We start from the raw sequence: 271,117 nt of genomic DNA, 5'->3' as shown, positions 1-271,117 counted from the left end.
TGCGGCAGTGCTTCTTTAAAGGCGCACTTCAGCCAAAGACATTCATTACCTATCCACTAGGGCTGCACGATATATATAAAAAAATAATCGAATCGCGATAATCGCCAAATGCGATATGGCGATTTGGCCGACCCAAAAATGCTGCGATTATATATGAAGGGGCCCCGCGCACATAACTGGCTTTGTGTGTAAAGTATTTTACTACTGTGTGAAACTAGCTCTCTCCTATTGATAAAATGGCCAGCCTCTGTACTCACTTTCACTATGAATGCACTGCAGCGAGCGGGAGCGAGCTGGCCGGCCGGCGCGTGACTGACGTCACTTAGTCACGCTCCTGCTTCCTGAATTAAGTGGGAGGAGCTAAGTGACGCTCGCTGCAGTGCATTCATAGTGAAAGTGAGTACAGAGGCTGGCCATTTTATCAATAGGAGAGAGCTAGTTTCACACAGTAGTAAAATACTTTACACACAAAGCCAGTTATGTGCGCAGTTTAGGACACATGAGGGGACACATAGGGCCATGAGGGGGACCAGCATAAGATGCTATATGTGTGTCTTATGCTGGCCCCCCTCATGGCCCTATGTGTCATAGCACACATCCCCCATAACAGTGCCCTCCACAGATCCACCCCATAACAGTGCCCTCCACAGATCCACCCCATAACAGTGCCCTCCACAGATCCACCCCATAACAGCGCCCTCCACAGATCCACCCCATAACAGCGTCCTCCACAGATCCACCCCATAACAGCGTCCTCCACAGATCCACCCCATAACAGCGTCCTCCACAGATCCACCCCATAACAGCGTCCTCCACAGATCCACCCCATAACAGCGTCCTCCACAGATCCACCCCATAACAGCGTCCTCCACAGATCCACCCCATAACAGCGTCCTCCACAGATCCACCCCATAACAGCGTCCTCCACAGATCCACCCCATAACAGCGTCCTCCACAGATCCACCCCATAACAGCGTCCTCCACAGATCCACCCCATAACAGCGTCCTCCACAGATCCACCCCCTATAACAGCGTCCTCCACAGATCCACCCCCTATAACAGCGTCCTCCACAGATCCACCCCCTATAACAGCGTCCTCCACAGATCCACCCCCTATAACAGCGTCCTCCACAGATCCACCCCCTATAACAGCGTCCTCCACAGATCCACCCCCTATAACAGCGTCCGCCACAGATCCACCCCCTATAACAGCGTCCTCCACAGATCCACCCCCTATAACAGCGTCCTCCACAGATCCACCCCCTATAACAGCGTCCTCCACAGATCCACCCCCTATAACAGCGTCCTCCACAGATCCACCCCCTATAACAGCGTCCTCCACAGATCCACCCCCTATAACAGCGTCCTCCACAGATCCACCCCCTATAACAGCGTCCTCCACAGATCCACCCCCTATAACAGCGTCCTCCACAGATCCACCCCCTATAACAGCGTCCTCCACAGATCCACCCCCTATAACAGCGTCCTCCACAGATCCACCCCCTATAACAGCGTCCTCCACAGATCCACCCCCTATAACAGCGTCCTCCACAGATCCACCCCCTATAACAGCGTCCTCCACAGATCCACCCCCTATAACAGCGTCCTCCACAGATCCACCCCCTATAACAGCGTCCTCCACAGATCCACCCCCTATAACAGCGTCCTCCACAGATCCACCCCCTATAACAGCGTCCTCCACAGATCCACCCCCTATAACAGCGTCCTCCACAGATCCACCCCCTATAACAGCGTCCTCCACAGATCCACCCCCTATAACAGCGTCCTCCACAGATCCACCCCCTATAACAGCGTCCTCCACAGATCCACCCCCTATAACAGCGCCCTCCACAGATCCCCCATAACTATGTCATACCCAGCCGCGTCAGCGGCTCATATGGGAAAATCCAAGCAAATAGACCTCTAGCACAATTCCCTTTAAAATATCGCATCGCATATCGTTATCGCAATTTTTAGGGCCCTAATCGCAATCGCACAAAATTCCCATATCGTGCAGCCCTACTATCCACTGTATAGCTGATAAAAGATAGTGGAGCCCCACCACTCACTAAAACTGGAGACCACAGTCTGCTGCCCCTGGACTTACAGCACTGGCTGAGCATCCATCCATCTATACTCCTCCTTGAGGCAGCCATGCCATCAATCTATTGCTTTGTTGAGGTTCTGGCCAATTAATGATGTTACTTAGGCCTCATGCACACGACCGTTGTGTGCACCCGTGGCCGTTGTGCCGTTTTCCGTTTTTTTCTGCGGCTCCATTGACTTTCAATGGGGCCGTAGAAAACTCGGCTTGTGCACCGTTTTTACACCGCGCCCGTGACCCGTGTTTCGAGGCCGTGAAAAAAATATAACCTGTCCTATTTTTTTCACGGCCAACGGTTCACGGGCCCATTCAAGTCAATGGGTCCGTGAAAGAACACGGATGCACACAAGATTGGCATCCGTGTCCGTGATCCGTGGCCGTAGGTTGCTTTCATACAGACGGATCCGAAGATCCGTCTGCATAAAAGCTTTTTCTGATCTAAGTTTTCACTTCGTGAAAACTCATTTCCGACAGTATATTATAACACAGAAGCGTTCCCATGGTGATGGGGACGCTTCAGGTTAGAATATACTGAAAAACTGTGTACATGACTGCCCCCTGCTGCCTGGCAGGTGCTGCCAGGCAGCAGGGGGCAGACCCCCCCCCCCCCCCTGTTTTTAACTCATTTGTGGCCAGTGCGGCCGCCCCCCCCCCCTCCCTCCCCTGTAGTTAACTAATTGGTGTCCAGTGGGCCCCCCCTCCGTCCGCTATAGATAACTCATTGGTGGCCAGTGGGCCCTCTCCCCTCCCACCCCCTCCTAATTAAAATCGCCCCCCTATCATTGGTGGCAGTGGTGAGTACCGATCGGAGTCCCAGTGTAATCGCTGGGGCTCCGATCGGTAACCATGGCAACCGGGACGCTACTGCAGTCCCGGTTGCCATGGTAGCTTAGCAATTTGTAGAAGCTTTATACTTACCTGAAGAGCAGCGATGTCTGTGACCGGCCGGGAGCTCCTCCTACTGGTAAGTGACAGGTCTGTGCTATAAGCAATGCGCCGCACAGACCTTTCACTTACCAGTAGGAGGAGCTCCCGGCCGGTCACAGACATCGCAGCTCTTCAGGTAAGTATGAAGCTTCTACAAATTGCTAAGCTACCATGGCAACCGGGACTGCAGTAGCGTCCCGGTTGCCATGGTTACCGATCGGAGCCCCAGCGATTACACTGGGACCCCGATCGGTACTCACCACTGCCACCAATGATAGGGGGGCGATTTTAATTAGGAGGGGGAGGGAGGGGAGAGGGCCCACTGGCCACCAACGAGTTATCTACAGCGGAGGGAGGGGAGGCCCACTGGACACCAATGAGTTATCTATAGCGGACGGAGGGGGGGCCCACTGGACACCAATGAGTTATCTATAGCGGACGGAGGGGGGGCCCACTGGACACCAATTAGTTAACTACAGGGGAGGGAGGGGGGGCTGGCTACCAAGAAGTTAACTACAGGGGAGGGAGGGGGGGGGGGCGGCCGCACTGGCCACCAATGAGTTAACTACAGGGGAGGGAGGGGGGGCGGCCGCACTGGCCACCAATGAGTTAAAAACGGGGGGGGGGTCTGCCCCCTGCTGCCTGGCAGCACCTGCCAGGCAGCAGGGGGCAGTCATGTACACAGTTTTTCAGTATATTCTAACCTGAAGCGTCCCCATCACCATGGGAACGCCTCTGTGTTAGAATATACTGTCGGATCTGATTTTCACGATGTAGCTCATATCCGACAGTATATTCTAACATAGAGGCGTTCCCATGGTGATGGGGACGCTTCAAGTTAAAATATACCATCGGATTGGAGAAAACTCCAAACCGATGGTATAAAAGAACTCCAGACTTTACATTGAAAGTCAATGGGGACGGATCCGTTTGAAATGGCACCATATTGTGTCAACTTCAAACGGATCCGTCCCTATTGACTTGCATTGTAATTCAGGACGGATCCGTTTGGCTCCGCACGGCCAGGCGGACGCCAAAACGACTTTTTTTTCATGTCCGTGGATCCTCCAAAAATCAAGGAAGACCCACGGACGAAAAAACGGTCACGGATCACGGACCCACGGACCCAGTTTTTGCGGGCCGTGAAAAAAAACTGTCGTGTGCATGAGGCCTTAGTCTGTGGAAATGTCATTAAAAGGTTTGGCTGGAACACCACTGTAAATTAAACAGGTTGCTCACAATATATCTAAATACTAAATTGTATAGAACATGGAACGTTATGGGGGAGATTTATCAAACTGGTGTTAAGTAGAACTGGCTTAGGCTACTTTCACACTAGCGTTCGGGTTTCCGTTCGTGAGCTCCGTTTGAAGGAGCTCACGAGCGGACCCGAACGCAGCCGTCCAGCCCTGATGCAGTCTGAATGGAGGCGGATCCGCTCAGACTGCATCAGTCTGGCGGCGTTCAGCCTCCGCTCCGCTCGCCTCCGCACGGACAGGCGGACAGCTGAACGCTGCTTGCAGCGTTCGGGTGTCCGCCTGGCCGTTCGGAGGCGTGCGGATCCGTCCAGACTTTCAATGTAAGTCAATGGGGACGGATCCGTTTGAAGATGCCACAATGTGGCTCAATCTTCAAGTGGATCCGTCCCCCATTGACTTTACATTGAAAGTCTGAACGGATCCGCGCAGGCTACTTGCGCACTTGCGAATTTTTTTAAAGTTATTAATGCAGACGGATCCGTACTGAACGGAGCCTCCGTCAGCATTAATATGAGCGGATCCGTTCAGAACGGATCCGCCCGAACGCTAGTGTGAAAGTAGCCTTAGTTGCCCATAGCAACCAATCAGATTCCACCTTTCGTTTTTGACAGCTCCTTTGGTAAATGAAAGGTAGAATCTGATTGGTTTCTATCGGCAACTAAGCCACTTTTCCTTTACACTAGTTTGATAAATCTCCCCCTATATTCGTATTGTAAGTCGTATCAGAGGAGCTGCTAAATGATTCTTTAGGTAATGACTGGATTCTCAGAGCTCCAACTCCTCAGCAAACAGAGTTAAAGGGGTTGTCCGAGTTCAGAGCTCTGAACCCGGACATACCCATAATTTCACCCAGGCAGTCCCCCTGATGTTAGCATCGGAGCATTTCATGCTCCAATGCTCTCTCTTGCCCTGCGCAGGATCGGCCAGCAGTGTGTTCGGCGACGTCACCGGCTCTGATGGCCGGCTTTAGCGCTGCCCTAGCCGTTTTACAGACTAGGGCAGCACTAAAGCCCGCCCATCAGTGCCGGTGACGTCACCAGGCTCACTGCTGGGAGGAAGCCTCCGCCTGGCAGCCCTAAGTAGAGCCCAGTTCGTCACCAGAACTCCAGAAAATGCCTTTGCCCTGCACGAATGGGCATCAGAGCATGCTCAAGTCAGGAATGGAGATATGTCCGGGTTTAGCTCTGAGCCCAGACAACCCCTTTAAATAATTGCTAGCATCTGCGACTAGGGGGAGCTTACTAGAGACTTCTTTACTACTGATATAAAGGGGTGTTTCAGCCATAATCAATTAAAAAAAATACAACTGAAGCATTACTCACCTCATGCATTCCCCCCACCATATGGAACTTTTGGATTTAGCTAAAATGGTGTTCAAGGCTGGAAACAAAAAGCATAGGTAATTAAAAACCGCCACAGGTACTTTCTGAATATCTTCCGTAGGTTTTGGTAGGCGATCATTATTCAGGATGATTTAAGATTGGGTCATGAAGTTCATGGTCTCCAATCATTATTCATACTGCAGAATTACTGATTTTAGTGCCCACTTAGTAATGTGTTATATTGTCCATCATCTTCTGTAACTGAAGGTTGTGCAATCTGAGACTCGGCATCAGCTAATATCAGACCCATATCTAATGAAGTATGGTCTGAATTAGTGGAACTGTAAAACCGATATTAACTGGGCTGGAGGAACTGTACAGGTAGGAATATGATCTGAATCTGTTACATGGAACGGGCAGCAATTTTTCACAATTTACACTTTCGGTATCTAAAATGTTTATTAATAGAGTGTGCAGCCCTGAGCGCGACCTGGATGTGGCATCAGTCCAGAAAAGCACTTGGGTTGATAGCTACATTATGTGTCCTCAGGGAGTCTTGTAGCACTTGATGTTGATGATCTGAGAGTCCTCTCTTGAAGATAGTGAGTTTACTATTATTGCAAAGAGGAACCACTGTTGTCTTTATGGCTGTCTGTATGGCTATACGGAATTTTTAATTGCATGCAATTACAAAAGTATTTCCAGGTGCTGGTTTAAAAAATGTGGCATAAATGTAGAATTGTTTGTAGGACAACCCCTTCAATGGGCCTTAATGTCTTAAACATAATTACATGGTTTGTGTTATTAGATTCATCCACATTTACTGATATCAGAATCGTGAGCCTTACGTCAGAATAAAGTTCAGTGCAGGGATGGTCAAAAGCAAAGCTACAAGGAATGAGACTTGTGTGTACGGAAGTGAAGTAACACACAATCTGTGGCCAATGCAAAAAAATATAGATAACCGCGTGTTCAGACACCCGCCATTGTTGCAGACATCCAATAGAGAATAATGATAAGTCTGAGGAAATCGAGACAAAAAAGATTCCAGAGGGCGTCAGCAGAACATGTCGACATTTCATTATCCTGTACAAATCACACAAGGGAAACAAGTTCTGTTTTTCGTGGCCTACCCTGTAATTTGCAAATATTCAAGGGAGTCTTTCTTTTACTCATAATCGAAATCACTCCTTGGTGGTGAATATACCCTGCATCCAGGAACTGGCGCAGAGGTCTAATTGGGAGTTATTGGTAACTAGACAGCACAGATAATTTCACATAATACTATTAAAGGGCTTCTGTCACCCCACTAAAGTCATTTTATTTATTTTTTTGGGCTAGTTACATTCCTTATAGTGCGATATATGAGAATATAATGTTGTTACTTACTTTAATTCGGCCGTTTCTTATAAAAACTAAGTTTTATAATATGCAAATCAGGTCTCTACCAGCAAGTAGGGCATCTACTTGCTGGTAGCCGCCGCAAAAAACCGCCCCCTCGTCGTGTTGATTGACAGGGCCAGCCGCGATCTCCTCCTCCGGCCGGCCCTGTCAGCATTTTAAAAATCGCGCGCCTCTGTTCATTCGGCGCAGGCGCCCTGAGATGAGGAGGCTCGTCTCCTCAGAACTCCCTCAGTGCGTCTGCGCCGATGACATCACCGAAGGAGAAGACGTCATCGGCGCAGGTGCACTGAGGGAGTTCTGAGGAGACGAGCCTCCTCATCTCAGGGCGCCTGCGCCGAATGAACAGAGGCGCGCGATTTTTAAAATGCTGACAGGGCCGGCCGGAGGAGGAGATCGCGGCTGGCCCTGTCAATCAACACGACGAGGGGGCGGTTTTTTGCGGCGGCTACCAGCAAGTAGACGCCCTACTTGCTGGTAGAGACCTGATTTGCATATTATAAAACTTAGTTTTTATAAGAAACGGCCGAATTAAAGTAAGTAACAACATTATATTCTCATATATCGCACTATAAGGAATGTAACTAGCCCAAAAAAAAAAAAATGACTTTAGTGGGGTGACAGAAGCCCTTTAAGCACTGCTTGTTTGCCTCTTCCTCAAACTTCCACATATTTGAAAGGGAGGAACTTGGGCATGCACAGCCACCTCTCTATTGATTTCAATGGGAAAGTGATAGCTTGGAATGACCATACGGGATTCCTGTGAATATGGCATTATGAGAACAGACATATAATATTGACCTCTTTTGAAACTCTGCAAACATATCCATATTTCCTCAAAATAGTCACATTCTCTGCAGACCCTCTAAATCAGGGGTCAGCAAGCTTCGGCACTCTAGCTGTTGTGAAACTACAATTTCCAGCATGCTCTATTCATTTCTATGATATTTCTTAGAAGAGCAAAGCAAGTATGCATGATGGGAGTAGTAGTTTCACAGCTGGAGTGCCGGAGGTTGCCTACCCCTGCTCTAAATCATTGCATCATGTTCTATGTTCTACAGCAGGGAGCAGCAACCTTCAGCACTCCGGCTGCTGTGAAACTACAACTCCCAGCATGCAAACATGCTCAGCTGTTCTCACAACTCCCATAGAAGTGAAAGGAGCATTCTGGGAGTTGTTGTTTCAGAACATCTGGAGTGCCGGAGGTTGCTGATCTCTGTTCTACAGTTTGCTGAACGGTCATACAGATCCACAAATAATGTGTGCATGGCCCCATAAAAACTAATAGGTCAGTGTGGTTTCTGCAAAAAATGGCAATTTACAGCCGCTTACTTTATGCCAATTCTAGCCTAATTGCACCCACACCTGATGGGAAACAGCTGTTGTATCATGATCCTCTGAGGCATGAGAGGGAGAGCAGGCAGAATGTTGTTGAGTACTGTATGTTCCCGAAGACTGACCCTGTTATAGATCCTATATACTGGGCTGACTCGGGGTGTTAAGCCTCATTTACACGTCCGTATCGGTGGTCAAATCCGTGAGAAGGTTGGGTCCGTGTGTCCGTTTTTTGCTATCTGTGTGCCATCAGTGTTTCACTGACACTGAACAGGTGAAAATTAATTTTCAAAGCGTCTCTTCCTAATGATCCATAAAACACGAATGGCATCTGTGTTGCATTCGTGGTTTTCACAGATCCATTGTCACGGACGTTCCCGCGTCATGTGGCAGGAGATCGGTGAGACTGGCAACACGTGGTGTGATCTGACATGTTTTCCGTTTGGATGAAATGGCGTCTGTGTTGTTTCTGGTGCTCGCCACACCTTCTTTCCCCAGGTGTGACTATTAGGGTCATTTAACCTTCTCTATTTATAGTTGCTTCTCCCACAATGCTGTGCAGTTTATAGCTACTGTTTGGACCTTTGGACAGTTTGTGGTTGGATCTCGGCTGAGTTCCTGGTGCTTCCATTGCTCCTTTGAAGTTATTTCTTTCCTTTCCCTTTTGTATTTTGTTTGGGTTCTGTGTGTTGCATTTCCCTATTGTTTGTATTAGGCCTGAAGGAGACTCCTGTTCGTCCTTCCTTTTGGAGGAACAGGTAGTCTCGTCCCTGCCATTAGTACCAGGGTCCTATAGGGCTTGATAGGACTTTAGGTATTCCTGCATATGAACTCGTGTACCTTTGGGGTCTGTTCATACTGGTAGTCAGTCAGGATTATGGTTAGGGTTTTCACTAGGAGGTGTCCATTTTACTTCCCTAGTTCTCAGGCCTTATTCCCTGTCCCCACCTTCCCTCCTATGCTCGGTGTGGTGTTTCCCTCCCACACCGAAGCGTGACACCCATAGACTATAATGGGCGTGATGAATCCGTGAACACAGACAAAATAGAGCATGCATCGTGCTAAAACACTGATGTCTGAATACACACATTAAAATGAATGGGGACGTGTGCTGTCCGTGAAGAACACGTACAGCAAACATCTGATTCATGGATGTGTGAAAGAGGCCTAAGGGTACCTGCACACGGTGCTGATTTAGGCTACATGCACACGACCGTGGTGTGTTTTGCGGATCCGCAAAACACGGATGGCGTCCGTGCACCTTCCACAATTTGCGAAACGGCACGGACAGCCTTTAATATAACTGCCTATTCTTGTCCGCAAAGCGTGGACAAGAATAGGACATGTTATATTTTTTTTGCGGGGCCACGGAACGGAGCAACGGATGCGGACAGCACACAGAGTGCTGTCCGCATGTTTTGCGGCCCCATTGAAGTGAATAGGTCCGCACCCAAGCCGCCAAAACTGCTGGTCGGATGCGGACCAAAACAACGGCCGTGTGCAGGCGGCCTTATATGCAGATAACCGTAAGTGACCATAAGTGTTTTGCAGTCTGCAAATCACAGATCTGCAAAACATGGATCCAAGCTGAGTGCATGCTGCCATTTTTTTCTAACTCCTCTAGAAATGTCCTATCCTTGTCCGCAAAACGGACAAGAATAAGACATATTCTTTCTTTTTTGTGGGACCGCGGAACGGACACATCGATGTGGACAGCACACGGTGTGCTGTCAACATCTTTTGCAACCCTACTGAAACATCCGATCCACAAAAAATGCAGATCTGATGCGGGTCCGAATCTATAGCCGTGTGCATGAGCCTTAATTTAGCACTATTTATCTGGTGTATTTTTATGCTGTTTTTGGTGTGGATTTTCAGTTTATTTTAACCCCATTGAAGTCTATGGGGAAAAGCACTCCCAGCTGCCACTAGGAGGCTGACACCAGAAAGGAAAAGTGTTGGCTCCACCCAGATGGGCTATACCCTTTTCACAGACACTAAACTAACCAGTTTTAGTCTAGTGTCCATATGACCTGCTCAGTTTTTTTTTGCAGGTCTTGCTGCTTTTTATTTTTATTCTTTTTTCTTCTGCAGGTCTCGGCCTGCTGCAGGATGGGGCTTCATCATGGATAACCACTTTAGTCGCACCCCCTGCGGGCGCGTACTTTGAGTACCTCGCCGGTCACCCAGTCCCCCATTACTGCATCTGCAATGGCATGCCGGCAATCCTACATATGTGTGTGTTTGCCGAAAGGGGGGACCCTGCTGCGCCAGAAGACGCCAGACGGTAAGTTTTCTCCCCTCAATCATTTCGTCCATGTCCGTCACTTTCGCATGGAGTCCCTCAGATTGGTGATTGCTTCCCTCGAGGTGGGCGATTTTCTATCTTCCATCGACATCCGGAATGCTTATCTGCATGTCCCTATAGCTCTGTCTCATCAGAGGTACCTTCGCTTCGCAGTAGGTTCTCTGCTTTTTCAATTCGTGGCATTGCCCTTCGGCCTGGTGTCTTCCCCGAGGGTCTTTACAAACGTGTTGGCTCCCCTCGTCGCACTTCTCCATGCCAGGGGAGTTGCAGTAATACCCTACCTTGACGATATTCTGGTAAAGGCTCCCTCTTGGGTGGACAACCTGTCCAGCCTCCACATCACCCTGTCCGTGCTATCCCAGTTTGTGTGGCTGGTGAACCACTCCAAGTCCTCCCTTGTTCCCAGCCAGAGGATGTATTTCCTGGCCATTGTCTTTGACACTCGCCTCAGTCGAGTGTTCCTTCCCCAGGACAAGGTAGTGGCTCTCCAGTCTGGGGTGGCTCGCCTTCCCATGCCATCTCCTCTGTTCATCAGGGCGTGCATGCGCGTTCTAGGCCGAATGGTTGCCCTTATGCCCAATTCCACACCGGTCCTTCAGCTCTCAATTCTTGCCCGGTGGAACAAGTCTCCATCAGGCCTCGATCGCCCGATCCGCTTTTCCCCTCCGGTCCGCCGGGACTTGCGTTTGTGGCTGAACCCCCAAACCGTCTCCCTCGGCAGATCCTTCCTTCCCCTCCTGTTGGCAGGTGATCTCCACCGATGCCAGTCTAGCAGGTTGGGGGGAGTCTTCGGGTCTCTCACAGCACAGGGTCAGTACGAGAGAGCTCCCTGCAGATCAATATCCTGGAGCTCAGGGCCATTTTCTTAGCTCTTTACTGTTGGACTCCCCTCCTCTGCGGTCTTCCTGTCTGGATTCAGATGGACAACTCCACTGCGGTGGCTTATTTGAACCACCAGGGGGGCACCAGAAGTGTGGCAGTCCTGAAGGAAGCCTCTCGCATCCTGCGGTGGGCAGAGGGACACGTTCCTGCTCTCTCCGTTGTCCACATCCACGGAGTTGACAATTGGGCAGCCGATTTCCTCAGTCTCTCCATCCAGAGGTGTTTCAACAGCATTGGGGAATCCCAGAAGTAGATCTCTTCGCCTCCTGTCTGAATCACAAACTTCCGCTTTACGTCTCAGGATCCTCAGGCTCTTGCGGTAGATGCCTTAATGCTCCCGTGGTCCCAATTCAGTCTCCTGTATCTCTTCCCTCCCCTTCCACTTCTTCCTGGGGTACTCAAATGCCTCAAAATGTATTGGGTCCAGGCAATATTAGTGGCCCCAGACTGGCCCCGCAGGGAGTGGTACGCAGATCTCATCTTTCTGCTTGCCAACGCCCCATGGCGGCTACCACTGCATCCCAACCTCCTTTCGCAAGGTCTGCTGTTCCACCCAAGTTTACCTCAGCTTCATTTATTGGCGTGGCTGTTGAAGCTGCAGTCCTGAGGTTCCGCAGTCTCTCAGAGTCAGTCATCCAGACTATGCTTCATGTACGTAAACCCCAGTTGGCCAAGATCTACCATCGTACCTGGAAGGCTTATTTTGCCTGGTGTGAATCTGGCGAGGTTCACCCTCTCCTTTTTTCTGTCCCTAGGATTCTTTCTTCAGGCTGGCCTTGAGAAAGGTCTCCTGAAGGTCACCTGGCCTCTCTCAAAGGTCAGGTCTCAGCCTTTTCTGTTCTTTTCCAAAGGCCCTTGGCTTCTCCTTCCCAAGTGAAAACCTTCCTTCAGGGGGTGGCTCATCGCGTCCCCCCTTCCGTTCTCCATGGGAACCATAGGATTTTAATCTGGTCTTAGATGCCTTTCTGTCCTCTCCCTTCGAGCACTTGGAGATCTCCCTTTCTTACGTCTCTTCTAAGGTTGCCTTTCTATTCGCGATTACCTTTATTCGCAGAGTCTCTGAGCTGGCAGCGCTATCTTGCCAGTCCCACTTTTTGTTTTTTCACCAGGACAAGGTTGTCCTGCGCCCAGTTCCCTCCTTTCTTCCCAAGGTAGTTTCCTCATTCCACATTATTGAGGAGATTGTACTGCCTTCATTCTGTCCCAACCCCTCTCATCCCAGAGAGTGGTCTCTCCATCGTCTGAATGTGGTTTGAGCGCGCCAGCTGTATCTCCAGTTATTGGAGTCCTTCCATCATTCTGACTCCCTCTTTGTCGTCCCTGAGGGCTCACGTAAGGGTTTACAAGCCACCATCTCCTGTTGGATTTGGTCGGCTGTCAAGGAAGCATATGTGGTGAAGGGTCGTGATCCCCCTTTCCAGTTGACCACTCACTCCACTAGCGCGGTCGGGGCATCCTGGGCGGTCCGGCATCTGGCCTCGGCCTCCCAGTTCTGCAAGGATGCCACCTGGTCCTCAGTTCACACCTTCTCCAGGTTTGACCAGATCCATTCCTTGGCCTCTGCTGATGCCAGTTTGGGTTGCAAGGTTCTGCATGGCTGTTTCTTCCCACCCTCGGGGACTGCTTTGGGACGTCCCATGGTGCTGTGTCCCCCAGTGCCATTCACGAAAAAAATAGATTTTTGTACTTACCGTAAAATCCTTTGCTCGTTGGATGCATTGGGGGGACACAAATCCCACCCTTGTTGTTGTTTTTATCTTAGTTCAGGTTTTCCGGGTTTCTGGTTTAGGACATGTTGGCTTTACTTTTCGATCTGGATTTTGGTGCTGCTACTGCTTTAGTACCAACTGGTTAGTTTAGTGTCTGTGCAAAGGGTATAGCCCATCTGGGTGGAGTCAACACTTTTCCTTTCTAGTGTCAGCTGGGCATATACCCATGGTGCTGTGTCCCCCAATGCATCCAACGAGAAAAGGATTTTACGGTACAAAAATCAATTTTTCTGCATGGAAAATTCATGCAAAGTGCACATGAAATTTGTCAGTCATTGTCAATGTCATTCACTTTGCTGGTACTAGTTTATGCTGTGTCTTTTCTGCATGAAAATCGGCACAGAAAAAACACACCTAAGGGTACTTTCACACTTGCGTTTTTCTTTTCCGGCATAGAGTTCCGTCACAGGGGCTCTATACCGGAAAAGAACTGATCAGTTTTATCCCCATGCATTCTGAATGGAGAGTAATCCGTTCAGTTTGCATCAGGATGTCTTCAGTTCAGTCGTTTTGACTGATCAGGCAAAAGAGAAAACCGCAGCATGCTACGGTTTTCTTTCCTGCGAAAAAAACTGAAGACATGCCTGAACGCCGGATCCGGCATTTTTTCCCATAGGAATGTATTAGCGCTGAATCCGGCATTCAGAATACCGGAATGCCGGATCCGTCGTTCCGGCATGCGCAGATCGGTAAAATGTGAAAAAATGTACAAGACGGATCCGTCGGTCCGCATGACAAGCGGAGAGACGGATCCGTCCTTGCAATGCATTTGTGAGACGGATCCGGATCAGTCTCACAAATGCTTTCAGTCAGCGGCAGATCGGCGGATCCGGCGGCCAGTTCCGACGACGAACTGCCTGCCGGATCACACTGCCGCAAGTGTGAAAGTAGCCTAATCCGCAATGTGTGCAGGTACCCCAATGCCAGTTGCACACCTTGTGGAATATGCGCATTTTCAATACGGATACCAATGCAGGAAAAAATGCATAGTACTACAGTACCAGGACAGTGTATGAGAATACACAAATCTCATATACACTTTGCGGATTCTTTGTTTGCGGCTAGACCAAAAAAATAAATAAATACCTCTCTTCTCCTATGGGGTCCTCCACTCTTTGTGCAGCACTGTGTCTTATCACGCATAACACTGTGACCTGATGTCACACAGCGTCAGGGCATAGTGCGCTCCTACGCACACTGCGTTACGTCCTGAAGATGTGCAGCGCAGGCTTTCAGACCAGGTGGCCAGGGAGCAGTGAGTGATAGCAGTGCTAGGGCTAGGAGCACCATACTCACCACTCCCTACTTTGTCCACCTCCTAGACCCCTTCCTGAGTTTGGAGCCCATAGCAGCCACTTAGCGACGCCACTGCTCCACAGCTGTTCAAGCTACAAACAAAAGAATGGAATCATTTTAATCAGCATGACCAACCCTACCAGTCAGTACACCTGGTTTAATAGGACTGATGATGCTGACAGAGGCTCTTACATGGGTGCACTTCTGTGTAAACAGTTGTTGAAAACGGGCCCATTAGTTTCAGTGGGGTCCATCTTACTGGCAAAATGGCTAAAAAAAACTGCCATTGCAGTCTATGGGATTTACACTGACTGCTTGCCAAGCCCTGCCACAAGCACAGTTTAACAGGAAGCTTACTATGGCAGGCCTGTGAGTGGTCAACTGATCGGAGCCTGAAGATTTTGCAGCAGGGGCTCCAATCGGGGGACAGAGAAAGCCCCCCTCTCTCTGTCTAATCAATCAGATGCCACGGTTGCTATCAAACACAGCATGTGAAGGTTTAAATTACCATAATTGATACATTCTTCCCCTGCACAGAAATACTGTACATGTACGTTATTTTACGTTAGCCAAAAAATGTTCTCTTTTATGTAACAGTCTTTTACGTCTTTACCACCAGGTGGCGCCTGTTTGTATTGAGCGCTTGCAGGATGCCGTCAATGTGTTACACGGCACAGTGTTAATGAATGAACGCAGGCTGCAGATTTACAGTATAAAGAAGCAGAATCTTAATTTCCTCAGATTCTATGGTAGATTCATACTAGCCTCAGAAAGGATATCAGAGGGCAGTAGAGCTTCTAGTTGTATCCTCGTGTGTCTGTCTTGTTACTTTCAGTACATAATTCTACGGATTGGCTACGCTCTAGGTAGTTTTATAGCATCCATGGGATTTCCCAACGTTCAAGCGGAATGATTACATTTGGGTGTCAGTCGTTGTTAGATCACAGGTGAGACAGACTGTGCACACGGCTCTCCTTATGTCAAGTGGAAAGACAGAACATCTCAAGAAATCTCATTGCTTTCCTTCTGAAGAACTAAAGGGGCAGCAAACATGGTGTACATGAGCACCATTTGCTATCTCAGCTTGAAGACAGATATATATATATATATATATATATATACACACACACACAAATGCCAGGATGATAATACATCTCATTTATAGGACAGTATGTAATCTTAGCAAAGGTCAGATAGGTGTTATAGGAACATGGCAAACTAAGCCAGTTTTCCTTTACCCCAGTTTGATAAATATTTCCCAATGTGTTTATTCACTTAACCTTTGTGACGAAACCAACCTCGCCACTGTGTTTTGGAGGGGGCTGTTTGCCAGCCTCCTGCCTCAGGATTATGGCCCATACTAACTTTAAAGAAGACAGGCCGGCCGCACAGCTTAAATCTGTCTTTGAAATTGTATTTTGTTATGTGAGGGTACCCAGATGGCTAGTTTAATTGTATTCGTGTGGTCTGAGGGCCATTCGCCTAATGATATGCACTCAGACTTGAGCTATCTGGGAAAATGTTAAATGTATGTGTTTGCTGGGAGGGTGTGACATTGTGTGTTTAAATGGTGATTTCTGTCCTGTTGTCCCCACATGTGTATTGGCGATTTCCCTTTGTCCTGAGAGATAATTGGATTATTCCTCGGTTGTCTCTGGAGCAGAGAGGAGGAAACCATGATGCATTGTGGGGATGTGTTGTATCTGTTCTGTGTCTCGCAGTCTCCATTCTGGTCCCCTGGGGGCGTGTCCACCAGATGGGGACCTGCATAAATACGGGCGGGTAGCCCTCAATAAAGTGTTCCTGTTTTATCCTTCATCATGTTGAGACTGGTGTTTGGATAACTGATCAAAACTGGGGGATTGCTATACGCTGAAGATTTGCTATACTCCCCTGGCATAACTACTAGCTCTTGTAAGAGCTGTTCCTGCTCTCTGGTTTTAGGAGAGGTTCACCCACTGGAGCCTGGAGCCTTGTCGTAGGTCCAGGGTGGGTAGTAGACTGTGAGACCTCAACCAAGCTACGGCGGTTCGTGGGGTCTGCAGTGCGTACGGTGTCAAGTGGAGTGCTTGGAGTCCTCGGAAAGCACTAGGAGCATCTAGCAACGGAGGTACTCAGTCGGGGTGCCAAGTGATCCGTTACATTCACTAGGAGCATCTAGCAACGGAGGTACTCAGTCGGGGTGCCAGGTGATCCGTTACATTGGTGGCAGCAGTGGGATGGCGTCCTAGTGTGAGGAGAAGCAGCTCGGAGACACCGTTCGTGGAGTATATTGAGGGCAACGCTAGTATCCGTACAGCGCCCCTGGCTACAGCAGGATGGAATCGGCTAGTCTTCGGACAGCGTTCTATGACGAGGAGGAGGAGGCAGACGTGGACTACAGGGATGCAGACAGAAAGGAAGTCTGGTATGATGCCCTGGAAAATGCCCAGTGGCGGCGAGGTGAGAGTCTCCCCAGTTATGAGCAGCGGCTACAGAAGCGTGTGGCGATGCGGATGGGTCTCTTGGAAGAGCAGCCCCTGGATGACTGGGTAACAGAGCTCCAGAACCTGGTATGTAAGGAGCTTTGGCTAGAGGACGCTTACCAGGCCCTAAGGCGGCATGTCATTCAACATTCCCCCTGGATGGCTGAGCATGACAGACCCGAGGGTGAGGATTATGATGGACCTGGGTTACTATGGGATGCCTTGGAGGAGGACATTGATCTTGGCAGCACGGAGGAGTCTAGGTTTTGGGACATCTACGACTACCGGATGGGCATGCATGATTATGCTGACGGAAGGGAGGTGAGCAAACACATGACCCACCTGGTAACAAGGGAGTGGGAGCTGGAGCAAACCTACCAACACCTGCTCAGCTCCGTTCATCCCCAACCTACTCGACAAGTAGAGCCAGATCTGCCCTCCTACAACTGGGAAGACTTGCCGGCGATACCCCCTGCTTCCCTACCAACTCCCAAAGTAGGGAACTTCATCGACTGGTTCTGGGAAGACCTCCCGACGGCAGGTAGAGATGGGACCGAAGTCTCTCCACCGGCCCTACAGGGATCTTGGGTAGGTCGGCCCAGATCCCCAACTACAGCCAGCATTACCTGGAGTCCAGACAGTCGGTCTGACTTCCCATCGACAGCTTAACTTACAGGGAGAGATGACAACCGGTCTCTCTCCCCAGTGGCAGACAGGATCACAGGGAGAGGAGATTGTCAGTCCCCCGTCCCTGCAGCAACCAGCATTACTAGGAGCGGAGATGGTCGCACCCACTACCCAGCACCAGGCAGCGTTACAGAGAGTTGAGACAGTCGGTCTGACTCCCCAGCAGCAGTGTGTTGTAAAGAGAGAAGAGACAACCGGTCTCTATCCCCAACCACAGGGGGACAGCACCCCTAACTTCGATGGTGCAGATGGGACCGCGGTCTCTGCACCAGGCCTACCGGGATGCTGGACGGCCGGTTCAGATCCCCCACCAACCCTGCAGGAATGCCAGGAGGAGGAGGTAAGCGATTCCTCCTCTCCACAGCCGATCTGCAACAAGGTCCTGGGGATAGGATTTCCTGACCCCATCCCAGCGGAAGAGCTGGCATCTGGGCAGAGCGCAGTCGGCCTCTGCCCTCCCCTATCCTCTTCTCCAGAGCCGGACTTCCCACAGCCTACCCCAGCAGAAGAGCTGGCATCTGGGCAGAGCGCACTTGGCCTCTGCCCTCCCCTATCCTCTTCTTCAGAGCCGGACTCCCCACAAGCGACGCCAGCGGAAGAGCTGGCATCTGGGCAGAGCGCATTCGGCCTCTGCCCACCAAGTACCTACAGCTCCAAGCTGGAGAACCACAAGGCAGCAAGGAGTCGCAGATGCCCACTCAACAGCTGGGGACATACAGAACAGAGCCAGGCCCCAAAATTCAACAGGTCCAGTATGGGGTTGTGGTTGGACTGCCAGACTAACTCAGGTACTGACCGTGAGGTCAGGTATCTGGTTAGTCTTCCCTGGGAGGGGGAGATGTGTGACGAAACCAACCTCGCCACGGTGTTTTGAAGGGGGCTGTTTGCCAGCCTCCTGCCTCAGGATTATGGCCCATACTAACTTTAAAGAAGACAGGCCGGCCGCACAGCTTAAATCTGTCTTTGAAATTGTATTTTGTTATGTGAGGGTACCCAGATGGCTAGTTTAATTGTATTCGTGTGGTCTGAGTGCCATTCGCCTAATGATATGCACTCAGACTTGAGCTATCTGGGAATATGTTAAATGTCTGTGTTTGCTGGGAGGGTGTGACATTGTGTGTTTAAATGGTGATTTCTGTCCTGTTGTCCCCAAATGTGTATTGGCGATTTCCCCTTTGTCCTGAGAGATAATTGGATTATTCCTCGGTTGTCTCTGGGACAGAGAGGAGGAAACCATGATGCATTGTGGGGATGTGTTGTATCTGTTCTGTGTGTCGCAGTCTCCATTCTGGTCCCCTGGGGGCGTGTCCACCAGATGGGGACCTGCATAAATACGGGCGGGTAGCCCTCAATAAAGTGTTCCTGTTTTATCCTTCATCATGTTGAGACTGGTGTTTGGATAACTGATCAAAACTGGGGGATTGCTATACGCTGAAGATTTGCTATACTCCCCTGGCATAACTACTAGCTCTTGTAAGAGCTGTTCCTGCTCTCTGGTTTTAGGAGAGGTTCACCCACTGGAGCCTGGAGCCTTGTCGTAGGTCCAGGGTGGGTAGTAGACGGTGAGACCTCAACCAAGCTACGGCGGTTCGTGCGGTCTGCAGTGCGTACGGTGTCAAGTGGAGTGCTTGGAGTCCTCGGAAAGCACTAGGAGCATCTAGCAACGGAGGTACTCAGTCGGGGTGCCAGGTGATCCGTTACAACCTTGTTTTCCCACTGACTGTGAATCAGTGGAAAAAACACAGACATGCACTACTTTGTTCTGTGATGTAGACCAAACATGTCCATTGAAGTCTATGGGGGAGATTTATCAGAACTGGTGTAAGGGAAAACAGGCTTAGTTGCCCATAGCAGCCAATCAGATTTCAACTTTCATTTTTCAGAGCTTGTTTGGAAAATGAAAGGTGGAATCTGATTGGTTGCTATGGACAACTTAGCCTGTTTTCTTTTACACCAGTTTTGATAACCTCCCCCCTTCCCCTTCCCAGGCTGTGGAAACCACTGACAGAACAGGGATGGCATCACTGACCGTTGGTTGGAGTTGCTCTGGAAATCCCCTTTTTTAGCCTAACAGTGTACATGGAATATGGATGACACGGAGGGCAAAAAATAGACCCTTTACAAACCTCTTCATGAATGAAATACTAACCTTCTTGTCACAGATGTCATCACGGACACAGAAGGGATCTGTGTTTTGCTGATCCGCAGTTTATGGACCGCGAAACACTTGGTTTTTGTGGTGTGTTCTGAGCCAAAGACAGCAGCGGATCTAGCAGGAAGGAGGAGTAGAAGTCTTTCCCTTATATTTCTCATTCCCTTCCAACCCGCTACTGCCTTTGCCTGAAAAACCATCCTAATACTGAATAGTAGTGGCATACATTTTCTATGTCCTATGTATTGTATTTTCTAAAAGCATCAGAGACCCAAAAAATGGCACCTACTTAACAAAAATGCTTTCAATTGTTTTAAAAAAAAAAATGCGTGTGTGTCCTGCATTTCATATTCCCATAGACCAGAGATCAGCCACCTCCGGCACTCCAGGTGTTCTGAATAGGGATGAGCAAAGTTGCGATTTGCAAGTTCGGCATTCGGGTTTGGGTTATTGTTATCTAAGAATTCTGTAATGCAGGGATGCTCAACCTGCGGCCCTCCAGCTGTTGTAAAACTACAACTTCCACCATGCCCTTCTGTAGGCTGTCCAGGAATTATGGGAGTTGTAGTTTTGCAACAGCTGGAGGGCCGTAGGTTGAGCATCCCTGCCGTAATAGATTCCGTTACCACGGACCATAACAGATTTCTATGACTGCATGCACCATGGAAGCCTATAAGAGGCATTCCACATCGCACTCCGTCATAATAGAAGTCTATGCAATACAGAATGCCTCTTATAGGCTTCCGTGGTGCATGCCGTCATAGAATTCCGTTATAGTCTGTGGTAACGGAATCTATTACGGAATTCTTAGATAACCTGAACTCGAACACCGAACTTGCAAATCGCAAGTTCGCTCATGCCCTGTTTTGAAACTACCACTGCCAGAATGCTCCATTCACTTTTATAGGAGTTATAAGAACAGCCGAGCATGAAGTGTCGAAGGTTGCTGATCCCTGCCATAGACCGTCAGGTAACATCTGGATTTCATGTTTTTATCACAAAAAAGCACCAAAATCTGCAAGTTCAAAAAACACACATAAAAAAACAAAAGTGCAGAAAAACACTAGCAAAAACCTATGTACTGTATGAACTGGGAACCTATCCTAAGGCCTCTTTCACGTGAACGTGACGGATTAGGTCCGGATGCGTTCAGGGTGTGTTCAGTGAAACTCGCACTATTTTGCAAGCAAGTTCAGTCAGTTTTGTCTGCAATTGCGTTCAGTTTTTTCCGCGTGGGTGCAATGCGTTTTGATGCTTTTTTCATGCGCGTGATAAAAAAAAAACTGAAGGTTTACAAACAACATCTCCTAGCAACCATCAGTAAAAAACGCATCGCATCCGCACTAGCTTCCGGATGCAATGCGTTTTTCACTGATGCCCCTTTCACTTCTATGGGGCCAGGGCTGCGTGAAAAACGCAGAATATAGAACATGCTGAGTTTTTCAACGCAGAACTGATACGTGAAAAAAACCTGCTCATGTAGACAGACCCATTAAAATGAATGGGTCAGGATTCAGTGCGGGTGCTATGCGTTCACGTCACACATTGCACCCACGTGGAAAACTGGCTCGTGTAAAAGGGGCCTTAGCATGTTCTATATTGTGCTTTTTTTTAGGCCCCATAGAAATGAATGGGGCTGCGTGAAAATCAAAGATTTTCACGGATGGTTGCTAAGGAGACGAGGGATGAGACCCGGGACCCCTATCTTCATTCAGCAGGACCTGCGCTGACGTCACCGCGCTCACCAGTTAGTGAGCGCAATGACGTCAGCGAAGGTCTTTTTGCAGGTCCTTCAAGAAGAACAAAGAAGAGGATCCCGCCTGCGCGATCAAGTGGATGAGGGGAGTAATGTTTTTATTATTTTTTAACCCTCAAGTGACATTTCACTTAGCATTCTGTATTAAAGAATACTATTATTTTCCATTACAACCATGTAACCATTTTATAATGGAAAATAGTAAAATCTACAGAACACCGAACCCAAACCCGAACTTCAGTGAAGAAGTCTGGGTACCAAACATTTCGTTTTTTATCACGCGCATGCAAAACGCATACTGAAAGAACTGAAATTGCGTGTCTACTCTCGCGGGTTTGCCGCAAAGCACCCTGAACGCATCCGGCCCTCACCCGCGACGCCCGTGTGAAAGGGGCCTTAGAGTATCTGCACATGTTATGAATTATGTGTGTTTTTTTCTGCATGGATTTTCATGTAGAAAAACCGCTGCATAATAAAGTGACTGAGATTTGTCAGATCGCATGCATACATAGCGTATTTTGTATGTGAGAAAATTGGCCTGCCATGCGGATTTTAAAATGCACAGCATGGGGATTGTGTGAGGCCCCTTTCACACGAGTGTGTTTTTAGTGCGGGTGCAAATGCGCGATGTGAAAGCATAGCAACCGCATTGAATCCTGACCTATTTATTTCAATGAGCATGTGTACATCTGTGTTTTTTTTTTCACTCATCAGTTCTACATTGCGTGAAAAACTCAGCATGTTCTATATTCTGCGTTTTTCACGCAGCCCTGGCCCTATAGAAGTGAATAGGGCTTCAGTGAAAACACATTGCATCCGCAAGCATGCTTTTTTCACTGATGGTTGCTAGGAGATGTTGTTTGTAAACCTTCCGTTTTTTATCACGCGTGTGAAAACGAATTGCACCCACGCGGAAAAACTGAACAACTCAACGCAATCGCAGACAAAACTGACTGAACTTGCTTGCAAAGTGGTGTGAGTTTCCCTGAATGCACCCTGAACGCATCCGGACCTAATACTCTCATGTTAAAGAGGCCTGATCCTGCACCTTATAGAGAGTGGTTTTCCCCATCGACTTCAATAGGGTTTATAAAATCGCATAAAGCTACACAAAAAACGCATACAATCGTGATAAATATTGCAGATTCATGTGCGTTTCTTATCATGTTTTTTATGTTTTCATGCAGATTTTCTGCATACAAATCTGCACCATGTGCGGGTAGCCTTAGGCCTCTCTCAAACAAGCGATACAGACTCGTCCCAGGTCTGTCACTAAAAATCATCAGATTTTTTTCCAGGGGTGTTTTTAGGCCAAAACATCTGGGGCCAGGGCAGGGCTCCAGTTGTTTGTCCCAGGACCCTGAACCTTGTGGCCATTGCACATTAAATTGTATTGATGTAATTCTGCGGGCACAGGAGCCAATAGCTCCTACCCCTTCTACCCCCTGATCACTGCGTGGGGGAGCCGTTCCACGCCTGGAAATGCTGCGCTTACTGGTTTTGCGATTTCAGATCCCCTTTTGACCATGGCATCTGAGGGGTTAAATGCCTGCTATCAGCATTACTGTTGATTGCAGACATAACACCAACTGTAAAAAGGCTCAGGTTGAAAAGAGGATGGCTTCTCCAAATGGATAATTATCCTGAACACACCTCAAAATCCACAATAGACTACCTCGGAGGGCGCAAGCTGAAGGTTTTACCATGGCCCTCACAGTCCCCTGATCTGAACATCATTAAAAATCTGAGGATAGACCTTAAAAGAGCAGTGCATGCAAGATGGCCCAGGAATCTCAAAGGACTGGAAGACTTTTGCAAGAAAGAATGGATGAAAATCCCTCAAACAAGAATTGAAAGACTCTTGGCTGGGTACAAAAAGTATTAACAAGAGGTCATAATTGCCAAAGGGGGTGCTACTAGGTACTAACCATGCAGGGTGCCCAAACTTTTGCTTCAGGCCCTTTCTCTTTTTTGTTATTTTGAAAATGTAAAAGATAAAAATAAAACCGTATTTTTGCTTACAACACAAAGGGAATGTATCACCTTTAACTTTATACTATTTGGAGATCATTTCATCTTCAACTTGTGTCACTGTTCACAGTAACTGCAATTGTGACCAGGGGTGACCAAACTTTTGCATGCCACTGTAAATATGAAGGGGGGAGCTATGGCACTATTATTTTTGCATTGCAGTGTTTGGGAGCATTGTAGAGTAAAGGGGGCACAGTATTGGGGGAAGCAGTAGGATAACACTGTTGGAGCATCAGGGTGGGGGAGATGATGGAAACGTGAGGAACCTACAGTTAGATGTCTGTGTGGCAAATTCTGCAGAGACAAGACATAAATGAAGCTGTCATGGGCCAAATGGAGAAGAGGAAAGAGAACGTCTACATCAGAGGAAATGTCAGCTGTGATGCACTGGTTTTCCCTCTGTTTTGCTTCAACTTTTTCTGCGAATGTGTTCAGTTTTTGTGTTTTTTTCCCCCCTAATTTTTGCATGTTTTTCACGTGTGAGAAAAGGCGGAAGAATAGCATTCAGCATCTCCTAACAGCCATCAGTGAAAAGCCGATAGTCTATCAGTGAGCTTCAGCCCGGTTCAGTTTTTGTCACTGACCCATTGACTTGACTGAACCATTCTTGTAATACAAGATGCTGCGATTTTTCCTAAATGGACAGATGGTCAGTGTAAAACTGCTGAGCTGCGATCCCAAGCACAACCACTATACAATGTTCTGCGCTCTGCTTGGTAAAATGCGAGAAGGCAGAGTTGCTCGCAAGAGCACCGGTCGGCGGGGCTCCTGGGTTTTGGACCCCCCCAATCAGATACTGATGACCTATCTGGAGGATAAGTCATCAGTATTAAATTGTCGGAAAACCCTTTTAAAGTCAACCCCTCAGGTGGTTTTTGGCGCCCTTTGGTTAATTTCTAATGAGCGTATTCGATTGGCAGGAAACACGTGTAATGGCCGCATTTTCTGAACCAAACACTGCTCCTCTGACCTGAACTCACAGCATTATAATGATTTATGATGCTGTGATTTCCTGCCTGAATGCTGGTCTTTTGTACTGCACTCACATAATGCGGTGAGATGTGTGTTAGTGCACATGAGACTATGGCACTGTAGTAGTAGGTTGTAAGAAACTGTGAAATGGCCATGTGCACAGAGGGATTCAAATCTCTTTACAAGAACTATAAAATAATATAAAATGTACGTAGATATAATAAGCTAAAATTGTAAGAGACACTATATTGCGATAGTTCAGAGACCAAAAAGAAAAATATTACAACTGGGTCTTATATTTAGTGGGTCTTATATCCATGTGGAGAAGAACTTCACGTGGCTCTGTGTGGTCTCAGAAGAGTCTTGGTGTAAATACCGCTATGCAGGCATGATATGTGAATAAAAATAATCAGATCATGTAAATGGCACCCATGCTATCTGGGATAATAAATATTTTCCGAGCTTTGATTGTTTTCACAGGCGTTATCCCGGTGCTGTTAGAATATCTTTCAAACATTAAAATGGATTGTAAATTTAATACATCTTATCCTTGCTATACATTATCTCAGAGTTTTTTTGAAGTGGGCTCCAAAGAAAACATTAGACTGACACCTGATAGTATCCTGCCGGTCCATGGTGTGTATGATCGCACTGTGACAGAGAGGAGAAGGATGGTTTTACATAGGCCAAAGAAATCCCCTTGACTTCTACACACATGGACAAAATTGTTAGTACCCTTTTGTTAAAAAAAGAAAAACCCACAATGGTCACTGAAATAACTTGAAACTGACAAAAGTAATAATAAATAAAAGTTTGAAACTGGCCTGGACAAAAGTGATGAAAAGATTGAACATAATTGGACCATAGGGGACATGTTACACTAAGGTGTGTCCTGTACTTAGCATCACAGGTGTCTTCAAACTTGTAATCTGTCAGTCTGCCAATTTAAAGGGTTAAAAGTACTCACTGTGCTGTTTGGAATCAGACTGAACATGGACTAAAGAAAGCTAAGGAGAGAGCTGTCTCCGGAGCTCAGAAAGAAAGTAATAGCCGAACATGTTAAAGGTAAAGGCTATAAGCTTGATGGTCCTGTTACTACAGGTGCACATATTATTCAGAATTGTATGGTCTACAGGACTGTAACCAACCTCCCTGGACGTGTCCGCAAGAGGAAAATTGATGGCAAATTGAAGAGACTGATAATACAAATGGAAACCAAAGAGCCCAGAACACCTTCCAAGTAGATTAGAGGTGGAAACCACTGTTGAAAGCAAACCAGACTGAAATTTGCCTGTCACAGCCACTATCTCTGGCTGTGACCTTCCGTCCTTGCTCGTTCGGCGCTCCTCGCTGAAGTTTCGTTTCTGTGTTATTTGTGGTTCTGTATGGGTTAACTCCCCTGTGTTCCTATTAGGAGTTAATCCTCTCTGTCTGCTCCATGGGTGTGGCCTCTCTGCTGCACCCATGGAACCTGTATATAAGGCCTCATGCACACGACCGTTGTGTGCATCCGTGGCTGTTGTGCCGTTTTCCGTTTTTTTTCGCGGACCCATTGACTTTCAATGGGTCCGTGGAAAAATCGGAAAATGCACCGTTTTGCAGCCGAGACCGTGATCTGTGTATCCTGTCCGTCAAAAAAATATGACCTGTCCTATTTTTTTGACGGACAACGGTTCACGGGCCCATTCAAGTCAATGGGTCCGAGAAAGAACACGGATGCACACAAGATTGGCATCCGTGTCCGTGATCCGTGGCCGTAGGTTACTTTCATACAGACAGATCCGAAGATCCGTCTGCATAAGCTTTTTCAGAGCTGAGTTTTCACTTCGTGAAAACTCAGATCCGACAGTATATTTTAACACAGAGGCGTTCCCATAGTGATGGGGACGCTTCAGGTTAGAATATACTAAAAGAACTGTGTACATTACTGCCCCCTACTGCCTGGCAGGTGCTGCCAGGCAGCAGGGGGCAGACCCCCCCCCCTGTAGTTAACACATTGGTGGCCAGTGCGGCCGCCCCCCCCCCCCTGTAGTTAACTCATTGGTAGCCAGTGGGCCCCCCCTCCCTCCACTGTAGTTAACTCGTTGGTGGCCAGCCCCCCCTCCCTCCCCTGTAGTTAACTCATTTGTAGCCAGTGGGCCCCCCCTCCCTCCCCTGTAGTTAACTCGTTGGTGGCCAGTGGGCCCTCTCCCCCTCCCTCCCCCTCCTAATTAAAATCTCCCCCCCTATCATTGGTGGCAGTGGAGAGTACCGATCGGAGTCCCAGTTTAATCGCTGGGGCTCCGATCGGTAACCATGGCAACCGGGACGCTACTGCAGTCCCGGTTGCCATGGTTACTTAGCAATTTGTAGAAGCATCATACTTACCTGCGAGCTGCGATGTCTGTGTCCGGCCGGGAGCTCCTCCTACTGGTAAGTGACAGATCAGTAAGCAATGCGCCGCACAGACCTGTCACTTACTAGTAGGAGGAGCTCCCGGACAGACACAGACATCGCAGCTCGCAGGTAAGTATGATGCTTCTACAAATTGCTAAGTAACCATGGCAACCGGGACTGCAGTAGCGTCCCGGTTGCCATGGTTACCGATCGGAGCCCCAGCGATTAAACTGGGACTCCGATCGGTACTCTCCACTGCCACCAATGATAGGGGGGGAGATTTTAATTAGGAGGGGGAGGGAGGGGAGAGGGCCCACTGGCCACCAACGAGTTAACTACAGGGGAGGGAGGGGGGCCCACTGGCTACAAATGAGTTAACTACAGGGGAGGGAGGGGGGGGGGGCTGGCTACCAATGAGTTAACTACAGGGGAGGGAGGGGGGCCCACTGGCCACCAATGAGTTAACTACAGGGGGGAGGAGGGGCGGCCAGCCACACTGGCCACCAATGAGTTAAAAACAGGGGGGGGGGGTCTGCCCCCTGCTGCCTGGCAGCACCTGCCAGGCAGCAGGGGGCAGTCATGTACACAGTTTTTTTGTATATTCTAACCTGAAGCGTCCCCATCACCATGGGAACGCCTCTGTGTTAGAATATACTGTCGGATCTGAGTTTTCACGATGTAACTCATATCCGACAGTATATTCTAACATAGAGGCGTTCCCATGGTGATGGGGATGCTTCAAGTTAAAATATACCATCGGATTGGAGAAAACTCTGATCCGATGGTATAAAGAGACTCCTGACTTTACATTAAAAGTCAATGGGGGACGGATCCGTTTGCAGTTGCACCATATTGTGTCAACGTCAAACGGATCCGTCCCCATTGACTTGCATTGTAATTCAGGACGGATCCGTTTGGCTCCGCACGGCCAGGCGGACACCAAAACGACTTTTTTTCCATGTCCGTGGATCATCCAAAAATCAAGGAAGACCCACGGACGAAAAAACGGTCACGGATCACGGACCTACGGACCCCGTTTTTGCGAACCGTGAAAAAATACTGTCGTGTGCATGAGGCCTAAGGCTGAGGTTTCCTCAGTTCTGTGTCAGCTCTCCTGGTGTGTGTTGTCTTGTCCTGCTCCTAGTTTGTACTCACTCTCCCATGCTGCTGACCCATGGGATCCCTGTCTGTCTGTCTGTCTGTGCTCTGTGGGTTTCCTACTTGTTCATTCCCGTCTTCTTTCCTGCGTTTTATTATCTGTTCTGCCTGTTATGTTTGAGTTACCTTGTGTATTTATATTTCTCTGTTCAGCAAGCCCTTGCTGCAGCATGCCTTGCTGCAGAGTGCTATGGGCAAGGCCACGCAGTATACCACTGGTGGAGCTAGTCCTTCTCTGCTCATTGCCACTCCTGTTCCCTTGCGTGAACTCCTGCTTGTGTTTTTAGTTGCTATGTGTATTTGCCTGTTTATGTTTGCCTATGTACCGTCGGTACCTTCTGGTACCTGTTGTCCGTTTGCTCCTGTTGTCACTGTCTAGTTCACGCTCCAGAGTGGACCCTGGCAACTCCCTGCGGCAAAGTCTAAACCTACCATCTGGGGCCCTAGTGAATACCAGGAGTTGCTTAGTCACGCCCTTCTGGAGTATTACTAGACAGTGGCGCAGTGGGGGTTTTCGTCCCACTGTGCGGACGGTACATAGAGCTCTCAATTTTCCCTGTGTTTCCCTCCTTGGTTTCTGTTTGTGCAATAAACTCTTGTGTGTCTGTACCTTAGTTCTGTTTGTTTATTGCTTGACGACGCGGTGGTCTCTCTTGGGATTTCCAACTCGTGACATTGCCATAATGCTTATTGACAAGCCAAAAAGCATTTGTGGGAATGTCCTTTAGACAGATGAGAAATTTTTTTTTGCTTTTTGGCAAGTCATATCAGACAAAAAAATTAAGCATACAAAGAAAAGAACATTGTACCTACTATGAAACGTGGAGGAGGCTCGATTATGCTTTGGAGCTGCTTAGCTGCATCTGACACAGGGTGTCTTGAATCTGTGAAGGTTACAATGAAATCTCAAGACTATCAAGGCATTCTGGAGGGAAATGTGCTGCCTGTCAGAAAGCTTGGTCTCAGTCGCAGGTGATGGGTCCTCCAACAGGATAATGATCCAAAACACACAGCTAAAACATCCAAGAATGGCTAAGAGCAAAGCACTGAACAATTCTGAAGTGGCCTTCTGTGAGCCCTGATCTCAATCCTATTGAGCATCTGTGGAACGAGCTAAAACATGCAGTCTGGAGAAGGCACCCTTCAAACCTGAGACAGCTGGAGCAGCCTGCTCATGAGGAGTGGGACAAAATACCTGTGGACAGTGGCAGACCACGCAGGGAACCATGGCATTGGGGGGCCCAGAGCACAAGGAAGGCCCCACTCACTTTTCTTCTGTTCCGGGCCCTGCTTGCTTCCCCATATGCTCAGTCAGGAGTCCCTGCTCTGACTCCATGTTTGGATGTGTCCATATATAGAGTCAGTGTTATGAACGTGAAAGGAGTATTCCCAAGCATGGTCACTATGCTTGGGGGACACCCTGTGTATACAAGTCTAATTTAAACTCTATCTTTGTGAGGATTCAAACTCACAACCATCTACATTAAAGATAAGAACCTTAACCACTGGGCTATAGAGCTCAGTGCTAAGTCATTACTGAAAAACCTCATAGAAGGTTCTCTTGTGTCATGCAAAATAAACTTCTGTGAGGTTTTTAATACAAGACAAACTTCTATGAGGTTTTTCAGCAATGACTTAGCATTAAGCTCTATAGCCCAGTGGTTAAGGTTCTGGACTTTAATTTAGATGGTTGTGAGTTCAAATCCCCACAGAAATATTTTAAAAATAGAGTCTAAATAAAACTTAAATAAATAAAACTCACTTCATAAAATATTTTTTTTTCTTTTCATCGCAATATTCACACCCTCATAACTTTTTTATAGTTATGTCTACGGAGATGTATGGGGCTCATTTTTTGTGGGACGATCTGTCATTTTTGACAATACCATTTTGGGGTGTGTATGACTTGATCACTTTTTATTCAATTTTCTTGGGCGATACAAAGAGGAAAAAAACGTGAATCAGCTTTAAAAAAAAAATATTTTTCTGTTACGCCATTCACCATATGGGCTTACTTTTTTGAATATTTTAATAGTATGGGCGTTTTCGCATGCGGCTATGCCCATAATGCAATTTTTTTTGTTTATTTTTTTGGGGGGAATGGGGGTGATTTTAATTATTATTTTTTTATAGATTTTAAAAACTTTTTTGACATTTTTGTTAGGTCCCCCAAGTGGACCACAGCTTACAATCATCAGCTGTAAATTGCTCCATTAGTCTGTATAGAAATCACTATATCACAGTTCAGTGCTGCCACCTAGTGGCCTAAACTGGGATATACTAACAATGAGCCTGGAAGCCTAGTACAGGCTGTGGCTTATTTATAGAACATGGTGCTTTTCCCGATCTCCGCTGGGGGGAAGTGCTCCTGAAGAGGAATCCCACACTTCCGGTTTTTAACACTCTCAGATGCCGTGAGTGAGGGGAACTCATTATTGTGAGGGGAGGGGGCATGTGGCATATTCTGGGGCCATAAGGGTGAAGAACTGTTGCATTTTGGGGGACATAATAGGGGTTGGATAACCCTTTTAACCATTAAGATACTGGAGGTTTTTTCATTTTTGCATTTTCATTTTTTTTCCCTATCTTCCTTGAGCCATAACTTTTTTATTTTTCCGTTCACATATCCATATGAGGGCAACTGCAGCTCTGCTCCCTTTCACTTCAGTGATTACATCTTTCACGTGGTGTCAAAAATCTGCACACTGTGCTGTAATATGCAGATGACAGTATGCAAACTGAATGGGGTGGGGATGAATGATTGTAATAACGTTTGCTGGTGACCCCTTAACTTTGCATCGGGCTGGACCCTTTAAACAAGCACTGATCAAATTGTGTATCAGGGCTGTAATTGCCCTGCATAAAAGGAACCTTAGGCTCTATTCAAATCTTGTTTTTACACTACATCCAGCATATTAACTGGAAAATTCTGCTGACATATACTGTACTTTGAACATAGAGCCTCAAAATAGGCAACCACATGACGTAGTTGCCAATTCTACCTATCAACTCCCATTTTATTTTTCTCATTCATTTTTATTTTTTGAAATAGTTTTCATGCAGAAAAGCTCAGCGTAATACATTACTAGTAAAAGTATATGAGATTAGACAAATCTCATAAACACTTAACTTTATCTGCGCTGATATTGACCTGCCGTGCAGATTTATATATCTGCAGCATGTCAATTGTTTGTGCACTTTTTATTTGCAATGCAAGGGTGAGATCCAGAGGAAATCCAACAACAAATCCGCACCAAAAACTGCAAGTAAGGCCTCATGCACACAGACGTTTTTTTTTGCGGTCCGCAAAAATGGGTTCCGTAGTTCCGTGATCCGTGTTCGTTTTTTCTTCCATGGGTGTTCCTTGATTTTTGGAGGATCCACGGACATGAAGAAAAAAGTCGTTTTGGTGTCCGCCTGGCCGTGCGGAGCCAAACGGATCCGTCCTGACTTACAATGCAAGTCAATGGGGACGGATACGTTTGACGTTGACACAATTTGGTGCAATTGCAAACGGATCCGTCCCCCATTGACTTTCAATGTAAAGTCAGGAGTCCCTATTATACCATCGGATCAGAGTTTTCTCCAATCCGATGGTACATTTTAACTTGAAGCGTCCCCATCACCATGGGAACGCCTCTATGTTACAATATACCATCGGATTTGAGTTAGATCTTGAAAACTCAGATCCGACAGTATATTCTAACACAGAGGCGTTCCCATAGTGATGGGGACGCTTCAAGTTAGAATATACTAAGAACTGTGTACATGACTGCCCCCTGCTGCCTGGCAGCACCCGATCTCTTACAGGGGGCCATGATTAGCACAATTAACCCCTCAGGTGCAGCCCCCTGTAAGAGATCAGGGGCTGCCAGGCAGCAGCGGGCAGACCCCTCTCCCTCCCCAGTTTTAATTTCATTGGTGGCCAGTGCGGCCCCCCCTCCCTCTCTTGTATTAATTTCATTGGTGGCCAGTGTGCTGCCCCCCCTCCCTCTACTGTATTAATTTCACTGTTTATATTACTAACCCTAATTGAAGTCTGTGGGGAAAACTTCCATACATAAGTTGCAGAATTTAAAATCCACACAACAGGTCAATTTCCACATGCAGGGGCGGATTGTTTACTTAAAGTGGCCCTGGAAAAAAATCTAAGTGGCCCCATATTGTAGAAGACGGGGCAACATAAGTAGGGAGGGACAACAGAAGTAGACAGGGCCTGCCATACCTTAGTGCAGCCTAAAGTACCACCCCAGCAGAATCAAATACCACAGTGCAGCACAAAATACATCCGCCTGCGGCTATCAGGAGAGCTTGGGTGGCCCCTTGGTTATCGGCCCTCCGGGAAATTTCCCTGTAGGGTCTATGGCCAATCTGCCCCTGTCCACACGTAAAAATTATACAAAGTGTACATGAAATTCACTTTGCTTGTACTGTATTACACTGCGTGAAAATCAACACAGAAAATAGAAAAACGAAATCTGCAACATTTCCAGGTAACCTTATAGTGACAGTGTACACACATCATCTTTTGTATGGCTCACAAGTGGTCATAATATGGTTCAAACTAAAAAAAACAAAAATGCAATCGCACTCTGCAACCAGCACTCTGCCCAGCCACTCACCACGTCAAGGTCGCCTCTATGAGTGGTCCCTAACACTAGTTCCTACCTGTTATGGGCCATGACAGCCACACAAAGTCCAGGGAGCGCAGGTACAGCATGCACGCCAAGCACACTCTGCTTTTAACCCCGTCCGGTGCCATTACAGCTTTCATCGGATCCAGGGATGCAAGTACCAACATGCATGCTGAGCCAACTATATACTTCTCCTGGAGCCAAATGGCTACTGGTAGGCGCTATAAAATACTGACTTTAAAACCAGCCTCCAGGGCAGACTAACTGGTCAGGTGTGCATGACTGCATGGAGATCGCCACGCCTCCAATATATACTACAAAGAAAAAAATGTGGGGGGTTCAGTCAGCACAACCCTGGATGCAGGTGCACATTGCTATGGCGAAATACAGATACAAACGCAAAAACACAAATGCAATAGCACTCTGCAACCAGCACTCTGCCCTGCCTCTATGCTGGATGTTGAATGAGGCATTGGTGTACATTTTGGCCAAAGCGTAATAAGCCACACACCACGTCAAGGTCGCCTCCATGAGTGGTCCCTAACACTTGCATCCCTGGATCCGATGAAAGCTGTAATGACACCGGACGGGGTTAAAAGCAGAGTGTGCTTGGCGTGCATGCTGTAACTGCGCTCCCTGGACTTTGTGTGGCTGTCATGGCCCATAACAGGTAGGAACTAGTGTTAGGGACCACTCATGGAGGCGACCTTGACGTGGTGAGTGGCTTATTACGCTTTGTGTTTTGTAGACCTGCAATTTGCGGACCGCAAAACACGGCACGGTCGTGTGAACGAGTATTAAGTATTAAGACAAAGATTGCTACATCGTTAAGTTTTTTTGCTGGACCCCTAATATAAACACACAGTGGATATTTACTAAGGTCAGCGTTTAACACGTCGGTCATAAGCTTCTACTCTATGGCGTCAGATGAGCCACAATTATTAAGAGGTGTGCGCGTCTAAGGCTACTTTCACACTCACGTTTTGGCTTTCCGTTTGTGAGATCCGTTCAGTGCTCTCACAAGCGGTCCAAAACAGATCAGTTTTGCCCTAATGCATTCTGAATTGAAAAGGATCCGCTCAGAATGCATCAGTTTGCCTCTGATCAGTCTCCATTCCGCTCATGAGGTGGACACCAAAACGCTGCCTGAAGCATTTTGCTGTCCGTTTGACGAAACTGAGCCAAAACGGGGACGGATCAGTTTTCTCTGACACAATCTGGTGCTATAAAAATAAAAAATAAAAACTATGAGGAAATTGAAATTTTGCCCACCTTACTTCCCAAAAAAAGGTAATAAAAGTGATAAAAAAAAAATTGCATGTACGCCAAAATAGTACCAATCAAACCGTCATCTTATTCCTCAAAAACTGAAAAAACTTTGGCTCTTAGACTATGGAAACACTAAAACATGATTTTTTTTGTTTCAAAAATGAAATCATTGTGTAAAACTTACATAAATAAAAAAAAGTATACATATTAGGTATCGCCGCGTCCGTATCGACCGGCTCTATAAAAATATCACATGACCTAACCCCTCAGGTGAACACCGTAAAAAAATAAAAATAAAAACGGTGTAAAAAAATGCTATTTTTTGTCATCTTACGTCACAAAAAGTGTAATAGCAAGCGATCAAAAAGTCATATGCACCCCAAAATAGTGCCAATCAAACCGTCATCTCATCCCACAAAAAATTAGACCCTACCTAAGATAATTGCCCCAAAACTGAAAAAACTATGGCTCTAAGACTATGGAGACACTAAAACATGATTTTTTTTGTTTCAAAAATGAAATCATTGTGTAAAACTTACATAAAAAAATAATTGTATACATATTAGGTATCGCCGCGTCCGTGACAACCTGCTCTATAAAAATACCACATGATCTAACCTGTTGTAAATAACAAAAAAAAGGTGCCAAAAAAGCTATTTCTTGTTACCTTGCCTCACAAAAAGTGTAATATAGAGCAACCAAAAATCATATGTACCCTAAACTAGTACCAAAAAAACTTCCACCCTATCCTGTAGTTTCTGAAATGGGGTCACTTTTTTGGAGTTTCTACTCTAGGGGTGCATCAGGGGGGCTTCAAATGAGACATGGTGTCCAAAAAAACTGTCTAGCAAAATCTGCCTTCCAAAAACCATATGGCATTCCTTTCCTTCTGCGCCCTGCCGTGTGCCCATACAGCAGTTTACGACCACATATGGGGTGTTTCTGTAAACTACAGAATTAGGGCCATAAATAATGAGTTTTGTTTGGCTGTTAACCCCTTGCTTTGTAACTGGAAAAAAAATGTTAAAATGGAAAATCTGCCAGAAAAGTGAAATTTTGAAATTGTATCTCTATTTTCCATAAAATCTTGTGCAACACCTAAAGGGTTAACAAAGTTTGTAAAATCAGTTTTGAATACCTTGAGGATGTAGTTTCTTAGATGGGGTCCCTTTTATGGAGTTTCTACTCTAGGGGTGCATCAGGGGGGCTTCAAATGGGACATGGGGTAAAAAAAAAAACTGTCCAGCAAAATCTGCTTTCCAAAAACCATACGGCGCACCTTTCCCTCTACGCCCTACTGTGTGCCCGTACAGTAGTTTACGGGCACATATGGGGTGTTTCTGCAAACTACAGAATCGGGGCAATAAATATAGCATTTTGTTTGGCTGTTAACCCTTGCTTTGTTACTGGAAAAAATTGATTAAAATGGAAAATTTGCCCAAAAATTTAAATTCTCAAATTTCATCTCCATTTGCCAATAACTCTTGTGCAACACCTAAAGGGTTAACAAAGTTAGCAAAATCAGTTTTGAATACCTTGAGGGGTGTAGTTTCTTAGATGGAATTGTAAGGCAGCTCTCACCTGCAGTAGTTAGATCACCTGTGGTGCACGGATGCCGCATCTGGATGCAGTGAAATCCAGAAAACAGAGAAGAAAAATCCGGCTCACTTCAGGTGAAGTATTGTAACTTTATTCCAGCGTATTAAAATCCGTATACAAGTGTACATAAATCGACGCGTTTCAGACCTCTTGGATATATGGGTCCTCCCTCATGACAAACATGCATATGAAATGGGAGCACCTCCTTATATATCCCAGACTAACCCCAGGTTGATAGGTATCACCTGGGAGGAGGAGACATGAGGGGGTGTTCCCTTGCAAATTAACCAAGTTAAAAAAAACGTTATACAAGCCAGAATCAAAACAAACACGAGAAAGAGACTGAGGTATAAATCCTAACACTAAAACAATAACAGTAGTAATAAGTGGAAATCAAGGTTCAAAAAAGCAATACTCAAAGGGTGAATACATGTATATAAAGGGAAAAGCCCATGATCTCATATCAGTATTGTAAGATGAGATCATGGCGTTTGTTAAGCCCATAGGGCTGGCGAGATCCCAGCTGGAAGATCCAGAAGGCCTCCCTGTTTAGGAGTTTCCTTCTGTGATCTCCCCCCCTCGGCGGCAAATTAACCCTTTCTATGCCCTTAACCTGTAAATGGGAAACGTCTCCTGCATGTGCAATTGCAAAATGTAGGCTGGCTGCAGAGACATTGCGGTCTCTATAATGCGGCACATCAGATATGTGTCTGCGAATCAGTTTTTTTAGCGGATTGGCAGTACAGCCCACATAAAGCAAAGAGCACAGTGTGCATGTGATAAGATAAACCACATGTTTGGTGTTGCAGTTGATGTAAGACTGAATGTTGTATTCCTTACCATTGGTCATGGATTTGAACGTTTTCTCAATGGTCATGTGGTAACAACAGATGCACTTTTTGTGTCCACATTTAAAGTTACCTTTATATTGTAACCATGTAGCTTGTGATTTTTTGCCATCTGAGAAAAAGCTAGGGCTGATAATATTGCCTAGGGTACGTGCTCTCTTGGCCACACATTTAATTCCGTTAGACACAGTTTCAGACCAATCGCCATCAAAATTGAGAACGTAAAAATATTTTTTCATGATTCTACATATGGTAGAAAATTCTTGGCTGAATTGTGTGACAAAATAAGTCGCTTGTTTGCTATTATTAGTATCTACTGAGTGTCTGGATGCCATAGACTGTGTGGGAAAAATAAGGGACTGTCTATTGATGTTTGAGACCGTTTTAGTGGCCTGTTGTATATTCGTGCATGAGTAGTCCCTACGCAGCAATCTTTCAGTTATGTTAGAAGCTTCCCTTTCAAAAGCCTTTTGATCGGAACAGTTTCGACGGGCACGTATCAATTCACCCTTAGGGATACTATGAATGGTGTGGGAGGGATGGCATGACTGGGCCAATAATATGGTGTTCCCAGCAAGTTGTTTCCGATGGGTAAATGTATTAACTTTGTGGGCACACACCTCCCCCCTCAGGCACAGATCCAGAAACTGGATCTCAGTTTCGTGAGTGTGAAAAACAAATTGTATACAATCAACCTTGGAATTAAAATATTCCATAAGCTCCGGTATGGGCGCCACATTCGCCAGACCATACCATCAGCAGGTCATCGATGTAACGTCCATACCAGAGCAGGCGATCCAGGAGTGGAGAGGTGTCGATGAGGAGAAAGTGTCCCTCCCACCATGCCATAAAAATATTTGCAATGGAGGGAGAGAACTTGGCCCCCATCGACACCCCAGACACCTGTAGATAAAAAGTCTCACCAAACAGAAAGTAGTTGTGCCTGAGGAAGGAAGTCCACCACCATGAACAACATATTCCCTGAGTACCTGAGTGTAATCACTATAATGCTCAAAGAAACACCTCAATGAGGTAACAGCTAGATTATGGGGAATATTAGTGTACAGGGACGTGATATCCGCTGTTATCCATGAATATCCCTCCCTCCATTCAAAATCAGCGAAGGCTTGTAATACTGCCCTCGTATCCTTCAAAAAAACAGTAATAAGTGGCATCAAGGGTTGTAACAGAGAGTCCACCCACTCAGAAAAGCGCTCAGAATAAGAGCCTATACCAGCCACAATGGGTCCGAGGGGTGGGGGGAATACATTTTTGTGGACTTAAAGAGGACCTTTCACTAGTATACAAACTAAAAACTAACTCTATCTGTGGGCAGAGCGGCGCCCAGGGGTCCCCCTGCACTTACTAGTATGCCTGGGCGCCGCTCTGTTCGCCCGGTATAGGCTCCGGTGTCTCAGCTCCGTCTGTTGTATTGGACAGATTTTTTGTAGGAGGCGTGTCCCTTGCTGCAGCACTGGCCAATCGCAGCGCTCAGCTCATAGCCAGGCTATTAGTTGTGCGCTGCGATTGGCCAGCACTGCAGAAAGGGACACGCCTCCTACAAAAAAATCAGTCCAGTACAACAGAGGGAGCTGAGACACCGGAGCCTATACCGGGCGAACGGAGCGGCGCCCAGGCATACTAGTAAGTGCAGGGGGACCCCTGGGCGCCGCTCTGCCCACAGGTATAGTTAGTTTTTAGTTTGTATACTAGTGAAAGGTCCTCTTTAACAAACGCCATGATCTCATCTTACAATACTGATATGAGATCATGGGCTTTTCCCTTTATATACATGTATTCACCCTTTGATTATTGCTTTTTTGAACCTTGATTTCCACTTATTACTATTATTATTGTTTTAGTGTTAGGATTTATACCTCAGTCTCTTTCTCGTGTTTGTTTTGATTCTGGCTTGTATAAAGTTTTTTTTAACTTGGTTAATTTGCAAAGGAACACCCCATCATGTCTCCTCCTCCCAGGTGATACCTATCAACCTGGGGTTAGTCTGGGATATATAAGGAGGTGCTCCCATTTCATATGCATGTTTGTCATGAGGAAGGACCCATATATCCAAGAGGTCTGAAACGCGTCGATTTATGTACACTTGTATACGGATTTTAATACGCTGGAATAAAGTTACAATACTTCACCTGAAGTGAGCCGGATTTTTCTCCTCTGTTTTCTGAGTTTCTTAGATGGGGTCACTTTTATGGAGTTTGTACTCTAGGGGTGCATCAGAGGGGCTTCAAATGGGACATGGAGTAAATAAACCAGTCCAGCAAAATCTGCCTTCCAAAAACCTTTCCCTCTACGCCCTACTGTGTGCCAGTACAGTAGTTTACGGCCACATATGGGGTGTTTCTGCAAACTACAGAATTGAGGCAATAAATATAGCATTTTATTTGGCTGTTAACCCTTGCTTTGTTACTGGAAAAAAATTATTAAAATGGAAAATTTGCCCCAAAAATTCAAATTCTGAAATTTTATCACCATTTGCCATTAACTCTTGTGGAACACCTAAAGGGTTAACGACGTTTGTAAAATCAGTTTTGAATACCTTGAGGGGTGTAGTTTCTAGAATGGGGTCATTTTTGGGTGGTTTCTGTTATGTTAGCCTCACAAAGTGACTTCAGACCTGAACTGGTCCCTAAAAGTTGGGTTTTTGAAAATTTCTGAAGAATTTAAAGATTTTCTTCTAAACTTCTAAGTCTTGTAATATCCCACCAAAAATAAAATATCATTCCCAAATTGATCCAAACATGAAGTAGACATATGGGGAATGTAAAGTAATAACTATTTTTGTAGGTATTACTATGTATTATAGAAGTAGAGAAATTGAAACTTGGAAATTAGCAATTTGTTAAAATTTTGGGGTAAATTTGGTATTTATTAATAAATAAAAATGATTTTTTTTTACTTTATTTTACCAGTGTCATGAAGTACAATATGTGACGAAAAAACAATCTCAGAATGGCCTGGATAAGTCAAAGCGTTTTTAAGTTATCAGCACTTAAAGTGACACTGGTCAGATTTGCAAAAAATGGCCAAGTCCTTAAGGTGAAATAGGGCTGAGTTCTTAAGGGGTCAAAGAGGACCTTTCACCTGTAAAAACAATGTGAACTAAGTATGCTGACATGTAGAGCGGCACCCGGGGATCTCACTGCACTTACTATTATCCCCGGGCGCCGCTCCGTTCTCCTGTTATGCCCTCCGGTATCTCCGCTCACTAAGTTATAGTAGGCGGTGTCTGCCCTTGTCCTGTGGGCGTCTCCTTCTCCCATGCTGTAGTGCTGGCCAATCGCAGCGCACAGCTCACAGCCTGGGAGAAAAAAACCTCCCAGGCTGTGAGCTGTGCGCTGCGATTGGCCAGCGCTGCAGCCTAGGAGGAGGAGACGCCCAAGGACAAGGGCAGACACCGCCTACTATAACTTACAGAGCAAAGGTACCGGAGGGCATAACGGGAGAACGGAGCGGCACCTGGGGATAATAGTAAGTGCAGTTAGATCCCCGGGCGCCGCTCTCCATGTCAGCATACTTAGTTCACATTGTTTTTACAGGTGAAAGGTCCTCTTTAAGTAACCAACATATTACATATGTGGTAATGTACCAACATTCTAGAAAATAAAAGTGGCATAGCTGGCAATAGCAAATAACCCAATTCCACTTGTAATGTTGTTCACCTACTTTTGCTAATGAAAAAAGGCTTTGGCTTGGTTGCTATCGGCAACTATTACATTTCTCATTTACACATTGTTACAAATTACATTACCCACATAGTCAACATACAGTGTTTATTGATAAACATGTAGTGTTCATTGTTTGTTAATCACTTACGGACGCAGCTCCATGACCGGACGCAGGAACATCAGCTGGTCCCGATATACAGTACAGACCAAAAGTTTGGACACACCTTTTCATTCAAAGAGTTTTCTTTATTTTCATGACTATGAAAATTGTAGATTCACACTGAAGGCATCAAAACTATGACTTAACACATGTGGAATTATATACATACCAAAAAATGTGAAACAACTGAAAATATGTCATATTCTAGGTTCTTCAAAGTAGCCACCTTTTGCTTTGATTACTGCTTTGCACACTCTTGGCTTTCTCTTGATGAGCTTCACCTGAAATGGTCTTCCAACAGTCTTGAAGGAGTTCCCAGAGATGCTTAGCACTTGTTGGCCCTTTTGCCTTCACTCTGCGGTCCAGCTCACCCCAAACCATCTCGATTGGGTTCAGGTCCGGTGACTGTGGAGGCCAGGTCATCTGGCGCAGCACCCCATCACTCTCCTTCATGGTCAAATAGCCCTTACTAAATAGCCCAACTAAACGCAAACCGGATTGAATAGCATGCCGCTGCAAGATGCTGTGGTAGCCATGCTGGTTCAGTATGCCTTCAATTTTGAATAAATGCCCAACAGTGTCACCAGCAAAGCACCTCCACACCATCACACCTCCTCCTCCATGTTTCACGGTGGGAACCAGGCATGTAGAATCCATCCTTTCACCTTTTCTGCGTCGCACAAAGACACGGTGATTGGAACCAAAGATCTCAAATTTGGACTCATCAGACCAAAGCACAGATTTCCACTGGTCTAATGTCCATTCCTTGTGTTCTTTAGCCCAAACAAGCCTCTTCTGCTTGTTGCCTGTCCTTAGCAGTGGTTTCCTAGCAGAGATTCTACCATGAAGGCCTGATTCACACAGTCTCCTCTTAACAGTTGTTCTAGAGATGTGTCTGCTGCTAGAACTCTGTGTGGCATTGACCTGGTCTCTAATCTGAGCTGCTGTTAACCTGCAATTTCTGAGGCTGGTGACTCGGATGAACTTATCCTCCGCAGCAGAGGTGACTCTTGGTCTTCCTTTCCTGGGGCAGTCCGCATGTGAGCCAGTTTCTTTGTAGTGCTTGATGGTTTTTGTGACTGCACTTGGGGACACTTTCAAAGTTTTCCCAATTTTTCGGACTGACTGACCTTCATTTCTTAAAGTAATGATGACCACTAGTTTTTCTTTACTTAGCTGCTTTTTTCTTGCCATAATACAAATTCTAACAGTCTATTAAGTAGGACTATCAGCTGTGTATCCACCGGACTTCTCCACAACGCAACTGATGGTCCCAACCCCATTTATAAGAAAAATAAAGAAAACTCTTTGAATGAGAAGGTGTGTCCAAACTTTTGGTCTGTACTGTATATATAGGGCCTTTTCTTGGCTTGTCCCGACCCACTTGCGGCCTTGATGCTGCATTTCGTTTTGGAATTGGTCCCTGCAGCTCCGCCACCAATTCTTGACCTCATTAACTTTGTAAAAAAAATACCAGAATAAAAATGTTAACAAACAATACAATCCTACAGAGGACAAACTATGCCATGTGCTATGCTACAGCAAATAGTTGCAATAAGGAGAGAAAGGCGCTCATAGGGTGAGTATGTCAAGTGAACATTAAATCCGCAGATAGTGAAAAATGGTTTGCTCACCTATTTAGGTTGCACCAAATTGGGCGCAACCACAGTGAAGGCCAAATAGAAATTGTTAACGGTTGGTGCAGCCTGAACTTGTCCAAATGACTAGGGCGGGAGCCAAACCACCGATCAGGTAGACAGTAGAAGTAAGAGAACGCCGGACCATAGAAGCCAAGCGTGTGGACAACAAGGGGCGCATTTTGGCAACCAGTTGAACAAAATTACATTTATTGTATGACAATGCGTTTCAGGGTACCACTGACCCTTTTATCAAGTCTAAAGGAAAATAAGTAAATATAAATACAATATAGAAAAATATATATGTAAATAGTTCTACATAAAGGTATGTATTAAAGGTATATTTGAAAAATATAAATATATATACAATAGGACAAAGACAATTATCATAAAAGGACTTTCTGAAAGTACATAAAATACATAAAATGTGTATGCCCAACAGGGCTATAATATCACATGAAATGTGTATTTGATGAAAAACACCTAAAAACCCCTAAAATCTCTTTTAAGAAATAATATGAAAAAGAGCTAAAATTCTACAGGGGTCAGACACAAGTGTTACAGTTAGAAGATAAATAATTCAATAAATAAATATATACATTTGATAATGGAACACCTAGCGCTGAGACACTGTTACCCTAAGTTCACACCTGAGCGTTTTATAGCGCGTTCAAACTCGCTGTAAAACGCTCAACACGTGAAAACCAATGCTTCCCTATGGCCCTGGTTCACACTTGAGCGTTTTACAGCGCGTTTGAACGCGCTGTAAAACGCCCGACGCATAAACAAGTTCTTGAGCTTTTTTTGGGGCGTTTGTCGCGCGTTTTGACCATAGACTCATTGGACAACACTGCAGTCAATCACACAAACGCGCGTCAAATGCGCGTTTACTATTGCAAAAAACACGCATAAAAACATGCGACAAATACGCACGTAAAACGCGCGTCTCAGAAACGCTCAGGTCTGAACCCAGGGTTAAGGAACTGCATGTTATGCGCGGTTTAGACCAGAGTTGCTATTTGGGAAATTGATTATATGATATCATGCATTTGGCAGTATTATTATTATAATTTTTTTCTTTTTTTTTTTCTTGTTTCCATATCTGATTTTTTATTATTAAATATTTTATTCGTTATCATACAAAAACTTCATATCCATATTACATTTACAATATTATGAAATCCATAAGTCCGTCAATTCTGATTTATGAGCATAATTAACAATAATTTCATGCAAGTATCCATGATTATGTGCATGTTAAAAATCAAGTGGAGATCTCACTTCCTGGGGGAGAAAGCAGGACCCACCCGGCATCCAAAGCTTAATAAAGCAGATGGACAAAGCATCTCATTTAATGTTGTTTTATCTATAAGGGGCAGGGATCAGAGGCCCACAGCCCAGACGGCCACCAGGCAGCGAACGTGCACCACGTACTCCCTCCTTCAAACATAAGTGAGCACGATCGACAGGATCAACACTCATGTGGCAAATCATCTGGTGCTCACATACACCGTGCGAAGCGTGCTCACAGCGATCTTTAATCGCAAACTTTCATGGACCAGAAGAAAAGGGGGTCCAGCAGTCTTCTATCAGAGTGGTATAAAACCCACTCACATGTTTTACTGCCTCATCCCCGTGTAATTAAATTGAGTATTAATGCCCTGCTCACATGTATTCACATTGGTGTCTCGTGTGACAAAGGACTCGAGTCAAATGTCGCTCAACAGTCACCGGCAATTAAAAAGGATATGGACAAAAACACAACCAAAGACCGGCTCTGTCTCATTAAGAGAGCACAACCAAAGACCAACTCTGTCCCATTAAGAGAACACATAGTAGCACCCATCCCACACATGTGTCATATCACTGCCCGTAGTCGAAGCTCATGGCCGACAGGAAGAGCCGCATCTCGGGTCGCGCCCGATGCCCGGACCCCCCGAGGTCCCGAGCCCCGGACCCCCGCCCATGTACTGCTCAATATTATGGGTAGATCAAAATTTTAACCACTATTTAATGCCGGTAGGTCCTGCCCACCTCCAGCATTCCTAGAGATACTCCGATACTCCACTATAACTTCACATTCTTCACCAATACAGTACATGTAGAAAAAGACCGGACTAATTAGATCTTCCCCAGCCCGCCCCACCATCCTCTCCCACCCCCCCACCTTGCAGGAAAAAAAAAAGAAAAAAAGGGGAAATCCTGATTAATTAACCGTGTCCCAATCTTTCCACAGTTTACTCCACTTTAAGTAGGATCCTCTTTGTTTGTGCAAAATCTTCTCATAGCTTTTCACCTTCTCAACCAAACCCAGCCAGTTATTACAGTCTGGAGCGGAGGAGCAAAACCATGATCTAGAGATAAGAAGCCTAGCTAGAAACATCACCTTGATCAACAATCGGCATTTTATAGGTTGATAATTAACCTCCGATAAATCTCCCAGGACCCATATCCTGGGGGACAAAGGAACGACAATGTTAAGTTTACGAGCCAGATTGGTTTGGACCAATCTCCAGTACCTGCTCACCATTGGGCAGTCCCAAAACAGATGTAAATGATCTGCCTCGGACTCACCACAACGTGGGCAGTCAGAGGAGGCTCTAAGTCCTCTCCTATATAACCATATAGGTGTCACATACAGTACAGACCAAAAGTTTGGACACACCTTCTCATTCAAAGAGTTTTCTTAATTTTCATGACTATGAAGGCATCAAAACTATGAATTAACACATATGGAATTATATACATAACAAACAAGTGTGAAACAACTGAGAATATGTCATATTCTAGGTTCTTCAAAGTAGCCACCTTTGCTTTGATTACTGCTTTCCACACTCTTGGCATTCTCTTGATGAGCTTCAAGAGGTAGTCACCTGAAATGGTCTTCCAACAGTCTTGAAGGAGTTTCCAGAGATGCTTAGCACTTGTCGGCCCTTTTGCCTTCACTCTGCGGTCCAGCTCACCCCAAACCATCTCGATTGGGCTCAGGTCCGGTGACTGTGGAGGCCAGGTCATCTGGCGCAGCACCCCATCACTCTCCTTCATGGTGAAATAGCCCTTACTTTCAAAGTTTTCCCAATTTTTTGGCTGACTGACTGACCTTCATTTCTTAAAGTAATGATTGCCACTCGTTCTTCTTTACTTAGCTGCTTTTTTCTTGCCATAATACAAATTCTAACAGTCTATTCAGTAGGACTATCAGCTGTGTATCCACCTGACTTCTCCTCAACGCCACTGATGGTCCCAACCCCATTTATAAGGCAAGAAATCCCACTTATTAAACCTGACAGGGCACACCTGTGAAGTGAAAACCATTTCAGGGGACTACCTCTTGAAGCTCATCAAGAGAATGCCAAGAGTGTGGAAAGCAGTAATCAAAGCAAAAGGTGGCTACTTTGAAGAACCTAGAATATGACATATTTTCAGTTGTTTCACACTTGTTTGTTATGTATATAATTCCACATGTGTTAATTCATAGTTTTGATGCTTTCAGTGTGAATCTACAATTTTCATAGTCATGAAAATAAAGAAAACTCTTTGAATGAGAAGGTGTGTCCAAACTTTTGGTCTGTACTGTATATTTTGTGCAAAATATTAAATTGTACGACAGTGTGGTTAAAATTATATGAAGCCAATTTTAAGCTTTCCCCTATATTCTCTTATTTTGGAGGGCCCACCTCTGAAAGTGAAGAAGACCAGGCTCTCTGTCCTGGTGAGAGAACATCCGAAATTTTTTTTTTCATTAAGTGTCTATAGCAATGTGATACTTTAATTCTCGTGACAATTTTCTTACAAATTAAATCATGTAGAAATTCAGGAGTATATAGTAAAAAAGTGACGATTCAAAGTGCTAGACAGTGCTGACCTCAGTTGAAAATATGCATACCAAGCCACCTCACCTAGATTTGTCCTTTGCTTTAGTTCCTCAAGGGGCAAAATGTGTCCACCGCTGACCACTTGATGTAGGTACTGAACATTTTTGGTCCTCCAATACTGGCTGCAACTTAAGTCATTTAGGTTCAAAAGCTTTGAATTATGCCATAATGGGGTGCAGATGAGTGATGCCTTAACTCCACACCAACTCCTTATATTTAGCCAAGTCTTTATAGCCATTCTGCAGAAAGGTGTATACCCATTTAGTGCATTTGATAAATAGTCAGACTCAAGTACTGTAAAAAAATCCGCAAAACCTGAATCTTTCACCACCTTACTGCAGAAATGGCTATTTTCCCAATCATTAAAAAGGCAGAGTTGGGAGGCCACAAAATAGCCCCTAAAATAGGGGAGGTTAAGACCTCCCCGATTGTAGGGCATAGAAAAATAGAGTGCCTTCAATCTCACGCGCTTCCTCCCCCATATTAAATCATTAAGCATCCGCTCTATCAATCTAAAGTACTTATCTACGATCCATACAGGCGAATTGCGCAAGACGTAAAGAACCTGGGGCAGCACTACCATTTTTATTAATGAAATTCTGTCCGCTCTCGCTGGCAGAATTTTTTGCCAAATCTTAATTTTAGCTCTCAGCTTTATCAGCAAGGGAATCAGATTGAGTTGTAAATATTCCTGGGGTTTGGCAGAAACTGTTATCCCCAGGTACTTTATTGAGTCAGAGATTGTTAACTGGTTATCCCATTCGCCTCGCAATTCGTCTATAGGGAGGAGAACGGTCTTCTCCCAGTTGATCTCCAAACCAGAAGGATCGGAAAAGAGACCAACCAGGTCCATTATGCGAGGAAGAGTGGTGTCTGTTTGGTGAATGAAAAACAAGATGTCATCTGCGTAAAGGGATACACGATCATGCTTCCCCATTATGCCAAAACCAGCCACCCTCGGATCCTGCCTTATGCTAGCCGCTAAAGGTTCAATGTAAATATTAAATAAAAGGGGGGAAAGGGGACAGTCTTGACGGGTCCCTTTTCCTAGTGTAAAACTCTCTGTCGTCATATCATTGATCCTTATCCTGGCAGCTGGGGAGTTGTATAGAAGCTGTACCATCGCCATGAATCTTGGGCCAAAGCCCATTTTTTTCATCACCTCCCAGAGAAAGGTCCACTCCACCCTGTCGAAGGCTTTAATAGCGTCCAGCGACAGGATGGAGCGAGCGCCACACCCCGGGGACTGAATATTCATAAATAACCTATGCAAGTTGTGATGGGTACCCCTTTTTGGCATAAAGCCATTTTGATCTGGGTGGATAATAGTGGATATAACCCGCGAGAGCCTCCTAGCCAAAATTTTTGATAGTAGCTTAGCATCAGTGTTTAATAAGGAAATTGGTCTATAGGAGCTCAATTCTGCCGGGTCTTTATCCTTTTTTGGAATTAAAACAATAAGAGCCTCCATCATAGAGCATGGTAATCCCCCTCCCTGTATTGCTTGGGAGAAAACCTCTAACATCTGGGGGAGAATCACATCGCTGTACTTGCGATAAACCTTGTATGGAAGGCCATCCAGTCCTGGCGATGAGTTCCCCGAGATGGACCCCAGGGCCTCCTTCAGCTCCGAGAGAGACAACTCCTCTTCCAGATATTCTATTTGAGCTTCATTTAAGGTAGAGAGTGGAATTTTCTCCAAGAACCGTATCGCCAGTTCAGATGACAAACCAGGAGAGGATCTATATATCTGAGCAAAGTATTGTAGAAAGGTGTCCCTAATTCCTTCTGGGTTTGTTATAATTTCCCCCTCTGGATTACGGATTGAGGTGATAGATTGTTTTTTCCTGTCTTGTTGTGTAATTATTCTGGCTAAGAGCTTACCAGGGCATCCAGACTCTGAAAAATATTTGAGCCCCTTAAAGAATACTCTGTGGTTTGCTTTCTCTATTACATAATTCTCCAAAGAACAGCTAGCCTTCTGCATCTCTTCCCTGTTATATTCCGTGGGTTGACTGGTAAATCGCTCAGTTGTAGATGCAGCAATCTTAACCAATTCCTCCTCTTTTTTCTTAAATGTTCTCTTTGCTGCGGCAATCTCACTTATAAAAACCCCTCTTAAGTATGCTTTCAAGGCATCCCATACTGTATTGATGTTAGCAGAGGGAAGATTCACCTCCCAAAAGGAGGATATCAGTAGTTTAATAGACTGAAGATTCTCCATAATAGTGAGCCAATATGGATTCAACTTAAATCCTAGCCCCCTATTATCCTTATTCTCCCCGATGCGAACCTCAACTAGTACGGGTGAATGGTCCGAGACAGTTCTTACTCCGTATCGTATCTTCCGGATATTGCTCAAATTACTCTCATTGGTGAATACTAGATCGATCCTAGACATTGCTCTGCCGCCCCTGCTAACACAAGAGTATACTCTCTTTCCTCCGCCAAGATGTTCCCATATATCTACCACTCCTACCTCCGAACAAAACTGGGGCAACGGGGAGCTGCAAGAATTCCTCCCCCGTTCTGCATCTGAAGTGAATCTATCCTTGTTGGGGTCCATAACCGCATTAAAATCCCCCATCAGGATTAGCCGACATTCTGATCTCTTTTCAGAAAAAAGCATTAACTGAATCAGTGGGTACATTGAAAATGGCGGGGGTATATAGAAGAAAGCAAGAATATAACTGTGGCCATACAGCTTACCATGTAAAAAAATGAATCTGCCCTGATCATCTATATGGGATTTTATAAGGATGAAATCTACAGAGTTATGAATCAGGACTGAGACGCCCCTGGAGGATCCGCTAAAAGTGGAATGATAAGATTGAGAATGCCATCCCGTTGCCAGACGGCACAAGGTTTCTTTAGTAAGATGAGTTTCTACTATACAAATAATTGCTGAAAGATATCTTTTTACTGCAGCCATGATAGCTTGCCTTTTGACCCTTTCCCGAGCCCTCTGACATTCTAAGATACAAATCTAATGGACAACAATCACGACAATAAGAAAAAAAACACGGGACAAACAGGGGGGGGGGGGGGGAAGGGAAAACCCCATACCTGCATGGTGGGTTCCCTCCCGCCCCCCCTCTCCATTGATCCGCCCGATCTAGTCAGCGAACCTCTAACCTCCGGCCGTTCTCCCCCATCCTAGCCCCGCCTCCCAACCATCCCTTCAAACATGGTGGTACACAATTTCAAATGCCCATTTGGTCAATCCAGTCTGACGCTTGTTGTGGTGTCTCAAAAAAAAGGGAAGTCCCGTTATGGATCACTCTTAATTTCGCTGGATATTGTAGAGAATATTTGATCTCCTTAGACGCCAAACGTTTCTTTATCTCTATGAAATTTCGTCTTTTTTCCTGGGTCTGCCGCGCAAAGTCAGGAAAGAAGAGCAATTTAGTACCCTGATATTCAATGGGTGTACATTCTCTTGCTCTTCTCAATACCATATCTCTATCAACGGACAATAATAATTTCAATAAAATTGCACGCGGCGGCCTCCCTGGAGTAGGTTTCCCTCCTGGAATTCGATGGGCTCTTTCTATTTGAAACATGGGGGAGAAATTATCGCTGCCTAGATTGTGCATGACCACATCTTTGAATTGTTCCTCTAGATGCCGGCCTTCAACCCCTTCTGGGAAACCAATTATGCGAACTTTGTTCCGCCTTGACTTATTTTCAAGGTCCTCTAGCTTATTTTGTAATGCTTGATTTTCTGAAGCGAGAAGCAGAGTTTTAGATTTTAAAATGTCCATATCGGTTTGCAGAGAGACAACAGTTTTTTCCACATTGAGGACTCGGTCACGGATCTTTGCCAAGTCTTCTCTTAATAAAGAGATGTCACTCTGAACTGAATCCAATTGAGTAGACATCCCCTGCACTAGAATGCCGTTGTTTTCCATGGCGCAAAGGATTTTGTCCAAAACAGACGGGTCATATTCTGTTCGCATTTGTGCAGAGAGACCTTCCTCTACCGCCTCCTGGTCTGCCTCCATTGATCCGTCCTCAGAGGGTTCATCAGACTGGGGAGTTTTAGCGAATTTCTTCAAATTGGCAGAGAGTTTAGTTTTAGCTGGATTCTTTTCATTAAGGAAGGGCGATTTCAAAAACGTATCAATTTTATTCTCTGGTGTTTTGGACCCCAGTTTAGTTACAGAGGAGTCCACTGACCGTCGCTTTGGGGTCATTCTCTTCCCTTTTTTTCCCCCCGTTTTCTTCCTTTTTTATTAATTTTAAGTTTTTATTATATTTTTTTTTTCCCCCTTTTCTTTCCCTCACCCTTTCCTTCCTTTTTCCCGATTTATACTCTCCTTTATATCTCCTTTTTGCTTCTTTTTCCCCTTCTATTCTTCCTCCTTTTAACCCTTTCCTCTCCTCTTCTCCCCTCCTCCCTTTTTCCTTTTTTTCCCACCCCTCTATCCCCCCTTTGCCTAACACCACAGGAGAAAAAAAAAATCAAGCAGAGATACATCCGCTCAGCAAAACAGAAAAACCAACAGTACGGCAGAGATAGAGTCAATGAGAACTGTATTCTCACGTGTCCGGAGGAGCCTCAGTCCCGATGCACGCACGTCCCGGTGCACGCCGCAGCCATGTCAGAAGACCGAAGCCGGAGAGAGGGAAAACAAGAGCCCTCACTAATCACTAGGGTGGCAGGCAGTCCAGATGGCAGGCAGACCGGAGGAGCAGCAGACCAGAAAACCCGCCACACATCAGCAAAAAAGGAGCGACAGGCAGAACAGCGAAACAACCGGATCCAGGGGCAGAGCAGGAGAGCGGAGCCAGCGGCGGGGAGAGAAGGCAGGAGGTCCCCAGGATAATCCAAACCCAAAGGCAAGACGCCCGGCAGCCGCCACAACAGCAGCCAGGCACCCACAAGCAGCAAGCGAGGCAATCCAGAAACCAGACCGGGTACAGCGCAGCGTCGCCGCTCAGGGCATCAGCTATTCGGCATCAGCTGTTCGGCATCAGCTGTTCGGATGGAGCCGGGAGCTTGGAGGAAGGAGGCCAGCGAGGGGGAAGAGCGAGACGTGACGTATTCACGTCATCACGCCGCCACCTGTCGCATTTGGCAGTATTATTATATTATATTATGCATTTGTCTCAGTTTTGAATAATGGAACCGGGGTTCAAGATAATTAATGCTAGGGACAAAGGAGGAGGAAAATGGTACCTGGAATAAAGTCAGCCGAGTAGCTGACACGGCCACTGATCGCCCGGCACGTGGAGGACTCTGACTATACTCAGCGCGCGCTCACTTGCTGAGGATAAGAAGGGAGGACCGGGAAGAAGTGTCTGTGTTGATTGGAAGAGCGTCCGTGGGGGGCCGGGTTGGAGCGGCTGGTGTGCTTCACCCGGGCAGGGTGCGCACAGACTAAGAGGCACTGATACATGGTCTAATGGAAAAAGGGAGCTGGGGGAGGATGGCAACTTGTAATATAATGAGATGGGAAATGGAACGGAGGGACAAGCGCAAGTGTATGCATAAGAACTGTAATAAAAATTGATTGGTAATAGATGGTGTAAGTTTCTAGACCAATAATATATATATATATATATATATATATATGTATACACGAGGTGCAGGTCCCTAGAAGGGGAGGGGGGATTATAAGGAGTGTGATTGGAAGGGTTTGACTGCTGATAGATAGGGAGAATATATAGGTGGATGATGAGAGGGTTATTGTACTGGGGTTAAAGATGGAACTTGGAGGAGTTGATTTACCATGGAAGATGAAAATGAGGGTTAAAATATGAGCTATTTATGAATTATGAGAGGTGGGAAAATTGGAATTAATTAGGGAAGCTAGCTGAATTATGAGCTATTAAGAATCATGAGTGGGGGAAAGGGATGAGATGAATTGTAGGATCTACTATTAGTAACAGAAGCCAAATGTAGGGTCATGAGATCATAAATGGGTTATGGGGGTAACGGAACATGGTATTACTGGGGAGGTTGATGTGAAAAAAAAACAAGATGTACAGCTTGGGGGAGGTGAGGGGAGGGAGGGGGAGGGGGGACGGCAAAAAAAGTGTTGAATCCAGTTCAGGGGTATTAAAAGCACTTACTTTCAAGGCTCTCAATCAATCCACATAGTTCTAAAGTCTGTAGTTTGAAGATTCAGAACATCTCTCTTTTCTGCAGTGTTCTGAATCCTCAGATACGCACAAGTGATGCGTGATAAACAACGCTCATGTACACAGCCCCATTGAAGTGAATGGGTCCGGATTCAGTGCGGGTACAATGCGTTCGCATCACTCGCTCGTGTGAAAGTCAGACATATTTTGTGAGGTCAGCCTTATGCTAGAACAGGGCTCAGCAACCTTTGGCATTCCAGGTGCCGTGCAACTACTACTGCCAGCGTGCACACTTTCTTAGCTGTTCTTGTAACTCCTACAGAAGTGAGTAAAACATTCTGGGAGTTGTAGTTTCAGAACAGCTGGAGTGCCGGAGGTTGCTGATCCCTGTCTTAGGCTACATTCACACCTCTGATGACTGTCACATGGCCATTTTTACAATAAATTGAAGCCTATGGGGTTATTCACATGGCCATTTTTTTTAATAGCCAGTGAAGAGCAGCTGTCAAAAATTAGGACATGTTCTACTTTTGGCCATTTTTACAGCCAGATCGACCACGTTAAAATCAGTGGGACTGTTTTTAATGGCTGTTAAACAGGATTGCACCTGTCTAACGACTGTTGAAAATGGGTACACTAGTGCAAAATGGTCTTTTGGGGTTAAAAAAATTACTGACCTTGTTCACTTGGTGAGTAGTGTTGTTTCGCTCTTGATGCTTAAGGACCTGTGTGATGAGGTCACCACATGCTCATGCTGTGAACACGTGGTAATGTAATAAACCATGAGCGCAGGTCCTTTGGCAGGTCCTTCAGCATTAAGAGAGGAGTGACTGCCTCTGTGCATGCAAGTGAATCAGATGAGTAATAATTTTTTTTCGGCTTAAAAAAAGTTTAGGTACCTATAGTGCTTTGCAATCCTTACTAAAGCCTTGGTACAGGGTCTAGAGGAGTGGAACGAATGGGAGCAGGGCAGGAGCTCAGCATAGCACTCTGCCTGTGCCCACTCTGCCAGGCTATAAGATTGCTGCACTAGTACAGACAGGAGCAGCATCGTGCTCTGGATTTCCTGCCTGAGATGTGAAGTTATGAAAAATTTGATTTCTATAAGAAATTCATGACGAATTACTTTGTCATGAAGCGCATTCCTTTGTATGTAGTAGGCGCAATGACTGGGAACAGCAATCTTGCCGTTCTCAGATGCTGCGTTGATCGCTGATCGAGGCATCTGAGGCTACAATTTTGGCCTTTCAGGGGTTAATCAGGGTAAAAATAAATAAATACCTTATCCATTTGCTCAAGCAGAGGCCGTCACGGCTATCTTGATTGAAGACACTGCGCAAAATCTCACGCAGTGACGTGATGACATCATCACGTTGGCCGGGCGTGGTGATGTCATCACTGATGAAGTCATATCTCACCCCACGTGAGATTTCACATGGTTTCTGCAATTAAGATGGCCACGATGGCACGCAAATGGATGAGATGAGTATGTATTTTTTTTTTACGTCACACAAAGGGTGAGGAAATTCTGCTTTGCGGTGAATCAAATTTTTTCTGAGATTCAGATTAAAGTCAATTGGTTTAGCTTCGATTTGAGAACAGATCGCAATGCACTACATATTCAAAAAATTATTTTGGACATTTACAGCATATTTTAATAAACTTTAAGGTTGCTGTCTGAGCTGTCTGATTTTCATAGGCCCTATTAGAGTATATGGAAATTACACAGTATATCCTCCTATATTACTTAGAGCAGAGAGACCCAAAACCAGCCCGTCCATGTATAACGTGGAGGGCCATTCACTTAATGACCATCATGTAAAAATATTTTGGAAATATATGGCTGGTCAAAGCTGCATAAGCAGGTGACTACCAAGGGATTTTTCAGTCAGGACCACTACTAATAGGCACTACTTCTAGGTCTGCGCAAATAACTTTTCTGGAGTCATCTCATTATTATCACAGGGAGTGTTACAATGCACAATGACAAATCATATATATATATATATATATATATATATATTTACACTCACCTAAAGAATTATTAGGAACACCTGTTTTATTTCTCATTAATGCGATTATCTAGTCAACCAATCACATAGCAGTTGCTTCAATGCATGTAGGGTTGTGGTCCTGGTCAAGACAATCTCCTGAACTCCAAACTGAATGTCAGAATGGGAACGAAAGGTGGGCTACAACAGCAGAAGACCCCACCGGGTACCACTCATCTCCACTACAAATAGGAAAAAGAGGCTACAATTTGCACAAGCTCACCAAAATTGGACTGTTGAAGACTGGAAAAATGTTGCCTGGTCTGATGAGTCTCGATTTCTGTTGAGACATTCAAATGGTAGAGTCCGAATTTGGCGTAAACAGAATGAGAACATGTATCCATCATGCCTTGTTACCACTGTGCAGGCTGGTGGTGGTGGTGTAATGGTGTGGGGGATGTTTTCTGGGCACACTTTAGGCCCCTTAGTGCCAATTGGCCATCGTTTAAATGCCACGGGCTACCTGAGCATTGTTTCTGACCATGTCCATCCCTTCATGACCACCATGTACCCATCCTCTGATGGCTACTTCCAGCAGGATAATGCACCATGTCACAAAGCTCGAATCATTTCAAATTGGTTTCTTGAATGGCCCCCACAGTCACCAGATCTCAACCCAATAGAGCATCTTTGGGATGTGGTGGAACGGGAGCTTCGTGCCCTGGATGTGCATCCCTCAAATCTCCATCAACTGCAAGATGCTATCCTATCAATATGGGCCAACATTTCTAAAGAATGCTATCAGCACCTTGTTGAATCAATGCCACGTAGAATTAAGGCAGTTCTGAAGGCAAAAGGGGGTCCAACACCGTATTAGTATGGTGTTTCTAATAATTCTTTAGGTGAGTGTGTATATATATATATATATATATATATTATTATTATTATTTTTTGTAACATAGGATCCAGTATTCAAAACCCACATGCAGTCGTGCATATATATAGGGGAGCAAATCCTGCACTTGTGGCCCGTTGCTAATGACGATCCCCAGCAAAAATGCATGCAGTGGAGGATGCCCGCAGCGAACCACAAGTACCACAATAGACATCCCACACAAGGTAGCAATTATGTGGATGTGATAATTAATATAACAATATAACAAAATAATAGCAAAGACAGGTGCACTCTGCTGTCTTACTAAACCCTCAAACTGATTTTAAAATTGAGAGATTAGCCAACATGTCCTACGGTGTAGGACATGTCTGAGCCCGGGCACCACGCCAAGGTTTCTCAAGTAGCTCGGGACCTAACACTCTCCTACCTGAGCCGTATGGGCAATGCCAGGAGCCAGTGGGCAAATTACAGGAGCATGAGGCCGAATCACAAACAGCTCACCAGTTACCTCCAGCATGTAGCCATGCTTGCAATGGGAGGAGGGAGGAGTCTGCGAGTCCCACTCAAGACTGACTGATATGGCCCAGGCCTCACAGGTGCACCTAAATGTGGCCTGTAGATGGAAAGCAGGCACATTTAAATTGGAGTTTATACACCTCCAGGAATCTCTATATATACAAACTGAGAGATTAGGACATGTTGGCTAATCTCTCAATTTCAAAATCAGTTTGAGGGTTTAGTAAGACCGCAGAGTGCACCTGTCTTTGCTATTATTTTGTTAGGATCCAGTATTCACAAAGGTGATATCACAGCTTATCTCCTCCCTCGTGACCTCTGCGCAGATCACAAGGCATGCCTAGAAAACTCTCCCATAGAAGTCAGTGAGGTCCCCTCCTGTCCATTGCATCTATGGCCCATGGTGGCTGCTGTAAAGCTTTTTTCTAAATGTAAAAATATGGTGGCCCCCATAATTGTGTTCAGTAAAAAGAATAAAAAACCTGAAAACATCTGGTTTGAACTGTCAGAAAAAATTATAGATGATAGTCACAAACAGAATTTCCACCCAAAGTATATAAATTAATATATGCTAATAAATCAAAAATAGGTGTGAATTTGATCATTTTTGTATACTATATTACTGTATACTAAAACATTACACAAAATGAACAAACAGGTTTTTGGGCCAATGGTAAAACCAACACATATCAGTTGATAAGCAGATTGGAATCATGCCATTTCAATGCACAATCTGAATGCAGGAGAATGTTACCTTCTGAGATATCCTTGCCCTAGTGAGACCTACATTGTCTTGACAGGAAATTAACTTACTCTCTCCACACCAGACAAAAAAACTATCTGCATCCCTGAGTCTCAGAATTATTACAGCTGTCAAAGAGAAACAGACGTGCAATATTTTATGCCATAGATGTAATGTGACTGTAGTAACGCTATAGTAATATTGTATTTTGCTTTGTATTGCTATGGCGCTGATGCTCAATCAGGTGTGCAGAGATCAGTGTGCAGAGATCAGTGTGCAGAGATCCTAGGAGGAGAACAGAGGAGAGAAGAGGGGTGATAGTAGCAAGAATTGTGCTTGCAGCTGGCACTTACTCTGACCCTCCGCTGGACAGAGCAGTGATGGGAGGGGGGCACCTTACTTCCCTTTAGGGCATACCCTGGTGTTGGGGTTCTCCTGCCTGATGGTGGTTTGGGGTTCCCTTGATGAAGAGGAATTGTGAGATGCAAGGCAGGGCCCTCTTGCAGCCACTGATGAGGCAGTTGTATAGTAGTTGTACAGTAGTAGTTGTACAGTAGAACAGTTCTTTACTGAAGATCCAAGTTCAAGCACATCAGTTACCATTTTCAACATGTATGGACGGGCAGATGCTACACAAGTGGACTTTCCACAGATTACAGGTTATTTGGCTGCAAAGGTAGTTAATAGACCAAGATGTCTCTTTAATGTATTCCTCCTCATATTTCACTTCTCTAGCTGAATCTTACACAAGCATCCAAGCATAGGGTGTACCACTTCTCTTTCTGCAATGCAACCTCAGGACGGACCCTAACGCCTGACGACAGGTTTCCGTACTTACGATGTACGCTTCCAAAATGTAATCTGCGTTATGTGGATAGTTTCTCCTATGCAGGTGATCTATCTGCTCTTCAAGTGTGTCCAGGCCCCATAAGACTTTAAACTTCTCAACACGTGGCAATGGGGACTCAGTGGTCCTGTTCAGACAGCAACTCTCCAAGGAACTTCTCACTACTCTTCTATTTTACATCTGTCCTTCTTTCTGAGTATGCACAGTTCTTTTTGGGCCTTCCTCTGGTTGGTGCCTAATTTTCTATTTCAGCTTTCTTACTCGACATATGCTCTGTCCTCTCTGCCCTAAAAGCCGGACTGGTATGGATTAGACTGATCTTCTCAAACCCCCCCTCTATTAGGAGAGGGAGACACCAGCCCCATCTGGTGAATGTGAATACGGCCCATTAACATCTTGCATGCAATTAATACAGCAAATGCATATGCCACACAAAATAAATTTTTAACCCCTTTTGCAGAGTACCACTGCTCTACAGTGGGACGCTGCAAGTGCAATCCCTTCAGAACCCAAAATCTAAGTGCACAACATGTACAAAGTTATCAAAGGCGCTGTGTAAAATAACATACTAACACTTTTTAGTAGGATAGGGTATTTTAAGGACCATGAAAGGTCAGCACTTGTGTGAAGTGTCAATTTTGACCGTTCTTGAGACGACAATAGTATTTAGAAAGGTTAGGAATCCTCCTAACTCAGCATATCATTATTAGCTTTACAAAAAAGGAATATTTACAAAATCATGATGTAAGGGGTTTTACTTGTTAACCATATATGTCTGTTATAATGGTAAATTTAGGATACAATGTAACTCTATGGAGAGTCAACCTATAAAAAGGCTTTGTCTCATGACATTGGCAGAGCATTCTTTGACAAGACACCTGTTGCTCTCTACACACACACATTCACACATACACGTTACTTTAAGGAATTACTGTTTTTCACTAATTTTAAATTGGTTTATTGCTTGCTTGTTACCTTTTGAGATTCATCTGCTGTACTTTATATTTTTCTCTTCCTAAACTTTGTAACTGTTTCTTTTTATGCAAATTAAATCCTTTTAACTTTTATCTTTCATCAAGAACGCTCCATATTTTGTTGGCTCCTTCTGAAGCATCTCTTACAAAATTAAGAAATGCTGGACGATATTTAACATGCTGTCTCATGACAAGAACTCTTCTACATCATAGACTTCTTAGGACTGAAATCGAGGGCTGCTATGAAAAAATGGCTGTTGCCTTCATGGACCATCCGTGTATTTTATGTTTGGGCATTTATCTGAATAACTGGCATATAAAGGTATGTTCACACATAGCCGATTTTCTTATTTCAAATCCAATTTGTATTTACAAGAGGATCTGCTGCAGAAATCCAAGGCTCATTCCTGCTCCTAAACTATTGCACACGTTCCAGTCGATTCAAATAGGGATTAAAGGGGTTGTCCCACAAAAAATATTCTACATTTTTTAAAGCAGCTCCTGGATATGAATACTTTTGTAATTGCATGTAATTAAAAATTTCGTGTAGCCACTCAGTTATTCAATACAATGCGTCTGTATGGTGCCTCCTGCTGTTTTTTTTTTCCTTTTTCTCTGCCCACCTGACTGAGGTGGACGCACATGCCCGGTTCCATCCTTCAATTGCCACCAGCTATATCTACTGTTAACCGCTATGACAGTTACAGGGAGAGAGCTGCACCAGAAAGGACACATCCCCTGAAAAAGTACACACCCCTGAGAAAGGACACTCCAGAGAAAGGACATGATCCAAAGAAAGGACACATCCCCTGAGAAAGGACACATCCACCCGACCTTCCAGCTTGAAATAAATCTAGCACAGCAATTGGAGCAATGGATGGGAGATCTCTGGATCCAAATGAAGGGCTGGTTCTAGCTTTGTTAGAAATAGATTGTCATGTTCTATATGATGTCTGGTTTTCATTTTTTACATTAATTATGGGATAACCTTAGTGGGATAATTTAAATAGTTAAAAACATTTTGGCTGGAATAATACCACATACCCAAAAATAAATCATAACGGACGTTATGCGACAAAACATATGGTAAGCACATGGTAACGTGGTCTGTGATTCTGTGTTTCATGCGTCTCATATATTTTGGCACATAGCATCTTTCTGCTTTCTGTGTTGTTTGATTTCTCCCACCCAATTCAATGGGACATATCTGCTTGGGGTTAACCCGAGGATTTTCCATGTGGAATCTGTGAGGAGTGATCATGTTCAGTTTTCTTGCAGATTGTTTTTTCTTTACAAGGCACGGACAAAAATCTGCCTGGATTTTCTGTGCTGCATGAAATGCCCCATTCACTTGCACTGGATGCAGGATTATAGTGGATTTGAAGAGAATCTAAAAACAAATCCTGAACATGTGAATTTCCAGTGCAGGATCCACAGCAATCAGGTACTGTAACTGCTGGGCCAGCAGCTTCTATTTAAAATGGGTTCTCTTCATGAGACAGCTCCTTTAAAGAGCATCAGCCAGACATACTGCCGGTTAGGGTTGATCATGCTGAGTGAAACGACCCCTCCAGGGGTGGATTGGTCATAGACCGGTGCCTTGGGGGGCACCCAAGCATTCTTCACATCCACCAGCTATGTACATAATGATCTGATTCTCTCCTATGCCCCTGGCCAGCAACCGTAGGTGCTCTCCTGAATTCAACTGTATCCTCATCCTCAGTTGAATACTGTTGCGCAGGTGGCAGTATTTTGTGCTGCACTGTGGTGGTATAGTGTTCTGCACTATGGTATTGCTGGCCCTGCCTCAGTGGCGTAACTACCGGGGAAGCAGCTGCTTCGAGGTCCGGCAGCGCGTGTGACAGTTTATTTTCAAGTTAGTTAAATATCGATTCTTGTCTTAATGTTCAGGGCCCCTTAACAGCTGCAGCGGCGGCTGACCAGGCCCCCTTGCTAATGTGATCTAATCTTACTGTCTCCTAAAGTGTCTGGGATTCAAACCCACAACCTCCAATGTATCAGTGGCAAAGCATTTACCCACACAGCCATAAAGGCTGCATTGCAACTGATTGAAAAAATATCAGACTTCTACTGTTATAGCTGGCTAAGTGTACATCTATACACATGACAGCTGCCCCAACACACCCAGCACTGCTATATCTCTATATGACAGCTGTCCCAGCACACTCAGCTCTGCTATATATGAGCAGCTGTCATGTGTATCGATGTACACTTAGCCAGCTATAACAGTAGAAGTCAGCAGCAAGGCAGCTCTTATGGCCGTGTGGTTAGGTGCTTTGCCTCTGATACAGAAGGTTGTGGGTTCGAATCCCAGCAGAAACTTTTCTGAAATACAAGCACTGACTCCATATATGGACATACAGGAAGAGGCTGCATTGCATCGCTGACAGGGAGGTAAGTATAAGTGTTTTTTTTTTTTTTTTTTTATACCCGACTGTTACTGCCCTGGGAGGAGCGGGAGGCACTTGATACTGGCACATGGGGGGAGGGGGGTTGGCACCTGATACTGGCACCTGGGGGGGAGGGGGGGTTGGCACCTGATACTGGCACATGGGGGGAGAGGGGTTGGCACCTGATACTGGCACATGGGGGGAAGGAGAGAGGCACTTGATACTGGCACTTTTTTTGTGGGGGGGGGGGGGAGATGGCACTATGATACTGGGACATGGGGGGGAGGAGAGAGGCACTTGATACTGGCATGTGTGGGGGGGTTGGCACTTGATACTGGCACATGGGTGGGTTTGGCACTATGATACTGGCACATGGGGGGTGGGAAGGAGAGAGGCACTCAGAGGCCGGACACTAATGGGCATCTACTGGGGCACTATATATGGGGCATTTTATACTGGTACATTATGGGGGGCACTAGCAGGAAGGGGGGAGAGGAGCACTATGGGGGAATTTACTGGGGGCACTATATAGGGGTATTTTATACTGGCACATTATGGGGGCACTATGGGGACATTAGCTCAACTAGGGGCATTACAAGGGGGTATTTTTGCACTGTCACATTATAAGGAGAATTATTACTACTGGGGGGGCATTATGGTGGGCTTTATTACTCCCCCATGGTATGACCCTCTAGTAGCAGCACCAGCCTCTCCCTGCTCTGCTATCCCTCTGCCCCTTCTCCAAATCCTTATTATGAAATCTTTCTCATTAGGATAAAGCACAACATCAGCTCCGCCGAGCCCCCGGCCAAAGTGTGGAAGTGGTGTCCGAGACCCCCAAGGGCCAAGTAACTGTAAGTTTTCATATGAAATATGTTTGTTATACACATATAGCCTACACTGTGCCACCCAATATACAGTATACCGCTACACTGTGCCCCACAATATACAGTATACCTCTACACTGTGCCACACAATATACAGTATACCGCTACACTGTGCCAAAGGAGTGGGGTTTACACAGGAGGAGGGAGGTGCGAAGCTGGAGGGGCCCTTACAAATATTTGCTGTGGGGCCCAGTCACTTCTAGTTATGCCCCTGCCCTGCCTACTTGTGTTGTCCCGCTTTCTGTCAATTGGACCCACCTACAATATAGGGCCACTTTTAGTTTTATTTCCAGGGTCACTTTAAGTTCCCAGTCCGCCCCTGGACCTCTCTCTTGTTGAAATCCATGGCTCCGTTTTTGAGAAATCTGCAGGTTATTTCATATGCTAAAAGGTGTTCAGAGCACCAAGGGATGGGCCTAACCCCTCAAAGTAACTCTTGACCACCTCCTTTCTCCCTTAGCCACTCCCTGCTCCTGTGAGTGACAGGGCCAGGCTTTCTCACTGTCTTCCTCCCTGGCCGTTTAACCTTACACGTGCGGTGATTCATATTTAAACAGTGCATGCGCAGTACATCTCAGCCAATGCTACGATCGGAATGGCATCAGCTCATGCACAGTTTGGATCTCAGCACTGGAGATAGCCAAGGCATACTGCTTATGCACGGAATGAACACTATTCGGCCCATGTGCAGGCTTACAGGGCCAGGCAGGAAGACAATGAGGATGCCTGGCCCTGTTACTCAAGCCGTAGGGAAGGGGGAAAGGCGGTGGTGAAGTGGTTCTCTGAGGGGCTAGGCCTACCCCTCGGTGCAATAAATGCCTCATTAGCATATGAAATAAACTACAGATTGCTTGAGAGGGGTCATATCACTCACCATGGTCAACCCTAACGGGCAGTGTGCCTGGTTTAATAGGGTTGATCATGCTGACAGATGTTCTTCATTGTGTGAAGGTTATTTGGCAACTGTAAGTCTTAGGTAGATATGGCTGAGTAGGCTCATCACTGGTTTAGTTGTATTATTTACTATTTACTTTATTCTCAGATTTGTACCATATAGGGCATAAGGACCTTATAGAACAGAGATCTTCAACTCAGGATCCCCATCTTGAAATCAGACTGTGATACTACATTTCGCCTGCGCAACATAGACGCGCCAGTAAATTCTCTGGTAATCAATTCATGATCGGAGAAGTTGCAGAATGAAAGAAGGTGGTCTCATCAATAAGGGGTTGTTAGGGAGATTTCCAAATGAAACTAAATGAAAATAATCAAACGAAGGTTACTCACATGCTAAACCCCTCACCACTCCAGTGGCAGCGCTCTGGTCGTCCCTGCTGGTTTTTGCTTACCATTCCTGCAGTGATGACATGTCATACATCCACAGGACCTCTGCAGAGGTGATGCCTGACCGTATGGCAGAAGACCGTTGAGTCCACTATTTTATAACATTTACTGCTGTTAGTCTTATGAAGTAATTATCTTGTGATCAGTTTTGAGCTGCTTTTGAAATGAGCCACTGAGGAGCCAGAGCCGAGGATTAGCGTTGTGGTGGCCCCGATGATAATGTGTCATGGTGTATTCTCTCAGGCCATTGCTCACTGGTGTTTATGCAGTAAAGAAGGGGCACCTTGTTTTCCCTGAGTTTCCTACCTGATAGTGGTTCAGGGATGCCCATGGTGTTAATGTCTACGTGGGTCCTAGAAGGGGCACGTTTAGGAGATGCAATGGCCAGAATGTGGTGTTAAGGTAGTCAGAGACCAGGCTAGATTAAACTTAACAAGAGTCTCTCTTTACTGTATGCAGGACTGAAGTAGTAGTACATCCAGCAGTAGATTGTATGCAATGCAAAGTCCTCCCAGATGTCCCAGCATGAGCGAAGCAGATGAATACAGCAGCTGTGCTCTGGCAACTGTGGCTGTAGTATCCACTATTTTAGGGTGCATCGGGTGTAAAAACATGTTATCCCTCTGTTGCAGTAGGGTCTTGATCACCTTAAGCTGGGTCAGCTTGCTGCCTCACTCTTGTTGAAGCCATGCAGATCCTTCTTCTTTAGTTTTTGCTTGCTTGCATCTCCTGGAGCTTGTGGAGGTGGCCTAGGCTCCAGGGCCTGGAGCTGCAGTATATGGGAGAGAAGCACATTCAGACTGCTCCCTAACTCCCCCTCTCTTCAGTTACTCTGACTGGAATCTTCTGGAGATAGGGGGTGGATCCAGCCCACACCCTGAGCTCCAGAGAGGGCCAAGACAGGATTGTTAACTCTGGCCTTGTCTGGCTCATGCTGGAACAACTGAGTGTGTAGTACATAGCATTAACATTGAAAACATTGCATAACAAACCAAACTTTGCAGATACCCCCAGGCCTGCCGTACTGCACTCTAAATTGTATCACTGATCCGATAGGTCACGTTCTGGCTCTTGGCACCTTCGCCGATTTGAAGGAGCCATGCTGCTTCTGCATGCACCAGGTCCCTGTGATTGTTCGCCAGATGCAGTTCCATACTTTTAATAGCGGCCATGCTACACTATTACAACTTTGTCCTATTCAAGTCAATGGCACTACCAAAAAAGTATGGAGCTGACCGGCTGGGGTCTATTCACACAGCTGATCAGTTGGGGCTCAAGAGTCAGATTCCCACTGATCTAATATGGATTATAGGCCATTCATTTTAAGGAACTTTCCCTTTAAGAAATGTTAATGTTACCAGCAAAGAAATTTCAAAAACCTTGATGTCTTTTTTATCAGATGCATTCATAAATATTATATTTACGTACAGGATAAATGCTTTACAGTCACTTGTATTAATATAATTACACCTGCCATTTACTAAGATTTGCTTAGGTGCCTAACCAGCTTTTGACCTGTGTTGTGTAATACGCAGAGCCACCCAGAGAGGGCGCTTGTGAGTCACAACTGGAGTATACACAAGTTTACTTGCCTGAAAGTGACGTTAAGATGTCTTAAAGAGCCCTTTGGCAGTAGATTTATCTGCAAATCAGACCATGTGAGGGGGGTTTGGTGTACAAAAGCTGTGCAGGATGCTGAGCACTGCACTGAGCAGCTGAGAGCTCAGCCAGCAGGTGAGAACAGGAGACTGTGTCTCCTCCCAAGAAGACTGTGATACCTCCAGACTCTGCTGCTCCTCCACTCTTCAGGTAACCATGGACCTATGCATGTGCTTTCACTTCTTATTTGTGTTTTTTTTTTATGGTTATTAGTAGATGCGCAAGTTTTATCCTTAGAAGTTGTGTGTGCTTTTTTTTACTAAAGTGTTCTTAGTCTGAAAGTACTTTATATTGTGACCACATGTCAAAAACACACTCAGATCTGCAGGATGGTTCATCTGCCTGGAGGGAGCAATGTATTGTGTTATTGCTTTATTATATTATTGTATATAATTCTATATATTAATAATAATATTTGTATTCGTATGGTGTGAGTATATTCTGTTTTGCAATACTTGAAACATTGTTGCCTAAAATACAAAATACCAGGATTAAAGAAGATGCGACCTTTAGCCCTACAGAGCTTACAATCTAAAGGATTCATTTTTACTGGATTGTTACTTGGCTTAAGTATATATGAGACAGGACATGCTCAGTGTCTGCTATGATTAAAGACTGTTAGGACTATCTATCTATCTATCTATCTATCTTTAATGTCTATGACACATATTGATTAGACTCTACAAAATTGGCTCCTTGGATAGGCTGACCGACTACTAACATCTCCAGTGCATTGCCAGGTCCCAATATATTTCAGTTTGATTTACAGTAACTTTCTACCACTGCTTGTAATGAAGCTTCCCTGCCTTTTATAAAGCACTGCCTGCAGTTTTTCATGGGTTTTACAACTTGATTCATCTTTTGGCAGTCGTCTTCCTAGTGGTGGGTCAGTAACAGAGTGTAATAAATGGTATATGGAGAGCGTCATGGAAGGCATTATACTGACATAGTAACATCCACCCAGATATTCAATGAACAGATGTAACGTGTGCCCCAGACTGAAGAACTGGTTTTTATTAAATATATTTTCTGATACAACCTGATTTCATAGTGATACTCCAATGTTATCAATGTTTTATCAAACGTCCAAAAGTAGCACTTGTGGAGTCCTTGATCTAATCCCCATTAGTAGATAGATCTCTGAATCCTTTACTGTGCCAGGAATAAAGAGAACAGTCATTTCCAGGGTTTTAATCCAGAGATTTATATAATGTGTAATAACAAAAAATAAAGTTAAAACTGACGGATTGCTATAAAACAATGGGATATTGATGGATAGATGGCTTTGTAGCCTTGATAGTTGTTTCCTTCAAAATAGCGGTCCTACAGGGACAAGTAAACGTTGTCAGTGACCTGTAGAGATTGCTTATGTCATCTTTCACTCATGTACATCGGATATTAGCAAAAGATTAACAGGTGATCTCATCTTCCTGGACCCTTGTGTTGCAAACTATGTGATTGTGACATTTATCATTTTATTTTACTCACTTATATAGCGCTGACATATTCTGCAGCGCTTTAAAGACATCATCATCCGCAGAGGAGCTCACAATCTAAGACCTCTATCAGTATGTCTTTGGAGTGTGGGAGGAAACCGGAGAACCCGGAGGAAACCCACGCAAACACGGGGAGAACATACAAAATCCAAGCAGATGTTGTCCTTGGTCAGATTCATACCTATGATCCCCAGTGCTTACTGAGCCACCCGTATGATCATATGCGTGGGGTAGATTACTACAGGACGCATTGTCTGTCCAGTTTGCAGCTCTCTTCCAAACATCTAAATGGGCATTTCAAAGGACTCAGTTTGGGTTAAAAAAATAAATAAAAAAAACTGTCCATTGCCGGTAATGGGTCTCTGTAGGTCTCTACTTCCTGGTCCCATTTCAAGACACAGGAAAAGCTAGGATCAGCCAATTATTTATTGCAGCATGTAAATAATAAGGCTTCATTCACACGACCATATTTTGGGTCCGCGTGCGATCCGCAATTTTATCGGATCACACGTGTACTCATTCATTTCTACGAGGCGGCAAAAAATAGACAGCCCACGTATATCATCCATGTACTGTGTGCCTTTCTGCCAATTAGAGAACTTGCCATATTCTTGTCCGTTGTGCAGACAAGAATAGGCATTACTATAACAGGGCCCCTGGAAAGCGTCAGATACACACGACCAGTATCCATATTTTGCAGATCCGTGGTTTGCGGCCGATAAAATGGATCCAGTCATTTAAATGTAGTCGAAATCTTTGACTCAGCTGTGTGGAACTACAAATGTCAGCGTGCCAGTCTAGTCAGTGGAACTGCTATTTGCTTTAACACCTGGAAAACTGCAGCTTGTCCGGGTCTGTAGAGATAACCTGATTTACTCCTTGTATCATTGTAGAGTAGATCGCCTCCATCTGGAGCTGTTTAAAACTTGGCTGGTAAATCCATTGTTGTCACCTCTCTTTTTCTAGCATTTCCTACTGTCATGCACTTTCTTGTAGTGAATGGATTACAAATATGTTTTGGTAAATTAATAAAATCCAAGCCAAACTGATTGTGGATATTTTCGATCTCAAGGGGAGTGCACTATAACATGCTCTCCTCCCTATGCAGCAGGGTTTTCCACACAGACTTTGGGTAATCCTTGAAATTGCATAAGGCGAGATGGCACTCACTTTGTTTCTGTTCACACTATAGCCTTCCTCTTTATGGTAGGGGTTCTGCTATTTTTGTAGGCTACAAGAACTCACCCTGCAACACTATTTTATATATCATATCTTTTGGAAACCTAAAAATCTCTTTATAATGCTGCCCCCGCACCTTATATGAACATTAGCCGAACACATTGATTTCAGCAGGACCAGACAGCCAACCGATGTGTATGGGGGTCTCCCAACTCTCCCGACAGCAGATCAGAGGAAAGAATGATCATGCTAGATTTCAGCATGCCCAACCCCGTCTTTTCATGGCTGTCTGGCAGGAGCACTTCCCCACTCCCTATTAAGAACACATGAAGTTAATCACACCGTTTGTATGGAGGGCTTGGAAGGAAATGAGCAGTCTAAGGTGTACAGCCACCCTAAATCAGATCTATCAGGGTATGGTACAGCTGTTTGAAACAAATAAAAGTCATGACGCTAGTATAGATAAGTATATTCATTGCACATCTGACTACCTAACCACCATGGGTGTGATAATGTGACCCCCACATTTAGATGTTTTTGCCAAAAGACAATGCTTATTGAGCAATAAAAGCTCCTCAATAGGAGAAGTGATTAAGGCATTTTTAAGTTAAAATAAGACTATACTAGGTTTAATGGTCCTTATGTTCATGTTTTCTTAGTTTTTAGCCTATTCTTTGAGTAACGATTTCTTCTACTTGAAATTTTTGTTAACTAGCTAAAAACTATATAATACCAATAAATAACAACTATAGGAGGGTTACAGGTTCACATTTGTCTTACGGTATTCCTTTAATGGGGGATTTATGGGTTAATAGAAATGGTTAATTACTATATAACGAAATGTTCTGCAACTATCTAATATACGGTACGTTGTGTATCAAGTCTTCACTATTTGTAAGATTTCTGTTGGATATCAGTTTACATTCAGGGACTGAAACCCCCACGCAAATCTAATATTCATGACAGCCGAGTGTGAGTGTGCTACTATATAACGGTGACTCAGTGGTTAGCACTGGTGCTTTGCAGCGCTTGAATCCGACCAAGGACAACATCTGCATGGAGTTTGTATGTTCTCCCTGTGCTTCCGTGGGTTTCCTCTGGGCTCTCCTGTTTCCTCCCACACTCCAAAGACCAACTTAGATTGTGAGCTCCATTGGGGACAGCTAGATGCTAATGTCTGTAAAGAGCTGCGGAATATAGTAGCGCTATATAAGTGCTTAAAATAAATAAATAAGTATCCTGTCCAGACAAGATCTAAACATATCCTCAGCATACATTTCTCTCCTGCATTTATATTAGGGGGGGGGATCAGTGTAAATGTCACATAGGATTGGCTAGACTGCATGCAACTGGAGCAAGCTTTGTGAAGCATTAGGTATTTTCTTGTGCGTTTACCTCTGGATGTAAAGAATGTTCCCATTCACGCCAGCAGGCGGAAATGTTTGAAAATGGCGATAAATTCAAATGCAAAAAGTATTTAGCTGCGTAAGAAACCTTCCGTTTTTAACAATCCTCTGATGTCATCAGTATGTGTGAAAAGACGCCATCAGTGGGGTTCCATGAGCTGACAATTACTAGACTCACTCTGCCAGGCTCGGACTTGCCCACAGGGGAACAGGGGACTCCCCCGGCGGGCCCCTAGTCCCCCACACCCTACAGAAGTGGCACATGATGCAGTAGACTGACTAAACTACATATGGATAGGCTTCATACAACGCCTCAATAAGCCAATAAAAAATTGGATAGGTTAACAGACTATCCAGTTTACTATTATAGAAGCATTAGTTGGCTGAGATGACTTCTAGGTACAGAGGTATGCTGGACAGTATCCTCTTTCCACAGGGACCTGTGGGGTACCCTATAATCAATCATTCTGTAGAGTCTTGCTGCTGGTACCACTGTATGAGCAGCTAATATTTGTATGTAGCTGTACAGTGGGCCCCTAGAATGAATTTTTCTGGTGGGCCGTAGGTACCCCAGTCCGACACTGCACTCTCCCCTTAGAATTTCAGTTCTTTATAGAAAGTGCTGTTCTTTTTTTGTTACATGGAATATGTTACATTAAAAACCTTAGTTTTTGTAATGTTTTTAATGTAACCTATTCCATGTGACAAATAAAGGAATTTTATGGAGTTCTGCTAGAACACAAACTTTCTATATTGGACTTCACCAGGTGGCCGGCCCTGCTTTTGGTTCTGCGCAGTATGTAAAGAAGGAGGGCTGGACAAGGAATGAGTTGGGGTGAGCTCAGCTGTCATCTTTTTGTTTTTTGTTTTAGTTCATTATATGGCTTTGCAACTTATTCTATCGTCTGACATGTTTCTGTGACATTTGAAAAGATTAAAACTAATGGCGCACTTTAAAATAATGGAATATTTAAAATCCAATATTTTATGGTCCACAAATCTATTAGCACTCCAGGATTTTGGGATTTATAATTCTGACTCATCAGCAATATTCTAGCAGTGTAATTTATTTATTTACGGTCTGACCGCCAGTCCGGGGTAGAGAGGAGATCAGTCTCTCCTGTGCTGCTGACTTCTTGTGAACTACAGAATTACATAATCACTTATCAAATCCCTCCTGGCAACTCTCAGACCCGTTCCCTCCACACCATGCTCTGCCTCCTTGTTCCTCTGTATGCCCAGCATGGAGTGCTGCTGAAGATATTATTTCTGCCTTATCTTAGCACATTGAGTCTGTTTTACCAGTTAGAACTGTATTCGGCTTTATTCAAAATAAAGAAAATTTACAAGAACTGTATTCAGTTATAATAGATGTAGATGCGTGCTCAGACGTGAAGAAGTATGCATACCAAACTAAAAGTGGAAAAGAGGTTTGGAGCCCAAACGTGCACCAGATGATGAATCAAAAATATACATGTAGCACAGGTGTTCGTTCCCAGTAAGATATGCATTCCTAAGATGCAAGACCACAAGTGCAGGTTCAAGGATGAAAAAAAGTCTCATATTGCAAAAGAATGCATTCCACACTTCAACTAATTGGCCCACCAAGAGGCATATTTTCTGCTCATTGCTGTACCCATTAGTTAAATGTTAAATTACTCTCTAATGGTTGACATAACATTACCCCTTACCCATAAAGTCTTCTTCCGATACCATTGTTTTAGATGAAGAATTAAGGTGCTTAAATTCCTGGATACTTGCTGGTTACCCCTGTATAAAAGATGGTTATCTGTGTACTCTGAATGATTACTTGTAAGGGATGCACTTGCAGCAATCATCGGTCTGCAAAGAGGGTTTGAAATGTAATTTATGAATTCATAAAACAAAGTTGCAATTATACAGACTGGAAAGAAAGGAATAAAGTGCTGTTCAAAATTGATACAACTGGAGTGAATGTTAGTGACGAAAAATGGGGACTCACACTCAGCCTTTGGGTAAGGTGTAGGGCATTGAGTGGTAGGTGGGGCTATGATGAATTTGAAGAATATTTATATATATTTATTTTCTTTTTAAACTAATATGACTGCTACTTTAGGTTCATGTTTATGTTTCATGTTTTTTTGTAAAACCATCTGATTACTTGATGTAGATGTGGGACAGGCACATTATGGACGCATACTCTAGGGAAAGAGAGGAGGACACACCTTGATACAGCAGTATACTGTAATGAGCCACTATTCGAGTGAACATAATTGAGAAGGTTTTCCATAAAGTACAGTGAAATATTTCTTCATTACATGAATGCAACAGATACCGTACTGAAATGACAACTTTGCTCAGTTATGTATTTATTTTTGCCTATCTTTCCAACTTAGCATTACATATGTAGACTGACTCAGACTATACATCTTGGTTTATCTTTATTTATCTTGTAATATTAACAATCTTATTATTTGCTTACCTTTTGTTACCATGGCAACTTGTGTTTCCCTCAATTTTTCCATCTATGTGTATATTGTGCAATACATTAAGTGTATTTATTCTCACTTTATTCTTTTCTATTTATATGGACTCTTATAGTTAGTCATGATTAGTGTAGTAGGTTCCAATAAATTGGCATGGTTTATGTGTGAAATGTATAGAACGTTGGTGTATAATTACAGTACAGTATTGTATTTGTTCATACACTTTACAATGAGAGTTTGGCCATTTAAAGAGTGAGTAGGGAGGAGTTGTGTAGGGTGATGAGGATAAATAGAATTTATTAAACATTTTTTCTCACTGAGGAAAATGAAATGCAGAGCAATAAAGTACAATCCGCCTTTAACTGGGTTGTCTCACTTCAGCAAATGGCATTTATCATGTAGACAAAGTTAATACAATTCACTTACTAATGGATTGTGATTGTCCATATTGCTTCCTTGGTTGGCTTGATTCATTTTCCATTGCATTATAAACTAACTGTTTCCCTGCAATCCAGCAGCAGTGGCCATGCTTGCACACTATAGGAAAAAGTAATGGCTTATGTGCACTTCTGCGGTCCTAACCATCAGAGAGGTCGCCACCTTTTCCTGTAGTGTGCAAACATGACCACTGCTGATGGATTGCAGGGTGGTTGCAACCCTTGTATAAGAGCAGTGGATAATGTGATGGAAGAATGAATACAGCAAAGAAGGCAATATGGAGAATCACAATACATTTTAGTAAGTGCCTTGAATTAACTTTCGCTACATGATAAATGCCATTTGCTGAAGTGAGAGAACCCCTTTAAATGCGTACTGTCTGATCCAGGAAGAAGTTCAGTGGTGTCTTAAAAATAATAAAATAAAAAAAATCAATCTGTCCGGATAGTAAACACTCCCATCCCTTATGAGAATTAAGTAATGTAATAGGCAGACCCTCATTTCGGATATTTAAAGACTCTATAATAACAGGTAGCGTTCCACAGAATTGGCACTTAGCAGATGTGGTGCCAATATTCAAAAAGGGGTCAAAAACTGAGATTGGAAACTATAGGCCGGTAAGTCTAACATCTGTAAACATCGGTAAACTGTTTGACGCTTTTCTAAGAGATGCTATCCTGGAGTATCTCAATGAAAATAAGCAGCATGGCTTTATGAAGGATTGGCCATGTCCAACTAATTACATCAGTGGATAAGACCATAGGAATCAAGTTAACTGTAGCAACCAGGCAGCTGCTGAGAAGGCAAATAAGATCATGGGGTGTATCAAAATGGGCATAGATGCACATGATGAGAACATATTTCTGTCAGTTTACAAATCACTAGTTAGACCGCACATGGAGTATTGTGTACAATTTTCGGCATCTATCCACCGAAAATAACAGAGCTTGCTCAAAGGCGGGCAACTAAAATAATAAATGGAACGGATGGACTACAGTACCCAGAATTATGGTTAGTTGGTGTAGAATAAAAGACGACTGAGGTGAGATCTAATAACTGTGTATATCAAAGGTCAATACAGAGAACTCTCCTATTATGTATTTATACCAAGGACTGTGACAGTGACGAGGGGACATCTTCTGCGTCTAGAGGAAAATAGGTTTTTACTGTACATCAACCCAGAAGAGGATTCTTTACTGTAAGAGCAGTGAGACTATGGAGCTCTCTGCCTGAGGAGGTGGTGATGGTGAATTCACTAAAAGAGTTCAAGAGGGGACTGGATGGATTTCTGGAGTGTAATAATATTACAGGTTATAGTTTCTAGAATTTTGGAGAAGGGTCGTTGATCCAGAGAGTTATTCTGATTACCTTATTGGGGTCAGAAAGGAATGTTTTCTCCTTAGATGAGGAAAATTTGGTTTCTACCTCATTATTTTTTTTTGCCTTACAAACTGTGTTCAAAAAAGTTTGCATAATGGCTGTGATTCTTTGTACAATCATAACTGTAATAGGTCTTTTTTGGGGATTCCCAAATGTCTTTTTCAGCCTAATTATTCACCTCTTCAGCTGCACAGTTAAATGCATTTCTCTCACAAGCAGTGAGCAGCTGCCAGTGGAATCGCCAGCACTGACTATGCTTGTTTTAAACTCCGAAATTCACAGAACAGATAAGGAGGGATAGCTCACACAGAAATGCAGGACCCTCCTGTGATCTTCAAAAGCTGTGTAGCAGTTCTTTTATCAGTCTCAGGGTCTCAGCTATTTTTTTCAGGTGAATTCAGCCATATTTTTAAAGGAAGTGACTCAGAAATTAGCTATTTACATAATTCTCTATTCATTTAAATGAAATGAAATGTGTGAAAGTACAGTGGCTCTTTAAGGCTACTGTCACTGTGCATTTTATCTGCTGCAACGCAGATCACTGGCAGGAATCATCCCCTCTATGTTCCCAGCACATCTATTTCTCAAGGAGGTTGCATTGCTTTTACTGTAGGTTGATAGTTTGAACTAGATGGGCTTATGTCTTTTGTCGATATTACTGTCTACAGTATGGTAGTGCAGAACTAAGCCTGGGGCACAGTAAGCCTCTGCCTTACAGAAAAAGTGGCCTTGCTGCCAAACCAATCAAAGTCCAGTTTTCATATGCTAAGAAAAATTGAACCACAATTGGTTGCTAGAGTCAAAAAGTGCACTTTTCTCTTAGTTAAAAATCTATCACCACATAGGTCTCTATTAAAATTATCTTACATGCCAGATTCATGCTTGTCAAAACATTCTAATGCTGTTGGTGCTATTTCCATCAGTAATCCAGTTGTGGAGAAATTAGGCTGTTTGTTTTAAGGCTAATTAGACCCTGAGTGCAACAAGGGTGGTAACTCGCTGCACCAGAGGCTCCTCTCTTTTCCTTCACAGATTCACCCCTTCCACTTTGACTGAAAGAGCCTAGTAGTGAAGACGTACTGACGCCTGGCCCTGAAGTCTTGCAATTGCTCATTCGCTTCACTGTTCGGCGCGGGTATCCATTGGCCAGGCACCTTCTCTGCTGTACTGTGCCTGCGCCTAACAGTGAAGCAAACAAGCAATCCTGTGTGATTCTTCCCCTGCAAACTGCCTTGTTTGTGTTTTCCTTCTTATTTATAGCCGGTGAGAGCTAACCTTCTTGGATGCTTTTATCCCCCTCCACTTTCTGATCTGCCTTGTACAACCAACTCCCTCTGATGCTGGTATCTCTTTCACTGAGAGAACGGAGTGGGAGAGCAGAGACAGTCTTTAGAAACAGGAGGAGATCTCTGACAGATTTATGTCAGACTCAGCACCACCACCAGCTAAGCAAAGGACTTAAACACACTGTGCAGAAGTAAATTGTTTCATTGATGACTGTTTAGAAAGTCACTTAATTTTGTCCATAGCCTTTAAACTCCATTCTAATTGCTAACACCTATAATATAACCATTTAAAATCAGTGTGAAGTTTATACAGTATGCTGTCCCCATGTTTCTGCAGGATTCTTTCAGGTCCTACGGTTTCCTCTCACAGTCCAAAATAACAAACTGATGTGTTTTTTTTTTGCTTCCTATTTAACTGGCCATCGTGTGTGTCTGACATACGAAAATTAGATTGCGAGCCTGGGGATAGGGACGAATGTGAAAGACAAAAGTCTCTGTACTGCATTGTAGAATATGTTGTTGCTATATAAGCAACAGGAATTAATCATACATTATAAATTCTTTATGGCATGTATTGCATTCCAAATTCTACCAATGACATATATGTCTATCATAAACAATTCCAATGAAAATCATACCAAATGAAATACTATATGTTTAGAAATTGTATGTGTATATGTAATGTAGGTAGGACGTATCATTAGGTACTTTTATAGAGGAATATCTGCGGTTTCTTAAGAAGTGACTCCAATAACTGTTTCCAATATGCTCAATTAATAAATCTAAAACGATTAGTAAAAATACCTCATTAGAAGTTTCTAAATGTTATAATATCTATTAGAGACTCATAAACTCCACTTGCGTATGGAATAGTGCCAGGCCTCAATTAGCCTTAACTTTATAGCAGACGCTGGTTAATGCCGCTTTAATTCCCCTCATAATGGACATTATCATCTAGATGTTCTTTTTCTTTTATAATGCATTTGCTATATTAGAGACTGCTTATGCAACTGTCCTTTAAACTAATCCAATCAGTAGCAATTAGTTTGATGTATTTTCTTAATACGCAAAAACAGGAATTACCTGATCATGTGCTGCGCGACCAATCTTCATGTCAATTTCCGTGCATGTTTTGTCTCCTTTGTAGTATATCATGTGCTAGAAAGCATCACTGCTCTTACTTTATCTGCTAATTCCCGTCTGCAGAGGCAGATTTACACAGCACAATTGCCGGGGTGATAATCAGGAATGAACATTAGTAGGAACACTCTTTCCCAATAATAGGCATGTGCTGCTGATCACTTGATGGACAAGCAAAACTCTCGTTTATAGGGTTAATTAGTCACTGATGCAGCACATTAAATCATCATTTCTGGGCAGCAGATTGTTCTGCGTGAACAGGCATCTGCTGCCCCGTAACAATGAATCTGTATTAGGACGAGCGATGCCAGTAGCCATCATTCATCCCCATACAGTGGAGGTGATCGCTACATGTAAATGCAGCTCCTTCTTCCACTGATGAGCAGGCAATTATCGGGAAGGAACGGTTCCCTTCTGATAATTGCCCTTTCGCCAGGCACATGTGAATTTGCTTAATACAAATTCATTGCCCATGAGGTACACCACCTTCTTCCATCTTGTCATTCTGCTCCATTATAGTAGCAGAACAACAAAAAAATATAATGAAAGCACAAAATCCATTGCATGATGGACACGAACTGTGCTCCAAAGACCCATTTTATCACAGAGTAATTTAGGTGCAGGTGTTCCCGTCTCTCCCTTTGCATCTGTAAAGTCTGATACCAACCATACAATCTCTGTTTTTCAGGTTTGGTATCGGCGTTAGGTGGTGGCATAACTGTGGCTTTTACTACACACAACAACAGCACAGCTCATTGTCAACCCTAACGGTGTGGGATACGTGTACGGGTGGCTGTGTGATCACTGCGGACATCCATAAGCAGTGTACTATTAGCCCATCGCATTAGGGTTCTACAAACCCATTTAAACCCTCATTCAAGTGATATCCTAACTGCCTATCTCACTTTATCTAGAGAGGGATTAGCCAAGTTTTAATAAGTATTTAGAATAATTTTTTTACCGTCCTATTAGGCAGTGATCCCAAAGACCTATTTGATTATAATTGGGTCTGTTGAGTCTCTGTCATGGGGCCCAGCATAGCTGCACTATTTTGTCTGCCATTTTTAGCAGAATCTACACCGAGAGCACAGAAGTAAGCAAAGCTTGAAACATGACATGAAAACCCTCCCCAATTCGCAACTGAGTTCTTCTAGGAGCAGTGTGTGAGAAGACAGTGAATGCCCACCCTTCAAAAACAATTTTCTAAATAAAGTCCAAATTTCTACATAACAATAGGTCTATCTATGCTGATTATACGTATATTTATATCAGTAAGAACTCACAGGTACCACTAGGGGGAGCTTAGAAGATCCTGCACACTGTTTATAAATAAGGCCTCAAGCGCACGGCTGTAACTTTGGATCGCGTCCCATATGCATTTTTTGCGGATGGCTCGCGGACCCATTGATTTTAATGCGTCTGCATTTTGTGGATCCGTGTTTTGCAGACCGCAAAATACATCCGGTCACGTGAATGTATCCTTATTTAGATATTATTACTTGTAGAACAAAAATATGTAATATAGTGGAAACTATAAGATATATTGTACTTATATACATATACATGTCCCTGGGCATAAGGAAGTTATTACTACAAGGAGACGCTTTAATGACTAAACAACTTCAATGTAAATTAGGAAAATAAATTATAAAAGCCCTTAAACACTACGGAAAACCCAAATTTGACTTGATTGTGGAAAGTGTAGTATGAAAACAGCTTTACAGTAACATATTTCATCCCAAGTAATATCTCTTATTTTATGTTTCTAGTTATGTGAAATGACAAATGCAGGATATTTTTATACAAGGCCCTAATGTGCCTTCTGCTTTCGATCTCAACATGGCAAATTCAATTGCTGCGTAGTAATTTTGTTAGTCACCGGGACCTAAACTGTGCTGCCAGGGGGATGAAAAAACAAGGCTTCGAGGAACCAAGTAGGAAGAAGTTCACTGATGATCAGAGAATGAATGACAGTGACGTGAAGGGTTTTTCCTTTCAGCTGAGAGACTGAGGCATCACTGATGGGAACGCTTCAACTATATATATAAAAAAAAAATCACCGCAATGTATAGTTTTGTTAGTTTAAGTCTAAAATGTTTAAAAAAAGAATTTAAGAGGGTAAATGACCATAAAATTGAAAACACACATAGAGGTACATGGAAAAAAAAGATGAGATTCACAGATATGTAGTGTATGTGTGAGGGTCCTTTAACACTAGTAATATTGTAAATCTGGAATAACATAGTTTTGTAAAAAAATAAAATAAAATGTTTACTACACTTTACATTTACCCTTTCACTGCCAGGGCTGTTTGGACATTTTGCACCTCTGATAGCCAGGACATACAAATAAAACCTAAATTGCTAAATAAAAAAAATCATACTAACCCCTATACTCATATATTTTCTGAAAATGGACATCCGGCATATTGTCAAAATGCCACTGAGAACTTTATACACACAGAGACCTTCATGCAACTTTGTGTCAAAGTGTTTTTCATAACAATTGCATTAAAGTTGATATTATTGGGTAAAGTGTAATCCAAGCAGAAAGATATATGCACCACATACTATTCAACATACCACTAAGGCTTAAATTTACTTGCACATATCTTCATAAAATCATCGTAACTGGAAGGACAAAAAAATCTGGTTTTAAGCTAGAAATCAGTAAAAAAAAAATTTTACAACCTATAAAATACACAGATTACTGCCTTTGAAAAGTAACGGAAGATGCGGTGTGGAACAGAGGCACGGAACCCCACAGAAGCACTACGGAGTGCTTCAGTGGAGTTTCTCTCCGTGCCTCTGCACCATAATGCTTCTGTGGGGTTCCGTGCCTCTGTTCCACACCGCATCTTCCATTACTTTTCAAGGGCAGTAATCTGTGTATTTTATAGGTTGTTATTTTTTTTTACTGATTTCCAGCTTAAAACCAGATTCTTTTGTCCTTCCAGTTACGATGATTATATGACAATATGTGCAAGTTAATTTAAGCCTTAGTCGTATGTTGAACGTTTATTTTTACGAGATGTGGTGCATATATCACTGACCCATTCAAGTTTATTGGGTCTGGATCCGTCTACGGCATCCGCATGGATGTTGCCCGTGCATTTGGGATTGCAAACTGCGTTCACCAATGCACGGAACAGGCAAGTAACGGCCGTGTGCATGAGCTCTAAATTTGTGAAAAACTCACATCCAAGCAGAGATCTACCCATAAAAATAAGATAAATGGAATACTGTATATTAAGGTATGCAAATCTCATATATACCACAAGTCTATAGTTCAACAAGAGCTTGTGCTCTTAAAAACACTTGAACAGAGGCCATGTAATATATTATCATCCAACTATCCTACTATATAAAAATGTATACTGTACATGATACACAGCTTCTAATCACAAAAAAAATACTGTGCACTCTGTAATTTGTACTATTTAAGTCCTTATTCAAATAAAATATAATCTGCAAAAAACAGTAAGATGTGAGGAGTTCATACATACCTCTATATTCAATGCTGCATGTATTAAAGAAATTCAAAAAATGCAGGAATGCACCAACCAATGTTTGCATGCAAGTATTGGGAATTATGTAGTACAGTATCTATTCTCTTATACTCTTAACTGTAATTCTAACTAAAAATGATAGATTCTTAAACCTAATAATGTATTAAGTGACACCACTTTCAGACGGGTATAACATGGCTGCTTTGTTACTCCTATTTTATGGCTACAACACAGAAAATGAGTTAAAGCCCCATATCTCTGGTTGTGATGAACCAGGGGAGGTACTGATCCATAATATGGACAGACAAAAAAACCTATATTAAACCTCTCTGATAAACAATAACTGTAATAATTGAAAAGATTGTCAATGAGCAAAAATGTCTTTGATGAAAATCTTTGCATCTGCAATAAATTAGATTCCTCTCTAGTGATAAATATTTTGCTATTACAGCAGCATGTAACAGGTATCACTTGAGAAGCAGTCTGTATATAGTTGAGTATGGATAGGATAGGGACAGTGTAAATAGTAAACTTTATTGATGTTTGGGTGTGGTTTAAAGGGGTTGACAACATGCACAGAAGTCCATGTTACCATCCCCTTGGGACATGTGCAATTACACAAGGAGAGGCAATCTATATCTATCCCTGTGTAGCCTGACAGCATGTCCCTCACTGACCCCTTCCCCCCCCCCCCCCCCAACTCCTTCCCTATGCAGACTAACAATACAGCCAGGTCTTGTTTTAAAGCTCACAATTTCTGGAGCACTTAGCATTTGGGATGGGAGTGAAAGTTGCAGGTATATGCAGCTTTTACTGTGGTCTTGTTTTAAAGCTGAGATTGTAAGTTTTAAAATAAGTCCTGGCTTGAATCTCTAGCTGTTGCACATCTTGAGATCCAGCCATCAGTAGCAAGGACATAGAAAATATATCCTTAGCTACTGAATTACCACTCTGCACGGAAATATGAAATACGTCCTTTGAAGGGAAATGGTTAAAGGGAATCTCTCAGCACTTTAGACCATGCTATACTGTAGATAGCACTAAGAAGGGTCAGGGAGAGCATGACAAACATAGCTTTTCTGGAGCTTATCTCATCAGGAGTAGTGCGAATATAAAGTTTTATTCTTCCAGATTTTGCTCCATCAAGTGCTCAGTACGGAGTTTTATTGTGCGTCATCTCTGCATTGAGCTGCTTCACAGCCCCTCCCCTGTGTAGTGACATCTTGTTACGGCTGAGGATGGGGAAAACCCTCAGCCGTGCGATGCCAGAAGATGGATGGTCGATGCAAGACCAGGACAGGAATCAGGGAGCAGGTCACCTCCTATCCATCCCTAATTCTGACCCTGTCTCCTAGCCGTATGAGCCGACCCTGGTGGTAGGAGGGCTCATACTCTGGAACCTAATATTCCTACTCGCCCTCAGGGTGGCCCTGGACTAGGAGCAGGGTAAGACTACCTGTTCCTCCTGGATACGGACGAACAGGAGTCTCACTGGCCAAGCTATAAAGAAAGGGGAAACATAAACAGACATATGGCAATGGCAGGTAAGTGAAACTAGAACCACACCTACCTGCCACAGACACACAGCCTGGAACCCATGTACAAGTGCTGCTGTCTACAACAACACAAAGGACACAGCACACAACACGCATCACACCGGAACCCAGGAAACCATATGCTGCAATAAATAAAGAGAGCAAAGCAACATCTTCACAACACCATACATGAACCTATGACCACAAGGGTGGCCCCCACTGGCAGATGGTATAACACAGGAGGATGACTCCAGCTTGCCATGGCTGACGTACCCCTCAGACTACTGATCTAAACTGAGGCTTTATAGCCCATGTAGCCACACCCACACACAGACACACCCAGTGCACACACACTAGGAAGGAAGTTAACCCTTCCAACACAATGCAAGGGAAGACGGCAACTTAAAGGGGAAGTACACACATAAACACACTTCACCTTTTGCCGCGGGCAACGGCATGCGTGGCAACCATGTCCTGGGGATCAGCCAGAAGGCCGAGACACTGCCACCACATGCATACAACACCAAACGCAGTCACAGGCAACCAAGTGAAGGAAAATGTCACTACGCACACCATAGGCCGTGACACATCTATTGCATCCAACCTGGAGACCACTACAGCTGTCAGAGCAGAGGGAAGTGGCTGTGAAGCAGCTCAATGCAGAGAGTACTTCACATTGAAGCTCCACCCTGGGCACTTGCTGGAGAAAAATCTGGTAAAGTAAACTTCATATTCGTACTACTCCTGATAATAAATGCTCCACAAAAGGTATGTTTGTAGTATCTGTTACTTTAACAAGAAATTCAATTCATTACAAATTACTTTGTCACAAATCGCTGTCCGTTATCTGTCCAATCACGGGGAGGGCCAATCGTACGCCCCCGTTATTTAACCCCTCAGATGCCATGTTCAATGCTGATAGCAGCATATGTGACTCACATTAAGCTATTCCGGAATTATGAGGGGTTAAAAAAAAATTATACTCACCTCATCCACTTCCTCGTCACCGTGCACTCCTAGCGTGATCACGTGGTGAGGTCATCATGCTCACCGCAGGTGCTTTGGACTGGTTTTCTTCAATGAAGACTGGAGCGGACGGCCTCTCCACGATCAAGTGGGTGATGTGAGTATCATTTTTTAGATTTTTAGCCACCATTTTAGGAAAAATTTGTTATCACGAAGCGTGAGGCAATTCGGCTTTTTGGAAAATCAAATTTTTCCTGAAATTCAGATCAAAATCCACTTCGGATACTTCGATTTGCTCAACACTAATATAGAAATATGTAGGCATAATATAACACTTGCAGGTGATTTAGCTTTTCAGAAATCATCTTGGGCGAGACTACCAGTGTGTCTGGTCCAGAGTTCACCTGTTACCTACATGACATAGACAAAGCTTTGCTGCTGTGAGATATCCCTCCATCGCTGTGACCCTCACTGATCACTAAACAGGAGTCCCAACTTCCAAGCTCCCATTTCATAGGAGTATGAATGAAGCAGTGGACACACGTATCCTGCTGCCCCATTCATTGTGTATGAAACTGATGGAACTGTACTTAGCTATCTCCTTCAGTCACATAGACTATTAAAGGAGAAGAAGGGTGCCAGTGTGACCCTGTTCCATTCAAGCTCCTCTGGAGTGAGGGCCTTAGGATCTCTTTTCTAGCGATTATTAAACCTATTTTATCCATGGAGGATAAATGCTTTTTGTGAGAGTCTAAGGTTGCACCCCAGTGCCATCTAGATTGACATTATCAATATATGTGTAAATAGTGTGGGAAAGAGCAAGATATGTGTCCTCGAGGTTCCTGGCCTGAAGTAAGAGACGGTAATTTTAAGTGTCAGCGGCAGCTAGTGCTGACTGACACTGTTGGTTATTTTGTGTGGCTGTAAAGCCGATCGGGGCCGGCTCTTCCTGGGAGCAGCCAAAGTGCAGGGTGGGTGGCTGTTCCCCACGTTCCAGGCCGGGTTTTGGTTAGGGATATAAAACCCAGTTAGCAGTCTCAGCTGGTGTGGATTATCCTCCATCTGACAGGGAAGCTATGGAGTCTCTGTTTTTTTTAGATCTGCATAATGTATGCCGTACTAAAGGGCTGAGAGCCGCATTGCTGGGAAGCAGGCCCTAAAGCCTGTTGGGGACTGCTACTGCCAAAGCTGCTGACAACTTTGACAAGGTGAATGTTTTTTGTTCTGTGGACTTGCCATGGTGTGAATGAACACCAAGACGACTAACTGTCATTTTTTGTTTGTGTGAATAAACACTGCACTGTATAAGTCAAAGACTTTGTTCTTGCTTCTGTACTGCGTCCGCTAATCTGCCTACCAGAGCGAATCCCCACAATAGATACATTTTAGTCTCAATACTCTGTGCACTGACTACACAGATCTTTTGCTGCATTTACATAGAAATGCAAAAAGGAAGCTATCAGTGCGATTAACTACTGATTAGAATATCTGAAATATGTGTCAAATAAAATATGCAAAATATGAAATATGTAACCAAAGCAAATTATACAATACATTATCAGCTCCAACTCCAGTGCAGCAACTGCTTCTGTCATTGACCCTCCAATCACCCCTCATTGCAGAGATGTGATTGATGTGCAGATGCTTTCAGTCATCAGGACCAGGAGCCATTCCTTGTGGCAGCTCAGAGCTATTTGAGAGGGTCTTGATAAGGGAACTCTCCTTTATTAGACCCCTACACATTCTGTTTAACCTTCATCCAGAAGATGAGGATTGTTTCCAGTTCGAGTTGTCACAGTTTGAGATACAAGATACTTGTCTGGCCATGTTTTTTTGTTTTTTTAAGAAACTTCCTTTATTATATGCAGTGTGTATATTTGCGTTTCTTTCATGTGGTTGTAGTGACAGATTGTGGTAAAAAACTTTTTATAGATGAAATTATTTATTGCAGTGTTTTAGTAAAATAACTTTACAGGATCAAAATGTTTACAAGGCTTGGCCAAAAAATCGGCTATAGTAAATCAGAAGTACTGAGCCATAATCTGATAGGAGCAAATCTAACTGTGCAGCACCATCTAGACAACTCAACCAAGTGTTATATAATAGTGTTATATAATGGTAGATATAGTACAGAATATCAAAGTGGAGCTCAGTTTTTCAGTATTTTTTATTTGCCTAAAATTCTCTGGGCATCAATCGTTATTTTTAATGCATATGGCATTGGTTGTCAGACGTGCACAATCATTGGTATTTGCAGCAAGGCTACAATGGCCAGTAGCATTTGTCTTGAGGTGGCATAGAACTGGACCCAATGAAGGAACGGCAACATTACATGATGGCTCCTGCCAAGCACAGGAATGGTAATCTGTCAGAGCTGTGTTCGTAGAATGAAATTACTATAGCATCTATTGGCTAGGAGGGATGAATGTTTCAAAGTTCTGCCTTTTCATGTCCTAACCTACTCATCCAGTTGTTAACAGGTCCTGAGGGTTTCACTACAGACCAAACAGGAGACTATGGGTCACTAACATTGTTACATACCATTAGTCTGAAAGCTCCAGATTGCTCACATTAACTTGGACAATACATTGTGGATCCTCCGATCAGCTGAACTTTTTATTTTTATTTATATCTTAATTACTGATTATTCAATACACCTTTGTGATATTATGTTATTCGGCAACTATCCTTTTATTATCTTACAGATCCAAGGGAAATTTAGTTGTGGAGAAAGCAGTTGAACATATACATCTTCTTAAACTTAGTAAAATACAGCTTTACAATATCAGGAGTGTGATCTGATTCCAAGTGCTCTAGTTGATATTTACTGGAATCCATTGCCTATAAAGTTTCCGCACAGTGATTCCTTTTCTTTTAAATGTAGTTTTTTTTACTAACTACAAAAAATTACAGTTTGTAACAAGAAAAATTGAACAACTGGGGAGTTATACATCCACTATGAGTCACAAAACTATGTTCATTACATACAGGAGTGTGCAGTAGTAAAGCAGGTTGAGTTGCAAGTTACAACAGTAAGACAGATACCTAAAAAAAACGGAAAGGAAATAGTAGTATCCACACGCCCGGGGGAAGGAGTAAGGAGCTTACAATGATAGTTATAACTATTGTTGAGTGAATTGAAGTTAACAAAATGGAATCTGAAATCTGAATTTCAGGAAAAATTTGTATTGCGCTTTGTGGTAACAAATATTTTTTTTTCCTAAAATGGCAGCTACACGTTACAAAGTGAAAGTAAGACGCCCAGGAACACGAGATCACCCATAATGTCGTGCAGCCAGCCAATCCGCAGATAGCCATCCCCTGTGATGTCACAGCCCTATAAAAGCCTCATCCCGTGTCGACTCTGCCATTTCACTGGGAACAGAGCATAGGGAGAGGCGTGGCAAATGCTAGGGACAGTGTTTCAGAAAGCTTTTAATTTTAGAATATTGGATAGGGAGAGTGAAGGTACAGTGCAAGGACGGTGTAGGGAGATCGTAGGGAGAGTTTTTAGACACTGTAGGGAGACTGCAGAGTGTGTAATCGCCCTGTGCATCTTGGTCATCTTCTGCGCCATTCATACTTAATCTGTTCTGTATACATAGACTTACTGTGCGTCAGACTCAGTGTCAACAGGCGGTTTAATACATAGGTGCGTTTATCTACCGTATTTTTCGCCCTATAAGACGCACCGGCCCATAAGACGCACCTAGGTTTTTGGGGAGGAAAATAAGAAAAAAAATATTTTTAACCAAAAGGTGTGCTGTGTGTTTGGTGGGTTTGGAACTAATGGTGGTTTGTGGATGGCACTATTACTGGGGATCTGTGGATGACTGACACTGTTATGTGGGGGATCTGTGGATGACAGACACTGTTATGTGGGGGATCTGTGGATGACGGACACTGTTATGTGGGGGATATGTGGATGACGGACACTGCTATGGGGGGGATCTGTGGATGATGGACACTTATGCGGGGGATCTGTGGATGACGGACACTGTTATGGGGGGATCTGTGGATGACGGACACTGTTATGGGGGGATCTGTGGCTTGCACTGTTACAAGGGGATATGTGGATGGCACTGTTACAGGGGGGGATCTGTGGATGGCACTGTTACAGGGGGGGATCTGTGGATGGCACTGTTATGGGCTGGGGGGGATCTGTGGGTGGCACTGTTATATATGTGCCATCCACAGACCCCCCAGCCCATAACAGTGCCATCCACAGACCCCCCCAGCCCATAACAGTGCCATCCACAGACCCCCCCCAGCCCATAACAGTGCCATCCGCAGACCCCCCTAGCCCATAACTGTGCCATCCACAGATCGCCGCCGCCAGTATACTAAAATAAGATGTCATATTCAAGTAATACTTATTAAACATGCCCCCTCAGTCCTATTACTACCTTAAATCCTAATCGCTTGTGTAGAATTTAGGCAGGCAGGCCGGGCGGCCGGCCGGCGCGTCTCTCACTGATGTCACTTGCCTGCGCCGCCTGCTTTATTCATAAAGTAGGCGGCGCAGGCACGTGACAAGAGTTACGCTGCCGCCCTCCCGGCCTGAATTCTACAGCAGCGATTAGGATGTAAGGTAGTAATAGGACTGAGGGGGCATGTTTAATAAGTATTAATTGGATATGACATCTTATTTTAGTATACCGGAGCGGCGGGGCGGGGATACTACACTGACTGAACCGCCCCGCTGCTATTGCCAGCCCCCAGATCCTCCTCCCAGTCCCTCCCCGAGTCCCCGCTCGCTCGTACATCGCAGCTTGCGATGTAAAACTGCAAGCATTCGCCCCATAAGACGCAGGGGCATTTCTCCCCCATTTTGGGGGAAGAAAAAGTGCGTCTTATGGGGCGAAAAATACGGTAGTTCACCTGCTGCACTATTAATACTTAATCTGTTCTTTTATGCATAGACTTACTGTGCGTCAAACTCAGTGTCAACAGGTGGTTTAATACATAGGCCCATTTATCTAGTTCACCTGCTGTGCCATTAATACTTTATCTGTTCTGTTATACATAGACATACTCTGCGTCAGACTCAGTGTCAACAGGTGGTCTAATATATAGTCTTGTTTATCTAGTTCACCTGCTGCTCCATTAATACTTAATCTGTTCTGTTATATATAGACTAATTGTGCGTCAAACTCATTGTCAACAGGTGGTCTAACATATAGACGCGTTTATCTAGTTCAACTGCTTCACAATTTATACTTAGTTACATAGTTACATTACTGGTTCAGTGACTGTACACTATGACAGACAGTTGCCTGGGTCCTCAAAAGGAACAGACAGTGGAAAAAATGTTGCTGTAGCCATCACAAGTAGCAGCAGAAGAAGGGTTGGTAGTAGCAGCAGCCATAGCAACAGGCCAGAGCTGCCACTGGCATCCAGCAGTCATGTTTTGACCAACAATTCAGCTGTACTGTAACGGTTTACTCGCTCTTCAACATCATCTCAGGTGACACTCAGCAGCTATAGGCCAGCACAGACTTGGAGGAGAGGTCCGGTGTGTCCTCCTTTAGGTGTGCAACTAGCGATGATGGAAGTCGGGTGGGAGCAAGTGTTGCGAGCGGTCAGGGACATGGCCATGAGACTGGTGAGGGTGATATAAGTGACGACCAGACAGTAGTGGATGATGATTTAGCCGATCGCAGGATCTGGATATAGATGGGGCATCATCATCAGGGGGTGAGAGTGGCTGCAGGCCCGTGAGACAGCAGCAGGGTTGCAGCATGCCGATGAGACAGCAAGGTGGAAGCAGTGGGAGAATACAGGATCCACTTTTTTTTGCCTGTTCTTTTGATGGATCAGAAGAATGGACAAATTAACTGTGATGTGAACACAGCCTTACTGCTAACACCTTCCCCATTGTCATTGGGCCACTACTGAAATCTTGGGCCACTGCCCTGTTAAATCCTCACTGATAAATTAGACCTGACTCTAACATTGACCTGTAAGACTGAGTTCACATTTAAGTTATTTGGTCAGTTATTTCCATCACTTATTGTGAGCCAAATTCAGGAGCCAAGCATACTCAAATTAGGTATCATGAATAGATCTGCACCTGTTCTGTGGTTTTGACCCGCACCTGATGAGAATAACTGACTAAATAAGTGACGTGTGAACTAAGCCTAATAGTGCCACACAGTCATTCTACAGCTAACAGAAGAGATTCAAAAGCATGTGTTTGCACTGCCACAATATTAAAAGAACCGTTTTTCCTCCACTACTTTATTGGCGCTGCTTCCATGTCCTTATTTTGTTCCACTAAAGAGTCATTGTGACATCTGCAGGGGCACACAGCGGTTTTTTTTATTTATTTTTGCTTTACTGAAGACTGCTATATGCTTTTCTTTTGTCTTACCTAGGGCAGGGGTGGCCAACCTTGCATACACAAAGAGCCGGAAAAAAAACTTATGACTACCAGGAGCCACAAGCTATACATTTACACACAAGTCACCGTATTTTTTGCCCTACAAGATGCACCTAGGTTTTAACAAAGAAAAATAAGATAAAAAAAATATATTTTTCAACCGACCTGAGGTCTGCAAAAAAATATATTTTTCTTATTTTTCATTAGCAGAGAAAAAAAGAAAAAAAATATTTTTCATCAGACCACAGATCAGACTCCTAAATCAGATCCCCAATCCTAATCTGACCTACAATAAGATCCCCTAACCTCATCAGACCTCCAAATCAGACCCCCAAAATAAGACCCCCAATGCTCGGATCAGACAACAAAAATCAGACTCCCAGTGTCAGACCCTCAGTGCTCAGATCCCCCCCCTCCATGCTCAGATCTCCCCCCTTCTCAGATCTGACCCCCCATGATCAGATCTGCCCCCATGCTCAAATCTGAACCCTCATGCTCAGATCTTCCCACTCATGCTCAGATCAGGCCCCCATTGCTCAGATCAGGACCCCCCCCCATGCTCAGACAAGAACCTCCTATGCTCAGTTCTATAATTTAAAAAAATCTCTTCCCTCTTCTGATCAGGCACTGGGCTCCTGCTCGGGCATCTGCTACTCTGCAGGTCTGACACGCTCTCCACTGTGACCTGATGAGCACAACATCAGGTCATAGTGCGTATCTCCACATACTACGTTCTCACACTGTGTGCATCAGGATGTAGTGGAGAGTGAGCTGGAGCTGCAAAGTAGTAACAGTGCCCGATCAGGAAAAGAGATCTGAGCACGGGGCGGAAAGATAGCCGGCCTGACTGCTCCCTGGCTTCACAGCTAGAGCCTCAAAGAGCCGCATGTGACTCAAGAGCCACAGGTTTGCCACCCCTGACCTAGGGGTTAGCTAGGACTGTTGGTGGCCTGGACGTCCATATATAAGACCTGCCTGTCATACTGACGCACAGTAACTGTTTCATACCAGAAAGGACTAGCTATGCATGTTGTTGCAATGCTCAGTCATGTACACTGAGATACAATCTCCCTAAAATTTAACTGCAGGCCGGGATATACCTAATTTAACTCACTTTGTCACAAATAAATTTGTAATGAGGCTAAATTCTTGCAGAAATTTGGCGAAGTGGTCGAATGAAATGTTCGAAAACATCACTCATCTCTAGTTATAACTGTAAGGTTGGAACAGGAGAGTCCCATAGAGTCCAGGTAGATTGCAACTAACTCCAATGTGTTGTGGATAGATGCAAGTCAAATATTCTATATAGCCTTAATATGAATTAATATGAAATAAGAACTAACTGTAAATTTACAGAAAAGAGATATAAGGCATTTAGCTGCTGTTAGGATATGGCTTGTATTAAATTTATTAAAGCTCTATAGAGGAATATTCAGGAGGTAAGTAGAGCCAAGTAGATGTATAAACCAAAAAGGTCTAGGGATAGAATCTGAATTATAGAAAAGTAAGGTGTGATTCACAACAATGTGTTCCCACTTGGGAACAATAGCAGCAGGATGTTTTTGGGATGTTTTCAGGGTAGAATTGTTACAAAGGATGCATAAGGGATTCTGTTGTGGGCCATATCACAGATCAGACCACTGGCGGTAGCTCTGTATCGAATCACCATTTATTCATATAGGAATGTTTATAGTGAAAAAAGACTACTCTTCAAGACGCTATACATTTGGAAAATGAGAACTTTTCAAATACGTTGTAGACAAATGTGTCCAAAAAGAGATTTGGCGTGAAGGGTAGACCCATATGGAATGGTAGTAGTTGAAATCCATAGCAGGCTTTCAAAGTAATGAGAGAATATAGCTCCCTAGTGGACAAATCCTGAAACCCTGGAAAATGCAAAGCATCATGTGTACACCACGGTCTACCAGTGGCTAATGTTCGACTATTAGGTAGGAGGGGATATAAAGAGGGGGTGGTTAAAGAGATTTTAAAGTAGAGAAATAAAATATGTTGGTATATCAACAGGTATTCCAAGTCTTGTAAAGTCTATCAACGGGCATAAAAAGTGATATCAGGTACATCATAAAACAGGGGTTGGTCTTTGGCTTACACTATCCTTTCTGTTTTTGCCCATTTTTTATATGCTGGTAAGGTGGTCCATGAAGCTATATGTCAGAGATGGGAGACATAATTGTTTAGAGTGAGGTTGAGCAGAACTCTGTGAGAAGTTTCAGCTGTCAAGACTAAAGCCTCATTCACACGTCAGTGTTTTGATCAGTGATTTCCATAAGTGATTGTGAGCCAAAACCTGGATTGGAGCCTCCACAGACATAAGGTATAAGGGAAAGATCTGATGGAAAATCACTGACCAATACACTGACGTGTGAATGAGGCATAACTTGGGGATTTATTGGCTTTTTTTAGTTCCAAATGAATTTCAGCAATGGAAGATCTGGGCAGCATGAAGGTAAGATATAAGAATTTTAATCAGGACAGTTTCAGCATAGCAATACGGCCCAGGAGGTAAAGAGGGAAGGGTGTAGACTTCTGTAAAAAGCACGTAGGTATCTGTCTCCGCAGAGGGAGAAATTAGCTGAGAAGGGGGATGCTGGCAATTATGGGATACGTTATTTAAACTGATTGTATGAATATTAGGATATTCTTAAATGTGAGCAGACCAGGGCTCAGTACTCAAGACAGAGAAAAAGGAGGACGAGAGTAGACACTTCTGTCGTTCTCCATTGTGGTTGAAGAAGAGTTGGAATGGATGGAACTAGGGAGAGTGTAGCGTCTTCTAACATCCTATAAAAACAGGGTCTTGAAAACCATTATGTTCTAATGTCCTGAGTGTCACTTGAGACAATCAAATGCCCTTCAGTCATCTAGGCTAAGAAGTAAGGTATCTTTCCCCCGTTAGCCATCCAATGAAGTCATTCACTTGCTTGGTGGTGTTGCCAATAAGATGTGGCGAAGCTTGCTTGATCTTTGTAGATGATTTGGGGGATCCAAAGTTTAACATAGTTCATTGATAGTTTAGGAAAGATTCTTACATTTACATTTAGCAGAACAGTAGGGCAATACTTGGTACAAATGTGGGTGTGGGTGGGGGTGGGGGGGCTTAATGGCCATAATATGTGAGCAATGCAAACTAGTAATGCAACTTGGCACTCAAAAGAATTTGTGAATGCAAGTGACTTTATTAGTAAGGCAATTAAACACAGAATAAACACATGGCTTTTCAGTACAGAATATGGACCTTTTTCAGATATGGAATGCAAAAATTAGAGTCAGAGTCTGAGACCAAGAGTCCGAGATAGATTAGATTAGATAGATAAATAGATGATAGATCTCATTTTTCTGTACCAGACTTTGGTATTGAGTGATTTGTCCAGTCACTTGAAGTGATATTTGCTTCAATTTTTGACACCTTTCTTGCGCAGTAGATTACAGCTGCTCATTCTACATGAACTGTTATACAGTATAAGCTGTTTGGTTGGCGGCCACTATGGAGCAATGAGGAAGAAATGACAAGGCCTTCTGGCAATAGCTGTCTGCCTGTTCATGTCATAGAGCAGTATAAATCACAGTAACTGAATAGTACAGTAATGCTTCAAGACACAGGGAGATTCCAGTATAGAGAAGACACACAGCCACATTCAATTACAGTTAATAGGATAACGAATTCTCTATCTTATATCAGATTTTTCACTAGGAAAAATCAATATAACAATTACATCAGATAGTCTAAGATAAAACATAACATTTTATAGTGTAATGAACAAAGCTTTAAATATAGTCAATATTATTAACACTAACCTGCAAGCGGTATGTAGAGAAACTGGTTTCATTTTAGGGGAATTTCTCCTATTCCTTTTTAGCTTCATGATGTAACTCTATAGAACAGAAACCATTTATTATTATTTTATTTAAATATTGTAGCTATATGTCTGGAAAATGAAAAAATAAAACACCTAGAAAATGTAAAGCAGTTGAGTTGAGATGCTAAACTATGCTTGCCCATAGACTTCTATTATGATGGATCAAAATGGAATGCCTCTTAAGTGCTTCCGTTTTGCATTCTGTCCGAGAATTCCATTATAAACGGAACCTATGACGGAATACCCTCACGCAAGTGCGACTCCGGCTTTACTGAGTCAAAAAAAGCAGTAGGACTGGTTCCACAATGTCCTGGTTATACTGAAAGTTGGTCAGTGTTCCTATTTATGGCTACATCAGAATTTGCAGGAGGGCTGGAGAGCACCTATTGCCATCATGCATAGTGCAGAGATTCAGAGGTCCTACCCCAGGTGTCATGGTGTGGGGCACCATTAGCTACCATGGCCTTTTTTGTCTGGTTTTCGTGGAGGGAACATTGACCAGCTCTCTGTATGTTAAGGACATCATGGAAGCAGTCCTAATGCCTTTTTTTTTTTTACTCAGGAGACGTGATGTTCCAACAATACTGCCCACCAGAGGAAATTATTTTCGAGGCCCAACCCCTATATCATCAATAAAGTTTAATAGTTTTTGGATCAAAGAAATAGACCCTAATGCCCAGTGACTGGCTCCAATTGCAACCACAATGAGTTTTATCTCCTGGATCTTTGGGGCCTATTGTGGTATAAAAGCCTAGGCCCACCAGAATACCACTCTGGTGGTCTATTTCAACCCTGCGTCCTACCAAAATCCTGTAATTGTAGAGAATAAACAGTCTGCACATTTGTGTCATAAAACCAGTTTTCTTATCTACTTTTGATGCCAAATGTATTTAGATTTGTATAAAATAATTCTGATATTTGCAAATTACGCATGTTCCATCCTTTCCTGAGCCTTGTATTTACTCTGTGTTTACTGTGGTTGCAGGGCCAGCACTGGAAGATTATACACTCGTCTGCAACCCCAAAAATATATTTTCCAACAAAGTGCCAATGGGATTCAGCTAAATTTCTAGATAACCTAAATGATGGATAGAAAACCAGCTTGCACTGAGAGCCCGTCCTTGGGTTCTGAAAAAGAGCCTCTGACATGCAGAGCCCGGTCAGAATGCAAAAAAGATGGACAACTTCGGAACTGCAAACCTTCACTACGTCTTTCTGAAGAGCTTAACAAGGTGCACCCCAGTCCTGGAGAGAGGGCTGAGTCTGATCATACGTCTAATAAATATTTAGCAGTTCAAAGTCCTGATGCACCATGCAATGGAACCAGGAATGTAATAGATGATGGATCAGCCCCTACCCTCACTGTGATCCCTTCTTGCAGAGCAGAAGTGCAGCATCTGCAGACAGATCTAGGCGAGAGAGAGACTTGGAGCAAAAAAATAGACTTTCTCCTATCGGTTATTGGTTACGCAGTGGACCTGGGCAATGTATGGAGATTTCCTTATATCTGTTATCAGAATGGAGGAGGTCAGTATTAAAATTATTTTTCTCTGAAGTAGATACGTTGGTGTCAAAGAGGGTTAACAGTTCTGAATGGTACGCGAGACATTCCATGCTCCTGCGCACAATGGTTGTGATCAACAGAATTATTTTTACCTAGATAAAAGGTTATAGGGGTTCCTTTGTAAATGATTTATAAAGCTTTCTCACAAGTTCCATCACAATCTGTATCTTTATATTACCGATCATTAAGGGTTCGAGGACTTGGACCCTAAACAATCAGACACTTATCCAGCCCCAAACTTCAGGTTACACGGAGCCTGTTCGGACAATGCACACAATTTTCACTGTGTGTGTTGCAGGGGGGGGTGGCCCCAGAACTTCGAACAGGCTCAAATTATAGTGCCCACAGTGCTCAGTCTTAATGTCCTGATTAGAGATAAGTGAAGCGTCTTCGGATACTACTTCCGAAGTGGCTTAGCTAAGTAATGCGTTATAATACTGTAAGAAGACTCATCTCCGTACAGCATCAGAATGTATAGGCTCCGATGAGCCAAAGTAAATTATTCACAAAGTCGCTCGAGACTTATTTGAACAACTTCGGTAATTGATCATTACAGTGAAAAACCTTGGAACTGAACTCGGCTTCGGTTCCAAAGTACCACTCGGAACCAAAGCCAAGTTCGGTTCCAAGTTTTGAAGTGGTTTTTCACTGTAATGATCAATTACCGAAGTTATTCAATGAAGGCTCGCACGACTTCGTGAATAACTTACTTCGGCTCATCAGAGCCTATACATTCTAATGCTGTACGGAGACGAATCTCTGTACAGTATTATAATGAATTTTTTTGCGAAGCTGCTTTGGATGTAGCATCCGAAGTCGCTTTGCTCATCTCTAGTCCTGATACTAGCTAGCGGAAGAGGAGCAGTATGCTACAGATGACATCTACTTCATTATCTATACTCGGAAGTATCAGTGTGTTATCAGTGGTGTTACATAGGACTGCAGGTAACATTTATTTCTGTACTCAGAGAGACATCAATGTTTTCTATGGTGTTACATAGGACTGCAGGTAACATCTACTACATTATCTGCACTCAGAGAGTTATCACTGTGTTATCTGTGGTGTTACATAGGACTGCAGGTGGCATCTACTACATAATCTGTACTCAGAGCGTTATCATTGTGATATCTATGGTGTTACATAGGACTGCACGTGACATGTACTGCATTATCTGCGCAATACTTGGCTTGACCTGGGAACTGGCAACCTACACGACACCACTGATAGGGGAGAAGAGGACAATACAGGCTCCAGAAATCAATGGCAGAAATGGAGTACCAAGTCTGCTCCCTACCACCACTATATACTAACTGTATTTAGGACGGGAATCAGTAAGGAGACACTGCCGTCCTATGACAGCAGCCCAGCCTCGCGGCAGGAAGTAGGTGTAGTGCCCTTAGGTGGTCCAGCATACAAGAGGCAATTAAGATGCACTCCTGCTAGAGGGCCCGCTGCCAGGGGCTTGGGGCATGTGCACCATTTGCCCTTTTGTTAAATCGGCCCTGTATTAAATCGGCCCTGTATTGGTAAATTACCAGCCTTAAGAAATATCACAGACATATCTTTTTTTTCACCTGGACATTGGAAATACTGCCCCGTTTTTACAAAGTGCACTGGTATTTAGGGCCTGTAAGCAATTTTGTAATCCACTAAAGACTAATGTTTCGCCAGCAAGAATGCCCTAAATTTACCATTCAAGACCCTTTTCTTAGTTCCTGGTTACAAAATTTCTTATTAATTTAAAAAAATACCTTGTATTAAGAAAGCAGATTTATAGCAGTAGAATTAACATTACTTAATATATTGTCTATTATATTTGCAAACTGTGTAAAAGGTCAGTGAATCTGATCTTATCATTAAAACTTAAACTGGCTTAACACAAAATATTTCTCCAACATTGTAAACCCGTGAGATTTAATTGGAACACCAGACATTTCAATGGGAAAAAGACAGCTGCCGTGATCTTTTGTGTCCAGTCACATTCCTGCCATTTTCAAGGGCTTCAAGCCAGACATTTAACATAACATTCCTGACAAAATCATATTACAAAGAAATTAGATGAAGAAGAACAAGAGTTTTCCTCTACATATGTTTGGTCAAACAATAGAATATAATCTTTATAATATTATTTTAAATTATAAGGGACTTTACATAAAATGCATCCAGTGACTTCTCCAATTTTCCCTCATGAGATCCACCACAGAGAAAATAAGCTATGTTATTGAATAATGTTACCGTAAAACTACCAAAATTGTATAAGATTCAGTGCACTAGTGAGGGAAACGGCAGGGAAGATGAAGATGGAGGATTACATGACCCTGGGTGGTGCCCTGACCAGTGAGCTTGCTCATATGTCTTGCAGTCACCCTCAAAGCCAGTTAGGAGGGATGATATTAATGATATTGGGCGCTATGTAAGGTATCAAGCAGGCGCCTTTCTGAGCTCACTGATGTAATAGGACATGTATTTCACAGACACAGCAATTAGACACACAAGACAGCCAGTTTAGGGTCTTACATGGACAGTGTTAGGGATTGGGAATATACTGTGCATTTGAAGTTTTCAGACCCTTCTTTTTTCACATTTTATGTTGCAACCTTTTTCTAAAATAAAAGAAGAATTCAAGTTTTCCTCCATCAATCTGAACTCAGTACCCCATAATGAAAAAAAATGAAGAAAAATAATTTGGAAATTTGTTATAAAGGAAAAACTAACATTTTGCCTGGTCATAAGTATTTCAGACCCTTTGCTATGACACTGGAAATTTAGCTCAGGTGGTCTTTCATTTCTCTTGTTCATCTTTGAGATGTTTCCACACCTTGATTGAAGTCATCTGTGGGAAATTCAATTGATTGAACACAAAAAGATTTCTGTTCCACTGAACATTCCCAAGAGCACAGTGGCCTCCATAATTCTTAAGTTGAAGAAGTTTGGAACAACAAGGACTCTTCCTAGAGCTGGCCTCCCAACAAACTAGGTAGTTGGAGGCAGGGCTGGTGCAAGGATTTTTGCCGCCCTAGGCAGCCCCTCATCAGCCCCCATATCAGCCCCTATGCCTCTCATCAGCCCCCATATCAGCCCCTATGCCTCTCATCAGCCCCCATATCAGCCCCTATGCCTCTCATCAGCCCCCATATCAGCCCCTATGCCTCTCATCAGCCCCTATTATCATCCTTATGCCTCTCATCAGCCCTCATTATCAACCCTTATGCCTCTCATCAGCCCCCATTATCAGCCATTATGCCTCTTATCATCCCCATTGCCTCAGATCAGTCCCAAGCAGCCTCATGTTTTATAAAATAAAAAAACACTTACCTCTCCTGCTCCTGGCCGCCGCCGCCGCTCCTCACCACCCGCAATCTTTTTCCTGCTGTCGGCTATGCTGTGAACTGGCGCGTACAGCGTGAGGTCACAGAGTGCCCTCACGCTGTGCGCAGCCACTGTACAGCCGACAGCCAAGGACCAGGAAGCGGTGAGTACAGAGCCTTCATCGCTTCCTGGTCCTCCGGTACTAATGAGCACTTCCATAATGGAAGCGCTCATTAGTAATCGCCCCATAAGACGCAGGGGCATTTCCCCCCCACTTTGGGGGGGGGGGATGCGTCTTATGGGGCGAAAAATACGGTATATTTGGTTTCACCTTTATTGTATTGACCCACAGAATAAGGATGTCATGTCAAGTTTAGCACACAGTGGACGCCATAATATCAAAGCCAAAAAAAACTTGGCTGAATTGTGTTTTTTTTCACCCCACAAAGAGTATTTTTCTTGTTTTACAATACAAGGTATGGTAAATTAAAATGTGCCATTAAAAAATACAACTTGCCCTGCTAAAAATAAGCTCTCATACGGCTATGTGAATGGAAAGTTTATAAAGTTATGGCTCTTTGTCTTCAAAAAAATCTCTTTCTTTATTACATCAATGCAGATACATATTAAGAACGCATATTGGCCCATCCAGCCTTCATCAGATCATTACAAACAAAGTAATTATGTGTAGCCTTAAAAACCTGTTTAAAGTTTTCTACAGTTATTATGTATACAATAAAATACAGCATTACCAGCAGTGTATGTTCAAACATGGTGCACATATTTTAATAAGCATATTTTCCAGTACACCAATATATTTTGGCCACAAAGGTTGTTCAATTACGTCTTTTTTTTCCCCAAAAAAACATGCAGCAAATTTTTTTATACCACCATATGTGTATAAACACCTAGACATCTGCCCCCAACAACTTATCATTTTTTGGATTGTTTTCTAATTTTAAAAAGCATAACAAATCCAACAGTGTAGTGCCAACTAGAGCACTAATTTGGGTCAAATGTATTTATACTCAAATTGAATCTTCCGACCAATTTATTAGAGTGAGACCCAAAATGAATTTCAACAAATTAAATTATCTCTGGTCTTGATCTGTAAAGCAACCAAAACTGTTCTCAATTTGTTGTGAAGGGATCTTTGAGACATAGCATTAGAAGAGTTGAGGCCCAATCGTGAAACACCATTAAAGAGTTGTCTCAGTGTTTTGGGTTTTCTTTAAGAGGAGCAGCAAGTATTCTAAAATATAAAAAAAAAACACTACTCATCTTCTCAACCCCGGTGCAGATGCTCTGACAGTTCCCCATTGGTCTTCACCACTTAATAATATTGTTAAGGGGGCCCGCCAGAGCATCTCTACAGGATTGCTGGGGAATTGAAGAGGTGTTTTTTTATTTATTCTTATTAATTTTTCAAGGAGTCAGAACAATCCCTTAAAGAATTTTACCATTAATTCACTCACTCAATTTTTCATGAAATTCATCATGAAAGGGCTTTAGATATCGATGATATGCAAGTAAATAAAAGCTGAGATGCAGTACCCTGGAAGGACCACCACTTAGTTCTGCTTCTGGCTCCATCCACTGTTATTTTTCTGATGCTGTCAGCTTTTTTTTTTTGATCTGCTACGGAATTTTCTACAGAGGCCCCGAACAGAGCCTCCAATGCAGAGTGTGAACACTACCTTAGGTGGGGATTTTGAGTGTTGGACCCTCATCTATTTCATATTGATGATCTATCCAGAGAATACGTCATCAATATGTAAAGGGTGAAAAATACCTTTAACTGGTTATTCACTTTGTATCTTGCAGTCATTCAATAGAGAGCTTCAATGTGTACTTCTAGTAAATAATCTGTCCTGATCATGTGATAATAGAGATTTCAGAGCTCTGCCTTGTGATAAGCTGAGCAGTGAGCACCTATGTGACCATCTCTTGATTATGAAAGATTCTCACCCTCTGGAAGTAAACATTGAACATTTAACATTCCTGTTAAATTTCACAAAACAGAAATCTTGAAAACTGAAAAATAGGAGTAACCTTTCATTATATAACTATTAGGATACGGCCACACATGGCATAAATGTAGTCTCCCACTTCATTAGTTAATGTAATTTAACTATTTTGCACTGTGTTTCCCAAAGGCTGTGTATAGGAAGGTATATGGGAGTAAGGGGTTAATTAGCCAGCGGCTATTTCAGTTGGTAGGCAGTTACTAGGTGAGAGCTGGCTCCTCCTTTCCCCATTGGGTCTGTAGAGTAGAGTCTGGAGTGAGCAGGGAGCTCTAAGCAGTGTGTCTGACGAGAGTGGGCAGAAAAGCAGCCAGTAAATTGAACCAGCCTCTGAGGGAAGAGTGCTGAGAAATACAAGCCAGTGAAAGGTAACACACATATTCCTGTTTTGACTTCACTACAATTTGGTGGGATTAGAAGTGTCAGAAACCCAGGCATACTCAAAGAGGTTGTCCGAGACTAAATCAGACCTCCAGACCTGGCCGACCCGAGGTGGTGATGATACTCACCTGGTCCCCTCTGCTGGATTCGGTCTGTGTGGCTCCCGGATTGGCACTTTCGCTCCTCTCTGCGCTGATATCAACATCCGTCGATGGGGGGGGGGGGGGGACATGTGACCACTGAAGCCAATCACAGGCCACAGCAATTACATGCTCCCCTTGCGTCACGTGTATATGATCACCGCAGGTCGGCCACGTGGGGAAGTCTTATTTAGCTTTAGATAACCACTTTAAAAGACAGTTTGGCCACCTGTTATACGACTGGTCTAAAAAGAGCCTTCTAGGCTAGACAATGCTCCCCAGAAATTGGGAATGTTAATAAGCTCTTATCCAGGAGCTTTTGTCCATTTGGATAAGATCTTATTTATATTCCCTCTTTCCCAAGGAGCCTTGACCGGCCTATAAGACTCCCTACCCCAAATTGGTGATCTCTATAAGGAGAATCTTAATTCCACCGGGCCCAAGTCCAATGCCTCCTTCCAAGCCAAACCAGCACCGTGCCCTGCACTAACAAGGGGCATAAACTGCAAAACATCCGTCTGCATATGGGGGTATTTTTTGGCTTATGTTGCAAGGTCTGTCTAAAGGAGCTGTCATTAACTTAAAGGGTAGCCATCCAATAATTGGCACTAGAGAGGCAGTTTTTGTCCTCCTGGATAGGAATTGTTTTGTGACATTACCTTGTACTTTACACCTGTATAGGCTATGAACTGTGACCAGGATCACCATGTGCATCATCCTTGTACTGTGACCAGGGATGGGATCCCAGTGGTTCTGCCAAACTAAATAACCGATTCCCAGAATCGGGAGGAATAAGATACCGACTCATTTCTATATTGGTTTCAATTATATCAGCATTGCTTAGAACTCGGATAAAACTGAATATGCTTTAAAGGGGTTGTCCAAAGTCATACAAACCCATCTCATATATCTTAATTTCCTTCAAAGTGTCCTTTTGTAATATGCTTTCATTACTAATCTTGCCCCTGTTTTTATACCTGAAGTCCTGTCACGTGATCCCATCCATATCGCGCTCTGATGCTTCCAGTGACATAACGTCCATTCCTCTTCTCAAGTCCTTTCTGCTCTGCTCCGTCGCCTCCTCACATGGTGACCCTTCTAATTTACATAGGTGCGTGTTGGGCGGGTCGTTGGCGGCACTGACAGAGCTGGCTCTTTCACTTGGGCATACTCTCTGTAAGCCTGCACTTGAAACTTGTCTGTGCTGGTGCCAGTAGTTGCAGAGCACTCTATGGGGGGAATTTATCATGAGGGGTCTGCGTTACTGCATTACTTTATGGCACATCTATCGAATGTCTCATGTTACTTGATAAATTTGTCTTATCCCTAGACCTAAAACATTTGTCTGGAGAAGCTACTCCAGTTTTCCTGCTCCATCCTCCTCCAGAATAAAATTAGGATAAATCCAGGCCGTAATGTCCCTAGAAATGTTGGAGTGGCGATATGGATGGGGTTATGTGACATGACAGGATTGACAAACAGGAGCAAGATTAATAATGAAATATTACAAAGCTGCATATTAAAGGACATCATGATGTATGAGATAGGGTTGTATGACTCTGGACACCCCTTTAAGCCAAGCACTGGTGGGTGTCTCTTTTTAAGCCAAGCACTGGTGGGTGTCTCTTTTTAAGCCAAGCACTGGTAGGTGTCTCTTTTTAAGCCAAGCACTGGTGGGTGTCTGAGAGCCCTGCCAGGCTCATTTATCCCACCCCGCTTTGCCTTTCCGAGTTACTGCGGAGAAGCCAGACCTGACCTGTATCGCTGAATGATGGCACAGGTACAAGGACAGGTGAGCAGTTTTTGTTTTGTTTTTTGCTGGTGGTGGCCCTTTATTTTTGGGTGCAGTAGCTGTAGGGGTTTTCTGGGCATTTCAGGTTTGTGTCACTTCAGCAAATAACTTTATCTACATAATAAATGCTAATACGAGGCACTTACTAATGTACTGTGATTGTCCATATTGCCTCCTATTCTGTCTGGATTCATTTTTCCATCACATTATTCACTGCTCGTTTCAGTGGTTACAACTACCCTGTAAGGCTAGGGTTACACAACAACATGTGTCGTGCGAGACATAAGAGAACAACTACACTGCAACATGTGTCGCGTGACATTGATGTCGCACCAATGTCGCACAACAAATTTTATAGTGATAGTCTATGGTGTTGCACTGCGACATGCGACATGCTGCGACTGCGATGCGACAGTCGCAGAAAAATCTGTCTTGGATGGATTTTCTGCTACTGTTGTGTCGCAGCATGTCGCAGTGCCACACCGTGACATTGGTGCGACAAAATGTCGCGCGACACATGTCGTCTTGTAGCCCTAGCCTAATCCAGCAGCGGTGGTCGTGCAGCTCCCTGCTAAGCTGTGCAGCAGAGAGCGTGTCAAAATCCCATTCAGCCTAACAGAATCTCTATTAGGGTAAATAGGAAAAGGAATCAAAAGATCCCAGGTTCTAGCCCCCTTAGGGGGATAAAAATTATTATACAAATAAAATAAAAAAGTTTAAATCACCCCCTTTCCCAATTTTACATATAAAAATATATAAACAATAAAAAAAAACTAAAAACATATCAGGTGTTGCCACATCCGAAAATGTCTGAACAATCAAAATGTTTTTCTGCGTGCAGTGAACGCCGTAACGTAAAGTTTTTTTGTCAACTCCCCCCCCCCCCAAAAAAAATAATTTGAATAACAGTGATCAAAAAGTCGTATGTACAACAAAAAAGGTACAAAAAAACTACAGTTTGTCCCGCAAAAAAAAACACCCCTCATACAGCTCTGTGGACTGAAATATAAAAAAGTTATGGCTGGCAGAAAATAGTGATGCAAAGAAAATTTTGATTTTTAAAAGGTTTTTATTTTTTAAAAGTAGCAAAGCAAAAAAAACAAGACTATACAAGATTGATATCGCTGTATAATAATAATAAGGACGTCATGTCATTTTGAGTGCGCAGTGAACGCTGATGTCAAACCCCTAAAAACCTTGGAAGAAGTGTTGTTTTTTTATTTTTTATTTAACCCCACAAATAATTTTTTTCCTCATTTTCCAATAACAGACATGGTAATCTAAATGATGCCCTTAAAAAATACAACTTATCCCACCAAAAAAAAAGCCCTCATATGAAAATTAAAAAAGTTATGGCAATATATAATATATTGGGAATATTGTAATTAGTTTTATCTGTTACTCTAGAGATGATTTTCTGAAGTGTGCTACAAATACACAACAATTACCTCACATGCAATTAGTCTGTCAAGTAGGAAACCTATTAAAAACTTGGATCCCCCCACTGGCTGTGACACCACTGCGAGTACTAATTCTGTGTTGCGAGATCACTATTGTTATTATCGCTGTAGACAAATATCGATGTGTATTGGACATCACTGTATTTAGGATCTCTGCTCTGTGTTATCATATTGCAGGGTGCATTGTCCAAGTTCTGTGACACAACTGTAAAAATTATTACCATGTAGTGACATCACTATGTGCATTTTCAGGTTGAGGTGGAAAGGTTCTTCTGCTATATCAGACCAAACCCTTACCATACATTACATGTAGAGTTAGGCAGTTGTTTTTATCAAGCTGGGGATTTCATGTTACACCTTGCTACAAAGATAATATACTGTAAGAGGATTCAGAAAGACAATGCTTAAAAAGTCACCTGTAAGAACTAAAGAATGTACCCCAACCCTCTCAATCTTGGAACAAGAAGTCTCTTGTTAAAGGAGTTGTCTGAGATTTTGATATTGTCTCAGGTTAGGTCATCAATATCTGATCAGTTCGGACTCCTAGCACCCCAATCAGCTGTTTTCTAGGCCAGTGATGTCACAATTATCGGTCACATGGCCTAAGCACAGCCATTATGCAATGTTAGGTGCTGTGCTTGGTAAGCTGTGAGGAGGTCATAGCGCTCAACTGTGAAATAAAAAATAAATAAAAAATGCAATACTGCCATGGTTTTTGGGGTTTTTAGCGGTCACTGTGTGCTAAAAATGATGTGATGCGATGTCCTTATTCTGCTGGTTTTTATAATGTTTTCCTACTTAAAAAAAATAAAAACCTTAGAATTTTTTTATTTTTTTTTGCACTGCAATTTTATGACACCAATCACTTTTTTTAATATTTATGTGAGGGCTTGTTCTTTGTGGGTTGAACTGTAGATGTTATTGGTACGTACGACTACTTGATCACTTTTTAGTAAAATTTTTAGAGGGGACAAGGTTACCAAAAAATGATGAATCGTGGGATTTAATTAGTTACGGCCTTTACTGCTCAGGAAAAATATTTTTCTATCTTAATAGTTTGGACATTTTGGGACATAGAGATACCTGTTATGTTTATTTTTATATGTTGTTAGAGTCATTTTTAGCCTTCACACCAAGCTCCACATTAAATAAATGCGGTATACCAGAGAGAATGAACAGAGGCAGATATGAACTTTCATGCCTCCAACAACTTCTCTAAGGCCCCGGCTCTAGAAGTGTTAATTTATATGCTAAGTCATATAGAAGCATATTAGGTATCTGCATATAAGTAATAACAATTAAGCCTATAATTATTCTTGTTTCAGTACCACGCATGCATATAAAATATGAATGTAGATAACAGTCACGCCGCTCACGTTACAGACCCTCGTGAATTTGACCTGCAGGTGAAAGGTGCACAGTTAATTTTCCCCTACTTTACAGAAGAGCATTCCCCTGCTGCAAATTCTCAACAATGACCTGAGTCTAAACCATGGAAACATTTCCCATGAAATATAAAATATCTGATACTCTCATATATATAAAATTGGAAAAGGGGTTAATTTGAATTTTTTATATTTTTGTGTTTTCTTTTAAACTTTTTTTGGAACATGCAATGTTCTGATTGTTTATCCCATAGACTGCAATATAATACTATTGCAGTCAATGGCATTTTTACAGGCTATAATAAAGAAAAGAAAAAAAATAGAGGGTTATATTTTAAACTTTTGGGAAAAAGACCTTCTCCGTGAAATGAGTGTATAGGCGCCAATGGAGGGATGTGTTAGAAGTCACTTCTGAAATAAGACAAACCTTTTTGGTGTTCTCCCGTATTGATGAGACTAATATAAAAGTATAGAATAAAACCAGCATGGGTATAGGCAGCTCAGTTACATGGATGGTCCATGAATAGTGACAAGCGGTGAAGTGGATTTTAACAAGCTGCCTGTCAGGGCGTGTCTCGGGCATGGCTTTTTAGGCAACTATGACAGCGCTCGAAGCCCCAGGCTGTCATGGGAACCAATTAGAGGCCCGTGATTCTGCACGACTGGAGGACAGCAGCATCTAAGAGTTTAAATGATCGCTGATCCCTGGCACAGCTGGCAGGTGCCTACTGCATCATACAGCCTGGAACCCACCATTGATGGATTGAGCTTAAACGCATGAGCCCCCTCCTTACATTCCGTGCACACTAGTGTCTTACATGTACAACAGCACTATATGTTAAGGGGTTAATTAAATCTGGTTTGAAGGTGATTTTCAACAAAACTGAATGTTGAATTATTTGTTTAAGGGCTATTCCAGAAATAATAGATTATCACCAATCCACTGGTGATAATCTTGATATACTGCTCGATCATGTCCTCTGTTTGAATGTAGTGGCAGTCAAGTCAAAGTCTGTGGGACTGCTGTAATATTTCTGTCAGCCCCAGATGACTGGGGTGAAGGCATGCATGCTCGACCAATGCCCCGTTCGAATAGGGAACACTGGACCCACATTCTGGCAATCGGTGGGGTCCTAGGTGTTGGAACCCCACTGATGTTGAAGTTATCACCTATCTAGTGATGGTGATGGAATATACCTTTAAATGCTACAAATTTAAAGGGGTTGTCCAGCTTCATATAGTTTTTTAAATACCCACCACCCAGTGGGACTTGTTGATGGAAGCATGCTTACTTGCTCCCTGACTCCCGGTTTCATCTGTCTTTACTGCACTTCGGTCCCCACATGTAAACTTCAGGCATGAATGGGTTCACGTGCACCAACAGTGACATGCCACTTGGGGACACATCACCACTGCAGCCAGTTATTGCGACGTGTGTCCTTGTCTCTTCCAGAAGTTTACATGTGGAGCCTGGACCACAGTGTAGACATCGGTGGACAAATGGAGCTGAAATTGAGCATCAGGGAGCAGATAAGCATTCTTTCCTGGGTGGTGGTGGGTATTTAAAAAATATGTAAAGTTGGACAACCCCGTTACAGTTATGTAATCTATGCAGCGCACGGGGAACTCTACATTGACACCTAAAGGTCATGTATGGTACTGAAAGATCTAAATCTCTGAAATAAGGCAATCACTGTGCTGTAGTCCCCACCTTTAGTTACAGGAATATGCTGCTGGTAACTCCGCTGTTTATCTTATGTAAATGTGTATGACTGTAAAACCAGCGACTTGTTGTTTAAAAAGCTGAAGTGCCAGATGCCATTTAGTAGTGGTAACTAGGTAAACATAGACTGTTGCGCTGCGCTGGCAGACTGGCACTGGAGATGGGGTTGCCTGCTCATTGTATTTGTGCAGCTATTTTTAGCAACTGCATAGTTGTATGAATAATACGAGGAGGATTAGAATGGCGCGATCATGAGTAAGCTAAGGAAACGCTGGACTGTATTTCATAGAAAAAAACTGATCATGCTGAGGATAACCTTATGCCATGTAATCGGCATCTGACACAGCTGTCATGTCTGGTTACCCTTGCTTTAGGTTGTAAGGACTTTGTCATTTATGTCTTACTGATCTTTGCAGTGCATTGTGACATTCACATATGCTTCTGCGCCTGTGCTTTAATGCAGCTAATGGGGGTCCCTATAAATTACATTATTGACATCGATACCCTGAGTGGTATGGCTGGAGTGGTATGGCTGGATCCCTACTCTAGGATGACGAAAGAAATCAGACATTCACAGTCGTAACCAGTGGCATAACTATAGTTCTTTAGGCCCCAGGGCAAACTACCCCCAATATCCCCCCCCCTGTTGTGCCTGGTCGCACCCTCTGTCATCGCAATCGTTACACCCCTGGTCTATGATAATAATAGTATCCCCCCACTAATGTACCTATAGCGCCCACAGTAATATCCCTATAGTTCCTTTCCACTGCCCCCAGTAATGGCCCCCACTGCCTCCGGTAATGTCCCTCACTGCCTCCCGTAATGTCCCTCACTGCCCCTAGTAGTGTCCCCCCACTGCCTCCCACTGCCCCTAGTAGTGTCCTCCACTGCCCCCAGTAATGTCCCTCACTGCCCCTAGTAGTGTCCTCCACTGCCCCGGTAATGTCTCCCACTGCCCCCAGTAATGTCTCCCACTACTCCTAGTAATGTCCCCCACCGACCCAGCAGGTAGTGCCCCCTATTGCCCCTAGTAATGTCCTCCACTGCCCCTAGTAGTGTCCTCCACTGCCCCTGGTAATGTCCCCCACTACTCTTAGTGATGTCCCCCACCGACCCAGCAGGTAGTGCCCCTAGTAATGTCCCCTACTGACCCTAGTAATGTCCCCCATATGTAGTGGGGCCCAGCATTGTCACTGTACTTCATGCCGGGCCCCATCAGAGCACTCAACTCACCTCCATCATATGCGCTCCAGCATCAGGCCCCGGCGCTGCCCTACTGGAATTAGTCACAAATTAAGCAGGTGGACAGAGCCTAACCGATGTTAGTCAGGCTCCGCCCACCCATTTAATTTGTGACTAATTCTAATAGGGCAGTTGTAGGACTCTAAACATTCTGTCTTGTCCATGTGATCTTTAGCAAACTGCAAATGGGCAGCAATGTTCTTTTTGTAGAGCTGCTGCTTTCACCTTGCAAATTCGCCCCCCAAAAAATGGCGAATCAGCCATTTTTATTTTTTACCGTTACGCTATTTTGATGATTTTGTGACATGGGGGTGCAAATGATATTTATTTTTAAAACATTTTTAAAAACATGTTTTATTTTTTTACACTTATAATTGTCCATGGCATCTGAGGGTTTAAACATCTGCGATCAGAATTATTGCCGGTCGCAGACATTAGCCCCAGGACTCTGCTGTTTTAAACAGCAGAAACTCCTGGGACTATGGAACCAACTGTGCTCGCAAGCAGGTGCCATCTTTAAAACCCCAACCAGTGCCATACATGTATGGTGCTGCCCAGGAAGGGGCTAAATTAAATAGGTCACCCACTCGCATCTGATTTTCATCCCATTCATTTAAAACACTTTAAAACACCTGACTCTAATTTCATCTTTAAATTATCTGCTATACCTTAAGGTTCACATACTTTTGCCACTGGACTGTCATTGGACTGAGAGAAGCAGAATGTTTGGTTTGGCAAATTGCCCACCTCTGACCTAGCTGTTAGGAGGTGTTGGGAGCACACGTTACATGAGGGCATGCATACATGACGCAGACAGACCGCCAGCAGAGAGGCTCGTTTGATCCGCTGACAAGCACGAGCAACTCCCACAGTTTCATTGTCCAGCATCCAGACACAGGTGGCACCTTCCTTGTCTCCCTGTCTCTTCCTAGACCATTTCCAGGCATTTAGCAGAATGAAATTTGGTGTCATGGTGCCCATTACGCGTCCTGCTATTGACAACCAGCCACGTTTGCCTTCATTTTCAGTGATATCTTGAATAATAAACCTGGACTGCTATGGACTGGAACCGTATAGTCTTTAGCTATGAATCCAGAATATCTGTTTGAGATCTGAAGACAGTTTGGTTCTAGAATGGAGGTCTTGTTTTTTTTTTTTTTTATTGGCGACAGGTTATGACCATTGGGATTCTCAGCTCCTAGGCAGGAGAACCTTTTTAAATGTGATTATATACACACTTGGACACAATTGTTGGTATCCTTCAATTAAAGAAAGAAAAACCCACAATGGTCAGTGAAATAACTTGAAACTGACAAAAGTAATAATAAATATAAATTTGCTGAAAATCAACTAATGAAAATCAGACATTGGTTTTGAATTGTGGTTATAAAGAATAATTTATAAAGCAAACTGGTCTGGATAAAAATTACTTTATATTAACTTAATTACTTAATATTTTGTTGCACAACCATTTGAGGAAATCATTGCAATCAGGCGATTTCTGTAACTCTCAATAAGACTGTCCACATGTATGTTGCCCCACTCCTTGTGAGCAAACTGCTCCACCTGTCTCAGGTTTGAAGGATGCCTTCTCCAGACTGCATGTTTCAGTTCCTTATGCAGATGCTCAATAGGATTTAGATCAGGGCTTATAGAAGGCCACTTCAGAATAGTACAATGCTTTGCTCTTTGCCATTCTTGGAGGTTTTTAGCTGTGTGTTTTCGGTCATTATCCTGTTAGAGGACCCATGACCTACGACTGAGACCAAGCTTTTTTCTCTTTTTATTTCTTGATAGTCTTGAGAGATTGAATTGCAGCCCTGCACAGATTCAAGACACCCTGTGCAAGATGCAGCAAAGCAAAGGAAATTCTCACAGAAGCTTTGTGGCTTGTCAGTATGCATTTTGGCAAGTTCCAGTCTCTTTTTTATGATTTGCTTTCAACAGTGGGTTCCCCCTAGGTCGCCTTCCATAAAGTCCACTTTGGCTAAGACAGCAGTGGATAGTACGATCTGACACTGATGTATCTCGCCCTTGAAGTTCACATCTAATCTCTTTGTTCTGGGCTCTTTGGTTACCATTCATATTATCTGTCTCTTCAATTTGTCAGCAACTTTCCTCTTGTGGCCACATCCAGGGAGGTTAGACCTTAAACCTCTGAATAATATGTGCAACTGTAGTTACAGGAACATCAAACTGTATGGAGAAGGTCTTGTAGCCTTTACCTTTAACATGTTTGTCTATAATTTTCTTTCTAATCTCCTGAGACAACTCTCTCCTTAGTTTTCTTTGGTCCATGTTCACGTTGGTACCCATCCACCATGATACCAAACAGTACAGTGACTACTTTTAACCCTCCAAGTAGGCAGACTGACTGATTCCAAGTTTGAAGGTACCTGTGATGCTAAATACAGGACACACATTAGTTTAACATGTCCCTATGGTAAAATTATTTTCAATCTTATCGAGGGGGTACCATCATTTTTGTCCAGGCCAGATTCCATTTTTTTTTTTTTTATTATTCTCATGAACCACAATTCAAAAGCAATGTCTGATTTTCAGTACATTTTATTTATTATTACTTTTGTCAGTTTTGAGTTTCAGTGATTATTATTATTTTTTTTCTTTAACAGAAGGGTACCAACAATTTTTCCATGAGTATATATACATATTTAAGACAGTTGAGTAATGTTCCATATTTTGTTTTCCCCAAGACCCAATACAATTGAAGTCTTCAGAAGCAGCAAAGACTTCACTTGTTGTCGTCCATATTTCATGTTTCCACCATCGGTGCTGAAAGGGATAAATGATGGACACTTAGGATGGAAAAAGCTCAGTGTAGATGATTTACCTTAAAGGAGCAATTCATGGTTGCATCATGTATCTATGAAATCTTAAAATAGGGTAATTTATCTAATAAAATATCTTACGTAGCTCCTCTAGTATGGTAGGTATATACTTCATCAGTGATGGTGGCAGTTTCTGAGCAACCAATAAAAAAAATTTGGGTTTCTAGCTTCTGTTTTTTTTTATTCCTATGTCTTACGTAATTTCCTGGAAAATATTAGATGAAAAAAAAACAATGTCAAGGGAACATTTACACACAGCCACATTTCATGTGTTATCTCAGGAGCAGACCTGTATCTTTTTAAACATGCTGGGTTATTGTACTGTATGCTAAGGGCTATTCTTCTGGCTCACCACCATTTTGTCATCACCACTCATTCATGTAAAAAACATGAAAATAAAACACTAGCGCTGGACAGGAGACAAGAGATTACTTTACAAAACGCCTCCTGGGCCCTGAATGCCCCTAAGTGCCCCACACGGTAGATATCCCCCCTTAGTGCCCCCTCACTATAGTGATGCCCCTCAGTGCCCCACACAGTAGAATGCAGCATTAGTGCCCACACAGTGGAATGCCTTCTTAGTGCCCCACACAGTAGTTATGCCCCCTTAGTGCCCCCACACTCTAATCATGCCCCCCACACATTAGTCTTGCCTCCTTAGTGCCCTCACACAGTAAAATGTCCTGTTAGTGCTCAAACACAGTAGCTCCCCCACAAATTACTTTTACCCCCATAGTATCCCCTTACAGTATTACTGCCCCTTTAGTGCACCTCTTACAATAGTGAAGCCCCTGTAGTGTTAATAAAAATAAAAAAGTAACACTCACCTAGCCTGCTCCTCTGATTAACGGAGAACATCTTGCTCTTCCTAGCAGCAGCCACAATGCAGTGATGTAATCACACCTTTTTCTCAGCCCACCATGTGCGATGACATCACTGTATCCCACCTGTTTCTGGGGAGAGCACAGGGAGAGGCCTGGCCATAAATGATGACAGTCACAGCAGTAGCCGAGATAACCCGTAAAAATACTTGTTCTTGTTGATCTTGTGGTAAGATTAATACCATCTGAGATTTTACCTTAACCTTTCTAATTTTAGGAGCTTTTCTCATTCCATATGTGATCATGGCTGTGTTTGGTGGAATTCCTCTCTTCTATATGGAGTTGGCCTTGGGTCAGTATCACAGAACTGGCTGCATTTCTGTATGGAGGAAAATATGTCCCTTATTTAAAGGTAAGATGGTAACTTGGGAACAGTCATCTACAATCTGTATCTCTTACACCAGAAAGACATTTCTCCAAGTATCTAATATGAATTAAAAACACTTTATGACTCTGCTTGGCATGGACTAAACCAGGGGTGCACAACCTGTGGCCCGGGGGCCACATGCGGCCCTTGATACCATTCTGTGCGGCCCCAACCATCTGGTAACAGACATGTATGCCTATATCTTGTGGCTGCTCACATGCATTTTTCCTGTATTCTCCCATTAGATGGGAGTCCTGGAGGTATAACTAGACATTTATGATATATAACTGTGTGTACAATACGCAATAAATACAGTATTTCACTTGGTAATACCCCTTTAACTTTTATTTTCGGCCCTTGTTATTCCTTCAGTCTGAAAATTGGGCCCCCACCCAGAAAACGTTGTGCACCCCTGGACTAAACAAAATCAAAGTGATTGACCATGGTCCAGTTCCAATGAAACATGCACTATAGACGCAGACTGTGTTACTGCTATGAGGTCCTTAGAAAGAGGTACCAACTTGGGTTGGTCTGATCCCATCTCCTGTACAAGACTCTCTGTAGAAGAACTACATTATGTGTAAATAAGGTGGAGGAGAATATGTTAAACCATCATGTAAAACCAATGGTGAAGCGAATTACCAAGCCCTTCTCTTCTGGGTGACAAACTCTAGCACCATAACAGAGAGCCAATTTTCAACTTTTCTATTGGTCTCCTATTATAGTAACATAGTACATAAGGCCGAAAAAAGACATCTGTCCATCCAGTTCGGCCTTTTATCCTGCAAGTTGATCCAGAGGAAGGCAATTTTCCCCACTTAAGGGAAAAAAATTCCTTCCCGACTCCATTCAGGCAATCAGATAACTCCCTGGATCAACGACCCCTCTCTAGTAGCTATAGCCTGTAATATTATTACACTCCAGAAATACATCCAGGCCCCTCTTGGATTCCTTTATTGTACTCACCATCACCACCTCCTCAGGCAAAAGGTTCCATAGTCTCTTACCGTAAAGAATCCTCTTCTATGTTTGTGTACAAACCTTCTTTTCCTCCAGGCGCAGAGGATGTCCCCTCGTCACAGTCACAGTCCTGGGGATAAATAGATGATGGGAGAGATCTCTGTACTGACCCCTGATATATTTATACATAGTAATTAAATCTCCCCTCAGTTGTATTTTTTTCTAAAATGAATAACCCTCATTTTTATAATCTTTCAGGGTACTGTAGTCCCCCCCATTCCAGTTATTACTTTAGTTGCCCTCCTCTGGACCCTCTCCAGCTCTGCTATGTCTGCCTTGTTCACAGGAGCCCAGAACTGTACACAGTACTCAATGTGTGGTCTGACCAGTAATTTGTAAAGTGGTGGGACTATGTTCTCATCACGGACATCTATGCCCCTTTTGATGCAACCCATTATCATATTGGCCTTGGCAGCAGCTTCCTTTACAGCTTAGTTTGCTGTTCACTAAAATTCTTAGGTCCTTTTCCATGTCAGTGTTACCCAGTGTTTTACTATTTAGTATGAACAGGTGACTTGCATTATTCCTTCCCATGTGCATAACCTTACATTTGTCAGTGTTAAACCTCATCTGCCACTTCTCTGCCCAAGCCTCCAATCTATCCAGATCCATCTGTAGCAGTATTCTGTCCTCTTCCGTGTCAGTTTACTTTACACAGTTTAGTGTCATCTGCAAAAATTGATATTTTACTGTGCAAGCCTTCTACAAGATCATTAATAAATATATTGAAGAGGATAGGGCCAGTACTGACCCCTCTGGTACTCCACTAGTGACAGTGACCCAATCTGAGTGTGTACCATTAATAACCACCCTCTGTTTTCTATTACTGAGCCAGTTACTTACCCTCATATAGACATTTTCTCAGTCCGAGCATTCTTATTTTATATACTAACCTTTTATGCGGTACAGTATCAAATGCTTTGGAGAAGTCCAGATATACGACATCCATTGATTTGCCGCTGCCAAGTCTGGAACTTACCTCCTCATAGAAACTGATTAAATTAGTTTGACATGACCAATCCCTCATGAAGCCATGCTGTTATGGCGTTATTTGCTTATTTTAATTGAGGTGCTTCAAGATAGCATCTCTTAGAAAACCTTCAAACAGTTTACCCACGACGAATGTTAAACTTACCGGCCTATAGTTTCCGGGCTCTGTTTTTGGACCCTTTTTGAATATTGGCACCACATTTGCTATGCGCCAATCCTGTGGAACACTCCCTGTCAGTATAGAGTCCTTAAATATCAGAAATAAGGGTCTGGCTATGACATTACTTAATTCTCTTAGGATACGGGGGTGTATGCCATCTGGTCCATTTTAGTTTTACATTCTGCATTTCATCTGACAGTTTATTTTCTTCAGTGAATACAGTGAAGATTTTTTTAATTTTTTTTTTATAGCTTTGCTTTCTCCTTATTGCTCTCTGCAACTCTCCTCTCATCACTCTGTAACGGGCCGACGCCTTCAGATTTATACTTTTTACTAATTTAGGGTTAGTTTTGCTCTCTTTGGCAATTAATCTCTCGGTCCCTAGTTTACATATTCAAATTTTTTTCCTTATAGTTTTTCAGTGCTTCCTCACTACCCTCCTGTTCTAATGATTTAAATGTTTTCTTTTTGTCATTTATTGTTTTCTTTACAGTTCTATTTATCCACATTGGTTTCTTCTTGTTCCTTAACCTTTTATTCCCATAAGGTATGTACCTCTCACAATTAGATTTTAGGATGCTTTTAAAAATATCCTAATTTGTGGCTGTATTTTTATTTTTGAGGACTTTGTCCCAGTTAGTTAGGCCTATGGCCTCTCTTAGTTGGCTAAATTTAGCTTTTTTGAAGTTTGGTATTTTTGTTCCTCCCTGAAGAAACACTCTTTTGAATGATAATTGGAAAGTTATTACTTTATGGTCACTATTTCCCAGGTGTCCCCCAACCTGCACATCTAGTATGGCTGTCCCTCTAGTCGGGTCCTGAACCAGTTGCGAAAGGTTTTTGTCTTTAGTTATTGCCAAGAACCTGTTTCCTTTATGAGATGTATAGGTTTCAGTTTCCCAGTCAATATCTGGGTAGTTGAAGTCCCCCAAAATAACGACCTCATTATGGTTTGCCGCCTCGTCTATCTCGTTTAGTAGTAGATTTTCTGTGTACTCTGGTATATTAGGTGGTTTATAATAAACTTCTATTAGTAATTTATTATTGTTTTTGCCTTCATGTATTTCTACCCACAGTGACTCCACATGTTCACGTCCCTCACTTATATCTTATCGGACTGTGGGCTTTAGACAAGACTTTACATAAAGGCATACCCCCCTTCCCCCCTGGTTTTGGTGATCCTTGCTAAACAGACTGTAACCCTGTACATTAACTGCCCAGTCATAACTATCATCCAGCCATGTCTCAGTTATTCCCACTACGTCATAGTCCTCCTTACACGTCACTAATTCCAGTTCCCCAGTTTTATTAGTCAGGCTTCTGGCATTAGTATACATACATTTCACAGGTTTATGTATCTTTTTTACCCTACACCTTTCCTTCTGAACTGTTCTAGTCCCTCATTCCATTCCTCCCCCAGTTCCATTACCTTGCCCCAGGTCTCTATCTGCACTATCTTCCCCTCCTATAATGTAATTACCCCCCGAGTCCCTAGTTTAAACACTCCTCCAACCTTCTAGGCATCTTCTCCCTCAACACAGCCGCCCCTTCCCCATTGAGGTGCAGCCCATCCCTACGATAGAGCCTGTAGCCGAGAAAGAAGTCGGTCCAGTTCTCCAGGAACCCAAACCCCTCCTTCCTACATCAGTTCTTGAGCCACTTGTTAACCTCCCTAATCTCCCGCTGCCATTCTTGTGTGGCTAGTGGTACAGGCAGCATTTTGGAAAATACTACCTTTGAGGTCCTTGCCATAAGCTTTTGACCTAAATCCCTAAAATCATTTTTAAGGACGCTCCACCTACCTCTAACTTTGTCATTGGTTCCGATATGGACCATAACCGCCGGACCTTCTCCAGCCCCTCCCAGTAATCTGTCAACCCTATCCGCGATGTATCGAACCAGAGAGCCAGAAAGACAAAAACACCGTTAGACGATCCCGGTCTTTTTGATAGATCGCCCTATCTGTACCCCTAATAATTGAGTCTCCCACTACCAGCACCTGTCTGACCTGCCCTGCTCTCCTGGTCCCCTGCTTACTGGAGCCGACATTCCCCTGACTGGCAGAGGAAGTGTCCGGCTGAAGCAGTGCTTTCTCTGAACTGACATCCCGCTCATCTGCCAACCTTGCAAACTTGTTGTCAGATCAGGGCTAGCCTCCCTTTCTAACTGTTATCCAGCTAGCTACCTCACTTTCCTCAGCCTCCTCGCTACCACCCTCCCCCACATCTACCGCAAAGAGTACTTGCTCAGTGAGCGGCAAACTCTTTTCCAAATTGTCACCGCCTCTCAGTGTTGAAACTGGCCCATTTAGATACTCAATGTGTGATTCCAAACGGGCAATTTGCTCACATTTTGAACAAAGATATGCACCCTCAAATGGCTGTTCCAGGACTGCATACATTAGACAAGATGTGCATTGGACTGTGTTGTCAATATTGGAACACATACTAAATGGGGATTACGCAAGAAAAGAGAAAAATACAATATAATGCATTGATAAGAAACTGATTTACTGCAGCCCCCACTAAAGTCACTTAATCTAAAGTCTCACACTTATACAAACACACAGTTAAAAATCAAACACGCGAACGCTCACAAACTCGCGTTATTTGCCTGCTTGTATAAATGCAGATCTCAAACCAGCCTGCTTTTTTCTCCTCTGGATTCAAACAGCAAAAAGAATGTCAAAGATCAATGTATTATCTAATACAACCTTCAATATTACCATGCCGGTAGGGATCTAAAACCATGAAGTGCTACCTATGAAGGTTTCTTCTGATTTACAGTGTTAACTCTTCTCTCTGCAGGAATTGGCTATGCGATCTGTATAATAGCACTTTATGTAGCATCTTATTATAACACCATAATGGCCTGGGCTCTCTACTACCTCATATTCTCATTCCGCTCTGAGTTGCCTTGGACCAGCTGCCATAATGAGTGGAACACAGAAAACTGCACCAACTATTTCCAGAATAGTAGCGTGATATGGATCAACAGCTCTATATCTCCGGCAGAGGAGTTTTACACGTAAGTGCATGTAAGTGTGGTGAAGTCTAAGGGACTATGTGGGTAGATGAAATGGTTCAAAAAGTTAACAAATGTAAAAATAAGCAACAGGATAACGAGTCAGCATGACTAATACACCAACCTGATACTTTCCAGTACAGATGTAAAAGTAGACTGTAAGGCCGGGTTCACATCACCAGCTGGTTTTCCATTCTTCATATGGGAACAGAAAACAGCAAAAATAAAAATTTATCCTGTATTTTATGCATCTATAATGCTTATTTATGCACATTTTGCATCTGTCTTAGCCATTTCCATCTGAGATCCATTATTTTAGACGGAAAAAAAAAAGTACTACACGAAATATATATTTTTTCAATATAAAATAACGGATGCAAAATGTGCATAACTGAGCATAACGGATGCTTAAAATACAGGATCCAATTCTTTGGGGGGGAGTTTGTAATTTTCTGTTATTCTGACGGATTAGAAGAACAGAAAACGAAATGGTGATGTGAACTCGGCCTAAGAATAAATGGAGCAAACATAACATTTCCTTAGCAGGACCATCACTATTACTGTATCGGTATTTGTCAGGCTGAAAGCCAGCATTTATGTTGGAAAGCCACTGGTTCCCCGTCAGATCCCATTATAGTCGATGGGGATCCAGAGGTGCCTGGTGGTATCTGGATGTGCCAGATACAGTAACTCCAGTAGTCTGTTCCTCTGCTTGAACAGACTACTGGAGTTAATTGCTAGAGATGTGATCCCAATGGTGGACTGGAAACGTAAAGTGGCCCTGGAAAAATACAAAAGTTGGTCCTGTCTTGTAGTCAGGTCCAAATTGACAGAAGGCAGTCAACACAAGTAGGCAGGTACAACAGACGTACTGTAGTGCAGCACAAAATACCGCTGCCCCCTGCACAGTATTCAACTGTATCTCCATCCTGAGTATGGCAATATTGTTGAATTTAGGAGAGCTCCTGCAGCCACCAGCCAGGTGCATAAGTATGTGATTCTCCTAGTATTAATTAATGCTGAAAGAATCAGATGTCATGTCATGTACCCAACTGATCGCCATGAGCAGGACTAAGGTGGCCCTCTTGGCATCAGCCCACTGGGAAATTTCCTGTAGGGTCTATGGCCAGTGCACCCCTGTGTGAACCTACCCTTATTATGTGTTGCCCAGTGACAATTTTGCTCCCTGGGCATAAAGGGTGTGAATCATCATTCACTCCAGAATTCTGCCTTCAAAAAGATGCAAAATATGGCTTTGTGAATTTTTTGGCTTATTTGTATAGAATTATTTGCAACATTTAGCATTTTTACACCATTCACTCTAGTTTTAAAAAGTGAACGTGGTTAGCTATATAAATTAGTTTTGGTCCAGATGTATCAAAAGCAAGTTCTTAAAAAAGCACAATCTTACTCCAGGCATTGAAAACTTAAAGTGTTAGGTTTAAAGATGCACAAGATTTATCGAGCAAGGCTCACCATTTTATAAATTTGGTTCAAATTACACCAACACAAACTCAAGAAAAACTGACTTTAGAACTTGCCCTCATGATAAATGTTTTACAATGGAAGAAAATGCTGCTCTTGTCCCCCCTCCTGACATGTCTATTTTAGAAACTACTGGCATTTCCCATGCAATAAGAATTCTGGAGCATCTATTCTTATGACTCCATGATGTGCCATTCCTTTGTTATTCCTGCTAGAAGTTAGGAATGAATTACTGGCAGTTTGGATTGAAGGTCCAAATGGTTGTTACCAGTTGGAGCTGTGTCCCTGCACAGTTTGACACTATCCAATGAGTGCTGCCAGGTGCAGGGACACTCCCCCAACCGGTAACACTCATACGAACCTTCACTGCAAACTTCTAGTAATTCATTCCTAACTTGTAGCAGGAATAACAAATGAAAGGCAAAACATAGAGTCCTAAGAACAGATGCTTCAGAAACGTTGGAGAATGCAAGTACACTGAACAAAAATATAAAGGCAACACTTTTTTGGTTTTGCTTCCATTTTGCTTGAGCTGAACTCAAAGATCTGAAACATTTTCTACATACACAAAAGACCTATTACTCTCAAATATTGTTCACAAATCTGTCTAAATCTGTGTTAGTGAGCACTTCTCCTTTGCCGAGATAATCCATCCTACCTCACAGGTGTGGCATATCAAGGTGCTGATTAGACAGCATGAATATTGCACAGGTCTGCCTTAGACTGCCCACAATAAAAGACCACTCTGAAATGTGCAGTTTGATCACACAGCACAATGCCACAGATGTCACAACGTTTTAAGGAGTGTGCAATTGGCATGCTGACTGCAGTAATGTCTACCACGGGCAATGAATGTTCATTTCTCTACCATAAGGCATTTCCAAAGGCATTTCAGAGAATTTGGCAGTACATCCAACTGGCCTCACAACTGCAGACCACGTGAACCCACACCATCCCAGGACCTCCACATCCAGCATGTTCACCTCCATGATCGTCTGGGACCAGCCACCCGGACAGCTGCAGCAACTATCGCTTTGCATAACCAAATAATTTTTGCACAAACTGTCAGAAACCGTCTCAGGGAAGCTCATCTGCATGCTCGACGTCCTCATCGGGGTCTGGACCAGACTGCAGTTCGTCGTCGTAAGACTCGTAACTGACTTGAGTGGGCAAATGCTCACATTCGATGGTGTCTGGCACGTTAGAGAGGTGTTGTGTTCACGGATGAGTCACAGATTTTCACTGTTCAGGGCAGATAGCAGAAAGCGTGTGTGGCGTTGTGTGGGTGAGCGATTTGCTGACATCAACGTTGTGGATCGAGTGGCCCATAGTGGTGGTGGGGTTATGGTATGGGCAGGCGTATGTTAAGGACAACGAACACAGTAAGGCAAAACTGTGCACATTTCAGAGTGGCCTTTTATTGTCGGCAGTCTAATGCACACCTGTGTAATATTCATGCTGTCTAGTCAGCACCTTGATATGCCACACCTGTGTGGTCGGATGGATTATCTCGGCAAAAGAGAAGTGCTCACTAACACAGATTTGTGAACAATATTTGAGAGTAATGGGTCTTTTGTGTATGTAGAAAATGTTTCAGATCTTTGAGTTCAGCTCGGGCAAAACCGAAAGTGTTGGGTTTATATTTTTGTTAAGTGTAGTTACTAAAACAGACACGTCAGGGAAGGTTAAAGGTCCTCTTTAAGACCACTTCCTAAGTGTAAAACCCTACAGAATGACTCCTATTACAATTAATATGAGTTTTGCAGTGGAAGTCTCATACTGAATACAGGATTTTAGGAGACAGAACTCACTATTTTTGCATCAATAGGGGGCATGAAAGAAGCCTTCCTGGCTGCACAACTCCCGGCACCCCCGCCGATCAGTTGTATGAAGAGAACGCAGCGCTTGCAACAGCAGCAGTGAGCAGGTGTAATTACAACTAAGTTGTCCGATTCACTTCAATGGGATGGCTCCTTTCTATTCACTTGCGATGGTGAGCAAGTAAACGATGAAGAGAAGGCAGTGATCCTATGAACGCTGCATTCTCTTCATACAGCTCATCAGTTGGGGTGACTGGAGACGGCCCCCCACCAATCTGATATTGATGACTAGTGTTAAGCGAAGCATTCAAACTGGAATTTGGTCTGAACCCTAGGAAAACTAGTAACGTGGTAACAAATCAGGTTTTCCTAAAATAGCGGTTGCACATGTTACAAAGCAAAACTACCGTAAGTGTAGAGGAGATAAGCCCGAGAACGCAAGATCACCCATAATGACCATCCTCATCTTTTGCTGGCTTTACTTTTTCAAATCATCCTTTAAAATCTCCATGTCCTAGAAAAGTCAGCAAGATGCAGAGGGAGGAGGAGCTGGATGTTCCTGATGACATATTCTCATTGATATTAGATGATGTGGAAAAGGAGGAAAAGCAGATGGCAAAAGAAGGGTTTCCATCTGTATGGCAGGAGAGCGCTGGGGTTGGGGAAGTGGGTACAGTCCCTGTTTAAAGGTGTGGCATGACCTTTAACAACGAAGACCGACTATACAGGTCCTTCTCAAATAATTAGCATATTGTGTTAAAGTTCATTATTTTCTGTAATGTACTGATAAACATTAGACTTTCATATATTTTAGATTCATTACACACCAACTGAAGTAGTTCAAGCCTTTTATTGTTTTAATATTGATGATTTTGGCATACAGCTCATGAAAACCCCAAATTCCTATCTAAAAAAATTAGCATATCATGAAAAGGTTCTCTAAACGAGCTATTAACCTAATCATCTGAATCAACTAATTAACTGTAAACACCTGCAAAAGATTCCTGAGGCTTTTAAAAACTCCCAGCCTGGTTCATTACTCAAAACCACAATCATGGGTAAGACTGCCGACCTGACTGCTGTCCAGAAGGCCATCATTGACACCCTCAAGCAAGAGGGTAAGACACAGAAAGAAATTTCTGAACGAATAGGCTGTTCCCAGAGTGCTGTATCAAGGCACCTCAGTGGGAAGTCTGTGGGAAGGAAAAAGTGTGGCAGAAAACGCTGCACAACGAGAAGAGGTGACCGGACCCTGAGGAAGATTGTGGAGAAGGACCGATTCCAGACCTTGGGGGACCTGCGGAAGCAGTGGACTGAGTCTGGAGTAGAAACATCCAGAGCCACCGTGTACAGGCGTGTGCACAGGTCAAGCCACTTTTGAACCAGAAACAGCGGCAGAAGCGCCTGACCTGGGCTACAGAGAAGCAGCACTGGACTGTTGCATGTCATTCGGAAATCAAGGTGCCAGAGTCTGGAGGAAGACTGGGGAGAGGGAAATGCCAAAATGCCTGAAGTCCAATGTCAAGTACCCACAGTCAGTGATGGTCTGGGGTGCCATGTCAGCTGCTGGTGTTGGTCCACTGTGTTTTATCAAAGGCAGGGTCAATGCAGCTAGCTATCAGGAGATTTTGGAGCACTTCATGCTTCCATCTGCTGAAAAGCTTTATGGAGATGAAGATTTCATTTTTCAGCACGACCTGGCACCTGCTCACAGTGCCAAAACCACTGGTAAATGGTTTACTGACCATGGTATTACTGGGCTCAATTGGCCTGCCAACTCTCCTGACCTGAACCCCATAGAGAATCTGTGGGATATTGGGAAGAGAAAGTTGAGAGACGCAAGACCCAACACTCTGGATGAGCTTAAGGCCGCTATCGAAGCATCCTGGGCCTCCATAACACCTCAGCAGTGCCACAGGCTGATTGCCTCCATGCCACACCGCATTGAAGCAGTGATTTCTGCAAAAGGATTCCCGACCAAGTATTGAGTGCATAACTGAACATAATTATTTTAAGGTTGACTTTTTTTGTATTAAAAACACTTTTCTTTTATTGGTCGGATGAAATATGCTAATTTTTTTAGATCGGAATTTGGGGTTTTCATGAGCTGTATGCCAAAATCATTAATATTAAAACAATAAAAGGCTTGAACTACTTCAGTTGTGTGTAATGAATCTAAAATATATGAAAGTCTAATGTTTATCAGTACATTACAGAAAATAATGAACTTTATCACAATATGCTAATTTTTTTAGAAGGACCTGTACAGTGTGGTCTTCATTATTAAATAAAAGGTAGCTGCAGGATAATTGTCCAAGTGGTTCTTCACAGCAGCATGGATGCAACCCGCCCGCAGCACGGCCTCTCCGTGTGGCCGTACCCTAAGGTATAGTGATCTGGGTATACCTGATTTATAGCGATTCGTGATAAATTAATTCGTACCAAATCGAATTTCTTGTGGAACTTTAGCGAAGCTGCCGAATCAAATTTTTCAAAACTTTGCTCATCTCTATTGATGACCTATCCTGAGGATAGGTCATCTATATAAAAAATAATAGACAACCCCTTTAACTCTAAGCAAACGAGTACCTTCCTTGTTGACAGTCCGGCGGCCTCCATAGATTGTCAGCAGAAATGGATGAAATGTATCTAATGTGCATGAGAGGAAACCAAGTGATGCCATCAGCCAGAGTTTTCTTCATGCTCAGACAGCCCAGGCTCCTAATAATATATCTTGGAAGTCTAATGGTAATGCCTGCTGTTAGATAGTATGTATAAACTAATCTAATTTCATAGAATATTAAATATGTGAAACCCCCTATAATATGAAAAGATTTAGCTGAAGAAAAGCACCCGAATTGATGCAGACCCTACTAATTCATAATGAAATGGTCAAACCTCCACAATCACATATTGATGGCCCATCCAGGAGATATTCTATAAATCATTAGTACTAGTAGTAGTGACACTTCACACATTCATCCCTTGATACTAATTTGTAATTTTAGTATTTATTAAATTTCACAGCCATTCATCACTAATAATGATTAGATTTATGGTTTCACTTCTGTTTACAGTCGACTTGTGCTGCAGATACACAAATCTAAAGGTCTACAGGATCTTGGAGGAATTAGTTGGCAGCTTAGTCTCTGTCTACTCCTCATCTTCACTATTGTGTACTTCAGCATATGGAAAGGGGTCAAAACTTCTGGAAAGGTCAGTAGAAAATGATATATTTTTCTTCTTTCCATGTATTTGATAACCATTTAGCTTTATTTGCAGTTAAAGAGATTGGTTTAGGAAGCCCTTTTTCAAATAAGCATAACAGGGCAATCCATGGTTTTGGATCTCCATCATTTAGCTTGACCAGAAAGCAGCTATAAAGAGGGCTGTCTCTCTGGAGGACCAGACTTTTATAAATTACACAGAGAGCCTCTAAATTTTAATGGGAAAAAGTGCAATGTTTTATTTTCCCTGTGGGTGCGCTGCAGGGAAATTGCACACTTGATGTTATGATTCCCTGCGGATTATACAGCCCAAATATGTTTTCTGTGCTGATTACTTTTTTGTATAACTTATCAAGAAGATAATGGAGTTTCTTCATTACAGGTGGTGTGGGTTACAGCAACCTTTCCATACATTGTGCTTACTTTGCTATTAATACGAGGGGCAACACTCCCTGGTGCTTGGAGGGGAGTTATATTCTACCTGCAACCTAACTGGGAGAAGTTGCTGACCACTGAGGTAGGTTTGAGAACTGAGACTATCCCAACTTACTTTGGCCACAACTTGTGGACTGCTTTGATCTCTCCTATGGAAAATATCTGTGAGGTTGCCATTCCAATCAGAAAAGTGACAGCTACTGTTTCCTGAGGAACTTCAGACAAGGTTCCAAAGAATCCAGTGGTTGGAGTCAGGTCCAGGCCTAAGGCCATCAGGTGAAGGGGGGGTCAAACATGGCCTTGCATCCAGGGCTTGTGACCACCAAAGTTCACTTAATTCTGTAGCAGTATCAAACATTGTATAACATGGTGATTAAAGGGAAAGTGGCCTAGTTGCCCATTGCAACCAGTCATATTGGTACCATACCAGTGCTCCTTTGGAAAGGTGGAATCTGATTGGTTGCTATGGGCAACCCAGCCATTTTCCTTTACACCTGTTTTGTATGGAGTTGTAATGTGGCCACTGAATGTTGGTATTTTTTGAGTATTACATGGTGGTATTTACATTGGGTGGCATTGCTTCTTAGGTACTGTAAATTATTTTTGCAGTTTATTGTGTGGTGGCAATGTTTGGCAGTGTTATTTGACCGGCATATAGCACATCAGTTTCTACAGGTGTACTTTGGAAATATGATGCTTACATTGACTTACATTGAATTTGCCAGACAGTATTTTAGTGTTTTAGGTAGAGACATCATAATATCAGCAAATTATAGGATGTCATTTAACATTAGATTATTCTTAGAATCCTAGTTTCATGGCCAAGGCCTTTGTCTGTCTAAAAAGTAAATTTGTTAGAACCTCTTTTCTTTTAGATTCTCTTAAAGGGGTTGTGTCATCTGAGACATTGGTGATGCAATGTCTCTGGGTTGCTCACATATTTCTAGAACTGGACCCACAAAGTGTGTGGATAGAAGCCACTCTCTATGGGAGTTCCAAAAATAGCAAAAATAACTTTTTTCATCAGTGCCACAGAAGTCCCATAGACATACAGCGGAGAGCAGGAAGAGAGAAGTGAGATGGCATGTGCGCACTGCGCGCACCGTCTCCTCAAAAAGCTGATCGACAGGGGTGCCAGATGTCGGACACCCGCCAATCTGATATTAATGACCTATCCTAGGGATACGGTAGGTCATCAATATTAGCCTGGAGAACCTCTTTAGGCATGCCATAAGTAATACAGCATACCTTTCCTGAATTTTTTCAGAGCTACAGTCCTGATCAAAAATGTCAAAAAATCATATTTAGCATGGCTGGATCTTAACAAGGTTCCAAGTAGAGCTTCAACATGCAACAAGAAGAAATAGGAGTGAGACAAAACATGTTTTGAGCATTCAATTTAATGAAAACAACGAATAAACTGAAACAAGCTGTTTTTCAGCTGATCAAAATTTTAGGACCACATGCCTTTAAAAGGCCAAATCTGTGCAAAGATGTGGATTCGTTGTCATTCTCTGTCAGGTAGTCACACGTTGTGATGGCAAAGGCAAAAAAACTCTCCCTTTTTGAACGTGGTCGGGTTGTTGAACTGCACAAGCAGCGTCTCTCACAGCGTGCCATTGCTGCTGAGGTGGGACGAAGTAAAACAGTCATTTGGAATTTCTTTAATTATCCTGAGGGTTATGGAACAAAAAAGTCAAGTGGAAGACCCAAAAAAAATTCATCAGCACTGAGCCGGAGGATCCAATTGGCTGTCTGTCAAGACACTGGACGATCCTCGACCCAAATTACGGCCCTTACTGGTGCTGACTGCAGCTCCATAACCATCAGATGGCATTTGAGACTGAAGGGCTTCAAAAACAAAAAACGTCTTCAAAGACCTTGTCTCCTTGAACGCCACAGAACTGCTCGTTTGGACTTTGCAAGAGAGCACCAAACATGGAACATTCAAAGGTGGAAGAAAGTTTTATTCTCTGATATTCTCTTTAACCTTGATGGTCCTGATGGTTTCCAGTGTTACTGGCATGACAAGCAGATCCCACCTGAGATGTTTTCTATGCGCCACAGTGGAGGGGGCGCTATAATGGTCTGGGGTGCTTTTTCCTTCAGTGGAACAATGGAGCTTCAGGAAGTGCAGGGGCGTCAAATGGCCGCTGGCTATGTCCATATGTTGCAGAGAGCATTCCTCATGACTGAGGGCCCTCGTCTGTGTGGTAACGACTGGGTTTTTCAACAGGACAACGCTACAGTACACAATGCCCGCAGGACAAGGGACTTCTTCCAGGAGAATAACATCACTCTTTTGGCCCATCCTGCGTGTTCCCCTGATCTAAATCCAATTGAGAACCTTTGGGGATGGATGGCAAGGGAAGTTTACAAAAATGGACAACAGTTCCAGACAGTAGATGGCCTGCGTGCGGCCGTCTTCACCACTCAGAGAAATGTTCCCACTCTTCTCATGGAAACGCTTGCATCAAGCATGCCGAAACAAATTTTTGATGTGATAAACAATAACGGCGGAGCTACTCATTACTGAGTTCATGTTTGGAAGTTGGATTTCTGTTTTGGGGGGGTTTAGTTTTTTTTGGAGGTGTGGTCCTACACTTTTGAGCAGCTGAAAAACAGCCTGTTTCAGTTTATTCGTTGTTTTCATTAAATTGAATGCTCAAAAAATGTTTTGTCTCACTCCCATTTCTTCTTGTTGCATGTTGAAGCTCTACTTGGAACCTTGTTAAGATCCAGCCTTGCTAAATATGATGTTTTGCCAAGTGGTCTTAAACTTTTGATCAGGACTGTATCTTCCTGTGGGAAGCTGCAACTGCTTTTGTTACCCAGTAGGAGGGTCAGCTTGCTTGTGTTTCTACCTGTACAGCTCTCCAGAAAACCCTTTACACACTGTAGTGTAATCATGAACAGGTTGTCATTGTGCTTCTTTTGGGGCTAGAGATAGAAGATTATCTCTGTAATGCATGACTAAGGCCGGGTTTACATCTGCGTTGTGAATTTGGGCACTGTAATCTGGTCACTGTATCCGGCGTACATGCAACATTTTTTGTCCAGCCAAAGTCGTCATATATGCTGAAAAGCGGCCGGATTACGACCAGATCCCATTACAGTGAATGGGGATGCGGCGGTGCACAGTGGTATACAGCTATGCTGGATATAGTGAACTCTGGTAGTCTGTTCTTCCGCCGGAACAGACTGCCGGAGTTCTTAGTGCAGATGTGAACCCAGCCTTACCAATGAAAACAACTGCCTGTAGTACACGTTAAAAAAATTAAGACATGAGACACTTCATTGTTCCAGCATGAGAGATGCTAAAAGTTTACCCCCAGCCAATTATCTATTTAGTCAAGAAAACTAGATATGGTAAGGGGTTGGAGCCCCAAAGCCCTGTTATATACCAGCCGCATGTGTTCAATACTTACATTAGCCTGGGGCGGCTATTCAACATTCAACTACAAATTAGATCAATATGATCTGTGTACAAATCTACTATTATGGAAAAGTCCTTCTAGCAGTGACCTCAACCCACAAAGATTTTAACACTTAATTGCCATTCACTTTAGTCGGAATCCAACAGCCTGATTCTTATGTTCCCTGGCTTCATTCTCCTCTCAGATAAAGAACAGAAAAGAAAATTTGGAAGTTAATTCAGACCCGTAGGGATCAAAATGTATCCCAAAGGAATCAAAGATTGGGCGCCGACAGGGGTGGTGTTGAAATAGCAATAGCAAAAAGGGGAGGTAAGGCAGCTCAAAGAGTGTTTGTGACTACAGACACTTGAAGGATAATGAATGGGTGTAGAGGGTAATAATCTACAGTGTTGGAGAGTCCATCACTTGTAGTTTAGACCCCCAAAAAAATAATGAAGGAGAGAGAGCGCCAGACCTCGTTTCAAGTACAGTTAAAAAGGAGTAAAGAATACCATTAGACAGTGATGAATACTATATCGCACGGAAAAGTATTATGGAGCAATAGTGTGAAATCTGGATGGTGGGTGCTGGGTGAAGGACCCTAAGCATACCCTGCTCCGCAGGAGAGACCGTCTGCAACCCAATAGTCAAATGACGATGTGGTTGACAAAGATGGAAACTGATATAAATTGATGGAAATTAATGTGAAGAATAAATTAATTTAAAAATGAATTATAAAAGGTAAGTATTAGAAGTGAGAGATGCCCAGCACAGGACAAAATCACACTCTTAAATAACACTCACTTCACTGGAGGGTAGTCACCAGGATAAGCATAAAACACCTGTGACTTGAACCCCCCCGGCCAGGATCGCATGTAGAGTCGTAGTGATGAAGGCAGCAGGAAGTCCGGTGCTTCTGATCAATCACCTTTATTGTATAAAAATGGCTCGACGCGTTTCGGGGACAGTAGATGTAATGCTCCTGAAGAAGGGGATCTACTGTCCCCGAAACGCGTCGAGCCATTTTTATACAATAAAGGTGATTGATCAGAAGCACCGGACTTCCTGCTGCCTTCATCACTACGACTCTACATGCGATCCTGGCCGGGGGGGTTCAAGTCACAGGTGTTTTATGCTTATCCTGGTGACTACTCCCCAGTGAAGTGAGTGTTATTTAAGAGTGTGATTTTGTCCTGTGCTGGGCATCTCTCACTTCTAATACTTACCTTTTATAATTCATTTTTAATTTAATTTATTCTTCACGTTAATTTCCATCAATTTATATCAGTTTCCATCTTTGTCAACCACATCGTCATTTGACTATTGGGTTGCAGACGGTATCTCCTGCGGAGCAGGGTATGCTTAGGGTCCTTCACCCAGCACCCACCATCCAGATTTCACACTATTGCTCCATAATACTTTTCCGTGCGATATAGTATACATCACTGTCTAATGGTATTCTTTACTCCTTTTTAACTGTACTTGAAACGAGGTCTGGCGCTCTCTCTCCTTCATTATTTTTTTGGGGGTCTAAACTACAAGTGATGGACTCTCCAACACTGTAGATTATTACCCTCTTCATTCTCCTCTCCCCATTGACATAAACATGCATGTTAAAGGGGGCAGTTCTTACGCAGAATTTTTGTTGGCCAGTAAGTGATCTATGTTGGCTCCCGACTCAAGGATGGCGGAAGGAAACAGGTGGACACAATTGTAAGTTTTTGCTATATTCATGTGGGCAAAAAGCTTGGCACTTACAAGGATCTCAGGAATAGGAATTAATGTGGAGTTAGTCCTCCCTCCCCCTTTGCAGCTAAAACAGCTTCCACTCTTTTGGCAGGGCATTCTACAAGATTTTGGAGTGTGTCTGTGGGAATATTTTCCTATCCATCCATAAGAGCATTTGTGAGATGAGACAATGATATTGGACGACAGAGCCTGGCCCGTTCAAGTTCATCCCAAAGGTGTTGGATGGGGTTGAGGTCAGGACCAGTGTGGCCAGTCAAGTTCTTCCACATCAGACTCCCCCAACAATGCGTTTATGGACCTTACTTTGTGCATTGGGGCACAGGCATGCTGAAACAGAAAAGTGACTTCCCCAAACTGTTTGGTATTGCCAACATAACAGGGTCAACTGTGACTCGTACCAACTGAACATAGCTGCAAAAGGATATTTTTGGGCATTTTCAATCCTCTTACATACATTTGGGTGATCCAAGCATGCATATTTATGATTTAGTCAGAGAAGATGCCTGTTGGAGCAGAGGATTAGGGTTCCATAGTAAGAGAAGCTCCAATAACAGATAGACCACTGATGGCTAACCTCCGGCACTCCAGCTGTGGTGAAACTATGACTCCCAGCATACTCTATAAATTTCTATGGAGTCCTGAGAACAGCCAAGCAAGTGTACCTCTTGGGAATCGTAGTTTTACCACAGATGGAGTGCCAGAGGTTAGCCATCACAGCGATACACCATAGGAACAGTGAAAATCACATTTTCATTATATTATGAAATTTAAAAAATAATGAGAGTACACTCCAGGCTTCTGGTTTAATTATGACTATGACGTATGAGTCTATAACTTTTCCCTATGTATAGATAAATATTTCTTGATATCAGTTGTTAAATTGAATTTCCTTTTTGTGTGTGTACTTTGTCCTTGCAGGTTTGGGTGGATGCCGCAGCACAAATTTTCTTCTCACTAGGCCCTGGGTTTGGAGTTTTACTGGCCTTCGCTAGCTACAATAAATTTCATAACGACTGCTACCAGTTAGTATTATATGAACATTTTCATAAATTTTCTGATTCAACTAAATTGTTAATTGTATTACACTATTGCTGAGTCAGCAAATAATTAAATTTTCTGCTGGCTTCTTAAATGCAATCTCCAAGCATTGTATTGCAATTTAAAAAATAAGTTTAAAGGGCTTGTCCTTTATGATGTTTTTTACATACCCCACAGTGTGGCCGGGGCTGTTGGCCCGTAGTGATCATACTTACCTGATCCCCACCGCTGGGTTCCAGCTTCATCACTGCACGGTCAGCTCTGCAGGTCCTGGGTCTCCTCATTTCAGCATCTGATTTGACAATCACTGGCCGCAGTGGTCATATATGACCCTTGCAACACATGACCGCTGCAATCTCTCCAGTGCAAAAGCAAAAAACAAACACAGTGCAACAGCACTCTGCAAACACAAATAGCAAAATATATACTAACTGACCTGTCTGTCTCAAAGGCTGATTTTAATTAGTGCAAGTATAAAGCTGAAGCCTGCACTCCCTGTATTCATTGGAGGCCATTTGGCCCCAGGAAAGGTAAAATATAGAGTGAGCTCAGCATGCCTGTGGAACTCGCATCCCCTGAATTTAAAGGGGTTCTCTGGGAATTAAGAAAATGAAAATATTTAAATATTACTTCATTATAAATATATTCCCAAATAGCTACCATTAGTTACAATGGCTCATTTTGTCTAGGGAGCAATCATTAGGAGAAACAAAATGGCCACTGTCCCATTAGTACACACAAAACCTGTCCTAATCACACAGCAGGACAAGTTACTTCACAACACTGAGCTAAAGAGCTGCCTCATCCTCCTCTCTTATTTGTCAGGGATTATGATCCTGAATACAGATGATAAGAATTTTTGCTGAATCTCTGTAGTAATGGAGTTCATGAGCAGATGTGGCTAATGAGTAGCGATGAGCGGCAGGGGTCATATTCGAATTCGCGATATTTCGCAAATATTTTGTAGAATATTCGCAAATTCGAATATTCGTTATATTCTATGATTTTTTTACTCGAAAAATCAGCAAGGTAATGATCGTGTAATATGCGAATTTTCGTAATGCGAATTTTTATAGCAAATTTTTCACCTTACAACTATTAGACAAATAAGATTATAGCACTATATTAGCTAAATTGCTCTATATTAGTTTTTTTTTTCGAATATTCGCTATATTGCTATAATATTCGTAATATTCTAAAACAAGAATATATAGCAATATAGCGAATATTCGAAAAAAAACGAATATAGAGCAATTTAGCTAATATAGTGCTATAATCTTATTTGTCTAATAGTTGTAATTTTTTTGTCATCTGAAGTTCAGATTGGAAAAAAATTACAACTATAAAAAAATAAGATTATAGCACTATATTAGCTAAATTGCTCTATATTAGTTTTTTTTCGAATATTCGCTATAGTGCTATAACTTTGTTTTTTCGAATATTCGTAATAATCTAAAAGAAGAATATGTAGCAATATAGTGAATATTCGAAAAAAAAGAATATAGAGCAATTTAGCTAATATAGTGCTATAATCTTTTTTTTTATAGTTGTAATTTTTTTCCAATCTGATCTTCAGATGAGAAAAAAATTGCAACTATTAGACAAAGAAGATTATAGCACTATATTAGCTAAATTGCGCTATATTTGTTTTTTTTCGAATATTCGCTATATTGATATATATTCTTGTTTTAGAATATTATGAATATTCGAAAAAACGAAGTTATAGCAATATAAGGAATATTCGAAAAAAAAAGAATATAAAGCAATTTAGCTAATATAGTGCTATAATCTTCTTTGTCTAATAGTTGCAATTTTTTTCTCATCTGAAGATCAGATTGGAAAAAAATTACAACTATAAAAAATAAAAATTAGCATTACGAAAATTCGCATTGCAAAAATTCGCAAACAACACTACTCCTAAAGTCAAATATACTGCAGCCTTCTCATTGGCCCACAAGCTACAAGCAGGGAGAGATCATGTGTACTAATTTAAAAAAAAACGAATATTCGAAATTACGAATATACACTCACCTAAAGAATTATTAGTAACACCTGTTCTATTTCTTATTAATGCGATGATCTAGTCAACCAATCACATGGCAGTTGCTTCAATGCATGTAGGGTTGTGGTCCTGGTCAAGACAATCTCCTGAACTCTAAACTGAATGTCAGAATGGGAAAGAAAGGAGGGCTACAACAGCAGAAGACCCCACCGGGTACCACTCATCTCCACTACAAATAGGAAAAAGAGGCTACAATTTGCACAAGCTCACCAAAATTGGACTGTTGAAGACTGGAAAAATGTTGCCTGGTCTGATGAGTCTCGATTTCTGTTGAGACATTCAAATGGAAGAGTCCGAACTTGACGTAAACAGAATGAGAACATGTATCCATCATGCCTTGTTACCAAGGTTGTGCAGGCTGGTGGTGGTGGTGGTGTAATGGTGTGGGGGATGTTTTCTGGGCACACTTTAGGCCCCTTAGTGCCAATTGGCCATCGTTTAAATGCCACGGGCTACAAGAGCATTGTTTCTGACCATGTCTATCCCTTCATGACCACCATGTACCCATCCTCTGATGGCTACTTCCAGCAGGATAATGCACCATGTCACAAAGCTCGAATCATTTTAAATTGGTTTCTTGAACATGACGATGAGTTCACAGTACTTAAATGGCCCCCACAATCACCAGATCTCAACCCAATAGAGCATCTTTGGGATGTGGTGGAACGGGAGCTTCGTGCCCTGGATGTGCATCCCTCAAATCTCCATCAACTGCAAGATGCTATCCTATCAATATGGGCCAACATTTCTAAAGAATGCTATCAGCACCTTGCTGAATCAATGCCACGTAGAATTAAGGCAGTTCTGAAGGCAAAAGGGGGTCCAACACCGTATTAGTATGGTGTTCCTAATAATTCTTTATGTGAGTGTATATCACTATATTCGAAATATTCGCGAATTTTCAACGTACCTATATTCGCAATAAAAATTCGAAATTCGAATATTCGTGATCAACACTACTAATGAGCAGCAGCACTGATATGCAGTCTCCAATACCACAGTCCGTCCTCTCTGTACTTCATGTCTCCTGATGAACTCCATTCCCACAAAGATTCAGCTAAATATCATATTAAACTGTAGTCAGGATCATAATCCCTGACAGAGCAGAGAAGAGGATGAGGTGGTTCTTTAGCTCAGTGTTGTGATGTAACTTGTCATCCTGTGTGATCAGGACAGGTTTTGTGTGTACTAATATAAGTGAGGGACATGAACATGTGGAGTCAGTGTGGGTAGAGATACATGGAGCTAAAAACAACAATAAATTACTAATAGGAGTTTACTATAAACCACCTAATATACCAGAGTCCACAGAAAATCTATTACTAAACGAGATAGACGAGGCGGCAAATCATAATGAGGTGGTTATTATGGGGGACTTCAACTACCCAGATATAGACTGGGAAACTGAAACTTGTATATCTCATAAAGGAAACAGGTTCTTGGCAATAACCAAAGACAATTACCTCTCCCAACTGGTTCAGGACCCGACTAGAGGGACGGCCATACTGGACTTAGTATTAACCAATAGGCCGGACAGAACAACAGACGTGCAGGTTGGGGGACACCTGGGAAATAGTGACCACAAAGTAATAACCTTCCAATTATCATTCAAAAGAGCGTTTCTACAGGGAGGAACAAAAATACCAAACTTCAAAAAAGCTAAATTTAGCCAACTAAGAGAGGCCATAGGCCAAACTAACTGGGACAAAGTCCTCAAAAATAAAAATACAGCCACAAAATGGGATATCTTTAAAAACATCCTAAAATCTCATTGTGAGAGGTACATACCGTATGGTAATAAAAGGTTAAGGAACAAAAAGAAACCAATGTGGATAAATAGAACTGTAAAGAAAGCAATAAATGACAAAAAGAAAGCATATCATTCACTGAAACAGGAAGGTAGCACGGAAGCACTGAAAAACTATAAGGAAAAAAAAAGAACATGTAAAAAACAAATAAAAGCGGCCAAACTAGAGACCGAGAGATTAATTGCCAAAGAGAGTAAAACTAACCCTAAAATGTTCTTCAATTATATAAATGTTAAAAAGTATAAATCTGAAGGTGTCGGCCCTCTAAAGAGTAATGAGGGGGGAGTCGCAGAGAGCGACGAGGAGAAAGCAAAGCTGTTAAATATTTTTTTCTCCAATGTATTCACTGAGGAAAATAAATTGTCAGATGACATGCAGAATGCAAAAATAAATTCCCCATTAAAAGTGTCCTGTCTGACCCAGGAAGAAGTACATCAGCGACTTAAAAAGATTAAAATAGACAAATCGCCAGGACCGGATGACATACACCCCCGTATCCTAAAGGAATTAAGTAATGTCATAGCCAGACCCTTATTTCTGATATTTGCAGACTCTATACTGACAGGGAATGTCCCACAGGATTGGCGCATGGCATATGTGGTGCCAATATTCAAAAAGGGGCCAAAAACAGAGCCTGGAAACTATAGGCCGGTAAGTTTAACATCTGTTGTGGGTAAACTGTTTGAAGGTTTTCTGAGAGATGCTATATTAGAGCATCTCAACAGAAATAAGCAAATAACGCCATATCAGCATGGCTTCGTGAGGGATCGGTCATGTCAGACTAATTTAATCAGTTTCTATGAGGAGGTAAGTTCTAGACTTGACAGCGGCGAATCAATGGATGACGTACATATGGACTTCTCCAAAGCATTTGACACTGTACCACATAAAAGGTTAGTATATAAAATGAGAATGCTCGGACTGGGAGAAAACATCTGTATGTGGGTAAGTAACTGGCTCAGTGATAGAAAACAGAGGGTGGTTATTAACGGTACACACTCAGATTGGGTCACTGTCACTAGTGGGGTACCTCAGGGGTCAGTATTGGGCCCTATTCTCTTCAATATATTTATTAATGATCTTGTAGAAGGCTTGCACAGTAAAGTGTCAATTTTCGCAGATGACACTAAACTGTGTAAAGTAATTTACACTGATGAGGACAGTATACTACTACAGAGGGATCTGGATAGACTGGAGGCTTGGGCAGATAAGTGGCAGATGGGGTTTAACACTGATAAATGTAAAGTTATGCACATGGGAAGGAAAAATGCAAGTCAACCGTACATACTAAATGGTAAAACACTCGGTAACACTGACATGGAAAAGGATCTAGGAATTTTAATAAACAGCAAACTAAGCTGCAAAAACCAGTGTCAGGCAGCTGCTGCCAAGGCCAACAAGATAATGGGTTGCATCAGAAGGGGCATAGATTCCCGTGATAAGAACATAGTCCTACCACTTTACAAATCGCTAGTCAGACCACACATGGAGTACTGTGTACAGTTCTGGGCTCCTGTAAACAAGGCAGACATAGCAGAGCTGGAGAAGGTCCAGAGGAGGGCATCTAAAGTAATAACTGGAATGGGGCAACTACAGTACCCTGAAAGATTATCAAAATTAGGGTTATTCACTTTAGAAAAAAGACGACTGAGGGGAGATCTAATTACTATGTATAAATATATCAGGGGTCAGTACAGAGATCTCTCCCATCAGCCATTTATCCCCAGGACTGTGACTGTGACGAGGTGACATCCTCTGCGTCTGGAGGAAAGAAGGTTTGTACACAAACATAGAAAAGGATTCTTTACGGTAAGAGCAGTGAGACTATGGAACTCTCTGCCTGAGGAGGTGGTGATGGTGAGTACAATAAAGGAATTCAAGAGGGGCCTGGATGTATTTCTGGAGTGTAATAATATTACAGGCTATAGCTACTAGAGAGGAGTCTTCCTCTGGATCAACTTGCGGGATAACAGGCCGAACTGGATGGACAAATGTCTTTTTTCGGCCTTATGTACTATGTTACTATGTTACTAATAGGACAGCGGCCATTTTGTTTCTCCTAATCATTGCTCTCTAGACACAACAAGCCATTATAACTAATGAAAGGTTTTTGGGAATATATTTATAATAAAGTAATATTTGTGTATTTTCATTTTCTTAATTCCCGGAGAACCCCTTTAATGGAGGCCATTTAGTACCAAAGAAGTGGCATTTAGCATATGTTCCTATCTAAGAGAGTGCCTTGCCAGGGCAGACATGCACAAATAATTTTGTGCAAAATGTATTTGCCAAGAATATCACATTTAGCACTAGTACATTTTCTATAGTGAGTATGGGACTATTGTATATATTTTGCTATTTGTGTTTGCAGCGTGCTGTCGCATTGTTTGTTTTTTTGCTTTCGTGCTTTCATCCGTGGTGACGTGCACCTGCACATTGGGATGTGCCCACTAACCCCCTTCTTTTCTTTGCAGTCTCTTCAGTGTCCCTATAGGTGGCTATTAGTGTTGAGCAAAGTGAGCTTCGTTTGAATGTGGTACAGCATTCAAATGTATGGGCTCCAACGAGGTGAAATTTGTTATCTCCAAAGTCTTTCGAGACTTCAGTGTATAACTTCTTTCTTCGATTCTTCAACTTGAAAGCAATTTTAAAACCGAAGTAAGATCCGAAGTTGGCTTCAGTACCTACTGGTACCTGGATACCTAAGCCGACTTCGGATACCAGTTTAAAAATTATTTTGAAGGTGAAGAATCAATATTCAAAGTTATTCAACAAAGTCTTGCGCGACTTCCGACATAACGAATTTCACCTCAGTGGAGCCCATATATTTGAATGCTGTATGAAGACAGATCTCCACACAGCATTCAACACTAGTGGTTATGTTGTAAATGCATGCCTATAAAGGACCTTAAAGACTATGGACACTTGTGGAGTCATTTTGTAATATTGCATCCTACTTATCCCAGGCTAAAAATTATTTTTTCCTATTAGTCTTTATTAAAAATTCAGAACAGTTTATCTTCTACAGCTTTCAGTTTCACTGCATTTGCAGACCTTTGCTTCTTCTTCTCAGTGAATGCTGTCAGAGAGCTGCTCTGATGGCTCGACTTGTTTTACATTTCATATGCTTTATTATTGAACTTGATGTTTAATATTTGTTTCAACATCTTAAGGTGGATTTAGACTGTCCGATTTTCAGGCAGATTATCGGGAACGACCGTTCCTGCGAACGCTCGTTCCGGACAGTCTGCCCATCTAAATGTGCCGCCGATTACCAGATGAATGAGCAAAATGCTCATTCATTAGATAATCCTGTCGTTCATGCAGGCACATCCATCATTGTTTCTGGGCAGCAGATAGATCATTCTGTCTAAGCAGCAATCTGATGCCAAGAAACAATGATTCTGTATGAGGACGAGTGGTCACAATAGCAATCCCTGGTCCTCATACAGTGAAGTAGATTGCTGCATGTAAATAGAGCGCTGTACTTCACTGAACGAGCAGCTGTCGGGAAGGAACACTTCCTTCTCTAAAATCGGCTGTAACATTGTGCAGTGTAAACCCGCCTCTAGTTTGTGCATGAACTATAAGTATATCCTTAAATATTTTTCCATTGCTTAGCCTACCTTGATACCTCCGTGTGATGTATATTACAGAGATGCAATGGTGACAAGTACAGTTAACTGCATGACCAGTTTTATGTCTGGCTTTGTCATATTCACGGTCTTGGGATATATGGCTGAAATGAGAAACTTGGATGTCTCAGAAGTTGCCAAAGATACAGGTAAGACATGTTGATGAAGTCTTTACTGCAGTCTTTAAAAGGTTTGACCTATCTCACACCTTTGTGGCATATCGCTATGATATGCCACCAATGTCAGATAGGTGTGGGTCCCACCTCTGGGACAAGCACATATCTCTGGATAGGTGCCCCCAAAGTGAATGAGGGCACACCACACAAGCACAGCCATCCTCCACTCACTTCTGTAGGAGTGACGAAAATAGCTGAGTGCCAGCTTGGCTATTTCTAGAACTTGCGCTCGACTCTTTTGGAGAGCATGATGCACATGCGCAGTGCACTCACCTTCGTATTTGGAGCCCAATTCTAGAGATCGGTGCGGGTCCCAGAGGTTGGATCCACAACTGTCTGACATTGGTGGAATATCCTACCGATAGGCCCCCAATGGGTGCAATGGAGCCAACCCTTTTAATTGATAATGCTACCCATATATTTTTTATTGATTAGGCTTAGTAAAATGATCTCATTAATGAAGCTGGTCATATTTATTTCAATAACGAGACTAGTTATAATTAGTCAGTATTATAGATATTATTGTAATCATTAATTTGCAATTTAAAGGGGTTGTCCAATATTTTTCTATGGATTACCTATCCATAGGATAGGTCATCAATATCTGATCAGTGGGGGTCTGACTCCCAGCACCCCTGCAATAAACAGTTTGAAGAGTGAGTGCTGTTCTGGTAAGTGCTGCGGCCTCTTCCTTGGCCAGTGATATCACAGTCACATTGCCTAGGCGCAGCTCAGCGCCGTTCAAGTGAATGGGCCTGGGCTGCAATACCAAGCACAGCCACTATCCAGTGTACGGTGCTCTGTTTGGTGAGCTGTGAGGAGGCCACTGCACTCACTAGGTAGTCATGGCCTCCTCAAACAACTGGACTTGAAACCCTGCTAATCTGATATTGATGACCTACCCTGACCATTTAGATTGTTTTTATCAATATATATGTTCATGAAATGTTATTTTTGGGGTATATTCACACATGGCAGATTTGTTGCAAAAATGTAACCCATTCATCTGATTTGGGCTTGTAGAAATCCCTCCACATGCTGCAGAAACAACCCCATTCCAATGTATGGAACAGATTTTAGTTGTAGGAATTTTTGCCACAAATTTGCTTTTTGTGAATATACCCTGCAATAGATTTATGTTAAATTATATAAATGTTTTCTGCATTAACTAAAATCCTCATGATGTTCAACCTTTTGCCAATGTGTAACCTATATCACGATTTTCACCTTTTGACACACAAGAATATGCACGGCCATGCTCTGAATTTGACAGATGTGTGGACCCTAATATTCCTTCCGGGGATAAATCTGTGAAGCCATCAAGCAGTACTAAATGAGAAAGCACAGACAACCACACGTCCTGCATGTTAGATTATCATGTATTGCTGATTTTTCACTGTTCTGAAAAAGGGAATGTATCTATGTCAATCCGAGGCATTGGCCAATGCAGAGATTACAGATGGCTTAGTTTGCACATTTCACTGTCAGAGTCGTTGACCATCAAACCAGCCAGTGAACTGCAAACTATTTCAGATATCTGACTGATCTAGGAAGACAGTGTAAACACCCAGCGTTCACTGTCCTTAATGAGGACAACAACATCCTCCAGCTATACAGCTAAACTTATTCCATGGCCAGCAGCAGCCTGAAAAGGTATAAAGTATAGTCACATAGTGGGGATGAAAAAATACATATGTCCTTCATGTTCAACCAAGTGATAGGAGAAGGCCTGAATAAGAGGAGTGGTATATTTTACAACTTTGTTTCCCCAGTTGATCGAGAGAAAGGTGAAAAGCTCATAATTCATGAGACAATCTGCCCTAAAATGGAAAGATTTCCCCCCTGATTCGAATGGTGATCAGACCAGATCAAAATTCAGAAGAAGAATTATATATGTTTCCACATGTGATAATGTTTTTCCATTCTAAGAAATCATGTAAGCCATCAAAAATTCCTGTCCAGATACCTGACTATTCCACAGATTCAAAGTTCTTATGGTAAAGAATCCTTATCTCCTCAGGAGACTGAACCTTTTCTCCTCTAGATCGACGCAGTGCCCCCTTGTCTTTCGTGGAGATTTTACATGGATAACTTTTCACCATATTTTTTGTACGGGCCATTTTCTTAATTATGGTATACAGGTCCTTCTCAAAAAATTAGCATATTGTGATAAAGTTCATTATTTTCTGTAATGTACTGATAAACATTAGACTTTCATATATTTTAGATTCATTACACACCAACTGAAGTAGTTAAAGCCTTTTATTGTTTTAATATTGATGATTTTGGCATACAGCTCATGAAAACCCCAAATTCCTATCTAAAAAAATTAGCATATCATGAAAAGGTTCTCTAAACGAGCTATTAACCTAATCATCTGAATCAACGAATTAACTCTAAACACCTGCAAAAGATTCCTGAGGCTTTTAAAAACTCCCAGCCTGGTTCATTATTCAAAACCGCAATCATGGGTAAGACTGCCGACCTGACTGCTGTCCAGAAGGCCATCATTGACACCCTCAAGCAAGAGGGGAGGACACAGAAAGAAATTTCTGAACGAATAGGCTGTTCCCAGAGTGCTGTATCAAGGCACCTCAGTGGGATGTCTGTGGGAAGGAAAAATTGTGGCAGAAAACGCTGCACAACGAGAAGAGGTGACCGGACCCTGAGGAAGATTGTGGAGAAGGAGCGATTCCAGACCTTGGGGGACCTGCTGAAGCAGTGGACTGAGTCTGGAGTAGAAACATCCAGAGCCACCGTGTACAGACGTGTGCAGGAAATGGGCTACAGGTGCCGCATTCCCCAGGTCAAGCCACTTTTGAACCAGAAACAGCGGCAGAAGCACCTGACCTGGGCTACAGAGAAGCAGCACTGGACTGTTGCATGTCATTCGGAAATCAAGGTGCCAGAGTCTGGAGGAAGACTGGGGAGAGGGAAATGCCAAAATGCCTGAAGTCCAGTGTCAAGTACCCACAGTCAGTGATGGTCTGGGTGCCATGTCAGCTGCTGGTGTTGGTCCACTGTGTTTTATCAAGGGCAGGGTCAATGCAGCTAGCTATCAGGAGATTTTGGAGCACTTCATGCTTCCATCTGCTGAAAAGCTTTATGGAGATGAAGATTTCATTTTTCAGCATGACCTGGCACCTGCTCACAGTGCCAAAACCACTGGTAAATGGTTTACTGACCATGGTATTACTGTGCTCAATTGGCCTGCCAACTCTCCTGACCTGAACCCCATAGAGAATCTGTGGGATATTGGGAAGAGAAAGCTGAGAGACGCAAGACCCAACACTCTGGATGAGCTTAAGGCCGCTATCGAAGCATCCTGGGCCTCCATAACACCTCAGCAGTGCCACAGGCTGATTGCCTCCATGCCACGCCGCATTGAAGCAGTCATTTCTGCAAAAGGATTCCCGACCAAGTATTGAGTGCAGAACTGAACATAATTATTTGAAGGTTGACTTTTTTTGTATTAAAAACACTTTTCTTTTATTGGTCGGATGAAATATGCTAATTTTTTGAGATAGGAAATTTGGGTTTTCATGAGCTGTATGCCAAAATCATCAATATTAAAACAATAAAAGGCTTGAACTACTTCAGTTGGTGTGTAATGAATCTAAAATATATGAAAGTCTAATGTTTATCAGTACATTACAGAAAATAATGAACTTTATCACAATATGCTAATTTTTTGAGAAGGACCTGTATATGTTAATCACGCAACCCCCCTCCTTAGGCTTCTTTCACACGTGACTGTATCAATATTGACATTTGTGACAAGATGGTCAGTGGTTTGAACGTGAAGGATCCTTGTTTGGTTCCTGTGTCATCCGTATTCCACGTACACTGCTAGGCTGAAAATTATTTTTCAGAGCATATTCTAGCAATGATCCATGAGGGATCTGTGCGTGAGAGATCTGTAATCCCGAACAAAATTAGGGCATGCTTCCGTGGACTCACGGTCTGTGGAAAACCACTGATGTGTGACTACACACATTAAAGCCAATGGATACGTGTGCTGTCCCTGAAGAACATGGACAGCACATGTCCACAATTCATGGATGTGGGAAAGAGACCTCACACGTTTCTTCTTAAGACTAAATAAATCTAATTACTTTACTCTTTCCTCAAAAAGATCCTCCATGCCCCTTATCAATTTGGTCACTCTTTTTTTGCACCTTTTTCAACTCCAGGGCATCCTATGCCCAAAAATGAACTGCATATTCCAGATGGGGCCAGATGGGGGTAATATTACATCCATACTTCTTTCCGCAGTGTACTGCTAGCCACATGTGTATTAACATCTCTTCCTTCTAACATGTCACCGCCTGAATCCTCACTATTTCCTAGAAGGAAGTGCAATGCCCCTCTTATTGGCCCTCCAAGTCTTTTAAAAAAAAGTGACTGTAGGGGTCATTGACAGAAATGGTGAAAGATATATTCAAGACCTATTCCTTAAATACCGGATATGTTAGGGTCTGACTTTTCTGTGGAATTAGTTGGTTCAGCCATTCCAATAGCCCCCCCAGCAACTATGGCAGCCAAGCTTAACTGGTGTTATGGGAGGCCCATTCTCTTCAGTGAGGTGTCCCACAGGCGAGACCCTTACCTAACAGAAATAAATGGTTTATCATATGACTATCCCATAATTGACATTTGTCTGACTACACCTTTCTAGTGTTGATTGAGCACCAAAGTGCTATGGTTCTTGAGTAGAACACCTCGGTATGCTCGGGTGCTCTACCGATCACCCGAGCACAATAGAAGTCAATGGGAGAACCCGAGCATTAAACCAGGTACCCCCTGCTCTGAAGAGGGGAGGGTGTCTGGTTCACATGAAAATGTCAGAAATTGATGGAAACACCACTGAAATGGTTCGGGAACAGCATGAGGAGGATGTCTGGATGCATCATGGACTCCCAGGTCACTGCTGGGAACGATGTTGTCCGAGTAGTACGCCAATTTTACAAACTGACAATAATACGCACAAAACTGAAGCTAAAATTGATTTTAGAGGAAAAATTGTTAGGAAACATTCTTTCCTGTATATTTACTTGTATATAAAGTGCAAGTGCTGCCAAAAATTACAAGGAAGAGGCACTCCGATACAACCTGTATTTTCAAGTAGTGGGACTCCTACACTCATAAAGCCTATGCACTAAGTGAAAGGGCTGCAAAAAATTACAAGGAACCGGCACTCCAATACACCCTTAATTACACATAAATGAGGGCATCATACACACCCTTGAAAAATTATGATTGATGGCCTGCTGGTGACCCTCAAAAACATTAGGAGCAAGGGCTTGCTGGTGACCCACTAAAACATTAGCGGCGAGGGCCTGCTGCTGATCTGACCATCTAAAAAATTAGGGGCGCGGGCCTGCTGCTGATCTGACCATGGAAAAAATTATGGACGAGGGCCTGCTGCTGAGCTCACCATCGAAAAAAATTATGGTTTAGGGTCTGCTGCTGAGCTGACTCTCTAAAACATTAAGGGCGAGTGCCTGCTGCTGATCTGACCATGGAAAAAATTATGGGCGAGGGCCTGCTGCTGAGCTGACCATCTAAAACATTATGGACGAGGGCCTGCTGCTGATCTGACCATCTAAAACATTATGGGCGAAGGCCTGCTGCTGAGCTGACCATCTAGAACATTAGGGGCGAGGGCCTGCTGTCGAGCTGACCATCTAAAACATTATAGACAAGGGCCTGCTGCCGAGCTGACCATCTAAAACATTATAGACAAGGGCCTGCTGCTGAGCTGACCATCTAAAACATTAGGGGTGAGGGTCTGCTGCTGAGCTGACCATCTAAAACATTATGGGCGAAGGCCTGCTGCTGAGCTGACCATCTAGAACATTAGGGGCGAGGGCCTGCTGCCGAGCTGACCATCTAAAACATTATAGACAAGGGCCTGCTGCTGAGCTGACCATCTAAAACATTAGGGGTGAGGGTCTTCTGCGGAGCTGACTCTCTAAAACATTAGCGGCTAGTGCCTGCTGATGATCTGACCATCTAAAACATTATGGGCGAGGGCCTGCTGATGAGCTGACTCTCTAAAACATTTGGGGTGAGTGCCTGCTGCCGAGCTGACCATCGAAAAAATTATGGTTGAGGGCCTGCTGCTGATCTGACCATAGAAAAAATAAGCCTAATAAGTATGTTGATATGATGGAGGAGGAGGACGAGAAAAGGAAGATTGAACCATATATACCCTTTTTTGTGGTGGAAGGGGTGTATGGGAATACAGTGTATTCAATACACCATAAAAGCCACATTTAAAGTGCCTTTATGTTCAGCCGCTTTCCTCAGGTGGAGTAGAGAAGTCAGGGGCAATCTAGGCCTTGTTCATTTTGATAAGAGTCAACCTGTTGACAGTCGGATGCGTTTATCAGGTATTATGCCCCCAGCAGCACTAAACACCCACTCTGACAAAACGCTGGCGGCAGGGCAGGCCAGCGCCTCCAAGGCGTAGAGCGCCAGTTCATGCCACGTGTCCAGCTTGGACACCCAATAGTTGTAAGGCACAGAGGGATCATTGAGGATGCTGACACGGTCTGCTACGTACTACTTCAACATCTTCCAAAACTTTTCTCTCCTTGCTACACTAGGCCGCACATCAGGGTGAGGTTGCTGGCGGGCAGTCATGAAACTGTCCTTGCCTTACCTCTGTTGGAACTGCTGTGTGTTCTCCTCATCTTCCCTTCTCGGTTGCGCAAGGAACTACGTACTCTGCTGCCAGCGTTGTCAGCTGGAAATTTTTGGAGCAATTTTTCCACAAGGACCTTCTGGTATTGCACCATTTTGCTAGTCCTCCCCACCACAGGAATGAGAGATGAGAAGTTTGTAGCGGGGGTCGAGAAGGGTGAACAACCAGTAATTGGTGTTGGCCAAAATGCGTATAATGCGAGGGTCACGGGAAAGGCAGCATAACATAAAGTCAGCCATGTGTGCCAGAGTCCCAACAGACAAGACTTCACTGTCCTCATCAGGAGGATGACTCTCAATATCCTCATCCTCCTCTTTAGCCCATCCATGCTGAACAGATGTAATAAACCTGCTGTGGGTACTACCCTATGTAGCGGAGGCAACCGTCTCCTGCTCCTTCTCCTCCTCATCATCCAATTCAAGCTCAGAAGACGAACGGGGGGTGTTCTGGCTATCCCCCTGTGTACTGACTTCCCCCATTTCCACCTCTTCCACATGCAAAGCGTCCTCCTTCATTGTGAGCAGCGAGCGTTTCAGTAGACACAGAAGTGGGATGGTTACGCTTATAATAGCGACATCGCTGCTCACCATCTGTGTTGATGTCACAAAGTTGCATAAAACCTCACAGAGGTCAGACATCCATGTCCACTCGTCGCTTGTGAAGAGCGGAATGACTGGAAAGGTGATGACCATGTTGCAGCTGGTATTCCACTACTGCCCTCTGCTGCTTACAAAGCCTGGCCAACATGTGTAACATGGAGTTCCAGCACGTGCTCACGTCGCACAACAGTCGGCGAGCTGGCAATTGCAAGCGCTGCTGTAGATGACTTTCGGAAATGTGCACACATGCGGCGCACCTTCACCAGTAGCTCAGGCAAATTGGGGTAGGTTTTTAGAAACAGCTGAACCACTAAGTTGAACATGTGGGCTAGGCATGGTATGTGTGTGAGCTTGCCGAGCTCCAAAGCCACCACCAAGTTAAAGCCATTATCAGACACAACCATGCCTGGTTGTAGGTTGAGTGGCGAGAGCCACAGCTCAGTCTGGTCCCTTATACCCTGCCACAGCTCTCCAGCGGTGTGCTGTTTGTCACCTAAACATATTAGTTTAAGCACGGCCTGTTGCCGCTTCCCCACTGCAGTGCTAAACTGCTTCCAGCTACTGACTGATGGCTGACTGGTGCTGCAAGATGATAATTCAGAGGTGGAAGTGGAGGAGGAGGAGGAGGAGAAGGGGGGGTTGCAGCTACTAATGTAGGTAGTGGCGGAAATTCTGATGGAAGTAGGGCCCGCAATCCTTGGCGTTGGTAGCACCTGTGCCCTCCCAGGGTACGACTCGCTCCCGGCCTCCACAATGTTCACCCAGTGTGCCGTCAGGGAAATGTAGCATCTCTGGCCACAAGCACTTGTCCATGTGTCAGTCATTAAGTGGACCTTCCCAATAACTGCGTTGATCAGGGCACAGGTGATGATACGGGACACATGCTGGTGTAAGGCGGGGACGTCACACCAGGAAAAATAGTGGCGGCTGGGGACTGAGTATCGTGGGACCGCCGCCACCATCAGGCTGCAGAAAGCCTTAGTGTCCACAAGCCTAAAGGTGCACATTTAGTGCTATGGCCTGTGGGTGGGTGGCTGGGTATTTGCGCTTTCTTCAAAGGCCTGGGGTATGGACATCTGTACGCTGCACTGGGACACAGAAGTGGATGTGCTAGCTGGTGGTGCTTGCGAAGGTCCAGGTGCAGGGCGGGAGGCATCCGGGCCTGTGTCTTGGACAGGGGATTGGCCAGCACGTAACACAGGGGAAGAGGATGCAGTAGTGTGACCCGCAGACACTGATTGTGGACCCAGTCATTCGACCCACCTATTAGGGTGCTTTGATGCCATGTGGCGGATCATGCTGGTGGTGAGGTTGCGAGTGTTCACGCCCCTGCTCATTTTGGTACAGCACAGGTTGCAAATGACAATTCTTTTATCATCCGCACTTTCCTCAAAAAAGCACCAGACTGCGGAACACCTAGCCCTTGACAAGGGAGATTGCTGCAAGGGGGTGCTCCAGAGAATAGTTGCAGGCCTGTTTTGTGTAGCCCGCCTTCTCCCTTTTGCCACCCCACTGCCAACTTCCAGCCTGTTGCGGTGCTGCGGATCCCTCCCCCTCTGTACTGCTGTCCTTGCTCAGCTTGCCACCTTCCCCGGTTTGGTCAGTGATTTCATCGTCCACCACCTCCTCTTCCACTTCCTTACTCTGGTCATCCCCCTGACTTGTTGACCTAACAACAACCTCACTTATTGACAACTGTGTCTAATCCTCATCATCAACCTCTTGAGACACTAATTGCCATTGACTTATTGGCAACAGTGTCTCATCATCATCATCCACCTCATGAAACACTAATTGCCGTTCCCCACCATCATCTTCTTCTGACTGTGGATGCTCAAGAGTTTGGGCATCAGTGCACACGATCTCCTCATGTCCCTCTTCAAGCGTGCTTGGCGAGATGCCCAAATCAAGGAATAGCGATGAAAAGAGCTCCTTTGAATATCCGAGTGTGGGATCACTTGTTTGCCAAGACTCTCCATGGTGGGAGGAACGAGGATCAGGGTGAGGATTCTGTTGACCAGACTCTTGGCTACTGAGACTGGACTTTGTGTAAGACAGGTTGGTGCTTAAGCGACTGGAAGCATTATCTGCTGCAATCCAACCGAGCACCTGGTCGCACTGGTGTGACTTCGAGAGTGGTGTCCTGCGCCGCCCTGAAAAACTGGGACATGAAGCTAGGTATCGTGGATGAGTGTGTTTCTTGTGCTTTGGCATCAGGCACAGTTTCACCTCTCCCAGGGCAATTAAACTGAATGTCACTGATATTTAGGATGGGCAAACGTTATACAGGAGATGTAGCGCAGGTAATGTCATTGTCACCAGAGGCTAATAAAAAATTACAGGGAATATCACTGATATTTATGATGCGCAAATGTTATACAGGAGATGTAGGACAAGTAGTGTCGCTGTCGCCAGCAGTGAAAAAATTAAACTGAATGTCACCGATATTTATGATGCGCAAACGTGATACAGGAGATGTAGCGCAGGTAATGTCGTTGTCACCAGCGGCTAATAAAAACTTACAGGGAATATCACTGATAGTTATGATGCGCAAACGTTATATAGGAGACGTAGCGCAGGTAATGTCGCTGCCATCAGCAGCGAAAAAAATAGGACTGAATGTCACTGATATTCATGATGCGCAAACGTTATACAGGCGATGTAGCGCAGATAATGTCCCTGTCACCAGCGGCTAATAAAAAATGACAGGGAATATCACTGATATTTATGATGTGCAAACGTTATACAGGAGATGTAACGCCGGTAATGTTGCTGTCACCAGCAGTGAAAAAATTTGACTGAATGTCACTAATATTTATGATGCGCAAACGTTATACAGGAGATGTAGCGCAGGTAATGTCGCTGCCACCAGCAGCGAAAAAATTTGACTGAATGTCACTGATATTTAGGATGCGCAAACGTTATACAGGAGATGTTATACAGGTAATGTAACTAACTGTCCGCAGCGGACACCGTCTACGTAAAAAGTACACTAGATGTCACAGATATTTTTAGTTTGTGCACACGTTACACAGGAGATGTAGCACAGTTAATGTCGCTATACGCAGCGTCTACGGAAAAAGTACACTGGATGTCACTGATATTTTTAGGATGCGCAAACGTTATACAGGAGATGTAGCACAGGTAATGTAACTGTCCGCAGCGGACACCGTCTACGGAAAAAGTACACTGGATGTCACAGATATTTTTAGGCTGCGCACACGTTACACAGGAGATGTAGCGCAGATAATGTCGCTGTGTGCAGCAGCCAAACAATTGCAAGCTATTTAGCGCAGGCTGTGCTAAAAATATATATTGCTGCCAGATACAACAATAGTCTTTAAAAGGACTTTTGGGTCTCTAACAATTGCATGCAATTTAGCGCAGGTTGCGCTAATAATATATATTGCTGCCAGATACAACAATAGTCCTTAAAAGGACTTTTGGGTCTCTAATCGCACACAATTTAGCGCAGGTTGCGCTAAAAATATATATTGCTGCCAGACACAACAATGGTCCTTAAAAGGACTTTTGGGTCTCTAACACCAACCCTGCCTAACCAAAAAATCCAATTAAATTCCCTACACTATCTGTCCTTTCTACAGCACAGCTCTCCCTGACTAAGACTGGCCGAACCACTTGTCATCGGGTGCTTTTTAGCACCCGATGACGTGTTCTGGCCAGCCAATTACTGTAATGCCAGTAACCAACATGGTTATGGAATTACTTTGAGTGGCAGTACTTGCACGTTTATTGGCTGCGTAGCAGCCAACAAACGTGCGTGGAGGAGACTCGAGCACGGCGCTCGAGCGCGCGCGGTATTCAGCCGAACTCCGCAATGTGCCGAGCCGAACTCGATCATCACTACCCCTTTCCTTTCACACATCCAGACTAGTTATCAAAACCCATGGTTGATGGCATCTGGGTTGTCCATCAATAATCTATAAGCTCAACATCAGCATATGAACAGTGAACATCAACCTTCTGTCTTTTGTCTGAGGATAGGAAAAGCGTCAAGCATAGGCGTAACTAGAAAAGGCTGGGCCAGAGAGTAAATTTTTGAATGGACCCCCTGACAAGATATCTGGACTGTGAAAAAGTGAACTGTGAACTCTGGTACAAATAAATGACCAGAAATAGCTAGCCTTGTGACCTGTCATGGCATGGACTTCACAAGACCTCTGGTGGTGTCCTGTGGTACCTAGCACCAAGATGTTAGCAGAAGATCTTAAATGGTGAGGATTGAGTTGTTTTTTTACTGCATAACCCCCAGAATCTGAATTAGATTTAGATATGGGAACCTGAAGGCCATTCAGTCCCATGTTCCCTAAACCATTCCTGAACAATTATTATGATGTGGTAGGGGCATCTCCAGCTAAGTGATGGACAGTGAGGTATCCACATGATGTAAATGAAAACGTGATTCCTCAGACCAAGCCATATTCTGCTATTGCTCCATGATCCAGTGCTCCATGATCACTTTTTCAGCAGGTTGTGCTACAGTAGCTCTTATGTGTGGTCAGACCAGGAAGGCTAGCCTTCATGCCACATGTTCCTTGTATGCCCATAACCTTGTCACCAGGCTCACCAGTTGACCTTCATTAGACCACTTTTGGTAGGCACTAACCACTGCTTCCTCAGTACACCCCACAAGATTTGCCATTTGGAGATGATGTGATCATCTAACCACCTCAATGTTGCCCCTAGTCGCTCACATGCCTCTTCTTGTCCATTTTTCTTGCTTTTAACACATCAACTTCAAGAACTGAAAGTTCACTTGCATCCTAATGGATCTCACTCCTTGTAGGGCCCATTGTCACAAGATGTTATGGTCAATATTATTTGTTATTTTGGTTTTAATGTTATGGCTGATCGGTGTATATGTATATAAATATTTCTGCCCAATGTATTTATTTTGAGGCTATAGAAAAACTACCAATTATAGTACTGTGTATTTATGAGATTATTTGCTAAGCTTTAATACATTTGTAATATCCATTGTTCTAGGACCCAGTCTTCTCTTCATCACCTATGCAGAGGCGATAGCCAATATGCCAGCTTCCACCTTCTTTGCCGTTATCTTTTTCTTAATGTTGATTACACTTGGACTGGACAGTACGGTAAGAGAATATCCAGCATGTGGACATAATGCTTGGGAAGCTACAAACACAGTAAACTAATTTTCATTTGCCACTAATGATACTTTTCCTTGCTCGTCTTTGAACACTTTTGTCCAGTTCATTAAAACCAGTTATGGATGCAACCCTAAACCTGCTTGGGATGTTTTCTTACCTCTGGGGATAACACACTGGGCCACATTTTTGTTCATCTAAGACTAGAGGAAGTTTCTGCACCTAGCCAAAAAAGGGGAGTAGCTTAACGGGAAATGTGTGTGGAGTTGGAGGAAAGAGGCAAGACCTAAGATGTGACTTTTGCATCAAAATTGCGCCACAATTCTGCTGTAAAAGTCTATCTGACAGTGGACGTAGCAATAGCCAGTGAGACAAAAATGTCCAGCCGTGCACCAAATTGATTATCCAGTCTGAGGCTAGGATAAGAAAATCTGACCCACTGTCTCAGCTAGAATAAACACACACAGACCATTATTGACTTTTTTCAAGGAATCTTAAAGGGTTTCTCCAGCTTGTTAACAAATTTTGGATGCCCCCTTCCCCGCTGGACCTGTGAGGGGAACAATACTTACATGCAATCACTGGTCAGTTCCACCACTGCATTCACTGTGCAGCAGTCCCTGTTTGTAAACTTCTGGCACGGAGGGGGTTCCCAATGACTGGCCTCAATGGTGACGTCTCCCCAAGCCACACATCACTGCCCAGTCACATATCACTTGTTTTCCTTTTTAACCCCTCATGTCCCAAGAACCATAGTTTTGTTACTTTTTATTATACATAGTTTAAACAATGTACTTTTTGTATTTAATTAAATACAATAAAATGTTTAAAAACAAACTATTTTAACTTCTTACATTTTCCTAGATATAAAAAAAAATGTATTACTTCCGTTAATTTCATAGGGAACTATTAATATTTTATATGATGTGCTAGATATAATCATGTTCTCTTTGTAGTTTGCAGGACTGGAAGGTGTTATTACCGCAGTACTGGATGAGTTCCCACAAGTATGGGGCAAGAGACGAGAACTTTTTGTCTTCCTATTAATTTCTGTCTGCTTTCTTGGGGCACTATCTACCCTGACTTTTGTAAGTAAGGAGAACAATGCTCTGATCCACAGAGATATAGTTTAGGTATTTATTAGTCTATATTTTTACACATAGATTTGTCAGGGGGTAAGAACAATGTGGTCGCTGGAATAACTAGAGAAATGAAAATGAACTTTATGAACTTTGCGGTTCTTTAAATAACTGCAGAGAAATTTCAAAGAGAACACTTGAAATTAAGTCTTAGCCAATTAGGTTGACATAAAGCTGCCAAGTTCCCGTTCATGCCCACACATGCTTAATGCCAAGAGGGAGAGTTATTCATAACAATACAATATTATATTTAACCATTCAATGAATAATAATGGTGTCAAGATATATTACATTGTTTCTATGTATAGAAGGGATGGTCAAGCATTTGAGTTCCACCAATTCAACTATTCCACCCACAGCCCTTATGTCTGCCTGATAAAGAGATTTGGCTGTAATAGGTGGATGTATGGCAAACTTGAAGGGGCTACCTAGGACATTGTTTTTCTAACAGCAGGAAATACTTAAAAAAAAAAAGACCCATGTAATCCCCCGACGCTCAAGTGGCGCCATTCCACGATGGTTGTTGTTTTGCTTTGTAGCAACTGATCCCATGCAGCGGCAAGTGATTATATCTTGAAAAAACCCTTTAAATTATAGATAAAATGTACACCTAAATAATACCACTATACTGTACGCATAAATAGTTTTAACTATACTATACAGATAAATAGCACTACTATACCATACACATAAAATGTACTACTATACGACTCAATAAATAAATATCCACAACAAAATTTTGTGGAATCAGACAAATCTATGTAATATACGGTATAATACCTTATTGTCGAAAAAAGACAAAGGTATCATAGGAGTGATACCTTTATTGGCTAACCAGAACCAGGCACAGAGGTTTAAAAACTTGCCAGATGTACAGTGGTGCTTGAAAGTGTGTAAAGCCTTCCAAATTTTCTATTTTTTATATTTCTGCATTAATTTAAATTAAAACTACATAATATTTTCAAGTCCCAAAAGTGGATCAAAATAACCGAATCTAACAAACAAGTAAAAAATAAACAGCCAGTAACTCAGTAACCGAATATTTCCTGGGATCAGTTAAAGTCTTAAGCACTTGTAAGAGAGTTGAAAATAGCCCTTGCTCCTATTTAAAAAAGAAACATGGCACTGTTGCCATAGGTTGTCATTTGACCATGTTGCAGTGTTCATACCACCTACAGTGGTGCTTGAAACTTTGTGAACCCTTCAGAATTTTTTATATCTCTGCGTAAATTTGACCTATAACTACATCAAACTTTCACAAGTCCCAAAAGTAGATAGATAACCAAATCAAACAATATCACATGTCTGTGAGTGTTAAAAGTATGTGAACCTTTAGGATTAGCAGATAATTTGAAGGTGAAATTAGAGTCAGGTGTTTTCCATCAGTGTGATGACAATTAGGTCTGAGAGGGAAACAACCTGTTTCATTTAAAGAACAGAAATCTATCAATGTCTGATCTGTGCGACACTTGTTTGTGGAAGTGTATTATGGAACGAACAAAGGAGATTTCTGAGGACCTCAGAAGAAGAGTTGTTGATGCCCATCAGGCTGGAAGAGTTTGGACGCCACCAAGCCACAGTTAGATTATGTACAAATAGAGGAGATTCTAAAGCATTATTACTCTCTCCAGGAGTGGTCAACCAACAAAAATCACACCAAGAGCAAGGCATGTAATAGTCTGTGAGGTCACAAAGGAGCCCAAGGTAGCCTCTAAGGCTACTTTTACAGTTGTGTTTTCTTTTCTGGTTTTGAGATCTGGCAGATCGCTGCTTGCAGCGGTTTTGTGTCCGCTATGGGAATGCAATGCATTCTGGTGCACTCCATTCCAGTATGTTCAATTTGAAGCATTTTCCTCCGGTTTTGAGATCCTCTGCCAGATCTCAAAACCGGAAAGGAAAATGCAGATGTGAAAGTAGCCTAAGCAACTAAAGGCCTTTCTCACATTAGCTAATGTTTATGTGTCCACCATCAGGGGAACACAATTATGTGCATGGCCAGATTGCAAGGAGAAAGCTGCTGCTCTGCATAAAGAACATTGCTGCCCATCTCCAGTTTTCTAATGATCACCTGGACAAGCCAGAAGGCAATTGGAAAATTAAACTGTTTGGTTTAAATTTAGTGTTATGTTTGACAAAAGGAAATCCTTGCATTCCAGCACAAAAATCTCATCCCATCTATAAAATATAGTGGTGGTAGTGTCATGGTTTGGGACTGTTTTGCTGCATCCGGGTCAGGACAGTTTTCCATCTTTGATGGAACAATGAATTCTGAATTATAAATGCAAATTCTAATGGAAAATGTCAGGACATCCGTCCATGAGCTAAATTTCAAGAAAACATGGGTCATACAGCAAGACAACGACCCTAAGCATACAAGTTTTTATTAACCAAATAATACTTAAAGAAGAACAATGTTAAAGTTTTGGAATGTCCTGACCTTAATCCAGTACACTCACCTAAAGAATTATTAGGAACACCTGTTCTATTTCTTATTAATGCGATTATCTAGTCAACCAATCACATGGCAGTTGCTTTAATGCATGTAGGGTTGTGGTCCTGGTCAAGACAATCTCCTGAACTCCAAACTGAATGTCAGAATGGGAAAGAAAGGTAGGCTACAACAGCAGAAGACCCCACCGGGTACCACTCATCTCCACTACAAATAGGAAAAAGAGGCTACAATTTGCACAAGCTCACCAAAATTGGACTGTTGAAGACTGGAAAAATGTTGCCTGGTCTGATGAGTCTCGATTTCTGTTGAGACATTCAAATTGTAGAGTCCGAATTTGGCGTAAACAGAATGAGAACATGTATCCATCATGCCTTGTTACCACTGTGCAGGCTGGTGGTGGTGGTGTAATGGTGTGGGGGATGTTTTCTGGGCACACTTTAGGCCCCTTAGTGCCAATTGGCCATCGTTTAAATGCCACGGGCTACCTGAGCATTGTTTCTGACCATGTCCATCCCTTCATGACCACCATGTACCCATCCTCTGATGGCTACTTCCAGCAGGATAATGCACCATGTCACAAAGCTCGAATCATTTCAAATTGGTTTCTTGAACATGACAATGAGTTCACTGTACTAAAATGGCCCCCACAGTCATTAGATCTCAACCCAATAGAGCATCTTTGGGATGTGGTGGAACGGGAGCTTCGTGCCCTGGATGTGCATCCCTCAAATCTCCATCAACTGCAAGATGCTATCCTATCAATATGGGCCAACATTTCTAAAGAATGCTATCAGCACCTTGTTGAATCAATCAACCACGTAGAATTAAGGCAGTTCTGAAGGCAAAAGGGGGTCCAACACCATATTAGTATGGTGTTCCTAATAATTCTTTAGGTGAGTGTATATATGTTATGGAAGGACCTTAAGCGCACAGTTAATGGAAGGAAACCCACCAGTATAATTTATCTGTGTGCTTCCCGCTTCCGTATGTTTGTTCCACTAAGGATAGAACATGTCCTATACTTGTCTGCAAAATGCAGACCATGGACCCATTAAAGTTTGGATGGGGTCCAAAAGCTTGGATCATCCTACAACGAAGAAGCAATGACCGGTTCTTTTTTTTCTGAGTGGTACCAATCATGACCAAGTACAAAACAGGATCAGGAGAAGCCTAGGTAGCATTCTGACCTCTCTGATCAAAGAATGAGTCAATCTGCTAGTTAAATGATATACCATTATTTTGTATGGAGGAAAGACTTGTTTATGACGTATAGAGGTCCAGTAACATCTATGCTGTTTTATACATTCTTTTTATTACACAGTGCTTTTACTTGGCTTTGTGCTTAAAGTAGTTTAGGTATAAAAAAAAATATATAATTGAAGCAGATATGTTAATTCAGGATAGCATATTAGTATGACTTATCCACTGCTCTATTATACCAAACAACACAAGAATATTGCACCAATTGGTAAGGGCAGCTAAGAGAGTATGCAGCAGAGTTTGCTGTATTAATAAGGACAGGGGCGTAGCAAGAAATGACTGGGCCCCAAAGCAAAAAATAATTATGGGCCCCCCCTCTCGGACCTCGCCACCACATCCGCAGCTCCTCATGCACTTGCACTTGCGACGGTTACGCGTAGGACTGAGCATAGACAGTTTGTCACCTGCAACACATTTGTGCCAGTGTAGGAAATGTATGAATCTAAATGTCTGTGTATTAAAGTAGGACTAGTCAGAACTGCCGCCAAGACTGCGGGACCACTCCAGGGGTCAAGTCCTGGGAAACAAAGTGTGGGAACTCACCCAAGATCCACTGCCACCCCGACCCCCCCCCCCCCCCCGCCCCCCCCAAAAAAAAAATAATATATATATTTTGCAGAAAATTCAGTGCAACATAAACAAAAACTGGAATTTGCGCTATATGTCTGTTCAGACATAATTCGTCTCTTTCATATTATAAGCTTCCCTTATATATAATTTACTTACAGTTCTGAAGACTCAGGGGTGCTGACTGCCTTGGTCTCAGGGGTGCTGGCAGGCTTGGCCTCAGGGGTGCTGGCTGGCTTGGTCTCAGGGATGCTGGCAGGCTTGGCAGAAGGGGCGCTGGCTGGCTTGGCAGAAGGAGTGTGGGAGACTGTGAGGCCTTTTTTCTACAAGCTGCTCCGGAAAAAAAATATTTTTCATTACACCTCAGGTCAGACCGCCAATCAGACCCTCAATGTTAATCAGACCTCAGATCAGACCGCAGCTCAGACCCCAATATGAATGACCCCCAATCAGACCTCAGATAAGAGCCCCATGCCTATCGTCCACCAGCAAGGCAGCTGGCACTGGGATCTCCATGTTATTGGTCAGTTAATACATCAGGGACCCCCTGGCATGGGGCCTGGGCATAGCTAAGTGCAAACTGGGTGATCCATAGGCAGGACCGGGTGGCTGCCCTCATCCACCAGCCCGTCCCTAATGCCAGTCAATACCCCCTTAGGAAATCTCTCATCAGATGTGAGAGCAGCAGCGATCGATCAGCCAGGATTAATGTGCACAGTGGGAGGCCCCCCCTTAGGCAATTGACAAACTGCCCCCCCCCCTCTCATTCTTAGGCAAGTGACAAACTCAGCTCTGCTACATCTACAATGAGCAAGTACAACAAATGTAATGCCAAACTGCAGTTCCTCTATGTGATGCCTTGGATAGCTTCCACTGGAAGGTCCAGTGAAAGCTATCCAAGGCATCACAAGGAACTGCAGTTTGGCATTACATTTGCTGTAGTTGCTCATTGTAGATGTAGCAGAGCTGAGTTTGTCGCTTGCCTAAGGGGGGCCTCGCAGGCTGTGCACATTAATCCTGGCAGACCTGGCTGATCGATCGCTGCTGGCCTGCTGCAGTCACATCTGATGACGAGAGTGACAGATTTCCTAAAGGGGGTATTGACTGGTCTGGGCTTGCTTAAGTTATCACAATTCACCACTGGCGCTCCCACCAGGTGGGTCAGGGGGCCCCGGACTCACTCAGGGACAGTCACTCACTGACTCTACAGTCAGTGAGTCACTCACTTGTCTCGCAAGTTCGCAGCACCGCGCGCTGCACACAGCAGCTTCCTCTTCCGACCGCAACTGAAGGCTGAAGCCGCTCCCCCTCCTCACTGCGCCTGGCCCTGCCCTGCACAGTGCGCGTCACGCAGGGCTCGGCTCTCAGCCTCCGCTCCGTCCCCTGTCCTGTGAATCTGATTTCAGACAGTTATCAGCTGCGCCTGCGGGCCGCGTTCTCCTGGCTTGAGGCGGGGGCCCCGTGGGCCCCCCTGACTTGGGGGCCTGGTCGCAATTGCGACCGCTGCGACCCCTATAGCTACGCCACTGAATAAGGAGTGTTCCCCCAACCTCTGTCCATCTACTTCCACCAGTAATTTACAGCCACTGTATATCTGTCTACGTGTCTGTTTTATTGTTCCTTAGCTGCTATTAGCCAAACGGCACAATATTTTTTCTGTCATTTGATCCAATAGCCCAGAAGACCTGTCCACATAATCTGGTGCCCTTTGAAGGGGCTCTGTCACCAAGAAATTCACTGTTAAACCAAGCAGATTGCCTTGTAGGTCTAGCTCAGCTGAATGTAATGATCTATTTCACTCACCGATCTATTACTTTATTCTGGAGAAAATATATTTTATTTATACAGGGGTAAGTTAGAGCCCAAAATCTATGCCAGCCTCTAGCTCGCGTAGATTTGAGCTTCTGGCGCACAGGGAGTGCCAGCAGAGATATGCCCAATTTATTAAGTGTCATCTGCCCCTTAATAAAATAATCGCATTTTATTCCAGCACTCCGGTGATTAAAACTGGCGTATGGGTTGATAAATGTCTTCTAATGCCTTGTAGGGCTAGCTCAGGGGAATGCAATGATATATTTTATAAATTAGGTGCATCTCTTGCAATCTGTGTGCCAGAGGCTTAAATCTGTACAAGGATGGCATAGACTTATGCTATAACTTATGCCAGTTTCTGGCGCATATAGTTCATCCTGTGGGTTGGGATAGACCTCACCCGCTGCAGCTAAGGCCCGACCCTTTTCTTGACCCTTTTGAAAAATAGCAAGGTCAAAAAGTCACAAATCATGGCCCAAATATGGCGTGTGTCATAACTTTTTAATGCCACAGTAGTACTGTAACTAGGTTAGTAAATGCCCCTCATTGTGCCTGGTTTAGCAGTGAATTTCATGGTGACACATTCCCTTCAATGCTATTTACATTAATGTTTAATATTTATTTCTGTAAAAAAAGACTCATCTACGGTATAGTATATATGGTACAAAGTAAACTTTGCAACTTATATGGCGGTCAGCACATGTCAACAAGTCCCCAGGTGGGTTATCTGAATGAGGAGGTGCTGACAGCCGTACCGCTTGAAATGTTAGTGGGGTGTGCAGGAAATTAATACAATGCAACAAAATGCAGATGTGAGGAGTCGACAGATGGTCATTTTAGATTTGTCGTTGAAATAGTACATTGTGTATTGTTTTCTTTTATATTAAGGTGTTCTTCGTGTTATTATAGCCTTTGCTTTTACCACTGTTTTCACTTTAAAGTACATGTCACTATGTCCTATTAGGTTCATAATTGAGCCCAAATTCCATATTAAAGGGGTTATTCCATGACTCATCTAAAAAATGAAAATCAAACATAATGTAGTGCATTGACATCTCGTTATAGCAAAGCTAGAACCAGCCTTGTACCTCATATGGATCTGGAGCTTCCCCCATTCATTTCGCCATTTACTCTGATAGATTTTTTTTCAGGCTGGCAGCTCAGGGGGCATCTCTGGGGGTGTACTTTCTAAGGGAACATGCCCCTTCTCAGAGGCTGTGTCCTTTCTGCTGCATCTCTCTCCCTGTACCCATAACAGCATGCAGAGGCAGATTGATCTGTATCACTGCCTTTGCCTCTTCTCTAGGAGAAGCTTCTCCAGAGCCCCAGATAGCTGGTCATTTCACTGGGGAGGGGGGCTCAGTTGTAGATAACTCAAGAAGAAGGAGAGCAGTGAAAGGCTGAGCGGGAGAGGAGAGAGCTTCCACTACTACAGAGCTCCATCCGTAAAAGAAAAACCAACAGAGAAGAAGAACATCAATCAGCCCAGAACATCCAGCTTGTAGCATGTGAAGGCTGAAACTTACCATGTGTGACCTGTTCATTCAGCTCAGTAGGAGGATGTGCACAATACTATACAGACTGAACCCCAGGTGGCGCCATTATAATAAAGTAAAGGTTATATTTGTACCAGAATATAAAATGCTAAAGTTATTTCTTCTTCATGCTGAATTATGTTAAAATAACATTTAATGTTGGAATTAACTATTTAACTCTGTCTATATAAGAGATTTAGAGCCCATCATCTGAAAAATTTAGTTAGGGCTACTATAAAGAAATGTGAAGAAATTAATCAATACAAAATGTTTTACCTATTCAGATTTTATTTATTTTTTTAAGTTATCTGAGATGCTTCTATGACACCTGTCTTGTATTTCACAAAAAAGTTAGCATTTTGAAACTTATGTCTCTTCTTTCCAGGGTGGTGCTTACATGGTAAAGTTGTTTGAGGAGTATGCCACTGGCCCAGCAGTGCTCACTGTGGTATTCCTGGAAGCCATAGCAGTGTCCTGGTTCTATGGTATGTACCCAAGGGAGTAGCTATAGGGGCTGCAGAGGTAGCAGTCGCTACTGGGCCTAGGAGCCTGAGGGGGCCCTAAGAACGTTGTGCAGCATAAGAAGACAACAGTATTACAGAAAGTGCATGCTGGTCAAGTTACACCTCTGGCCGGAGGGAAGCGGTTAGGTCAAGAATTTGGCATGGGGGGTGGGGGTTGTCTTTTAAATTTTTGCCTCAGACACCACGAAGGCTATGTGCCCCCCTGCCCCGGGCCACAAACTACTGGGGGAAGGGGGGCCCAAGCTGAACTCTTGCACCAGGGCCCATGAGCCTTTAGCTATGCCCCTGTAGGTCCATAAATATTGGGACATCGACACAATTCTAAAATTTTTGGCTCTATACACCACCACAATAGATTTGAAATGAAAAGAACAAGATGTGCTTTACCTGCAGACTGTCAGCTTTAATTTGAGGGTATTTACATCCAAATCAGGTGAACGGTGTAGAAATTACAATAGTTTGCATATGTGCCTCCCACTTGTTAAGGGACCAAAAGTAATGGGACAGAATAATAATCATAAATCAAACTTTTACTTTTTAATACTTGGTTGCAAATCCTTTGCAGTCAATTACGGCCTGAAGTCTGGAACGCATAGACATCACCAGACGCTGGGTTTCATCCCTGGTGATGCTCTGCCAGGCCTCTACTGCAAATGTCTTCAGTTCCTGCTTGTTCTTGGGGGCATTTTACCCTCAGTTTTGTCTTCAGCAAGTGAAATGCATGCTCAATCGGATTCAGGTCAGGTGTTTGACTTGGCCATTGCATAACATTCGACTTCTTTCCCTTAAAAACTCTTTGGTTGCTTTTGCAGTATGGTTGTCCATCTGCACTGTGAAGCGCCGTCCAATGAGTTCTGAAGCATTTGGCAGAATATGAGCAGATAATATTGCCCGAAACACTTCAGAATTCATCCTGCGGCTTTTGTCAGCAGTCACATCATCAATGAATTCAAGATAACCAGTTCCGTTGGCAGCCATACATGCCCACGCCATGACACTACCACCACTATGCTTCACTGATGAGGTGGTATGCTTAGGATCATGAGCAGTTCCTTTCCTTCTTCATACTCTTCTCTTCCCATCACTCTGGTACAAGTTGATCTTGGTCTAATCTGTCCATAGGATGTTGTTCCAGAACTGTGAAGGCTTTTTTAGATGTCGTTTGGCAAACTCTAATCTGGCCTTCGAGTTTTTGAGGCTCACCAATGGTTTACATCTTGTGGTAAACCCTCTGTATTCACTCTGGTGAAGTCTTCTCTTGATTGTTGACTTTGACACACATACACCTACCTCCTGAAGGGTGTTCTTGATCTGGCCAACTGTTGTGAAGGGTGTTTTCTTCACCAGGGAAAGAATTCTTCGGTCATCCACCACAGTTGTTTTCCGTGGTCTTCCGGGTCTCTTGATGTTGCTGAGCTCACCGGTGCGTTTCTTCTTTTTAAGAATGTTCCAAACAGTTGTTTTGGCCACGCCTAATGTTTTTGCTTTCTCTCTGATGGGTTTGTTTTGTTTTTTCAGCCTAATGATAGCTTGCTTCATTGATAGTGACAGCTCTTTGGATCTCATCTTGAGAATTGACAGCAACAGATTCCAGATGTAAATATCACACTTGAAATGAACTCTGGACCTTTTATCTGCTCATTGTAATTGGGATAATGAGGGAATAACACACACCTGGCCATGGAACAGCTGAGAAGCCAATTGTCCTATTACTTTTGGTTCCTTAACAAGTGGGAGGCACATATGCAAAGTGTTGTAATTCTTACACCGTTCACCTGATTTGGATGTAAATGCCCTCAAATTAAAGCTGACAGTCTGCAGTTAAAGCATATCTAGTTTGTTTCATTTCAAATCCATTGTGGTGGTTTATAGAGCCAAAAATGTTAGAATTGTGTTGATGTCCCAATATTTATGGACCTGACTGTATTGCATGGCTGTCAATTATCATCACAGTTACTGGAAGCAAACATGAATAATGTTCTCTGGTTGTATTTTAGGTATGAACCAGTTCTGTCGTGATATAAAGGAAATGTTGGGTTTCACTCCAGGCTGGTTTTGGAGGATATGCTGGGTGGCTATATGCCCACTGTTCCTTCTGGTAAGTAAGTTACTTCTCCATAATATAGGTGCTAGCAGTGTTTGAACACACAAGACACATAAAGCAATACACCATTCATGCGTCATATAACTTAGGAGTACTATATGCGTGTTTAGCTACCAATAGAGCATGAGGATGACAGCTGCTACAGAACGGAGTGCTGGGAAAGAGCAGGTAAAGAGTATATAGATAGTGTAGGTCCATATTTGTAGCTGTGAAGAAGAAGAAGAAGATTTGCATAGATTTCTATGTAACAACACCTACAAACAATGCACCAGTTATGTATTAATCAAAACTTTATTGATAATACGCTAAAGAAAAAATAAGTGTATAATATGTATAAAGTAGGAAAATCAGCAAACAGGAAGATAAGTTACAATGCAGTCACAGTAATACCGGTATATAGTATACAACAGTAGCGTACAAAGGAGTCACATAATCCCAGGTACTGATATAAAACTCTATATTAAGGATGAATAGGCAATAGTAAATGCCATAAAATCATGTTTAAAAGTACTACCTAGTAACATCAAAATACATCACATAATAATAAACCTAATAAAATACTTACTGCATGCAAGAAAGGATTCCAGCGCGTTTCGCCGTTGGCTTCTTCAGGACAATGAAGAAAACGGATCAACTTAGAACAAATATGCGCAACTTACAAATATCACTGCAAAGTCTCTTACATACCTGTGGCTTTTCAGCTGTTGCAAAACAAAAGCTCCCACCATGACGCCATGTGTTTGAGACAACTGCTATAGATAAGCCTAAAATAGAGCAATGCCTTTTTTACGGTGGCCTATTCTAAGTGCTGCACAAGTCTCAGCTCGCACATAAGATCGGGACTCCTACTTTAATGGCCCAGACCAGCAGAAGTGCCGATCCAGACTGTTTAACCCCTTAGATGCAGCAGTCAATAGCGACTGTGGCATCCAAGTGATTTAGCGGGAGTTACCTTCCAATTGCACACCCGCAAATGAGATTGCGGTGTGCAGATGTCTTTGCATGGCAGCCTGGCAGCCGCAGGCCTGCCTGCAGTTTAAGGCTAGGCCACTCTCTGGCGCAGACTGATGGTGTCTTTATACAGTATAATACACTGTACTGCATAAGCAGTGCAATGTATTACAGAAGCAATAAAAAGATTGTCTGTTAAAGTCCCCTTTTGGAACTAGCAAATGGTTTAAAAAAGTTGAAAAAAGTTTTATTAAATAATTAAAGGGAACCTGTCACCTGGATTTTGGGTATAGACCTGAGGACATGGGTTGCTAGATGGCCGCTAGCACATCCGCAATATCCAGTCCCCATAGCTCTGTGTGCTTTTATTGTGTAAAAATGTAAAAAAAACAATTTGATACATATGCAAATTAACCTGAGATGAGTCCTGTGCGTGAGATGAGTCAGGGACAGGACTCATCTCAGGTTAATTTGCATATGTATCAAATCGTTTTTTTTACACAATAAAAGCACACAGAGCTATGGGGACTGGGTATTGCGGATGTGCTAGCGGCCATCTAGCAACCGATGTCCTCAGCTCTATACACAAAATCCCGGTGACAGGTTCCCTTTAAATTAATAATGCTGATAATTACCACCAAAATCAATCAGTGAAGTACCACCAGCCTCAAAAAAAATCACGGACATGTCCGTTTTTTTCACGGACACAGGAAAAAACATTGCCTATTTTTTACGGACTGTCCAGAAATTTCTGGACGGTTGGCAATCCTGATTCAGGGCCTCTTTCAAGTGAATCTCCCTGTAAAACAGGTACAAATCTTTCCATTATACCTTATCTCTGTGTAGGCCACCTTAAAGAGTACCTTTCATCGGTCCAAACATTGTGAACTAAGTATCATGACATATACAGCGGCGCCCAGGGATCTCACCGCACTTACTATTATGGGAGAAGGAGACGCCCAGGACAACAAGGGCAGTCTCCTCCTACTATAACCAAGTCCCCTAAGTCTTCGCCTACTATAACCAAGTGACCGAAGATACCGGAGGGCATAACGGGAGAACGGAGCGGCGCCCAGGGATAATAGTAGGTGCAGTGAGATCCCTGGGCGCCGCTTTATATATCATGATACTTAGTTCACAATGTTTGGACCGATGAAAGGTCCTCTTTAATAGTTTTGGCTCACATACATTAATGGAAATCACTGACCAAAACCAAGGACGTAGGAACGAGGACTAAGCAGGAGTGATTGCTCTGAGCACTAAATACGTCCTACTACCAGTTCATTGCTCTCTGCTTTACAGATGGCTACATAAATAATATTGTAGACAGATGTTATTCACGTCGTTTACCTCAGCACAACTTCACTACGCATAGTGGTTGTGATAACAACACGGAGATCATTTAGTCTACTTGGCACCAGAGATATATGTGCTATAAAAGCTTCAACGCATGAGCTGGAATAAAGTGATCTGAACAACATCATCCTGCAACCTGACATGAAGCTGGCACCTCTATGTGGCTTTAAATAGTGTCTTAACCCTCTTTAGCCAGTTTTATTATTGTTATTAACCTCTTAATCACCCTAGAGAACCCTAGAGAAGGCAAGTGTGGGAGTGCTCAGCATAAGGCAGAGGAGAACAGGTTTATGATGAGGTGAAACTTTACAGAGGCTCCAGTTTACTCTCTTCCCTTTTATGATTAGTATAAAAATAGGCTTGCCGGAGCGAGTTGTAGTTCCATGGAGATTGGATGATGAATGGAGCAATGCTGCAGTCAGGACACAATCTAGGCAGTAAAAGCATATCTGCAAAGAGTAGGAGTGAGAATGGAGAATGTTGTCTTAATATAAACTCATAGAAAACCCACAAACCTCCATAAACTAGTCATAGTGTACCAATGATGCATTGCTGGTCAATATCTGGAGATCTTTATATACTAATCCATAGTTCACTATTTCCCAGCCTATTTTAGCATTAGGGAGCACTTGGAAAAAAATCTTATCTTCGGAAATCTCTAGTAATTAAATTTCTCAAATTCGCAAAACACAGGAAAATTAGTTCAGACTAACATTAGACCCCAAAATTAATTCAGACCCAATACTGGAAAATTAATTCACACACTTGACACCGCAATTAATTTAGATCCCAAACTTCAAACCTCAAGGGAATTCAGACCCCAGACTCTATATTTCAAGAGAATTCAGACCCCAAATCTTGAGGTCTGGGGTCAGAAAGCTCTCTTGGATGTTTCTTCAGCGTGTCAGCTCCCATAGAGCCTCCTGTCCCTCAACCCTGATGCTAAATTTAAAGGGGTTTTCCAGGGTTAGTATGGTTTTTAACAGATGTAGTTGCTTACCTCGTGTACATCTTTACAATGCTTTTTTTTCAATCTGGACCCATTTTCACCATGTACAGGATTATTTCCATCCTGTATGTAGCACTTCCTGTTGCTGTATCCAACCAAGCCCATGATGCACTTTTCCTTTCTCTGTCACACCTCCAGCACCGCCCCTAACAACACCTACTTATTTATAGGTCCTCCCACCCAATAGTTACATAGACACTCCCCTATTACTGCCCCTGTATGGACATAACATGACAGGAAATAAAGAGCTGTATGGACATGGTCATGTGACCACATCCCAGAACGGGAGATAGGAGTTATAAAGATAAAATACATTACATAATTACAGCTACCTTCATAAATGATTATTTTAAATCTTGATTCAAACCAGAAACCACTTTTAAAGGATTTTCCAGGATCAGAATATTGTTGGCCTATGCTTAGGCCATGCACAGGGCAACCAAGTCCACAGGAATCCAGAACCACATCAGTGTTCTTTATAACCCCTGCCATAGCAATGATCCTAAACCAACAAGTTTCTAGTCAAATAATAAAAAATACAACTCTCATGATCCAAATGATCTGTATATTACTCATATAATGTTCTTCCATATACATTTTTGCTATGATTTTTATTTTTTTTGCCATAGATGGAACAATTTCACAAGGATAACAAAAACATATATTAATTAAATAGAGGAAATTCTACTGTCCACCTGTTAGATGGGAAATAAAACAATCATAATCTATTTCCAGGTACCACCTCACTGAGGTCTACCAATAACCCTGTCTCCTACTTTTATCATCTCCTCTCACTCCATATCCAAGACTATAGAATTTTTATTTTTTTTATTTATTTTTAGGCCTGATGCACATGACCATACTTTTCATCTGTGCACTGCATTTCTTGCGGATAGCACACCGGCCCATTCATTTCTTTGTCCTTAACTTTCCCCCAATATTCCAACACTGCCTACCCATGATGAACCAAAAACTAATTCCCTTATCTCTTCTGTCTACCCCTTATTCCTTTAAAGGGGTTATCTGACCCAGTGTCATTTTAACTATGGCCCTGAAAGCAATTAACCTAAAGAAAAAAAAAGCCACCCTATTCACCGATGCTTGGTTCCTGCACCAAGGGTCTCATCCCCGTTGCTTCTAGTCCCCTGTGAATATGGTCATCACATGCACCACTGCAAAAAAAAAAGTTAAGACAAAAGTTGGTGGATAGGTAAAATAAAAAAGGTGAAAGTGGAGGGTAAAGGTGCCCGAATAGAAAAGAGTTGATGAGGATGAAGAAAGAAGCAGAAAAAGCAAAACTAACTCTCTCCTGCCTCTTAGCCCTGGGATTAGAGAAGTAACAGGAGGACACATGCCCCCCAGTCTTCTGGTATGTCATGCATATCAGTAGTCAGAAAAGCCTTTTAATGCTTATTCAGATCAGACACAGTAATAGAATGTCATTTCAGGCTGTATGCAGCCTAAGGGCAATATGTGATATACAGCAGATGTCTGCTGAAATTATTTTACAACATGTTGAACATCTCATTGGTCAGTCATTGGAAATAGATGTTATTGATTGCGCACACATTGAAACCGTAGACAACAAAAAGCCATCTTACCATCATACCAATATATTGACTTGGAAGACTAGACTTAAATTAAGTGAAGGAACCAAAGCAATAGATGCACCATGTGTGGTGTTGACCATACATCACTCTTATCTTGCTCTTTATCCCATATAATACCTCATTCACACATCAGTGATTTCAAGCCAAAACCAGGCGCGGCTCTAACCACAGAACAGGTGCAGATCTTTCCCTTATACCTTATGTCTGTGGAGGGTCCAGTCCTGGTTTTGGTTCATAATCACTGATGGAAATCACTGACCAAAACATTGATGTGTGAATGAGGCTTAATAATGTATCATGTCCAGCCTTAAGTTAAAATTTTCTCTAACATAGAGATTTCTATTCTAAACATACAAGTTATGAAGGATGGTGGATATATACAAGTTACAATTAAGACATATACTGGTATGTTTCAAGTATTGCTCAGTGACTCAGTTGTAATTAATACTCATGGGCTTTTTAATGGAAAATGATGATTAAGATGGTAGATGCCCAACCAACAGTGCTCGATAGGATAAGCATGCACACTGGGCATTGAAACCACTTAATCTACCATCTCTATCTGTAGAGGGTCAGACAGAGCTACTACGTCTAGTAACTGTACATGAAATTAACTCAGTCGTAGCTTCCTTTCCGTCTGGTAAGAGCCCAAGCCCAGATGGGTTTCAAATGGAAAATTATAAGACATTTAGCAACATTTTGACTCCACACTTGGTCAATATGGGTAACTGCCTGTTACAGGGCTGTTCCATTCCACACAGTATGCTTGAGGCACACATTACCATTTTCTCAAAAGAGGGGGAAGGACCCAGGGGACTGTTGGAGTTATCGTCCCATATAACTACTCAATGTGGATGTCAAAATTTGGCCATTAGGCTTAGCCAAGGTTCTCCCCGTCTCATATCAGGTGAACAAGTGAGATTTGTGAAGGGAAGGATAATATGTCAAATTTAGTGCCTGCTATCTGTTATGCTAGATCCCAAAACCACCCTCTTAGGCTAGTTGCACACTAGCATTTAGGATCTGGCAGGCTCTTTTCTCTCTGCATACTGGTATTGCCGGAAGCTTGAACATCCCCCTCCAACCCCATTAACTATAATGGGGACCAATAGAGATCCGGCCACAACCCGGCAAATATGCCAAGAATCTAAACCGTTGTGCATAGCACGCACATAGCAAGCACTCTTTTCTTACTTTGATGATTTGTCCAATTCCAAAGTGAACGTTGACAAATATGAGATTTTGAACATTACTCTACCTGCAGAAGTAGTCTCAGATTTCCTCCCCTTTTTCATGGCGATTGACATTGATAAAAAACCTGAGGATTCAACTAACTAGTGACCCCAGTGATCTCTATAAAGAAAATAACTTACCCCTACTGTTTCAGAAGATATTGTCAGATTATAATCACCCAGTGACATCTTGGATGAAACGTAAGAACCTGATGAAAACGTATTTCCTCCCGAAACTCCTCTATGTCATGCAACTTTTACCCATACTTGTTCTGTAGACATTTTTCACCACTGTGAAATGTATGTTATCTACTTTTCTATGGAAAAAGAGACACCTAAGATTGGCACACTCTATACTGATGAGGAAGCATAGCTTTGCCGGATCTTGATATTTATTATTGAGCTATTATCTTGTCGAGATTCATTCAACTACTGGCCCCAAACCTCCCAAACCTAAACTTTCAATTGGAGCATGACATTTGCTGTACAGACATGCGTGATCTTTTATAGCTTCCATCATGTGCTGGACTCCCTTTGAGTTTTTGTTTAATTATCTGACAACGCAGTGAAGTTATGGCACTGGAACTCCATTGTATGTTAACCTAAAAATTCAAAAAAATGCAAAAAAACAAAGATATATATACATACACACACCAGGCAGAAACAACCTTAAAAGGGGTTCTCTTAAAACTTCTGTTTATATCTGTCATTAATTGGAAGAAAAATCCAGCTCCACATCTAAGCAGGAAATACTTTTTATTTATGCGGTTTTATATCTGTCATTAATTGGAAGAAAAATCCAGCTCCACATCTAAGCAGGAAATACTTTTTATTTATGCGGTTAAAATCTTCATACAGGACATGTCATGAGGAAGGACCAAAATTGCCATATGGTCTGAAACGCGTTGACGAAACTGTCCTGTATGAAGATTTTAACCGCATCAATAAAAAGTATTTCCTGCTTAGACGTGGAGCTGGATTTTTCTTCCAATATTTGTTCAACTGCAACCAGGTGCGGTATCCTTGCTCGTCTAGCAGAGGAAGAGGTGAGATCTGTCATTAAAGTATATAGAGGAAGGTCTCCTGCTCCAGATTCCCCTCTGAGCCAGAATGATGGACCCAGCACTCCAACACTTTACATAGTCAGTCATTCATTTTATATGACTTCCCCTGGTGATGACTTGAGGGGATCAGAGAAGTTATCTTCAAAAGGAGGTCTAGGGGTTATGGTTGGCTGTCAAATATACAAACACACATACTATGGCAATTTATAAAAGATCAATTAAATTCAAATGACTTGAAACTAAATTTCCTATTTTTTCTCTACCCAGTTTATTATATGCAGCTTTATGTCCAGTCCTCCAGAGCTACGTCTTTTTAACTACAAGTACCCAGACTGGTCCGTTGTGCTTGGTTATTGTATTGGTACATCTTCATTCATCTGTGTGCCAATATACATGGTATATCGACTGTCTAGCACCCCTGGCTCATTAAAAGAGGTAAGAAAGGACACAGTTCAACTGGTCAGCCAACTATCTTATGTGTATCGAGGTGTGCCGATTCTCATTGTTGGGCTACAGGAGTATCGGACATGTGGATTACAACACCTGATCGCTTTGTTCTCAAGGGAGATAAGCGGTCACCAGAGGTGTCTAGAAGCAGCTTACTCCCCTCTACCCATTGAGAACCCATGTTTGCTCAATTGAATTGCACATGCATATTTGTGGGGGAGCGAGAAAAATAGTGGTGCGCAAAAATATTGCTATCGAGATTGCATGGCCACCTGTAGAATAATGAAAGTTTACAGTTTGTGAGATTAATATATAGTTTGCCGAAAAACCTCTAAGCCAAGGATTTCATGCAGATATTCTGCATACAAATCTGCGCCATGTGCAGATACCCTAGTTGACTTTGAAGCATATAAAGTAAATTAAATGTCTAAATAACTTATAGTTATGTTCTTCTTGTGCAATAACAACAAAGTTTATTATGCAATGTACAGACAAAATACTATTCTATAAAATTCAATTCCAAAAAAAAAAAGAAAAAGAAAAACCTCTAAGCCAAGTTGTACTGAATCTTTTCCCTATATATCTTCTCAGCTCCTACTGCTTTATCACAGGCTGCCTTTTTACATATTGTCCCTGCATCCTCATCATGCTATATAACAGAATACACACAGTCTTTCTGGTCCTAACCATTTCTCACTTGTCTTTCATCTTTTTATTGTGAAGTAGCATCATTTTGTGTGCAGTTCTGTCATGCATTTTGCCATTTAAAGGGTCACTAACTATTTAAAAAAACACAGCCTGCAGAAATATACATACATTTTTGCAAAAGTATGTAATGCTTGTGAAGGCTACTTTCACACTGGCGTTTTGGTTTTCCATTTGTGAGATCCGTTTAGGGCTCTCAGAAGCGGTCCAAAACAGATCAGTTTTGCCCTAATTCATTCTGAATAGAAAAGGATCCGCTCAGAATTGCCTCCAATCAGTCTCCATTCCGTTTCGGAGGCGGACACCAAAACGCTGCTTGCAGCGTTTTGGTGTCCGTCTGACGAAACTGAGCCAAACTGATCTGTTCTGACACAAAATGTAAGTCAATGGGGACGGATCCGTTTTCTATGACACAATCTGACACAATAGAAAACGGATCCGTCCTCCATTGACTTTCAATAGTGTTCAAGACAGATCCGTCTTGGCTATGTTAAAGATAATACAAACGGATCTGCATTATACTTATCGTGGGCTAAATAGAAATCATTTTTCCATTTGGTATTTATTAAACATTTTTAACAATTTGTCTTCTACAAGCAGTGGTCCCCAACCTTTTTTGTGCCAGCGACCAGTTGCACACAAAACTATTTTCTCGTGGACCGGTGGCGGGGGTGGTGGTTGTTTTAGATTTAGGGTGAGGGATGTGTGTGTGTGTGGGGGACGGTTAGTCAAAACACAGTAATTAATAAACCTGTATAGGCCCCCAATCAGTGACTTACAAATGATGTCGCCTCTGACTGGAGTTGTTCTCTTTTTCCACAACTTCTTTCTGTATAACTGAAAGAATAACTCCTTTTATGTCCCTACTTAGTAATCATCCCTATTTAGGCCCCAGTAGATATAATGCCCCCCCTAGTAGTGTCCTATGTACATATGACACCCCCAGTAGTGGCCTCTTTATATATAGTGCCCCCCACCCCAGTAGTGCCTCTTTATATATAGTGCCCCCCACCCCAGTAGTGCCTCTTTATATATAGTGTCCCCTAGTAGTGGCCTCTTTATATATAGTGCCCCCCACCCCAGTAGTGTCTCTTTATATATAGTGTCCCCTAGTAGTGCCTCTTTATATACAGTATATAGGAGGTGAGGCCTTCAGCCTAGGAGGCTAAACGATGGGGCACAAGAGCCAACAGTTCCTGTCCCCACCGTTCAACACCAGACTCCCCGCGGACCGGTACCAGATGATCGCTGGCTGGGGACCGCTGTTCTACAGCCTTTAGTTTTATTGCATCTACAGACTGTTGCTTCTCGTTCTCAGTGAATCTGTCAGAGAGGTTCTCTGAATGCTCCGTCTGTAGCCCTTCACTCCTTACTGGAGATAAGGGTTACAGATCAAGCTGTCAGAGGAGATCTCTAATGGGCTTCACTGAGAAGCAACAGTCTGCAGATGTAGTGAAGCTGAAGGCTGTAGAAGACAAACTATTGAAAATATATCATAAAGACCAATCTGAAAAATTCAATACAATAATTTAAAAATTGCTCTGAATGTGTCCTTGGTGCTTAATTTTTTAATGATCTAATCTTTCCCCCTTAGTTAGCAGTGAGATTCCCTACAATATTTTTTTGTGACTAATTTTAAACTAAACACAAAAATCTGCTGCTAATTAAAGTCTCTTACATTTTTGTCTCCTGATAGCGTTTCATTAAGAGTATAACCCCAGAAACAGGATCAGAAATACCACTGGGAGCTATTCATATGAATGCTGTGTAACCTGGAAACAACCATTGCCCTTTCTTGTTTGCAGACAACGCACCCCATTCTGTGCCTAAGAAAAACTTTGTAAACTTCAGACTGTCTATGGTTCAACCACCTACTTTGCAGTGGATCATGCCAGAGAGGCAGACTGGGCACAGGTTATGTCTCTAACGTTAAAGCACCGACAAGTGCAGGGTCCAATTCAAAGAATATTTAATGTCCATCCATGATTGAACTGCAGCATGCATGTCTTATGCTGTTGGGAACATGGTCTTATTTGTCTAGAGGGCACAATATTCTCTAACATAAGAGCAAACTAATCATGATAGCTTAACTTGTATTAGTAACTGATATGCTCCATGAAGCACCAGAGGCAGGAGCACCATATCAGTAACAAAGTGCATGGTAATACAACGATACACAGAAGTAATAAAACAGATAGTCATCAACCATAAAGCCAGTCAAAATAATAGAGAAGCAGATCCATAAAAAACAAAACAAATGAAAGATGGACTTACCATTAATGATGTTTACGTATGATAGGTTTCTGTGGAACACCCATGCTGCTAGCCAGATGCTCTGCTGTATACAGAAATACGTTCAACCCATAGTCCATGGTCTAGAGGACAGTACATACAAGATCTCAGATCTCTAATGGGCGAGCAGTAAAACATAGGAAAGGAAACCCTGATATTCCCTAAAGGCCTAGGCCTACCCCAGATAACCATTCTGATAAGGGCCAACCATTTGGGAACCTGTACCTGAATTAAACCTTATGATTCCCTATATCCAATGAAATGTTCTGGTATAGATCTGTGTCTTTATTCTTTTGGCTACCTGTATTACAACTTATGTATGTCTACATGTTGATGTTTTTTGTGTGCTATCATGATAGGTTCCTGACCCTTCTACTGTCCAAATTGCAGGTGGGAGAAAGAAAGGTATATGTGCCCTACCTCTGAGTATGCTGGTGATACCTTCTGAACCCCTTCTGGTCACACCTTCAAGAGCATGCTCTAATTAGTGTTCTCAACACAATTAACACTGATATTGTCAGTCTTATAATAGCTCTCAAAACACCCGTCATTTGTCTGCCAGTGTTATTTCACCCCTTGATACCAGCCCCATCATAAAGTACTTACAAATGTACAATGGTTTCTAATTTGTGACATTTGCATGCAACATTCACAGTCTATCTCAATCTCAGTCACATTGGTCAACCACCCAAAACGTTGAGTACTATCATAGGCAGAAAGGTGTAAGGGAGGATTACTTATAAACGGCACAGTTAGATTAAACAGGCCTGTTACACTGTAATACAAGGCACATGGAGCTATAGTAGGGTTACCACAGTAAGTGCCCTGTTATGGCTCCATACAACTAGCAGGTTGTAAGGAACCATAGCACGCCTATGTGCATGAGGCCTGTAAAGCTACATTCAAATCTGGGGCATCAAGAATCCAGCACTCACTCTATGGGGTCCAGCAGTGTGCGGCACTATCCAGCTATGCCAGATCCAGATAACTGGGATGTCTGGAATGCCGCAGATGTGAACATAGCCTTACTGGTCTACTTTAAACTGCCTCATAGTGAGTAGTATTAGAAAATATTTTAAAGTATATTTAATATATCATAACAGTTTATCTATATATTTTTATATTACCGTATATTGAGAAAGATGCTAGACTGCACATCGTTGTCTGGAGAACACTGCATATGAAGTGTAATGATTACACCTAGTACAATTTGAGGGCATTTTATTTTTCATATAAATTATTTTTTTCTGCTTTTAATTACCATAAAAGATATGTGAAATAAATATAATAAACGAGACCTGGTAACTCTTTATATAAGTATATTGAAAGAGGACCTGTCACCCCTCTCTTGACATGTCTATTTTTGCAACCACTTCCATTCTCCATGTAATACCAATTCTGGAGCGTCTATTCTTATGACTCCATGTTGTGCCATTTTTGTATTACTACTGCTAGAAGTTTACAAATAAATTGCCAGGAGTCTGCAGTAAAGGTACTGCTGGGTGTTACCACCAGTAGCGGGTGTGTCTGACGCTGTCCAATTAGACTGTTCAGGGACACATCCCTAACTGGTAACACCCTTCTGTACCTTTACTGCAAGCTGCTGATAACTCATTCCTAACTGCGTCTAGAAATAACAAAGCAATGGAACAACATAGAGTCTTAATAATAGATGCTTGAGAATTATTATTCTGTGGGGAAGGCAAGGAGTTACTAAAACAGATATGTCCGGAAAAGTGACTGACAGCTCCTCTTTAAGTTTTGATGGAACATTCTTTATTAAAGCACATGCTCGCCGATCGATTACATATATCCATAGTACAACTTTCCCGCTGAAGACAAGCATTAGATGTGGTTAGCTGTATAATACTGTATGCTGTAAAATGTGTATTGAAGTCCACCCCATTTGTAAAGTGTACAAACTGACCTAAGATCTGGATAGTGTGCTGCTTTGTGGATTTCCTTTTGATGATGCTGTTATGCCATGTATATTGTATCTTATTCATTTCCTACACAATCATGAGACTCGGAAGCTTAGGATGACTGAGCAATGAAAGATTTTTCATTGATGTCAGAATATACACTCATTGAAAAAAAAATAATACCGCACCAAGGAGGAGTTTGAATTGAATGAAACTTTATATGTCTGCAGGGGTGGAATGGGAATTTAAAGTGGCTCTGAACCTCCCCCATTCCCCCCCGAAAACTAGCCCCATGTTGTAGGTGGGTCCAAACTAACCGGCCAACACAAGTAGGCATGGACAACAGCAGTAGGCAGGGCCTGCAATACTGTATTGGTGCACAAAATACCGCTCCCACAGAAGCAAATACACAGTGTAGCACAAAATACTGCCGGCCTTACCACAGTATTCAACTGTATCACCATCCTGAGGACAATGATACAGTTGAGTTTTAGGAGGGCACCAGCGGCCGTTGGGCAGGTGCATAAGTACTTGATGCTCCTAGCATTAATTAATGCCGAGAGCATGAGATCCTTTTGTGGCTGGCGGCTGTGAGAAGGGCTCAGGATGCCTACTGGATGTAGGCTCACCGAGAAATTTCCCTGTAGGGTGTATGGCCAGTCGTTTGGGAAAATTATACAATTGAAAGGAGGCTCTAGGACCCTGTTGGCCCCCCTCTAGGCTGGATACAAGATGAGATATGGTTGGGCATGGAGGCATACACATTCCATATGGCATCCTGTGGCACATTTTCCCACAGATATTTCAGCTGGGCCTGTAGATCCTAACTGGTCCCATAAATGCATAAACAGCGATAAATCTGGCAACTGGGCCAAGGAAGTGTTACATTCCTGCCATGAGAGGCAACCTAATTTGGCTGCAGGATGTCCTGCACAGCTCACTGAGCTGTTGGGTAACCAACTGTTGTATGTAGTGGCCCTTCAGATCATCATGCCAGCAGTTGGGGCAGGGTGTCTCTCTACAGCAAAGGCAGGAATTGAAGCGCTCACCAGGGGACCTCCATACTCGGAATTAGAACAGGCTGATCCCAAACAGATGATATGGTTCTAGTCCATAGTAGTACAGGATTCTCAATTACGACACCACTGGAAAAAAAGCCTACGGTGGCTGGCTTATCAATACCTGGACACATAAGACGCACCATGACACCAAACGTCCTTCTGCTAAGCACCGGGAAAACATCTAGGCAGAGACAGGGGTGTGTAATGAAGGTGCCACCTGTATCTGGATGGTGGAAAATGAAACTGTAAGAGCTTCTCGTGCTTGGCGGATCATACGGTCCTCTCTACTGGTCTGTCTGGGTGATCCAGCCTGCTCACCCTGTGTGTGCGCCATCACACAACCACTGCTCCCAACACCTCCTAACAGCTGGGTCAGAGGCCTAGATGGTGGTCAATTTTTTAAAAAATGACCAACCTGCTTCTTTCAGTCCAATGATGCGCCCCCTCTCAAAGTTGGTCAACTGAGAAAGATTTCTTTCAGTGTGTTGCAGAGGCAAGTCTAGTAGTCAACGATCTCTCACCAAGATGCACACTACCCAAAGTTAGCTTCTGAGAGCCTTTTAATAGGGCAGTGGGGGGAGCACTTTTATGCCCTCTTATGGCAGGACCCAGTGTCTAATCAGGCCACAATTGTAATCATTGACATAACTGCATGCTGAGTTTCACAGCAATCTGACATTTCTCTCTGGATGTGCTATTTTTTTTTGTCAATGAGGCTGTACCATGAGGATAGGACGTGTGTATATATCCTATTAGGGCATATCATCCTGTAATTATAGTGACCTTCAGTCCAGGGAAAGGGGGATTGAACCTCAACAACCAATATTGTCTTTGGTTATGGGAAAAATGAAGAAGAAAATGTCTTAAAAAAGTGGACATGGCAGGTGGTCAGGACCCAGATCTAGGGAAATTTGGTGCTCGGTGTGGTCTATATATTCAGAACCAGAAGGTCCTGAGTTAAGATGCCAGTGAAGATCTATGGGGTAAATTTGAGTTCAGTGATAGATGACTTCAAATCAGAAGCAATTCATTACTTGAGATCAACACCTGGTAAGGGTAAGGCTATGTAATTGTATTAATATTGTGCATGAAAATGATATATATTGTAAAATTGAATAAATAAAAAAAAATGATAGAGGGGGCCCACTGCCTGTGATCCCTTTCTAGAAGCCAGAATGGAAAGAGCATTTGCCATTGTTGTAACCCAAGACTGGCCATTTGGTTACACTGTGGGTCCCACATTTTAAATGCATGGATAGATGTGGACCCCCCAGTGGACTTGTGTCCATCAGCTGTTCGCTAGGCTGGCTTCAGTTCAGCAAGGGTGGGGAGGTCTACAATGGACGCCCAGCATTCTTTGTAGCAGCTATATAGTACATGCGCTTACAGTCGCCACATCAAGCAAATAGCAATGTTATATCTATCCACTAAACACAGAGGAAGATGGCCAAAGAAAGAAACCGTTCTCAGTTCCACCGTTACTGTAGTGTTGGGTGTAGACTTTATGTATAGTACACAGCAGTAGGATCTAAGGGCGGCTCATATGCTGTTGCCACCAATCTCCCCAATAAAAAATGAACACTCAGATCAGCTTGTTAGGATCCAAGGCATCATTTCATGTTATTTAAAATTGGATGATCTTAATACAACAGGAAAACGTAAAAGAAGTACAGTGAATCAAATGTGCAATCATCATCATTAGATCTGATTCTGTAATATTATATAACCATACAAGAAAAGGCATGCTGCTGATGTATAGATTGTTATGGTACTGAGCAGCCTCTGATAATGTATAGCTTACAAAAAGGAAAACGTCTCTAGGCTCTCATGTATGCATTTGACCAAGCTATGTCTGTCCATGAATGGTCATTGCTGATCCTGCTAATGGTGCCATGATGCCTCTCCTACAACTAGCAAATACAAAAGCCATACCCTTCAGCGGCAGAAGTATAGGCAATGCAAAGATTACAGTCCTACTTGGCCCTGGAAACTGAGGGGGTCCGAAGGGTGCTTTTGCCCCTTATGAGGAGACCAATACTCAAAATAATCTGTAATAGATGGGGCTCCTGTTACAGATTTTGCACTGGATTTCAGGAGCCTCAAGCTACACCTCTGCTCATTACTGAAATGTTCATGTATGTACATTGTGACTCATTGAGGACATATATAGGTTGTTCAGGAAGAAATACAAAGGAGTAATCATGAATTTACATTAGATGTCCTCCGGAGAAACGGATCAGTTATACATTTTTTTCGAATTTTTACCATGCGCAGACCGGAAAAAAAAATACTGGAAATTAAAAATACCGCAATGCCGGATCCGGCACTAATACATTTCAATGTAAATTAATGCCGGCATTCTCGCAACTGATCCGGAATTTTGAACGGAGATAATACCGCAGCATGCAGTGACTGAACTGCAGACATCCTGATGCATCCTGGACGGATTTCTCTCCATTCAGAATGCATGGGGATGAAACGGATCAGTTCCCCTATGACGGAATTCAGTGCCGGAAAAGAAAAAGGCTAGTGTGAAAGTATCCTAATACTGTATGTAGCAGGAGCTCCGTACAATATTAGAATGTATTGGCTCTGATTAACCAAAGTTATTGCTTCACGAAGTCTTACGAGACATCGGGTAATAACTTCATAAATTAATTTGTACTGTAAAAAAAGCATTTCCCGAACTCGGGTTCGCTTCCAAGTGGTACCTTGGAACCGAACCCGAGTTCGGAAAATGTTTTTTTTTATATTATCTAAATTATTGCTGTTATTTCATTTTTATGACCTTATTGTGCTTGTGTATTCAGACTTTCTGAAGGCTAGCGTGAAGAGAGACATGTGAAGGAGTAATATATGATGAATGCAAGATCCACAGCGTGTTTTTTTTTGTCTCTTTGTAGTGTATAATCATAGAAACAGAAAGGGGCTAGATACACAAAACTGTATTTTTTTTAGTTTTTTTTAAAACAAGACTGCAAGGTTTCTTAGTTTTTTATTTTAGGAGCATATATGCCATCATAAAGGTGGTCATAACCTGTGCAATAATACTCTTTATAAAAAAGAAACATCCTTAAATTCCTGGTAGATATTTCATTGTAAATGTGCGTAGATTAGTCGTCAGTTTAAATATATAAGCAGAAAACATTGGATTTTGAGATCGCTTTGCATTCCTTTTTTGGCAGGTGGTGAATTTTAGGATCAAATATTCTACTTGCAAAATTCACCTTTACAAGTAACCCCAGCAGACTCAGCTATGAAAAGAGACAGCTGTTAGATAGTATAGACATTCATAAATAGCTGTACATTATGCTACTTTTGTATGGTTTGTTGCCAAGTGGAACAGTTTATTTTCCATTGAATTGGTATGCGTGTGTGCGCACGTCCTCTCAAGTAGTAAGCAAGATACAGAAATTTTTAAAGGGGTTTTGTTTTGGTTTTTTTGCTTTTTTTTATTTTTATTCATAATTACCTACTCCCCACCTCTCCTTTCCACCCTCCTGGCTTCTTTACCTGGATTTCTGCTCACCATCTGTAAACTTGTAGATGGATGGGGTTACCTGTGCCACTGCAGCCAATGTATGGCCTCAGCAGTGACGTGTGCCCAAACGGCACGTGACCACGCAGTGATGTGCCACTTAGGGACATGTCACCGCTGAGTCTAGTCATTGGCTGCAGAGGCACAGGTAACCCCCATGCATCTGGAAGTTTACAGATGGTGACCTTCAGTCCAGGGAAAGAAGCGTCGGAGCAGCGTCAGGAGGTGAGAGTGAGTTAATAGAAGAAGCATTCCATATCTTCTGCCATCATCATTTATATCAGTTGTATAGATAAGCCAATGTTCATATGTTATCAGAATGTTTGCCCCATGTCTCATCAAAAAGTTATCCAAACACTGTGAATAATTAATCTACAATACAACAGCTGTTTGAGCGGATATTGAGCTCTTATCTAGATAGAACTGAACTGTTAACCTTGGCATCACGCGCCCACTGAACCAATAATGAGAATTTAAAGGGAACCTGTCAGACCCCTAATTCTGCCCGCTTGGCGACAGACATTTCAGTGCTTTGTTTGGGAGATCTAGCATCTTATTCTATTCCTGACATTAAGAAGTCCGATAAATTCCTGAGCTGTTGGCTCCCTACACCTTCCGGCTGCTGAGACATTTTTTCCTATGGACACTAATGGGGAGAAAGCTGTCAATCTGCTGAATTCAGTACGTCTGTCACTACTTTATGCTGCTCTCAGAGAGGGTAGCATAAAGGGTCTAAGGGGGTGATTTTTTTTGAAGGGAATATATCATTTAAAACCAATTTAAATCAAGTTTTTATGTTGAAAATTTTTAGGTATTTTTAATATTTTTCCATATCAGTATCTATACTGGAAAAAAAATCTTAAAATTGTGCAGTTTTCGTAATGGTCACTAGAACTAATAATATGTCAAGACTTCTTGTATAGAGACATGGAGTAGATTCTGACTTTTATGGGAAAGTTTTCTAGACATGATCTGCGGCCTATACAGAGGTCATTGTACAGGGAGGGGGGTAGATAGGCTGTGATCATCATCTACTGTGAATGGTGAATTTTGTTTAATCTATACAGAGGTGTTATGTCATTTTAATCCTGCCTATGATGATAATGAGATACCTGCTAAAAATGATCTGTACAGAACAGGATGTCTCATCATAGATTTAGGTCTAGTGGCCAGTGATTTTAGAAATAAAAAAGAATCCTCCAAAATAAAAATAAAAATGTTTTTAACATAAAAAGTCATTTTCTGACAACACATTCCATTTGAGGGGTTTCCCAAGAGTAATGCTTCCTAATGAGTGCCATGTGTGTCACACCATACCCAGGTGCATGCTCAGAGGGTTAAAGTAGACAAGACTTAAAAGAAGTTGGAAATATGGTAGGTGAACAAAATAAAGTGTTTATTCAAATATTGATGTTAAATGGGTTGTCTCTGGGTTATGTGTGATTAGGGCATATGGACATTACAGATGGGATCCCTCCTTCCCATAACCCCCCTCTATGCGGCAGAATATAGCTCCCACTGTGGAAAACGTGTCTCATCTGTTCATTACATGGTCAGTCATTCATTTTAATGTTATGCTAAATTTCCCCTTCAGCAGCCACTACATTGAACCAGTAAAATGTTTATTTTGCTTAAAGGGAACCTATCACGTTGCACTTGATGTCTGAGCTGCAGGCAGCATGTTATAGAGCAGGAGGAGCTGAGCAGATTGATGTATAGTTTTATGGGAAAAGATTCAGTAAAACTTGTATTTTATTGATTTATATTCCTACTCATTCTGGGCTTTGAAGTCCAGGAGGCGGTCCTATCAGTGCTTAACAGCTCTCTCTGTATACACAGTCATAGAGGAAAGGCTGTCAGTCACTGATAGGACCGCCTCCTGGACTTCAAACCTCAGAATGAGCAGGACTTTAAGTGTATAAATTACAAGTTTTACTGAATCTTTTCCGACAAAACTATATATTAATCTGCTCAGCTCCTCCTGTTCTATAACATGCTGCCTTCAGCTCAGACACCAAGTTCAATGTGACCGCTTCCCTTTAATATTAAATCTTGCAGTAAAGGGTCAACCTATTAACCATGAGCATTTATCAGGGCTCAGGTCATGTTAGTATCTTTGATTCAGTGTGTGTACATTTAATACCCTCAGGTGCAAATCGAATAATTATTTAAAATGAACTGAGAAGAGAATGTATCATGATAAAAAGATAGGATCTAACTGAATGGTTGCAAGTGGCGTTTTTACATTGCCCTCGCCCTTTTTTTCCTAAAAGGGGGGCGTGATAAGTACAGGAAGGAGCGTGGCCGGTAGACATGACAAATTTATCTTCATTTACACCAGTTTTCTAGCACAAATGAAACCAAAAATCTACAGCAGCTCAGAACCTGACAGAAAGTGCTTTGATCTCCCCCTATGTGCTCGGTATGGACCAGGCTTCACCATGTATGACACCTAAAGGGTGTTTGCAATAATAGAATTAAGAAGTTTCAATGTATAGTCCTATATTAAAGTTCCCATAGTGTAAACTGACCAATGTATTACCTATTTACCCCTATACATATAGCTAGCAACCAAATAAATTGTAACAAATGACTAAAAGCCTCATTCACATCTCTGTGGCAGACTCCGTAAAAAAAGCCACAGTCATAATACAGATCAGGAAAATGGATGAAACGGTGCCGATGGGAATGTAGCCTCATATAAGTGAAATGGCAAATCTATATTCACTCCAGAGCTATAGATCCATTCACATGTGCAGACCTTGCGGTTTATCTGGGAAGGCGTCAGTATCATTAAACTGCCTCTAAACGTTCCAAAATCACTGATCCAGGTGCCAGTCCCAGCCCAAAGAGTGGATGTATTGAAGTGATTGCCGTGTGGGATACAGCGATATATACTTATTATAATTAATAAATTACTAATTTGGGAGGGTTTTGATGATCAGCATTGAGCACATTCCTGGTGACCTGCATTCAGTCCAATACTAAGAGTTTCTAATACTAGTCTGTACAGAATACATCATGTGCCACTGTCAGCCGTCCATAATAAATACTTCATGGTGTCCCTTTCACAGAATATATCTTTTTGAAGACTGTTATTCCGTGTGTAATCAGATTGCTGATTCTTTATAATAGCACAATCACGGTGTACACTGTGATACTATGAGCTGGGTCTATGTGAAAAGTGTGCGTCCAAAGCCATCCTGGGGTTTCGCAGAGATACCAGCTGTTGGTATATATACATATATTTATATATATATATAATTGTGTTGAACAGGAATAGTAAAGCCTTTAGTCGAGCATGTAATTGGAGTTCTGTCTGTACATATCTATATATTCTATTTGTTCACCTGTACATTATGTATCTGTATTAACTTATGCAGCCATTCCACTTCTGAATGTTCCAAGACGGATTGTAAATCATCAGTATGTGCCTTGTATTGTAACTGTTACTGTAATAAATTTACTGCCATAATAAATATATCGACATACCGCCTGGTCTCATGTTTGTTAGAGAGTATTTGCTTGTTCTGCCTGCATAGTCCCAAGACATGTCTCTTCTCGGCTCCGCGATCCTCAGTGATGCCTCCTATTGAGATGTACGGGAGGCAAATAGAATGCGGCTGTCAAAAGGTTTTCGGCAGAATTTTGGTGTAGCTGTCCGTGCCAAAATTCTGCTGTGTGAACGTCCACTTACATTATGGGAGTAATTTACGAATCCGAAATCTGCCTATATTAGGCGTATGTCTGGTGCAAATTGCGGCACAAAGGTTATTTGCGCCAAATTCTGTGACTTTTCCCCGCTCACGCCAGGTCTAAAAAAATGGGCAAGGGCAGGCCCGTCTCATTCATTATTTTCTAAGCCTGTTTTAGGCATATATATCCTCTATAATAAAATCCGTGTGTGTGTGCGTGCGTGTCCGTGCATGCGCGCTGTGCCCAGCTTCGCCGTGCCTCCTCCTCCCCTCCAGCTTCTTCTGCAGCCGACTCACACCCCGGGATTCGGGCCCTGCAACCACCGTCTGCCACAGCATATCCTGCGCCAGACACCCTTACGCACCGCCCACACCTGCGCACCGGGCAGAGAGTGGCCCCGTATCTGCTGCAGCATCGCATCCTGGAGTTCATAGAACTCCTAAAGAGCCTGGGAGGACAAAGCTGGGAGCACTGGGGACCTCTGATTCTGGACCCCGGGTATCTGTCAGCACAAGGGGCACATGTTAGTCCCCACAGCGACCGCATCCTCCTTGATCCTATTTCGCCCTAACCCCGCCCATCAAAGTCAAGAAATGGCCGCACAGTAGCAAGTGAGGGAAGCTATCACAGGCAGGGAGCATTACACACGTATTACACTCCAACCCCCATCATTGTATACATATCACACAGGGATTGTATTACATAGGATTAAACTCCAGCCCCCATCATCCTAGATAATAAAAGTCCTGTGTCCGTGTGTGTGTGTGCAGTTTGTTATACTGGGGATGCGCTGCGCGGGGACCTATCAGCACACAGCGCGCCACATGCCACCCACACCTGCGCGCCGGCCCGCTGCTGTGCCCAGCTACGCCGTGTCTTATCCTCTCCCTTCAGCTCCAGAATCAGAGGTCCCCAGTGCTCCAGGATGCAATGCTGCAGCAGGTACGGGCCACTCTCTGCCCGGTGCACAGGTGTGGGCGGTGCGTAAGGGTGTCCGGCGAAGGATATGCTGTGGCAGGCGGCAGTTGCAGGGCCCGGATCCCAGGGTGTGAGTCGGCTGCAGAGTAAGCCAGAGGGGGGGGGAGGAGGCACGGCGGAGCTGGAGCTGCGCATGCACACTTCACTAATCGGCACACACGGACATGCATGCACACAGGGAGTTTATTATAGAGGATATAATTTTTAAAATGGAAAAAAAAAAATGCCAAACATTCTAAAAATGTGCACATCGAGATAAAAACCCTTTCTGATGGAAGTGTCCCTTTAAACAGGCATTAAAAGCCTACTAATGAAGCAGAGTTCTCCAAAGTGAGTGTGACAAAATTCCTCTATTGAGTAGTGAAAGCCAGATCTACAGTTATCCACATCGTATGGTTGTAGTTGTTGCTGGTGGCACAACGAGAGATAATCAGTGAACGAATCAATTAAAAAAAAGTTTTCCACTCATTCATACATCATTATATATACCTATATATTTATACAAATGAGGTGCCAATAGGAAGGAATGCCGTTAATGCAGACTGTATGTCAGATCATTTGTCATTCGGCATATGTATACTCTCAAATATCAGTTCAGTTCATACACAGGTTTCCTGCTTTGATTTGATAGATATGAGGAAAAATCGGGATTCTTTTTTCCCCGAGTAGAATGTGGCTCATAAGGCAACCCTTATAACATGTCAATACATAACAGTGTGATTGGCTGGAGTCTAGGATGGGATTGGTTTTCCCACCGTCCCTCTACATAAAAGCAAGAGAAAGTATAACGTGTTGATCCCACCAGTTCTGGAGATTATGGTTGTCAAGCATGTGCAAACTGTTCAGTGGAGGATTGTAATAAAATGCAAATGAATCAATCTGATCTATTTAGAGATCTGACTGCCACAAATGTAACCAGTCTCCTCTTTCCCCATACATTTTGGTCAGTGATTTAAACAATCATGCTGGATAACCTCTCTTAAAACAGTAGCACATTGGCACTCCATGTAGGAAAGGGATCATGCGTTCTGGACTTACAGAAACACAGGGCATAATCATGATTTATAATTCTGTGTGCCTCTGTGTGACCTTACTTCTTCAGGATCATAGTGACATAAAGTTGTCAGTATAATTCTGTACAAGAAACATTAGGCAGAGGCATACAGGATAAAATATCAGGATAATGCCCTGCGCTTCTGTAATTCCAGAATGCAGGATCCCTCTCTCACACGGAATGTGAGTCCCGCAAGGGACACGCTCGTGTGAAAGAGCCTTTAGGGTAGGTTCACATCACCGTTTCGTTTTTCGTTCTTCTGATCCGTCTGAGAGCTGTAATTTTAGATGGAAGAAAGGTCTTGGCTAAAATGGATGCAAAATGAGCATAACGGCTGCTTGAAATAAAGGATCCGTTTTTTTTTTTTGTTCCTCTGACAAATCAGAACAACGGAAAACGAAATGGAGATGTGAACCTTCCCTTAGCTAGCCAGTAGCTAGATATTAAATTTTTTTTTTTTCCAACTGTTTTTATGGACCTTCAAAGAAAGTCAAACTCAAACAAGAGTTGGAGTAACAAGAAACAAGGAAAAATAAATTCTCTTAACACCCTATAGCGTTATCCAGTTCAGACGAGCGTCCCATACAGACCAAACTAGGTATTTCTTAAATGTCAATACATTTTTTTTTAACTTACCTTTTTGCCTGGAAAATCATGCATTTTTTCAGTCATGCCCTATATGCTAGAACACAGGATCCCTCTCTCACACAGAGAATGATTCCCACAAGGGACATGCTTGTGTGAAACAACCTTTAGGGTAGGTTCACATCACCGTTTAGTTTTCCGTTCTTCTGATCCGTCAGAAGAACAGAAAACAAGAAAAAAGTATTTTTGCCTGGAAAATCATGCTTTTTTTTTGGTCATGCCCTATATGCTGAGTTTTCAAAGTGATTTCGGACTACAAAAGAACAGTTTAAGGAAAAAAAGCTAAAAAATAGAACAAGCAGAATGATGTGCACTTGACCTTATATTCGGTGTCAGTCTCATTAGACTTACTGCAATACATAGGGCTGTTTCACACTAGTGGATGCCGTGCGTGACATCCGCTCCGTGAATGACAGCCAAGACCCGATGCAGACTGCAGAGGCACGGAGCATTAACATGACTGATAATTCTCTGTGCCTCTCTGTGATCTCTTTACTACGAAATCACAGTGACAACTGTGATTTAGTAGTAAAGAGATCACAGAGAGGCACGAGCATTATCAGTCATGTTAATGCTCCGTGCCTCTGCAGTCTGCATCGGGTCTTGGACACACCTTCTCATTCAAAGAGTTTTCTTTATTTTCATGACTATGAAAATTGTAGATTCACACTGAAGGCATCAAAACTATGAATTAACACATGTGGAATTATATACATAACAAAAAAGTGTGAAACAACTGAAAATATGTCATTCTAGGTTCTTCAAAGTAGCCACCTTTTGCTTTGATTACTGCTTTGCACACTCTTGGCATTCTCTTGATGAGCTTCAAGAGGTAGTCACCTGAAATGGTTTTCACTTCACAGGTGTGCCCTGTCAGGTTTAATAAGTGGGATTTCTTGCCTTATAAATGGGGTTGGGACCATCAGTTGCGTTGTGGAGAAGTCAGGTGGATACACAGCTGATAGTCCTACTGAATAGACTGTTAGAATTTGTATTATGGCAAGAAAAAAGCAGCTAAGTAAAGAAAAACTAGTGGTCATCATAACTTTAAGAAATGAAGGTCAGTCAGTCCGAAAAATTGGGAAAACTTTGAAAGTGTCCCCAAGTGCAGTCACAAAAAACATCAAGCACTACAAAGAAACTGGCTCACATGAGGACCGCCCCAGGAAAGGAAGACCAAGAGTCACCTCTGCTGCGGAGGATAAGTTCATCCGAGTCACCAGCCTCAGAAATTGCAGGTTAACAGCAGCTCAGATTAGAGACCAGGTCAATGCCACACAGAGTTCTAGCAGCAGACACATCTCTAGAACAACTGTTAAGAGGAGACTGTGTGAATCAGGCCTTCATGGTAGAATATCTGCTAGGAAACCACTGCTAAGGACAGGCAAAAAGCAGAAGAGACTTGTTTGGGCTAAAGAACACAAGGAATGGACATTAGACCAGTGGAAATCTGTGCTTTGGTCTGATGAGTCCAAATTTAAGATATTTGGTTCTAACCATCGTGTCTTTGTGCGACGCAGAAAAGGTGAACGGATGGACTCTACATGCCTGGTTCCCACCGTGAAGCATGGAGGAGGAGGTGTGATGGTGTGGGGGTGCTTTGCTGGTGACACTGTTGGGGATTTATTCAAAATTGAAGGCATACTGAACCAGCATGGCTACCACAGCATCTTGCAGCGGCATGCTATTCCATCCGGTTTGCGTTTAGTTGGACCATCATTTATTTTTCAACAGGGCAATGACCCCAAACACACCTCCAGCCGGTGTAAGCGCTATTTGACCATGAAGGAGAGTGATAGGGTGTTGCGCCAGAGTCACCAGACCTGAACCCAATCGAGATGGTTTGGGGTGAGCTGGACCGTAGAGTTAAGGCAAAAGGGCCAACAAGTGCTAAGCATCTCTGGGAACTCCTTCCAAGACTGTTGGAAGACCATTTCAGGTGACTACCTCTTGAAGCTCATCAAGAGAATGCCAAGAGTGTGCAAAGCAGTAATCAAAGCAAAAAGGTGGCTACTTTGAAGAACCTAGAATATGACATTTTCAGTTGTTTCACACTTTTTTGTTATGTATATAATTCCACATGTGTTAATTCATTGTTTAGATGTCTTCAGTGTGAATCTATAATTTTCATAGTCATGAAAATAAAGAAAACTCTTAGAATGAGAAGGTGTGTCCAAACTTTTGGTCTGTACTGTATATATATATATATATATACACACACACACACACACACACACACACACACACTATACTTGGTGTGTCACTGCATCTGCAATGGCCCAATCTATAAAAATATGTCTGCAAGGTGAACACCATAAAACTAATTTTAAAAAAAATCTCTTAACTGACCACAACTGTCATTTTTGGTCACCTCGTCTCCACCAAAAAATAATTAAAAAAAACTCTTGTAACCCAAATGGTATACATTAAAACTATGGCTGACCCTACAAAAAATGAGCCTTTATACAGCACAACAAAAATGTTGGCGGTAGTGTTGAGTGAATTGATCCGAAGTCGATTCGGTCAAACACTTCAAATTTGAATGCCGTCTCTGTACAGCATTAAAAGTATTGGTTCCATGGAGCCAAACTTCGTTTCACCCAAAGTCGTGCAAGAATTCGGCCAACTAATTTGGCATTCAGTTCTGCATCTTTAAAAACATTTAAAATTTGGAATCTGAAGTCCGGTTTGGTATCGGCTGGTACCTTGGTATCAAACCAGATTTCGGATTCCAAATGTGAAATGTTTTTAACGATACAGAAATAAAGTGAATACCATGAAAATAAAACCCTAAAATAATGGCAGAATTCTATCTTTCTTGCAGACTCTCAAAAATGTTTTAAAAACTATACAATTTAACGGCTACACCCCAAACGGGTGCCATTAAAAATAAAACTTGTCTTGCATAAAATACGCTGTAGGAGGTGACCTGCTCCCTAATTCTCTTGTCCTGGCCAAGCAGCTTCCACATACATGTAACATCGCATGGCTGAGGGTTTCCCCCCCATCCTTAGTTGTGACATTGCCATAGAGGTGGCAAAACAATTAGCGCCGGACATTATTGCGTCCTTATCATCGACAGTGCAAGCGGCCTGAATAAGCTGCAGGAAGAAGTTGAGCTCCATGAGCATGGGGTATCAAAAGTGGAACAGCGCGTGGCATGCATGGAGGAGGATTCTGCTGAAGTCATGACCAAACTTCATGATCTGTTCCAGTTGGTTAACTGGCTAAATGATCGGGTCGACGACCTGGAGAATAGATCTCGCCGAAGTAACCTGAGATTGGTCGGAGTACCTGAATCTGTGCTGCCAAAAGATCTCCACCATTCTTTTGAATTTGAATTCGGATAGGAGGAAAGTGGAAAGAGCACACCGTGTGGGGCCCCCAAGAGAACCCCCTACAAAGGCCTCTACAAATATCAACCAAAGGCATTCCATTCACTTTGGTTACGTCCCCATTGAGGGAAAGTACCCTTGAACGAGGTATGGACTCAGGGGGATGTGATATTACCACTTTACAAAGTGTTGGTGCGGCCTCATCTGGAATATGCAGTTCAGTTCTGGGCACCAGTCCATAAAAAGGACGCTCTGCAGCTGGAAAAAGTACAGAGGAGAGTGACTAAACTGGGGCATGGAGGGTCTTAAATATGATTCAAATAATTAAATTTATTTAGTCTTGAGAAGAGCCAGACCATAGTCACTTTATGTGGTGATAACTTTTAAAACGCTTTGACTTATCCAGGCCATTCTGAGATAGTTTTTTCGGCACATATTGTTCTTCCTGACACTGGTAAAATGAAGTAAATTTTTTTTATTTATTTATAAAAAAAATACCAAATTTACCAAAAAAAATTTGTAAAAAAATTGCAAATTTCCAAGTTTCAATCTCTCTACTTCTATAATACATAGTAATACCTCCAAACATAGTTATTACTTTACATTCTACTTACCTGGGTGCAGCCCTCACAAGGCAGAGACTGCAGGGGGGGGGGGGGGAGACCTGGGTGTGAGGGCTGCACCCAGGTCCACACTTCCTTAAGTGGTTGGAGTGTTTTACTATGCATGTCCTGGGTGCTATTGTTGCTATATGTGCCCCACTAAGCTGACACTGCTTTACTTGTGTATGGGGGGATACTAGTCCCTTGTTGGTCTGGAGCTCACTCTGTTTTTATACAATTAATTGTAACACCGTCGTGTTCCCATGATGTGCTGTTTTCTGTATATGTTTTAACAATGATATACCATTTCTTTGGATATCCAGTAAAGGAATTAATTAATTAGAATCGCTCTCTGTGTGGATGCTTTTTGAGCTGTGTAGGTGGTAATACGAATAACTCCATGCGAGATATTTATGATACGTTTGTTTTGGTGTTTTAATGTCAGCAATGTGCTGACACTCTGGTATACCACTGACCACCAATAAAAATTTTGGGGGAGGCGGGCGGGGGATCGCGATCCCGCCTGCCGCACCTCCCGCACCACCCACAACCCACCCTCCTGCACCCCCGCCGACATAAAATCATTCCGGGGTGCAGGGGGGGGGGTTAAAAAAAAATTGACTTTGGCCATTTTAAAGTTACATATTGAGCGCTCAGATACAATGCGATCAATCCAAAGATAGACGTACAAAGAGGCTTTTTCAGAAATGGAGAGGCTTTATTGTTACATATATGTCAGACTCAGAAATACAGCATCTAATGCAGCCTTTCTCTCTGACAGAGTGGTATCTGGTGGAGCAGATGAGGGTGAGACTGGGTAGGTTGCTCTTACAGGATATTGATATCAGACGTGGTCAGAGAGACTCTTGAAAAGGATGTCCCTTAGTGGGTAATTGGATGAGCACTGGCACCATTATCTGGGGGGAAGGGGGATGAACTTGCAATTCATGTCTTTTCTTATTTTACTTTATTTTTAAGCTGACATTGGACTTTATTGGTACTCTGTTGACGTGATATGCCCCCATTGTCTGAGATGAGACAACCCCTTTAAAGGCTATGAGCAACTTTGATATGAAAAGCATGATTTTTACATATATTGGTGGTTACCTTGAATTAATAAAGTTACAAATTAAAGGGGTTATCCAACCTCTATAATGCCCCCCAAAATGACCGGAACCCTCATACTGGTCATACCCTGCATCCTGGCACACAGATGCCGGGGAGCGGGGTAAGTATGATCAGTATGAGAGGCCTGGGCATTTTAGGGGGCATTATAGGGGTTGGATAACCCCTTTAATTTGTAACTTTATTAATTCAAGGTAACCACCAATATATGTAAAAATAATGCTTTTCATATCAAAGTTGCTCATAGCCTTTAAATGGGTCTCATCTCAGACAATGGGGGCATTTCTAGGATATGCCCCCATTGTCTGATAGGTGCGGGTCCCACAGCTGGGATATAGTGAACGGAACCCCAAAAGTGGTTGGAGGGCGCACCTCGTATGCGCAGCTGTCCTCCATTCATTTCTATAGGGCAGCTGAAAATAGTCGAGCCATAGCCATATTTCCGTCGGGCCCATAGAAGTGAATGGGAGTAGTGGCTGGTCATGTTCGTTGCGCTCCCATTGACTTCTATGGGGATAGTGTTTGGTGGTGGCCGGACCAGAGTCCTCCAGCCTCCACTTTGCGAGGCTCCATTCTCGATATAGGTGTGGGTCCCAGCAGTGGGACCCGCACCTATAAGACAATGGGGGCATTGCGATATGCCCCCATTGCGTGAGATGAGACAATCTCATTTGGCTTCCTGATGTTATCGACAGATACCCTGCCAGCAAAAAATTCTGAATCCCACAGGCTAAGGATCCAGTGGAGGTGACATTTCAAACAGAAGCCTTAAAAATAGTGGAAATGGAGCCTTACTGTAAGATACGTGGGAGTTTAATAGGGGAATCCTATTAACAAATCATGAAAATTGCAAACTGGTAGATATGCAAAACCCTGGGTAAACTTTTCAGAGTAACCAGGAAGAATGTGTTTTGTCAAATGTATGGCTTTCTACAGATGAGGTTATGTAAATGCAGATAGTAAAATAAATCTAAATTTATGTAAGCGGATAGAAGAGTGTACTGAACTTTCCATAAATTATTTCAATATCTATATAGGTCATTAAAAAAATAAAGATCCAGTCCTCTTATCTTGTTTCAGGACAATAATTGAAGCCAATATGTGAAAAAATAATATCATTAGTTAACTAGAGAAATATTGACATATGCTAGGTGGGTCGCTATTACATGACGATACAGGGAAATTCTACAAAGATATAAACTTGTTTGAGTGATAGGAATAGCTCACTTCTGTGTGATACGGATCAGGTGCTCTAGTCCAAAGAAGCTGTATCACCCATACAGATAAAGGTTGAGAATAAAGAGAAAATTATGGACTGGCACTCTGTATGTGTGGATAAAAACAATCCTAAATATAATATAAAGTGATCACGTACAATTTAATTAAAACAATAAGCAGTAAAATACACAGTAAAATTCAATATATGCAAATGTCACCTAGGGGTATATAAATGAATAAATAGATAGATCACAAGATATAACTAAGAGTCGGTGGTGTGAAACAAAGCAAACAAATAATATAATGATTCTTTAAAGAAATATTGTAGTCTGTTCCCTACTCCAGACCTCTGTGGGAAGAAAGGAGGAAAGTCCTGTCTGCCTGCAGATAGATCAATGTCCAAATTGTAGGAGCAGTTTTGTATTGTTTTGAACCCTGTGTAGGGTCTTACCTTCTCCTTGGTCGAGGCAAAATGTGTGAAAATACAGCCTTCCAGACCTGGATGTTGAAGGAAAATGTTCTTTTAGAACAACCGCTGCTGCGTTGATTATCTCTGGCTTGTTCGTACAGACGCCAGCATGTCACGTAGTCACGTCTCAAGCCGTAGTATGTAATTCACCGCTGAAGGTATCGCGGGACTTGCTGCCGAGATTTCGGATGGAGAAAACTATGACAGGGTTCGGAGCGCTCCAATCTTTCGGGAATAATGATCGAAAAGATAAGGTTCAAATTTTCTGCAGATGTTTGTAAAAAGGCCTCTTTGTTGTCCAAAAGGGAGTAGTACGCTGTTTCACGCCAGACGCGTTTCGGGGACCTCTTACCCCTTCCTCAGTGGCAGCTACTCTCCCATCTTGGACTGGCTATTTATAGACCGCCCAGGTCTGTCCAAATTAGTGGTATGGAGTCAGTAATCCATACCACTAATGGATGGATTACTGACTCCATACCACTAATTTGGACAGACCTGGGCGGTCTATAAATAGCCAGTCCAAGATGGGAGAGTAGCTGCCACTGAGGAAGGGGTAAGAGGTCCCCGAAACGCGTCTGGCGTGAAACAGCGTACTACTCCCTTTTGGACAACAAAGAGGCCTTTTTACAAACATCTGCAGAAAATTTGAACCTTATCTTTTCGGTCATTATTCCCGAAAGATTGGAGCGCTCCGAACCCTGTCATAGTTTTCTCCATCCGAAATCTCGGCAGCAAGTCCCGCGATACCTTCAGCGGTGAATTACATACTACGGCTTGAGACGTGACTACGTGACATGCTGGCGTCCGTACGAACAAGCCAGAGATAATCAACGCAGCAGCGGTTGTTCTAAAAGAACATTTTCCTTCAACATCCAGGTCTGGAAGGCTGTATTTTCACACATTTTGCCTCGACCAAGGAGAAGGTAAGACCCTACACAGGGTTCAAAACAATACAAAACTGCTCCTACAATTTGGACATTGATCTATCTGCAGGCAGACAGGACTTTCCTCCTTTCTTCCCACAGAGGTCTGGAGTAGGGAACAGACTACAATATTTCTTTAAAGAATCATTATATTATTTGTTTGCTTTGTTTCACACCACCGACTCTTAGTTATATCTTGTGATCTATCTATTTATTCATTTATATACCCCTAGGTGACATTTGCATATATTGAATTTTACTGTGTATTTTACTGCTTATTGTTTTAATTAAATTGTACGTGATCACTTTATATTATATTTAGGATTGTTTTTATCCACACATACAGAGTGCCAGTCCATAATTTTCTCTAAATTCTACAAAGAGCATTTCACAATGCATTTATGCCACTAATGTGGTCTAAATAATTAGCAAATTATAGCGCACATCATATGTACGCCATATTCTGCGACTTTGTAACTTTCTCACCCTTTTTCGGAGTAGTGAGAAAAGGGCCAGGTGAAGGGGCTTTGTGCGTCCCCCCGGATTTACTGTAACTTACTCCAGTTTTCCTGCCTAGCGTAGACTTCGGTTCCTGCACCTGCACTTCCAGAGACTAATTTCTTAAAAGGCATCTACCTCTTAATAAATTAGGCGCCTCTCACTCAGGCACACAGAGATCAACACTGGCCTAGTGTCATAAAAATTCATTAAAATAATAAAAATTATTTAGGTTAAGACAAGTGTAAAATAGTGTAGTGTAAAAATTCCAAGTGTACTTCCCCCGAAAGCAAAACCACACAGGACTATTTTAACAAGTTTACTGGCAAATATCAATTAATTAATTCATCATTTGTTCCAAGCAACACAAAAAGATAAATAGACCTAATACCTCATCAATACAAATTCCAAAAAAAACAAAACATATTGCCAGGTTGTCTGCAGAGCGTTCAGGAAAACCAAAATGAACAATGGCTTTAGTCCTCCTCTTTTTCTACATATGTTTTCACTGCAGATCGAGCCATTTGTCTTGCAAGATATCGGTCTTTGGCTGATATCACTGTTTCATCGTTACTGCGTTTTGCAAATTTGTTTGTTGAGGAGTTCTCTTCCTTCGAGGTTTCATCCACCTTGCGCTTGGAGTCAGCCGTCTGGTGCACTTCAGAGGGGGATTGGCTCTCCTCTTTTTTCTCCACGTCACTTTGAATTTTAGCTTTTTCTGAAGTATCCTCCAGCTCTCTGTCTGTTTTGCCTTTCTGGTCTCTTTCTTTATTATCTTTCTCTGCTCTACTTTTTTCTCTGTCTGATTTGTCTGCTCTCTCCCTGTCTTCACGGTCCCTGTCTGACCTGTCTGCCCGATCCCTGTCTGCGCGATCCCTGTCCGACCTGCCTGCGCGATCTTTGTCCGACCTGCCTGCGCGATCTTTGTCTGACCTGCCTGCGCGATCTCTGTCCGACCTGCCTGCGCGATCTCTGTCCGACCTGCCTGCGCGATCTCTGTCCGACCTGCCTGCGCGATCTCTGTCCGACCTGCCTGCGCGATCTCTGTCCGACCTGTCTCCGCGATCTCTGTCCGACCTGTCTCCGCGATCTCTGTCTTTATCAGCTCCATCTCTCTTCTCTATCTCATCAAATCTTGCCTTGTGTTTTGTTCCATGACTATCTTTTTTAATAATGTATTCATCGTCCTCTGTCTTAAGATATTCCTTTTCTCTTTCTCCATCTTTGTTATTGCGCTCTCGTTCTTTCTCTGTGTAATCTTTCTCTCTCTCGATTCTGTCTTTGTCACTCGTTTTCTTACTTTTTGTCTCATGTCTGTCATCTTCCTCCTCGCTCGATGAGCTTGTAGGTCTACGTCTATCATGGGTTCTTCTTTCACTCTTGTCACCGTTACTTGATTTGTTTGAAGTATCCTCCTCGGCCTCACTAGACTCAGTTTCCAAATCACTATCAGCATCAATGTTCTCCTCATTCTTCCCATTATTACGTTCATCAGAATATCCTCTTGGCTTCTCCTGTTTCACCCTAAATTTGGAAAACAAAGATTCTGAGTCTGCTGCCATTACACATCTATTAGATGACACACGTTGCATTAAAAAAGAGGCGCTGTCACCGTTCCTCATATGTCTGTTTTAGTAACTACCCAAAATCTCTATAAAACAACAATTCTGGAGCATCTTCTCTTATAACTCTGCATTGTGATGTTCCTCTTTTATTGCTCCTAGAATGTTATGTATAAATTCCCAACTGGGTGTTACAATTTTACCTTGCTAAAGGGGTGAGTCCCTACACAGTCAGACATTGGCAGCACAGATTCAACAGTGTGAGAGAGTGCAGAGACAAACCCCCAACTGGTAAAATATCTAATTGTATGTGTGTGTGTATATATATATATATATATATATATATATATATATATATATATATATATGTATATAACATTTTCTAGAAGCAATAACAGAGGAGCAGCACAACTTAAAGTCATAAGAAGATTGGTCTTTATTTATGGGGAATATTAGTATTTACTTGAACAGACATGTCAGGAGTGGTAACTGCTCCTATTTAAGAAGCTGCTTAGGCAGGTTGAAGGAATTTCAACTTAGAGAGCGTGCATCCTGTAGATATAGTCTAATAAACAAGAACTGCTCTCTAATTAGTATTATAGGATTTCAGGATGGCCAATGGATATCCCACACATCTACAGGATTACACCTACTATTTCTGCTTGCACCAGGAGGCAATACTAAAAAGATAAACTGGACATGAACATTTTCCTTACTCGGCACTTCTCACGCTGCATTCAGGAGCTTTCTCTTCACCAACAGTCTGATTCAGCAGATGTCTGTAAAAGCCACTCAGGTCCCTCTGCTTAGTTACATCCAGGGATGCTAAAACACAAGAAACGTTGAAAAATGTATTTAAAGACTATGGAGACCTTTGGGGCAATTTTTTGGGTATTTTACTCATTTTGAGCTCGAAATATATTTTTTCAATTGGTCTTTATTAAAAAAATCTTCAGCAGTTTTTGTGGTACATGTGGTTAAAAATCTGTTCATATGCAGACTGTCACTCTTGAGTGCCGTCAGCTGAGGGCTCATGTGAAGGCTTAACTCTGATCTCCTAACCTCATAAACACTCATTAATAAGAATATGGCTTAAATGAGTGTTTATAATGTCAGGAGATCAGAGATGAGCCTTCACCATGAGAGGTCATCTAACTCAGGAGTGATAGTCTGCAAACAGACAGATTTTTACCCCATGAATCACTAAAAATGTCTGAACTTTTAATAAAGACCAATTGAAAAAAGATATTTTTAGCCCAAAATGAGTAAAATACAAATCAGAAAACAAAATTCCCTAATAAGCGTCCATAGCGTTTAATGCAATGTTTACAATGTTTTATTTGTCCTAGAGCTGAAAAGTCATATACTAACAATTCACTTCATCTCATACGGCAATGGGATAAATTACTAGAGCAGCCAATTCAGTACTGCTACCTGCAGTTTACATGGTTTTAACCATTCTAAAGTACATTTCCGATACTAAGACATTTGTGCTTTGTTTCCACGGCTCGAAGCTTGCAACTGATCAGGGCTCCAAGCAACAAGACTGCCTCCTCTCTCCTCAAGCCATTTCTCCGACGTGGATGTGCAATATCAAGCTTGGGTTTCAACGCTGGACAGCCCTTTTAAAGGGCTGAACCGGGTTACAGGTATAGATGACCTATCCTGAGGATAGATCATTAATACCAGATTGGTGGGAGTCCAACTCCCAGCACCGATTTCCTGTTTGAAGTGGCCGAGTAGCTGGTGCAAGCGCAGCGTCCTCTTCGATGTTTACCTGCACGCCGACTCCCTTGTAGTGACGGTGCTGTGTAATTACAGCTGTTTGCCCCTTTTAAGTGAATGGGAAAAGAAGCTGTAATTACACTGCACTGTTGCTACAAGGAAGACGGCGTGCAGGTAAACATTGAAGAGGAGGCAGCGCTTGCATGAGCACCATTGCCCCTTTGAATAGCTGAACTGCAGGAGTCTAGGGTGTCAGACCCCGCCAACCTGATACTGATGACATATGTGTGCCTGGTAAATCTCTTTAATTGTATATCTAGTTCATATTATTTTTCATGGTCATGACTGAAAATTCTGTAAACTGTTACCTTCTATAGCAGCTTCCCTCTTCTCCTGCTCTTCCTCTTCAGCTTGTTCTTGAAGCTTTTTCTTATAGGCAGATGTGACAAAAGCCTCCTTGTCCTTAAACTCTTCCCCTTCCACTTCACGCTCTTTCTGGATCTTTTTCTCCATTCTTCTTTCCTGCTCCTTCTTTCTGTGCTCCACTGCTTTCAGGATGTTTTGGATATACTTAGGCTGAGGAACACAATAAAGACATCCGCTCTAGTTATGACGTCCACTCTCAGAGTATTCTCAAGTTCTTTCTTTTTCACAGCAGCTTTCTGACCACTCAGCCTATGTTCACATCATGTTTGTTGTGCACTGGGAAAGCTCCTGACGTACAAACTGAACGTTTCTACAGGGTTACACGTACCTGACAAAGGTCATCAGAGGTCCTTTTTGCATCCTTCTGGCCAGTAACAACTGATTTTGCCAGGGAAATGCAGTTGGCTACTCAAATGTATTACGTCGTGGTCATTCAGATGAATAGCTGTACATGGGATACATGCATGGGCCAAGGGCGCCAGAGGGAGAGCAATCTGAGCATCATCATACTATCATTAGTATCTACTTCCCTTTGACAATTGTATTTTATACTCCTCCTTTGCCTTGGCATAGGCTCTAATGCATCCACAATGATCAGTTTGAAAAGCTAAGAGCCTGACATCCAAAACCATTGTGTCCATGTTGTATCACTTCTGAAGGACACAAACCCATACTCAAAGCAATACACAGGTATAACTGCTATTTTTACAGATCACACGACCTCTCCAAAGCAACCTATTCACCTACATGACCAATGTTCTGATATCACACGTTTTCATGTCACTTTCCCGAATTTCTAGCACAATACATCCTAGTCTTGGCCTATTCCTTCTCAATATACAGTGGTCGAGATATATTAATGTGTCTGTACCAAAAATCTGTGACAAAACTAGTGTTTTTACACTTTTTTTCCTGACGTGAGTGACAAAGGGGGTGGAACTCAGTTGAAAGGGGTGGGGCTTAAGATGCACCATTTTTCACTACAAAATCTGGGGTCAAATAGTTGGTATAGAGTCAGAGAAAAGTGTCTATCCCTGCACTAAATGTATCCTCCAGCCTGAGCCCCTGTGATAAGTCTGGTGCAGGTCTAGACAGACGGTTTAGCTTTCGCCATCTTTAAGATGAGTAAATCTGGGCCTTAGTCTGCTAATTAGAAGCAAACATGCCAACATTTTACTTTCCAATAAGAAGATACAAGTGTGTGGTTTCTGGTCTTTATAGATTGTTGCTGTTCCTTCCATCTGTTTGCCTAAAAAAATAATAAAAGCTCTTTCTAGGTTAACCTAAACAGGGTCTCCCTATTATGTTACCAGACCCTCCACCTACCAGGGGCTATGTACCCTTTATTTTGTATTTCTACAAAAAAACGCCCAGGGCCCCCATCCTCTAGGGCCCCCTGCTTCAGTGCTGCTGTTCAGCTCAACGTCCCAATGCAGTGTATGGTTCCCTCCCTGTACACATAACACAAGTCATTACCACAGTGCTGCTCTGCAAACTGACAGCTCGGGACACCAGCAACACTCCTCTACTGGAGTGGTAGGACCTGCCATGATGTCACCTGCAGGAGGCGGAGCTCAGTAGAGAAGAGGGGGATGAAGGACCTGCGATTACCTCACCATCATGTGACCAGAACAGTAGGCGGAGCTAAGCAGTGCAGTAAAGTAATGAAGAAGAAGACCAGCCATGCATGGGAAGAAGAAGTGAAGGATTCAATGTAAGTGCCAGGGAAGTGCTGGGAGTTGTAGTCCCCACCTCTTATGCCTCCTGTTATGTAATATCAGAGTACATTACAAGATGAGGTATGAGGAGAGGACTAAAACTCGCAGCATGTCAAGCTTGTTATGTAATATCAGAGAACATTACAAGAGGAGGTAAAACAGGTGATGACTACAACTCTCAGCATGTCCAGGCCATTATTATGTAATATAAGGGTACATTACAACACCCTGGATATGCTGGGAGTTGCATTCACATCCTCTTATACTCCCTTTTATAATGTACTCTGATATTACATAACAACGGCTTTGACATGCTGGGAGTTGTAGTCCCATCCTCTTATTCGTCCCCCTGTAATGTGCTCCGATATTAAATAATAATGGCTTAGACATGCTGGGAGTTATAGTCCTCTCCTGTTTTACCTCCTGCGGTAATGTGCTCTGAATTAGGGCCAAGACGAGGGATAGGGGAGGGAAGTCATCGCTACCCATAAAGGGGAGGGCACACTCATGGCCGACAAACTTCACAAGCCTCAGGCCACTAGGTCTCAAGCCTGTGAGGCATTAGAACAGCGCAAGAAGCCGCAATGACATCAATGGGACCTCCTGCGCTGGGTCTCGCATGATGACATGAGACATGGAGCAGGAGTGGTGATGTCATTGGGACCGCATGCATAAGGACGCAGCAACACAAGCCACAGATAACACTGTGGACAGCGGCGGGAAAAAAGGGAGAAGGGGAGTGAGGTGTTTTTTGTTTTGTTTGTTTTTTATACTAAATGTCCGCACTGCTGGGGGAACCAGGAAAGGAGATCATTATATATACCTTGCACTACTGGGGAGGAATGGAGGAGCATTATATACTGGCACTACGGGGTACATATATATATATATATATATAGATATAGAGAGAGAGAGAGAGATACACTGGCACTATGGGGGGAGCATTATATATTGGAACTAGTGGGGAGCACTACAGGGGGACATTGGAGCATTATGGTTATATTATTACTACTAGGGAACTGTAGGGGCACCCGGCACCCCTGCCGATCAGCTGTTTGAGGAGACGGCGTGCACTGTGCGCACGTGCCGTCTCCTTTTTCTCTTCCTGTTCACTGCTGTATGTCTATGGGACAGCAGCAGTGGACAGCACGCGCCGTCTGCTCAAACAGCTGATTAGTGGGGGAGTCAGGTGTTGGACATCGGACTGTGTTTTTAGCACATTACAAGATTTGGGGCCCCACTTTTTTTTTTTTTTAAACGGCCCTGCCACTACTGGAAGGCAACACAGTGGAGTATGTCACCCATAGCCACCAATATTATTATTTTTTAAATGGTACCACTCAGTACATACTTTTTGTGTTGGCCCCCTGTATAAGAAAACAGAGCCTGCTGCACTTTCCTTTGCATCAATTTAATAAAAAGTATACCAATGCATACCAGCTCAGCAGAGACTAAAAGGGCAGTCTTTTGGCTTTGTTCGCATAAGTGAGGGGCCTATGGACATGTTTGACCAAACCGAAGTAAAAAGAAATAAGAACACAGCCTAATACGTAACATCTGGTATTAAAAGCATTGGTTCACCAATTTATTTTCCACCACTAACACATATCCTTTTTTCTAATCTTATTTTATTTTCTCATTACAGGTTTTTTTTTATTCTCTTTCCTGAACATTATTATAGGGACAGCCATCTTGCCTGAGCTGTTCTTAACAGCATTTAAAGAGTTGCTATACGGCAGCCACATGGGTTGTTGACACAATGGTCAGGAGGGGACCTCATTGACTTCTAGGGGAGAGGTTTCTAGGCATGCTCTGTGACCCGTGCATAGGTTATTGTGCAAGAATAGATAAGACCTGTCAATGACCTATAGTGAATGGTGGATCCAGTCATATCTATACACAGAGGAGATATCATTACAGGCAGGAGTAGAATGACAGATAAGCAGGTAACGGCAGTACAGTGATCTGTACAGACCAAGAAGTGGCTCCTACTATTAGGCTTAGTGGCCAGTGGGAAAACAGAAGGATTTTATGTTTTTAATAGGTTTTAATATAAATATTGACATGGAAAACTAAGAATAGCATCATCAAAAATTCTTTAAAAAGGTGTTTACCTTAAAAAAAAGTCATTTAAACAATAGGCCATTTTCTGATGACACTTTCCCTTTAAATTCATAGAACAAAAGCTGGCGGGCACAGGCATACCTTTCTATCTTTTTCAGATAGCATCTTAGCGGTGTTCTCCTCCTTCTTCTTCTGCAGGTCATCATACACACTGTCGTACTCATACACAGATGCATCCTCCTCCAGGGCTTTCTGCATTTCCAGCTTGGTCTTGGGAGAGAGACGTAAACATGAACATTTCTGCAATTCATCACATTTTATTACAATGATCTCAGAATGATTAAGATAAACCCAGTTAGATCTCAACCAGAAAGGTCAAGTTCAACATCCCACCTGTGCTCTTCTAGATAATAGTGATAAAAGTGAGATTAACCAGACCTCTTCTTAAAATATATGGAAAGCTACAATTTACACAAGTCACTAGATTGCAACACTTAACATGATGTATGACTGCTCCAGAGACACTAAAGATAGGAGCTTCCAGTTTCCATCCGTACTCTGTTACCAAGGGTTCACCTGGTTAAGAAAACCCATCTTCAATCACTGGCGCAATGTAGGCTTAGACAGACAGACAGACAGTCTTAGGGCTCATTCACACGACCGTAGTGTTTTGTGATCCGCAACTTGCGAATCTGCAAGCCACGGATACCGGCCCGTGTGTGTTCCGCAATTTGTGGTACGCACATGGCCAGCCCTATGATAGAAAAGCCTATTTTTGCCGACAAGAATAGGACTTGCTCTATTTTTTATGCGAGGCTGCGGAACAGAACTACGGAACACCGCGTGCTGTCCGCATCTTTTGAAGCTCCATTTAAATGAATGGGTCCACACCCGTTCCGCAAAAAATTGCGGAATGGGTGGGGACCCGTTCATACGGTCGTGTGAATAAGCCCTTAATCTGCTCCAGATTTATCACAGTGGCTGATGATAAATCTACTGCCCTTTAGACTGGTTGATTTACCTTCACACAACTTATGTGGTGGCTTAGGCTACTTTCACACTTGCGGTAGCCTATAATGGCGGCTGGAATACAACTACAGCACGCTGTGGTTTTTGTCCGGCCGCCTCTCGGCATGTTTGGACCTCTGAGCGGACTTAAAACATTCTCTCTCATTATTCTGGCATTTGGCAAATAATAATAATTATGGTTATCCTAATTGACCAAAAACAGGAAAGGTTTATTCTGATTTCATGTCAGATATTGAGAAAAACATGCATATGTGTCTTTTTATATAAATAAAATAAAATAAAAAAATAAAAAGAAGAAAGAAAAAATAAACAGCAGCACTCCCTTGGTATACCAGGTGAAAATCCCCAACTGTTCTTAGGACATGGAACGATGAATTTATAACAAAGAAAGCACCCCGGTCTTCTAGTAATAGGTGAATACCTTTATTACACCCAACAGTCTTTTTATATAGGTATAGTGTAAACTTCTGATTTCAACTGTATGTACTAGAATGGCACGCCACTAGCAGAAAAATGCCATTCTAGCACATGTGACCGCCGAGGCCAGTTATTGGCTACACAGGTCACGGGACTAAGCCACATCAAGTTTGGCGGGGACCGAATGGGGCTGGAAATGGAGCAGCAATGCGGGAAGAGCATGACTGCAGGCGGGTGAGTGGATTTTTTATTTTTTATTAGGCACATGTTCCAACCTAGACTGGAAAACCCATTGAACCCATTTTTTTAAAGTTTAGGGCGTGCAAGGCAGTTGCCAAATAGAGGTCTCTTTTTTTACTGTGACACAAATATGTGAAAAATATAGCCCTCTGCGCTAGACAACATATGGTTACAGCATCCGTGCATGGTTCCGGGTGTGCTACAGTGCTGCTGGAGCGTTCATTGGAGATAACTCTGTTCCTGGCCATTTAACCCCTCAAATGCAGTGGCAATAGAGACTGTAGCATCTATGTGACTCCCTCTGTCCTCCAATCGCAAACCCCCACCCCAAAGATAAGCAAAATTCCTAGATGCTGATCAGTTGCTATGACAGTCTGGAGTCTTGTGAAGGAGTCCAGGCCCGCCAGTGTTAGCTGTTTATTAGGTCCTACCTGCAGCAGGGCTCAACACCAGCGCTCAACCGTACTGCATTATATAACTTATATTACTAAGTTCTGAGTAAAATGTGATCTATGACCCGCATCGTGTGTTTACATCACAGTCTCTGCCGCTACTTCCCCTTCCAGATCGAACCTCACAGATCCATATGGTCCAGCATCAGCGCATGCACAGTAGTTATCTGCAGTGTGGAGCAGGCAGATCCAAGCCTGCTAGAAGCCCAGCTAGAAGAACCCCACTCTAAGAGAATAAGCAGAACATAGCCCTGAGAAGCAAGGGTCACTGAGGATGTTGTGTCTATAGGGCAAAGCCTTAAAAGCTTTGTCGCTCCTAAGATGTAGACATGATGTCATAGGGAACCAACACAGTGGAAAATGTCACATGACCACAACAGAGAGCAGGAAAACAGGATAAACATTAACTATTAGTAAGTGAGAACGTGTTGTTTCCTATCGATTGAATATTCCTTTAACCCCTTTCGGACCGGGCTCATTTTCACCTTAAGGACCAGGCCATTTTTTGCAAATCTGACCAGTGTCACTTTATGTGGTGATAACTTTAAAACGCTTTGACTTATCCAGACCATTCTGAGACAGTTCTTTCGTCACATATTGTACTTCATGACACTGGTAAAATGGAGTAGAAAAAATCCATTTTTATTTATAAAAAAAATTGCTAATTTGCCAAAAATTTTGAAAAATTAGCAAACTTCCAAGTTTCAATTTCTCTACTTCTATAAATACATAGTAATACCTACCAAAGTTATTACTTTACATTTCCCATATGTCTACTTCATGTTTGGATCATTTTGGGAATGACATTTTATTTTCTGGGGATGTCACAAGGCTTAGAAGTTTAGAAGCAAATCTTGAAATTTTTCAAAACCCACTTTTCAAGGATCAGTTCAGATCTGAAGTCACTTTGTGAGGCTTACATAATAGAAACCACCCAAAAATGACCCCATTCTAGAAACTACACCCCTCAAGGTATTCAAGACTGATTTTACAAACGTTGTTAACCCTTTAGATGTTCCACAAGAATTAATGGAATATAGAGATACAATTTAAAAATTTCACTTTTTTGGCAGATTTTCCATTTTAATAACTTTTTTCCAGTTACAAAGCAAGGGTTAACAGCCAAACAAAACTCAATATTTATGGCTCTGATTCTGTAGTTTACAGAAACACCCCATATGTAGTCGTAAACAGCTGTATGGGCACACGGCAGAGCGCAGAAGGAAAGGAATGCCATGCGGTTTTTGGAAGGCAGATTTTGCTGGACAGTTTTTTTTTTTACACCATGTCCCATTTGAAGCCCCCCTGATGCACCCCTAGAGTAGAAACTCCAAAAAAGTGGCCCCATTTTAGAAACTACGGGATAGGGTGGCAGTTTTGTTGGTACTATTTTAGGGTACATATGATTTTTGGTTGCTCTATATTACACTTTTTGTGAGGCAAGGTAACAAGAAATAGCTGTTTTGGCACCGTTTGAATTTTTTGTTATTTACAACATTCATCTGACAGGTTAGATCATGTGGTATTTTTATAGAGCAGGTTGTCATGGACGCGGCGATACCTAATATGTACACTTTTCTATTTATTTATGTAAGTTTTACACAATGATTTCATTTTTGAAACAAAAAAAATCATGTTTTAGTGTTTCCATAGTCTGAGAGCCATCATTTTTTCAGTTTTTGGGCGATTACCTTGGGTAGGGTATGATTTTTGCGGGATGAGATGACGGTTTGATTGGCACTATTTTGGGGTGCGTATGACTTTTTGATCGCTTGCTATTACACTTTTTGTGATGTAAGGTGACAAAAAATAGTTTATTTAGCACAGTTTTTTTTTTTTTTTTTTTTTTTACAGTGTTCACCTGAGGGGTTAGGTCATGTGATATTTTTATAGACCTGGTCGATATGGACGCGGCGATACTCAATATATCTACTTTTTTATTTTCCCCTATTTTTTACCAATTTTTTTTAACTTTATTTGGGGAAAATGACGTTTTTGTTTATTTTTACTTGAAACTTAAATCTTTGGGGGAGGAAAAACTTTTGGGGGGTCTAATCCTTTACAATGCATTCCAATACTTCTGTATTGGAATGCATTGGCTGTAGGAGTAATACAGTGAGTATTACTCTCACAGCTTCCGGCCTGTGAGATCCAGGGGGCTGGATCTCACAGGCTCGTCACCGGAAGGCATGGTGCCGCCTTCCATACCCCCCCTACAGCCACATGGGGACCCGATGGCACCACCGCCCGCCGCAATAGGTAAAAGCGGAAAACCGCAGGTCTGAATTGATGAAGGTGAAACTAATATATGAGATAGACTCATTACATGCAACGCGAGATATTTCAAGCCTTTGGTATAATTTGGATGATTATGGCTTACAGCTTATGAAACCCCAAAGTCACAATCTCAGAAAATGTTAATATTGTGAAAAGGTTCAATATTCTACGCTCAAGTCAGCTAATTAATCCATAACACCTGCAAAGGGTTCCTGAGTCTTTAAATTGTCTCTCAGTCTGGTTTAGTAGGAATCACAATCATAGGAAAGACTGCTGACCTGACAGTTGTGCAGAAAACCATCATTGACACCCTCCATAAGGAGGGAAAGCCTCAAAAGGTAATTGCAAAAGAAGTTGGATGTTCCCAAAGTGCTGTATCAAAGCACATTAATAAAAAGTTATGTGGAAGGGACAAGTGTGGAAGAAAAAGATGCACAAGCAGCAGGGAAAGCACAAATAAACCAGATTTTACCTTATATAGCCCTGGTATTCAAGCATTGTAATAATTCGACAAGGTTTGGGGTATATGGTGTAGATCACCTCACACTCTGTACTGTTTCGAGATTGCATCCGACCTTGTCATCTATACACAACTGCTCTGCCCAGTCCCTCTAATGAGGCAATCTAACTGTATTTATACTGCTATTTCTGATACTGAGACAGGCTATGTGCAACAGTGCTTTGGTTGGCGAATTTCTGTGGATTGTATTTACTTTGCAGACTGTATCCTATACTGTTTACACATTATAAGTGCTTTTTACTATTGCTAATAAAAAAGTAAAAATAAATAAAAAATACAAATCATAAAAAAATTGCCCCCTGAAGGTGTACATAGCCTTTAAGGCATGAGTAGTTCAGAAATTTTTGGTCTCTTCAGTTTTGTGAATTACACTGAACAAAAATATAAATGCAACACTTTCGGTTTTGCTCCCATTTTGCATGAGCTTAACTCAAAGATCATTTTCTACATACACAAAAGACCCATTACTCTCAAATATTGTTCACAAATCTGTCTAAATCTGTTAGTGAGCACTTCTCCTTTGCTGAGATAATCCATCCCACCTCACAGGTGTAGCATATAAAGGAGCTGATTAGACAGCATGAATATTGCACAGGTGTGCCTTAGACTGCCCACAATAAAAGGCCACTCTGAAATGTGCACAGTTTTGCCTTACTGGAAGGGGGTCAGAAAACCAGTCAGTATCTGGTGTGCCCACCATTTGCCTAACACATCTCTGTCGCACAGAGTTGATCAGGTTGTTGATTGTGACCTGTGAAATGTTGGTCCACTCCTCTTCAATAGCTGTGCAAAGTTGCAGAATATTGGCAGGAACTGGAACACGCTGTCGTAGACGCCGATCCAGAGCATCCCAAACATGCTCAATGGGTGACCTGTCCGGTGAGTATGCTGGCCATGCAAGAACTGGGATGTTTTCAGCTTCCAGGAATTGTGTACAGATCCTTGCAATATGGGGCCGTGCATTATCATGCTGCAACATGAGGTAATGATCATGGATGAATGGCACAACAATGGGCCACAGGATCTCGTCACGGTATCTCTGTGCATTCAAAATGCCATCGATAAAATGCACCGGTGTTCGTTGTCCATAACATACACCTGCCCATACCATAACCCCACCGCCACCATGGGCCACTCGATCCACAACGTTGACGACAGCAAACGCTCACCCACACAACGCCATGCTGCCATCTTCCCTGAACAGTGAAAATCGGGACTCAACCATGAACAGAACGCCTCTCCAAGGTGCCAGACGCCATAGAATGTGAGCATTTGCCCACGCAAGTCGGTTACGACGACGGACTGCAGTCAGGTCCAGACCCCGATGAGGACGAAGAGCATGCAGATGAGCTTCCCTGAGACGGTTTCTGACAGTTTGTGCAGAAATTCTTTGGTTGTGCAAACCGATTGTTGCTGCAGCTGTCCGGGTGGCTGGTCTCAGACGATCATCGAGGTGAATATGCTGGATGTGGATGTCCTGGGCTGGTGTGGTTACACATGGTCTGCAGTTGTGAGGCCGGTTGGATGTGCTGCCAAATTCTGTGAAACGCCTTTGGTGACGGCTTATGGTAGAGAAATGAACATTCACTGCACGGGCAACAGCTCTGGTAGACATTCCTGCAGTCAGCATGCCAATTGCACGCTCCCTCAAACGTTGCAACATCTGTGGCATTGTGCTGTGTGATCAAACGGCACATTTCAGAGTGGCCTTTTATTGTGGGCAGTCTGGCACACCTGTGCAATATTCATGCGGTCTAATCAGCACCTAATCATGCTGTCTAATATTGTGCATTCCTTTAAATGAGTTATCCGAGACTAAAAATGCCATATGCCCGGGCCCCTCACACTGAATCTACTTAGGCTACTTTCACACTCTCGTTTGGTGCGGATCCCTCATGGATCTGCACAGACGAATCTGTTCAGATAATACAGCCGTCTGCATCCGTTCAGAACGGATCCGTTTGTATTATCTTTAACATAGCCAAGACAGATCCTTCCTGAACACCACTGAAAGTCAATGGAGGACAGATCCGTTTTCTATTGTGCCATATTGTGTCATAAAAAAAACAGATCCATTCCCATTGACTTATATTGTGTTCCAGAACGGATCAGTTTGGCTCAGTTTCGTCAGACGGACACCAAGCAGCGTTTTGGTGTCTGCCTCCAAAGCGGAATGGAGACTGACCGGAGGCAAACTGATGCATTCTGAGCGGATCCTTTTCCATTCAGAATGCATTAGGGCAAAACTGATCCGTTTTGGACCGCTTGTGAGAGTCCTGAACGGCTCTCACAAACGGAAAGCCAAAACGCGAGGGTGAAAGTAGCCTTACATTGCTCCCTGCTCCGCACCGTCGCAAGTGTCGGTAGGGGGGGGGAGCAGCCAACGGCATGCGGTGACGGAGACGAGCCTCCCTAGCATCGTGGGTGACACTAGGGAGGCTCCCTCCCCAGGCAAATGGGGGGCATTTTTTTGTCTCGGATAACCCCTTTAATACTCTGTTTCAAACTGTACACTAGATTTGAAGAATCTTCAGCAAAATAATATATAATCCAGTAGTTATGGTATGTCTATTAAGTAAATAGGTTAGGAGTGGGCTGGGAGACTACGGTCAATAGTCACAGTGTACACCTATCAAACATCATCTTGTCAGTCAGTCTGATTTGAGATGAGTGGCATGAAGACTATTTCTACGAGTCAGTTCAACCATTGAGATGTGCTTGAGATGATGCCTTGAGCTGAGCCTTAGAGAGAATTAAGATAACCTGGCTCAAAAAGCTGAAGGTTTTACAGTAAAAGTATAAGTTCTTCAAGATTGTATACACTGAGCACATTAGTTATAAGCAAGGAATTCTCCCCACATTGTCCCACATGAGCACAGAAGATAATAACCAATTTATTTTACATCTCTAACCTCCAGTGCTCATTTGCTTTTGTGTATATGTGTATATAAAATGTGGTCATGGATGCATAGCGCACCATACCTGCTTCATCACACGCTTCTTTAGGGCTTCCCTTTGTAGAGTTTCTCCGACAGACATCTAGAAATACATAAAATAATAAATAATATTTATTAATGTACACACATTACTTTAAATTCTAAAATTCTGTACAATGTATTTCCTAGTCTTTCAAATCCAATGAGACCCATCAGTCAAGTGATACATTGGGGCTTCTTATGTGCTGAATTTGTGGCGTATGGGAATGCTTTCTAATTTTTGTTGGTTTACCCTGAAGCAGCTGTCTTTAACATGTGAGATTTCTGTGACTACTCCTAAATCACCTGCGATCATTTGTATACTGGTAGTCACTCAGCCTGCCTTCTCATGATATCTGCAGCAGCCCCAAAAAGAGGACCAGGTCTCATTCTAAAGCCTCTCAAGTTCAGCTCATACAGTATGTCAGTCCGAACTAGTACTCCACCACAAACCTGTACTCCAACCTACTTGTAAAAGCAAGTAACACACTGTTCTTGTGGTATATATGATTGTTTTATATATTCAGATTTGTAGCTCTTCCTAGCCCTCCCCCTTTCTTCTGTTCTCCACCTCCTCTTCCCCTACTTCTTTTTTAAAACTAAACTTAAAGGTTCCACAAAAAATATTCTTTTCAAACCAGCACCTGGATCTGAATACTTTTGTAATTGCATGTAATTAATAATTTTGCATAGTCACTGAGTTATTTGATAAAATATATCTGTATAGCGCCACTTGCCCTTTGTTCTTTTTCTTATTTCTTTGTCCTGCTCACTGAGATGGCCGCACATGCTCAGTTTCATCCTTCAGCTGCCTCCTGAGCTGTGATAGGGAGAGCTGAGACACGCCCCCTTAGCTGCAGCAGAAAAGACACTCCCCTTGATCTGTCAGCCTGATATAAACCTAGCAGAGCAATGAAATGAGAAAATCTCTGGATCCATGTGAGGTGCAGGGCTGGTTCTAGCTTTGTTAGAAAGACATTGGCGTGTACTATATTATGTCTGATTATCATTTTTTACTTTAATCATGGGATAACCCCTTTGAATACACTGAGAAAAAAAAAACATTTTTGTAATCAAATGAAACTTTCCATGTGTGAATGTAATGATGATAGATGTAAGTGATTACAATATTAGAAGAAAGGATAAGTTTATTGGGGAAAACTGTACAATCGAAGGGTTGTACCCTGTTGCGCCCTCTCCAGTCTGAATAAAAGATGAGATACGTTTGGGCCTGGAGGCATACAGGTTCTGTATGGTATCCTGCCACATATTTGCCCAAGATGTTGCAGCTGGGCCTGTAGATCCTTGAAGGTTGCCGAAGCTGGCATCCCAGCTTGTCATATAAATGCTACATTGGCGATTAATCTGTTGACGTGCAGCAGATGAAGTGTTACAATCTGGTGAAGACATTGCTGTGTGTGGGCAAGCATTATCCTACAGAAAAATGCCAGTTGGAAGCCATGCCATGAGAGACAACATATGTGGCGGGCAGAAGGTCCTATACATATTGCTGAGTGGTTAGTATCCCTAGGGGTTACCCATGGTCATATGCAATGGGTCCCCAGATCATCACACCAGCAGTTGAGGCACTGTGTCGCTCCAAGGGAAAGGCAGGACTGAAGTATTAACCACGAGGCAGCCATACTCAAACCCAACCATTATTAGATCTTATACAGAGCCTGGATTTGTTGCTAGAGACTGTTAGATTTTGTAGAAGCCCAGGAAGCTCATTCAAGACATCACTGCAAATGAAGGAGACGGTGGCTGGCTGTCAATAGCAGGACACGTAATGGGCGCTGTGATACCAAATATCCTTCTGCTAAGCGCTTGGAAATGGTCCGGACAGAGACAGGAGTGTGTAATGAAGGTGTCACCTGTGTATGGATGGAGGACAACAAAACTATGGTAGCTGATTGTGTTTGTCAGCGGAGCATACAGCAGTGGTCTGGCTGAGTCGTCCTGATCCGGTACGCCGTGTGTGCGTTCCCTTAAGTAACCACTGTTCCCAATAGCTTCCAATTGACCATCAAGCTCCTCTCAAAAGTCTACCAACTGCGCAAAATGTCTTCAAGTGTGTTGTAAAGGCATGTCTAGCAGTCAACCAACTTTCACCATAGGTACACTTCCCAAAAGTAGCCTCTGGGAGCCTTTTTATAGAGCAGCCGGGAAAGCACTTTTATGCCCTCTTGTGGCAAGAAGTGTTTAATTAGACCACACCTGTAATCATTCACATATATGCCTGAGACATAACTGCATGCCTAGTTTTGCCGCAATCCAACATTTCTATCTGGGTGCATTATTTCCTTTGCCAAGTACAATTACAATAATAGTAATCTAAGGTTTTCCATGGATCATACAATGCATAGCACCCATAAATGTACCAATAAGGAAACATAAGCCATAGAGCTAATACATATAATACTAATCTTTTTATCTGCAGTATAGGTATATTTTAACGCTGTATCCCAATCACCATCTAGGAGTACATGTCTAACTAATGAAGAACGACTAAAGACATCCGTTTTCAACAGCTGTCAGGCACCAATGAATAAGGGGCAAGCCCCTAAGAATGCAGGTGGCAGAGCGCCATTGTCTCCCCTTCATTCAGCTGTTACAGCTCACCTTATGCAACATTGAATAGTGTCTGCCCTGTCATCAGTGTTCACTTACATACACACAGCTGGACTGTATATGTGGCGCTCACAGGACCAAAGCAAATAACGAGAAAAAAGAAAAATATATATAAAAAAAAAAAAAAAAAAAGGAAAAATGACAGGATAAGGAGGCTTCACTGTGCTCAAACCAAACTGTTCTTTCACCTTGTGAAATTTAGATGTAGAACCTAATGAACCGCCAGTCGGACTGCAATCATCACCCCCAATCTCCACTCCAGCGTTCACCTGGACAAGGCCAAACATGTAAGCTACTTTTTATGGAGTCACGAACAATGGGCTAAATCAATAGAGCAGGCCAAAAAACTCAATATCATTTTCCAATAGGTCTGTAAACCATCAGTACAGTCCACCAACAGCAATACACTGCAGCTCAACGTTGTGAATGTAAATTCCTCGCCAAGAGGGTATGAAAATGAGCTCTTAGCAAGCTCTGCCTCTGATGCCACCAGATGTGAGGCAGCTATCCAATAAGTCAATGTTCAACCCTGACTTGGATAATAAATAAGCCAGTCATGTCTCAAGGCCTGTTTATACGGTTAAACATTGACTTATAGGATCGCTGCCTTACATCTGGTGGCATCAGAGGCAGAGCTTGTTAACAGCTCATTTGCACACCCTCTTCCCAGAATTCCAGGAGTGTTGCCTGGCCTTTAAGACTCCTCACACTGTTTAGGCGCTCTCCAAAAAGAGATATAGTATCCCGCGTATCCACTTCCTCGCCAATTCATTTTTTCTAACGTGTATAATAACTCTAATAATATTAATGAGCGCACAGTAGCTGTAAATTTGTATCATGTGTATGCACAAAACTGATGTAAAAATGTCAGGTTGCGTCCCTGTAGTAACCTCCAGTCCTAGAAGAATACAACCATTCCGGCGCACAAGTTATGGCATTCATCCACTGATTTGTACAGTATAAAGGAAACTAGGGCACGGCCTCGTTACACACAGTGCTCATGTGCCAAGAGGAATTGATAAAACTTTAGCTGTGTGCAGCCAGGGCGTGTTACTAAAATTCCCGGGGAAGGGGGGGCACATATTAGCTAACAGTGCTTAAAGGGACCCATCTGAAACCACTACAACTAATAGAAAAGAAATGCTTACATGCTAAATGCTTTTGTGGATGCAGATGCAAATAAATTCTGTGAAATTACAAATAATATGCCAAATTGAATGAAATTAAGAGAACAGTATGCTGTGCTACTCTTTGGCCACATGCACACAATGCGGATTAAGTGTGTTTTTTCTGCGTGGGTTCCCTTGAAAAAATAAAAATAAAAAAACGCTACGTATTACAGTACCAGCAAAGTGTATGGGATTAGACAAATCTCATGGACACTTTGCAGATTTTTTCCATGCGAAAATTGACCTGCCATGCAGATTTCCAAATCCGCAGCATGTCAATTACGTTTGTGGTTTTAGCTGTGGATTTCCCCCTTTCCCAAAGAAAGGCGAGATCTGCGGCAAAACCGCATCTAATCCGCACCAAAATGTGCAATTAGAAATTACACCATGGTCGCCATGATGGAAACCAGAATGACCCAATATAAGTCAATGGGGTCAATCAGACGCCGTTGGTGTCAATTATAGGTCAGATCCAGCACTCCACATCAATTGTAACAAAAGTGTGAACAGAGCCTAAAATGTTGTAGTAAAAATGTTTATATTTGCATTTTATTTTCACTTGTCATATGATGATGGGAATTATTAAGGGGACAAAAACGAATGAAAAAAAATCTATTAGCAAACACAAATCTGGCAACTAAAACAAGGGACCTTGAACTTTATTCAGTGACCGGTAGCGCAGAGTTTAGCTAAAAGGATGGGTTTGCTTTAGATTTGCTAGTAAGGCCTTTATTGCAGGCCCTGCAAGTCTTCCTGTACAAACACATGGCGCAGTCGCTTGTGGTTGAGTACCACATGGCAGAGCTCCGGTGCGCACTGTGACCTCTTCCTAGGCCTGTGACGTCAATTTCATCATGGCCCACATGGTCCAGGTGCAGTTCAGTTCCATATATAAGTGCATAAAATAAATTAAATTAAATTAATTCAAGTGAATGGGGCTGAGATGCAATACCAAGCGCAGTCACTATGCAATGTACGGCGCTGTGCTTGGTGAGATGTGAGGAGTTCACAGCGCTCACCAGAGCTCCGCGACATCTTCAACAGATGAAAGGTGGGGGTGCCAGGGGTCGGACCCCCCATCCATCAGATACTTTTGATCTATTCTGAGGATAGGACACCAGTATCAAAATCTTGGACAACCTCATTAAACCATTACAACAAGGTACACTTTCCATTTTCCAGGGGGTATTCTCCCCGGCAGACACTGGGAACACCTCCATTATTTTCTCCAGTAGCTTTCACAAGATTAACTCCCTTACCCCAAATATTTCAAGAAAAAAAACTTTAAGAAATGCCTGCCACACCTTTTTTACGACCATTTTCACTGCACTGTACAATGCCTGATATCCATGACTTAGCAATAGTGAAATAGCATTTACTGAACTACAACTCTGATGTAAGACTCTTGAAAAGGATTAATTCTCTCTGTAAACTGATCTGACAAGGCTCGGAGTACCAGGCACCACTCTGTTATAAAGGAAACAAGCGCAGGTGAAGTGAAACAAAGGCCAATGTTGCAAAAAATGCTGAGAATCTGCCCGACGTGAACGTCAAATAGAGGATATGAGACGTCGAGCACAGAACAGGACCACCATACCGTAAAGAGTAGGAGGTGTGGAGTGTCCGATGCTTCCACTCCTGTGTATCTGCACATTCTTGGGAGCACATAACGTCATGTAGACAGTGAGGAGGGCTTGTATGTAGGAGTAATAAAGCTCAAAAAATTTGGGGTATTATTTGAAGTCCATTTGGAATTAATTTCTGGAAATCATATGATAATTTTGCCACGCCATTATAATTTACTTTAATAAAGCTGAACATGCATGTTAAAGGGGTTGTCCAGCTGTTAATATTGATGACTTATCGTCAGGATAAGGCATCAATATCTGGTCGGCGGGGGTCCGACACTTGGTACCCATGCTGATGAGCTGTGAGATGAGGAGGCGGCGCTCCATGCCGGCACTGCTTCCTCATCATTACACTACGTCTCGTCTCCGGTGGAGCGGTGGTGTAGTGTAATTACAAGTATTTGCTCCTTTCACTTGAATAGGGAGAGTACTTGTATTACACTGCACTGAAGAGGAAGTGGTGCATCAGATACTGATGACCTATCCGGACGATGGGTCGTCAATATGAACAGCTGAACCACCCCTTTAATTCCAATGGAGGGAAAGATACAAACCACTGCCGGACATCTCCAGGCAGAACAAACGATACGATCAACATTTGCCATTTGGGTACAGTGAGGAGGACACATTAAAGGGGTTGGTCCACCTGGGACATTGATGACAAATCAATGCGGGTCCCACCTCTGGGACACACTCCTATCTACAGAATGGGGCATAGCGATCATGCAGCTGCGGGAGCGCCCAGCCCGTTGTCTGTGATAGTCGTGCTCCTTACAGAAGGCAGAGACGTTTTCTTGCTGTCCTTTCCTTCCCTATTGCTGTATGAGGAACGTGAATACAGATCAATGCTGCTTCCTACTCCAGTCCCAGCAATCATATGATCGCCGGCTGCTGGGCTTAGTAGACCTATATCAAGTCTGCAGTGAGACTCAACAGTCTTGAGTCTTGTTAAAACCTCTGTTAATTCCCTCAGTAACTGGGGCTAATAAGTCAGCCCGAGTTACAGGTGCAATAAAAAAGGTCATGTTATGTCCCCCCAAAAGTCTTGGGCGTTATGGGGGGTGGGGGTTGACACAAAGTAGAAAAAAAATAAATCTCACCAATAGACCAAAATGTAGCTTCTAGCCCCACCTTACCCCCTTTGTCCATAAGCTATATATCCCCTATATCAAAACGAGTGTAACGGAAAGTAGACATAATCTTTAAAAAAATATTTTTTTTTAAAATATTTTTTGCGGGCCCATAGAAATGAATGGGTCCGTGTGTGATACGCAAAAAAAACTGTATTGGACGAAGACCCAAAATACAGTAGTGAGCATGTAGACTTAAAAACAGACTATTTTTATTTTATTTTTTTCCCGGGTAGTAAAAAAATAAAAAATAAAAATGGCATAAAAATAAAGCCCCAAGTAACACTAAAAATAAAATGAAAAATTATTTAAATAACCAAACAGAAAAATATTATGGCCTTCAAAGACGCATGTACCAATAAAATGGAAACTGTCGGGAGAGAGGAAAATGGCCTGGTCTTGAACTAGTTAAACAGGTCATTGGTGTGTTAAAGATTTATGTTTTTTCTTACTTTAGCTGATGGATAGCTTTGTTTCACCTATGGTAAAATGATCCACCTGCCTGTTGTTTGGCTGGAGTGTCGGCAGTACAAACACGGCGCGGTGAATGGCTTCTAGTGACAATTTCCTGTTGTCTTGCAGGCACTGATGGATTACAATATCCTGTACCTTTTATATTATTCTCACTTATCAACAGGTCTTTTATTAAAGCTCTACGCGCAGTCACAAGTCAGTCTTCTTTATTTGTCCACACTAAGTCCTTTATTTCTAGGTACAAAGCTTTAATTTTAGTCTATTTTTGAAGGTAACAACATTTTCACCCATACTGTTTGACTAAGGACAGGCTGCCAATAGTTGCCCAGCTTCAACTGCGGACCAGCGCCACTAGTTGAAGATGGATTAACGTGTCAGAATCCTTAAGGCCTCATGCACACGACCAGTGTGTTTCTTTGCTGTTCGCAAGTCGCGTATCCGCAAAATACGGATGGCGTACGTGTGCGTTACGCAATTTGCGGAATGGCTCGGACAGCCATTGACATAACCGCAAAATGCGGACAAGAATAGGACAGGTTATAATTTTTTGGAGGACCACGGAACGGAGCAACGGATGCGGACAGCACACGGAGGGCTATCCGCATCTTTTGCGGCCCCATTGAAGTGTATGGGTCCGCATCCGAGCCACCAAAACTGCGGCTTGGATGCGGACCAAAACAACGGCCGTGTGCATGAGGCCTAATTAAGAAACATACACTGCTGAAGAGGATTACCTGGATGTCAAATTAAATGCAAGCACCCATTTTCAAGTTATAGGGGGTGACTCACCTCGAATATGCCATCAATGCCCATCTAGATCAACCACTGGCACTGGTACTAGGAAAGCAGCATGCCACTTCCAATCAGCTCCACTAAGCTTTTTCCAGAGGCCACTGACTATAATGGGTCAGCCATGCAGCCTCCTAAACAAAGCCGAATACATTTTCCACTGCCCACATTAGTTAGACCCTCATCTTTCAGAAACTGATGCCATGCCTTAGGCCTCATGCACACAGCTGTTGTTTTGGTCCGCATCCGAGCCGTGGCACCGCCCAAAAAAATATAACCGGTCCTATTCTTGTCCGTGCTTTGCGGACAAGAATAAGCATTCATATTAAAGGCTGTCCGTAGGGCTGAAACGATTATTCGAATAACTCGATTAAATCGAGTCAAAAAATTCATCAATGCAGTTTCCCTGCATCGAGGAATCGTTTAGATCACGTGATCACGGAGCGGGAGTGAAATTAAGCGTCTCACTCACCGCTTCCGTGTCCTCCGGAGGCCAGAGAGGCAGGACTGAGCGGCCGGCACAGCTGAGGGAGGAGGAGGGAGTCTCTCCCTCCCCACTGTGCGCGGCTGCCGCTGAAGACCAAGTAGGAGGAGGAGGGGAGTGAGTAGGAGGAGGAGGAGGGGAGGGGAGGGACTGTGGCCACTGCGCCACCAATGAATGTGCCGGCCATATCCCACAGGGTCCCCCTCCCCCCCCCCCCATCATTGGTGGCAGTGTCAGTTCCGATCGGAGCCCCAGCAGTGTAATGCTGGGGCTCCGATCGGTTACCATGGCAGCCAGGACGCTACTGAAGTCCTGGCTGCCATGGTAATGTTAGTGAGCAGAGAGCAGCGCATTATATTCACGTGCGCTGTGGCCGGCGGTCGCTCCTTCTCATAGGTCTGTGCGGCGCATTGCTAATGCTGTAAGCATTAGCAATCCGCCGCACAGACAGAAGAAGGAGCGACCGGCGGCCACAGCGCTCGTGAGTATAATGCGCTGCTCTCTGGTCACTAACATACCATGGCAGCCAGGGCTTCAGTAGCGTGACTCCTGGCTGCCATGGTAACCGATCGGAGCCCCAGCATTACACTGCTGGGGCTCCGATCGGAACTGACACTGCCACCAATGATGGGGGGGAGGAGGGGGACCCTGTGGCCACTGCCACCAATGATTAATACTGGGGGGGGGGGGGGGGTTGCGTTACCAGAGGGGGCAGGCAGATCAGAGGCTGGGGGGAGGCAGATCAGAGGCTGGGGGGAGGGGGGGGGGAGGCAGATCAGAGGCTGGGGGGGGGGGGAGGCAGATCAGAGGCTGGGGGGGGGGGGGGGGAGAGGCAGATCAGAGGCTGGGGGGAGGCAGATCAGAGGCTGGGGGGAGGCAGATCAGAGGCTGGGGGGAGGCAGATCAGAGGCTGGGGGAGGGGGGGGGAGGCAGATCAGAGGCTGGGGGGAGGCAGATCAGAGGCTGGGGGGAGGGGGGGGGCAGATCAGAGGCTGGGGGGAGGGGGGAGGCAGATCAGAGGCTGGGGGGGGAGGCAGATCAGAGGCTGGGGGGGGAGGCAGATCAGAGGCTGGGGGGGGGAGGCAGATCAGAGGCTGGGGGGAGGCAGATCAGAGGCTGGGGGGAGGGGGGGGGAGGCAGATCAGAGGCTGGGGGGAGGCAGATCAGAGGCTGGGGGGAGGCAGATCAGAGGCTGGGGGGAGGCAGATCAGAGGCTGGGGGGAGGCAGATCAGAGGCTGGGGGGAGGCAGATCAGAGGCTGGGGGGAGGCAGATCAGAGGCTGGGGGGGAGGCAGATCAGAGGCTGGGGGGGAGGCAGATCAGAGGCTGGGGGGGAGGCAGATCAGAGGCTGGGGAGGAGGCAGATCAGAGGCTGGGGGGGAGGCAGATCAGAGGCTGGGGGGGAGGCAGATCAGAGGCTGGGGGGGGAGGCAGATCAGAGGCTGGGGGGGGAGGCAGATCAGAGGCTGGGGGGGGAGGCAGATCAGAGGCTGGGGGGGGGAGGGCAGATCAGAGGCTGGGGGGGAGGCAGATCAGAGGCTGGGGGGAGGCAGATCAGAGGCTGGGGGGGGAGGCAGATCAGAGGCTGGGGCAAGCAGATCAGAGGCTGGGGGGAGGCAGATGGAGAGAGAGTGGTTAATGGAGGCTGCAAGCACCACTTTGGCATGTATAAAGTTATTGGTTTAGAGAGGGGTTAATGAAGGCACCTCCAAGGTGCTTTCATTAACCTCTTCAAACCAATAACTTTATACATGCCTAATGCCAAGGTGCTTCCATTAACCCCTCCAAACCCAATGGGCATGTATAAAGTTATTGGTTTGGAGGGGTTAATGGAAGCACCTTGGCATTAGGCATGTATAAAGTTATTAACCCCTTCAAACCAATAACTTTATACATACCTAATTACGTACGTTATTTTAAGTAGCTTTTTCTTATTAGATTACTCGATGAATCGAGAAATATAATCGATAGAATACTCGATTACAAAAATATTCGTTTACTGCAGCCCTAGCTGTCCGTGCCGTTCCGCAAATTGCAGAACGTGCACGGACGCAATCCATGTTTTGCGGATCCGCGATTTGCGGACCGCAAAACACACCACGGTCGTGTGCATGAGGCCTTACCAATATACCAGCAATGTCTCCTTTAAACGGGTTATGCCATGATTGGTGTAAGAAATGAGAATCAGCCTTCCTATAGTACAAGACAATACCTTTCTAACAAATCTAGAACCAGTCCTGTACCTCACAAGAGTCCAGAGACCTCTATATTCACTGCTCCAATTACTCTGCTAGATTATCTTCAGCCTGGTCGCTCAGGGGGTGTGTCCTTTCCGCTGCAGCTCTCTCCCTGTAATTGCCACAGCTTCTAACAGAACATATGGCTGGTGGCAGCTGAAGATTTAAACTGAGCGTGTGCGACCAGCTCAGTGAGTCGGACAAAAAAAAGGAAAAGAACAAACAGCAGGTGGCGCTATACAGATATATTTTTGTGAATAGCTCACTGTCTATATTAAATATTTAATTATATGCAATTACAAAAGTATTCAGATCCAGGTGCTCTTTTTTTTTTGAAAAATGTATATTATTCGTTAAGCTATCCCTTTAATTATGTGTAACTACATACTTGCATAGGGGACAAATTTAAAATACATTCACCATGAAATTCTGCTCTTTTTTAATGATGTCAAAATCAAAATGGTATGTTAGGCCTCTTTCACACTTGAGTTGTCCGGATCCGGCGCGTACTCCACTTGCCGGAATTACACGCCGGATCCGGAAAAACGCAAGTGAACTGAAAGCATTTGAAGATGGATCCGTCTTCAAAATGCGTTCAGTGTTACTATGGCAGCCAGGACTCTATTAAAGTCCTGGTTGCCATAGTAGTAGTGGGGAGCGGGGGAGCAGTATACTTACAGTCCGTGCGGCTCCCGGGCGCTCCAGAATGACGTCAGAGCGCCCCATGCGCATGGATGACGTGCCATGTGATCACGTGATCCATGCGCGTGGGGCGCCCTGACGTCACTCTGGAGCGCCCCGGGAGCCGCACGGACGGTAAGTATGCTGCTCCCCCGCTCCCCGCTACACTTTACCATGGCTGCCGAGACTTTAGCGTCCCCGGCAGCCATGGTAACCATTCAGAAAAAGCTAAACGTCGTATCCGGCAATGCGCCGAAACAACGTTTAGCTTAAGGCCGGATCCGGATCAATGCCTTTCAATGGGCATTACTTCCGGATCCGGCCTTGCGGCAAGTGTTCAGGATTTTTGGCCGGAGCAAAAAGCGCAGCATGCTGTGGTATTTTCTCCGGCCAAAAAACCTTCCGGGCCTGAACTGAAGACATCCTGATGCATCCTGAACGGATTTCTCTCCATTCAGAATGCATTAGGATAAAACTGATCAGGATTCTTCCGGCATAGAGCCCCGACGACGGAACTATATGCCGGAAGAAAAGAACGCAAGTGTGAAAGAGCCCTAAGGGATGAAAAACATAGTGCAGACTTTATATACAAGAGCACAGCAAATTTCCTAGACATCAATAAAATGACCTGTTTCATGGGATTTTCCGAGACCCAAAGTTAAGTACTGCATATATTACAAATTTTATATTCAAGGGGTTGTCCAGGTTATAGATATTGATGATCTATCCTCAGGTCATCAATATCAGATCGGTGGGAGTCCAACACGCCACAGCCCCATGATCAATTATTTCAGTCAACCGCAGTGCTGGAAACTATACAGTGGATGGAATGTAAGCTGAAGGCTCTATATCAGTGATGCTCAACCTGTGGCCCTCCAGATGTTGCAAAACTACAACTCCCATCATGCCTAGACAACCTACAGGTATCAGCCTAAAGCAGAGCATGGTGGGAGTTGTAGTTTTACAACAGCTGGAGGGCCGTAGGTTGAGCATCCCTGCTCTATATACTGTGTAGTCTGGGCACAAATGGGAGCTGAGCTGCAGTACCCTAGAATGGCCATCACACCTTGCATGGCGCTGTGCTCTGTACAGGTCACATCTTCCGGCACCATGACCATCTGAAACACCTGATTGGAGGGGGTCCGGGTGTAATAACCCCACTAATTTGGTATTGATGACCTAGTCTGCGGATAAGTCATCAAGTCTTGCAACAAGATGTGATGAAGTAACTGTATACAGCTAGTTCCTCCTGGACGGGACACAATATTGCCTGGTGGTAACCAGTACAGACTACCTGTATGCAGTGCTGACACTTCTATAGGGTGACCTGTGTCCTGGAAGTTTATTCTGTTGTTTTAGAGGTATGGCACCAAACAAAAGAAAATATGTTTTACTATGTGAATACAACAGGTCAGCAAATAAACCTCTGGTTCAGGTTAAAAAAAAAAAAAAAGCTACAAAAACCAATAGATCAGATAAGAACAGTAAACACTTACACGTTGCTTCAGTTCCACGAATCTAACAAAACAAATTATTTCTCCTATGGACACAATGTTAAAAAGAAACACAAACCCTAAGCTAGTCTTCTCTACATCCTGTTCTGTACTCATGTGTTAAAGGAGACAATGATTTTGACTCCCTCTCCGAGTCAAATCAACTCTCGTTTCAAAGAGGAAAAGAAATCGTTTTGGTGCCACCAGAGGTAGAGTGGCTCTATTATAGGTCAATGGTCGACCTTTTAACCCATCAGGACCAAGCCATTTTTCATTTTTTACGCCCTTCCTTCCCAGAGTCCATAACTTTTTTTTTTTCTTTTTCATTTTTCCCATTCATGTAGCTTGTTTTTTGCTGGACAAGTTGTACTTTCTAATGGCACCATTTAATATACCATACAATGTAGTGGGAAGCTGGAAAAGACTTTCAAACGATGTGGAATTAGAGAAATAAAACACAGTTCAGCCATGGTTTTAGGAGTTCCGTTTTTACAGCTTTTCCTATGCGGTACAACTGACCTGTTACCTTTATTTTCCAGGTCAGAACAGTAGTGAAAAAAAATTAAAACTTTGGAATAAAACAAATTTTTTCTTTGCATCACCATATTCTGACCCCCATAACGTTATTTTTAAGTCTACGGAGCTGTGTGAGGGCTAATTTTTGCAGGATGATCTGTAGTTTTTATTGATACCATTTTGGAGTAGTTATGATTTTTTTTATCACTTTTTATTTTAATTTTTTTGAGAAGGTGAAGTGACAAAATATAGCAAATCAGTGATTTTGATGTTTTTTTTCCATTATGCCATTCGCTGTATGAAATAAATATTTTTTAGGCTACTTTCACATCTGTGTTTTTGCTGGATCCGGCATGGATCAGCAAAAATGCTTCCGTCTAGATGATACAACAGTTATAAGCGGATTCGGTTGTATTATCTTTAATATAGCCATGACGGATCCGGCATTAAAATCATTGTAAGTCAATGGGTGCCGGATCAGTTTTCTCTTGTGTCCGAGAAAACTGATCTGGCACCATTGACTAAGGCCTCTTTCACACTACCGTTTTTTTTTTCCGTTTTTTGCGTTCCGTATACGGAACCATTCATTTCAATGGTTCCGCAAAAAAACGGAATGTGTTCCGTATGCATTCCGTTTCCGTATTTCCGTTCCGTTGAAAAGATAGAACATGTCCAATATTTGGCCGCATATCATGGTCCGTGGCTCCATTCAAGTCAATGGGTCCGCAAAAAAAAGGAACACATACGGAAATGCATCCGTATGTCTTCCGTATCCGTTCCGTTTTTTGCGGAACCATCTATTGAAAATGTTATGCCCAGCCCAATTTTTTCTATCTAATTACTGTATACTGTATATGCCATACGGAAAAACGGAATGGAACAACGGAACGGAAACGGAACCACAACGGAAGCAAAAAACGGAACAACGGATTCGTGAAAAACGGAACGCAAAACACTGAATTCAACATACTGTAGTGTGAAAGAGGCCTTACATTGAGCTTCATGCCAGACACGTCTTGCTCCGCATTCCATGCCAGACAGAAAAAATGCTGCTTGCAGTAATTTTTTGTCCGGCATGGGAACGCAACAAATGCATTCTCTTGCATTGCGTTCCGGTTTGTCCCCAGTGACAATGATTGGGGACCAAATGGAAGCATTTTCCTCTGGTTTTGAGATCCTATGACGGATCTCAATACCGGAAAGGATAAACGCTGATGTAAAAGTAGCCTTACACTGTCTCTCTCTCTCTCTGCAGCTGCCCTTATTTCCTTCTCATCTCCTTCAAAGATTTCTATAAGCAAGAGCTGTAACCTGATCCCTCAGTAAAGTTGATAATCCGTCTCATATCTACCTCTCCAAAAGATGGATTGTATTAGTGAACCGGGAGTGACTGAAGCTGGCAAAGTCATGTTTAACTTGCAACCTGCAACCAAAGATCAAGCACGTTTTAATATTTTGTGCCGATCAGTTGCTATGGCGGCCATGGGCCGTGTTTTCAATACTACTACACTCACAGTTTCAAGTCCTCTAACCCTGCTTTCACACCTGAGCGTTTCTCAAACGCGCGTTTTTGTTGCGCGTTTTTTGTAATAGTAAACGCGCGTTTTACGCGCGTTTGTGTCATTGACTGCAGTGTCCTATGGCCACAAACGCGCGTCAAAACGCCCCAAAGAAGCTCAAGTACTTGATTATGTGTCGGGCGTTTTACAGCGCGATCGTACGCGCTGTAAAACGCCCAGGTGAGAACCATTCCCATAGGGAAGCATTGGTTTTCATGTGTTGAGCGTTTTACAGCGCGTTTGAACGCGCTGTAAAACGCTCAGGTGTGAACTTAGGGTAAGGGAACTTAAAAAAAAATATAAAAAAATTTAAATAATTTAAAGTTTTTGATTTAGGGTACTTTCACACTTGAGGCAGAGGATTCCGGCAGGCAGTTCCATCGCCGGAACTGCCTGCCGGATCCGTCAAAACGCATGCAAACTGATGGCATTTGTCATACGGATCAGGGTCCTGATCCGTATGACAAATGCATTGAAATGCCGGATCCGTCTCTCTGGTGTTATCTGGAAAAACGGATCCGGCATTTTATTTATTGCCCAGACCGCAATGCCGTATCCTTTTTGCCGGAATACTCGGGCCGGATACGGCATTAATGCATGTCAATGGAAAAAAATGCCGGATTGCTCGCCATTCAGACTGCATTAGGATAAAACTAATCAGTTATTTTCCGGTATTGAGCCCCTAGGACAGAACTCCGTGCCGGAAAAAAATAACGCTAGTGAAAGTACCCTTAAAAGTTAAAGAAAAAACTTTCCATTTCTCACATGAAAAAATTATAAAAAGGATAATTGGTCATTGATAATTGGCCATATCTAGAATATTAAAATATATATTTTTTTTTTATACATATACACATAATAAATAATGAAAATCTCTAATATATTTTAACAAGACTAGTAGAGCTGCAATATCCCAATAGCAACCCTAACTAAGAAACTAAACAACAGTAATTGTTCTCAGAACAGGACGCGTTTCTGAGAAAAACACGGACAATATATCAGTTATGGGATCGCTGTAAAGAGTGAGCAGTCCCCTGGCTGGACTTTATTACAGCCCAGTTATAAATACAATGCTCGGAGACACAGATGTTCTTCCCACTGATAAGTCTCAGGAAATGAATCTCTCCCTGAGCGCTGCACCTTATCTGCTAAACGCCTGGAATTAATACCTTACTAATAAAAAATGTGATATTAAGTAAGCAAAAGGGAAAAAAAAAAGTTGATAGCATCAAGTTCAGAATCTGTTAGAGGCCCGGTGAGCAGGAGGTCTTATTACCTTATATTTTATCCCTTTGCTCTACACATTTTAATAACGAGTTTCTATAAGGCTCATCACCACGGCTGATGAGCAGGGGCAGAGCGCGGAGAAGTTCTCATGTAACTGGAACAAAAGCTAGAAAGTTTCTCATCGTAAATAATAAAAGCATTAAAATTATTGTGCAATGCACATTTTCCCCAAAAGCATCTGTTTCTCAAAAAGGTTTCCATCCATACATAATGGGGGGGATTTATCAAAACTGGTGTAAAGTAGAACTGGCTTAATTGCCCATAGAAACCTATCAGGTTCCATCTTTCCTTTTTAGAGCTCCTTTGGAAAATAAAACAATCAATCTAATTGGTTGCCATGGGCGACTAAGCCAGTTTTCCTTTACACCAGTTCTGATGAATCTCCCCCAATATGTGTAATCCAAAATTAGGGGGAAATTGTAGTGCACATGAATAGCCTTGAATACGTTCTATGTACACGAGGCGTAATACTATTTCTGAGAAGACTATGACTTGTATCATGCGTTTTCACATGATTCCCCTTCTGCAGGCTGCATCTCCAGGGGCGGACTGGCCAGTGTCCCCACAGGGAAATTTCCCGGTGGGCTGATGCCTTGGGGGGCCACCCAAGCCTTCTTACGGCCTTGGGGGGCCATCAGAATGGAGATACAATTGAAGAATTTTGTACGGCACTGTGATATTTGTTTCCGCTGGGGCCGTATTTTGTGCTGCACTATGATACTGCTGGCCCTGCCTACTTGTGTTGTCTCGCCTTGTGTCTATTTGGACCTACCTACAACATGGGGCCACTTTAAAGGGGATAGAAAATAAAATTATTGAAAAAAACTGTTATATATTACTTTATTATAAATATATTCCCTAATACCTATTAGTTAAAATGGCTCCTTTTGTCTGGGGAGCACTCAACGGGTGAAATAAAATGGCCACTGTCCTATTAGTACACACAAAACCTGTCCTAATCTCACAGGAGGACAAGTTACTTCACAACGCTGAGGTAAAGAGCTGCCTCATCCTCATCTCTGCTTGTCAGGGATTATGATCCTGAATACAGATGATAAGATCTTAAACTGAATCTCTGTAGGAATGGAGTTTGTTACTTGTAAAGTAACTTGCCCTCCTGTGCTATTAGGACAGGTTTTGTGTATACTAATAGGACAGTGGCCATTTGATTGCTCCTAATGGTTGCTCCCTAGACAAAACAAGCCATTATAACTAATGACAGGTATTTAGGAATATATTTATAATAAAGTAATATTTAAATATTTTCATTTTCTTAATTCCTGGAGAACCCCTTTAAGCTCCCAGTCCGCTCCTGTCCATCTCTAATTGTCAGTTTCCCCCGAGCTCAGCTCCAGAATGGGCAGAGACTATCTGCTAGGGCCGGGCAATTAATCCAACAGAAATTTTGGTTACCAGCTCTCTGCTCTGCAGAAACAAGTGCCTGATCTGTTCTATGGGGTCCTGGGGGAGGCACTCTGACAACCAAGGGAGAGGGAGTCCTTCTGCTCTATGGAGCTCTGGGGGTCTGACACTGACACTGAAGGGGAGGAGCTTTGAGATACCCCTGTATATTTAGCTGGTATGCTGTATCTTCAATCTCTGACAGGTCTCAATCCCAAGATATACTATATGGGAGACAGAAACTCTTAGGGCTCATGCACACGGCCATATGTATTTTGCGGTCGGCAAAAAATACGGAAAACATCCATGTGTATTCCGTATTTTGCGGAACGGGGGCGGCCATCTTGCCTGAGCTGTTCTTAACAGCATTTAGAAAGCATTAAAGGGAACCTGTCACCAAAAAAACGGATACTAAACTGTTAATAGTACCTTACAGTGCTGCAGAGTAGTTTCCTAATGCACTCTTTGATTGCTAAGCCGCATGTAGCCTCCTGGAGAAATCGTTGTTTTATTCAGCTGCTGCCCCCTGCTTCAAGTCAGGTTTGAAGTCAAGGGGGCAGTCGCCTAGGCGTCTCGAATGCTGCTCTCCCCGCCTCCCGCCGCCTTTATTGACACGCCGGATCTCAGTGCCGGGACCGCGCTCCCAGCCCGCATGCGCAGTAAAGGGCTGCTGTAGCGCGATCCCGGCTCCGGCTCGTACACTCAGCCGGCTTCAGTTTCTACTGTGCATGCACCCGGCATCTTCTGTAACTTCGCTAGTATGTAAGGGGGCTGGCGGGCGCATGCGCAGTAGAAACTGAAGCCGGCTGAGTGTACGAGCCGGAGCCGGGATCGCGCTACAGCAGCCGTTTACTGCACATGCGGGCTGGGAGCGCGGTCGCGGCACTGAGATCCGGCGTGTCAATAAAGGCGGCGGGAGGCGGGGAGAGCAGCATTCGAGACGCCTAGGCGACTGCCCCCTTGACTTCAAACCTGACTTGAAGCAGGGGGCAGCAGCTGAATAAAACAACGATTTCCCCAGGAGGCTACATGCGGCTTAACAATCAAAGAGTGCATTAGGAAACTACTCTGCAGCACTGTAAGGTACTATTAACAGTTTAGTATCCGTTTTTTTGGTGACAGGTTCCCTTTGGGAAAAATTGCTTTACGGCAGCCACCTGGCCTATAGACACAATGACAATCACCTATTGTAAATGGTAGATTATGTCTTATCTACACACAGAGGTGATATCATTACAGGCAGGATGAGAATGGCAGATAAGCAGGTAACTACAGTACAGTGATCTGTGCAGACCAAGAATTGGCTCCTATTATTACGCTTGGTGGCCAGTGGGAAAACTGCAGGATTTTATGTTTTTTGTTTAAATATAGATATTAACCTGGAAAATGAAATAATTACATTACCTAAGGGTACTTTCAGGCTGGGTTCACACCTGAGCGTTTTACAGCGCGTTCCTACGCGCTGTAAAGCGCTCAACAAGGAGAAACCAATGCTTCCCTATCGGCATGGTTCTCACCTGGGCGTTTTACAGCGCGTACGATCGCGCTGTAAAACGCCCGACGCCCCAAGAAGTACATGAGCTTCTTTGGGGCGTCTTGTCGCACGATCCTGTACATAGACTTCCGGGAACGCGCGACAATGGGCGTTCGCTTGTCTCTGTATGCGCGATTGCAAACGCCCGTACAATCGCGCATACAGAGCCCTCCATCGCGGACGCTCAGGTGTGAACCCAGCGTCACTTTCACTATGCGTTATTCTTTTCCGGCATAGAGTTCCGTCAAAAGGGCTCTATGCCAGAAAATAACTGATCAGGTATATCCCCATGCATTCTGAATGGATAGAAATCCGTTCAGTTTGCATCAGTATGCCTTCCGTTCAGTCACTGCCAGGCGTTTTGGCTGGACACAATACCGCAGCATGCTGCGGTATTATGTCCGTCCAAAATGCCTGATCAGTCGCTGGAATGCCGGCATTAATTCCCATTGACTTGCATTAGTGCCGGATCCGGCATTGCAAAACAACTGAAGGACGGACTGCGCAGATCGGGAAAACTGTGAAAAAGACTGCAAGACAGATCCGTCCATCTGGATGACAAGCGGAGACAGATCCGTTCTTGCAATGAAAACAAATAAAGTTCCAGCACTTTTCTTGGTAGCTAAAAATCTTCGTCTTTATTCAGGCAGTAGAAAAAAGTGTACAGGACATCCACTACAAACGGTGTCAGTTGTCACACTGATCGGCGGATCCAGCAGGCAGCTCCGAGGATGAAACTGCCTGCCGGATTACACTTACGCTAGTGTGAAAATAGCCTAAAATATGTTAAACATAAAAACGTGACAAACAATAAGTCATTTTCTGAAGACACATTTCCTTTAAGTTCTACACTTTCAGCTACAATTGGGGAGATAGTGGAGCACCACCCATGAGGTCTCCTAGTATTAAATCTCCACTACTGTGCCAACAAGATTTTTATGATGATACCCCCAAAAGAAGGGTTTACTGGATCTTACCCAATCAAAAAATCACTACATGTAATATATACTGTAATACACAATTTCAGGGAAAAGGCAATCAACAATTTTAATTGCCCACAACTCATCCTAAAATACCAAGGCACCTGACGTGCGCAGCCAGTATGTGACAATGCACAGATCTCCATAAGCGGTTAGGGCTATGTAACCATTACCTCTGATTACACCAGTAACATTAGGTTTCCTCGCAATGTGTGCTGCGGACGTCATATGCTGGGTTTTCTCTTGATACAAACATTACACTTGGCTTTGTGGTCTTCAGAAAGTTCCCAGCCTTGGAAGACACCCAAATAATGAATCACCTTTGTTATGACAAAGCAGTATCCTTCATAGCTAAGGAGCCTTGAAATTGGACTATTCTTCTGCCCTCCTAACCTGATTTACTTTAGTGAAGAACAAATGGTCCTGAAAATATCAGATCACAGAGTTTCCTCACACTGCCAAAACAAATGAGCACGAACCTCTGCAGCTAAACTCCGATTTGGCATATTCCATGCTCTAGGGATCGACCGATACAGATTTTTTAGAGCCGATACCGATAGCCTGTGAACTGTCAGGCCGATAGCCGATAACTTATACCGGTATTCTGTGCATTTTCATTTAAAAAAATAAAAAAAACATTTTCTGTTCCGGCGTTCACCACATAGGAGATTTATTTTTTTATAGTTTTATAGCTTGGACTTTTTGGACGTGGCGATATGTTTATTTATTTATTGTTTATATATTTTATAAGTAAAATTGGGAAAGGGGGTGATTTATACTTAATATATTTTTTATTTTACTTTTTATTTAATAACTATTTTCCCCCTTAGGGGCTATAACCTGGGATCTTTTAATCCCTTGTCCTATTCACCCTAATAGAGCTCTATCAGGGTGAATAGGACTTCACACTCTCCCTGCTGCCCTGTGCATAGTGAACACAGCAGCAGGGAGCTGACTATGGCAGCCAGGGCTTCAGTAGCGTCTAAAGGATTCCACTGCTGGGGCTCCGATCAGAAGCTGCCACTGAACCACCAATGGAGGGGAGGGGAACCTATGGCCACTGCCACCAATGATTTTAATACTGGGGGGGGGGGCACACTGCGCCACCAATGTTTTTAATACTGGGGAGGACGCACTGCGCCACCAATGATAATAAATGTTATATACAGGAGGCAGGTGTGTCAGCGCAGAATCACATAGCCGGCACCCTGCCTCTGCAATCAGCAGTTAACCCCTCAGGTGCGGCACCTGAGGGGTTAACTGCCGCTGATCGCAGCTTCCTGTCATATAGGCTGGGCACCGCCTCCTGTATTTGTATTAGATGTTAAATTATCTCTCCTCCTCTCGTCTCTCCTCATTTGCAGCTCAGCACAGGGGGAGGGAGAGAGTGACTCCTTTTCCTCTGTGCTGCCCTAGGTTCTTCAGAAATCCAGCGCTAGCGTTGTTCACAAGATTCACCGCGCCTGCGCACTTCATTCCTAATTATAGGCAGAGGCACAAGAGCGTTTAATGCGCATGTTGTGAACAGCGCTGGATTTCTGAAGAACCTAGGGCGGGCCAGAGGGGTGAAAGGAGAGGGGTTTCATATGAAAAGTGACAAGGGGCCTGGGCACCGGCCGCTTGAACGCCGCCCCTGGGCACCTTCAGAAGCTAATTAACATATTGAATAAAAGTGTTTTTTAGCGAAAATAAGCGACGGACAGCTATAAGGTAAGTAGCATTCCAATATGGGGACTACAATGCAGATCATGGTGTTAGTGTTTTATAATGGTCAGTTTAGGTGAAAGACTCCCTTTAAATGGGTTATTCCATGAATAATGTAATAAATGTAAATCATACATAATCTAGTACAGGACAACCGCTTTCTAACAAAGCTAGAACCAGCCCTGTACCTCCCATTGATCCAGAGATCTCCCCAGTCATTGCTCCAATTGTTCTGCTAGATTTATTTCAAGCTGTGAGCTTAGGAGACGTGTCCTTTCTGCTGCAGCCAGCGACAGTTGAAGGATGGGACTGAGCAGATGTTTCCGTCTCAGTGAGCAGGACAAAGAAATTAGAAAAAAGAGCAAACAGCAGGTGGCGCTATACAGATAGATTTCATTGAATAACTTAGTAGCTCCAATAAATATTTAATTAGATGTAATTACAAAAGTATTCAGATCCAGGTGCCGGTTTAAAAAGACATAGAATATTTTTCATTGGACAATCCCTTTAACATAAAATCTACATTAAATCTGCAACATAATCCGCATATAAATCAGCACCTCCGCGTCAATTCATGCAAAATTTCATTGCGGATTTCATCCACGCAAAATCCGTGATGGATGAACTTAGCACAATGATTCGTATTCAAGTCTGCGTTCGGCATATGTGCTGAGAAATGCTCACGCTACAGATGTATTTAGGCCTGTTGGAAGTAAAACCAGGTTCAGAGCTGTAGTGTAAAGCACAGAGTACTGCTCCTTACCAGCCTGTTACTCTTACCTCCTCATCAGAATCTGCAAATGCTGAATGCTTGGGCACGCAGACATTTTTCTTCTGCTGCAGCTTCTTAGGAAGAATAAGTCCATATCTGTGGAATACAAGATCCAGATGTGAATATTTGGTAATAACTATATACTAGAACATAAATGCAGTCCATTTCACAATCAGCGTCTGAAAATAATGTCTTCAAGACATTTTCTTGGGAAACCCAGAATGCTGAGTATGTACAAATCAGGCGATAGGAGCACAAAGGCAATGCAGTCGAGGAGAGGATACACCCGGGACTAAGATCCAAATGGATTCTCTACTTTTACACAGGTTCTTTTTAATGACTGGTAGCCCCAATTCTCAAAAAGCCTTCTGCAAACCAAAGTTCTAGAAACCTCCAAATATTCCGTCACGTTCTCAGAACTGAATGGCGTTCACATTTTAGAACAGATCAGACTGACGATAAATTTGAAAATGACATGAACTGAAATGGTGGAAAATGGTGACATACAAAAGCCTCAAGACTATACCTACAAGTGGGAGCCCTGCCGGCCGCCTGATCATTGTCCAGTGCGCCATACTATTCCGTACAACATGCTTCATCTGGTGAGCTCTGCTGGATGTAGAACGCTGGAAGCCGAATGTAGACGTGGCATGTACAGGTCTCGTGCTCCCCCAGTCATCTTAGAGGGGTTCTCCAGGTTACCCGGGGGTGAGTTTAATAAAACCAATCTAAGAACGTGCGTATTGTTGGCAATTCTGGTCCCATCTCACTCATTCTTCTACCGATATTATGGATAGGTTCACATAGGGCAGAATTAGGGCTCATGCACAAGACCGCATCCGTTTTGCGGTCTACAAATCCCAGATTCGCAAAACACGGATCCCAGCCAAGTGCATACTGCCTTTTTTTCCACACTCGTCTAGAGATGTCCTATCCTTGTCCGCAAAACGGACAAGAATAGGACATGTTCTATCTTTTTTGCAGGGGTGCGGAACGGTGCTGTGCGGATGAGGACAGTACACAGAGTGCTTTGTGCATCTTTTGCAGCCTCATTAAAATGAATGGGTCTGCCTCTGATCCACAAAAAATGCAGATCGGATGCATGAGCCCTTATTGTGGATTTTACCGGTGGATTTGGCAGTACCAAGTGGGTGAGATGGCATGAGGTACAGATTTAAAAATCCACATGTCAATTTACATTGTGGATTTCAATGAAGCCGAAGTCAAATCTGCAATGAATCCATATTAAAATTTGCCCAAAATCGGAAAGTTTAACACTTTGAAATGTTGTAGTGGACTTGCTGTGGTTTTGCGACGCAGATTATTTTTCGGGCACACATGTGGTGTACCAGTATGCCTTAGACTTTTCCTGCCATTCATCAGCGCAGGGGGTACTATGAACAGCACAGGCAGCGTATTGGGTATTCAGGTTAAATTGCCGTGTTGGCACTTTGCGATATATAAGTGGGTTTTGGGTGGCAGTTTGGGCACTCAGTCTCTAAAAGGTTCACCGCCACTGTCCTAAGGCCTCATGCCCACAACCGTTATTTGGGTCCGCATCCGAAACGCATTTTTTCCGGCAATTTGCAACCACAAAACACTGCACGGTTGTGTGCATGTAAGGCTACTTTTACACTCGCGTTTGGTGCGGATCAGTCATGGATCTGCACAGACGGATCCGTTCAGATAATACAATTGTCTGCATCCGTTCAGAACGGATCCGTTTGTATTATTTTTAACATAGCCAAGACGGATCTGTCATGAACACTATTGAAAGTCAATGGAGGACGGGTCAGTTTTCTATTGTGTCATAGAAAACGACTTACATTGTGTGTCAGTACGGATCTGTTTGGCTCAGTTTCGTCAGACGGACACCAAAACGCTGCGGACAGTAAAACATCAATAGTGGCGAGTAAGGTCAGGCTCACGCAGCAACAGTTGCAGTGTATTGTGCCGCAGTATTTAATCTGCAGCTATCTCTTATAAACTGCACGTTGTAGACCCGGTCTACAGATTGCTGGCTTAGATTTTTCCGGTGCTGCCATATGTATAAACCTGCCTTACATCAATGTGACTAACATGAGATAACTTTTATAGACTGCTATATAGTTGGTTCTCACAATATACTGGTTTATGTGTAAGGTCTGAATGTGCTGACTATTGCTGCCCCCTGCAGGACGCTGTTAGTTAAAACATAAAAAAAATGATCTAGGGAATGTCTATGTTTACAGCACAGGTATTTTTTTTCTTTTTAGGAAAACCGATACAGTTCCCTTTACAGTTCCCTAAAAATGGATCCAGCTGTACAAACGCATGGCCTTTTGGTATATATTTGACATGTTTATGGCTGGACAATAGAAGCCTAAGGCACATTACAGTAAACCTCTGATCAAGGCCAAAGTGTAGTAAGAACAAAGTCTTGAACAGCTTTATACCCCTTTTAAATTTGTCCATTATTGCGTTGTACCTAAACACCAAAAATACACGCACCTGCTACCTGCCACTCCTTTCCAGCACCAAAGGCATGATTTAAGCTCATTCCTGGACGTGGATACATGCGCCGCAGCAGCCACTGGCCTCAGAAGGTCATGTGGTCATGTGCTGCTTTGCAGGGGCATAGCTATAGGGGAAGCGGTTGCTTTGGGGCCCTGACCCAGAAGGGGCCCATCCAGGAGGAGAAGGACTAAAAGATTTTGTCAGGGCCCCCTCAACAGTATTACACAATGAAATTATATACAGTGACAGTATAGACAGTGTAGAAAATGGCCTGGTCTGAGAGAGCGATCTTTACTAGTCACAGGAATGGGGGCGGCATAAAAGGAAGTGGTTGCGAAAAAATTACTGAGGGGGGGGGGCCCCATTAAAAAATTTGCTGTGGGGCCCAGTCATTTCTAGCTACGCCACTGGTGCTTAGGTACACATCACTACTAAGGAAAAGTGATTGGCCCCAATGGCACAAACAACCCTATCAGGAAGTTTAAGTCGAGGGAACGGAAGGAGTGCAGCCCAAGATCTCAGTGCTGGAACGGAGTGGAGGGGATTGGGTGACTATTTTTTTTCTTTAGGTACAGCGCAGTACTGGGAAGACTTAAAAGAGGTATAAGGGTGGACTACCTTTTTAAAGGGGTTTTCCAGAATTCTCAGGATAGGCAATCAATATGAAAATCTTGGAAAACCCCCTTTAAAAGTCGCACCACTATAGCCAGAAAAATATGTAGGCTAGATAGAAACACAAGCTTGTCACATGTCAACTTCAACAGCAGTTACCGTTGATTCAGGGTCCTATCACATGACAAGTACCATAAACTCGGAGATTGGAGATCATTTGCATCAACCTATTACACAGGCTGATCCAAAGTATACGGAGGAGGAATGACTGCTATTGTGATCATTCTTCCCCTCACTCCTCATTACATGGGCTGCAGCTATCCCCTCACTCCTCAGTAGGGCTGCAGCTATCGACAATTTTTGTAATCGAGTCTTCTATTGATTAATCCAACGATTAATCTAGTACTCTAATAACAAAAAACGAATTAAAAGAGCGTTTTTCTTTATAAAAACTCATCAGCCCCTCGTACCATCAGCTGCTCCCCCAGTGTCATCAGCTTGCCCTCCACCCCAGTGCCATCAACTTGCCCCCCAGTGCGACCAGCTGGCCCTCCTAGCCATGTCCCCAGCGGCAGTGAAATAAAATACTTACCTCTCCTGTAGGGGCGCCGCTCCACAGCTCGTCCATCTTCTTCTCCGCGCGCTGCATTTTTGTCCTGACGTCACACAGCGTCAGGTCATAGTGCACGCTTATGTGAACTATGTCCTGACGATGTGTCAGAAGGAAAGTGCAGTGCGGTGCAGGCCGGCAGGTGACCACGGAGCGGTGAATAATAGCAAGCGCTTCACTCATGCTCCGTGGTCACATGACACAAACGAATCCTCGATGCAAAAAATTTGCTGAGGATTTTTTTGTCAAATTACTCAATTCAATCGAGTAATCGTTTCAGCCCAACATGGGAGATGTGCTGATGGTAAACGGGCACCTATTATATACCATGATGGCAAATTATCAAGAACAGGTGCTCCTATGACCGCTTCTTCCTAATAACTGGGTGACGTAACAGACCCTTTAAGAGGACCTATCACCACAAAATGCAACGCATTCTGCAGGTACCATGTTATAGTGTTATAGAGCAGACGGAGCTGAGCAGAGCGATGTGTAGTTTTGAGGGAAAAGATTGAGTAAAACTTGTAATTTGTGCATTTATATCCCTGCTTTTTTTCTGAACTTAAGACCACTCCTCTGCACAACTATCAGTGACAGCTATATCTGTATATACACTTACACAGAGGATGCGATCAATCACTGAAAAGATGGTCCTCGTGTAAAATTTATGTCAGAAATATCAGAGATTTCAATACATAAATTACGAGTTTTGAATCCTTTCCCAGAAAAATACACACATGGACAAAATTGTTGGTACCATTCCGTTAAGGCCTCATGCACACGACAGTTTATTTTCACGGTCCGCAAAAACGGGGTCCGTAGGTCCGTGAGTCTTCCTTGATTTTTGGAGGATCCACGGACATGAAAAAAAAGTCGTTTTGGTGTCCGCCTGGCCGTGCGGAGCCAAACGGATCCGTCTTGAATTACAATGCAAGTCAATGGGGACGGATCCGTTTGACGTTGACACAATATGGTGCCATTTCAAACGGATCCGTCCCCATTGACTTTCAATGTAAAGTCTGGAGTTCTTTTATACCATCGGATTGGAGTTTTCTCCAATCCGATGGTATATTTTAACTTGAAGCGTCCCCATCACCATGGGAACGCCTCTATGTTAGAATATACTGTCGGATATGAGCTACAGCGTGAAACTCAGATCCGACAGTATATTCTAACACAGAGGCGTTCCCATGGTGATGGGGACGCTTCTAGTTAGAATACACTACAAACTTTGTACAAGACTGCCCCCTGCTGCCTGGCAGCACCCGATCTCTTACAGGGGGATATAATAGCACAATTAACCCCTTCAGGTGCGGCACCTGAAGGGGTTAATTGTACTATCATATCCCCCTGTAAGAGATCAGGGCTGCCAGGCAGCAGGGGGCAGACCCCCCCTCCCCAGTTTGAATATCGTTGGTGGCAAGGTGTGCGCCCCCCATCGGGCCCACCGTCCTCCCTCTAGTGTAATAAATCGTTGGTGGCACAGTGTGCGCCCCCCATCGGCCCCCCTCCCTCTATAGCAGTAACAACATTGGTGGCCAGTGTGCGGCCTCCCATCTCCCCCCCCCCATCATTGGTGGCAGCGGAGTTCCGATCAGAGTCCCAGTTTAATCGCTGGGGCTCCGATCGGTAACCATGGCAACCAGGACGCTACTGCAGTCCTGGTTGCCATGGTTACTTAGCAATAGTACAATAGTAGAAGATTCATAGTTACCTGCTTGCTGCTGCGATGTCTGTGTCCGGCCGGGAGCTCCTCCTACTGGTAAGTGACAGGTCTGTGCGGCGCATTGCTAAAGAACTGTCACTTACCAGTAGGAGGAGCTCCCGGCCGGTCACAGACATCGCAGCAGCAAGCAGGTAAGTATGAATCTTCTACTATTGTACTATTGCTAAGTAAGCATGGCAACCAGGGCTGCAGTAGCTTCCTGGTTGCCATGGTTACCGATCGGAGCCCCAGCGATTAAACTGGGACTCCGATCGGAACTACGCTGCCACCAATGATGGGGGGGGGGAGATGGGAGGCCGCACACTGCCACCAATGTTGTTACTGCTATAGAGGGAGGGGGGCCGATGGGGGGTGCACACTGTGCCACCAACGATTTATAACAATAGAGGGAGGAAGGGGGGGGGCGATGGGGGACGCACACTGGCCACCAACGATTTATAACAATAGAGGGAGGAAGGGGGGGCCCGATGGGGGGCGCACACTGTGCCACCAACGATTTATAACAATAGAGGGAGGAAGGGGGGGCCCGATGGGGGGCGCACACTGTGCCACCAACGATTTATTACACTAGAGGGAGGAAGGGGGGCCCGATGGGTGGCGCACACTGTGCCACCAACGATATTCAAACTCGGGAGGGGGGGGGGTCTGCCCCCTGCTGCCTGGCAGCCCTGATCTCTTACAGGGGGATATGATAGTACAATTAACCCCTTCAAGTGCCGCACCTGAAGGGGTTAATTGTGCTATCATATCCCCCTGTAAGAGATCGGGTGCTGCCAGGCTGCAGGGGGCAGTCTTGTACAAAGTTTGTAGTGTATTCTAACTAGAAGCGTCCCCATCAACATGGGAACGCCTCTGTGTTAGAATATACTGTCGGATATGAGTTTTCACAAAGTGAAAACTTAGAACTGAAAAAGCTTTTATGCAGACGGATCTTCGGATCCGTCTGTATGAAAGCAACCTACGGCCACGGATCACGGACACGGATGCCAATCTTGTGTGCATCCGTGTTCTTTCACGGACCCATTGACTTGAATGGGTCCGTGAACCGTTGTCCGTCAAAAAAATAGGACAGGTCATATTTTTTTGATGGACAGGATACACGGATCACGGCCTCGGCTGCAAAACGGTGCATTTTCCGATTTTTCCACGGACCCATTGAAAGTCAATGGGTCCGCGAAAAAAAACGGAAAACGGCACAACGGCCACGGATGCACACAACGGTCGTGTGCATGAGGCCTAAAGAAAGAAAAACTAAACTAATTGAAATAACTTAAAGGAGTTTTCTGGGATTTTATATTCCAATAATCTATCCTTCATTGGGCTGAGCACAATACCAAGCACAGCCACTATACAATGTACGGCGCTGTGCACGGAGAAGGCTGCAGCCCTCACAGGAGCGCCGGTGCCTTCTCAAACCACTGATTGGCGAGGGTCCCGGGTGGCAGGCGCCCATCGATCATGAATGTCAGACATTGCTTTTGAATTGTGGTTCAAAAGAATAAATTATAAAACAAACTAATGAAACTGGCCTGGACGGTACCCTTAACTTAATATTTTGTTGCACTACCTTTTGCGGCATTCACTGCAATCCAGCGACTTCTGCCCCTGTCCAAAAGTATTCTGGTCCACTCCTCACGAGCAGACTGCTCCAGCTGTCTCAGGTGGCCTGACGGATGCCTTCTCCAGACTGCACGTTTCAGCTCCTTCCACAGATGCTCAATAGGATTTAGATCAGGGCTCACAGAAGGCCACTTCAGAATTGTCCAGTGCTTTGCTCTTAGCCATTCTTGGATGTTTTAGATGTGTGTTTTGGATCATTATCCTGTTGGAGGACCCATCACCTGCGACTGAGACCAAGCTTTCTGACAGGCAGCACATTACCCTCCAGAATGCCTTGAAAGTCTTGAGGTTTCATTGTACACTGCACAGATTCAAGACACCCTGTGTCAGATGCAGACATTTGACAGTACGTACAATGGGGGAGATTTATTAAACTGGCGTAAAGTAGAACTGGCTTACTTGCCCATAGAAACCAATCAGATTCCACCTTTCATTTTTCACAGCTCTATTGGAAAATTAAAGGTGGAATCTGATTGGTTGCTACGGGCAACTAAGCTAGTTTTACTTTATACCAGTTTGATAAATCTCCCCCAATGTTCTTTTCTTTGTTTGCTTCATTTTTGCATCTGTGAACACAGAGCTGATGTGACTTGCATTATGGAAAGTTCCAGTCTGTTTTTTTTATGATTTGCTTTCAACAGTGGTTTCCTCCTCGGTCGTCTTCCATTAAGCCCACTCACACAAATGGTGCCATCAAATACCGATGTACCTTCACCTTGAGGTTTACCTCTAATCTCTTTGGAAGGTGTTCTGGGATCTTTGGTTACCATTCGTATTATCTGTCTCTTCAATTTGCCATCAATTTTCCTCTTGAGGACACGTCCAGGGAGGTTGACTACAGTCCCGTAGATCTTCTGAATAAAAGGTGCAAATGTAGTAACAGGAACATCAAGCTGTTTGGAGAAGGTCTTATAGCCTTTACCTTTAACATATTTGTTTATCATTTTCTTCTAATCTCTGGAGACAATTCTCTCCTTAGCTTTCTTTGTCCATGTTCAGTGTGGTACCCACCATGATACCAAACAGCACACAGACTACATTTCACCCTTCAAATTGGCAGACTGATTCCAAGTTTGAAGACACCTGTGATGCTAAGTACAGAATACACCTTAATGTAACATGTCCCTATGGTCAAATTATTTTCAATCCTTTCTAGGGGTACCACCATTTTTGTCCGGGCCTATTTCATTAGTTTGTTTTTTTAAATTAGTATGATGAACCACAATTCAAAAACATGAATATATTTTTGGGTCTTCATCCGATCTGCATTTTTTGCAAATGGGATGCGAACCCATTCATTTCAAAGAGGCTGCAAAAGATGCAGACAGCACACGGATGTCAACTGTGTGCTGTCTGCTTCTGTGCAGCCGTGCCACAAATTATAGGACATGTCCTACCTGTGACCATTTTGCGGACAAGGATGGAACATTCCTCGAGCTAGAGTTTGAAAATAAAGTCCTCCTCACTGACTTTTTTTTTTTTTGTGTGGATTCTCTTGCAGAAAAAAAACGCAGCATAACACAGCCTCTGCAAAGTGTACGAGATTAGACAAATCTCATGTACACTTTGCTTTTTATTTCCGTGTGGAAATTGACCTGCGGTGTGGATTGAGAAATCAGTATCTGATCGGTGGGGGTCTGACACCCAGGACCCCCGCCAATCAGCTGTTTGAGAAGGCACTGGCACTCATGTGAGTTCCACAGCCTTCTTGCAGCTTACCAAGCACAGCACGGTACATAGCACCGCCGCCATACAATGCACGGTGCTGTGCTTGGTAAGCTGTGAGAAGGCTGTGGAACTCACAGGAGCGTCGGTGCCTTCTCAAAACAGCCGATCGGTAAGGGTCATTGGTGTCGGACCACCACCGATCAGATACTGATCATCTATCCAGGGGATAGGTCATCCGTATCAAATTCCCAGAAATCCCCTTTAACATGTTATTTGTACTGCATAGGGAAAAGAGTAAAAACAAACCCATAAACCTGTGGAGTTACCGTACATTTTTTTTCCAATTCTACCACATTTGGACTTTTTTTCCAGCTCCCCACTACATCATGTGCAATATTAAAAGGTGCCACTGGAAAGTACAACTCGTCCTGCAAAAAACAAGCCCTCATACAGCTATGTGAACGGAAAAGGATAAATTAGCCTGGTCCTTAACAGGTTAACATATATGTCATGCTGCCACTCACACCTAATGATAGTGAACTTGGCCGTGCAGAAATCCAACAGGCTTGCAATGCAACCACATTTATATGACGTAGTAGTGGGACATTACGATGTAATGTTGTGTCACAGCATAGGGCTAGTTATCATGGCGCCCCACTGAAATCATCATCCGGGGCGCATCAGAGGGAGGGCAGCTTTCTGCATGTTCACAAGCAGCAGATCTGATGGAGAAATGTTGCTACCGTCCTATTCCTCAGAATAGGTTTGCAGAAATCCGTACTCATTCTGCACAAACAACCTCATTCGGATGTATGGAACTGCAGAAATGGCAGGAAATTCTGCAACAAATCTGCCATATGTGAATATATCCTAACAGCGCAGAGATCAGTAACCTCCAGCACTTCCGCTGTTGGAGTGATACGACCCAGCGTGCCCATTTGCTTGGCGATTCTCTGAACTCCCATTGAAGTGAATGGAGCAAGCTGGATGGTGTGGTTTCATAACCGCTGGAGAGTGGTAGGTAACTGACCCCATGTGATCGAGGAAGACCGAGTTCACACTTCTGTGGCCGTGTGACAAGATGGTCAGTGATTCACCTCTGAAGAGTCCGTGTTTGGTTCATGTGTTCATTTTTTTTCGTATGTCACCCATATTCGATGGACAGATCTACGTTGAAAATGATTTTCCAGAGCATCTCCAAGCAACGATGCATGAAACATGGAACGCATCTGGCCAAGTGTATGCCACTCTATTTTCTCATTTCTATAGAAAAGTTTCATCCTTTCCTGCAAAACGGACAAGAACAGGACATTCTGGGTTTTTTTGTGTACTGTCTGCATCTTTTTCAGCTCCATTGAAATTAACGGGTCCGCATCAGGATACGCAAAAACTGCGGATCAGATACGGACCAAAACTACGGCCGTGTGCATAAACCCTAAGGCCGCTTTTACACAGTTAGGCCTCTTGCACACGACCGTATGCCCTCCGAGACATACGGTCCGTGAGCGGGCCATATGTCCCGGAGCGGCATTGATTGTGCGCACGGGCGTACACAGCATCATAGATTACAATGATGCTGTGCACGTCGGGCCGTCCGCAGGGCTATTGTCCTGAACTCATAAGATCATATAAGTGCGGAACAATAGCCCCGCGGACGGCTTGACGTGCACAGCATCATTGTAATCTATGATGCTGTGTACCCCCGTGTGCACAATCAATGCCGCTTCGGGACATATAGCCCGCTGATGGATCGTATGTCTCGGAGGGCATACGGTCGTGTGCAACAGGCCTTAGGCCCCTTTCACATGGGCGAGTATTCCGCGCGGGTGCAATGCGGGAGGTGAGCGCTTTGCACCCGCACTGAATCTGGACCCATTCATTTCTATGGGGCTGTGCACACGAGCAGTGATTTTCACGCATCACTTGTGCGTTGCGTGAAAATCGCAGCATGTTCTATAGTGTGTGTTTTCCACGCAAAGCAGGCCCCATAGAAGTGAATGGGGCTGCGTGAAAATCGCAAACATCCGCAAGCAAGTGCGGATGCGGTGCGATTTTCACGCACGATTGCTAGGAGACGATCGGGATGGAGACCCGATCATTTTATTATTTTCCCTTATAACATGGTTATAAGGGAAAATAATAGCATTCTGAATACAGAATGCATAGTACAATAGCGCTGGAGGGGTTAAAAAAATATAATAATTTAACTCACCTTAATCCACTTGCTCGCGCAGCCGGCATCGCTTCTGTCTCTTTCTTTGCTGATTGCAGTCAAAGGACCTGTGGTGACGTCACTCCGGTCATCACATGATCCATCACCATTGTAAAAGATCATGTGACGGACCATGTGATGACCGGAGTGACGTCACCACAGGTCCTTTGACTGCAATCAGCAAAGAAAGAGACAGAAGCGATGCCGGCTGCGCGAGCAAGTGGATTAAGGTGAGTTAAATTATTATATTTTTTTTAACCCCTGCAGCGCTATTGTACTATGCATTCTGTATTCAGAATGCTATTATTTTCCCTTATAACCATGTTATGTCTATGGCAGTGAATATCAAGAATATCGCCAGAATCCGCCCTTTTCTTACGGTGGAAACGGCAAAAACTCTTGTTGTTGCCTTGATTCATTCTCGTCTTGACTACTGCAACGCATTACTCACCGGTCTCCCTCTCACTAAACTCTCCCCCCTTCAGTCTGTCCTAAATGCTGCAGCCAGGCTCATCTATCCATCCAACCTCTACACTGATGCTACTAGTCTGTTCCAGTCACTTCACTGGTTTCCCATCCACCACAGAATACAGTTCAAACTTCTCACCCTCACCCACAAATCTCACCACAGTGCTGCACCTCCATACATCCCCTCCCTCATCTCCATCTACCACCCTACTCGTGCTCTCCGTTCTGTTAGCGACCTAAGATTAACCCTTTCATGACCAAGGGTTATTGATGCCCCAGTGTCCAGGTCAAAATTTACAAATCTGACATGCGTCACTTTATGTGGTAATGGCTTTGGAACACTTTTACTTATCCACGCCATTCTGAGATTGTTTTCTCGTGACACATTGTACTTCATGATAGTCATATATTTGAGTCAATATATTTCACCTTTATTTATGAAAAAATCCCCAAATTTACCAAAAATTTTGAAAAATTCACAATTTTCCAAATTTCAATTTCTCTGCTTCTAAAACAGAAAGTCATACCTAATAAAATATTTATTACTTAACATTCCCCATATGTCTACTTTATGTTGGCATCATTTTGGAAATGTCTTTTTTTTTTTAGGATGTTAGAAGGCTTAGAAGTTTAGAAGCAATTCTTACAATTTTTAAGAAAATTTCCAAAACCCACTTTTTAAGGACCAGTTCAGGTCTGAAGTCACTTTGTGGGGCTTACATAGTGGAAACCCCCATAAATGACCCCATTGTAGAAACTACACCCCTCAAGTTACTCAAAACTGATTTTACAAACTTTGTTAACCCTTTAGGCGTTCCACAAGAATTAAAAGGAAAATGGAGATGAAATTTCTAAATTTAACTTTTTTGGCAGATTTTTATTTTAATAAAAAAAAATTCTTTAACACCATGAGGTTTAACAGCCAAACAAAACTCAATATTTATTACCCTGATTCCGCGGTTTACATAAACACCCACATGTGGTCGTAAACTGCTGTACAGGCACACGGCAGGGCGCAGAAGGAAAGGAATGCGATACGGTTTTTGGAAGGCAGATTGTGCTGGATTGGTTTTCTGAACGCCATATGTTTTTTATTTTTCTGCCGATCGTCTTGTGCAGGGGCTCGTTTTTTGCAGAAAGTGTTGAGGGTTTTATTGGTACCATTTTTGGGTACAGAGGATTGTTTGATCATTCATTATTACACTTTATGGGGCAAGGTGACCCATAAACGGGCTGTTTTGGAACAGTTTTCATTTATTTATTTTTACAGCGTTCATCTGAGGAGTTAGGTCATATGATAGTTTTATAGAGAAGATCGTTACGGACGTGGCAATAGCTAATATGTATACTTTTTAAGTTTACACAATAATAGCATTTCTGAAACCAAAAAAAAATGATGTTTTAGTGTCTCTATAGTCTGAGAGCCATAGCTTTTTTATTTTTTGGGCGATTGTCTTAAATAGGGTATCATTTTTTGCGGGACAAGGCGACGGTTTGATTGGTACTATATTGGGGGTCATACGCCTTTTTGATCACTTGCTGTTGCACTTTTTGTGATGTAAGGTGACAAAAATAGCTTTTTTTTTACACAGTTTTTATTTTATTTTTTTATGGTGTTTATCGGACGGGGTCTATCATGTGATATCTTTATAGAGACGGTCGTTACGGACGCGGTGATACCTAATAGGTGTATTTATTTTTTTTATTTTTTTTTTATAGGAAAAGGCAATTTATTTTTTTCATTTTACATTTTTATTTATTTATTTTTACTTTTATTTATTTTTTCACATTTTTTTTTTATCAAGTCCCTCTTGGATCTTGAAGAGCCAGTGGGGCTGTACTATACTTTGCAATGCTCTTGCATTGCAAAGTGTAATACATTCAGATGCCCTGTAGGTGGCAACAGCGGACGCTTTTGCAAAGCCGCGGCATCTATGGGGTTACAGAACTTACAGCAGAGTGTCAGCATAGAGCTGACACTCTGATGATGGCGGCGGCTCAGGAATGGAGCCGCCGCCATCAAACACAGCAGGGGGGCAGACGGGGGGGCAGCGCTGGAAGAGGGGGGGGGAGGGAGGGTGTCACGCCAGCAGGGGGCGGACTCAAGGAGGGGGCAGCACTGTGGATACAAGATGGGAAGATGGGGCACAGATCGGGGGGCGGCCTGCACAGATCGGGGGGGCTGCATGGATCAGGGGGGGGGGGGGCACGAGGACACCGATTTCAGGCTCTGATCTGATCGGCATTTTTTCACTGCCGCGATCCGTTTGGTTAGTCTGCACAGACTAACCAATCGGATCGATTGCCGGCAAGGGGCCACTCTGATTGGTCCCTTGCCGGCATTACTGCACTGTATGCTGTCCGTGACAGCAGCAGGACAGGGGCAGAAGCTTTAATCCAAGCGCTTTGCAGCGCTTGGATTAAAGAGCTGCCAGAACGTTTATATACGTAGTAGCTGCACGGGGTATGTGCAGCTATCACGTATATATACAGATTGCGGTCGAGGAGGGGTTAATAACCTCGATAATTCGTACCTCCCACTTCTGTCTTCAAGACTCTTCTCGAGCTGCACCTACTCTCTGGAATACTCTGCCCCTAAATACTAGGTCAATCCACAACTTCTCCACCTTCAAACGTGCCTTAAGCACTTCAACCCCCCTAGCTGAAACCCCCTTCATGACCAGGCCACTTTTTACACTTCGGCACTACACTCCTTTCACCGTTTATCGCTCGGTCATGCAACTTACCACCCAAATGAATTTTACCTCCTTTTCTTCTCACTAATAGAGCTTTCATTTGGTGGTATTTTATTGCTGCTGACATTTTTACTTTTTTTGTTATTAATCAAAATTTTACTATTTTTTTGCATAAAAATGACATTTTTCACTTTCAGCTGTAAAATTTTGCAAAAAAACCGACATCCATATATAAATTTTTTGCCAAATTTATTGTTCTACATGTCTTTGATAAAAAAAAAATGTTTGGGCAAAAAAAAAAAATGGTTTGGGTAAAAGTTATAGCGTTTACACACTATGGTACAAAAATGTGAATTTCCGCTTTTTGAAGCAGCTCTGACTTTCTGAGCACCTGTCATGATTCCTGAGGTTCTACAATGCCCAAACATGACCCACAAATGACCCTATTTCGGAAAGTAGACACCCTAAGGTATTCGCTGATGGGCATAGTGAGTTCATAGAACTTTTTATTTTTTGTCACAAGTTAGCGGAAAATGATGATTTATTTATTTTTATTTTTTTTCCTTACAAAGTCTCATATTCCACTAACTTGCGACAAAAAATTAAAAATTCTAGGAACTCGCCATGCCCCTCACGGAATACCTTGGGGTGTCTTCTTTCCAAAATGGGGTCACTTGTGGCGTAGTTATACTGCCCTGGCAATTTAGGGGCCCAAATGTGTGAGAAGTACTTTGCAATCAAAATCTGTAAAAAATGACCGGTGAAATCCGAAAGGTGCACTTTGGAATGTGTGCCCCTTTGCCCACCTAGGCTGCAAAAAAGTGTCACACATGTGGTATCGCCGTACTCAGGAGGAGTTGGGGAATGTGTTTTTGGGTGTCATTTTACATATAACCATGCTGGGTGAGAGAAATATCTTGGCAAAAGACAACTTTTCCCATTTTTTTATACAAAGTTGGCATTTGACCAAGATAATTTTCTCACCCAGCATGGGTATATGTAAAATGACACCCCAAAACACATTCCCCAACTTCTCCTGAGTACGGTGATACCAGATGTGTGACACTTTTTTGCAGCCAAGGTGGGCAAAGGGGCACATATTCCAAAGTGCACCTTTCGGATTTTGCAGGCCATTTTTTTACACATTTTGATTGCAAAGTACTTCTCACACATTTGGGCCCCTAAATTGCCAGGGCAGTATAACTACCCCACAAGTGACCCCATTTTGGAAAGAAGACACCCCAAGGTTTTCCGTGAGGGGCATGGCGAGTTCCTAGAATTTTTAATTTTTTGTCACAAGTTTTAGGAGGGCATTTTTAGACATTTGGATCCCAGACTTCTTCTCACGCTTTCGGGCCCCTAAAAAGCCAGGGCAGTATAAATACCCCACATGTGACCCCACTTTGGAAAGAAGACACCCCAAGGTATTCCGTGAGGGGCATGGCGAGTTCCTAGAATTTTTTATTTTTTTGGCACAAGTTAGCGGAAATTGTTTTTTTTTGTATTTTCTCACAAAGTCTCCCTTTCCGCTAACTTGGGACAAAAATTTCAATCTTTCATGGACTCAATATGCCCCTCACGGAATACCTTGGGGTGTCTTCTTTCCGAAATGGGGTCACATGTGGGGTATTTACACTGCCCTGGCATTTTAGGGCCCTAAAGCGTGAGAAGAAGTCTGGAATATAAATGTCTAAAAAATGTTACGCATTTGGATTCCGTGAGGGGTGTGGTGAGTTCATGTGAGATTTTATTTTTTGACACAAGTTAGTAGAATATGAGACTTTGTAAGAAAAAACAAAAAACAACAAAATTTTTTCGCTAACTTGGGCCAAAAAAATTGTCTGAATGGAGCCTTACAGGGGGTGATCAATGACAGGGGGGTGATCAGGGAGTCTATATGGGGTGATAACCCCTCTGTCATTGATCACCCCCCTGTCATTGATCACCCCCCTGTAATGCTCCATTCAGACGTCCGTATGATTTTTTACGGATCCACTGATACATGGATCGGATCCGCAAAACACATGCGGACCTCTGAATGGAGCCTTACAGGGGGGTGATCAATGACAAGGGGGTGATCACGCATATAGACTTCCTGATCACTTCCCTGTCATTGATCACCCCCCTCTCATTGATCACCCCCCTGTAAGGCTCCATTCAGACGTCCGCATGTGTTTTGCGGATCCGATCCATGTATCAGTGGATCCGTAAAAATCATACGGACGTCTGAATGGAGCCTTACAGGGGGGTGATCAATGACAGGGGGGTGATCAATGACAGGGAAGTGATCAATGACAGGGAAGTGATCAGGAAGTCTATATGCGTGATCACCCCCTTGTCATTGATCACCCCCCCTGTAAGGCTCCATTCAGACGTCCGCATGTGTTTTGCAGATCCGATCCATGCATCAGTGGATCCGTAAAAATCATACGGACGTCTGAATGGAGCCTTACAGGGGGGTGATCAATGACAGGGGGGTGATCAGGGAGTCTATATGGGGTGATCAGTGGTTCATAAAGGGTTAATAAGTGACGGGGGGGTGTAGTGTAGTGTTTTGTGGTACTTTACAGAGCTGCCTGTGTCCTCTGGTGGTCGATCCAAACAAAAGGGACCACCAGAGGACCAGGTATATTAGACGCTGTTATCAAAACAGCGTCTAATATACCTGTTAGGGGTTAAAAAAATCACATCTCCAGCTTGCCAGCGAGAGATCGCCGCTGGCAGGCTGGAGATCCACTCGCTTACCTTCCGTTCCTGTGAGCGCGCGCGTATGTGTGCGCGCGTTCACAGGAAATCTCGCGTCTCGCGAGAGGACGCGTATATGCGTCCAGGAGGAGTAAAGCAACCACCTCCCGGACGCATATGTGCGTACAGCGGTCGGGAGGTGGTTAAAAACACATCTTTTCAGGCAGGCTTATCAAGCTACCTAAAATGACTTTCCCCCAACTAAACCTTTCCCCAAATAACTCCTATGGTTTAAACTCGATCCTCTATTAGTCCCGAACCAGATCGTCCGGCACCACTCCTGTCAGTTCAATAATGGCTCAAATCTTACTTATCACAATCAGCTACCTTATGTGTCACCCCCAATTCCTCACAGATTATAAACTCTTGCAAGCAGGGCCCTGACTCCTAGTGTTTCAGTTGCATATTAGCCAGTTACTTTTGTTTTGTACATGAACGCTATGAATTTGTAAAGCGCTGAGGAATATGGTGACGCTATATAAATAAATTGTATCATTATAAGTCAGGGGCTGAGCTGCTCCTAGGCCATGTGCCTGATGAATACAGGCACTGGCCTAGGAAAAGCTGGAGAAGGCTGCGGGGCTCACAGGAGCGCCGGTGCCTTCTCAAATAGCTGATCAGTGGGGGTCCTGGATGTCAGAACCCCACCGATCAGATACTGATTACCTATCCTGAGGATAGGTCACACTATAACAATATCAGAAAATCCCTTTAACCCTTTGTCACAGAGCAGCAAAATATTTAGATTTACATTTTTTAATCTAAAATGAGTAAAATGCAAGCATAAAAAAATGCCCTTGAAGGCATACATAGCCTTTACACTTGGACAGCCCTTTAAAGGGCTTCTGTCACCCCCCCAAAACTCATTTTTGGGCATATTAAAATCCTTATTGGACGACTATTCCCTATATAGGGCTCTTACCCTGTTCTATGGCTTGGTTTCACTAAAAATCTAGCTTTTAAAATATGCAAATGACTTTACTACCAGCAAGTATGGCATCTACTTGCTGGTAGCCGCCGCATTCTCCTTTCAAAAAAATGGCCCCTCCTCCTGTTGATTGACAGGGCCAGCGAGCGCTCTCCTCCTCCAGCTGGCCCTGTCTGCAATTCAAATCCCTCGCCTGCACCTTACGTGTCTTCATTTGGCGCAGGCGCTCTGAGAGAAGGACGCTCGCTTCCTCAGCACTCCCTCAGTGCGCCTGCGCCGATGAGGTCACCTCTAAACCCGAAAGAGAAGACGTCATCGGCGCAGGCGCCCTGAGGAAGTGCTGAGGAAGCGAGCGTCCTTCTCTCAGAGCGCCTGCGCCGAATGAAGACACGTAAGGCGCAGGATTTGAATTGCAGACAGGGCCAGCCGGAGGAGGAGAGCGCTCGCTGGCCCTGTCAATCAACAGGAGGAGGGGTTTTTTTTTTTAAAGGAGGATGCGGCAGCTACCAGCAAGTAGACGCCATACTTGCTGGTAGTGAAGTAATTTGCACATTTTAAAAGCTCGATTTTTTTTAGTGAAACCAAGCCACAGAACAAGGTAAGAGCCCTATATAGGGAATAGTCGTCCAATAAGGATTTTAATATGGCCAAAAATGAAAAAATGAGTTTTTTTTGGGGGGGGGGGGACAGAAGCCCTTTAAGTATGAAGCAATTACATCAATTTTGTTTACCATGCCTAAATAGTATATACATATACTAAAAGCAATTAGAGCAGTGTAGCCTCAAGAGGTTGGGCAGAAATGTATATCACCCAAGCAATGCTACCTGTTTATGCCATGCTGCAAATTACCCTATCGATATTATATATATATATATATATATATATATATATATATATATATATATATATAGACGTAAGAAGTCCATTAACGCAAATATGTATACATCAGTGGTGTGAAACTACAACTCTCAGCATGCTCTGTCAGCTGTCGCTTCTGCTCCTATACACAGTCCTGATTTCCAAGACCTGCAACGTGTGACAATAACGCAGTGCACACGTATTACATGTATACAGGACTGCTCACACACTACTGGCAGGAACTAGAGCTTATAGCAACAAGTCTGCCCTGCTACTTACTGCTTCCCGGGAGCCGCCATCTTGCCTGCGCAGTGAACGACTGCAGAGTTAACAGCTGCACATTCGTCACGAGGTTTAGTTTCGGTAATAGGAGGGTGACGTGGTCCAGGCGTCCAAATGTTTCACATCCTGGCGCAAACTGTCAGGTATGTGCATAAAGTCTGTATCATCCAGTAATATAAAAGTAAACGCGATGCAGCGTTACGAATCTGCGGATAGGAACGGCAAGAAACCGGATGTGGCTAAAGTGTCTCTGGGAATTGTAGTTTCCTTGGCTCTGAGGCACAAGAGCTGGAGAATCACTTCCAAGCTAATAGGGTAGCGGCTAGAATGGAGTTGGTGACGTCACAGATAGAGACGGCGTCTCGTCATCTAATGGGCGGGCCTCCAGGAGAAACTTCAGTTCAGAGCAGGTTGGTGGAGAAAGAAGCAAATTGTAACGATGTCATTTAACTAGGCAGTAGAGCAATGTTTTTTTTTTTACATGGGACTTGTATGTTGGAGGGGCTGGAGGAAGGGCAGTGATATTTACATGGGGCTGTATTTTAGACACGCTGAAGGCAGGAGGGGTGTGTGTTTTTTTGTTTTTTTTACATGGGACTGTGTGTTAAACAGGCTGAAGGTAGGGAAGTGATGTTTTTACATGGGACTATATGTTGAAGGGGAGTGATGTTATTTACATGGGGCTGTATGTTATGGAGAGGGCTGAATGCAGGGCGATGATGTTATTTACATGGGGCTGTATGTTATGGAGAGGGCTGAATGCAGGGCGATGATGTTATTTACATAGGACTGTATGTTGGAGGGGCTGGAGGAAGGGCAGTGATGTTATTTACTTTGGACTGTATGTTGGAGGCGGCTAAATGCAGAGGGGGGTGATTTTATTTACATGGGGTTGTATTTTGGAGAGGCTGAAGGCAGGGGAGCAATGTTTTATTTTTATATGGGACTGTATGTTGGAGGGGCTGAAGGGAGTGGAGAGATTTGATTTACATGGGGCTGTAGTTTGGATGCGAGTGATGTTATTCACATGGGGTTGGAGGGGCTCAAAGGAGGGGAGTGATGTTATTTACATGGGGCTGTATGTTGGACGGTAGAGATGTTCTGCCCAATGGGACAGTTATTTACACGACATTTTATGTTTTAGGGGAGAGGTGTTATTTACATGGGACTGTGTGTTGGAGGCTAGTGATGTTTTACAGAATGGGACTGTATGTCAGTGGTGACCCATACAGCGGAGTAGCTTTGGATCGGTATAAAGCTATATTCATAGGGTTGCTGAGGATTGTGTTTTATTTTTTCTATTAATCTCTAGTAATGGAGTATTTTCCTCCCGCAGCGTTGTTACTGCGCCCTGTCTGCCCGAGAACTTGGAGAAGTGGTCGGTGAACCTGATGAGTGCCTGACGTGTATTCACTGAGCAGCAGCCCACACGTTTCCGCCCGCGCCTTAATGTTTAATGCCAGCATCGCCCCTCTTGTCGCAGTAATATTTTTTTCAATGTCACTAATTTACGAGGTTGCTTTAATTTACAGATTTAGGCCTCATGCACACAGCTGTTGTGCTGCCGTTCTGTGCATTAGGGACCGCAATTTGCGGTCCCCCATGCACGGGCAACATCCGTGAGGCGGCCGGGACGGATCGAGACCCATTCAACTTGAAAGGTTCCGTGATCCTTCCGCAACGTAAAAAAATAGAACATGTTCAAGTGAATGGGTCCGCATCCGTGATGCGGGGAGCACATGGCCGGTGCCCGTGTATTGCGGAACTGCTGTTTGCGGGCAACGGCCGTGTGCATGAGGTCTTATACTGTTAGAGCTTCTGCCACCAGGATCAGCCCTATTAAAGGGAATCTGTCATCATCATCTTGGACTTTTATCTTCAGTACTACACAAGCTTTTTTATTATTTTCCTACTGCCCCCTTTCCTTCGCTGTCAGTGCTGAGAGCTGGACTAAAATGCTTTTTCAGGACTGCTGTGCATACGCACACGAGTCCTCTCCATGATGTTAGTACAGCAGTCCTGACTGTATTTCAGTGCAGCTTTGTGTATTGACCTTGGGGTAATGGGGGCATTAGAAAAAAAAAATGATCTGGACTCCTTATCTTCAGTACTACTCATGTACTGCACAAAATAGTCCAAAATCCTGCTGGCAGATTCACTTAAAAGCAGACCTACTGTCTGGTAGGGCTGATCATGGTGAATTACATGAGCCACCTAATACTGCAATCTGATGTATGGTTACTTTTGTCCTTATGCTTTTTTTGTTCGGAGCACCTCTGAGATGTAGGCCAGCCCTTCACCTCCTCCTCTCCGCTGTCACCATTCCCCTCATGGCCTGAGTGACAGGGCCAGGCATCCTCGCTGTACAGATTCCTGGGCCAGAAATCTCGTGCTTAGGCAGGCAACACCTCATCGGCGCTTGTGCAGTTGATCTCACAAGGCTCTCTCCACTAAGATCTGCACTGCACAAGCGCCCATAAAATGAGGAGATTGACTTTCTAGATGCGTAGGGAAGAATAGGACATGTATATTTTTGTAGATGCCACAGAACGGACATACAGATATGGACAGCACGCGGAGTACTGTACGCATCTGTTGCAGCCCCATTGAAGTGAATGAGTTCACATCCGACCATCAAAAAATAAGTTTCTGTGCATGACCCCGTATGCAAAATTAATTATTGCCATTAGAAAGTACAACTTGTACTGCAAAAACAAGCCCTCCTACGTATATGTGAACAGAAAAAAAAAAAAAAAAAACGCAAAAGTGAAAAATCCTCTGGGGGCAAAAGGGTTAATTCAGCGTGATCAGCCCTACCAGGCAGTATGCTGGTTTGATCATGGTGACAGATTCTCTTTAAAGGGGTTCTGCACTTTGTTTAAACTGATGATTTATCCTCTAGATAGATCATCAGCATCTGATCTGCGGGGGTCCGACACCCGGGACCCCCGCCGATCAGCTGTTTGAGAAGGCAGCGGCGCTCCGCAGGCCCAGTGACGTCATGACTAGTATCAACTGGCCTGGGCGTGGCTAAGCTCCGTTCATATTCTTGTATGCAGTTGTGGACAAGAATAGGCATTTTCTACTATAGCGGTGGCGTGTGCGGTCCGCAAATTGCGGAACACACATGGGCCGGTATCCGTGTTTTGCGGATTCACAAAACACCACGGTCATGTGAATGTAGCCTAATACTGATGACCTGTCCTCAGGTCATCATCAGTATCTGATCAGTGGGCGTCTGACTCCTTACAGCCTTGCCGTTCAGCTGTTTGAAGAGGCTGCCGTGCTCCACTGAGTGCCGCGGCCTCCTACATTGTATAGCAGCTGTGCTCGGTATTATAGCTCAACCCTGTTCACTTGGGCTGAGCTGCGCCTAGGCCATGTGACCGATGAATGTGACGTCACTGGCCTAGGAAGAGGCCCCAGTCCTGATGACCAGGTTCTCAACTGCCAAGGCATATGGGAATGGAGATGACTAACGTCCCTCATGAGTTCCCATTGCAGGCTATTTACAAAAACACTGCCCTATCACCATTCTGATCCCCGTTGGACCTGTACTGATGACATCACATTTATTGGTCCCTTGACTACAACAGCCAATCACTGGCCTCAGCAGGCTTGTCAATTGGATATTGTGTCAGAAACCAGGCCATTGGTAGAAGAATGAACATCTTTTTTCTTGAGTGCAAAAATAAATGGTATAGTATGGAGGCTGCCACAGTGACACGACTGCTCCTGAATGATCAGTCTGATTATCGTTTGGTCACATACAGGACAGTTAGTTACTATAAGTTCTATAGGAAGGAATGTTAATGTGTCCATAAACATACAGAACAGTTCACCCGCTCCATGATACTAACCCATGGTAATAGTGTAACTGTGCCGGTATTTCACAAGACTGCAGTACTGGGTTGTGGCGAGAGCCACTACCACACTCATCCTCCACTCTGACACCTCCCAGGCTCAGCACATTCACATTACCAGTGCAGGCAATCACTGGCCTCAGGGGTTATGTGCTGTACATGCAAGTATTACCCCTGAGGCCAGTGATTGGCTTCAGTGATCATGTGGATTTACTGCATGTCATCACTGCACCAAACACTGGAGCGTTGGAATTAATAGGGGGTTGTCCCATTTAAGACAACTTATCTCCCATCTACAGGATAGGGGATATGTCTGATCGGTGGGGGTCCGACCCCTGGGGCCCTCAATGATCACGAGAACATGGATCCGTTCTCCCAGATTTGAATAGAGTAGCACTCGTGCTTGCTCGTTACCATTCCATTTAGCACTATGAGACAGGTGGAGGTAGCTGAGCAGTTGTACTCGGCAATCTCCGTCAGTCCCATAGAGTTGAATGTGAACAGGGTTTTCTTAACCACTTCAACCCCCCTAGCTGAAACCCCCTTCATGACCAGAGCACTTTTTACACTTCGGCACTACACTACTTTCACCGTTTATCGCTCGGTCATGCAACTTACCACCCAAATGAATTTTACCTCCTTTTCTTCTCACTAATAGAGCTTTCATTTGGTGGTATTTTATTGCTGCTGACATTTTTACTTTTTTTGTTATTAATCAAAATGTAACAATTTTTTTGCCAAAAAATGACATTTTTCACTTTCAGCTGTAAAATTTTGCAAAAAAAACGACATCCATATATAAATTTTTCGCCAAATTTATTGTTCTACATGTCTTTGATAAAAAAAAAATGTTTGGGCAAAAAAAAAATGGTTTGGGTAAAAGTTATAGCGTTTACAAACTATGGTACAAAAATGTGAATTTCCGCTTTTTGAAGCAGCTCTGACTTTCTGAGCACCTGTCATGTTTCCTGAGGTTCTACAATGCCCAGACAGTAGAAAAACCCCACAAATAACCCCATTTCGGAAAGTAGACACCCTAAGGTATTCGCTGATGGGCATAGTGAGTTCATAGAACTTTTTATTTTTTGTCACAAGTTAGCGGAAAATGATGATGATTTTTTATTATTTTTTTTTTCTTACAAAGTCTCATATTCCACTAACTTGTGACAAAAAAAAAAAAATTCGAGGAACTCACCATGCCCCTCACAGAATACCTTGGGGTGTCTTCTTTCCAAAATGGGGTCACTTGTGGCGTAGTTATACTGCCCTGGCAATTTAGGGGCCCAAATGTGTGAGAAGTACTTTGCAATCAAAATGTGTAAAAAATGACCGGTGAAATCCGAAAGGTGCACTTTGGAATATGTGCCCCTTTGCCCACCTTGGCAGCAAAAAAGTGTGACACATCTGGTATCGCCGTACTCAGGAGAAGTTGGGGAATGTGTTTTGGGGTGTCATTTTACATATACCCATGCTGGGTGAGATAAATATCTTGGCAAAAGACAACTTTTCCCATTTTTTTATACAAAGTTGGCATTTGACCAAGATATTTTTCTCACCCAGCATGGGTATATGTAAAATGACACCCCAAAACACATTCCCCAACTTCTCCTGAGTACAGCGATACCAGATGTGTCACACTTTTTTGCTGCCAAGGTGGGCAAAGGGGCACATATTCCAAAGTGCACCTTTCGGGTTTCGCAGGCCATTTTTTACACATTTTGATTGCAAAGTACTTCTCACACATTTGGGCCCCTAAATTGCCAGGGCAGTATAACTACGCCACAAGTGACCCCATTTTGGAAAGAAGACACCCCAAGGTATTCCGTGAGGGGCACTGCGAGTTCCTAGAATTTTTTTTTTTTTTGTTACAAGTTAGCGGAAAATTATGATTTTTTTTTTTTCTTTCTCTTTTTTCCTTACAAAGTCTTATATTCCACTAACTTGCGACAAAAAATAAAAAATTCTAGGAACTCTCCATGCCCCTCACGGAATACCTTGGGGTGTCTTCTTTCCAAAATGGGGTCACTTGTGGCGTAGTTATACTGCCCTGGCAATTTAGGGGCCCTAATGTGTGAGAAGTATTTTGCAATCAAAATGTGTAAAAAATGGCCTGCGAAATCCGAAAGGTGCACTTTGGAATATGTGCCCCTTTGCCCACCTTGGCTGCAAAAAAGTGTCACACATCTGGTATCGCCGTACTCAGGAGAAGTTGGGGAATGTGTTTTGGGGTGTCATTTTACATATACCCATGCTGGGTGAGAGAAATATCCTGGCAAAAGACAACTTTTCCCATTTTTTTATACAAAGTTGGCATTTGACCAAGATATTTATCTCACCCAGCATGGGTATATGTAAAATGACACCCCAAAACACATTCCCCAACTTCTCCTGAGTACGGCGATACCAGATGTGTGACACTTTTTTGCAGCCTAGATGTGCAAAGGTGCCTTCTTCTCACGCTTTAGGGCCCCTAAAAAGCCAGGGCAGTATAAATACCCCACATGTGACCCCACTTTGGAAAGAAGACACCCCAAGGTATCCAATGAGGGGCCTGGCAAGTTCATCGAAAAAAAATGTTTTTTCGCATAAGTTAGCGCAAATTGATTTTTTGTTTGTTTTTTCTCACAAAGTCTCACTTTCCGCTAACTTGGGACAAAAATTTAAATCTTTCATGGACTCAATATGCCCCGTCGAATACCTTGGGGTGTCTTCTTTCCGAAATGGGGTCAGTTGTGGGGTGTTTGTACTGCCCTGGCATTTGAGGGTCTCCGCAATCATTACATGTATGGCCAGCATTAGGAGTTTCTGCTATTCTCCTTATATTGAGCATACAGGTAATGAGATTTTTTTTTCCGTTCAGCCTCTGGGCTGAAAGAAAAAAATGAACGGCACAGATTTCTTCATTCGCATCGATCAATGTGGATGAAAAAATCTCTGCCAAAAAAAAAAGGAGGGGGAAGGCGTCTGCCAGGACATAGGAGCTCCGCCTAACATCCATACCCACTTAGCTCGTATGCCCTGGCAAACCAGATTTCTCCATTCACATCAATCGATGTGGATGAATAAATCATTGCCGGGATTTTTTTTTTTTTACATACAAAGTGTTTGCCAAAGCAAAGGGAACGCCGCCTCCTCCTCAGCTCGTATGCTTCGGCAAACGTATCTGTTACTGCAGAGTAGAAATCTCGTCTTGCAGCGCCGCATACACCGACTTGCGTGTAATCTGACAGCAGCGCAATGCTTCTGTCAGAATGCACATCAGTGCTGCAGCTAGTCGATCGGTTGGTCCACCTGGAAGGTAAAAAAAGAAAAAACCAGGCCGCAACGCAATAATTTTATTAACTTTGCAACAGAACATATAAACTTTAACTTTTTTAACTGAACATTAACCTTTTTGCTTACTTGTTTTTTTTTTTGTTTTTTTGTTTTTTTACCTTTATAGAACAAACCTCTCCTTCCCCATGGGTCAATGTGCAAATCGCCCAAAGATGTGGCGAAGTGCGTTATGCACTTTGTCCCAGGTGAAAGGAGACGTTTGCAGCAGCTGTGTGAGTGAATGGGCCCTAATAGCCCTGTGTGCCTGTCCTGGTGAGATGATCCCTATGCTAATAGTGTACCTGTGAGTGGTACTTCCGGAAACACTCTCCAAAGCATAGGGCAGGGTGGTCAGGACAGTCAGGACAGAAATAGCGGGTGTCACGCCTTATTCCACTCCTGCTACAGACACAACATCTTTTTCGGGGTGACGGTTGGGTTGAGGTACCAGGAACGACACTGGGGAAATGTCGCTCGTGTAGACGGCTAACTACACTGGTGGATGGGGCCACGGAACCTCCTGGGTACAGGAGGTTCTCGATGATCTCTTCCTGAAATTTGAGGAAGGATCCAGTTCTCCCAGCCTTACTGTAGAGAACAAAACTATTATACAGAGCCAATTGAATTAAATATACAGATACCTTCTTATACCAGCGTCTGGTTCTGCGGGAAACTAAATACGGAGACAACATCTGGTCATTGAAGTCGACCCCTCCCATGTGAAGGTTATAGTCGTGGACTGAGAGGGGCTTTTCAATGACACGGGTTGCTCGCTCAATTTGTATTGTCATGTCTGCGTGAATGGAGGAGAGCATGTAAACGTCACGCTTGTCTCTCCATTTCACCGCGAGCAGTTCTTCGTTACACAGTGCGGCCCTCTGCCCCCTTGCAAGACGGGTGCTAACGAGCCGTTGGGGGAAGCCCGCGCGACTAGTTCGCGCGGTACCACAGGCGCCAATTCGTTCTAGAAACAAATGCCTAAAGAGGGCCACACTTGTGTAAAAATTGTCCACATAAAGATGGTACCCCTTGCCGAATAAGGGTGACACCAAGTCCCAAACTGTCTTCCCACTGCTCCCCAGGTAGTCAGGGCAACCGACCGGCTCCAGGGTCTGATCTTTTCCCTCATAGATCCGAAATTTGTGGGTATAGCCTGTGGCCCTTTCACAGAGCTTATACAATTTGACCCCATACCGGGCGCGCTTGCTTGGGATGTATTGTTTGAAGCCAAGGCGCCCGGTAAAATGTATCAGGGACTCGTCTATGCAGATGTTTTGCTCTGGGGTATACAAATCTGCAAATTTCAGGTTGAAATGGTCTATGAGGGGCCGAATTTTGTGGAGCCGGTCAAAAGCAGGGTGGCCTCTGGGACGGGAGGTGCTGTTATCACTAAAGTGCAGGAAACGCAGGATGACCTCAAATCGTGCCCTGGACATGGCAGCAGAGAACATGGGCATGTGATGAATCGGGTTCGTGGACCAATATGACCGCAATTCATGCTTTTTAGTTAGACCCATGTTGAGGAGGAGGCCCAGAAAAGTTTTAATTTCGGAAACTTGGACTGGTTTCCACCGGAAAGGCTGGGCATAATAGCTTCCCGGGTTGGCGGTTATAAATTGTGTGGCATATCTGTTTGTTTCGGCCACAACTAAGTCCAAGAGCTCCGCAGTCAAGAACAGCTCAAAAAATCCCAGGGCCGAACCGATCTGAGCTGTCTCCACCCGAACTTCAGACTGGGCAGTGAAAGGGAAAACTACAGGTGCGGCTGAAGTTGGGGACTGCCAATCCGGGTTTGCCAGCACCTCAGGGATTCTAGGGGCTCTACGGGCACGTCTTTGCGGTGGCTGCGACGGGGTCACTACTGCACGTGCCACCGTACCAGCTTCAACTGCCCTTCTGGTGCTCGCTACTTCACCAGGTTGTACGGCAGTGCTGGTACTAGGTCCAGGAAGGGCTGGGCTGCTGGTGTATGCCTCACCACGTAATCCGACAGCACCAGCCCCACTCTGCTGCTCTTGAAGCGGATCCTGCGCAACCTGCGGTCTAGCGACACGGGGCCGGGTACGCCTGGTGCTATCAGGGACCTCAGCCTCCTCGTCCGAACTTTGGGTCAGAGTGCCACTGCTTTCTACAGGTTCGTATTCTGACCCGCTGGATTCATCAGATGAGGGTTCCCATTCCTCATCCGACTGGGTCAGAAGCCTGTAGGCCTCTTCAGAAGAATACCCCCTGTTTGACATGTGGGCAACTAAATTTAGGGGTATTCCCTGAGACCACCCAAGAAAAAAAAGCAAGCCTGTCTTACAAAGGGGAGGCTAGCGAAGTACCGGAGGCCGCTGCGGTTTATAAAAAATATCAAAACAGATTTTTTTTATCGCCGCAGTGCGTGTAAAGTGAATGTGCAGCGATCAAAATAAAAAAAAATTTTGTCACTGCGGTGGGGCGGGTGTGGGCGAACGCACGTGTGGGCGACCGATCAGGCCTGATCGGGCAAACACTGCGTTTTGGGTGGAGGGCGAACTAAAGTGACACTAGTACTATTATAGATCTGACCGTGATCAGTTTTGATCACTTCCAGATACTATAAAAGTACAAATGCTGATTAGCGATACGCTAATCAGCGAATAACGGACTGCGGTGCGGTGGGCTGGGCGCTAACCGATCCCTAAACTACCTAACCAAGGGGCCTAAACTATACTAAAACCTAACAGTCAATACCAGTGAAAAAAAAAAGTGACAGTTTGCACTGATCACTTTTTTCCTTTCACTAGTGATTGACAGGGGCGATCAAAGGGTTAATTGGGGTTCAGGGGGGTGATCTGGGGCTAAGTGTGTAGTGTTGGTGTACTCACTGTGAAGCCTGCTCCTCTGCTGGATCCAACCGACGAAAAGAACCAGCAGAGGAGCAGGCAGCCATATAACAGATCATATTTACTAATATGATCTGTTATCTGGCCTTTGATTGGATTTTTTAAAAATCATCAGCTTGCCAGCCGCGATCATTGGCTGGCAAGCTGATGACGATTTACTCCTTGACGAAATGCCGGCCCGAACTGCGCATGCGCGGGCCGGCAAAGCGCGTCATCTCGCGTCTCGCGAGATGACGCGTATATGCGTGACTCTGCGCAGCGCTGCCACCTCCGGACCGCACATCTGCGTTAGGCGGTCCGGAGGTGGTTAATTAGACCACCATTTTAACTTTTGAGTATTAGTTATTTTTTAAAATTTTCTTGTATTACCTGTTGTCAGACCATTTTTTATTTATTTTTTATTTTTTATTTTTTTAATCCTGGACAACCCCTTTAAAAATTGCCTTTAGCATTTTAACCAGGAGCCATGAAGTGTAAGGCCTTATTCACACAGTCCGTGTTTGAGCAGTGATTTGTGGGCCAAAACCAAGAATGGATCCTCCACCATAGTGGAAGGATTTGCACCTGTTCTGAGTTTTTAAACCCAGACCTGGTTTTGGCTCACAATCACTGATGGAAGTCACTGACATGTGAATAAGGACTTGGAACTCTTTCCTGCAACAGTTCTCATAATCGTACCACAAAATGTCACTAATTTGGCATATGCCTGACATGTTGATTAACAAGTTAAAAGGCTCATAATAAATGTTTTTGAGCACTTTTTTAGGCAAAAGTAGGAGAAGAGTCTACGAGCAGCATCAAAGTGTGAACTGATCCTAAGTGGAGACACTGCTGCACACCTTATGGCATCACCCCGGGCAGTGATATCTTGGTTTTTGTTTGCTCAATTCACCGTGCTGAACAGTCAATGGGCCAGATTTATCATTAGCTCAAGTCAGAATAAGGCCTCGTGCACACGACCGTTTTCTTTTTGCGGTCCGGGTCCGCAAAAACGGGTCCCGTAGTTCCGGGATCCGTGTCCATTTTTTGTTCCGTGGGTCTTCCTTGATTTTTGGAGGATCCACGGACATGAAGGAAAGTAAAAAAAAAAAATCGTTTTGGTGTCCGCCTGGCCGTGCGGACCCAAATGGATCCGTCCTGACTTACAATGCAAGTCAATGGAGACGGATCCGTTTGACGTTGACGCAATATGGTGCAATTGCAAACGGATCCGTCCCCCATTGACTTTCAATGTAAAGTCAGGAGTCCCTATTATACCATCGGATCGGAGTTTTCTCGCAAAAAAATGTGCAATTTCACTCCAGTGAGGACCATGCTTATCTTGCAACTTTTTCGTAAGGACGTGCGACTTTTGTAAAGCTGCTTACTGACGGATAAACTGCTACCGTCAAACCACATTTATTACAGTCTTAAAGGGCCGATCATAAATCTGACTTGGCTAAAACTGACTTTAGCCATATGTGAAAGTGGAGTGAGCTGTCAGTCATGATAAATCTGGCCCAATATCTTTGGTGGGAAAATGCACAACCCGCTATTGAGCCTTCCGTGCTATAAAGAAGAATGTACCCCCTCCACACACCTCAGACGTCATCCACCAGGGGACCTCTGACACTGAGCAGGACCGACATCAGCAACTGTAAACTGTGCACTTTCTGATGTTTGCTTTTATACCAGTTTGCTGATTAACACGTGTAGGTTTTACGGAGAAGGGATTTTTGTGGAGTGAGTGTTTATAAGATAAATAATTATTAGCTCGTCCCAGCGGGATTGTGAGATGTAGCACATAGTATATTCATTGTTCCATTGCAGTCCTGCTCCTGTGGGACAGAGATCTATTCACACATTTATTTTTGTTTATATTTATTTTCATAAATCCATTACACCCCTTTAATGTTTTAACCCCTTTATTAATGCATCTAACATTTTCTTTTGTATTAACCATAAATGTGTGTTTATACAGTCATTGTACTAGTGCAGTGGTGGCGAACCTATGGCACGGATGCCAGAGGAGGCACCCAGAGCCCTCTCTGTGGGCACCCATCCCCTGGAAAAAGTCTATGGTGTACCAATATGCCTAAGGCCTCATAGAGACATAGCATGTGTCGGCAGATAAGAACCATTTGGCCCATCTAGTCTGCCCAATATTATGCACATGACAGTGAAAAATAACTTCTGTTAAAAACACACTGTCAGTTTTTCATGGCCATTTTGCATCAGTGTGTGCATCCATTTTCTGTCCGTATGTCTGTTTTGGATCAGTTTTTCATGTCCCTTAAAAACGGACATGAAAAATGGATGAATTTAATTGCAGTTATTTCCAGACCCACCCTTCTGAGAACACCCACAGGATGGTATGCCCCCAGCTAAAATAATGTCCCCCATGTAGGCCCCCAGCTAAATAAATGCCCCCCACAGTGTATATACGTTTTTTTATAGTGTCCCCAGCTTTCATAATTCCCCCAGCTAAATTAATGTCCCCCACGGTGTATATAATCTTTTTAACCACCCCTAGCTTTAATAATGCCCCCAATGTAGGGCCCCATCTTAAATAATGTCCCCCATAGTGTGTTTTTTTTTTTTTTGTTTTAGGGCCCCCAGCTTTATAATGTCCCCCATGGTTTATGTAATGCCCCCATAGAGTCCCAGAGCCAAAAAAACCTCACCTTATCCACTTGCTCGCGCTACAGCAGTATCTTCTCTCTTCACAGAACGGGACCTGCCAAAGGTGCGCGATTACGTCACTGCGCGCTCCCACGTGGTTACTTCACCAAGCACATCGCAGGTCCTTTGGCAGGTCCTGCTCAATGAAGAGACTGCCGCTCCGCGAGCAAGTGGATGAGGTGAGTTTTTTTTGTTTGTTTTCTAACCCCTAAATGGCCTGTGTACCAGTTTTTAACGGCCATTAGACGGGTTCACTCCTGTCAGTCAGCCGTTAAAAACGGTCCCATTGATTTCAATGGGGTCCATCCGGCCTTGATAATGGCCAAAAATAGGACATGTCCTATTTTTGGACGGACGCTATTCACTGGCCGTTAAAAGAACGGCCATGTGAATAGCCTCATAGACTTTAACTGGTGCTCAAAATGGCTGTGTGACGTGTGCATGTAGCCTTAGACTTTTCCTGCCTTTCTACAGCCGCACTATGAACAGCGCAGGCAGCGCATTGAATGCAGGCAGGCTATTATAGCTAAATGATAAAGTACATGGAAGGTACACTATATTGGACTGTAGCATTCAGGTTAAATTGCCGTGCTGGCACTTTGCGATAAATAAGTGGGTCTTTGGCTACAGTTTGGGCACTCTGTCTCTAAAAGGTTTGTCATGACTATGGTAGTGCATTTAATAAATTGAAAAATATTGAAAAGTTTATATATTTCAGTCATTCTATTTAAAAAGTAAAACTCATATTATATAGATTCATTACACACAGAGTGATCTATTTCAAGCATTTATTTATTTATTTTAATGTTGATAATGAAACCCCAAAGGTCAGTATCTCCGAAAATTTAAATATTGTCAAAAAGTTCAATATTGTAGACTCATGGTGTCACACTCTAACCATATAATCAACACAAAACACCTGTAAAGGTTTACTAAGCCTTTAAATGGTCCCTCAGTCTGGTTCAGTAGGCTACACAATCGTGGGGAAGACTTCTGACTTGACAGTTGTCCAGAAGACAGTCATTGACACCCTCCACAAGGAGGGAAAGCCACAAAAGGTCATTGCTAAAGAAGCTGGCTGTTCACGAAGTCCTGTATCCAAACATATTAATTGAAAGTTGAATGGAAGGAAAAAATGTGGTAGTGAAAGATGCACAAGCAACAGGGATAACGGCAGTCTTGAAAGGATTATCAAGAAAAGGCCATTTGTGATTTTGGGGGAGATTTACAAGTAGTGGTCTGCAGCTGGAGTCAGTGCTTTAAGAGTCAAGCCACTCATGACCTAGAAATAACATCAGAAGCGTCTTACCTGGGCTAAGGAGAAAAATGACTGTACTGTTGCTCAGTGGTCCAAAGTTCTTTTTTTCAGATGAAAGTACCAGAGTCTGAAGGAAGAGTGGACAGGCACACAGTCCAAGCTGCTTGAGGTTCACTGTGAAGTTTCAACAGTCAGTGATGGTTTGGGGAGCCATGTCATCTACTGGTGTTAAATCCAAAGTCAGCGCAGCCGTCTACTAGGAAATTCTAGAGCATTTCCCTCTGCTGACAAGCTTTACGGAGATGCTGATTTCAATTTCCAGCAGGACTTGGCACCTGCCCACACTGCCAAAAGTACCTGTATTTGCCAGTACCTGTAAATATTGACCTGGTTTAACCCCTTCCCGACCAGCGCCGTAATAGTACGGCGCAGCGGGACATGACTTGACGCCCAGCGCAGCACCATTACAGCGCGCTGATCGGGCGGGTGCAGGAGCTGCGCCTGCCCGATCAGCTGCAGGGGACGGCTGTTCCCGTTAGCCGGACTACTGCTGTATGCACCGGCATTGGTGAAAATACCAATGCCTGCGCATTAACCTCTTCTATGCCGCGGTCAGTGCTGACCGTGACATAGAAGGGGTTTGCTGCGGGTGAAGGAGACCATCAGGTCCCCGCGCTGCTGTGTTGGGGACCCGATGGGTGAGAAGGCAACCCGTTGCCGTGAAGAGGCTGCCCAATGCCTTGCATGGCATCGGGACCTGCCTTCTACGGGTGCCCAGGAGATTCAGCCTCAGGCTGCTTCTCCTAGGCAACCTGTTAGTGTATTACTCTGTGTAATACACTAACAGGTAATGCATTACAATACAGATGTATTGTAATGCATTACAATACAGATGTATTGTAATGCATTGCAGAGGGGATCAGAGCAATTAGAGCAATTAAAAATCAATATAGAGCAATTAGCAATTAAAAATCATATGTACCCCAAAATAGTACCAATAAAACTGGCACCTTATCCCCTAGTTTCCAAAATGGTGTCACTTTTTGGGAGTTTCTACTGTAAGGGTGCATCAGGGGGGCTTAAAATGGGACATGGCATCTAAAAACCAGTCCAGCAAAATCTGCCTTCCAAAAACCATATGGCGTTCCTTTTCTTCTGCGCCCTGCAGTGCGCCCATACATCAGTTTATGACCACATGTGGGGTGTTTCTGTAAACAGCAGAATCAGGGTAATAAATATTGAGTTTTGTTTGGCTATTAACCCTCGATGTGTTAAAGAAAAAAAATTATTAAAATGGAAAATCTAAAAATTTTGAAATTTCATCTCTATTTTCCTTTAATTGTTATGGAACACCTAAAGTTTTGTAAAATCTGTTTTGAGTAGCTTGAGGGGTGTAGTTTCTACAATGGGGTCATTTATGGGGGGTTTTACTATGTAAGCCCCACAAAGTGACTTCATACCTGAACTGGTCCTTTAAAAAGTGGGTTTTGGAAATTTTCTTTAAAATTTTAAGAATTGCTTCTAAAATTCTAAGCCTTCTAACGTCCTAAAAAAAATAAATGACATTTACAAAATGATGCCAACATAAAGCAGACATATGGGGAGTGTTAACCAATAAATATTTTATGAGGTATCACTTTGTTTTAAAAGCAGAGAAATAGAAATTTAGAAAATTGTGAATTTTTCATAATTTTTGGTAAATTTGTAGTTTTTTCATAAATAAAGGTGAAATATATTGACTCAAATTTATGACTGTCACGAAGTACAATGTGTCACGAGAAAACAGTCTCGGAATGTCTTGGATAAGTAAAAGCATTCCAAAGTTATTACCACATATAGTGACACATGTCAGATTAGCAAAAAATGGCCTGGGCAGGAAGGTGAAAACTGGCCCGGGGTAGAAAGGGTTAATAAGGGCCCTTTCACACTTGCGTTGTCCGGATCCGACATAGAGTTCCGTCGTCGGGGCTCTATGCCGGAAGAATCCTGATCAGAATTATCCTAATGCATTCTGAATGGAGAGAAATCCGTTCAGGATGCATCAGGATGTCTTCAGTTCCGGAACGGAACGTTTTTTTGGCCGGAGAAAATACTGCAGCATGCTGCGCTTTTTGCTCCGGCCAAAAATCCTGAACACTTGCCGCAAGGCCGGATCCGGAATTAATGCCCATTGAAAGGCATTGATCCGGATCCGGCCTTAAGCTAAACGTCGTTTCGGCGCATTGCCGGACCCGACGTTTAGCTTTTTCTGAATGGTTACCATGGCTGCCGGGACGCTAAAGTCCTGGCAGCCATGGTAAAGTGTAGCGGGGAGCGGGGGAGCAGCATACTTACCATCCGTGCGGCTCCCGGGGCGCTCCAGAGTGACGTCAGGGCGCCCCAAGCTCATGGATGACGTGATCACATGGAACACGTCATCCCGGGGCGCTCTGACGTCATTCTGGAGCGCCCCGGGAGCCACACGGACTGTAAGTATACCGCTCCCCGCTCCTACTATGGCAACCAGGACTTTAATAGCGTCCTGGGTGCCATAGTAACACTGAACGCATTTTGAAGACGGATCCGTCTTCAAATGCTTTCAGTACACTTGCGTTTTTCCGGATCCGGCGTGTAATTCCAGCAAGTGGAGTACACGCCGGATCCGGACAACGCAAGTGTGAAAGGGCCCTTACCGTAGTATCACTGTGCTTGATTGCTTAGCAAACTAGAGAATCTATGAGGTATTGTCAAGAGGAAGATGAGAAACACCAGACCCAACAATGCAGACGAGCTGAAGACCTCTATCAAAACAACCTGGCGTTCCATAACACCTCAGCAGTGCCACAGGCTGATCACTTCCATGCCACGCCACATTGATGCAGTAATTCATGCTATAGAAGCCCCCACCAAGTATTGAGTGCAAACACTACATACTTTTCATTAGTCCAACATTTCTCTATTAACCTCTTGGGGACACAGGGCGTACAGGTATGTGATGTCCCGATACTTAAGGACACAGGGCGAAATCATTGAGCAGGCACTCTGTGACAATGCCGAGGGGGGTCCTGTGACACTCTTTCCATGGGGATCAGAAACTTCAAAATGAGATCTCTTTTGATTTTAAGGAGGGGTGCGGGCCGATGATTGCGATGATCCGCCTGCCCCCTCACTCAGGATGGCCGAGCGGTTAGCAGAGTGTCAGCACATTGCTGACACTCTGCTTGAAACGGCTGACATCTGTGCTCACAGATGTCAGCTGTTTAACCCCTTCCATGCCACGGTCCGTAGTATGGAAGGGGTTAACAGGGAGGGAGCTCTCTCCCATCGGGGGCTGCTGTGCCGTTTCAGACCCCGATTCTTGACGGGATCACAGAGGGAAGGGGGCCCCTTCCTTCCCATCACCTGCTGCTCTGTGGTGGAAGTGGGTGATGGTTACCATGGCAACCGGACGCCTTCACAGGCTTCCGGCTTTCCATGGTAAAGCTAAGTCTGATCAGACTAAGTGAAAGTACAGTACAGTATACTATATGGTGTACTGTATTGTATCATACAGACATCAGACCCACTGGATCTTCAAGAACATATCACAGCATCCGCAATGACCTGATCTATGAAACGGTCATGTTACTTTCCCTGCAGGGTGAACGACATAAAAAAATAAAAACTATGATGAAATTGAAATTTTGCCCACCTTACTTCCCAAAAAAGGTAATAAAAGTGATCAAAAAAGTCGTATGTACGCCAAAATGGTACCAATCAAATCAGCACCTCATCATTAAAAAAAAAATGTCTTTTAGACTATGGAGACACTAAAACATGATTTATTTTTTTCTAAAATGCTATTGTGTTAAAGAAAATATACATATTAGGTATCGCCGCATCCGTAAGAACCTGCTCTATAAAAATATCACATGACCTAACCCCTCAGGCAAATACCGTAAAAAAAAAAAGCCATTTTTGTCACCTCACATCACAAAAAGTCTAATAGCAAGCGATCAAAACATTATATGCCTCCCAAGATAGTACCAATCAAACCACCATCTCATCCCGCAAAAAATGAGCCCCTACATAGGACAATTGCCCCAAAAAAATTGGCTCTCAGACTTGGAGACATTAAAACATGATTTTTTTTTTGTTTCAAAAATGATATTATTGTGTGAAACTTAAATAAATAAAAAAAGTATACATATTGCCACGTCCATAATAACCTTCTCTATAAAAATATCACACGACCTAACCCCACCAGGTCAATACCTTAAAAAGAAAAACTGTGTAAAGAAAGCCAAGCCAAAAAGCCAAGCGATCAAAAAGTCATACACACCCCAAAATAGTGCCAATCAAACCATCATCTCACCGCGCAAAAATCATACCCTACCCAAGATAATCGCCCAAAAATTGAAAAAACCATGGCTCTCAGACTATGGAGACATTAAAACATGATTTTTTTTTTTGTTTCAAAATTGAAATCATTGTTTAAACCTCACATAAATAAAAAAGCAGACATATTAGGTATCGCCGCATCCGTAATAACCTGCTCTATAAAAATATCACATGACCTAACCCTTCAGATGAATACCGTAAAAAAAATGTAAAAAAGGCAATTTTTTTGTCACCTTACATCACAAAAAGTGTAATAGCAAGCGATCAAAAAGTCATACGCACCCCAAAATAGTGCCAAGCAAACAGTCATCTCACCCCGAAAAAAAATGAGCCCCTACACAACACAAATAAATAAAACTATGGCTTTCAGAATGTGGAGACACTAAAGAATCATTTTTTTTTGTCATATTTGGTATTGTCGCGTCCCTGACAACCTGCTCTATAAAAATACCACATGATCTAACCTGTCAGATGAATGTTGTAAATAACAAAAAATAAAAACGGTGCCAAAACAGCTATTTCTTGTTGCCTTGCCTTACAAAAAGTGTAATATAGAGCAACCAAAAATCACATGTACCCTAAAATAGTACCAACAAAACTGCCACCCTATCCCGTGGTTTCCAAAATGGGGTCACTTTTTTGGATTTTCTTCTCTAGGGGTGCATCAGGGGGCTTCAAATGGGACACTGTGTCAAAAAAACATCCAGCAAAATTTGCCTTCTAAAAACCGTATGGCACTCCTTTCCTTCTGTTCCCTGCCATGTGCCCATACAGCAGTTTACGACCACATATGGGGTGTTTCTGTAAACTACAGAATCAGGGCCATAAATATTGAGTTTTGTTTGGCTGTTAACCCTTGCTTTGTAACTGGAAAAATGGATACAAATGGAAAATCTGCCAAAAAAGTGAAATTTTAAAATGTTATCTTTTTTCATTAATTCTTGTGGAACGCCTAAAGGGTTAGGCCCCTTTCACACGGGCGTGTTTTCCGTGCTGGTGCGATGCGTGCGGTGAACGTATTGCACCCGCACTGAATTCTGACCCATTCATTTCTATGGGGCTGTGCACATGAGCGGTGATTTTCACGCATCACTTGTGCGTTGAGTGAAAATCGCAGCATGCTCTATATTGTCCGATTTTCACGCGACGCAGGCCCCATAGAAGTGAATGGGAAGCGTGAAAATCGCATAGCATCCGCAAGCAAGTACGGATGCGGTGCGATTTTCACGCACGGTTGCTAGGAGACGATTGGGCTGGAGACCCGATCATTATTATTTTCCCTTATAACATGGTTATAAGGGAAAATAATAGCATTCTGAATACAGAATGCATAGTAAAACAGCGCTAGAGGGGTTAAAAATAAAAATAAAATTTAACTCACCTTAGTCCACTTGATCGCGAAGCCGGCATCTCCTTGTGTCTCCTCTGCGCTGAACAGGACCTGGGGTGAGCATTAAATAGAGGTTAAGGACCTTTGATGACGTCACTCCGGTCATCACATGGTCTTTTACCATGGTGAATCACCATGGTAAAAGATCATGTGACGTACCATGTGATGACCGGAGTGACGTCATCAAAGGTCCTTAACCTCTATTTAATGCTCACCCCAGGTCCTGTTCAGCGCAGAGGAGACAAAAGGAGATGCCGGCTTCGCGATCAAGTGGACTAAGGTGAGTTAAAAAAAATATTTAATTTTTTTAACCCCTCTAGCGCTGTTTTACTATGCATTCTGTATTCAGAATGCTATTATTTTCCCTTATAACCATGTTATAAGGGAAAATAATACAATCTTCAGAACATCAATCCCAAACATGCACGATTTTTCTCACGCGAGTGCAACGCATGACAATGTTTTGCACTCGCGCGGAAAAATCGCGCATTTTCCCGCAACGCACCCACCTCTTATCCGGGCCAAAAAACTGACGCCCGTGTGAAAGAGGCCTTAACGTTTGTAAAATCAGTTTTGAATACCTTGAGGGGTGTAGTTAGTAAAATGGGGTCATTTTTGGGTGGTTTCTTTTATGTAAACCTCACAAAGTGACTTCAGACCTGAACTGGTCCTGAAAAATTGGGTTTACGAAATTTTCTGAAAAATTTCAAGATTTGCTTCTAAACTTCTAAGCCTTCTAACGTCCCCAAAAAATAAAATGGCATTCACAAAATGATCCAAACATGAAGTAGACATATGGGGAATGTTAAATAATAACTATTTTTGGAGGTATTACTATCTATTATAAAAGTAGAGAAATAGAAATTTGGAAATTAGCACATTTTTCTAGATTTTTGGTAAATTTGGAATTTTTTTATAAATAAAAAATTTTTTTTTTTACTCCATTTTACCAGTGTCATGAAGTACAATATGTGACGAAAAAACTATCTCAGAATGACCTGGATAAGTAAAAGCGTTTTAAGTTATTCACACAAAGTGACACTGGTCAGATTTGCAAAAAATGTCCTGGTCCTTAAGGTGAAAATGAGCCCGGTCCTTAAGGGGTTAAAAAAATTTTTTTAATTGTTCTTATATTTAAATTTTCTGAGATACTGACTTTTGGGTTTTTATTAGCTGTAATCCATAATCAACATTAACCCCTTAGTGACCAGTCTGTTTTGGGCCTTACTGACCAAGTGTTTTTCTTCCTTTTTTTATCGTCACGTTCCAGTTTAATTTTTTTTTCAGTGTTAAAACGCCAGAAAAATTATACAAGTGTGGTATCGTTGTAACCGTACTGACCTGGAGAATGAAGGTAACAAGTCAATTTTACCGCATAGTGAACGGTGTAAAAAAAAAAAAAAAAACCTTTGTCAGAATTGCATTTTTTTCCCAATTCGACCCAATTTGGAATTTTTTCCCCGCTTCCCACTACATTGTATGCAACCGTAAATGGTGCCATTAGAAAGTACAACTTGTTCTGCAAAAAAAAAAGCCCTCATGTGAACAGAAAAATAAAAAAGTTAGGACTATGGGAAGGCGGGGAGTGAAAACAAAAACCACGGTGATGGACCATGTGATTGGAGCATGTGATTGGAGCATGTGATCTGACGTCACCACAGGTCATTTAGCCCACAGCTCATCATTAAAGAAGTAAAGAGACCGGGAACTGCGCGATCAAGAGGAGAAGGTGAGTTAACTTTTTTAATATTTTTTTAACCCCTCCAGCGCTATTATACTATGCATTCTGTATTCAGAATGCTATTATTTTCCCTTATAACCATGTTATAAGGGAAAATAATACAATCTTCAGAACATCAATCCCAAGCCCGAACTTCTGTGAAGAAGTTCAGGTTTGGGTACCAAACATGCGCGATTTTTCTCACGCGAGTGCAAAACGCATTACAATGTTTTGCACTCGCGCAGAAAAATCGCGCATTTTCCCGCAACGCGACCACCTCTTATCCGGGCCAAAAATAAGACGCCCGTGTGAAAGAGGCCTAAGAGTTAAGGACATCTGTCAGCAGTGAAAACATCATCACGCCTCCCTGCCCCTGACAATCTGAGAGAGCAGAGCCTCTAGGTGTAACATCAACGCCACCGTTGCTCCTAGAATCCTATTTGCATATAATAAAACATCATTTTTCTCAGCATTACGGACACATATGTACATGCGACCAACACAGATGTCATCAGCTGCCAAGTGCACGTGTAACAGGTCAGTCATTGTCATAGGTACAAATCTGCTGACAGATGTCCTTTAATATTAAATATAAAATGTATCATTTTAGTATTATTAGTTAAAGTATTATTTAAAAATATTTTAAAGTCACTTTCTGATAATGGTACCCCTTCATGAAATGATCCAGTTGTATAAACCACAGTAATGACATATAATTTAATGTAAATCCGAAAAAAGGCAATGGAGGCAGCATGTCCGGTAAAAAAACCCTTTAATGGGCACAGCCAAGTGAACTTAACGTGCAAAAAAGTTGTGACGTTTCGGCCGCTTCACAGCCT

The 271,117-nt window shown here is 43.3% G+C and overlaps 2 protein-coding genes across 3 annotated transcripts; one reads left to right on the top strand and one right to left on the bottom strand.

The window, feature by feature from the left end:
• Positions 1-64,279: 64,279 nt before the first annotated feature.
• SLC6A4 (solute carrier family 6 member 4) lies at positions 64,280-176,323 on the top strand. The gene is made up of 14 exons (XM_044283789.1): positions 64,280-64,411; positions 92,306-92,847; positions 110,289-110,423; positions 115,416-115,635; positions 122,015-122,153; positions 122,547-122,681; positions 128,683-128,786; positions 136,329-136,456; positions 148,799-148,911; positions 149,880-150,011; positions 158,074-158,173; positions 160,210-160,310; positions 167,806-167,973; positions 170,387-176,323. Exons 2-14 carry the CDS (start codon positions 92,403-92,405, stop codon positions 170,459-170,461), a joined length of 1,995 nt encoding a protein of 664 aa, XP_044139724.1. The 5' UTR covers positions 64,280-64,411; positions 92,306-92,402; the 3' UTR covers positions 170,462-176,323.
• A 16,027-nt stretch (positions 176,324-192,350) lies between these two features.
• Positions 192,351-249,006, bottom strand: NSRP1 (nuclear speckle splicing regulatory protein 1). Of its 2 annotated transcripts, XM_044286809.1 has the most exons (8): positions 248,840-249,006; positions 229,929-230,016; positions 207,459-207,515; positions 199,683-199,811; positions 195,702-195,909; positions 194,325-194,433; positions 193,004-193,570; positions 192,351-192,931 (listed from the first exon to the last, which is right to left on the bottom strand). In XM_044286809.1, exons 1-8 carry the CDS (start codon positions 248,857-248,859, stop codon positions 192,523-192,525), a joined length of 1,587 nt encoding a protein of 528 aa, XP_044142744.1. In that variant the 5' UTR covers positions 248,860-249,006; the 3' UTR covers positions 192,351-192,522. The 2 variants fall into 2 exon arrangements, with proteins under 2 accessions (XP_044142744.1, XP_044142743.1); XM_044286808.1 differs by having other exon boundaries at positions 192,351-193,570; positions 248,840-249,000.
• Between the last annotated feature and the right edge of the window lie 22,111 nt (positions 249,007-271,117).

This window comes from Bufo gargarizans, chromosome 3, assembly GCF_014858855.1.
Source record: "Bufo gargarizans isolate SCDJY-AF-19 chromosome 3, ASM1485885v1, whole genome shotgun sequence".
NCBI lineage: Eukaryota > Metazoa > Chordata > Amphibia > Anura > Bufonidae > Bufo > Bufo gargarizans.
The sequence above is the reverse complement of the archived record's forward strand: the minus strand, read 5'-3'. Positions and strand labels throughout refer to the sequence as shown.

Excerpts from the sequence above, each read along its gene's own strand:
- SLC6A4 (XM_044283789.1), top strand. The coding sequence starts at position 92,403 with ATGATGGATAGAAAACCAGCTTGCACTGAGAGCCCGTCCTTGGGTTCT. Across the intron at positions 150,012-158,073 it reads CACTATCTACCCTGACTTTT|GGTGGTGCTTACATGGTAAA; the intron begins GTAAGTAAGGAG and ends TCTTCTTTCCAG. Across the intron at positions 158,174-160,209 it reads AGCAGTGTCCTGGTTCTATG|GTATGAACCAGTTCTGTCGT; the intron begins GTATGTACCCAA and ends GTTGTATTTTAG.
- NSRP1 (XM_044286808.1), bottom strand. The coding sequence starts at position 248,859 with ATGGCGGCTCCCGGGAAGCA. Across the intron at positions 195,910-199,682 it reads TATCTGAAAAAGATAGAAAG|CCTAAGTATATCCAAAACAT; the intron begins GTATGCCTGTGC and ends TGTGTTCCTCAG. Across the intron at positions 193,571-194,324 it reads TGCAGCGTGAGAAGTGCCGA|GGTGAAACAGGAGAAGCCAA; the intron begins GTAAGGAAAATG and ends TTCCAAATTTAG.